The 223,397-nt window shown below is 35.9% G+C and overlaps 31 protein-coding genes, 2 long non-coding RNA genes, 1 other non-coding gene and 10 pseudogenes across 56 annotated transcripts; 31 read left to right on the forward strand and 13 right to left on the reverse strand.

Moving 5' to 3' along the window:
* The first annotated feature begins 371 nt into the window (after positions 1 to 371).
* On the forward strand, positions 372 to 3,875 carry LOC109133482 (serine/threonine-protein kinase ATM-like). 2 transcript variants are annotated; one of them, XM_019246735.2, is made up of 2 exons: positions 372 to 620; positions 1,029 to 3,875. In XM_019246735.2, coding segments are annotated over exons 1-2 (2,493 nt in total). In that variant the 5' UTR covers positions 372 to 619; the 3' UTR covers positions 3,521 to 3,875. The 2 variants fall into 2 exon arrangements, with proteins under 2 accessions (XP_019102280.1, XP_019102281.1); XM_019246736.2 differs by having other exon boundaries at positions 531 to 803.
* An 812-nt stretch (positions 3,876 to 4,687) lies between these two features.
* On the forward strand, positions 4,688 to 30,261 carry LOC104698953 (serine/threonine-protein kinase ATM). Of its 8 annotated transcripts, none has more exons than XM_087453079.1 (79): positions 4,688 to 4,872; positions 5,176 to 5,284; positions 5,381 to 5,524; positions 6,018 to 6,179; positions 6,288 to 6,483; positions 6,579 to 6,735; positions 6,853 to 6,989; positions 7,086 to 7,173; positions 7,533 to 7,636; positions 7,948 to 8,046; positions 8,635 to 8,691; positions 8,913 to 8,994; positions 9,449 to 9,553; positions 10,045 to 10,086; positions 10,157 to 10,227; positions 10,459 to 10,507; positions 10,630 to 10,701; positions 11,143 to 11,280; positions 11,395 to 11,481; positions 11,560 to 11,744; positions 12,087 to 12,669; positions 12,752 to 12,823; positions 12,951 to 13,121; positions 13,201 to 13,326; positions 13,732 to 13,859; positions 14,330 to 14,486; positions 14,584 to 14,630; positions 14,711 to 14,774; positions 14,938 to 15,012; positions 15,392 to 15,511; positions 15,689 to 15,874; positions 16,150 to 16,271; positions 16,349 to 16,418; positions 16,513 to 16,640; positions 17,079 to 17,220; positions 17,326 to 17,466; positions 17,552 to 17,650; positions 17,744 to 17,790; positions 18,158 to 18,344; positions 18,430 to 18,651; positions 19,134 to 19,205; positions 19,460 to 19,529; positions 19,675 to 19,792; positions 19,887 to 20,010; positions 20,411 to 20,545; positions 20,822 to 20,866; positions 21,367 to 21,414; positions 21,506 to 21,610; positions 21,879 to 21,965; positions 22,213 to 22,530; positions 22,754 to 22,866; positions 23,232 to 23,298; positions 23,386 to 23,460; positions 23,631 to 23,753; positions 23,940 to 24,104; positions 24,183 to 24,281; positions 24,611 to 24,762; positions 24,877 to 25,081; positions 25,318 to 25,365; positions 25,488 to 25,571; positions 25,684 to 25,767; positions 25,990 to 26,070; positions 26,175 to 26,264; positions 26,341 to 26,403; positions 26,664 to 26,804; positions 26,878 to 26,934; positions 27,022 to 27,081; positions 27,551 to 27,645; positions 27,739 to 27,847; positions 28,004 to 28,093; positions 28,194 to 28,273; positions 28,371 to 28,449; positions 28,540 to 28,586; positions 28,667 to 28,766; positions 28,956 to 29,087; positions 29,194 to 29,328; positions 29,419 to 29,484; positions 29,698 to 29,841; positions 29,932 to 30,261. In XM_087453079.1, the coding sequence occupies exons 1-79, from the start codon at positions 4,804 to 4,806 to the stop codon at positions 30,007 to 30,009; spliced, it is 9,024 nt and encodes a 3,007-aa protein (XP_087309205.1). In that variant the 5' UTR covers positions 4,688 to 4,803; the 3' UTR covers positions 30,010 to 30,261. The 8 variants fall into 8 exon arrangements, with proteins under 8 accessions (XP_087309205.1, XP_087309206.1, XP_087309207.1 ...); XM_087453080.1 differs by having other exon boundaries at positions 9,479 to 9,553; XM_087453081.1 differs by having other exon boundaries at positions 9,479 to 9,553; positions 10,160 to 10,227.
* Positions 30,262 to 31,964: 1,703 nt separating this feature from the next.
* On the reverse strand, positions 31,965 to 32,705 carry LOC104791031 (agamous-like MADS-box protein AGL97 pseudogene; annotated as a pseudogene).
* A 741-nt stretch (positions 32,706 to 33,446) lies between these two features.
* Positions 33,447 to 37,853, reverse strand: LOC104791032 (uncharacterized). Of its 2 annotated transcripts, none has more exons than XM_010516829.3 (5): positions 36,019 to 37,853; positions 34,775 to 35,767; positions 34,414 to 34,639; positions 34,080 to 34,222; positions 33,447 to 33,895 (listed from the first exon to the last, which is right to left on the reverse strand). In XM_010516829.3, the coding sequence occupies exons 1-5, from the start codon at positions 37,411 to 37,413 to the stop codon at positions 33,641 to 33,643; spliced, it is 3,012 nt and encodes a 1,003-aa protein (XP_010515131.1). In that variant the 5' UTR covers positions 37,414 to 37,853; the 3' UTR covers positions 33,447 to 33,640. The 2 variants fall into 2 exon arrangements, with proteins under 2 accessions (XP_010515131.1, XP_010515132.1); XM_010516830.3 differs by having other exon boundaries at positions 33,447 to 33,954.
* On the reverse strand, positions 37,815 to 43,710 carry LOC104791033 (uncharacterized). Of its 2 annotated transcripts, none has more exons than XM_010516831.3 (13): positions 42,377 to 43,710; positions 42,064 to 42,199; positions 41,721 to 41,857; positions 41,424 to 41,625; positions 41,098 to 41,336; positions 40,889 to 41,000; positions 40,665 to 40,809; positions 40,435 to 40,577; positions 40,168 to 40,337; positions 39,769 to 40,059; positions 39,625 to 39,680; positions 39,272 to 39,486; positions 37,815 to 39,188 (listed from the first exon to the last, which is right to left on the reverse strand). In XM_010516831.3, the coding sequence occupies exons 1-13, from the start codon at positions 42,587 to 42,589 to the stop codon at positions 37,969 to 37,971; spliced, it is 3,279 nt and encodes a 1,092-aa protein (XP_010515133.1). In that variant the 5' UTR covers positions 42,590 to 43,710; the 3' UTR covers positions 37,815 to 37,968. The 2 variants fall into 2 exon arrangements, with proteins under 2 accessions (XP_010515133.1, XP_010515134.1); XM_010516832.2 differs by having other exon boundaries at positions 41,717 to 41,857.
* Positions 43,711 to 43,885: 175 nt separating this feature from the next.
* LOC147942635 (uncharacterized) lies at positions 43,886 to 44,973 on the reverse strand. The gene is made up of 2 exons (XM_087456145.1): positions 44,650 to 44,973; positions 43,886 to 44,410 (listed from the first exon to the last, which is right to left on the reverse strand). Exons 1-2 carry the CDS (start codon positions 44,971 to 44,973, stop codon positions 43,886 to 43,888), a joined length of 849 nt encoding a protein of 282 aa, XP_087312271.1.
* Positions 44,974 to 45,625: 652 nt separating this feature from the next.
* LOC147942636 (putative F-box protein At3g17620 pseudogene) lies at positions 45,626 to 46,787 on the forward strand (annotated as a pseudogene).
* A 2,456-nt stretch (positions 46,788 to 49,243) lies between these two features.
* Positions 49,244 to 50,077, forward strand: LOC147942637 (uncharacterized). The gene is made up of 2 exons (XR_015559176.1): positions 49,244 to 49,501; positions 49,942 to 50,077. It is a non-coding gene; the product is annotated as an uncharacterized LOC147942637 (long non-coding RNA).
* An 11,477-nt stretch (positions 50,078 to 61,554) lies between these two features.
* LOC147942638 (uncharacterized) lies at positions 61,555 to 62,104 on the forward strand. The gene is made up of 2 exons (XM_087453015.1): positions 61,555 to 61,832; positions 61,942 to 62,104. The coding sequence occupies exons 1-2, from the start codon at positions 61,615 to 61,617 to the stop codon at positions 61,979 to 61,981; spliced, it is 258 nt and encodes an 85-aa protein (XP_087309141.1). The 5' UTR covers positions 61,555 to 61,614; the 3' UTR covers positions 61,982 to 62,104.
* A 4,199-nt stretch (positions 62,105 to 66,303) lies between these two features.
* On the forward strand, positions 66,304 to 66,654 carry LOC109133487 (uncharacterized; annotated as a pseudogene).
* A 590-nt stretch (positions 66,655 to 67,244) lies between these two features.
* Positions 67,245 to 69,631, forward strand: LOC104791034 (kinetochore protein SPC25 homolog). 2 transcript variants are annotated; one of them, XM_010516833.3, is made up of 8 exons: positions 67,245 to 67,559; positions 67,730 to 67,795; positions 67,990 to 68,136; positions 68,319 to 68,420; positions 68,513 to 68,611; positions 68,712 to 68,834; positions 68,956 to 69,167; positions 69,382 to 69,631. In XM_010516833.3, exons 1-8 carry the CDS (start codon positions 67,412 to 67,414, stop codon positions 69,391 to 69,393), a joined length of 909 nt encoding a protein of 302 aa, XP_010515135.1. In that variant the 5' UTR covers positions 67,245 to 67,411; the 3' UTR covers positions 69,394 to 69,631. The 2 variants fall into 2 exon arrangements, with proteins under 2 accessions (XP_010515135.1, XP_010515136.1); XM_010516834.3 differs by having other exon boundaries at positions 68,513 to 68,602.
* Positions 69,632 to 69,881: 250 nt separating this feature from the next.
* LOC104698954 (F-box protein At3g28330 pseudogene) lies at positions 69,882 to 70,964 on the reverse strand (annotated as a pseudogene).
* Positions 70,965 to 84,159: 13,195 nt separating this feature from the next.
* On the reverse strand, positions 84,160 to 84,762 carry LOC104791037 (defensin-like protein 50; annotated as a pseudogene). The gene is made up of 2 exons (XR_015559505.1): positions 84,615 to 84,762; positions 84,160 to 84,430 (listed from the first exon to the last, which is right to left on the reverse strand). The product of XR_015559505.1 is annotated as a defensin-like protein 50 (transcript).
* A 4,422-nt stretch (positions 84,763 to 89,184) lies between these two features.
* LOC104698957 (histone deacetylase 7-like) lies at positions 89,185 to 90,928 on the reverse strand (annotated as a pseudogene).
* Positions 90,929 to 92,565: 1,637 nt separating this feature from the next.
* On the forward strand, positions 92,566 to 93,402 carry LOC104791038 (RAF-like serine/threonine-protein kinase 20). Its single transcript, XM_010516837.2, has 2 exons — positions 92,566 to 92,803; positions 92,894 to 93,402. The coding sequence occupies exons 1-2, from the start codon at positions 92,638 to 92,640 to the stop codon at positions 93,286 to 93,288; spliced, it is 561 nt and encodes a 186-aa protein (XP_010515139.1). The 5' UTR covers positions 92,566 to 92,637; the 3' UTR covers positions 93,289 to 93,402.
* A 6,312-nt stretch (positions 93,403 to 99,714) lies between these two features.
* Positions 99,715 to 101,948, reverse strand: LOC104791039 (pentatricopeptide repeat-containing protein At3g48250, chloroplastic). The gene has a single exon (XM_010516838.3). The coding sequence runs from the start codon at positions 101,829 to 101,831 to the stop codon at positions 99,975 to 99,977; it is 1,857 nt and encodes a 618-aa protein (XP_010515140.2). The 5' UTR covers positions 101,832 to 101,948; the 3' UTR covers positions 99,715 to 99,974.
* Positions 101,949 to 102,333: 385 nt separating this feature from the next.
* LOC104791040 (putative serine/threonine-protein kinase WNK3) lies at positions 102,334 to 104,959 on the reverse strand. The gene is made up of 8 exons (XM_010516839.2): positions 104,619 to 104,959; positions 104,499 to 104,536; positions 104,182 to 104,409; positions 103,847 to 104,070; positions 103,611 to 103,768; positions 103,360 to 103,525; positions 103,094 to 103,219; positions 102,334 to 102,993 (listed from the first exon to the last, which is right to left on the reverse strand). Exons 1-8 carry the CDS (start codon positions 104,685 to 104,687, stop codon positions 102,458 to 102,460), a joined length of 1,545 nt encoding a protein of 514 aa, XP_010515141.1. The 5' UTR covers positions 104,688 to 104,959; the 3' UTR covers positions 102,334 to 102,457.
* A 709-nt stretch (positions 104,960 to 105,668) lies between these two features.
* Positions 105,669 to 107,747, forward strand: LOC104698958 (cytochrome P450 71A26-like). Its single transcript, XM_087453084.1, has 2 exons — positions 105,669 to 106,682; positions 106,790 to 107,747. Exons 1-2 carry the CDS (start codon positions 105,819 to 105,821, stop codon positions 107,399 to 107,401), a joined length of 1,476 nt encoding a protein of 491 aa, XP_087309210.1. The 5' UTR covers positions 105,669 to 105,818; the 3' UTR covers positions 107,402 to 107,747.
* A 391-nt stretch (positions 107,748 to 108,138) lies between these two features.
* Positions 108,139 to 110,450, forward strand: LOC104791042 (putative pentatricopeptide repeat-containing protein At3g49142). Its single transcript, XM_087453085.1, is given in 2 exon segments — positions 108,139 to 110,258; positions 110,261 to 110,450. Coding segments are annotated over 2 exon segments (2,052 nt in total). The 5' UTR covers positions 108,139 to 108,292; the 3' UTR covers positions 110,347 to 110,450.
* A 101-nt stretch (positions 110,451 to 110,551) lies between these two features.
* Positions 110,552 to 113,492, forward strand: LOC104791041 (uncharacterized protein At3g49140-like; annotated as a pseudogene). The gene is made up of 8 exons (XR_015559077.1): positions 110,552 to 110,749; positions 111,091 to 111,311; positions 111,660 to 111,794; positions 111,856 to 111,909; positions 112,146 to 112,286; positions 112,387 to 112,534; positions 112,674 to 112,976; positions 113,203 to 113,492. The product of XR_015559077.1 is annotated as an uncharacterized protein At3g49140-like (transcript).
* Positions 113,493 to 118,824: 5,332 nt separating this feature from the next.
* Positions 118,825 to 121,635, forward strand: LOC104698959 (histone-lysine N-methyltransferase, H3 lysine-9 specific SUVH7 pseudogene; annotated as a pseudogene). Its single transcript, XR_015560252.1, has 2 exons — positions 118,825 to 118,967; positions 119,680 to 121,635. The product of XR_015560252.1 is annotated as a histone-lysine N-methyltransferase, H3 lysine-9 specific SUVH7 pseudogene (transcript).
* Positions 121,636 to 126,100: 4,465 nt separating this feature from the next.
* LOC104791043 (cytochrome P450 71A25-like) lies at positions 126,101 to 127,972 on the forward strand. The gene is made up of 2 exons (XM_010516843.3): positions 126,101 to 127,095; positions 127,204 to 127,972. Exons 1-2 carry the CDS (start codon positions 126,241 to 126,243, stop codon positions 127,816 to 127,818), a joined length of 1,470 nt encoding a protein of 489 aa, XP_010515145.1. The 5' UTR covers positions 126,101 to 126,240; the 3' UTR covers positions 127,819 to 127,972.
* Positions 127,973 to 128,618: 646 nt separating this feature from the next.
* On the forward strand, positions 128,619 to 130,387 carry LOC104791047 (cytochrome P450 71A26). Its single transcript, XM_010516844.3, has 2 exons — positions 128,619 to 129,599; positions 129,677 to 130,387. The coding sequence occupies exons 1-2, from the start codon at positions 128,736 to 128,738 to the stop codon at positions 130,286 to 130,288; spliced, it is 1,476 nt and encodes a 491-aa protein (XP_010515146.1). The 5' UTR covers positions 128,619 to 128,735; the 3' UTR covers positions 130,289 to 130,387.
* A 2,198-nt stretch (positions 130,388 to 132,585) lies between these two features.
* On the forward strand, positions 132,586 to 134,401 carry LOC104698960 (cytochrome P450 71A26-like). Its single transcript, XM_087455547.1, has 2 exons — positions 132,586 to 133,518; positions 133,598 to 134,401. Exons 1-2 carry the CDS (start codon positions 132,652 to 132,654, stop codon positions 134,207 to 134,209), a joined length of 1,479 nt encoding a protein of 492 aa, XP_087311673.1. The 5' UTR covers positions 132,586 to 132,651; the 3' UTR covers positions 134,210 to 134,401.
* A 631-nt stretch (positions 134,402 to 135,032) lies between these two features.
* LOC109133483 (cytochrome P450 71A23-like) lies at positions 135,033 to 136,802 on the forward strand. Its single transcript, XM_087454043.1, has 2 exons — positions 135,033 to 135,960; positions 136,091 to 136,802. Exons 1-2 carry the CDS (start codon positions 135,097 to 135,099, stop codon positions 136,691 to 136,693), a joined length of 1,467 nt encoding a protein of 488 aa, XP_087310169.1. The 5' UTR covers positions 135,033 to 135,096; the 3' UTR covers positions 136,694 to 136,802.
* Positions 136,803 to 137,339: 537 nt separating this feature from the next.
* On the forward strand, positions 137,340 to 139,131 carry LOC104791049 (cytochrome P450 71A22). The gene is made up of 2 exons (XM_019246738.2): positions 137,340 to 138,346; positions 138,436 to 139,131. Exons 1-2 carry the CDS (start codon positions 137,483 to 137,485, stop codon positions 139,045 to 139,047), a joined length of 1,476 nt encoding a protein of 491 aa, XP_019102283.2. The 5' UTR covers positions 137,340 to 137,482; the 3' UTR covers positions 139,048 to 139,131.
* Positions 139,044 to 144,628, reverse strand: LOC104791048 (protein-L-isoaspartate O-methyltransferase 1). 2 transcript variants are annotated; one of them, XM_087453086.1, is made up of 5 exons: positions 143,514 to 144,628; positions 140,303 to 140,467; positions 139,810 to 140,080; positions 139,552 to 139,716; positions 139,044 to 139,476 (listed from the first exon to the last, which is right to left on the reverse strand). In XM_087453086.1, the coding sequence occupies exons 2-5, from the start codon at positions 140,306 to 140,308 to the stop codon at positions 139,226 to 139,228; spliced, it is 693 nt and encodes a 230-aa protein (XP_087309212.1). In that variant the 5' UTR covers positions 140,309 to 140,467; positions 143,514 to 144,628; the 3' UTR covers positions 139,044 to 139,225. The 2 variants fall into 2 exon arrangements, with proteins under 2 accessions (XP_087309212.1, XP_087309213.1); XM_087453087.1 differs by lacking the exons at positions 139,810 to 140,080; positions 143,514 to 144,628 and having other exon boundaries at positions 140,303 to 140,505.
* TRNAT-UGU (transfer RNA threonine (anticodon UGU)) lies at positions 140,685 to 140,756 on the forward strand. Its single transcript has one exon. It is a non-coding gene; the product is annotated as a tRNA-Thr (tRNA).
* LOC147942639 (uncharacterized) lies at positions 140,856 to 141,502 on the forward strand (annotated as a pseudogene).
* Positions 144,629 to 147,500: 2,872 nt separating the features above from the next.
* LOC104791050 (KDEL-tailed cysteine endopeptidase CEP2) lies at positions 147,501 to 149,167 on the forward strand. The gene is made up of 3 exons (XM_010516850.2): positions 147,501 to 148,101; positions 148,247 to 148,623; positions 148,769 to 149,167. Exons 1-3 carry the CDS (start codon positions 147,660 to 147,662, stop codon positions 149,030 to 149,032), a joined length of 1,083 nt encoding a protein of 360 aa, XP_010515152.1. The 5' UTR covers positions 147,501 to 147,659; the 3' UTR covers positions 149,033 to 149,167.
* Positions 149,168 to 150,809: 1,642 nt separating this feature from the next.
* LOC104791051 (KDEL-tailed cysteine endopeptidase CEP3-like) lies at positions 150,810 to 152,413 on the forward strand. The gene is made up of 3 exons (XM_010516851.2): positions 150,810 to 151,257; positions 151,425 to 151,804; positions 151,964 to 152,413. Exons 1-3 carry the CDS (start codon positions 150,819 to 150,821, stop codon positions 152,237 to 152,239), a joined length of 1,095 nt encoding a protein of 364 aa, XP_010515153.1. The 5' UTR covers positions 150,810 to 150,818; the 3' UTR covers positions 152,240 to 152,413.
* On the reverse strand, positions 152,366 to 154,672 carry LOC104791052 (BTB/POZ and TAZ domain-containing protein 2). Of its 2 annotated transcripts, none has more exons than XM_087453088.1 (5): positions 154,472 to 154,672; positions 154,238 to 154,380; positions 153,721 to 154,024; positions 153,069 to 153,412; positions 152,366 to 152,913 (listed from the first exon to the last, which is right to left on the reverse strand). In XM_087453088.1, exons 1-5 carry the CDS (start codon positions 154,613 to 154,615, stop codon positions 152,613 to 152,615), a joined length of 1,236 nt encoding a protein of 411 aa, XP_087309214.1. In that variant the 5' UTR covers positions 154,616 to 154,672; the 3' UTR covers positions 152,366 to 152,612. The 2 variants fall into 2 exon arrangements, with proteins under 2 accessions (XP_087309214.1, XP_010515154.1); XM_010516852.3 differs by having other exon boundaries at positions 152,366 to 152,796; positions 154,472 to 154,671.
* A 10,209-nt stretch (positions 154,673 to 164,881) lies between these two features.
* LOC104791053 (putative Ufm1-specific protease) lies at positions 164,882 to 168,830 on the forward strand. Of its 4 annotated transcripts, none has more exons than XR_015559079.1 (13): positions 164,882 to 165,117; positions 165,320 to 165,676; positions 165,757 to 166,025; positions 166,124 to 166,211; positions 166,313 to 166,488; positions 166,693 to 166,783; positions 167,031 to 167,153; positions 167,240 to 167,287; positions 167,372 to 167,448; positions 167,726 to 167,814; positions 167,886 to 167,997; positions 168,176 to 168,292; positions 168,469 to 168,830. XR_015559079.1 is itself a non-coding variant. In XM_010516853.3 (13 exons), the coding sequence occupies exons 1-13, from the start codon at positions 164,943 to 164,945 to the stop codon at positions 168,696 to 168,698; spliced, it is 1,938 nt and encodes a 645-aa protein (XP_010515155.1). In that variant the 5' UTR covers positions 164,882 to 164,942; the 3' UTR covers positions 168,699 to 168,830. The 4 variants fall into 4 exon arrangements, 3 of the variants coding, with proteins under 3 accessions (XP_010515155.1, XP_087309215.1, XP_087309216.1); XM_010516853.3 differs by having other exon boundaries at positions 168,190 to 168,292; XM_087453089.1 differs by having other exon boundaries at positions 168,216 to 168,292.
* A 172-nt stretch (positions 168,831 to 169,002) lies between these two features.
* Positions 169,003 to 171,460, forward strand: LOC104791054 (MA3 DOMAIN-CONTAINING TRANSLATION REGULATORY FACTOR 1-like). Its single transcript, XM_087453091.1, has 4 exons — positions 169,003 to 169,129; positions 169,466 to 169,583; positions 169,684 to 169,775; positions 169,871 to 171,460. The coding sequence occupies exons 2-4, from the start codon at positions 169,469 to 169,471 to the stop codon at positions 170,765 to 170,767; spliced, it is 1,104 nt and encodes a 367-aa protein (XP_087309217.1). The 5' UTR covers positions 169,003 to 169,129; positions 169,466 to 169,468; the 3' UTR covers positions 170,768 to 171,460.
* A 153-nt stretch (positions 171,461 to 171,613) lies between these two features.
* On the forward strand, positions 171,614 to 173,541 carry LOC147942640 (uncharacterized; annotated as a pseudogene).
* Positions 173,542 to 180,647: 7,106 nt separating this feature from the next.
* On the forward strand, positions 180,648 to 181,655 carry LOC104698962 (uncharacterized). Its single transcript, XM_087456146.1, has 3 exons — positions 180,648 to 180,907; positions 181,028 to 181,221; positions 181,327 to 181,655. Exons 1-3 carry the CDS (start codon positions 180,648 to 180,650, stop codon positions 181,653 to 181,655), a joined length of 783 nt encoding a protein of 260 aa, XP_087312272.1.
* Positions 181,656 to 186,926: 5,271 nt separating this feature from the next.
* LOC104791055 (uncharacterized) lies at positions 186,927 to 189,646 on the reverse strand. Its single transcript, XM_010516854.2, has 5 exons — positions 189,310 to 189,646; positions 188,155 to 188,417; positions 187,809 to 188,020; positions 187,440 to 187,704; positions 186,927 to 187,341 (listed from the first exon to the last, which is right to left on the reverse strand). Exons 1-5 carry the CDS (start codon positions 189,401 to 189,403, stop codon positions 187,012 to 187,014), a joined length of 1,164 nt encoding a protein of 387 aa, XP_010515156.1. The 5' UTR covers positions 189,404 to 189,646; the 3' UTR covers positions 186,927 to 187,011.
* A 482-nt stretch (positions 189,647 to 190,128) lies between these two features.
* LOC104791057 (CBBY-like protein) lies at positions 190,129 to 192,219 on the forward strand. 2 transcript variants are annotated; one of them, XM_010516855.3, is made up of 8 exons: positions 190,129 to 190,570; positions 190,657 to 190,727; positions 190,831 to 190,989; positions 191,180 to 191,246; positions 191,448 to 191,543; positions 191,642 to 191,688; positions 191,772 to 191,852; positions 191,953 to 192,219. In XM_010516855.3, the coding sequence occupies exons 1-8, from the start codon at positions 190,253 to 190,255 to the stop codon at positions 192,074 to 192,076; spliced, it is 963 nt and encodes a 320-aa protein (XP_010515157.1). In that variant the 5' UTR covers positions 190,129 to 190,252; the 3' UTR covers positions 192,077 to 192,219. The 2 variants fall into 2 exon arrangements, 1 of the variants encoding a protein (XP_010515157.1); XR_015559088.1 differs by having other exon boundaries at positions 190,173 to 190,570; positions 191,180 to 191,260.
* A 96-nt stretch (positions 192,220 to 192,315) lies between these two features.
* On the forward strand, positions 192,316 to 195,608 carry LOC104791058 (DNA-(apurinic or apyrimidinic site) endonuclease). Its single transcript, XM_010516856.3, has 9 exons — positions 192,316 to 192,703; positions 193,323 to 193,415; positions 193,697 to 193,841; positions 194,035 to 194,236; positions 194,353 to 194,431; positions 194,680 to 194,741; positions 194,834 to 194,920; positions 195,045 to 195,148; positions 195,276 to 195,608. Exons 1-9 carry the CDS (start codon positions 192,458 to 192,460, stop codon positions 195,359 to 195,361), a joined length of 1,104 nt encoding a protein of 367 aa, XP_010515158.1. The 5' UTR covers positions 192,316 to 192,457; the 3' UTR covers positions 195,362 to 195,608.
* Positions 195,609 to 196,002: 394 nt separating this feature from the next.
* On the forward strand, positions 196,003 to 201,727 carry LOC104791059 (lysine-specific demethylase REF6). Its single transcript, XM_010516857.3, has 8 exons — positions 196,003 to 197,422; positions 197,641 to 197,719; positions 197,846 to 197,913; positions 198,021 to 198,171; positions 198,253 to 198,875; positions 198,947 to 199,435; positions 199,555 to 199,937; positions 200,041 to 201,727. The coding sequence occupies exons 1-8, from the start codon at positions 196,543 to 196,545 to the stop codon at positions 201,463 to 201,465; spliced, it is 4,098 nt and encodes a 1,365-aa protein (XP_010515159.1). The 5' UTR covers positions 196,003 to 196,542; the 3' UTR covers positions 201,466 to 201,727.
* A 1,247-nt stretch (positions 201,728 to 202,974) lies between these two features.
* Positions 202,975 to 204,388, forward strand: LOC147942641 (uncharacterized). The gene is made up of 4 exons (XR_015559080.1): positions 202,975 to 203,108; positions 203,503 to 203,573; positions 203,691 to 203,788; positions 203,877 to 204,388. It is a non-coding gene; the product is annotated as an uncharacterized LOC147942641 (long non-coding RNA).
* A 281-nt stretch (positions 204,389 to 204,669) lies between these two features.
* Positions 204,670 to 207,397, forward strand: LOC104791060 (zinc finger CCCH domain-containing protein 43). Of its 3 annotated transcripts, none has more exons than XM_010516859.3 (6): positions 204,670 to 205,299; positions 205,662 to 205,742; positions 205,914 to 206,033; positions 206,113 to 206,400; positions 206,492 to 206,764; positions 207,008 to 207,397. In XM_010516859.3, the coding sequence occupies exons 1-6, from the start codon at positions 204,880 to 204,882 to the stop codon at positions 207,173 to 207,175; spliced, it is 1,350 nt and encodes a 449-aa protein (XP_010515161.1). In that variant the 5' UTR covers positions 204,670 to 204,879; the 3' UTR covers positions 207,176 to 207,397. The 3 variants fall into 3 exon arrangements, with proteins under 3 accessions (XP_010515161.1, XP_087309218.1, XP_010515162.1); XM_010516860.3 differs by having other exon boundaries at positions 204,737 to 205,299; positions 205,674 to 205,742; XM_087453092.1 differs by lacking the exon at positions 205,662 to 205,742 and having other exon boundaries at positions 204,700 to 205,299.
* A 131-nt stretch (positions 207,398 to 207,528) lies between these two features.
* LOC104791061 (uncharacterized) lies at positions 207,529 to 208,629 on the reverse strand. The gene is made up of 3 exons (XM_010516861.2): positions 208,332 to 208,629; positions 207,857 to 208,105; positions 207,529 to 207,763 (listed from the first exon to the last, which is right to left on the reverse strand). The coding sequence occupies exons 1-3, from the start codon at positions 208,338 to 208,340 to the stop codon at positions 207,740 to 207,742; spliced, it is 282 nt and encodes a 93-aa protein (XP_010515163.1). The 5' UTR covers positions 208,341 to 208,629; the 3' UTR covers positions 207,529 to 207,739.
* Positions 208,630 to 215,387: 6,758 nt separating this feature from the next.
* On the forward strand, positions 215,388 to 216,359 carry LOC147942642 (uncharacterized). The gene has a single exon (XM_087456148.1). The coding sequence runs from the start codon at positions 215,388 to 215,390 to the stop codon at positions 216,357 to 216,359; it is 972 nt and encodes a 323-aa protein (XP_087312274.1).
* The last annotated feature ends 7,038 nt before the right edge of the window (positions 216,360 to 223,397 follow it).

The raw sequence follows: 223,397 nt of genomic DNA on the forward strand, positions 1-223,397 counted from the left end.
CACCATTTTTCATCAAAAACACCTTTGAGCCAACCTTAAATCTTACTCTTTCTAACTTGTTAATTTGTTTTTAGGGAATTTAAACTTTAAAATTGTTTAAAATGTAGTTTCTTTGATTTAAAAGGTAGTTTAGGTATAATCAATAATTTGCCGTAGAAATCATAGATGGACAAGTTTTATAAAAACGTCTTTTTAAATCAAAATTCCCAATTTTTGTGGTTTATTTATATTGGTAAATTTATTTAATGTTTACAAATTTTTTTTATAGCTATAATATTTTTAAAAGATTTTTCACTAGTTTAGTGCTTTATTTCTTTTTAAAATTTTGTTTTGTAAAAAGCTTTAAATGAATTGAAGAAAGGAACAGAAACAAACAACAATAGATTGCGTGTTTAATGGAAGGGAATCAATCCAGTTGAAGCCTCGTGTTTATCGGTGAGACTGTTACGGTTTACTGTTAAATACTACGGTTTTGGTAATTAATTTCCGGTTTAAGTTATATATAGCTCTGACTCTGACGTACTGTGTACTTGAGAGACCAATGAGATGAACGAGAGTTAGTAATACGTCGAAACGAATCTCTCACCGACGACAACGAAGACGAAGAACGACCACATACAGTAAGTACATTTCACACCTCTCTCTCTCTTTCTTTATTTCTCTATCTCTTTCTCACACACTTCACTCACTCTCACACAATTTCTATTCCGCTTCTACAAGAGTCACATTGCTTGATTTAACTGTGTGAAACCAAAAAAAAAAAAAAGACATTTGATCCAAATTTCTTCTGTTTCGCCTCACAGGTAACTTTTGTTGTTTGTTAATTTCATCTCCATGAAAAAATTTTACATTTTTTTTTTTGGGGTTTCAGTTTGGTATTTTTGTTCCAAGGGTTTCATTTTCCTGATTTGATGTTTTCTCTTTTTTTTTTTCTTGAAAATTTGATCTTCTGTGATGATGATATATGAGAAAGATGGTCTCTTGATTCTGAAAGATGGTTTTTTTTGTTTCTGTTTTTTTGGGTGTAGTGATGAAATTACAAAACCCAGATAAGAAAACCCTAAGAGGAGCCTTTAATCAGGAATCTAGTCTAGTGGTGGCTTCAGGTTCTGGAGATTTCGGTATGGATGGATTGAAATGCGATGGGAAATTTTCGGTTAAGGAGGCATTAATGGAAGAAGAAGACGAAGAAGGTGGTGATAAAGTGAGGAAGATTCAAGTCTCTGGAGGGAATATATCTCTTGTTGTTGATTTTAGTGGTTCTTTAACTGGGAATTCTTCTCACAATGTCTTTGAGTCTAAAGGTAGTTGTGTCAATGAGAGTCTCGTTAAAAGAAATGGGTACAGAGAGGATGAAACTCAGGAGTTTCTGATTGGGAATCTTGTATGGGTCATGAATAAATACAAGAAATGGTGGCCAGGAGAAGTGGTTGATTTCAAAGCTGACGCAAAGGATAGTTTTATGGTTAGGTTTATTGGTCAGAGCCATCTTGTTTCGTGGTTTGCATCTTCAAAGTTGAAGCCTTTTAAAGAGAGCTTTGAGCAAGTCCGGAATCATAGAAACGATATTGGGTTTTTCGCTGCGTTAGAGAAAGCTATGTCCTTGTTGAGCAACTCGTTGACGCTTGATATGACTTGCTCTTGCATTGCTGATGGGAATGGAATAGTGTCAGCTAAAAATGTACCAACTTGGAAGAGCAAACCTTTGATACTGCGTGAATTCTCGGTAGATCGGTTGGAACCAAAAGAGTTTGTTACTCAGCTGAAGGATATTGCTAAATGTGTTTCGAATGCTGGGGTACTCGAGTCTAGAGTTATGCACTGTCGGTTATCAGCTTTTTATACTCTCTTTGGACATAAGCAGATACCAATGAACCAGCTACACGAAAATGAGGGTAGGAAAAGTTTCACTGCTAAGATGAATGACAGTCAGTTCATCGGTTCTCCATCTGTTGTTGCAGGTAATAGCAGGAACAGGTTTCGTAAAGAATGGTTTAGGAAATTTGTAAGTGAGGTTGACAATGTGTCTGCCAGAGACCATCTAGTAAATGTGCCTCCTTCTGATTTGATATCTAACCTCAAGCTGCTTGCTGTGGACCAGAATTGTTCACAAGAGACTGAAAATACTGGTCTCTTTGAGTGGTTCTTCTCCAAATTCAGAATTTCTGTGTTTCATGATGAAAATGCTTACAAGATGCAGTTGGCTAACATGGCTGGTTTCAAGGATTTGATGTTAGCTAGAAATGCAAATCGTGGTACTCATCAGAAAACCTCAAAGTCAAAGAAATTAGGGAAGTCAAAGATCGAGCTTTTCAGTGGTGTGACAGTTGCTGATACTGAGAAGAAGACCTTCGAGTCGCAGATATCAGAGAAGTCAAAGATCGAGTCTCTTAATTGTGTTTCAACTCCAGATAATGAGCAAGAGGCCTCCAAGTCAAAGAATTCAGGGAAGACAAAGATCAATCATATCATTGGTCACTCCGATTCTTCTAGTTCTGTTGCTAATAAGCTACTTTCGAAAGATTTCCAAGAAACACCATTGGTTCGATTTCCAGACGGGAGACCTACTATGATGGGAGATACACTCAGCCGCACTGCTGCTACACTTGTACCGGACCTAAACAGCGGAGGCAATGCTTTAGATATTGTAGAGTATGAGCATTTTCAAAGACCTGAGATGTTAATGCCGCCTAATGTCTGCCCACAAGAGGAGAATAGACCGAGATCTATGATACTCAACTTTCAGGTGACATCTCCTTGTTCAACCAACAAAGTCTCAGGAACTCAGTTTGTTTCTAGCCAGCCAGCTTCATTCAGACACTTCACGAGTGAAGACCTTTTCACTGGTTCAGGGAAGAAGAAGAGAGGAAGGAAGCGGAAGAATGCACAAGAGCTTCCAATAGTTGCACATTCCACTACTGGTATACCTGACTTAAATGGGATGATTACAGAGCCAGCTTCGGTTTTGCCTCAAGTTGAGCCTACTCAGCGCAGAAGACGCCGGAGGAAAGAGGAGTTATCTAATGGTATAACCAGAGGAATCACAATTCTCTTCTTGAATTTTTCCTCCCGAGTGTCAATGCCTTCGAGGGACGACCTAACCTCGAGATTCTCTGCGTTTGGTCCTTTGGATTCTTCCGAAACACACGTTTCAGAAGAATTTAGTGGTGCTCAGGTCGCGTTTGTGAGTAGTTCCGATGCGATTGAAGCAGTTAAAAGCTTAGAGAAAGCTAACCCTTATGGTGAAACCTTAGTGAGTTTCAGGTTACAGCAAAAATTGATAACCGTTCAAAGGAACATAGCCCCGCGGATGCCGGTAATCTCACATGTTAGTCCCATACCGATAGCGAACAACATACCTACCAGTGTGGAGTCAATGAGGCAGAATCTGTTGATAATGACAGCAATGCTGGAGAAATCTGGTGATAGTTTATCAAGAGAGACGAAGGCGAAACTGAAAAGCGAGATCACTGGGCTTTTGGAGAAGGTTAGTTCTATGCCGAGCTCTTCTTCTTCCTGAATGATCCCTAACATTCATCATCAATGTGATCTTCTCAGGCTTTCTATTGTGTACCATGTGTTGTAACTTTTGATTCCATCTTATGAACTGGGTTCTTGTGTTTCCAGTCTTTTAGTTTGACGGTAGTTCTAGACTAAGATTAGATAATAGAAGATGTTGGCAATATTCTTCTAATAACTTTTTCCTTGATAGCTTAAAGCTCTTTAGATTATGTAATCTCCATCCTTCAGTGTAGTTCTTGCCTACTTGATAATTTCCATCAAGATCTGACGTATTTCCGTTGTAAGTCACTGTGTATGTACAAGTAGAGAGACATTGATATGCTTGAAAAGTTCCCTATTCTGTTTCTACCTAATTCACTGTGTATTAACATAGAAGTACAAAAGCCGAAAAGAACACTCAGAGGCCACCTCAATCACACAGCCACAGTAACTTACTTATAACGTAATTTCTTTCCCTAATCTTATATTAAGTCCCTTAATCAAGATTTCTGTTGGAAATAGTGACATACTTATAACTTAATCTCTCTCCCTAATCATTAGCTCGAGTGGCTCATCTGCATTCTATGATCTACAAAACACAAATCAACGAGATAAAACAAGAAAGAAGCTTTGAGGAGAACCCATATATATATATATATGAAGGGGAAGGAATTGTCCATGAATGGTAGGGAAGATAGAACCAAAACTACCAGAAATCGAAGAGTTTCACTGGAAGATTATTACAAAAAATCGAAGATAACTGTTGGATTGAGCAAATGAGTGAAATGGTAAACTGGTCAGTTGATTAGTCTCACTCCTACATAGTCATAATTTGGTTCAATTGGAGTATGATCAAGAGAAGAGACTATAATTGTTCGATTGGGGCAAATGCGTGTAAGTTGGAAAATATAGGGGCTTTATGTAATAATAGTCAAATTGTGGCTGTGCTGGTGAGTCCATAGCATAACGGTTCGATTGGATTATATAATCACGAAAACCGCAGCTTGTAACGGTTCGATTTAGGCAAATACGTTTTAAATTTTAAATTATAAAGCGTAGGGACTTATATGTAAATTAGGTCGGCTGAATAATCATCTAACGGTTCGATTAGGGTAAATCTGTGGAAGTTACAAAAGTATAAGGGCCTATATATAAATTGCTATAGTCGGTGAGTCCCGTCTATTTCACAGTAAACCCTGAACTAAACCCTGTTCTCCTCGGTCAATTCAAAATCAATTTCACCGGTGGTGACACTTGTAACATTGTCGTGATTCTCGGATTATGCGCTAGTTCGATTTCGCCATGGTTACTTCGAGAGATGTTCATGAGATCGTCTCCAAGCTCTCGTCGGACAAAGCCAAGACTCGCGAAGTAAAGCTTTTCAGTTATCCTTTTTTTAATCGTTTTTGGGTTTCAGGGGGAAAAGGGGTTGATAAATTGAGGGTTTTGGTGTATCTATGTGGCTTGTTATCTTGATTTCGTTGTGGGTTTTCACAACGATGCTTTAGCGTTTCCTTATACTTGCAATACGGCTCGGTTTCTATTAATCTCGCGTGGGTTTGGTTTTAAAACGTTGATATACTTATTTCGTTGTGTGTCAAATCTGAGAAAAGGAAAAATTAAATTTCAAGGTTTCTCATGTTGATGAATTTCATACATAATCTGTATATCCAGGATGGTGTGAAGTTACTGAATACATGGCTTGAAGGGGAAAGGTCAATTACCTTTTGTATATTTCTTTCACAAAACACAGCTAAACTTAACTTGGACGAGATTCCAAATGGTAGGTAGTGATTATTTTCTTCTGCGACATTGGTGCTACTACTATGCAGTGCATCAAGTTTTGAAGCTAATCCAGTAACCTTAATTCTCATTGCAGCTGAAACATGGCCCTTTTTGGTTAAACTTCTCATTCAATGTGTCTCAATGGAGGTGTCAGGTAGCAAGAGACGTCTCCCTAAACCAACTTTTGCAAAGACGCTTCGAGTTGTTATTCAGAGAACAGAAGAAACTAGGTTTCCTGGTGAGAGATAGATTAATTTTTTGGTGAATGAGATTTTTAGTAACATGCTTTTGCTTTTTTTCTGGAATTTCTTTATGCTTGCAAAGATGCTTCATGATGTGATTCGAATTGCAGAATATCAAGTCTCCTGGTCAGAAACGTGTAATAATCTGATTTAGTGTTCCGTATAGTTACTATGTGCTCAAGTCAGCTTAAAAAAGCCATTCGGTTTTATCAGTCAATTAACGGAACCGGAAAAGTGCCATGTTTTATTTGTAGAAGACGATCAAAGAATAAACTGGAAGAACATGAACATTGGTGGACAATAGTATTAACTATGGAACCGTAATAAATTTGATGTTCGTCTTATTAATATTCCATGTGCCTGTCTGTTCTACATGTTTGTTGTTGTCTCGCAGAAATGTATCTTAATGCTTACACTTTGACAGTGCATTTTCTCTAATCAAGAATTCATCCTCATATTTATGTAACTTCTCTGTTTTAATGGTCTCAGGTGTACATTGTCCTTTGCTATCTATGGCCAAAACCCTCTTCGCACATGTACATGATATCTTGAGCAATACACCAAGCTTTCAGTCCGAGTATGGTACCATACTCCGACATCTTTTGGAAATTAGGGATTACCGTTTCCAAATGAGGAAGCGTACATATTCCAGTGAGTTCTCTTCAAATAGATATGTTAGTTGTCTGGTCTTGTCATGGATCTGGAGCGTATGTTGGTATGCTGGTGTTGGGTTTCTTTTAAAAATAATGTTTTTGCAAGGTTTGGTGCTGCTGTACATGGAATGGGCTGAAGCAGGGTTTTGCGAGAAAAGCAGTGGTCAACATAGCCAGAAGGAGGAAGCTTTTCGCCATATTCTTACGCTTCAGTCACTTCTAGAGAACTCCTCTGGAGATTTTCCTGATGACCTTCGAGAAGAAATTGTGAACGGCTTCATTCATATCTTCTCTTCTGTAAGGTCTGATTTAATTATTAGTCAGTCTCTCATTCAGATCTGTACCCTCTTTTGCAAACAGTCATAAAAATTATACTAATTTATTTTAACTCTTCCAGAGATGAGGGAAAGCTTTCACGCAAGCTTATCGAATGTGTAAATACCTTCTTGCTGAAGGATGGTCCTAATTTAGGCTCTTTGTCACTTGATATTCATAATGCGGTTGAACAATTTGTATTCCGTTGCTGGCTAACAACCCATGATAAAAACTTAAAGGTGTTTTGTTTTTTTTTTTTGCTTTTGTTGTAACCCTTTGTTAATCATCTGATTTTTTTCTTCTTAGTACAGTTTCATGGTCTATGTTATGTTTTATTTTCTTGTTCTGCCTTGTAGGAGATACTTGTTTCTTATGGAAGGCTACAGCTAAATTTGACAAGGGGTGCTAGTCAATCTAGTTCTCTGGTGGAACAACTTTTGGACGTGGTTATCCGTGAATTGGATCTGGGTAGTTCATCAAGTTCTGCATCATGGTACATCTTTTTTGAGTTTTCTCTTCCGAAGGAGCACTTCTTTAGATTCTACACATCTCGTGAAGTTATTTATGTCTAATTAAATTATTTTATTAGGGGTGATTCAACCAAGGATGATAAGTTAGGGGCATTGAGCACCTATCAGAGTAGCTTGGTTGAGCTGGCTGCACATGTGTTCTACCAGGTACCTGTTTTATATGCAAATTACTTTTTTCTTTGAGTAGCTTTACATGGCTTACAATAGAGTTCCAACTCAACCGACCATTTTTTTTTTACTTTCAACAGTGTCTTCATTTTGCTTCATCTTACCTTCACCCTTTTTTGAGTTGATTCAATCTATGATTTCTGAATCATTTTTGCTCTGCAGTGAATTTGGATTTATATACTTTGAGAATACTTTTCTATCAATACTGTCGATTGAATCCCATCATACAAATCTGTTTTTTTGCTTACATCCTTGTGTATCCTTGAATTTTGGTTCGTCTCCGCTTGTCTGTGTAGACTGTAGAGTGAATGTGTTAGTGACAATTAAAACTTTGGCAGGCATGTGTCAAAACATCTAGACCATCAGTGTCAGAGAAACGAGCTCGGAGGCAACCTGTTGCGTTGCGTCTTGTCGAGGCACTAACTGAAGGAAAATGGCTATGGTATGTTTCTGATGAGAGCATTTACTAGATGATATTCAAGCTGCTGATGTCTTCTTTGCGAGTTTTTTTCTTTCTTCTATATACGTGTGTAGCCATATCATGAGAATGTTTTTGATGAGTGTACGCCATTTGTTTGTTAGTGTGATACTGGAAGTTAAGTTTCAAGGGTATCCCTTTTATGATATATCTGTAGTATTTCTGTCAGTCTAGATACTGTCCTTGCACTAATTATATAATTTATTTGCTACCTGTTTTTCCTAGAAACTTTGTTTTTATGTATACATAGACTGATGTACATAAGCTTTACCCAGGTGTGCTACTTTTGGTTGTCTAGTTCGGACTTATTGTACTCGCATCAATAAGGATCTCCTTATTTATTGGTTTGAAGCCATCTGCACGAACTTTCAGAGGTAATTTGGGAAGTTAGACTTAATATTACATGGATCTTTCTTCTGTACCTCTCGGAGAACAGTAGCTAAGAGCTTAGGGATGTTTTTGTCAACAAGGAGTATTGATTTTGGACGTTCTGGTATAATCCTCTTTAATAATGCCCATTGCCATTTTATCCTCGAACATACTTCCCTGGGCACATATCTTACTGGATAACCAAAACGTAAGAAGCAGTTGGGACGACCATATATATAAGCCTGGTTAGACCACACCTGAAATAGTACTTTTTTTAAAGTACGTGTTTATCGACTGAGTGGCGTTTACTATTTGTTCTTATGTTTCTCATATTACCAACTTCTGAACAGTAATATGATTCAACGTTACTTGGCAATTGTTGCCTGCTATGATGGTAGTACCTTTGGCAGATTATTGTTTTAAATTCCTGATGAAGAACTTGACTAATAATTTGATATATCCATTTTCATAGCATTCTAATAGCTGTAAATTGTAGATGTGGTGCTACTCCTGGATATTTCATTAGTACTACTGGTATCTGTAAAGTCTGTAACAGTGGACTGCTTTTGTTTACTTAATCTTGGATGTGACAGACTTCTGGAGGATGCCAGTATGAGACGTTCGTATGATGGTCTACTATGGACTTTGAGGTACGTTTATGATGGAGTTCAGGTGTTCACTATTGTGGATTTGCAGCAAGTTCCTTCATATTTTTATACATGTAATAAGCTGTCGAGGTGTTTAATACAAAAACTATGCAAATTAGTATGAGGCACTTAGGGACCTTTATTTATTATATAACGTTCAAGTTGTTAAATTCGCCGATCCTATATCTCAGTTTGTTTATTGTGAAACTTTAATTTATTTGAAGGAGTTTGCAAGGGCTCTCTTCTGGTTTGTTACTCTCAGATACTACTACGGACATATCAAAGTCCCCTGTTTCTTCAAGTGAGGTATTTTACATGCCTTTATGCCTTTGTGTGTGTGAGTCTGACAAGCTTTGAACAGAAAAAAATGCATTGCTGAGATTTAGACCTGATTTGGTATTGTTACTAAAATAAGATGACACTTGAATCCGTTGATCATATCAAGGAGAGTGTTGAGAATTTATAATATTTCTGTGTTTGTGTATTGGCAACCAGTTTTGGTGTAGAATGAACTGACCATTAATAGCCTATCAACAGATAGGATTTTGCTTTCTATGTTAAGTTAAGAACCAACTGATGTTACATAAATTATGTGACCATTTTTGATAAAAATTGTTATGATATTCTAAAAATCTTTATTACTTTTAATTGTATGATTGCTGAAATGGTTTTTAGGCCCTATACATTTCAGCTTTGTATTGGAATTCCTGATTTCATTAATATAATATCTTGTTATGAATCTAATTTGCTTTGTTGTTAGGTTTTAGTTTCTAAACCGCATTATTTGCAGCTAGATCGTGGCTGGCAATTGATCTGGAGTTCTTTAATCCATGGGCTAGCAACATTCAGTAGCACGAGTGTAATTGTAAGTTGCACTTATCTACTTATATCCTTTCCTGTTTCGCACAGTATTCTTCTAGATGAAACTAGAGAACATATAAAAAAAACACCCTGAACACTTGATAGCAAATAAGTTTCCAGCAATGAAAGGTACCAGACAACACCTTGTACTTTAGAGTTTTAACATTTCTTCGAACGATGAAAAAGCTTTCTTCGGGGATTTGTGTTAGATCAAATGTTAGTGGTTTACTTATTAGGGGTTTCCTTTTTAGCCATTTCCCGTTTCTTACTTCAACTCTGTAATAAATTTGGAAATTGGTCAGAAGTTGATATTTATTTAGATAAAGAAGATACTTTGATGGAAATCAAGGTTAAGGGGTTTCTTGGTTACCCAATACTATTTAAGGGTGGTTGGTAGTTCTTTTAGCTAAACAGTTTCCGATTACTCGCTGTGTTTAGCTGATTAGATACCACGAATTTTCTTACGCATGGCTGTGGTACACTATTTTAATGCAGGTTGATGCCGTCTTGGTGCTCCTTGGATCAATTATTTCAAGTGTGAGTAAATGAATTTTATGAAATTTTCTAAAGACTTGTATCCTCATAATGTTCTTGTCTCTTCAATCAGCAGCACATAAACGTTGGGATTCTGCCTCAAGAAGTGTGGGATCATCAGTTATTCAGGCACATACCTTCTGAGTAAGCCTTTCATCCTCAAAAATTTATAAGCATGTTGTTCAGCTATTTCCTGAGTGCAAATAGGCTAGAGCGTCATTTTCCTGAAGAAAAAAAAATCAAAATAAGTTTATGCTTCTTATTCTTTATAAATGTTTAATGCTACGAGATTATTTGTGCTTGACTATGGTTGGCTTTTATTAATAGATGCTGAATGGCTCTTCTGTTGTCTAAAGAATTATTACTTTTATTCAGGCCGGCCTTGTACTTCATTGCATGTTACTTTTCGCGTATGGGTTGCCAGGTAAACAGGTTCTGACAGTAATTGTATGGTTTTGGTATCTACATTCTGGGTTGACATATTACCAAACTTACAAGTCTTGAAAAGTTGTTACATTAACATGGTCTTGTCCTATAACTGTGCAGGGAAACCTGCAAGATGATTTACATCTTCGACGCAATCTTCTTAGAGCAGTTTGTGCCCCCCTAAGCTGGAAGGTAGTTTTTTTGTTTTTCCAGAAGAACACAAGAATATATGGCACAGATGTCTAACTATATGTCCGTGGACGAGGTGTTGTCTAAGATATGACCAAACAAAACCAATAGCCTGAGTTTTTGCACCATAACGTAGATTGATCTTGCACAGTTTTAATAGCCGTAGTTAAGCACTTAATTATTGGGAAAGGCAATGAAATTTCACCCTTTTATGTTATTTTCTGTCAACTAGTTGCAAAGAGCTGCCGCATTCTATTTCCACCTAATATGTGAAACTCAAATCGTAAGAGAGAGTTCAAAATCTTATCAGGTTCATTGAGTGTAGTAAGCATTGTAGATTTATGTCTCGAATGAGTGTAGTAAGCATTGTAGATTTATGTCTCGAATGATGTGTACCACACAATCATATTGGAAATCCTGCTTATGGCTTATTAACATGTATAGGGTCGTTTGACACTAAATGAGAGAATGGTTCAGCTTCTACCAGCAGCTGCTTTTTCCTTATGTGCTGGTTTCAATACTTCACTTCCAGTACCTAAGGAACATCTTCCAACACCATCTGAATGGGATGTCTACGAACAGGTGAATGATGTGGCGAAGGTGCCTGTTATGGTTGTTATTAGAGGATTGAATAGATTCATCTCAGAAAAGTATCAATACCAAAATTGAAAGTCACTGTTTTTGTTTCTTTTGCAGATAGATGATGTTGAGATAGAAAGAAAATTTGGACTCTTTGAATGCTCCGTGGAGGCTCTAGCAAAAATTTGCTCAAATTTTAGCAAGGTGAAGGATCCTTACTTTATTTTTCGCCTTTTCCTGACTCATTTCCGCGACAGTAGTTTTATTTCTTTGTATTTTCAGATCTCTAGCTGCCAAGTTTCTGACGTTGTACAACTACCTCTGGTATTAAGAGATCCATTGCTTCATGACATGGATATCTATTTTCTTAGCATTATCCCGGAGAGCAATGCCAAAGGACCACTGTCTGACATCTTTATGGGATGTGCTCTGTTGTGCCATTTTATGCATGGTTCTTATATCACAAGGTTTGGCAACTCATCCTGTTCTTGGTATTTTCTTAAACTTGTGAAAACTGATATTTTTCTTTATGCATCAGATTTTTTCTATTGAAACTGTTCACTCCTTTAATATGTGTATATATAATATAGTTTATATGAATATGAAGAGTTTCATAGTTTTCTTGATAGATGGTGAGAACCACTTGTAGATGCGTCTTTGTTCTGTTTGTAGTGTCATCATGTAGCTGTCAGAGTAGGTGCCTAAGACGCAAAAGTGATTGTGGTTGTGAATTTTTCTGCGTGATTTTTTTTTCACCCTGGATGTACTAGCTTAAATTGTATCTCTTCCAATTTGCTTTCATTTCTCAGGAAGAGTAATGGAAGCAGTTCGTTCTTTCTTAAAGCATGCCAGTATTTGTTAGAAGGCCTGGATCATGCTGTCGAAACAATTTTAAAGAGCCTCAATAATATTCAAAGTCTCGGTCCCTTGGGGTTTGGCTCAGATTTTAATGAGAAAGCTTCTATAATAGTTTCGTTGAGGTCCCTTACTAAGTCTCCCGTCTTCAGCAACAGAAGAGACCATAATCTTCTTGGCGCTAGTTATGATGCTGTAATTCACTCCTTAGAGAACCTTTTGCGGGCTTTTGCTAAAGTCTATGGAGAATACACTGAGCACGCATGGAACACCCAATCCAACACTATACCTACAAAGTCGTTACCACTTGATTCCCCAGAAGTTGGCAGGATAGTGGATATGGAATTAGATCTAGCTGAAGACACTAAAGATATGGATATTATAACTGCGGGTGGGAAAGCTATACCCGGCCTGTCTGTTTCCACGGGGAACTGGAAGTTGGGCATGATATCACTTATCTCATGTTTTTCTCCAGTACTTCAGTTTCCGACATGGGATGTTCTATATAATCTCTTGGAGAAGGAATGTGATCCTAAGGTATTTCAGCATTTTTTTTTCCCCATATCAGTATCTCAATTTTTTTGGTGACCTTACAGCCACAAACTGCTTACATGTGTAGGTGCTGGAAAATATACTGTATCATCTATGCCAGCTTTCATGCTTGACGTCTATGCCGAATGTTAATGAATTGGTATAGAATTCAAATTGTTGAAAATTTTCTGTGAAATATTTAGAGAAAGAATAGAGGGTTTTATATCTACATCTCGACCAAGCTTTCTTTGTATTTATGGGGTTTTGTTTCATTATTTTACTTAAAGGTTAATTTCTTGGATGGCATGCTTAGCACACAAGTAAAGATCAAGCGTAACTGTCTTAACATAGTCACTGCTCTGCATGTTTTACTTCGCACTTTATCATCCTCAGGGATGGATTCTTCTGGACTCAGAAAAAACTGTGATTTGGCTTCAAAAGATGTAGAAAGTTCTCAGGTACTATTTTCCCCTTTTAAAGTTGATTATTCGATTTTCTTCCATGATCTGCTCTATTCATTGCTAAAGTAACGTGCAGGTCTTTGCCCAACTTGGCGCAATGGTGAATAAAGTTTCTGAATTTGGTCTCTTGGGATGGTTTGGGCGTGTCAAGCTGATCAACTGTATATGTGATCTCGTTTTGCTTAATCCTCAGACTGGTCAGGTGCCTACTTTTCATATTAATTACTCTCTCTTCAGACTTAAAGAGATGACAAATTTGCAATAATGATAATCACCCCTCCCTCCTGCTTCTCTTTGAGCTGTTTTCATGAAGCGAAAATGTTCCTACCTTAACGTTTCATAACTTAAGTTTTCATGTCGAATACCATTGAAGTTGAAAAATAACATTTCCTTCAGATAAGACATTCCTATTGTACTATAAGAAACCTTACAGTGTGTGTACATAATCATGTCTTTTATCTTAGGATTATATATGAGTGAATGGGCAGTTACCTTGTTCTACCATTAATGCTAATAGTTTCTATTTTTGCAAATGTTCTACTTGGTTCCTTGTGGAATTCGTGATTTTATTTAGTTCTACAGTTATTTGAGTTCTTTTTTGACACAGACAATGATTGAGCGACTTCTATTAATGCTAAATGACTCTGATTATCGAGTGAGGTTTGTTCTGGCAAGACAAATTGGAATTTTATTCCAGACGTGGGATGGCCATGAGGCACTGTTCCAAGATATTTGGTAAGTTTGGTGTTTGTTTATTTAACCTTATTATTATCCTATGGATTTTTATTAGTAGGGTATTTTCCTTGTAAGACAAACTGTTAGATACTCCTATGGCTTTTTATTAGTACGGTGTTTCCTTGTAAGCAAACTGTTAGATACTCGTTTCTACAGATTCTTGTTGCATACCATAAAGAGTAAAAAATGAAAAACAGGCTGATTTCTGTATTTGTTGTGGGCAGAAACAAGTAAATTTAGTTATCTTTCTTGAAAACCTTCTCAAAGTTCTCTGATACTTTGTTCTGAACAACAGCATTCTGTAAGATCTGAAATATTAACTTGCTTCATGGTCTCGGTATCCGTTTTTTTAATGTTTTACTTTAGTTTTTGGTTAGTTGTTAATAGTTTATTTTTATCACTGTTTTCAGATATCGTTGTCAGATTAAAGTATCTCATTAGATGTTAATTTTTCCCATTTCCTTTTCCAGCTCCAGCTTCGGAATTATACTGGTAACCTCCTCAAAGGAAAAACTAGTCACTGCAAGGGATGTTTTGGCTGCTGGTCCCCAGCCTCGCCCGAAAATGGAGACTGTCATCATTACTCTTATGCACCTTGCTTATCACAGTGAGAACATAGAGTTGCAAGTAATGCTATTTTTTTTCTTTTCATTTTAGAATCATTTTGAGCATACAATCAGTTAGCTATGTATTAACATCGTATTCTATAATGGGATAAACGCAGGCTGTTTTTATGATGTGCGCTGTTTCAGCTATAGAACCTTGTCAGAGGTATTTCTTTCTTGTAACTGAAACTGTCTTTTATTTATACTTGAAACCTTCTTCTACTTATCTGGCCATTTTCCTTCTAGGGAATTAATCATTGCTGCACTTGACAACCTATCAGCACAACTCCATTACCCATCTAGGTTCAAGGTGTTGTTATTGATTCTCATTTCTTTATCTCTTCCACACCTGCATGATAAATGTTCTTCTTCTATTTTTTTGCAGCAGAATTATCTGACATTAATCACCTCTGAACGTTGTAAATGTTGCATGCTGACATCATCTACATCTCTTTGTAAAATGGTTTATGCAGTACCTGGAGGAACTCTTGGGCCCGATCCTCTTTTTCTGGATTGCGTGTGGCGTCAGTTTAACTGGTCTTGTTGAGGTATGCCACAAGTTGATAATCTCTGTTTCGATAAATCATTTTTTTTCTGTAATATCGTACCTTTTCACTATACATGTTAACTTTTTTTGTTGGAGTTTCAGTTCTGCTATATTTTTATAAACCAAAAATAGCAGTTATATTTCAAACTTGTGGTACAGTAAAGTAGATTCAATTCCGTTTGTTTCTATTGCACATGGGTCTACAATAATGGAGATAGCGCCTAGTTTGACTACAAAATCAAAGTAAATTACTACTGGATGAATGGAATATCGACATGAGATTTTAGATATCTAGCAATATGTCCTACAATTGTGGCAGATGAAGAGTAGAATGAGTACATTTTAGCATTTCGTATCATCTGATGGTTGCTTATTTGCAGACAAGTCAGCTGTTCATTCCAAACACTGAACCAAAATATTTCATCCACTTTTGTTCCCACTGGCTACTTCCAGCTCTTCTGGTGCATGAAGATCATACTAACCTTGATTGGGTATCTAAGGTAAGGGTGCTTCCTTGCATCTTTTATGGACAGAAAAGATGTAAGGACTTCTAGTGAAATTTGTAATATGTACAAACTTTTGGTTTCTTTGTCTTCTGTTTTTGTATGATCTTCATTCTACGGTGGTATTTAAACTTTCCCAATCTATATTCTACTGACAGTGTCTACAATTTGTAGATTGCTGGCCAACCGGTGGCTGTGTTATTTAAGGAAAATTTTGTGCCAATATTTTCAATATGTATGGGATTGCACTGTAGTAAAACGTCAGAATGTGATAAAGGTGCAATGGTGCTTCAGAATTCAATATTGTATGTGGGTGAGATCAGCGAAAATGAGAGGGACAAGCTTATTAAGCAGAATATGGTATGGCATCTATAACCTTTGACTCGTGATTCCAGATCTGTCTTCGGTGTTTGTGGTGGAAAATTCCCATGCTACCGTTATTAAGCTACTCTGATCAGCTAGTCACAATATATCAAGCCTTCCGATCCAAGATCAAAGCATAGGCAACTGCACGATTAATAGTTTGGATGCTTTAATTTCATTTTGTCAGAGATCCTTGGTTTTAAATAGAATAGATATTTCTTTTCATTGATAACGTATTTTAATCCCTAATGAACACCCTGCTCTGTTTTCAGGTGTCTATTGTTAGTTTTATTTTATCATGCACTTCCTCTTCACCAGAACCTTCAGTTCCTGCTTTTTCTCGTGACACGATTTCACTTGCAGTTCAAACAGTTGTGGATGGTTTTCTGGAAATGTGAAATTTCTTGCTCACTCCATGTAGACTTGTTGTTTTAGTTTTTCCTTTTATAAGGTCTTACTTGGTTTATGCAGTGCTGAGTATCCTAAGAATGCGGCCATAACTGACAGGATAAACATTTTTCGCCCGGATAGAGTGTTCATGGTAAAATTTTAAATTTGCCGATGCTTTTTCACAAGATCAAACTGTTCTTATCAATTTGATACTTCAGTCAAAATAATTTGTTGATGTTTCGCAGTTCATAACAGAAATGCACTATAAAATGTCAGCTGCATGCCATCATCGACATACGCGTCATCATTTGGCCGCACTTGAGGAGCTTACAATTCTTCTTGGTCATAGAGCTTCAGTTCCAAGTTCCATAAAGTGAGCAGAATTCTCGATTTATCTATTTGATCTTGTTTGATCGTTAGTACTCCAATTCTTCAACACAAAAAGACTTTTCTTGAGTAGAAACTATGTTGAATTGGTAGCTATGAGCTTGACCATTTGGGTTCTTTTCTTGCGTAGAAACTATGTTGTTGTAGATGTTAAAAGGTGTAGTTTGTGCTTGATTCGGTTCTGCTATTGTCTTGAACTCGTTTGTACTTATAAGTATAAGTAGTAACTTTGTATACTGTTTCTTTTGGTGAGAGTAATTTCCAATTTAAATCATTAGTTGATATTTAAGGAGCCACTGCTACATTGTTCTGCTACTAAACTCGATTGTCATCTGTAAATTAAATTTTCAGTGGCACTGAAGAGTAAATCTCTATTTTCGAGATTTAAAACCTTATGTAGGTCTTTGATTGTTATCCCTTTCAGTTACATATTAAATCTCGTTGGACAATTTATTGGATATCCCTCATTGCAAGATCAGTGTTGTAGCATAGCCTCCTGTTTGCTGGATTCGTTCAAAAGCAATCCGGCCAAAGAAATTGTTAGTGTACTAGGTGACCAACTCCAGGTATGTGATACTTGGTGTTATTATTTGGGTACACTTTTGAAATACCAAGGGATTTAATTACTCTTTTCAAAAATTGTTACATTTCTCGGTCTATGGGGTTTTTAGTTTTTGGTCTCGAAGCTGGTTACATGTTGCATCGATGCTGAAGCAGATACCAAAGTTTCTGGTTCTAAGTCATCTCAGCTCGTTAATTTGCTACACAAGCTAGTTGTTAATTCAGATTCTGCTCTTGATGAAGATATCAGGGTAGGCGTCCTACCTATAAAGTTGCCTTCCTTTTTGTCCTAGCAGTGCCTGGAATAATCGAGAAATTCACCTCTTCTGATTTCAGGATTTGGAAGCATTCCCTGATATGAAAATTTTCCAAGTCATTAGTAAATTACACATCAAAATATGCGAGGCATATTCTCCGAGGAGTCATCTATTGAAGGTCAAGCACTCTGCAGTTTTTAATGATAACGTTTTTGTTAAAATTTTATCAATATCCAACTTTTTGTTTCTCTGCTGTTCTACTATCCAACAGTGTGCTAGAAGATCTTGTTATCTGCCACCGAGATTCCTTTCCAAGAGGTATCAATTCTATCTTTCCTGAGATCATCTTGAGATATGCATTAAGGTTTCCCTATGTGCCATGATGTGCTTAGGATATTAACTGTAGAATTAAGATGACGTATGGTTCGTTTTTGGTTATTTTTAAATTTTCTTATGTGGGTGGGTCTTTTCGATGTATGCACTACTTGTTTCACTGCCCGTGGGCCCCTTGGTTGTACTCATGGGTGAAAGGTTATATTTCTGTGTCTGTTTTAATTTCAAAGGAATTCAGTTTTGTCGATATGGCTCTACCTTAATACCAACAAGGTTGAGAGTCTACTACTCTTTGATCCTCTACTCCTGTCACATTGCTGCAATTTTATATCAACTTATCGTTCCCATGCAGCCTCCAAGCACTGCATAACAAGCTCATAGCCTCTGGAGTTTCTCAAGAAGAGACAAATGTAGAAACTGCAGAAACATTTTGGCAGTCTGATGATGAAATTGTAAATGCTGTTTGGACTCTTGTCCGTGTGTCCGCCTCTGATGAAGCAGATAATATGAGACTTTTGGTGTCTGATTTTCTTTCAAGGGTATTTGTGATTCTCTTTTCAAGTCAGTATCTTTTGCTAGGCGAATTTGAATATATAGTCTTATTTTCCATTTTTTTTACTGAAGGTTGGTATTAGGAACCCGCACACTGTTGTTTTCCGTCTTCCTGGGGAGCTGGGCTCCATGCATGATCGTCAATTTGTTTGCCAGAATACTGGATCAAAATTCAGATCTTTTACTGAGAACGGCATATCCGATGAAATTCTTATCACACTGCTGAAAGTTTTGAAGAAGTATCTTTTAGATGACTCTGTAAAGATTATTGATGTAACATCTCAAACTCTTCGGGTCAGTTTTCTAACTTTTTTACGTACACAGATTTGGCCTTACTTTTTTATTTTCTGTCAATTGTTTGGTTGGTCTTATCTTTCGATTTAGCTGTTGTAATTTGATAGTCCCTCTAAATTTCGTAATGTTTGCTATTATCTAATTTGGCATTTTTTTCTCTATTCTGCAATTGACTTTAAAGTTTGTTCTGTTGTTACATGTTTAACACATTGTTTCTCATCTTTATTCCTCGTCAAATGTCTGATCTGTTAATAATTTACCAATCTACAATCACACTCATGAAAGTTACGATTTTTTCTGTCTTATGTGCATTTATATTTGGGCAAAAACATATGTAATCCCCTTTTCAGCTTTCCATGCATTGTAGGGGCTGTGCTTCATTGTATCCTCTCTGAAAGGCTAATTGTTTGCAAATTTTGCTTTACTTTTTTAAAAAAAAATTAGCTAGATAGATTATAGATGTCCCTTTCTTCTTATTTTAGGGAATTCTTTCCACCGAAAGGGGGCAGCAAGCATTATCATCTTTCGATTCATGTGAGAGATCTTCCATTGAGGTGAGCTTTCTGGTCTTATGCTACTTTTCATTGGTTGATAGGCAGGCATTGTTTTCAGCAATAGTCTGCTGATGGGTATATAAGATATGGTTCTTTCAGGAAGTTGTGAAAATTGATTCAAAAATCATATAATGATATATATTCAGTGACTAAAAAAATGAATGATGTATAGTGGATTTCCCAATCTTGTTAGGGTATCCTAAGATGAAAACTGCTCTGCCTGTTCAGATATGTTTTTTTTTTTTTTTTGGTAGGTGCATGGCAGGAGCGTGAACCTTGACATTGTGGAAAAGATCTTACTGGATAGCCAAAAGCAGTTCAAAGGTAGTTAATTTTTTCTAGAGCCTTAAATTCCTTTTGGCTATTACATTCTGCGCCTGACATGGATTTGTCTGTTTAAACATAATTCATTCATGTTTCATTCCTCTTTTGTTAAATTACTCAAGAATGGTTCATTTTGGCCTCCTAGCTGATAACTTTTCTCTGGAGAAGTGCGAAGTGTGGTCCACAGATAATAAAAACTTTGATAGATGGATTTGTCAGCTCGTGTACTGTATGATCGCTTTATGTGAGGATGTCCCGATAAGGTATCTCGTTGGTTCCTATTTACCAGAGTTACCATTAAAGGATTGAAGTAAAGTCTTGCACTGAGTGAATCATTGTTGCTGCTTTGTTTGACAGGTTATGCCAGAACATAGCAATGCTGAAAGCTGAAATCTCGGAGCTTCTATTCCCTAGTGTTATTGTTAGTCTTGCAGGAAGGATTGGGACGGATATCAATTTACACAAATTAATAACGTCACAGGTAAATCTTCTATTTTCTGGACCTACCAGTAGTGCTTAGTTTTCTAATTGCTTGCATTGCTTCTTCTCTGGATATCTCTGTTTGTTAAGTCAATTCACTTCCATTGCGTTCCCTTTTTTGGTTTTGTCTATTGTACATATTTGCATACTTTACTGTTTCCCACCTTGACTCCTCGACTTTTTTGTACAACCGAATTTAAATCTATTTTAGAACTTTGGTTGTTTGTTTTCTTTGTTTTTGTTGATGAGCTGAGCATTATACTTGTCATTTGCTAATTCTAGTTGTATACCGTAAGGTTCTACCTGGTGGCTGCTTCATGATTTTCCTCAAGAGTTGTGTATGTTGCAGAAACAGAAAATTGGTAGTCACTTTTGCTAAAGCTTGTAATCCCCATTGGCAGGTGAAAGAGTATATCTTCATTGATTCAAACAAGCTAACAAAGTCGAAGCAAATTATGTTAAATACCCTGAATGAACTGCGGATGTGTTATGTCCTCGAAAGATCGATTTTTTCTGGACAAACTAAGAAAGAAAAGGTTAGGGGTATTGCTTTGAGCACTGACTGATCTGTTTGCAATAATTTTTTTTTAAGTTTCTAAGAAAAATTGTTATCTTGCATAAGAAATAGGCTTCAATATCAATAACAGGGAAAGTTATGCTAATCATAGGTCGTATATAAGGACAATCTGCTATTTCTAATCTCTTTAGTGAAATCTGTATCATTTGATTTGATTTTGATTTTGATTTTTTATTTGTATAAAATATTTTTATGATATATGTTTTCAAATCTAACTTTTGAGATGCCCTTGCAGAATGCTTATGGAATGGCAGCGTCCATAACTACAAATTGGGAAAAGGTTTATTAGCTTCAATTACCATATGCATTGTTCCGACTATATGCATTGTTCCGACTATGAACATTTCTGATCCATAAAATATTTCCCAAAGTGCTTTTAGCTTCCTGCTAAGATTTCCAACTGTTTTACAGGAACATGTGATAGGCGTCACACCTTTAGTTTTGTTGATTATGATATGCATTGTTATAATTTTTGTGTTTATGTCACATAAGAAGAATTGATTACTTTAAATTCAAAAAAAAAAAAAAGAAGAATTGATTACTTTCAAATGATCAACTTTGAGGTTTAGTAACTTTATATTATATTAAAACCATGCAAAACGTATTTGTCCCTGTCAGTTGTGTGCTACTTCTATGATGTAGCCATTTAGTGTTAAGGTTTCAATACATTTGTTGTTTTAAGAGTTTTTGTATCATTACATGTGGCTCTAGTTGGCTAATCAGTAATTCCTCTTGTTTCTTTTAATATCTTCATCATAAAGAGTGCCTTTTGTTGATCAGGTTTATTGGCTTTCCATTGATTATCTTGTTGTTGCCAGATCAGCAGTAGTGAGTCATCACTGTCCTTTTAGATCATTAACCAATTTAAGATCGAGACTTCAAAGCTATTTCCAGTATATAACTCTTCTCGTTTTTCCAGGTATGCGGTGCATACTTGACCGCCTCCATGTATGTTGAGTATTGGTGTGAAGAGAGATTTGGCAATCTAACTCTCGGAGATCCTGATTTTTCTTATCATGATATGGTACTTATAAGAACTGCGTGTTATCAATTGGGGATCAATGAACTAGATAATATTGTTCTCTAGCTCTTTTCCATTTTTTTTAACCAAATAACTAATATGCAATGTGTTTTCTGCTTATTGTCATATATGAATTTTTCATTGGCTGCATTTTCAAAATTGCAAACTCTGTGGTCTCCATTTAAAAAAATGGGAAAGTGGTTTCATGCAGCAGAGAAAGTGGTTTTGTTTGTATTTATTTATAATAGTTCCTTTTCTTTGTGGTTAACAGTTGCCGGATCATGTTGAGATACTTGTGTCTGCAATAACAAGAATAAACGAGCCTGACAGCTTGTATGGGGTTATACATTCAAATAAGGTTTGTTTCTGATACTAAAATACTGTCCTATCTCATCCACACATTTGGAACTCTTGCCTATTGGAAATGGTTGGCTAGTCAGTACTTTTCTCTATGGGTATTATTAACCCCTTTGTTGTGAATGCTATGAGAAAACGGACACAATTCCGCTGCTAAATTCATACAGCGATTTTTGAAAATCTTTTGCTTGTTTCATATATATATGACTAATACTCTCTGTTTCTGTTACATGGATGTAATCTGAAAGTTGTCTGCTCAAATAATCACATTTGAGCATGAGGGAAACTGGACAAGGGCACTCGAGTATTATGACTTGCAAGCACGTTCACTGAAAACAGTCGTGCCAGGTAGCTTTTCTGAAAATCTAGAGGTGGAACAATCTCAGCCAACAACTAGTGCACGGGATTCTGTTTTTGGTGAAGGGGAGGTCCAGAGACAACCATTCAAAGGACTCATAAGGTCGTTGCAGCGGACAGGCTGTATGCATGTCCTGGATCTGTATTGCCGGGGCTTGACTTCCCGAGAAGGTTGCTTTCAGTATGATCCAGAGTTCATCGAATTGCAGGTATGCATCCTGATTTGGTTAACTTTTCTCCTTTTTCCAATAAATGGAAGTCATGTCTAAAGAAGGCTGTTGGTTAATACTATTAATATTTCATGGGATAAAGAAAAGATATGATGAATCGGACATCTTGAAGGAGTAGCATCGCAATTAACTAATCGAGCAATACTCAGTTGTTGTATGTAAGTTGTGGTTCTTAGGTGATAACTCAAATTCTTGCTTGCAGTATGAGGCTGCATGGCGTGCTGGCAAATGGGATTTTTCTTTACTTTATCCGAAAACGCACTGCCAACCTCTGCAACATGTCAAGAACAATAATTATCATGAAAATCTACACTGGTAACACATCTCTACTCATATGTGCCAATGATGCTATTCTTAGCCATGATATATATATTTCCCTGTTTATACCTCTCGACTGCACCAAATTTATGTGACATCTTATCAACATTGAATTTGCCGCTGGTCTTCTTACTTTTATTCAAAAAGAATGATATGTTACAGAGGAGTTTTAGAATAGAGTAGTTGAAGTCTCCAGAAATTGCTGGTCTCTGGCTTTATTATGTGGGTCATGTCCTAGTATAAATGGTCAGTTATGATGAAGTCCTATTTAGCTTTGAAAAGTACTCAATATTACGCATGCGACACTAGCTCCGACCTTTAGGCGTGTTTCTTTCTCCATGTTTTAATATGTTATTTTTCAGTTGTTTGAGAGCATTGCAAGAAGGGGATTACGAAGGGTTTTATGCAAAACTGAAGGATACGAAGAAGGTAACACATGATTTCAGTTTATCACCATCGGATTGGAAGGTTCCAGGCTTCGATGTGGGAATAATATTTGCTTTTTCTCTTTTTTAGGAGCTTGTGCTGTCCATTTCCCGTGCAAGCGAAGAAAGCACTGAATTTATATACTCTACAGTAGTGAAACTTCAGGTATGAAATTTTAAACGGACGTTAAAGTACAACACCTTTTTCCATCATAATTGTCCTTTGGGTGCCTAATTACTATAAATGTGCTGATTCTAAAGATCTGTTGTCTCTTTGGAAAACAATGGTTTTGACTTATCCTAATTTTTTATTTTTTGATGAATTATTATGTCCAGATTCTTCATCATCTTGGACTAGTTTGGGATCTTCGCTGGACGACATCTTCACATCAAAGTGTGCATGGCTATCCAGTCAAACAAATAGCATGCACAGACCCCGTGACTCCAACAATGGATCAGGTATTTTCCCTTGTAACTTCTTCTTCAAGTGGTTGTTCACTAGCTTCTAGTGAATGATTTAAAGCTTGAAGAATTTATGTTATTTTATTTACAATTGGATTAGTTTGGGATGTATATGCGCAAACTACCAAGAAGCTAAGTGAAATAATTTGTTGCCTGAGGCCAATGTTTAATTATGAAATACAGTTGTCTTGGCTGAATGAGGATTGGAGCTCTATTATTACGCAAGCTCAGTTGCACATGAATTTGTTGGAGCCATTTATCGCATTTAGGCGTTGTCTTCTCCAAATCTTGGGATGTGAGGAATGTACTATGCAACATCTTTTGCAGTCTGCTTCATTACTTCGCAAGGTATGTCTAATGTAAAAAGATACAGTTTCACTTATTGTAAAAATGCAGTGGAGCAACACGTTATCTTGTTTCTTTCAGGGAACAAGGTATTCTCATGCAGCTGCGTCTCTGCATGAGTTCAAGTTTCTTTGTGCAAGAAGTGATGGACAACAACCCGTTCCAGATTGGCTTGGAAAGGTACTTTTTATGATTAATCTTGCATTTTTTGTGGAATTTAAATAGCCTCCTTTTTCTTCCTTAATTGTACATATTTTTGGGGAGGTGTTTTCCTTATCACATTTAATGAAGGTCAGACCAAAGTTACCACTAAAGTTCTAATCACTCCTACTTTTGCCGACACCTACTTTTGTCAAAAAACAGTTGTGACCTAGGACACATATCGAACGATGGCATACATTACTTATTTTTGACATCTATTAGTTACTTAGCGTCTTAGTTAGAACATGGAAATATATCTGGCTCACAACTAGAGAGATGCTTTCCAGTAACTGTTTTTTGCTTTTCAGCTTGAAGAGGCGAAGCTATTACATGCCCAAGGCCGGCATGAAGTTTCCATTAGTCTTGCAAGCTACATTTTACATAATTATCAATTAAAAGAAGAAGCTTCAGATATATATCGCGTGATTGGAAAGTGGCTGGCAGAAACCAGATCGAGCAAGTAAATAAGTTGTTACTTTTTATTTTCGTTGAAAGCAGTTTCCATTTATGCTCGTTATAAACTTCTATAGAATCTCAACTCGGTTCCTTTATTTTTTCTTTCTCTTGAAAATAGTTCTAGAACAATTTTAGAGAAGTATCTGAGGCCTGCAGTTTCGCTTGCTGAAGCACAGAGTTCCAAGATCTGCAAAAGGCTGGTAGATAGACAGAGCCAAACTTGGTTTCATCTGGCTCATTATGCAGATGCTCTATTTAAGAGTTATGAGGAAAGACTCTCCTCCAGTGAATGGCAAGCTGCATTGCGACTACGAAAACACAAGGTCTCCTCCACTTTAGTTGCTCAAATTTACTTTATAAGCATTTTATTTCTGTAATACTTTTTTTTATATAGGCTATGCCTATTTTTGTTTTCCTTCGAAATGAGCACAAATAGTTGAATAATCCTTTTCTTTGGTGTAATAAGTACTAGTTCTAAACAGCTTCAACTCCAAAGTTAGTTCTTCTTCTGTCCTGGGTGAAACTGGGGGGCAACTAACTAGTGTGCTTAATTTTTCAGACAAAGGAGTTGGAGGTGCTTATTAAACGCTTCAAGAGTTCAAAGAAGGCAAGTAGTAGTTGACTTCCATTTGTGTGATCCCTAAACAGATATCGTATCAAAGCACAATGTAACTGACGGTCTATGCATGTCTTTCATGTGATTTCATATTGGTCTTTTAACTGTACTAGGCGGAGCAATCTGATTATTCACTGAAGATCCAAGATCTACAGAAGCAACTAACAATGGATAAAGAAGAAGCAGAAAAACTACAGGTGTTCTTTATTCTGCCCGATAATCTGTCTGCTGTAGAAACATAGTCATGGTTTTTGCTAGATAAGTGATATTTACTGATTCGTGGTCTTCCCTTTCTCTTTCATTGTGTAGGTTGACAGGGATAACTTTCTGAAACTTGCATTGGAGGGGTATAAACGTTGTCTAGAAATTGGTGACAAGTATGATGTTCGAGTGGTATGTTAATCTAAATAATTCAGGTTCATGGTAGAGTGACCTTTATACGCTTTCTTATTTGGGATTCATGTCCTATTTATCTCACATTATCTCTGAGAGATATTGAACGTTTTCTCTGGCTTTTTTAGAAACATATTTGAGAGATTTAGCTGAAACTTGGTATATTCCATTATAGCATTAAATTACAGCATCACTGTTGGAACTATTTTTTTCTTTTTACAGGTGTTTCGACTAGTATCCATGTGGTTCAATCTTGCTTCCCAGAAAAATGTTATTGATAACATGTTGAGCACCATTAGTGAGGTACTTGACTGATGGGATCAGATTTTATCTGCTACTTTGATTTTCTATCTAAGTTTCTTGTTTAATTATCCAAAGTTTCTTCATCTCCGTAAACATTCTTGCAGGTTCAGTCTTACAAATTTGTACCACTTGTTTATCAAATTGCTTCAAGGTTGGGCAGTTCCAGAGATGAATCAGGATCTAACAGCTTTCAGGTAGAATGCATTTTTACTTGGCTGTCGTAGAAAACTTGAGACAGTGATGTTAATCTCTACGATTTCTTAATTGCAGTCTGCTCTAGTGTCACTTATCAGAAAAATGGCCATTGATCATCCATACCATACAATCTTTCAGGTTCTGAAGAACATGTTATCCATCTTATGTACTCTTTATGTTTCTTCTTTTCTATTTTGTTTGTGAGAAGTTTAAATTCTTGAATGTCCTACGACATCTCGCATCTGTTGAAAAAAGATGAAAACATTAAAGTCTGTTGTGCTGTGTAGCATGCCATCGAAATTACATTATTACAAGTGGCTTTGTCTATCTTTTTCGAAGTTACGTTTGTAAATGCTGAATGTATATGTCTCGTATAATTCTTCTGATTTTGGTTCTAGCTACTGGCATTGGCAAACGGTGACCGTATCAAAGATAACCAACGTAGTAGAAATTCTTTCGTGGTTGATACGGATAAAAAGCTTGCAGCAGAGCATCTCTTGCAGAATGTATCACATAATCATGGGACTATGATTATACAAGTAAACCTTATTTTCACCTAATCTTATTCATCATCGACAATTACTTAACGGCAAATCCTGATAATTTTTTCAGATGAAACAGCTGGTAGATATCTACATCAAACTTGCAGAGCTTGAAACAAGGAGAGAGGTCTGATCATTGAGTTTAGAGGAAGTGTTTTGTTATACTGCTTGCTGAACATTTTTTGAAACATTGGCGGAACTCTTTCCTTTGCAGGATACCAATAGAAAATTAACACTGCCAAGAGAAATTCGTAGTGTGAAACAATTGGAACTTGTAAGTACCATTTTTCAGTTTATTCATTTGCATTCTTATCTAGCTTTGGCATTAACTATTAGCTCGTAGGACACCATGTTGCTGCTCAAGATAGAAAATTTCGTAGAAACTAAGAGATGGGTCATATTGATAGGCACTCCTATTAAGTGAAGAATTAAATGGCAGCTATATATTTTGAAAATTGTTTAGCAAATTTTTTCCTATGGTTTCTTCTGATCCTAATATTTCATTTGTCTGCTCCCATGTTTATTGTTTTGTGTCTGTTGCAACTCCCTGAACGAATTATGGTGATATAGTCGTTTTTTTATTTATTTAGTTTGGAAGCGTTAATTCGTCAGATGAGCTGCAAGAATTATTTATTTTTTTCTTTTACATTTTCCTTCTGGTTCAGATATTCAAGTTCGCTTTTTCTATGTGCTTCTGAGGTATGTGTCAAACTTGTATTTATTTCGCTTTTGTTTGATTTTAGGTACCTGTAGTGACTGCTACAATTCCTGTTGATCGTAGTTGCCAATACAATGAAGGGACATTCCCATTTTTCAGAGGTTTATCAGATTCTGTTACGTAAGTCCCCTGCTCAGTCAATCCTTTCACTTTTTGCATTTCTAGTTTTAAAGAGTGCTTTATTTGAAACCATGTCTTTTGGATGATATGCAGAGTGATGAATGGTATAAATGCTCCAAAAGTAGTTGAATGCTTTGGATCTGATGGCCAAAAATATAAGCAACTTGCGAAATCTGGCAATGATGACCTCAGACAAGATGCTGTAAGAGTTTCAGAAGTTTTACTGGCAATGTCTGTAATATGATACAACGTGTGTGCTACTGTGTGTTGTACTGGCAGAAAACTGAAAATATGCTGACCTAGCCATGATTACATATGCAATAGTTTAGTTATGCAAAGCGTCTACCATTTGTTTCAGGTTATGGAACAGTTTTTTGGCCTCGTAAATACCTTTCTACACAATAACCGGGACACATGGAAGAGAAGATTAGCTGTGCGCACATACAAGGTATGTCTCTATATCAATCTACTTTTTTAGAGAAAATTTGATCCATTCAGTAAGTTGAAATCTCCTTACAATGCATATATATGTATATACATATTCTCAGGTTATTCCTTTTACTCCTAGCGCTGGTGTTCTTGAGTGGGTCGATGGCACAATTCCACTTGGAGATTATCTTATAGGAAGGTCGGTCTAGTAGACTAATATTTACAGTAACATGGTACAACAATCTCTTTTCCTAGTTGTTACAGTTCAAAACTTCTCTTTGCATATCAAATCACAGCTCAAGGAGTGAAGGCGCTCATGGTCGTTATGGCGTTGGAAACTGGAAATATGCTAAATGCCGAGAACATATGTCGAGTGTAAGCTCATTTCCTTTCTCAGATCTTCTTAGTTGGCCATCACTGGCATCTGGTAATCTTAATTAATCTGTGGTGACTGGTGGCTTGTAGGCGAAGGACAAGCGCAAAGCCTTTGTCGATGTCTGCACAAACTTCAGGTTTCAGTCTTTGTGAAAAGTTAATGTAACTTACTCCGTAAGAACTAGTTGGTGGCTGACATATCCATCCCCTTTTGCAGGCCTGTCATGCATTACTTTTTCCTGGAAAAGTTCCTGCAGCCTGCTGACTGGTTTGTGAAGAGGCTTGCGTATACACGTAGTGTTGCAGCTAGTTCAATGGCAAGTATATCCACTTTTATGATATTTATTCACTTTTAGAATATGAAACGGTATAGATCATTTGTATCCTACTAAATGGCGTAAAATAAGCCATCAGAGAAAGTGGGATACATTTAGGAAGCTGTTCTTTAGTTTTCCCTCTGATTCATCCTTCTCCTCCTGAAATTGTGTAATTTGATTTGTCATCAGGTTGGGTACATCGTTGGTCTTGGAGACCGCCATGCCATGAATATTTTAATCGATCAAGCCACAGCAGAAGTTGTCCACATAGATCTTGGAGTTGCCTTTGAACAAGGATTAATGCTCAAGACTCCTGAAAGGGTGTGTTCTCTTCCACCTCCTCTCTTTACATACTTAATTGGTCTTCCTGTGAGTATATATAAGTCTATGTACGATTCTCATTGTTCATTTTTTTCTGATTTGACAGGTTCCTTTCAGACTGACAAGAGACATAATTGATGGAATGGGCATCACAGGAGTAGAAGGCGTTTTCAGGAGATGTGGCGAAGAAACCCTGTCTGTGATGCGAACAAATAAAGAGGCGCTGCTTACAATTGTCGAAGTATAAGATCTTAAATTTTAACTTTTGGCTTTCTTTTTTTCAAAATTAAAAGCTTTTTTGAATACTTAATCAAGATTGCTTGTTTTGCAGGTGTTTATACATGATCCTCTGTACAAATGGGCCTTGTCCCCCTTAAAGGCTTTGCAAAGACAGAAGGTACCTCGTACCCTTATAATTTAAACTGTATGCAAATTTGCCTGTTGTTTAAATAGATGCCATTCTGATGCTTTTTCTTTGAGACTTTTTGACGCAAATAATTTGAATTTTGTGTTTCACTTCATTGTCATGTTCCAGACGAGATTCCAAGTCAGTATTAGGATATCTAGTGTAAAGATGTTGTTATTTCTCACACAAAGGTCTTTGATCCAGGAAACTGAAGATTATAATGGCCTGAACTTGGAAGGGTTACAAGAGGAATTCGAGGGGAACAAGGATGCTACACGTGCCTTAATGCGTGTCAAGCAAAAACTTGATGGCTATGAGGGCGGTGAGATGAGAAGCATACATGGCCAGGTAATGTTTTTGATATATAAATCAAAGGTTAAAACAGCACACGCTAAGTTGTTTACTGATTGTATTTGCTCAACACTTACTGCTCTGTAGGCACAGCAACTAATACAAGATGCAATTGACACAGATCGTTTGTCACATATGTTCCCTGGCTGGGGAGCTTGGATGTAACCCCCCCCCCCCCCCCCCCCCCCCCCCCGTCCTTTCTACATGTTCCAATTTTTTGTCTGTGAATAGAGAAATCTTTATGTAAAGATGAAAATTCTCGCTACCAAATTTTGTCTAACTTATTAGGGGAGAGAGCACGCTTGTAGTTTATGTAAAGCAACATGCTTACAATATATTACTTCTTGTACTCTATGTTCTCTACAGTGAGTTGGCTCATAGACGAGAGAAGGTAAAAGAAGTTTTGTTTACAAACAAGTTCAATTTCTTGCTATTAAACTGAGGCTTTTACATTACAAAAGGCAAATTTTACAAACATACATAAAGAATCATGTCTATAGATCGTTGGTTGGAAGTGAACCCATTAGAATAGTGGTTTCTTTGTCTTGTTTTGACTTTCCAAAAAAACCTGAGAGGAGTCGTAGAGGCAAGACAGACATAGAATCTGATTTCTTCTCCGATACTTGCAGCTCTCCAGGGCTTTTGTTCGGCTTTAATTGTGCTCCGTAAATGGCAGGTTGAGAGTCTTGCTAAGCATCTCTTGTCGAAAACTGAGCCGCATGACCGGCATTTGTTAACCTCATCTTTCTCCTAATCATTGCATTCATTATATGTTGGATTAAAACATCTGAGAGATAGCGCAATCCAGACTATGATAAGAAATCATTGACAATGTGCATTCGTGCACAGGCTTGAACTGGTAAGAAATCCCAAAAAGCTCTCTTGTTTTGGAGGTTGTGGTGTTGGGATCACTTTCTTGTTACTGGATAAAGACGGTCTTGAAATGTTGTGTGACTTGTATTTTTGTCATAGCCAAACTTGACCATCTGTTATTTTAAATCATCTATGTATATGGTTTTCCTTTTTGGCCCAGGGGGGGGATCAGATAGAGATCCAAAAATTTGGTGAAGGAGAAAGCTTTTTTTTACAGAAGTGTGATAGACTTTAGAAGCCGTTTTACTGCAACATTACAATTCCATAAAATTTTCAGACCAATTGAAATATATGTCACTGACCTGAATTCATGCATAACCGTAAGATATTGTTTACAGTAACAGAAAAAATGTCTCTACTCTCTGTACATAGTTCTAATTAAAGATAGTTCCAAATTCCAATAGTATTACAAGATTCTAAAAGATTCATATCGATAGAAAAGTCTTCAGATTCTGGTTGTTATATATGTTCAAGTGAAAGACGATATGGAATGTTTCATTGCTGACACTCTTGATCAGTCTTGAATGTTTAAACTTAGCCACGGAACGTGGGAGAGTTTGCATTTAGATACAGCATAAATCACATCTTGCCTATGTTACTTGATGCCTGCTTTGACACTTTTGAATTCGTGACTAGTATTATGTACAACTGCAGACAGTCAAACTCCTCCTACTTGTATTCATATCGACCTAACTTAAGGTATTGTCTGTGATGATGTAGGTATGGTGGTAAATATTCTTTTTCTCCCCCTCTTGACATTCTTACAGAAACAGAGAGTACAGACCTTTCTTTAAATTTTCTATTGTTGTTATATAATTAGTTAATTAAACTGTTCTACTTTAGCCTTCTCTTTAACCTGGGAGGGAGTAACAGACAATAAGTTACATTAATGCTTCTTTTACGTACGATCTTGAGTTTTCAATTGATATTTTAAGAATGGCTTCAGGAGAAAGTAGCATCCTTGTTGGTGCGTTTAATCATACAGTTTGACAAAGAAATATGGGAAAACAAGAGTGAAAAGAAAGAAGCTAAAAAAGTACTCTTAAGGATGTTACGATTTCTCACATCTATTATTCAGTATGAACCAACAAGTTCATCATATCCTAAATACATTTTAAGATTAACCACTAAAACAAATATCATAAAGAACAGATAGAGATTACAGTGCAGTGCAGAGAATACAATACAAATTAGTAGCAAGAAGTGTATTTTAGGGATTAGAAGGTTGTAGACGTGTGAGAGACTACTTATGCATATAGAGCATCAATATCAAAATCATTGAAGAAATCAGAAGAGAAGAACTCGTCGTCGTCCAAATTGATCATCGGCATAGCAGCTTGAGATTGAGTCTCATGAACCTCAGAATCAAATATTTGATCAAAGTCGAGCCCTTGGTTGCTGCATCCTTCACCCACGTAATCGATCATCGGCATAGCCTGAGACTGAGTCTCAACCTCAGAAGCAAATATTTGATCAAAGTATTCCATCCCTTGGTTGCTGCATCCACCCACGTCGTCGTTTCCACGTAAAGTAAAAGAAGAAGCATTGTTGTTGTTGTTTTTGTTGTTGTTGTTGTCCTTCTCCACGACGACGTGTTGATGATCTCTTTGCAACTCCTTGAGATCTTGTAACATCCTCTTCATCGAAACAATCGCGTCTCCCAGTTCCTCCGCATTCTCCGAATTGGCGAGACTCTCGTCTTCCCACCAAAACCCTAGATTTTCGTCATCGACGTCCCGAGTCGGAGTCTCATCAGCGAGGAAAGCAGCGACAACGCTATCCACAGACGAGTGTCCAAACGTGTAGAAAAAGTTGTGGGAATTAGCAGAAACAGGAGTGGCTAAGATTGCAATCTGAGCGTCGGAGAGAAGACAGAGCTCCGACGCTTTGCTGAAAAGGCCCTTCCTACGTTTCGAGAATGTAACAGCACGTGCATCTTTCCCCTCTATCTTCTTCTCTGTATCTATCTTCCTCTTCAAGCCCCCCATTGTTATTGATCGATGTTTTCGAGAGACGATCGAGTTACAAACCAAAGAGAGAGACGATCAAATTACAAGCTGAGAGTTTAGGGTTTTCTCGTGTTTGCCTGTTGCGACTATTGTTGTGTTGAGTACAATGTATACTATATAGTATATATAGAGAGACTTTAGCCTCAACTCTCCTTTTTTTTCCTTTTTTTGAACCCTAAAAATCACCTGAACTCCTTTTCCCTTTTTTTTTTTTTTTTTTGAAAAAGGGTTTAATTAATTGTTTCCTTTTTTAAAAAAGAAAAGTAAATTAGGTTTTAGTGAAAACGTCCATCACACTATGTTAAATTAATCGTAAGTAGTATCCCTATTTGATGCATGATAAGCTTCTCAACGTTGGACTTTTGTTGTCACATAGAAAACTTGGTACCATCTTGTGTAACAAAATCAAACATTTCTTCTTTCTTGCATATAAAGAAAAATCTTTTAAAAGTTAAGCATTCTTTTTTATATTGAATCCATGTAAGTAGCTTATAAAACTTGCAAGTAAGAATTTCAAACAAATCAACTATGCTACTGACTTGGGCCAATGATGATCATGATCAGATCATATTAGAGAGTTAACCAGCTAAATATCTGATGTACGGAACATTGCCAAGATGCATAGATATGTACTAATAAGTATAGAGACATTGCAATGCAGGCACAAATCCTTGTTCGAAACTGTAACCTCGCCAGAAGACCTGCTATTGAACCAGGATCTTGGTATGTAAAGCAACATGCTTATAATATATTACTTCTTTTACTCTATGTTCTCTACAGTGAGTTGGCTCATAGACGAGAGAAGGTAAAAGAAGTTTTGTTTACAAAACAAGTTCACTCTCTTGCAATTAAACAGAGGCTTTTAATTTACATTACAAAAGGCAAGTTTTACAAACATACATAAAGAATCATATCTATAGATCGTTGGTTGGAAGTGAACCCATTAGAATAGTGGTTTCTTTGTCTTGTTTTGACTTTCCAAAAAAACCTGAGAGGAGTCGTAGAGGCAAGACAGACATAGAATCTGATTTCTTCTCCGATACTTGCAGCTCTCCAGGGCTCTTGTTCGGCTTTAATTGTGCTCCGCAATGGCAGGTTGAGAGTCTTGCTAAGCATCTCTTGTGGAAAACTGAGCCGCATGACCGGCATTTGTTAACCTCATCTTTCTCCTAATCATTGCATTCATTATATGTTGGATTAAAACATCTGAGAGATAGCGCAATCCAGACTATGATCATGCAGAGGAAAGAAAATCCAATGCCATCAAGGCTATAAATTGGTGATCAAGCACCCAAAACTGAGAAAGATAAGATGTGTTATATATCCATTGTTAGTGTTTTGTAAAATGCTCACCTGGAATGGAAATATTAAAGAGGATGTGTCGTCACAAGCTTGCCGGGCATTACAGGGAACCCCCACATCGCAACAAACAAGGCACTGTTCTGTAATATGCTCCACGATTTTCTTCCTAACGGTTTCCACGATTGCAGGAAGTGCTGCCATTTTTAAGGATAATGTTAAAAACGCAAGGAAATAGATAAAATGTTTAGCATTAAACAAGTAGCAGCCTGAAATTGACTTGTAATTCAGTTGAGAAGATGTGCAAGCATGAGGGAAAATATGCATGTCTCAGCATGAGCGCAGACACACATGAACTTTAAATCATGGTTCAAAAAAAGAAATTCACCTGCAAATGGCCCTTTAGAAAGATCAACTAGATCTCTCAAAGCAAAAAAATCAGTGCTCTCAAGAAGGTATCTCCGAGAACTGAGTCCTTTGTTGAGTGTCTTGCGGAATGGGCAGCGTATATATGGAAGCATCATGGTTATTCTTTTCCGCACGCTCATAATATGGTTGAGTGCAGGGACCTTCGAAGACAGAAAAGGATTGACCGCACTGACACAAAGCATAGGCTGCAAAACAAGATTTTTCAGACAACCAAATCCAGGCGCGCAGTAAAGGTATTGCATAGGAATCTGTTCTACCTCAGCGCTCAGTATCCAAAAATGGCAATAAATCAGACCAAATATCACTAGACCTAAATTTACCTGCTCATGTATGGAGTCCAGATATGATTTTGCCAATTGAGAAACTGGATAACGATTAAAATCCCAATGATGTAACACTGTTGCTGGCATAACTGCCATGTCATGTGTATGGCAAGAAGAACAAAACAGTTGACCAGTATATTCGCAAAGCCGAGGCTTACCCCATCCAAGAGCTTTCACAAAGTCCCGCACAAGAGTGGCTCCATCATCAAAGTATCTGTGGCATCCAGCGCAAATATAATGCTGCGCTTCTAGCAACTGTTTTACTGATTTGTGAGGTCGAACATCAACAATGAACGAGATAGTATTTCCATACGAAAAAGAACTGGTTGCGGTAGCAGTGATGCCAGGAGAGATTGTTGGAGATACTATAGAACCCGACCCAGAAGAATTAGCACATGCATCTTGAGGGGACAAAAACCTAAGTAACGCATTTGGAAGTGTTGGAAAAAACCGGGACTGGAGAACTGAATTTAAACAATCTTGAAGAAGGACAGTCCTTTCAGCAACAGCATTGGGGGACGTGCCAAATATTTTCCTGGATTCCTTCTCCACAGAGGCCCAAGGTGTAGGAAGCGTCCAGCCTTGATCAGCAAATAAAGATGTCAACCGACGGTAGAGACTATAAAAATCACGATACCTTCTTTCAATTTCCCACTTGTCTTTCCCACTCCAAACCGTTATGACATAAACTGTGTATTCCTTCACCCCAACTAATCTTTCACTCAGCGAGACATCACCTTTCTTTTGCTTTACCCCAACAACTTCAACCCTATCAATCCTAAATCGCTGGGAAACTGTTGGAGATGAATCATCTAGACCAGATGTTGTAGCAGTTTGCCCCCCATCCCTGTTAGGCAGAGAGAGCTGTAGTTGGAACATCTTGTCATTCTTAGAAAACCTTGCCCCAGATGATTCACCAGAGTCGAGCAGTATTTCTTCCATATCATGAACAAAATCATCATAAAAGTCGTTAAGCTCTGTGTTCTCCTTCTGCAAGATGAAAAAATCGAAACCATATATCTTCATTCAAAAATAAAATATTCAAATCAAAAGGAGATAAAGTAGAATCCATGAAGTTTAAAGATTGCACTGTGGTAGGAGCATAATAAATTGAAATGCACTATTTAACCCGAAACAGTGCATGGAAATCTAATAGACTTCCACATAACCCGATGACACATTCTACAATACAAGCAGAAGAAAATTAACGTAAATAATGTTTTATATATGAAGCAGCTGACCTTAGGTTGTGTGTAAGTGACTTGTAAGACATTTGGTACAGGATTCGAATCACTAGATGATGGCTTATCAGAGTTCCGAGATACCAACAATGGTTCTGAGGTGCACTCTCCAAATGGATCTAACTGTTTTCCATTCTCAGACGATTCGTGAAGTAGTTCATTGGCATCTAGGTCAACCCCACCTGAAGATTCTTCGTTTCCCAACTCAACTGGTGTAGTGTCTAGGAAGTCCTCGTCAGCGCTACAAGATTGAAGGTAATTCATGACGACAGGTGTATCTTCAGTTTGATTGTTGCTAAGCCAAGTGTCACGAAGAGACCCATCTGTTACTAGTGATTGAGGAACCACCAAGGTTCTGTCTTTGGCACTCAGGTCTCCAAATCCTCTGGCAGTTATGCTGTCTTTTCCTACGTCACCTTGCTCCCTTTGGGTCGAGACAGTTAAATCTCTAGATCTTACTACATCTCCAATATTTTCACAAAAGTCACCTACATCTGGAGCATGTCTAGTGCTCGCAGTTACGTTTGTATGCTCTTCCCCTTTTCCTGCTTGAGCTACAACAGGAAGCTTTCGTAAAGCTACAGATAATGATTTTGTGGATGTCCCTTCATTTCCAGTACACGCTTCACCGTGCTTCTCAAACCCGCTGAAGTCAAAAGGAGTGTCAACAAGTTCTGTGGCTTCAAGCTCAAACTCATCCCAATCATTTGTACCAAAGGCAGTGGAAGAATTTATGAGAAACGGATTATCGTTCTCATCTTTAGGCTCCTTTATATACTGTACATTCCCTGGAACATATTTACCAGAGTGATCACTTGCATCACTAAGTGAGTCATCACCATCAGAATGTTCATCATCTATCGAACTTCCATCTTCTCTATCAATACCACTTGTATGGAACTGTGAATCTGATCTACACATTACCTCCTTATCGTCCATTTCAGCTAACCGATTCATGGAATCTTTTTCAATTGTTGCTTCACTGTCCATCAACTCACCAGACATATCTTCACTATATCCAGTTTCCTGGGTGTTCACCTTAAGGGGGTTTAAACCGGGTGCAATACTACTTATACCATTACAAGAGCCACCCTCATCAGAAAACTGGATTCCTCGTGTGCTATCCAAAGAGGAGAACTTTATTAGACTTGGTCCCAAGCTGAAATTCTCAAACTCAGATTCCAACGAATCCTGAAACGGTCCTGTAGAGCTACACATACTGGGCGTTCCCAAAGCCGAATTGGCACTACAATACCGCTCAAACTCAGATTCACCGCAAGACGAGTAATGTAACGATGAACCTGGAGAAACATCTCTACCACTTTCCTTCTCCAGTAGTAACCGATCAGAAAAATCTACAACAACTCTCGATGGTTCCTCCTCTCCATTGATCATTTGAAACCACAACAACCAAATTACACAGAAACAATAAATTACACAAAAATCGATCGATTGATAAAGAACGAAGACAGATTCTAACACCAATTTCTGCAGATCCAAAGCACGCCAAAATCCCCAATCGAAAGAAAATTGAAAATTGAAATTGATCGACCCAAGCACTTGAGAAATTGCGAAACTGAGATTTTAGGTGCACGATATAAGCTGTAGATTAGCTTGGTCTATGTGATTGGAGCTTCTTCTTCTCCTTGGAATTGAATTTTCTCGGAGCCAAACAAGACGAAGCATGGAGCACATCGACGACAGCTACAGTTTTCTCTGAAATTTTCTTTTATTTTTTTTAAATTATAAATTAGAGAAATAATATGTGTAAATATAATAATATTTTTCGTGAAAGATAATGTAAACATGATCTCTTTATTAATTACGAATTCAGCCCTCATATTTCGTATCAATACATACTAAACCCCATTAATTTATTAAATATCACAATGTAATCCATAGATTGAATTCAGAGCAAATAGTACAAGAGAGAATGAGTTTCTTCTTCTTCTACTTTGACGCAAAAATGGCTTCTAAATCTTTGTAAAGTCCTTTAGGTCTGGATTTGTAATCTGAAGAAGGTGAGTCTTTAGAAGAGCTTCCACTTGTCTTTGTTCCCCAAATACTACTGCTCCAACCGCTTTTGCTACACGAAGGATCACTAGGTACTTTACTGTTGCTCCTTTCTCTTGTGAAGCTAGCCTTTGCCATTTCCCTAATCTGTCTCAACCATGGCTTGTCCAAACTACCAGAGCTTCGGCTTCCGTTAGAATGTAAGTACCTGTTTTCTGGGGTTGAGAATGCAATGCCTCCGTTGCTGCTGCTTCTTCCTTCTAGTTGAGCTGCAGGGATCTTGCTCTTCATCATTTTCTGAGGCAGGATTAACGCAGCAAGTCCAATGATAAACATCTTGAGACCACTCAAGAAGGACCTGTTGATTTGATCTAACCGCTTTGTTTGTTTGTACAATGAGTACCATTCGTTGCACATCTGCGCAGTGTACCCAATCAAGAACAATATAACCATGAAGATACCGAGTTTCTTCCCGCTCGTCTGTGGAAGGTCTTTCATCAGTAGCATCAGACACGAGGCGAATACACCTACTTGACATGCTATAGAGATGATCTCTACGAGCTGTACTTTTTTCTTGATGAATGGCTTCTTCAGAACTAGGAAAAACAGCTGAAAGGACGTGATGCTCAACAAGACCATTATGGGAGTTGTAGCAGTTTCGTTGTCCAAGTAAGCACCAGCAATGATCCCCACACAAACCCTCTTCACAGTTTCGAGAAATGTGTAGTAAATTCTAAGGATTCCAAACAGTTTCTGTATGCAAGGAGCTTCTGCATCTTCGTTTTCGTCATCTGATGCGATGATGCGATCATCTCGCTGCTTGAGTGGATTGCTTCCTGAGATCTGTGTGAGCATGTACTTTGGTGGACCTCTTAAATCTTCGAAAACTGGACCTAACCTAGTTAGATAGACAGAGTTCTCTGTTTTCCATGTCCATTGGCCTCTTTTACCAGGACCAAGGGTCACTCGGATGAGTTCTTGGTACCAGTGGAAAGTTTCGCCTTCTTGATGAATTTCCTTATACTGTAACAGCTTCCCAAACGTTATCCCGACCGATAGAAAGACAAACAATGCTAGAAGCAGAACAGCTACCACGCAAAGCACAAGGATGCCAACAATGACACTGGCTTCTGCAGCTCCTTGATGTTTAAAATAGCCTGAGAAAGAGAGAATTTAGTGAATGTGTTTAAAGAGAAATTTCCAACTAGACATATACGTTCGAGGCTGGTATTAAAAAAACCTTGTATGAGACTCCTTGCAGCTTTGCAGATGGAGGGTAAAGCGAGAATGAGAAGAAACAGTTCGAATCTTGGGAAGACAAACGCACCAAAACTCCTCTTCTTCTCAGTGTGTGATTTCTTGAACTTCATTATCAGAGAGAGTAATATATGCAATAGTACCAAACTTCCCCCAATAATAGCTATCCAAAACATGATCCTATAGAAATCTCTCCACCTACAAGAAAAGAAGAATGAAAAAAAAAACATATGTAATGGCTTTTCTTAAATGAAACTTGAGCAACTAATGCTGAAATGAAATCTTTACAAAATTCTTTATAGAAGGGAAGTACAAACGAGGATTGTAGTGACTTACACTGTTGAATGTGGTAGACCAAGAATATGTTCTGCTTCCGGCTTAAGATTTGGGGTCTGTAAACACTCATACAGTATTAAAATATGAACAAAAGAGTACTAAAAATAACAAAGAAGAAGCATTGAGGATAAGTTTCTTTTTGACCTCAAAGAAGAATCTGTACTCCATTGCGGTGAGTGGCAAACCGAATACTGACTCAGCCTTGTTTGATGTCTGTAGATTAATCATGTTGCTGTGAGTTTTAGAAATGAACGAATGTGAACCAATGTAAGGACTTGATGCCACCATGATCTGTTCGTTGTTCTTAGTTTCCCACGGGAGAGGAAAATAAGGGATTATCCACTGAATCCCTCTCACAAACTCGTAGTAATCAACAGGCAATGTCACTGGTAGCCATCTCGTGAGTGCAAAAAACTGAATGTGACAGGCAGTTCTCTGCATTGGAGCCACAAAGCACACAATACCATTGGATTAATTATGTAAACAGGAAAGCAAAGGCAATCTATGTGTCGTTTTCTATATAAATGAGTAAAAAAATCGTACGAAAAGGTTCCTCGTGGGGTCTGATATGAGGTATGGAGATGGTCGTGGAAATGCACCGAGAGAATAAAGGCTTGTGGTTGAAAGAGTGAGGAGTCCCGCAATGAAAGATGTCACGAAGAAAATGTAAGTTGAGACCCAAGAAACCACAGAAGATAGCATAGGCACAGAATCTGCAGTGAAGTATAACATTTGAAAACCATTGGCAGAAGCAAAAAACATAAAATAAAGGACAGTACGCTTGATGATATTAAGTAGTTAAACGCTTACAATGTTTCACTTCTAGGATGTTAGATGCGAGATTTTTGTTTCCCGCGACATCCTGAGTAACATTTTCAGGAATCTTAACAGAAATTATACTAGTGTTGGCTTTGACATATACAATATAAATGCTTCCGCTCAGTTCCTCAAAGCTGGAAAACAAAAGAAGCGAAATTATCACTTAGCATCAAAACTGCAATTTTTATGAGAAAAAAAAGAAGAAACACAAGATTACTAACCTCTCAAGATATCCCCCTGAGATTGATACAAATGAGGAGTTAAACCCAAACACAGGCTTCATGAATTTTATCCACACAGGGACGGTGTGCTTTCTTGTCCTCATACCAGATGTTGTGTTCAATAAAACATGAGGTCTCTCGGTATCTAAGATCACGCACATACATTTTTCATTTCAAGGAGCCACTGAAAACAAGCTAGAAAAACAAATGTATAACTTACTCACCATAAAGAAAAGTCAGTGGTGCAGTTGGAGATGCAGGTGTCCCATGTCTGCTTCTTATTAAATTCGAGTCAAGGGTCACTGTAACTATAGCACGCCGTGATGTATTTGTGACCTGAGAGAAAAAGAGTCTGAAGGTTACATTAAAGGATTAACATGAAACGAAATAGAAGCACCAAATAACCTTGAGAGAAAGCAGCAGAAGCACAAACCATAAACGCAAAACGTCGATTCCCATTGGTTTTTCCATCAATAGGAAGCAAATCACCTTGGCTTGTTCTTAGTAGTCTGAGAATCTCAGCTGAAGAATTCAGTACCGGTTCCGAGAAATACAAGTAAATATTCAGCTTATCATTATCATTGGTTGCCTGCACCGTCCTAGTTTGGTTGTTTAGCTTAAGTAACTTCTCTGGGACATGAGCCCGTAGGTTGACAAAAACATCTCTTCTATCTAGATGCCAAAAAAATTCAAAATCAGGCTTCCTTAATGCTCTTTCAAAGAAAACCAAACGGAGAAAAAATGGGTAAAGACACTCACCAAAATGGACAAAGAAACGCGAACCCAAAGCTCTTTGAAAATTGTTACCGGCTTTATCAGAACAAACATTCTTATTCATCACCAACACAATCCTTCCGTATTGAGCATCAGGAGATAATCCCACAAGCAGTGAATATCTGAGAAATTGGTCAAGAACGGTGACTGAAGACGGTATAACTTGGCCAGCACCGTAGACAAGAATCTGTTACATCATTTAAAACCGTGTCAAGAGTAGAGAACAAGAAGGTGAATGACCTCAAAATATTGAGATGAATGTAAATAAGGTTACGTACTCACGTCGCAGGCATTCACAGATGAACATCTAAAACCTCTGCCACCAACACATGGCTCGGTAAAAGTAATATTAACAGACACGTTTTGTGCACTTGTAAATGGCATTGATGCAGTCACAAAGGCTGTAGGGGAAACCGTATCTGCAAACACAATAAAGCAAAAGGAGTTTGAAATCAGAAAATTCAAGCAATACAAGGGCCCTTCAATGGTTTTTGATATGAGGAAATGTGTGTTCTGCATGAGATAAGAGGATTTATAGAGAAGGCACAAGACAGACAACTTGGATCAACCAACACAAGAAAGATTCAAGAAAAGAATCAAAGAGGTGAAAGAATAGCGTCTTTACCAACAGTCCAGTGATAGGTATTGCAGCCAAATTCATGCATCCTATTTGCGCAGACCTCAAGTGTATGATCTCCATCTAACAACTTCGAGTAGGAAACTTTTCTTTGATGGCAATCAAAACTAAAATGGTCATCTAGCTGCAGTAAACACAATCTTTTCCCATAAAACAGATGTGACTAGGCATTAAAGGCAAACTTCAAATGAGTTGACACAATTCTTGATTTCAAACTCAAAATCTTTTCTCAGCCAACATATAGAATAAATTTAGTTGACACTAATAAAAATTTATAATTGGCGAGTCTAATAAATCCTACCTTGCAACGGAATCTGCAGCTCGAACAAGTTCTGTTTCCATCCTCAAAAGCTTGAAAGGAAAATTTGGCAGAGCTAAATCTGGAAGCAGCAGGAGGTGCTTTCAAGAACTTCACAGAGAGCTCTGAACCAAAACAGTAATGAAACCTGAAGCAAAAAGGAGAAGAGACAACCCAGAAAAGCAAAAGAAGCCATGCAGTTTTAAGCAGACCCATTTCTCCAACAAAAAATGCAGCAGAGAACTTTGAAACTCCTTATGATACAATCATTAATACAGAGAATAAAATTTAAAAGCAAATCACAGCCATGGAGACTTCACTTGGATTATTCTGGACAAAGTAGAAGAAGACATTGTAGAGATAATGTGTTGGTGAATAAGAAAAGAGAGAGAGAGAGGCAGAGGATTAATACAAAGATGGGTAGTTGCTTCTGTGGTCGATGATGGCTGTGGAAGAGAGATAACGGAACGGATAGTGTATGTATGCATGAGAGCGATGGGGAGATACAGTGATTGGAAGATAGAGAGAGAGAAAAAAAAAACAAAGAGAGACTAATGCTAGAAACAGACAAACTCTTGAAGAATTTATTATTATTCCAGGACTGTCTGTATTATAATATACTACTACTTGTTTAACAAACTTCTAATTTGATCTAAAAAAATTTCTTCAGCTAAGTCGATACAACACACAACTAACACAAGACAAATGCTAGAGTTTTGGTTTTGTTGTGCTAAGTGTTTAGGAGAAACCAACAATAAGCATTCAATACACATGGGATGGGACCATCGTTTTCAGATCAATGATGAGACTTTCATTGAAAAGATGGAGAAATCCTCCTGGGATCTTTATTACAAAACATAAGAGAGAGAGACCCATCTGATTCTCAATCTGTAGTATCACGTTTACCTCTCAAAATTCAATTCTGACCCTTTTTTTTTTTCCTCTGAGCCAATCTTCGCTTCGAACGAAGTACTCGAAGATATATACATCATGAGTGAAAATCAGACTTACTCAAAATTGTGTTTATCTGATCAAGAAGACAGACTCCATGATGCATATAATTTCTTCAAGGACATCGTTCGAAAACTGTTGATTACATTTGTTATGTCGATTTTGCCAATTAATTACCTCTCTACTCCATCCATACTTGAGCCTTAATCCTACAGGGTGTATTTGAAGCTGCCAAATTGATAGAGCTTTGATTGAATTTCGCAACTCTCACTCCTTTTGCCTCGAAACAAACAAAAATTCCTAATTCCCCTTCAGGGTTTTTCAGATTCAAGGGACAAACTTAAAGGACGACTTTTTTTTTCTTTTTTTTTTTGACCATAAACGACGACCTCTTTAACTCTTTACGTTACGTTTAACCTTATTACAAAAGTTTTGGTTTAAAATTAATTTGACATGTAGTTATTATTTAATACATTTAATATCATTTATTAAAGTATCAGTTATTTTTCTAAAAGTATACATAACTTTTTTTTTTTTTTTACAACAAGACAAACGATTAGCTCAAAAGAGCCAATGAGAAGGAATATTGTTAACAAACGTAGTTGGATGCGAAACGGTACGAACACGTCGTGTCAGATTGTCAGCTTTACCATTCTGAGCGCGGGGAACGAAAGTTAAAGAAAAAGAGTGGAACTCCTCTCGATCAGCTTGTATCTCCTCTAAGTACGACTTGAAGGCTAGCCACTCAGAAGGCGAAGACACCATCTTCACCAGGTCAGAGCAGTCGGTAAGAAAGACCACGTCTTGATTATCTGCACCAATCATACATCGCATTGCCCATATAAGCGCTTCCATCTCTGCATGAAGAGGCGTAAGACTACGACGAAGGTTGGCGTTCCCCATAGTGGGAGCCTCCTCCCCAGTAGAGGTACAATACCAGCCACGACCAGCATATTTGTCCGTGGCTTTCCAAGACCCATCGACAAAACAAAGGTAACCCGAAATAGGCCTAGCGACCACCATCCTACATCTGTCACTGTGCGCAACGTGTTGACCACCGACCGGTACATCGACCGGATCATCCAGCTGAGCACGGAACCAGGCTTGAGATTTCTATTCTGCTATTCGCAGAAGCGCCGGCGGATTCGAATCCAAGTTGGAAAAACTTTATCATTCCGAGCTTTCCAAATATACCATAATATCCAGGGATAAACATCTGGGGTGGGGGACTGCTTAGCCCGCCAAAATAAGAAATCCATGTTTGCATAAATAGAAGAAGTTGGAAATGCATCCGGCCTTGTTGGGAAAGATGACAAAGTCCACACCTGCCTTGCCGGAGAACACTCAAAGAGAACGTGATTAAATGTTTCGACCAGAAAACCACAAAAAGCACACGTTGTATCACAATTCAGTCCACGTTTGCAAAGATTCGAAGTGACTGTGATACATCCTGTAATAGCTTGCCAAAGAAAATACCTGATTTCAGGAGGACATCGAATTTTCCAAACAAAAGCCTGAAGCGGTGTAATGTGAGAACCGCAAATAGTCCTTGGCATTGTCGTCTGGCGTAAGATATGATATCCCGATTTAACCGAATAAGTACCAGATTTAGTGGAATGCCATCCCAGCGTGTTCGAGGACGTCGGCATATCTAAAGGAATAGCAGAAATGATGACAACATCTTCCGGCACAAAAGTGGCCGAGAAGTATACGTAACTAAAATGTTAACATCTCGATTTTTGTAAAGCATAGATTAAAATTTGTGTATTTCATGTAAAATTTTGGTTGAATTTTTTTTCGAAAGAGATAAAACTATATATGTTAAATCTTTGGCATCAATTTTAAAAAAATATATATATATAAAGTGCATATACAATGAAAAATTAAATAATAGTGATGACAACGATCACACTAAATTATTGAACTTGGAATTGTTATTGAATTTGAATTTTTTTTTTTTAATATTGTGTTATGTAATTGTGTATTTCATAGATTCATTTAAAGTCTACTGTTATTTAATTTATTGGGTACTCTTTTAGAAATCTATTAAATGCTAGTGTTATTCAATATTAATTTTGGTGATGATGTTATTTGATTACAATCTAATAGAAAAGGGGGGAGGGGAGGATAGAATTTATGGTGTTATATAGATAGAATTTGTCAAATACTTTAAAGTTTAAAAATCTTTCATTTTTCTTAATATCTTTAAAAACTTTTAATTTTCTATTCATTATAAATCTTATAAATTCAGTCATTGAATAACTTGTTTGCACTCCATCGACCGTGTTGGAAAACAAAATGATGAATATTTCGAATCTTCCAAGGGATTTGGTGGAAGAGATTTTGTCTCGCATTCCTTTGACATCTACGAGAGCAGTGCGATCTACTTGCAAAAAGTGGAACACTTTATCCAAAGATGAGGGTTTTACAAGGAAGCATCTTGCTCAAGCAGCAGCAAAGGAAGGGAGTTAGTGGCGATCATGTTGATAGATTTAAGTCTTTATGTAATGAGCGTCAATCTTCATGGAATCTACACCGACTCTTCTGATCCATTTGTAAAGCTTGTAGGTAAACTAATCAGCCTTAACGATTCAGACCAACTCCGATTCGTTCGAATATGTCACTGTGAGGGTTTGGTGTTATGCACCACAAACAACCACTCTAGGCTAGTTGTTTGGAACCCATATACGGGGCAGAAAACAAGGTGGATCTGCGTCGAACCCAACTTTGGTAACCACATGTGGAGATGGTATTCTCATGCCTCGGATACGACAATAGCAAATTGTGTCGCGCCCATAAAATCTTGAGATTTACTCATACTCCCGGAGAGAGCCATGTGCACGAAATCTTCGAGTTCAACTCTAATTCATGGAAGGTTCTTGATGTTACTCCAGACTGGCGTATATTTAGTAGTATTTACCACGTACGGCTTGACTTTGAAGGGAAATACGTATTGGTTTGCTACAAATATTAAATCACGAGAACAGGTCCCTGGTTTCTTACTATGTTTTGATTTTAATTTACTAAAGAGAGATTTGGACCGCGTTTGAGTCTTCCTTTTGCCTCTATTTTCGACGATCATGAGACTTTATCTTCTCTTAGAGAAGAGCAGCTTGCCGTGTTATATCAAAGTTGTGATACATGTGAAATGGAGGTTTGGATTACCGCAATGATCGAACCCGATGTTGTGTCCTGGAACAAGTTCTTAGCTGTCAATATGTATCCACTCACTGGTTTTCGGTTTTATCCTGGTGGGAGTTTTCTCATTGACGAGGAGAAGAGAGCCGTGGTCGTTTTTGATGAAGATAAAGATACATCACCCTTCAACTGCGACACAGCTAAAGCTTACATCATTGGAGAAAATGGTTACTATAGAAAAGTGGATCTCGGAGAAACCACAACATACATGGAGGGTTTCCCGCTTGTACGCTCTTATGTCCCAAGCTCAGTGCAAAACAAATGAATTCTTTTTAAAACATGCTTACTCGATTAATAATTTCTTTCTCTTATTTTTAATCTTTTTTCTATGTAATAAACTCTTGTCTTTTAAAAGAAGCAATTCCTCTGCTTTCTTTATATATACCAAACACCTCCTTGAGGATGATGGACCGTTAGCTTGTGGTACAATATTGCATTGCCATGTTTCTGAAATATCATGTTCGGTTCTCACATGTATTCTCATAATGCTCTGAACAGATAAGAGCTACAGAAGAGGCAGTAAGGAACTATAGCATATCGTAAAAGCTATAAATAGGACTGCTTACGCGCATCGAATGTTTGTGCCTGTATTTGTTGTTGATTGTAAGCAAACGCTATTGAGTTTGTGGACAGACGCTATGAGGTATGTAGAGGAGGTGCAAGATCCATAGAGTGAAGCTCACTCACCTAGCGTTTTGTAAGTGGTTGTGATAAGGAATAAATGATATTATTACATCTTCAAAGTTAGCAGTCAAATCGACGCCCCGTAAGCAACATTTGATGTTAAGTTCTCAATAAATCTATTCGACGCCGAGAATGACACAGCCTCAGTTGTTACATCCGAAAAGCATTCAGATTATCTTGAGGTTTCTGTTTTACCTCGCCACGCATCAATAGAGGATAAGATGATAGACACACTGGCATCGCATACTGTCTTTAGGACTTGAATTCATATCCAATAATGCAATATTGACTAACCAAGAGATCACATCGGTATAAAAATTGTGTTCTGATGAGTGTTTCCCTTACCCTAGCTGGCTTTCCAATTGGTTTAAGGTTCAACAAAATTTATTTTGATAGATGAAGAGATTCTAATCCACTCGCTTTGTTGGTTTTCGCCTCTTTTCATTCAACTTGTTCCGACTTTTGGTGGATTTTTCAAGATTTTCTCTAAGAAGATTGAAAGATTATTTCACAAAAAAAAAAAAAAAGTGGTCACAAATTAAGGAGAGATCGTGTGCATATATAATAATAACGTCGTAGTCGTTCCTAAGTTGTCAAGCATGGATCACAATGAGAAAAGGGGAATATCATGTTATCTTTTGTTATGAGCAGTCAAAATGTGTAAAAAAGGAAAATGATCAAAGAAAACAAACGTAAATTGGAAATTCAATCCGTTATGAAATATTGCATGTGATTTTTTTTTTTTAAGGAGGTCAACTTTATCTATAAAAATAATTAAGCATTAAATACATACGTTATGACAATAAAAACATGTTTGTCTTATTTATTTTAGAATTTAAGAAATATTTTATAAAAGTAATCTCATCGACATTTCAGAAAGATTTGTTAAAACTCACAATTTCAGTTATCTAAAATGTTTGGACTCATAAACTTTTGTTAAGTTTCATATGAATTACGTAACAACATTTATTTAAAAGTCTTTTAATTTTTTTTTAAACTATAAATAATTAATTTGTGTTTTGCAGACCGGCTCTAAAGAGTTTACTTACAGTTAAATAGATTATATTACTATTTTTTTAAAACGAAAATAATTTTGGTACTTTCTAAAACAGTTTTATGTATATAAAATGTACATATCTTATACTATATGGGATAAAATATATTCAAAGTAAATCTTAATGCAAAGAAAGTCAAAGATATAACAGTGGTCTATTAATAATCCTTCGAAGCAATATAACAAAAACTTATCTTACAGAATTGATGATAGCTATTTACAGATGCAGAAAATCAAATCGATAAAATAGTTACTTTTCCAATTGGCCATATGATCTTATGAGCTTGTAACGACTCTGTCCAAAAATTCTCTTTGTGAAACATGGATATTAACACTAAAAATTTGAGAACTTGATACAAGAATATTCGCATGGAAGAAGAAGATGTTATATAACTTTTTTCGCACCATAATAATTTGATATTCAAAGCTAATAGAATGTTGAGACTTGTTTAAAGTAAACACTTGGCTTTTCTGGAAATGAAAAGTGAAGAACGATGATATGTTTTTTGTAAACCCAGTTTTTGGGAGTGTGAAGAAACGATGATATATTTTTTAAATTCATGTTCTTTTTCCAAAATCTCACCTATAGAGGTGTGATTTGTTCATTCCTATTTTTCAAGTAAAAAGATATCCAAAATCTCTCAAAATCAGTTTTCAGTATTTTTTTAGAAAATAATTTGTGAAGTTTGAAGAACAGTAGATTTGATATGATTTTAAAAAATTCTTAATTGAATAACAAGATATTGTGAGTTATTTTGAATGATTTTACATAAATGTCAAGTTAGATAACATTGAATATGACAAAAGATTTTAAAATCACAAATTGAATAACAGATTTGGCAGAAAACTAAAATCTTCTAAAATCCTTATTACAATACGTACCCCCCTATAGTGTTTCCGAACTAAACATAATATACCAAATCAAGGTTTGCTCATTAGTTTCATCTGTGTGTATATATATATAACCGTACATACAAATTTTTATAGAACAAATATATACACATAAACTATTATATAAAATAAAAAGACTTGAGAGAAATGACGATCAGAAAATGCATTGTATTAATGTTTTTGGTGGCGGTAGTAATAGCAACCACGGGAAGAGAAGCAGAAGGAATTTCATGTGAGACCAAGTGCGAGCTTAAGTGCGGTGGCCTTTATGTGCCTCCAAGTACATGTATCGACCCATGTATACGCGAGCACTGCCACAAACCACCAAGTCATTCATCTCAATCATTGCAGTAATAATCTCTTCACTACTTATTACATTGAGTTTGAGTTATTATTATCTTTTCTGTTCAAATTTCATATTATTATGCTTTTCCGTAAGAGATTTTATAAAAAAAAATATATACTATAAAATTAACTTAAACACAAAATATTAGTTTATGTTTTACGTTTATACTAAAAAATTTTATGATATATAGAAATTATATTTTGAAAAATAAAGATATCATTATGGGCTATTTCTTTGCAAAATTGTGCTTAATTTCATATGTGGCAATTCCACCAAGATCTATAAATTAGTAAGTACAAAAACAAACTTGAATACTTGTGTTTCGTTTTACTAGAAAAAAAAACACTTGTCTTTGAAACAACTATATATCCACGTATGAATGTATTTTCTTGTGTTGTGTGTATAGAAAAGTGACAATGGTTTAATTATATGGGGATATTGCAGGATGGAGGCTATAGGAATGAGAAACATCAGAGAGTAGAAACATGAAGAATATTATTGATATATTTGTAAGCTGATCAAAAGCATCATTTAAATGAAAACTTTTATTTTTGGCTTTAAAGAATAATTCAAACAAAAAGTGTTCCAAAAAGTATAGAAAACGGAAACATTGACTAAATCTGTGATGCATATAATTTTTTTCTGTCCCAAATCGTTAATTAAATCAATAAAAGCAAGTTATGCAGTTCTACGTAAGTAAACATTAAAATTACCAATGAGTACTATTGATTAAATCTACAGTAAAACCTCTATAAATTAATACTCTATAAATTAATAAATTTTGCTGGTCCCAAGTCGGGCCAGTGTAAAAATTAACAATATTCGATAAGATAATAAGATAATAATTTTTTTGAAATCTCAATGTAAAATATGGTCCCAATAATATCATAAATTAATAGTCATGTAAATTTTTATATATATATATAGATATACTGATATAATAGTGTATGTTTCTCCTAAAACTCATTTCTGTAGAACATTTGTAATGTTGTATTTTCAAACTATAATGATATCTCTAAAATATTTTATAACATGTCATACAAATAATTAAATTTTGAAGTTTTAATTTTTAGATATGCATCATTTACAATTTGATAATTAGACAGATTATTAAAATATGAGAATTAATATTATTGTTATTCATAAATTTGAATTTATGTATGTCATGTGTATAAGTCAATTTGTTTATAGTATTTGTAATTTATTGTCAATAATGCTTTATAAATATTACAAGTTCAATTCCTAAACCATAAAATTTATAACATCTGAAAGTTTAATCTTATTTTGCTATAATTGTTCCAATTCATAATTTAAAAAAAAATAAACAATTAAAAATATATCTATAAATTAATATCACTATAAATTAATAAAATGTCTTGGTCCCAACATTATTAATTTATAGAGGTTTTACTGTATATGTTTAGCGCAATTTCTTTTCTCCAAAAACGCAAAGCCGCAATTTTCTCACCAAAACACAAACCCATAAATTTCTCGCCAAAAACGCAAATCCGTAAATTTTCCGCCAAAACGTAAACCCGTAAATTTTTTCGCCAAAAACGCAAACCCGTAAATTTCCCGCCAAAAGCGCAAAACTACAATTTTCCCGCCAAAAATGCAAAATCTGATTTTTCCTCTATAATTAATTTTCCACTAAAATTTATGTTATGGTAAGAATAATGATGATAGTGAAAATGATGATAAAGATTAATAATATTTATATTATATATTAATTAATTTATATTGTAGTGGGTTAACCCAATTATTTATCTAACTCATTTAATTAAATGGATTCAGGGTTGATCCAACCCAATTGTTAAATGAGTTGAGTCAATTCATAAACTCATTTAACTTTTAACTCATTGTATAATGAGTTGAGTTGAGTTCGGTTGGATTAATCATTTTGATACCCCTAGATATATTCTCCCACGCTTATGCAGACGACAAATTTTCAGCATTTTAGATTTCAATGTGATCATGTTTTGGGATTAAAAAAAGAAAACCAAATCTCTTAAATCAAACTCTAATGATGAAATTTATATTATATATCCTCATAATATTTTTTTATTTTGTTAAAGCTATACTCATAATATTCTATTATAGTATATCATATATATTGACAATCGATATGCAAATTTAGAATCAACTAACAGATGATGCGAGGAGTTGAACTAGTACGAGACACAAGCTTTCAACATTCCTAGAGTAATATTATACTATTACGTACCTTTGTTAGACGATGGTGGCGAACTGGCGATATATAATGATTTGTTCACCATATAATGGTAAGAATGATGTCTCTACAGAGCAACTTTTAATATTCAAAATACGTGGAATCATATACGCACAGGAGCAACGATCGTGCCTTGGCATCATGGGGTCTGGTTCATGCACGCCACACCAAAGTTCTCCTTTTGTACTTGGCTTGCTGTGCAAGACAGACTATCAACAGGGGACCGCATACTCAAATGGAATACTGGAACTTCAGGTACATGTGTCGTCTGCAATAGTGCTCTGGAATCTAGGAACCATCTTTTCTTCTCCTGTAACTTTGGCTCAGAGGTTTGGGGAGCTACCGCAAGAAACATCCTCAAATCGAAGTACACAACGAACTGGTCTTCCCTTCTTAACTCAGTTTGCCGGCAATGGCATGATCGTCTTGAGTGCTTCATGGTTCGTTACCTTTTTCAAACTGCCATCTACACCATATGGCGCGAGCGGAACTCCAGACGTCATGGACACTCACCCAACGCAGCATCTCGGATAATTTCAATGGTGGACAGACAGATGCGAGACCGGTTCCTATCTCTTCTCCTCCTAGGTGTTGGATAATGAATATTATAATGATACGCAGTTGAGTTTTTACATGATTAAATGACGTCGGTGGCACAAAATTTTGTTTTTATACTCGTAGATAGTTTAACCACGCTCATCATTCTTACCATTATATTCTTTTTTAATTTAATGCTAAATTATATTCAAAAGAAAAATAGTTTTTTTACAATAAATGCATCATATATATAATTGATAGGTTTTTGATGAAAGTTCAAAAGCTAAAAGCGTAATCTGAAAATAAAGATCTTGAGGAGAACTAAAGTTACAACCCTTGTTCATATAGGCTAAGTTAGGCCTTTTTGTAAAATTATTCAATTTAACATTAAATTAAACCATTTTTTTTTAACTCTATTCGACAAATAATCGAAAACCCCAAATTCTAACTAACCTTTTCCATTCTTCAACATTTCCCTTCGATTCTGTTCTTCGATTCATGTCAACACAAACATGTCTTCGTATCAATTATTTCCAAAACGGTGATTTTCTTTCCACAAAATTGAAATTCGGGAAAACGATGCCGCAGTCAAAAGGTTTTTTTGAAGAGTTCGTGATATGATCATGAGACCATCCAAGAAGATCCTTGAGCCTTGTTCAACACGAACAAATTTGAAGATCAATTCTTCCAGCCAAAAAACCATTTGCAATACATTTCATTTGTCAAAGGAGGTTAATCTAGTTGTTCACTTGAAGAGTTTTAGGTCCAACTGGTTTAAGAGCTTCCAGAATTATGTATGGTAACCAGGTGTTGTTTCTACTAAGCCCGAGGTGAAGAAATGGTACAGCCCATGTTGTTTCTCATCAGCAAGTTGGATCAAAGATTCAAAGAGAGAAAATATCAAGGAAACTCTTAATGGGTCAATTCAAGAGTTTATGACCAAAGAGAGCATAGGAAAAACTATTGGGGATGATACCTATCAATTCCACCCTACTTTGAGCCTAATTCATGTCCAAGAAAGCCCAGAATAATCACTTTGTTTTGTGGTCAAAGAGGAATGACGAAAATGGAGTTCAACTCAACTTGGGAAGGACACATTGGGAAGGCAAACTTCAAAGGGTTGAATCTTCATTCAACTATCTATTTTTATTGTGTTTTAGATTCAAGAATAATACTTGGCTTTGTGACCAAGTTTTCTATCTCTATATAAACTCATGTAATCTCATTTGAGAATAATCAACCAATTTTCCTTTTCATTTTAGAGTCTATCTCTTTGTTCTTTGTCTAGAACATTTCTTTATTTTTTGGTGTGTAATATCGAAGCAACAGCCTCCTTTTCCTGGACTAGTGTGTCATATCTAGCAGTCATTGGAGTTGGGAATATCAGCAGCCTTCCGCAACTGCTGTGCGACCCCTCAATCCATCAAATCTCCCTTGTTGCACCTTGCATCTTGGCAAGTTTCTATCCTTTTTAGTCCGGCTGAGTGATCCTCAAATTTTGGGCATATAAAGTGGTATCAGAGCCACTCAACCGGTATTTGTCTTTTCATCTTCTCATCTATCCATCTTTTCATATTTTTCTTTTTTCTTCTATCTTTTCATCTTCTATATTTTTCTTTCTTTCATCTATTCATCTTCTTTCAAAAAAAAAAAAAAAGAGAAAACAAAAAAAAGAAATAAGAAAAAAAAAGATAAAAAAAAAAACATAAAGAGGAAAAAAAAAGAAAAAAAAGCAAAAAAAAAGAAAAAAAAAATGTATAATGATCGTCGAGAACGTGAGATCATCGAAGACGGAAGGCTTGGGATTCCAAATCTACAATTTCAAGCACTTATGAGAGAGACGCAATGGTTGTTGAGTGTTAAGATGAATGTCCTCTACGAGAGGTTGGATGTAGTTGAAGCAGAGGCACAACAGAGACAACCACAAATGTTGCATCATAGAAGAGAAATAGATCAACCTAGAGTAGCAAGGTCTAACGATTATTACAATAGTCAATCATCAAGAGGGAGCCACATGAAACCAAGAAGTGCTAGAGAAGCAAGAGGAAGAGTGGATGTTAACATGGGTATTTTGAAGTTGAAGATTCCTACCTTTCAAGGCAAGAACGACCCAAATTCATATCTAGAAAGGGAGAAAAAGATTGAGTCAATTTTTAGTTGTCAAAACTATTGCGAGATGAAGAAGGTACGTGTTGCAGCCACTGGATTTTGTGATTATGCTATTACTTGGTGGGATCAGTTGGTGGTAAGCAGGAGGAGAAATGGAGAACACCCCATTGAAACTTGGGCAGAAATGAAGTATATTTTGAGGAAACGATTTGTTCCCCACCATCACCATCGTGGTTCAACTCATATTTTGAAGACTTCTAGACCAACTGATGGAGCGTCTACTGTCACACCAAGTTACCCACAAGAACGGACGCATTTTGTTTCTAAGGAAGAGGAAGTTGCTTTTGTTTTCTTACCATCACCAAAGGAGCATAAGGAGTTGCTAGTTCAGGATAATCTGTTAGAAAGAACAAAATCACCGAGTGAGCAAACAGAAACCAAAGAACCAGCGTATAAAGAGATCAACAAAGATCATAGTGAGGAAGCTGCGAATGAAGGCATTATCATCAACAACCCTGGCAGTATGAATGATTCAGCTAATGCACCAACAAAGAGAGAAAAGTCAACGGTACACTTCTGGTCAAGTAAGATGAAGGGAGTTGTGGATTTTGAAAGAATAAAGAAAGGTCTCACAGAAAGGGCTGCACTTCTGCCTCATGGTCAAAAATATGGAGTCATATATTCCCTCAAAGAGAAACCACCAGAATCACTTCAACACTCTCCAACCTATGGCCTTACAGTTTCGAGGACGAAATTTTTTCAAGAGGAGGGGTATGATATGATCATGAGACCATCCAAGAAGATCCTTGAGCGTTGTTCAACACGAACAAATTTGAAGATCAATTCTTCCAGCCAAAAAACCATTTGCAATACATTCCATTTGTCAAAGGAGGTTAATCTAGTTGTTCACTTGAAGAGTTTTAGGTCCAACTGGTTTAAGAGCTTCCAGAATTATGTATGGCAACCAGGTGTTGTTTCTACTAAGCCCAAGGTGAAGAAATGGTACAGCCCATGTTGTTTCTCATCAGCAAGTTGGATCAAAGAGTCAAAGAGAGAAAATATCAAAGAAACTCTTAATGGGTCAATTCAAGAGTTTATGGCCAAAGAGAGCATGGAAAAAACTATTGGGGATGATACCTATCAATTCCACCCCACTTTGAGCCTAATTCATGTCCAAGAAAGCCCAGAATAATCACTTTGTTTTGTGGTCAAAGAGGGATGACGAAAATGGAGTTCAACTCAACTTGTGAAGGACACCTTGGGAAGGCAAACTTCAAAGGGTTGAATCTTCATTCAACTATCTATTTTTATTGTGTTTTAGATTCAAGAATAATACTTGGCTTTGTGACCAAGTTTTCTATCTCTATATAAACTCATGTAATCTCATTTGAGAATAATCAACCAATTTTCCTTTTCATTTTAGATTCTATATCTCTTTGTTCTTTGTCTAGAACATTTCTTTGTTTCTTGGTGTGTAATATCGAAGCAACAGCCTCCTTTTCCTGGACTAGTGTGTCATATCTAACAGTGATTGGAGTTGGGAATATCAGCAGCCTTCCGCAACTGCTATGCGACCCCTCAATCCATCAAATCTCCCTTGTTGCACCTTGCACCTTGGCAAGTTTCTATCCTTTTTAGTCCGGCTGAGTGATTCTCGAATTTTGGGCGTATCAGTTCGTCCATCTATACTTTATTTAGATAAGTTTGGTGAAATAAGTTTTTTGAAAAATTTAAAACTAATCATACCCTTAATTAAAAAAATTACTTAATTAAAATTACTTAATTGAAGTAAAATAACTTTTTATCTACACCCAAAACCTCTAACTAAAACAGAGGTTTCACTTACAAGTCCAAATCGGACAAAAAAATAATAATAAAAAAAAAAGCCTCTCTCTTTCTCATAATGTTATTTAGTTTCTTTTGAATGTTTTCAACTTTTAAGAATAATCCAAGAATATCATGGAATAGGATGAAAATTGTCTTATTCTAGAGACTACACTGAACAAAACCAAGTTATCAAGAAATTATGGGGAACAGATTTGAAACTTGTCGTATGTTCGTTATTGAAGGATGATGACTCATGGCAATTGTGTCTACAGCTTTATGTGTTGCGATTGATATTGGTTTTGGACTTCTCGGTTAAATAATTGAGGTGTTTGATTCTGTTGAAGAAGAGAAAATTCAGAAGGGTGAAAAATTGGTCATAAACATCAACGTTTCAAGCTCAAATCAAAGAAGTAAAAACCATGTTTGATGAAAATTTGTTCTTAAATATTTATACAAGTGTTGATGATTATAAGAAAACACAGTTTCGTTGTTGTCCATTTATCTTTATATTATACAAGTGTTGGTTAAAATAATGTTTTTTTCATCGTCAATAAATCTCCACTCCTTGTTGGTATCCAATCTCCATACACCATAAGTAACTTAGATTTGCATTATAATCAGGTAAAGGAAAATCTCGTGGAAAGTGGAAGAGAGGGAAAACAATCGATCACGATAAGTTAAAGTATGAGCAAATCGATTTTTCTGTATTTTTTTTCTTCTAAATAGTTAAAAATACATATTCTAAAATATATTAGAACATATCTAAACAATAAATACATTTTCGACACAAATGACAATCTTCAAAAAAAAGTGTAGATGGACAAATGTTTGAAAAAACCTTCTTTATTTCTAATTTTCCTAATTAATAATTCAGCAAAATCACTTTGGCTTTATGAATTCAAAGAGTTATGAACCAATTGCATGTATTTTGGTAAGTTATTTTGGTTTTTAAGTTAAATTTTGCAAAGTGTTATTTGGTATTTTTCAAATTGATTGTCATGCTCTCAGATGGTTATTTGTTTCCGAAAGTAGTTGATCATTTTCGTTCTCAAACAGTGTATGTAGTCAATTTGTTTTCACCTTTTTATAAATTTAGGGTGAAACTTTGTACATTGAAGCAAAAAAAAAAAGATTGAGAACGAAAAGATAATGAGTAAGATTTTTGGTATAAGATTATTACTTATACAACTGTATTGATTAGAAAAATCATAATCTCTTTTACCGTTGAGTTTTTCCTGCCATGAAGCACAACTACAATTCTTATATATGTACAATTCAGGATATTCTATGTCATTGACATGTCCAAAAAGAAAAAGATGAGTATTTATCAATTTCTAACTATAATTTATGCATAAAATAAAATGATGTTAATATAAAAAATACATATAAACTTACATATAAACTTATAAACTAATGAAAACGAATATGATACAGAAAAAAACTACTAACATAAGCTTATGGTATATTGCGTTCAAGTTTTTTTCTAGTGTGTTGCTTATTATTGGAAGAATGGCAGCCATTTATAGAGCTGAAAAAAACTTTAAAAAAAAAAGAAAAAAAAAAGAAAAAAAAAAGAATGGCAGCTACTTATAAAGCTTAATCGAGAAATGAAGTAAAGAAAATATGGGAGGTATAATGAATTCAACCTAGATGACTAACGTGTCATAGGGAGACGTATAACTGTTGCTTGATTATGGTAGATTTTAGGGTATATTCTCCTAAAATTTTAAATATTAACCCTATTTAATTTGGTAATCAAATATTGGAATGGAATATTTTTGGGCTTTGTTAGTTTAGGATAGTAGTTAATGAGTTTTACAATAACTAAATCAATTAGGTGACTAAAATTAGGTACAATTTGAAAGAAAATATCTTTGTAACTAAAGAATATTTCTATAATTCAATATTGCGTAGTAAATGCTCTAATTGTACTTTTATAATTCAAAATACCATAATTATAGCTTCCGAAATTGAAGCGTTGTCGACTAATCTAATACTAGCTAGATTTTAACCAGTAATACACCTCGTGAATATATTATTTATATTTTATATTTAATTCGTTTGTTAAATATTGGATGTTTTTCAAATAGAGGAATAACTAAATTTTATGACCGTTTGTGCGGGTGAATGTTTATATTAATTATTTGTTTGTTATATTTAGTGTTTGAGATTCTATTTTAATTTTTTAGTTATTATAACAAAAGATAAAAAATAAGATATCGAAATACATAGTAAGTCATTTATACGCTATGATAAGTCACATTTTTCCTAATGATTATTTTACATAATCTTAGTTAAATCAACTTAATTTTATATGTCAAATATTCTAATATTAATAGTGTTGACAAATAATAAAATGAGGATTTAACCCGTGTTAGCACAAGTTTAATGATATTTTATTAATTCCAACATCTCCTCTTTATAACTCATCTACTATATCACTATATTTTATAGTATTTTGAAAAAAATTAGTTTACATATTTATAATTTTTAAAAATTTTATTAAGTTTATAGATATAAATTATAATATTTAAATAAATGTGAATTGAAGTTTTTTTTACATTAAGAATCAAAGCTCACATGTTTTGGAAAACAAGATAGGAATCAAATTGTTGTTTTCTTTGTTTGTAAATGATTTAGATATATAATATCTTCAATACACAATAGAAAGTGTGGTTAAATATATCATAGTTTTGATTTCCATATTGATTCTGCTGTATTTTTTTAGTTGGAATGATATGTAAAATATTTAGGAAACCAAATCTAAAATAATGTTATTTTTGAAAATTATTTGGGGATTAAATTTGTAAATAAGTACAAATAAAAGGGTAGAACCCAAAATGTACTTCAAAAATGTATATATAAATTGTTTGTTAGTTTCTTATGTAGCCCATTAAAGAGTATGAAACCCATTTAAAACCCACTTTTTGTCAAGTATATCCGATTAGTGAATTTCGGGTTTGTTTCGAAATAAAACTCAATTCAACACACTCTAAAGTCATTTTTGACCTTCTCGCAGATGGTTCTAGCTGTTGGCATCGTGGGCATTTTTGTCCGAAGTGTAAGTTGTACTTCTCTTTTACTAATATAGGGATTCCCTATATATATAGAGAAATACCTCTCAATAGCATTAATCTATGTTTTTCTTCCAAAGTTAGCACCTGCTTTCAAATATTCCACATTTAGCACAAATTTAATAATAAGGAAACTCTAAAATATCAATATCTTCGATCGCTCTTGTCGCCGAAGACCATCTCCGCCGTTCATTTTCATCGGAGTCTCCATTTCTTCCATCTCCATGGATCCAACTTCCAAGATACCAATGGTTGCTTCCACCATTAACCTTCTGAATCTCTGTGGCGATGTATTCATTAATCGCACATACCGAGATACGATTCCTCCTTCCTACGGCTTGGATTCGTCGGTAGGCATCAGAGCGGTTTTTTATACAATTGCTGACGCTGCCATTGTTGGTGCTGATTCCGTCGTATCTCTTGATCCCACCGTCGTGCAGAAGAGTGGTAGTTGATTTGGTTTTATCTCCGATGGTATGGAATTGGTGCTTAAGGTGAGTTTTAAGCAGCTCAGTTTCGATCTGTATGTGTTTAGACTTAAGAAAAGATTTTGATGTGTTCAGCTTCTTCGGTTTGTAGTTCATCAGTTACAGAGTGGCTTAATATTGTTGATGAGGCAAAGTATGGTGGTGGTGGTGGAGGATCTTCTGGTTCTCGTTATCCCCGTTTTGAGATTTATGTATATTTAGGAATAGCTTCCTAAAATTCAAGAAGGCATTCCTAAACGTTACGAAGTTCTTCCTAAATTCAAAAAAATGAATTTTTCAATCTTCTATTCATGTGGTTCCTTAATGTGATGAATTTATGCACTTAATTGTTTTCAATCATTATGAGATTTATCCATCATCACTTTAAAATGTAATCTTCATATAATATTTCAACCATTATTTTATGAAGAACATCCTGAATTTCAAAGTGCCCTTCTTGAATATTATTGTAACTTTCCTAAATTTGAATAATTGTGTTTCTAAATCTCTATTTTTGTGTGTGTTTACTTCAAGGTGTCAAATATTATAGTTTCTCTATTAGTGAGGGGTAATGATTTCATTTTTGTGAACATTCTGATGTTTCAAAGTCATCATGAAGTTCAAGAAAATCCTTCTTGAATTTCATAGAATTCTTTCCAAATTTCATACAATCCTTCATGAATTTCATAGAATCCTTCTCGAATTTCATACAACCATTCCTGGATTTCATATAATCCTTCCTGAAATCAGAGAACCTAGAGAAGAGAAATCAGAAAAAAAAAACTAAGTGAATTCAACGTGTTAAACGAGTAAAACAGTCGGTGAATCAAGTAAAGATGGTGAAGTAACAGACAAAAAGGAACAATATTCAAAGGAGGAGGAAGAAATTCAAGGGAACATGGGAGAGAGAGAGAGAGAGAGGTATAGGATGAATCGTGTTTGTGGAGTCTCAAAAGAACGAAATAAACTTTAATTTAGGTTTTTCCAAAATTGAGAATATAAAACTTTATGCTAGTTTTACATTTGAAAACATGTGCTAATTGTGGAAAAAAACTAAAATAATGTTATTTTTGTCAATTGCCCAAATATATATATGTTGTGTATGATTTCTTTCTTTTTCTAAGAAAACCAAACGTTTTCCTACTAAGATCAAGTACTGAGCATTAAGTAGGTTACAACTACGAAGAACGTTATTTCTCTTATGTTTCAAATTTCTTGTTACATTACTGTAGAAAATGAATACTAATAGTTTTCTAAGAATTAATTTAAAATTTTCCACTGTACATTATTGGAAAATTTTCAATCAAAACTTGAAAAAAAAAATTTAGACTCGTAGATAAAATAATAACTTTAGTATAAATTGACTTTTTTTCTTTTCCTCATAGTATAAATTGACTAAGAATATTGAAAAGCTTCCTATTTTTATTCATTTTCCACGCCAACATTTTTGGACTGTTGGTGTAGATTATCTGATTATATATGGAGGTTGTTTATTTTTTTTTCTAAACAAAAGTTTGGCATTAAGATTATAATTTAATTCATGATATATACGTTTCTCAAAACTCAAAATGGTATTATTACTTTTCTATTAATACAGATAAAGAAAACATTATATATATTTGACCCCAAAATAATACTACTATTTTGTAGAGATATATTATTAGTTTTATATTAATACAGATAAAGAAAACTTTATATATATTTGACCCCAAACATTATATATATTTGACCCCAAAATATTTATGACTGAGAATCAATAACTGATTGGTGGTTTAAGACTATAAATAAAGGGGTCATTCACTCTATTCTCTAATAAATTCATAACAGAGATACATAATAACACAAAAAAAAAAACCTAAAAGAAGAAGAAGTGATGGGGATGATGAAGGTAACGTTGATGGTTGTGATGATGATGGTGTTGGTCGGAACCATCATAGGTGAGGTCAAGGCTGATGACCCACATGAGATTTGTTTGAAACGGTGTGTGCAGTATTGCGCTCATAATAAGCCTGAGGATAAGAATTGCGTTCGCCAATGCATCTTTTTTAACTGCGGTCCTCCTTCTCTTCCTACCAATGTTTATCGTTCTAAGTAATATACTCCTACTATTCTTTTTGTTTTCATATAGATTTGCTTATTTGGATATAATTATTTATAATCAAATTGACATGGTCTTTTTACTTTTTGTTTCCTATATAAGCAGGATGAAGGCTCCACAGAATCACGGAAACAGAGAATAGATTATTTTAGATCTTTAGACCAAAAACATATATAGATATTAAAGATAAAAATCTTGCTTTATAAGCACTTTGATGTTTAGATGAGTTCTTGGCTACTGATTTAATATACAACGATTCAGTTCAGTTTGGTTCCACCGATTTATTGTTTGAGTTTTTTAGAAAAATTATATATATATATATATATATCAAATCAAAATGTCACAAGATCTAAAGACATTATTGAAATTTATTTAATCGCTATGCTATTAATCATTTACATATAACAAGGTAGATTTTTGCTTTCACCTTAATGTATTCACTAGTGATCGATCTGCACGTACGTGCGGAGTTTATTTTGTCATTAAAAAAATATATAAATTAACAAACAACATTTTTAATTAAGATTTAGGTAAATTGTACTATTATAATAATTAATAATATTTTTTTAAATATAATTTAACATTAAATTAAAAAAATATAATGGTAAGAATGATGAGCGTGGTTAAACTATCTACGAGTATAAAAACAAAATTTTATGCCACCGACGTCATTTAATCATGTTAAAACTCAACTGCTTATAATATTCATTATCCAACACATGTCCATGTTTAACTTCTGCACTTTAGTAGTTTAGATTTTGGATTTTGTAGCATGTGAAACACCATAGTTTTTTGCTAAAATAATTTGAAAAAAGGGATCAGGGGTATATATATCATGCTATCCTCATTATCAGCAGTCACAACGTTCAAAAGGGAAATGCATCAAAGAAAACGACAAAAAATTGTAAAAATTATATTACCTATATATATATATATATATATATATATGTTGCGTATGATTTCTTTCTTTTTCTAAGAAAACCAAACTTTTTTCTACTAAGATCAAGTATTGAGCATTAAGTAGGTTACAACTACGAAGAACGTTATTTCTCTTATGTTTCAAATTTCTTGTTACTGTGGAAAATGAATACTAGTAATAATTTTCTAAGAATTAAATTTAAAGTTTTCCACTACATTATTGGAAAATTTTCAATCAAAACTTGAAAAAAAAAGTTTTAGACTGGTAGATAAAAATATTAACTTTAATATTGACTAAGAATATTGAAAAGCTTTGTATTTTTATTCATTTTCCAAGCCAACATTTTTGGACTGTTGGTGTAGATTATCTGCTATATAGAGGTTTTTTATTTTTTACTAGGTTTTGAACTCACGCTATGCGTGGGTATATTTGATATATTTTGATGAAAACTATATATGATTGATGACGGTAATAACATATTATCTTATAAAAAATTTAAATTAGTATTAAAGAAAAAGTTAAATTTCAGATACACAATTTTTTGAAATATAAAAATCAGTTGTGTTATAAAATCAAATCTGATAAAAAAAATCATGAATTTAACTCGACATCCACGCGAGGCGAATTGAACTGATGACCTCACATATCCTAAACCATTTCTTTGACTACTAGAAAAACAAAACAATTTTATCACCATGAATTTAACTCGTTTTCATATCTAATTGATCGCTACCACCTATGTTTTTCGTGTTTTTTATTCAATGTTTTCTTATTCTTCATATTCTTTCTTGTCATTTCTATTGTCAAATTTTGTGGTAATCGTCATCATTACTTTTACCGTCTGGTTCTTCGCTATACTCTTTTTCTTCTTCATCCTCGTCAACTTCTTCACTTTCTTCCACTAAAAAACCTTTTTTTAGACTACCACACAACTTATTAATCCATCAAACCCCAAGAAAAAAATCATTTATTTTCTCATAAAAATAAAAAATAAGATAAAAAGTAAAAAATTAATGAAAAAATATCAACTTATCTATAAAATCATACACAAAAATATGTTTTACAGCTCATAAGAAATAAAAGCACAAACGTAGATAAATAAAATAATTTATGTTTTACATAAATATTTATAATATTTTAAACTTTTAAAAGATTTCGAAATATAAATTTTGAACCTTTTAAAAAGTTTCAATATTTATAATATTTTAAACTTTTAAAATTTAAAAATTATAATATTTAAAAACTTTTTAAAAGCTAAGAACTTTTAAAAGTTTCCATATTTATAATATTTAAACTTTTAAAAAGTTTCAATATTTATAATATTTTAAACTTTTAAAATTTAAAAATTATAATATTTAAAAACTTTTTAAAAGCTAAGAACTTTTAAAATAATATAATTTATTTTTTGAAACTTTTTAAAGTTTTAATTTGATCAAATAAAAAACCGGATCAAACCGAATATACTTTTAAACTTGGATGCCTGATAAATCAAGTTTTTCTGCTCATTCGTTGTTGGAAGCATATTAATCTTATTTATACTGGTTCTGAACTATTGTCTAAAACTTTTTTAGCCGATGTGGGATATTGTGCATAGTTCTTTTATTTCCATAAATTTAAAATTTTCCTTTTTCTAAAAAATTCTGGAAATTTAAAAAATGTTAATGAATGACATGTCAAATCCTGATTGGTTGTTTAAAATAATTTTTAATATAAAAAATTCTGGAGATTTTAAAAAATGTTAATTAGTGAAGTGTCTAATCACAATTGGAGGTTTAAAATCCTATGTGGGTGGACGCCTTTAGGAGCTTATAGCTCCTACTTTTTATTAGTATATATTTTTAAACAAAATTTTGGCATTAAGATATATAATTTAATTCATGATATATATACGTTTCTCAAAATGGTATTATTACTTTTATATTAATACAGATAAAGAAAACATTATATATATTTGACCCCAAAATAATACTACATTCGTTTGGTCAACTTACTAATACGATATTTATGACTGAGAATCAATAACTGATTGGTGGTTTAAGACTATAATAAAGGGGTCATTCACTCTATTCTCTAATAAATTCATAACACAAATACATAATAACACAAAAAAAAAAAAAAAAAAAAAAAAAAAAAAAAACCTAAAAGAAGAAGAAGTGATGGGGATGATGAGGTAACGTTGATGGTTGTGATGATGATGGTGTTGGTCGGAACCATAATAGGTGAGGTCAAGGCTGAGGAGTACTCACATGAGGATTGTGTGAAACGGTGTGTGCACAGGTGCTATGATAACCCTGATAAGAATTGCGTTCGCCAATGCATCTTTTTTAACTGCGGTCCTCCTTCTCTTCCTACCAATGTTTATCGTTCTAAGTAATATACTCCTACTATTATTTTTGTTTTCATATAGATTTGCTTATTTGGATATAATTATTTAATAATCAAATTGACATGGTCTTTTTACTTTTTGTTTCCTATATAAGCAGGATGAAGTCTCCACAGAATCACGGAATCAGAGAATAGATTATTTTAGATCTTTAGACCAAAAACATATATAGATATTAAAGATATATAAGCACTTTGATGTTTAGATGAGTTCTTGGTTACTGATTTAATATACAGTACAACGATTCAGTTCAGTTTGGTTCCACCGATTTATTGTTTGAGTTTTTTAAAAAAAAATTATATATATATATATATATATATATATATATCAAATCAAAATGTCACATGATCTAAAGACATTGTTGAAATTTATTTAATTGCTATGCTTTTAATCATTTACATATAATTAACAAGGTAGATTTTTGCTTTCACCTTAATGTATTCATTTGTGATCTCTTCAAAAAATAAACAAAAATACAAGCGCACTATTTATATAGTTTCGGGAATCCATTTTAACTACATATTTAAGATATTTAATTAGACCAACTAACTCTCACGTACAAAAAGTAACCAACTAACCACCATCATTAAAAAAATTATCATAATTCATTTTTACTACATAATTTTATAAAAATCTAAATCACACATTTGAAAAAACAAAAATTAAATCACACAATATCATTTGAATAGTTGAAGTGTAACCCAAATCCAGGATCGGTTTGACTGTTAAGTAGATTAAACGCGGTCTTGTTTTCTCAAATCTTGAGTTGCCGAGGCCCATTAAAATCTAGCTAGTGCACTCTGATCTTCTCGTATTTCACCATTGATATATACACACACACTGCGTTTCCACAACATTTCATTTCACAAAATCCACTTAATCATCGAACGTTACCTTAAATTTGCTAAAGGTACTAAAGTATATTATATACTTGTTTGTTTCTCCATTTCGTTTGTAATTGTAGTATACAGTATTTAAGTTCAATTGTCCAACTAGATTTCTTTCTTTTCTAGCACAATCTCATGCATGTACTTTTCGCGTTTAGTCAAACTTTGAATTTTATAGAATTAACTTTTTGGCCATTCGTATATATATATATATTACACACACAACTATGACTAACAAAAAGAAGAAGAAAACGTACATAATCTTCTATCTGAAATCAAAAGAAAAAAACTTAAAAAGATGGAGATGACGAAAAGGAGTATGATGATGATAGTGATCGTGATGGTGATGGCCTCCATAACCATAAGAGAAGGATAAGCAGTAAGATTAAGATGGACATGCAAGCAAATGTGCATCGACCAATGTGGTGGCCGCATAACTGTCCCTGAATCTCCTTGTCTCCGTAAATGTCTCCACGAGAAGTGTGGCTCTCCACCTCATTTGTAATATATACAACTCATAACCTCTTATATATATTACGTATATATATATCATGCATATCTTTTAATTTGTGTTGAATAATGATTTATATTTACGGCGCCATTGCAGGCCGGTGAAGAAGGAATGAGAAACATTGGAGGGTAGATCAGCAAATATTCTAATGTATTAGTATTTAATGTTGTGCAAGAAAAAAATCCACCAATAATTAAGATTAATGAAAAGTCACTTACTTTAGATTCATGAATGCTAGTAAAATATTTACGATCGAGCTTTTTAGATCTTGAATGGTAACAACCTATGTCGCAAAAGCATATATAGTATGAAAAAGTAGAGACAAACAATGCACTGCATAAACGAAAGGTACGTAGTTAATGCACATAAAAGGGTCTTTGACATTAACACAATAGCGTAACGACGGTAGTACTACCCATGACATGAGGCCATGATGAGTGTCGATAAAAAAAAACTTCTCACTTTTAACGTAAAATAATATTATTTGCTATTGTGATATTGTAATTGTAAACCGTCAAGGTATTTACGACATTTACAGATGTGATGATAACATTGCATTGAGAAGAAACTACTCTATAAACTTTGATTTATTCAAAAAACATACACTAATGGGCCTTTTGAGGATAATACCTATGAGCCCAATAAGTTTGGATTTTAGCAAATCTAAAACGATGACGTTTTGAGGTTCTCATTTACAATCTCCGTGGCTAGCGTTTTTGAAGCATTTCGAAACTCAAAAACAAATTCTAATGGCGGGCTAAAATCTTCGATTGAGTCTCTCTCTCTCTCTCTCTCTCTCTCTCTCTCTCTCTCTCTCTCTCTCTCTCTCTGTGATAGAGCAGATTAGCGGCATCGCTGGTGGAGATACAACTATGAGGAAGACTATGGCGTCTCTGGGACTCATGTGTGAGAAAGATTTAGATGAACAGCGTAATAAAATCGATTCCTTCATCGCTTCTCCTTTCCAGAGATCGATGGACTCATTACTGGAGCGAGCTCAAGCCACTGCACAAAGCCAAGGTAAAAATTTCGAGATTCGTATAGTACCCAATCAATTTCGTATGACCCAACTCGTAAATTTTAAACATGTTTGGGTTTTAGGTTCTGTCTCTGTGAAATTAGGGTTTTCTAATTTGAATCGGACTGGTGAAATTGAGCGCTTTTGTGGAATTTTTATTTGATTTTTATAGCGGAACTAGCGAGTATGAAAGCGGATCTGAGACAAGCAGAGGATGAGCACGTTAAAGTGTTGGCAGGTATCATCACCCACCTTCACATCCCATTACCTCAAAAGCTTTAAACTTTGAACTTGTTCTTCCAGTTTCTTAAATAAGATGTTTAAATCATTAGATTCTCTTCTCTCCTTGGTGTTATCTTCCTTGCTTGTGAGTATCATGTTTTGCTGAGTTTGGATATCTTACCGCTTTTGGGATGTTTCGATGATGTATAGTGAAGACCCGTAAAGAGGCACGGCAAATGGGGATAAGGGATTCCATTTCTGCAAGTCAGTCTAGGATTGAAGTGCTTAGAAGAACTTTGCAGTTACAGAAGTCAAAGAAGGAAGAGTGTGCGAGAATGATCTCCCAAAAGATGCAAGGTTTTGTTAGCTTTGACTGATTTTATATATCATTTCTCAACTTCATTGTACATACAAGTTTCATGATTCAGCTACATGCTTTTGGGACTTTGTTTCAATTTTTTACTTTAAGAGGTTACATGGATTCACTGAAGACCAGGCTAACATATTTCTATTTGTTTTTTTTTTTTTTTCCGATAAAGCTTTGTCAACGTCTAAGGATAATTCTGAAGACAAAACAGATATTAGTGGAGCCATCTCTTGGTACAATCAGGCTCTCGGTTTTCATGTTGAAGCTGGACATGGTAATAAGAGAAAATTGAGTTTGTATCAGTCCTACTTCTTTAGTTCTGAACTTTGACCCTAAAAGATCTTGTTGTTTCAACTTTTCTTGCAGGAGTTAAATTCACATTCACCAACATTGATGCAAAAAGGCCGACACGCGAATTTTCATTCACAGTTCACTATGGAAATGAAATCTACACACGTGAGTATAGTGAGTATATATTTCTCTTTGAAGATAGCATCAACTACAATTTTTTTGTTTATAAAGAATCTTGTAACATGAAACTGTTGCCACCATTGTCTTATATCAGTATTGGATTGCGACCTGCAATTGGATGAAATCAAAGGGATGGTTCAAGAATTGAATAAAACCAATGACTTTTTCAGATTTGTTCGTCTGATGAGGGAGACGTTTCAGAAGTCCACTTTATCTGGTAAATAGTCTCACGCATATCCTTTTTTTATAACCTCAATCTCAAAAGTCTGAAATATTGTTTTCGATATATATATAAAGTTGAATATGACCAAGACTTGTGTGTTAATTGGATTTCTTAGAGGTGCCAACACATTCAGAACATCTGCAACAGGAAACCTCTGTCATATCTGCTTCAGCTCCAGCTATATCATTTTCCACTGATACAAACATTTCAACTCCAGAGAACAGGAGATCTAAGGTTCAAGTGAATCGGCGACAGAAAAGAGCTAGCGATTCACCACTCCTGTCTCCAGTATCCACGTCTGCCACTCGGCGTTCTTCTCGCCTTAAGGTACTGAATACTCATTGTCTTTTAATTGTTACAACACCAAACCAAATTCAAAATATATCTTAGATGCTATTGCTTCAGAAAGTAGGATAGCAGAACCTATCTTCATAACAACTGGACAATATAATTTTCTTTCTCATTTATAATAATTAACTGATCACATGGAGCCGATAGTATTCAACAGGCCACTTATATACTGATTTCTAACTTGTTACAGGGTAAGAAATGAAGGTGGAACTCGGTTTTACTCTTCATAAGAGTCAAGGAATGATGAGGGAGTTTTGGAAACTGTTGTCGACAACAATCCGTTGTTTGAATTTATATTTGACTGTTTTTTTGTAATCACGCTCACGCACAATGTTGATTTCGTTACTAGTGTGGGTGGCTATGCACATTCAGCTTGACAATCATGGATTCAAGGGTCACGATGGTTGCCTCCATTTTGACAGATCTTTTTATTTTCTTCTCATGGTCTTCTTGGGTGGTGGCGGTTAATCGGTTATTATACTTTTCTAAATGTTGGCAGGTGTTGTGTTCTGTTCTCGTACTTAATAGTTGACAATCACCAGTCAATTAAAACTACCAATTATTAAAGAAGGCCACAACAATATTCTATCTTAAATACTCAAAAATAAATCAAACACGATTCTCCAACTCGCTCTCTTGCATAAGAGGATAACAATAACCAGAAAAGCCATGAAACTACTCTCACCTTGCTCAAGAAGGCGAGGAAGGGATCTTGTGCAGCCAACGCGGGAGAACAAACATGCAAAAGTATGAGTGGTAAAGGCCTTCCATCAGGTTACAGTCGCCGGCAAAACTCAGAGTTTGATAGTCATTGCAACATTCCAAGCTATTGTGACGCCCAAACTTGTCTTCATGGAAGTTAGTAGACGCCAAACATTGATGCATCTTGCACATCATGTACATTGTATTAGCATCAAAAGGGTTTATTGTCAGCGGAATGTAATCGAAACCGGTCTCACAACAAGCTGGAGATATTTCAGATACTAATAGCCATTCCCGGCTATTTAGCCTCCATACACGTAACTTATGCTTTACATGTCCATCATCTTTGTCTTGGGAGACCAAGTTCATGTACATGATAAATCCTTGAGATGTTGTGCAAACTCTTCTTAATTTTGTTTTGGTTCCAACGTCAGGGAAAGGTGTAGCTTGACATCGATCAGATTCCTTACCAGTAGCGTAGAAATCATGGGATTCAAGAACCTCTCCATAGTCGCTGTTGGAGCCGATCCAGTGAAGGCTTCCGTTCAAGCTAATGGGGTTGAAACCATTCAGAGAAGACAAAGGGAGAGAAGATTGGAGTGTTTTGAAACTCCACAATCCTGTCTCGGATGAATATATCAGTAAACTCAGGACATACACGTTACTTGTATCCATCAAGACCACTTTGTAACCTAAAAAAACGTCGTTCTCAATTTGTGTGACAAGTCCAGAGGTGAAGAAAAGACCACGTGTAGGTGTAGGAGGAGGATGAGGGATTTTGACACATTGTCTCGAAATCGGATTAGCCACATAGTAAGTGTGTTTTACACCAGAAGTGATCAAAATCAAGCCAACATGGGTGTAAGCCTCGACGAGTGTAATAATAGGGTATTGAGTATTGAATCTGTGGTTTAAGAAAGAAGTGATATAAGATCCAAGAGATCGTTGAAGACCCCAAGTCTCGCATCCGTAGTGAGCCACGACTTCATCATCCGGTTCCGGTAGGACTCTGCACATGAGTGACCATGAAGAATGCGAGTTTTGATGGAGAGACATGAAAAGTTTGCGGAAATAAAGGAGACTCAACGAGTGAGTTCCATTGCTTGCAAACTAGTTTGGAAGTGGTGATGATTTTTATCGGTAATCTCGCTAGTATCGTTGCCCATAGATCCTCTGTTAAGAAGAAACTCTTCTTCTTCTTCTTCTTCTTCTTCTTCTTCTTCTTCTTCTTCTTCTTCTTCTTCTTCTTCTTCTTCTTCTTCTCTGTCTCCATACCAAAAATATTTAAGAATCTTGATCGGCTAATTTACACATAAGTGATAAGTATACTCATCTATATATATTTATCATCAACTATGAAAATAAGAAAATTAAAATAAATAATTCGTATTTGAATTAGGTTTGCTTTTTATTTATTTTATCTATCTATTTTTACCCAAATTTTGTACAACTGATTATCCTATTCTTATTTGAATTTAGAGCTACTTTTGAACAACTGATCATCCAACATATGTCTTCTTGAAGCGCAAGCATCAACTACACTACAATGTTTATAAAGAATCTAGTAGTAACATGAATTGTTTACAATCAATGTCGACCTGCAATGTGATAAGGATCCCACTCAAAGCAAAGATAAAACACACAACACCAGTTTCTTCCGGCAGATTTCTCTGCCTTTTCTTTTTGGCTTTTCTCGTTTATATAGAAGCAAATAACAAATGCAATCAATCGTGATTCCTAAATCGCAGGGAAAATGGGAATATGATAAAGTGGAATCGGAATAGATATCCAAATATACCCACAATATTATTATATAGTAGTAATATATTAGTAATTTTTATAATTTTAATAATGTAAGCATCCGAAATATTCAGATTTTTGGATATTTTTTATATTTTTAAGTGAATTTGGAGAAAAAATACTCTAAGTTTTTAGATAGGTTTAGTATTTTTGAATAATTTAGACAAATTTGAGTACTAAAATTTTGAATTATGAGAACTTAGGTAATCCGAATTCGAACTCAAATCATCTTCCATCTCAATTTTCTTTTAGTTTTATTATAATTTTATTTATGTATGTATCTTAACAGGTCACTAATTCGTATTCCAATTATATTTGTATCTCCAATATAATTGATATGTGCCAAGAGACATTTATAATCTCACATAGGTATTAAAAAGTGATTGTGATATATATATTGGTAGTCACTCATATAAAATTCAAGTAATCAATATTATAAAAGATGGTCAACTCTCTCCATCTGAGTGACACATCAGCAGTGGAGAGAGTGCCACCTGTCTATTCTCATAAAAAGCAAAGAGACCTATTTATGTATTTTATTCTTTTTTATATCACAAAAACAGTTTCAATATTTACATAAAAGATTTAGAGAGGCTTATAACATATCCCAAGAAGGTAGATGCATCACCAAAAGACAAAAAGGGTATCAAGATTGAATCAAAAAGCCACTTCTTCCACTTGGCGTAAACCATGAATCTATGGATATATATGGTTTAGGAGTTACAATTTGTCAATAGTTTGAAGAGTTGCAGCAGTGATAGAGATATTTGTTAATAATTATGTAGAGAAATTCATGAAAGTTTGTCCCTAAATATTTTTTTGAAGAAGATTGGAATTTTGTTCACTATCAAATGGAAGATAGTTGAATAAAATTGTAGAATGTTGGTTTAGCAAAATACAGAGACAAAGAGGAAGGGGTTTTCATATTCTAATATTTAGAAGTTGTCAAAAAGAAAATTAAATGAAATTCTTATATAAAAAAAAAATCTAGAGTTTTTTTTTTGTCGCCTCATAGAACTTATGAAATTGAAGAGATAACATGAAATTCTAGAGTTATATTCAAGAAATTGAAGAGATAACATGAAAGGAATATGTCTATCTTAATTATATCTATTAAAGAGCTAACCAAGCTGCAATCTTGAAAAATTAAAATGTTAATATTTCATAGTATATAACTAAGAAGCTAAAAAACTCTTTATTACAAAATATGCATCCTTAGATCAAACTTTCATTTGGAATATTTTTTTAAGAAGTTTTAGACAAGAATTGTAAAATGTTTAAGCTCTCAAAACAAAGATGTTCATGCATGTATCTAATAATTAATTGCAAAATGAAAAACCTATTTGAAGTATTAAAAAAATCAAAGTCAAAATTATATTTTTCAAGATTTACACAATTAAAAAATAGATAAACTCTACATTAAAAAACCAAATTGATAGCAAAATTGTTTAGAAAACGGTAAATCATAAGTCCGCGCATAGCGCGGGTATTCTTCTAGTCTTATTTAATATGAGAAGGTTTTTGTCAGCTTTTGTTAAGGAGATGACACTTGGCATGTTATCTATCTAACACTTCTCTTCTTTTGTTGTTTGGACCTAACTAATTAAATTTATTTGTATTTTGGACCTACGTAATTAGAAGCCCATAAAACAAACAAAATACTTTTAACATTTTCTTTTTCCCCTTTTCAATAAGAACCCTTCTGATCTAAAGCCACTTTCATCATAGGAAAAAAAACTGATTATAGTTTATTCTGAAATTATAAATATGGGTTTCAATCTTATGTATGATTTTTTTTTGACCTCCCTTATGTATGATTAAGAGCAAAAACGGATTCTAAATTATATATAAAATTTATTTCTGAGTTTAAATCTTATAAATGATTCATGGACAAGAAAGAATTCTAGATTATGTTAGACTGTGGGATGTTAATGTGTTCGTTAAATTCTCTTATAAATTCATAAATTTTTGGATTTTTATTTCTGCAAACTTTATGGCCTTTAATGCTATATAATCTAATAGTGGGATGTTTTCCGTAAGTAATTTGATAATTGCTTACTCATTTATTTCCCATTAGATCTTACCAATTTTTTTCCCAAAAAGTAGAATTCATTCTGTTTTCCATGGAATTAGAATTCAATCCCTAATTACTCTCTTTTAAAACAAATTTTCAGTTATTATTATTTAATTTCAGTCATTAGGTTCCTATAAAAAAAATATTATTTTTATATATCTTTCCAAATTTCAATAGGTATTCTTGAATCATTTTAAAATTATTTTTGCAAGTTATCATGGTTTGTTGTTCACATTAATACTACATAGAAAAAAATTATGTGAGAATGTTTGACAAATTTATTTATTCATTAGAGTGTTTATGTATGTCTTTCCTACTCTCCATGAGCCGGTCCGGCAATTTTGGATGTCATAAGCCAATATTTATAAAAAATCTGTTTTTATTATTGTAAACAAAATTATAAAATATAGTAATATAAAAAATTATTTTCATTATTTTCATATTGTAGTTTGTTTATTGCTTGCACACACTTTTCTTTCTCTTTTCAATGTTTTCATGTTCATTTAAATATTTATATGGAAATAAATATTATATTACCAAATAACTCATTATTCTTTTAAAACTTTTCGAATATGGAAATTTTTTTATTAGAGTTAATAACTGAACTTATAATTTTAATTTTAAAATTTCCCTACATAAAAAAACCTAAACTTTTGGCCTAAAATATGCCCCAAAAAATGGATGCCCTAATCTTTAACTTCACTTGCTTAGCCTATGGGTAGAGCCTTGAACCATGTTTTATTTTTACTTCAGGGTTGTCGTGTTTGTTGGTTGTGTTAACATTACTACGTCATGAGAAAAATGAACTACATCATGATTTAATATGTTGGGCATGTTAGGTTTTGTTCTTTTCTTATATTTTAGAATTTCATTTTTTTTTCCTTTTGGACATTCATGTGGCAAAGCAGGATAAACCTTCTTCTTACTGGACGATGCATAGAAGTTTCTCCATTGTAAATTTAGTTTCTTATTAGTCTTCATCTTTAAGCAAAAAAAAACGTATTTAAAACTATTATAAAAAAGGAAAATTTTATGTTTACTATTATATGCTTAAAAAATCATGTTGTTAAGCTTGTGATGTCTTTTTATATCATGGTACTATATGAGTTGCATTTTTCTATACTATATCTGATTAATTTGAGTTCTATAGTTTTGAGTAGTATATGCTAATTGTATATTGGTATCATATATTTTTAAGAATCTTAGTATCAAATAGCTTTAGAATTAACCATCTTATAAATAAAAGAACAAAATAAATTCCTATAACAATTTCCACTTTCACATGTAATAGTTTACTTTCTAAGAAATTTTATTATGATGACATTTGACATTATAATATTCTACGGGTTGTCTTCTAAGTAGTTATGACAAAATGATTATTCATTTTATTCAATTGCATCTATGATGATGATGAAATAAAACCATTGAATGTTTATAATCATCATAAATTTATTTACTTGGATTCATTTTCATTATTAAAATTTCGTAAAAACAATTTTAATTTGTATTAGAATGTATAAATAATAAATTCTATCATGAGGGAGCAATGTGATTGCATTTTTTACCTCACTAAAAATTAACTGGTAAAGATATTTATTAAGTTCATTTTTGTTTATCTAAATTTCATATTAAGATTGTATTCATGTAAGTTATATTACAAAATTACATTTTCAGTAGATTTCGAACTGGTAATAGAAATTTTGCAAAATCAAGCGACAAAAGAAAAACGATGGTGAATGCTTAAGACCATCTGCATTGGTAGTTTATTATAGAATTTCTAATAATTAAAATAAATGAAAAATAATAATATTATTTTAATTGAAAAAGAGAAAATTGATTCTCAAAGTTTAACATATAATGACAAATGTCATTATCTAAGTAGCTAGATTTTATTATAATAAACTAAATCCACAAAAATTTAAAATCTTAATTAAATAGTTTATTTTGTTATTTATAATTATTAAATTTTTTATAAGTCATAAAATAAAATTAGCTTTCTAAGAATTTCCATTATGCATAATTTTAAACAATATATTTAATTATTTAAAATTAATATTAGTTGATACAATAAAATATTAGTATGATTAAACAAATTATGAGAGTTGTAAAAAAAATTAGTATCGTGAAACTTTCTTTAACTATATTAGTATATATAATTTTATTATTGATAATACATGATATCTTGTGTTTTTATGTAATTTTAGAGCTTAATTCTTCATTGTTTTGTGCATATTCATGAGCATTCAGGTTGTTTTAGGTTGCATTTTGCATCAAGTTTGTTATCTCAGATGATGGAGTAGAGATGTACAAGGAAAGTGTTCTTTGGAGCCAAATAAGTCAATAATTAGTAATATAATGGAAGACACACATTTGGATGCACACAAGATGATTGATGATTCGAAACCAGTTTGCAGTCCCTCAAAGATCGACTCGTATGAAGACCTTTCGTTGGGATTTAGCTCCAGAGGTCTTCATATAAGTTATTGGAAATTGAGTAAGCTTTGGAATGGAGGTGATTTCAGGCCAATCAGATGTGCGTATAAAGAGTTATACCTGTTTGAGTGAACGTATATACAGCCAGAGTGAAGACAGGAGCCACACGCGGCCAAGAGCAGCGGCCAAACGGTGGCCGAGTGAAGACCAGCGGCCATCCCAATCGGTCAAGAGCTGGCCGATGGAGTTCAGTAAGAGGAAGATCGTTTACAGCAGCGGCCTAGCTCAATCGGCCAAGCCATGACCGTTGGAGCCACGCGACCTCATCAATCGGCCAAGCCATGGCCGATGGAGTTCAAGAAGAGAAAACACCGTTTACACCAGCGGCCACCACCATCGGCCAAAGTGTGACTGGCCATCCCAATTGGCCATCTCAATCGGCCATCTCAATCGGTCAAAGCATCGCCGTGTGAGACCATCACCACACTTGTTTTAGTTTTGATCCGGGTTTGACCCGGTTTGAACTGGGTTGATCCGGCTCCCTTTTATTTTGCTATAAATACTCTAACCCTATTAAGGGGAGACTGATCTCTTATCTCTTATATTTGGTTGATCTTTTGTTTATCTCTTGTTTAGCAGCCACTTAGGATTCTTAAGCTTATTTACTCTTGGTTTGTTGAATGATTGAGTACTTCTAAGTTTTTTTAATAGCAATTTCTCTTTCAAATCTCTTAATCTATAATCTCTTATTATGATTTCACAAAGATCAAACTCTTTCCTTTGTGTGATCATGATGATGAGTGAGTAGAACATTAGAACTTTGGGCTAGGTAGATTAGGGAGATATATGATTAATCTTTGATGTCTAGAACCTTATTTATGTGTTTCCTATCTTGTTTAGTGTTAATAATGCTGGAAAGCCTTGATCTAGCTTGAATCTAGACATTAGGATTTCCATTGCCCAGAAGGTGTTTGATGAAATTCCTGAATCACACTATTCAAGGGCTTTGCACTCCTAGCCAATGGAAATTGATGATTAGGGTGCTTAGTGGTATTAAGACTTGTTCTTAGTGCATGCTAGCTTTGTGATTGCCTTTGGAAAAAGTTGATTATCACTTGATTAGCATAGGAATCTCTACCATGGAAATGGATTGATTTGCATTAGTGTTCTTAGCCATAGGATTGTTCTTGATTGTTGCATGGACATCTAGGATTGGTTAGCTATCTCTCAAGTCAATTACCTTGCCCAAGGTTCACTTGTTTAATCTTGATTTAAAGTTTGTTGTTAGTTGTGTTCTGTTTCTTTTCTTTAATTTGTTTGCTAGTTAAGATTGTTACAACAAAACCAATTCATGTTAAGAATAGATTAAGCAACTTTGTGTATTCTTAGTGAGTTGATTAATGCAGATTGTGGATTGATAATTTAATTGACTGAAATATACTACATCAATACATATATGATATGAAATATAACTACTTAATAAAATTAAATATAATTAATAAGCAATTTAATATGTTTTAAAATACTAATAATTTTGTATTTATTATTTAAGATCAAATGCAAAGAAAAATAACAAAATAAGTATTCAAAGCAAATTATATTAAAAATATTAAGTTACAAAATTAATGAAAATATTATATTGACGAGAAACTCACCAATGACCACATAATATAAGAAAGATGTTCTCAAATTTCTCTACATTAAAAATAATATTATATGATGAGAAACTTAATGAGTTTTTCACCAATACACATGCTCTAATATGTATTAAAAATCTAAAAGGAGAAAAAAAACATAAACTCTACTATGCAATCAAAATTTTCTCCATGTAATACTATATATAAAAGGAAAACTCAAGTAACACTTAATAAATAAACCCAAAAAAAACTAAAATGATCACTATATTTTTAAAATCACAAAAATAATCATTGTTGGGTAACAAATAAAAACTAATAATTTCCAAATTACTAAAATTGAACAACATTGTAACCTAATTAAACTCGTGTGTAGCACGAGATGACTTCTAGTAATATATAATAGAAACTATATAAATCATGTAAACCCAAACTGAATACAGTGTAATATGAAACGATACATACAACCATGAAATTAAGGTTAAAAAATCAAAAAGTTGAAAAACATTATGTATGGATGGTGAAGAAGAAAAGCATAACTGTTAATTAGTGTTGGAAAGAAAGAGAAGAATCTTCCGTTTTGGTATGTGAGATCAAAATTCTTGTGTGACTATATGAGTCATTTGAAAACCAAAGCAGAATACATCAACATCAGTTGCCCTAATTTTCTTATAATTAAAGAGATATCACTAAGAACAATAATTGGGTTCACCTGTACAGTGAATCTCTTCGTTCACCCCCTTATAAAATAAGAAATAAAATATGTATATTTTCCCTTATACATTATTATAAAATTAAAAATTTAAACCGTTCTTTTATAAATCCAAACCAATATATAATTTCATTCTAACTGTAATATCTAAACTCTAACCATTTCATTTGTAAACTCAAACCGACATATAATTTCATTCTAATTGTAAAATATAAATCCTAACTATCTCATTTGTAAATTCTAACCGACATATAATTTCGTTCTAATTGTAAAATCTAAATCTTAACCAACTCATTTGTAAACGCAAACCGAGATGTAATTTAGTTTGTAAAACGGAAATTTTGTTTGAAAACTCAAACCGACACATCACACTTGAGAGTATAGGAGGTGAACCTAAGTATTTGTCTATCGCTAATGGTAGATAAAATATATGGTAAGGTGTTGCAAAACTGAATAATTTTTTTTTTTCAATAACTGAATAACATTACATGGTCTTAACATTTACACCCAGAAAAAAAAAACATTACCTGGATCAATTTTGTCTGGAAGGAGAAAGAAAGCATATGTGTGATGTGTCGTCCGTCCACTGCATGCGTGGGAACTCTGTTCGAAGTTTCCGTTTTGGGATATTCTCAAAAAGTTTGAGAATAATATATTTATCCATATATAGAAACTTTATGACTTCGGAGTAAAGAAAACATATGTTTTCTTTTCCAAAAACACTCTTTACATTAGTCATGCACAAAAATAAATCTCTATATATATATGCATTATGCACTATTTCGACCAGCAAGCCAAGAGTTTTTATTTTCACTCGATTCTTTACCTTTTCTAGCTCCTCCGTCTCAAACGTAACTCTCCTCTTTTTCGTTCTCCCCGATCAACATTGTGCTTGTCAAGCTCGCACTGTGCTTAGGACTAGCTTCCACGTAGAAGAAGCCTCCAGTGATGACCATCGAGGTATTGTACGAGAAAGCCTACCAAACAATACTATTCCAATAATGTTGTATTAAAAGTAATTAACCTTGTGTCCTTTGATTAACTCGAACGTCTGTCCAATAATTTTTCATGGTTTAATCCTGACCGTGTTACGCCTTATGGGTATAGTTTGGTCAGGCAGCTCGAGCCGTTATAGTTCCACACCAACTACCAAATTCTTCATTTTTCGTGTGGTTGATATGACTGGTTAAGAAAATATGATTAACAGAACATTTATTTATTATATTCATATATCGGAACGTAAAAAAGAATTAGTCAAATCACACCGTAAGTTGTGACTTTAATGCTTTGCACTTTGTATCCTTTTTATATGTTCAATACATTAAATTTATTAACAAATTTTAAATAATAAGAAAAATAATTAGAGTGAAAAAATTAAGCAAATAATAAGAAAAAGATAAGTAAAACATAAGCAAAACCTAAGGAAAACCTAAGAAAAAAAAAAGCAAAAATCAATGGCCCGGCGACGTGGGTACAGTGGGGTGGCGAGATTGTGAACACACGCAGCACACTCAATTTTTCTAGTTATTGTGGTATACTGTAAACAGTAAACACTATAAATGTAATCTCATGTCCGTCTGAAGTATGAGAATTTTTGTTTTTTTTGATAAACAGCAACTCTGTGAATATATTTGGAACTACTGTTGCAATCTCTAATTACTCATGTTATGATTATGGCAAATTGGCAATAATGTGTAAATGTCTTGCAGCGGGACACATATCAGAAGACAGGGTGTCTTAATCTTGAATGCTCTGGATTCGTACAAGTCAGTAACCAGTTCGCAGTAGGTAGTGCATTTTCTCCTACCTCTTCTTACGGCGGCAACCAGTTTGACGTAACAATGTTCATCTGGAAGGTTTGTGAACATTATTAGACTTTTCCCAATTTAAATCAAATTTGTTAGTTCTCTTTATTCGGTTAAAATGCTCGTCCCCGGAAACTTAGTCTCGATCTTGGTATTTGAGAGTTTTTAGTTTGTTGTTGTAATGTATTGTTTTGGAATCGTAGGATGCTAACGATGGGAACTGGTGGCTGATCATTGATTCATCGTTGATCGGGTATTGGCCGGAGAAACTGTTCACGCATCTAGCTCATGGCCCGGCGGAGTTGGTACTGTGGGGTGGCGAGATTGTGAACACACACGCAGCTACGGCCAGCACACTACCACGCATATGGGTTCGGGCCACTTTGCAGAGGAAGGCTACGGCAAGGCAAGCTTCTTCCGCAACCTGAAGATCATTGACTACCTTGCATACCTGCAGCCAGTTCCAGAATTTGTCCTGCACACGAAACACCCGACGTGAGTGGGGAAGTTATTTTTACTTTGGCGGACCTGGATTGAACTCCTTATGTCCCTAGTATTATAATCAATTAAATAAAATATTAGTGTAACTTTAGAGTTTAGACATGTAACGTATATAAACGTGATTTTATATAATATAATCAAGTACAACTCTAATGTATAATTAAAATAAATACTATTAACTTCAGTTTTGAAATTAAAAAATGAGAATGACTAATATGGACTTCTCATTTTATTCTTCATTTAATCGTTTTGGAGGTTGTATAATTGCTAACTCTCATACTCACGGTCATCGTAAACTCTTTTTTCTTGTCGACTTTAAGAAAAACATGCATATAACATATATTAGTTATTTTTTACAACTTATCTATTGTATGAATCAGTTTATATGCACTTATCGAACCCCAGTAAACGCAGTTTATTGCAGATTAATGATGCAAAACTTATCGGGAGGTCCAGAGTGCTGCATTCAAGGTTGTTCGTCGTGGTCTTGTGTGTTCAAAATAGAGATGTGGTACATGCATAATTGTTTGTGTTAAAGGGAGAATATGTCCATCATAGGTGATGTATTTTTTTTTGGTGTCTTTTGTCATTCATTCAGTATTTGTTTTGGGTCATTTGTCGCAAGAATGCTTTTTTGTGTCTTTTTAATTTTTTTCTTAAGTTGTGATTAGGTGTGGAGACGATGTGCTAGATTTGGAGTCTTTTGGTTGGATTCAAGATTAATCGGAATAAAGAAGCAGGAAGTAACTTTTGGACATCTTCAAGTTGAACTGAATCATGAAGTCTGGACAAATCTAGAGAAATCTGGTCAAGTCTATAGAAGTCTGGTGAGGTTTGGAGACAAGTATAGAGAAGTCTGGAGGAGTCATGTGAAGTTTATGGACAAGTCTGCTGAAGTTTATAGACAAGTTTGCTGAAGTCTAGAGAATTCTGAAGAAGTTTGGTGAAGTTTGTAGACAAGTCTGGTGAAATCTTGTGAAGTCTGTAAACAAATCTGTTGAAGTGTGGAGAAGTTTAGTGAAATCTAATGTCTTTCTGCCTGGGTTCAAGACACTTATTTTATTTTTCTGAATTTTTCTATTTTCACTTTTATTTTATTTCTTTTATTTTATTATGAGTTTTTTTGCATCTTGAGACTTTTTAAGTCATTTCTAGAGATTAAATATCCATCCTCTTTGACCATTTGGAAAATATTTCTAAACTCTTTTCTCGTTTTATTTCATCAATTTAATTATGTCTTCTTCATCTCTTTTTGTTGTTGCTTTCAATATGTGTGAGTAGTCACCTAATTGGGTTTTAGGGTTCTAAGCAAGAGATCAAATGATTTAAAGATTTAATTGTTGCTTGAGAATTCTATTTTCTTTGTGGTTCTTTGATTCATATGCTCTTAATGCTAGAATAGGACTGATCACCTTGTTCTAGATTTTAGGTTTTTCTATGCATCAAAAGTGTTCAGTATAATGTCTGAACAAATATGAATTGAGCAATATTTCTCTAACCTGCGAAAGTTGACCTTAGGGGATATTGTAAACTTAGTGAACTTGGTTGATAATCCAAATTTGATTAGGAGATTGCAAATGAAGTTTAGTAATTGAGTAGTCAAGTTTAGTGATTAATACCTTGAAAGAGGGTTAGTCAAATCTTGTGTGCATGTTCTAGAACGGTTGTTAACTATTGAATTCCTTCATTCATTTCCCCATTGATCATTGATCTCTGAAATACCCTAAGCCCAATGTTTTAATCCTATAAGTTAAACCGTTTTATTTATTGCATTTTTATTTACAATTTCTGAAACCAAACAAACAAGCATTTGTTCGCTTTAGCTATTTACAAGTCTCGCAAATCTTTAGTGTACCATTGGTCCTTGTAGATTCGACCCTGCATATACTGTCTCACGATTAACTATATCGGGTAATTACTCAAACAACCAATAGGGGATGTCGTACATAGTCTGTTGTAGATCCGAGTGTTACAAGCAAAGTTACGCCGTGAAAGACTGAAATCAATGTTCCTTAGAGGTTCTCATCGTAATCACATATGTTGTAGGTATTTGAATATTATTATAATAAAATTATAATATTATATCAAATATCTTCTACTAATGATGTAATAGAAGGCACAAAAAAAGAACACAAATTATTTACTTCCAAGCAATCTCAAATTTTTAGTTGCTTTTAAATATTTATCGTCTTGGTGTAATTAGCTTTCATATTTGTTGATATATATATATATATATATATATATATATATATTGGAAATAAATGATTTAAAAAGAAAGTTTGGCCATTTATTCTTTTATTTGTAAATCAATTTTTAAGCAGTTTAAGGAGATAAAAATTATAAAATAATCTTACTAGTACATAAAAATCATGAGAATTTGAAGAAGAGGTTTTTTTATATTTTATTGAAAAATAAACTTTTTATATCAATAATTTTTGGTCTGAAAAGTTTAGAATACCTTTTTGGACTTTTTAATAAGTTCTAAGAAAGTAAATTATGTATTGTACTTTAATAAGTTCAAAAAAAAGTCAATTATGTATTCTAAAAAAAAGTAAATAAGATTAAGATATAACGCCTTATGTCGTTCGTACTTGTTAAGGTATAGAGAACACCACACACAAAAATAACACACTTGGAACGCGCCAAGCAAACGCTTTAATCAATCTTATAAAAACTCTTGTTTCTTACAAGACTTGAAACTAAGCTCACTCTTCTATCTATCTAACACAACATCATGTGTAGATCTAAAAGAGTTAAAACACACTCACCTTCAAAGCTTTTTGTGTTCATTTGAAGGTTTACAAAACTCACAACTTTTATCCCACGAGTGCTAGCTCTTTTTGTGGCTAGCCATAGTCTACTTATACCTACACAAACGATCTTTAACCTAGATCTTTGTGTATCATAATTAACTAAAAGGAAATATTACTTATCCCTAAGAAAATATCCTTCCTTATTTCTTCTAATCAAATATACTCTCAATATCTTTGAGTATATCTTGATCTTTTCTTTCTTCCTTCTCATGCATCTTATCACCGCGTCCCACAATCTTTCTCTACATTAGCACGTCACGCCATGTCAGCATATCAGACATCTGAGACATTTCACAGCCTCCTGTTACTTTTAGAGTTCTGATGCACTTTCAGTATTTGAATATGATAAAACTAGTGTTTGTATCACATAACATTTGACTTGTAAGCCAATCTTCCAAATTGTAGTTTTAGTTGTTTTAATTACGTTGTTGACCCCGTTATTATACAAGAATATATATAAACACGGACGCCAAAAAATCAAATTGAGGTTGTGATTTAGATAAAAATATGATTTTTATTTCATGGCATTTTGATTACAAAGAGAAACTACATGCCTTTTCATAGTCATAGGAAAGTAAATCAACGGATCAACAATTTTAATTAATAGCAACAACATTTTTCAGGTTGAGACGGAGACACTGTGGTACATCCTCCTTGCGCGTACCGGGATGATAGGCAATCCGTAAAGCATTTATAATCATCATATGAAGGTGTACATGTATGAGTGCATTCTAGTTTCTAGGCCATTAATCTTTACTTTGATCTCTGCACATATATGCACAAACACAAACTCCACATTAATCTAACTATGACATGCCACATAACATTTTCAAATGATCATTTCTCAAAAATTATTGTACATCGCTTTAAAGATTTTATATGATCAAATTTAGGTAATAACTACTGTAATTGCAATAATCATTATACATATATCAAATTAAAAAAATACCTGATGCCATAGCCTTTTGTGGAGACGACGAGACAGCCAATATAATTACAAGAAAAAGATTCAATAAGATTTTTGTGTAACCCATTTTTATTTTGTTGAATAAACAATGGTCTGCATGCAACTTTTTAGATTTTGAGTAAGTCCTATTTATAGACCTATTCATCTAGGTATTGGACACATAAATCCTAAATATCTCACTATACTAGTCTTCTATATTTTTATTACCATTAAGAGTTTTTACATATTTGTAAAAATCATATTTTGGGTCAAAAGTTGAATAAGCAATTAAGAAAAAATCTTGGAATTGAACACATATTATTTATTATTTACTTCCAAAATAACCTCAACTTTTTAAAAAAATAAATTTATTGTCTCGATGTCATTAGCCTTTCATATTTGTTGATAATATATATATATATATATATATATATATGTATATATACATTTATTATTATTTTAAAAATAGTTTGTTCATTTATACTTTTGTTTATAAATTGACAGTTATGACTATAGAGCTACACTACCTTTACTTGTATATATATAAAATCAAGTTCTAAACAGTTTAAAAATATAAATTACTAGATAAGGGCCCGCACGATGTGCGGATTTTAAAATTGTTAAAAAAAAAATCCTAAACCCTAAACAATTTTTTAAAAATAAAAACAAAAAATATTTCTTGAAAGAAATATTTTAATAATTTTAGTTAGAGGAAAAAATCATATTTCTATTTACCTTCATTCACTTATTTATATTTTTATATTTTAAATATATTATAACAATAATTACAATAATCTAAAGCTAATTTATATCCCACCAAAACTTTTGCCAAATACTCATCATTACAAATATTATTATTGTCAAATTTCAAGAACATTTCACAACTTATTACAAAATATTTTACATGCAAAGAATTCATCAAAACAACATATAATTAATAACCATGTACAATTTTACTGTATGTTGTACCATTAAAAATATGCTCTTACACCCAAAATTATTTTATTGTTAAAGTATGCTCTTTATCACCACCTAAAATGTCTTTTAAACAAATTAAACAAATTTTATGTTGCTTTACTTTCATTTTGGCATAATTATAGTTCTTTTAATTACTAAAATTGTTTTGTGACAAAATGTTTTTAACCATAATTTTTTTTACTCCAAAGATATTTTGGATGAACAACTGGTGACTAATCCAATAAAAGCTTTTATGACCAATCCAATAAAAGTTTTTTATTGAGAAATTGAAAGAAAGTTACTATAACGTAATAAAATTAAAAATTTGAAAATTATAAACAATTCAAAATAAAAACTTTATAAACAATCAAAAACATGATATTTGTCATAATCACGTTAAAGGATCGATGACCTGTTTACTCCTCAGAAGTATCACATTGTACCAAAATTACTTAGAAATACGTATGACCTCGACTCAAATATTCTCGAATCGTAAGTTCTCAACTTATTTCTACCCAATCAAAAGTTCTCATATATTTCTCTATATACCTGGGTTTAGAAGGTTTACGAACCAAATCCGATAAAAAAACCACATAAATCCAGTTTGAAACCAATTTTAAAACGGTTTACAGTTCTAACTTTCCAAATTTCAAAATCGCTTCTCCATTACTCGATCAAGTAGCTTTTGTTTCATTACCGGAATCATTGACATTATCCATAAGAGAAAACTCTATATTTTGACCAGAAACATCTACCATCGATTAATTTTCGAAACTTCTAATGCTACTAACTGTAGAATCACTTTTGGAACATCCATCAGTATCTCCATCCTCAATTAATTTAGCGGGCTTTATATACTTTGATTCCATTTCATTGCATATGATAGCTTCCATTGAAGAACCTGCACGAATAAAAGACCCACAATAGATAAGCAAAACTATATCAGGAAAAAATCAAAGATCAAAGCTTTCTAAACATATAAATTTGTGTAGATATAATGTTATTTTCTTAATTAGCTGTTCTATTACTTTTCAAAAATAGCAATTATTTTGACATAACTTATGTTATTCTTTTTAGATTTGTTATTCCCTATTTATTGATTAATAATAATATACATGTTTAATGAATTATTTTTTTTGTTTTTACACGTCAAAATCTAATTAAGAAAATACGTATAATATAATTAGCGTACAATGAAAGATATATTAGTTTGTTAATTTTTCTTTTTGATTTTGGAAATTTCTTTTTAGATATAAACATGTAAATTTTATGTAGATTTAATGCTATTATCTTAATTAGCTGTTTTGAAAAATAATAATTTTTGATACATGTCAACATCTCATCAGTATACTTGACACATGTTATGATTAGTAATTTTTTTTCTTGATTTTTTTTAAAGATTTTTCTTCTAAAATTAGTAATTTGTGTAAAATTGACACTTGTCACGATCTGGTGAGTTAATAACTTTTGAAATTGACACGTGTCACGATCTGGTGAGTTAGTAAAATTTTCTTCTATTAAAATTAACAATTTGTTTAAAATTGACACTTGTCACGATCTAATGAGTTAATAATATTTGAAATTGACACGTGTCACGATCTGGTGAGTTAGTAACTTTTGAAGCCATACTTTATATAATAAAATTATTTTATTTTTCACATAATTTTATTAATTATTATACTATAATTGTGAGCAAATAAAAAATATTATTTTATTAATTACATAATTTTTAGTTTTACCAACCCGCCTATGTGGAACATTAAAAACACATATTTTATCATATGTATTTTATGATAAGAAAATCATAATTTAAAATCTTAACAAAATCTTCCAAATATAGTTATTAAAATAATAATTTGGATACTTAGGTATAAAATCTTACTTTTAAAAATTCTGATTAGTTTACAATTTTTCAAAATTAATTAATAATTTCTTCCATAATTAATAAGAGAGAGAAATTTTTTTTTTTAGAAACTATTATTTATTTAAAAGATTTTGTTAGTCTTATATTTAAATTACATTTTTCTCCTTCCTAAAAAAATAAACATTTGCCTTTAAAACCAATGGCATGAAAATGTAGTTTTTTACACTTTATAAAATTAGTTTTATATTCGTACTTCCCAATTAATATATAGTAGGATACAGAATTATATGGGATTCCCTAACTCGTTATTAGAAATTCATATTGTAAAGCCTATTTTCCAAGACAACTTATATACCGGTCCCAACTCGTGAAAGAATGATGGTGGAAGTGTGGAACTCTGTTTTCTTCTCCACCAGCATAAAGGAATACACTAAAGCTTAGATGAAGATGATCGTCTGATCGATGACAATGTTTTCGAGACTTTTGATAACAATCTGTTATATGAATTTCTTATAATATTTGACTGCTTTTATAATCACGCTTACGCACAATTTTGATTTCTTTACTGGTGTAGGTGTTATATGCTTATACAAATATCGTTCTTCGTTATCTACATGTATGTAAAACAACTCAAAAAATTGTGAAACTAAGTATAAATAATCCTTCACCTATGACATATTACCCTGCATTAGTTGTTTGATTCATGGTATTTTTTATTACGAGAGGAAACCACATGCTTCTCATAACTATAGAAACACATGGCAAATTAAGGGATCATCAGTTATAAACTTATAATTTATAACAACAACAATATGGAGGTTCAGAAGGATATAGAGTACGACATCCTCCTGTCACATAGCCCAATTGTATGCAGTCCACGCTGCATTTATAATTATCGTATGAACCTATACACTGCGAAATGCACTTTTGGCCGTTGATAGTTGCTTTGATCTCTGCACATATAGTCACAAATCCCAGTAATCTAACTTTAAAATGCATATTTGTATATACATAAATATATTATTACAACATGCCAAATTAAATTTTCAAAGATTCATGTTCTTTGATAATTTTCTTAAAATTCTCCATGGTGTAGATTGCCATAAAGAGTTCTTCCATATTTGTCAACAACATCATAGTTTGGGTAAAACTATAGTATTGAATAAAGTATTTACATAGATATCTTGGAATCAAATAAGTATCATTTGACTTCCAAAAAACAATCTTAATCCTTTTTTTTTTGTCTGTATATTTTGCTATAATTAGCCTTTCATATTTGGTCAACTTTTGTTGCATTATCAATTTATTCTTACACTCACTCAACAAACACATATACAAGGATACACAATTATATCCTAATACTATATGTTCAACTGATCTCATGGAGCCTATAGTTACCAACACAGCTTATATAATGGTGGTCCCAAGTCCTAACTTGTTACAGAATGAAGGTCGTACTCTGTTTTCTTCTCCACCGGCATCAAGGAATATACTAAAGCTTAGATGATGATGATTGATGATAATGTATGTTTCCGAGACTTTTGACAACAATCTGTATTTTCTATTATATCACGCTTACACACATTTTTGATTTATACAATTATCGTTCTTCGTTACGTTATCTACATGTATTGTATGTAAAACAACTCACAAACAAAAAAGGTGAAACTAAGTATGAAGAATCCTTCTCCGATGAGATATTACCCCCATTGGCCTTATCTGAGAAAATGCCAATCCTCGTCAGAGTCTAATTCACAGCTTGGATCGCCTCAAATTGCTTAGATCTTGTCTCTTCTCCATGTCGACTTCCGCCTACAGATATGAGATGTGAATCTTAAAAGCCTTGATCACAAGTCAAAAGTAACTCAGAAAAGAAAGAGAGAGATATAACAGCAATGAATGAATGGCTATAGCTCTACCGGTTCTGTGGCTTGACTCATTGATGGAGTGTCTTGAAACTGTACACTAGGTACGTGTATTAGTTGTGAAAGTTTCCGTAGCAATTCGTTCCTGTAATCAAAGGCACAAGTAAGTTAAGTCTTCTTCTTTTTTCTTGCACCAAGTAAGTTAAGTCTTATAGCTCCATATATAATTAGATAAGACAAGGACGAGGAATGCGAAATAATTTTAAAATGCAAAAAGTTGTGAATGGACACCAGATTGAGGTTACCTTAGAATCTCAATATCTCTTGGTGTGTTTAAATCTTGTTTGAAGTTTGGCTTGTAAAAAAACTCGTTGACTTTGAGATCGTTCTCAAGTTGTTCCCCAACCCCAACCGCAACAGCTGTCTGCAAACAAAAGACCAAGGAAAACAAACCCATCAAAAGAACTGATATGAAAAACACATAATAACAGTTACCAAAGAGATGAGAAACAGACCTCGTAGCACCAGCAGCGGGAAACAAAGCGAGGTTCAGAACCTCCACCACCCAAGACCATGAGAGGAACATTAAAAGATCTTACTAACTGGAGGCAATCACCGTGACCCTTGATTTTCAAGTTGAACCTACCAGGCCAATTATCAGCTAATGAATCAGCACCACACTGAAGAACAACAACTTCTGGCTGATAAACTTCCATCGCCTTGGTGATAACAGGTCTGAACAAATTGCGAAGACTTTTATCCTTGAGGCAATCTTTTAAGTTTTAACGGTGCATTCAGAGAATACAACTCTCTCCTGTCTCCGTATCCGTATCCGTATCCTCGGAAAAACGCGAAAGTGTCGGAATCAGTGTGGAAAGAAACAGTCATAACTCTATCAGTATCGTAAAATGCTTCTTCCACTCCATCCCCACGGCGATAGCCAATATCTATGTACAGAACTCTCTGTCAACAACAAAATTCAGAAAAGCAAACATCAAGATTCTGAACAACGATGCATCAAAGATTCATGAATCAACCGCCTAAATCTGAACATAGAAGGAGACTCTAAGCCTCAAGATCAAAGAAAGAGTTGTTACCTTGAAACTCTTAAGCAACTCGAGGATCGCAAGAACAATGTCATTGACGAAGCAAAACTCAGTAGCCTTATCACTCTTGGCACGGTGCATCCCTCCGGACCAATTGATAGCGATATCAGCTTCTCGGCGGTTCAGTTTTGCGGCGGCGGTTAAAGAACAACCAGCGTAGGCACGGCAGTAATCAAAAAGGTTCATCTCTCTGTCCATGTACACGTCATTGCTGAAGAAGCGCGAGCGCCTGACGTTAAGGAAGAAGGAAGGATCATTTAGAGTCATCGGCGTGAATGAGGCGAGGAAATCGATATAGTCCCGCGAGTGGAACCGCAAGAAGTCGGAAACGCCGGCGAGGATTGGGCGGTAGATTTCCATATGACGGTGGAGGCCGTGTTTGTATATGAGGCTGTTAGCGATATGGCTCGCGTAGGGTTCCCTTGGTTGGCCGAACTCTGGCTCGGAGAAGTAGCTCACCCGCCGTTTACGTCCGTCGGGACCCGTCGCTAAGCTCGCCGCGTTTTCCATTCTCTGCTTTTGTTTCTTTCTTTTTTCTTTTTCCGCCAAGATGAGAGATTTGATTTTTTTAGTGTTACTCTTCTCTGTATTTTATACCCTTTTTTTTTTTTAATATCTTTAAAAAATCAAATATGTTCTTTAACTTGGTATTTGGGGACGGTTAGACTATTCGGTTAGAGGGGTTTACGCAGTTATGAATAATTTGATTCGGTTAAGATCAGTAACAGATAAATAATTATAGAAATATTAGTGGTTGATTAGAAATATTAAATAATAGTACAAAAACGAGTATTGTTTGGCTTCTTTGTGTTGCAAACATCTTATAAATTGAAGGGATAATTTTGTTGCAAAAATGCCTAAATGCCCTCAAATGTTTTACAAGTAATTTTTATTTTTCACAATAGCCGTATAAAAAAACTGCTCTTTCTCAAATTAACTTTTATTTTTATTTAAGAAAATAGGGGAAAATAAAAGAAAACAAAACAATGTCTATTCTACAATTGTATTTGAATAGTAACTAATTTGTTTTTCTAAATATAAATGAAATATGTATCCAAAGAGACTTAACCATGTGCAACGCCACGACTAGGAATTTGGATTAGCACTTGGATGCTTTGGGATGTGATTAGCATTATATTCTTGAGGCTTTTGGATTTTGACAGCACCTTTTAGATTCCGTAATTAAGCTAATAGATATACTTGACTACCTTTTACTATAAGATGAGCACCGGAGATCATTGTGAATCGGTGATGGAGACTTGATCCATAGAATGATATCTTCCAGTGCCCAGCAACGGATGCGTAAGTTAAACCAAGAAATAATAAACCGACGTAGCTCTCTCTTCGCCTCTGTTCCTCCCAAACAAAACATTATGCTCTTATATATGGTTTCAGGGGTTTATTATTCTCTTCTCTGGTTAACTTATTTAGTGTATGATATAGAGAATTAGAGATTTCGATGTAAATAAAACAAGTTAATTAGCAATATCACACTTGATCAGTTAACACTACCAATATCTAAAGAGGCTACAATCATATTCTTTTATAAATCTTAACTAGACCAAATAAATACTCAAAAATAAATAAAAGTAACACATGGAAAAGTACATAGCTAGTATGAGTGATAATTAAAAAAGCTTCAAAACAGGTTCCAGTCTCCAACAAAACTGAAGAATTTGATAATAGCTGGCTACGTTCCAACTTCCAAGTCTATAATAAGCCAGAGTTAAATAAGCTTCATGTAATATAAATTGTTCGATATTCATGCATTAGAATTAGATGAACCGTCAATAATATAAAATAATTCTTTCATTACTTTAAGGAAAAAAAAAAAAAAAAAAAACACGATTCATTCATTCACATGGGAAGATTTGGTGTTGAGATTGTACTTACAACGAATCAACATGAAGTCATTAACTAATAATGATAGCCAATAAATATGAGCCACTTTAAATTACTTGAAAATTACACCAACTCGGTTTCTTTGCTTAATGCAATGAAAGAAAGAATATTCGATTACTTAAATAACAAAATTGTCCAAAACACCCTTCTTATTCGACAAATGAATCGAATATTTTTTACAATTCCCCTATATACGAGTGAGTCCGAGTCCCCACAATGACGTCATTTCCTACCTATAAATATGATCCCTTCCACCACCATAATTCTCGGTTTAAGAAAAACCAAAAAAAAAAAAAACACAGAAACAAACATTTCGAAGAAGCTTCTAAAAAATGGTGGCCGTATCAGAGAATCAGAAAACGAAGAACAACAACAACACTCTCAAGTTCCTCTGCAGTTACAGCGGCAGAATCCTCCCTCGTTCTATCGACGGAAAGCTCCGTTACGTCGGAGGTTTCACCCGAGTACTCTCCGTTCGTCACTCCATCTCTTTCACAGGTCCGTTTCAGTTTTTTTTTCCCCAATTTCGATTTCAATTTTCCATCTAACCTCCTCGATTTAACGAAGTTGATTTTTTGACTTCTACAGAGCTGATGGTGAAATTGGAAGAGTTTTGTGGATACGCCGTCGAGTTAAAATGTCAATTACCAAACGGAGATCTCGAGACGCTGATCTCGATCAAATCAGACGAAGATCTAGTCAATATCGTTGAAGTATACGATCGTGTACACGGAGGCAAGATCCGTGCGATTTTGTCGATTCCGAAGCCGATGTCGTCTCCACGATCTAGCGGAGATCTATCACCGAAATCGCCGTTAGTCTACGTCGTGGCTTCTTCTCCTTCACCGCCGCGGTACAGTTTGGCATCTCCTCCGGCGGAGACTCTTCTTCTCAGTAGGTTCCGTATGAGAACAGCTGGTGAATATTCTCGTTGCTGTAACTGCCGTGTTCACAACAGAGATGCTAAACTCATATGGCAATAACATCGTTGACGGAGAAAAATCAAATAATGCCTAAGAAATAAAAATGTAGAAAATGGTGTGTTGTTGTTTTATGAAGAATTATGAAAATTTAGTGAGAATTTTGCGGTGCTTGAAGATGACGGCGATTTTTTTTTTATTCCGGCCGGTTATGAACCGTTAACTTTGCCGTTAAGATATGTGGTGAAAACGTACGACGTCAGTATTCTTTTTTTTTTTAATTGAATACGTGGTACGTTGCGACCGTTCCAGACGTGAAACGTGTCGTAGTCAGATGCGTGTATACGTGTGTGTTTGTGTGAATCAGTGTATGTGTTTTCTCACACGTGTACCCTCTGTTAGAGTTTATTTTTTTTGGTTTCCTCGGCAGTGTTTTTTCTTTGTATTTTCCTTAACGTTCCATTTTGTTTTTTGTTCGTCAGTTTTATTAATTTTTTTTTTTTTTTTTTTGTCTTACTCTAGTCAGGATGACATATATCCAACTCAGTTTTTATACTTTTATGCTATTCTTGAAACAAACACAACCATTAGAAAAACGGAAAAAAATACATTCTTTTTTTTTCTGTCATCCGTAGTTATATATTATTTCAACTGTGAAATCAATAGTTTACAAATGCTAAAAAGCATCTAGCATTCCCAGTCTTAGTTATCTATACAAGAAACCTCCAACACAAAACATTATGTGGGGTTTTCACAAAATTGGTTATTAATTTCAAAGGCACTATCACAAAAAACCTTTTCTACTTCTCTAACCCTCCAAACCTTTGAATCCTTAGTACCTTTACCATTCTGCCTTTTCAAACATGGGACAACCCCTTTTCTTTGGTAAAGAGCAATTGTAACCAACGTGGAGGTCCAACAGCTACATAAGACCGGCTTCTCATTTCGTTAGTCATACTTTGGGCAATAAGGTTTATTCCGCTGTTTACTTCAGATTTCTCTTCTACCATTTTCCATTCCACAAAAGGTGCCTGAAATCTTTGCATCGCTATTACCTGCGGTTTGAAAGAACGCCATGCCCGCGGTCTTATCACCGCATTCACAAGGACTTTATCCGAGCAAGCAAAGATAACCTTATCAACTTTATGGCTAGCCATACTCTCCATATCCCACAAAATGTACGTAACATAGCATTTTCCTTTGAGCGAATATTATCAAAATTTCTTCTACTATGTAGTAAAACAGCTCCTCTGTCGTCTCTTAAAACCGATGCTCCTCCTGCAAATTGGTTCCTCTTTGACCACGACGCGCCAATATTACACTTAAGCCAATTTTGGGGTGGCTTTTTCCAAGTGTCAGATATTTGCTCTTTACTCCTATGAGTGACCAATCGATCTTGTCTACTTAAGGACTTCTCCTGACCCTCCACACTCTGCGCCTCAAACCATTCCATTACATCCTCTATAATCTTCTCCACAGTGTCTGCTGCATTATAAAGTTTCCCTTCAAAATTGAGAGAGTTCCTATTGGTCCATATTCTCTATAGGATTCACGGGAAGATTTTTCTTAGTTGTGTAGGCCATCCTCTATTATCTTTATTTTCCAACCGATAATACATATTGGAAAAAACTGATCTAATATGGAATCCATCAATAGGAGATGGGTAATCTGATAAAGCCCATACCTGTCGCGGTATCGGAAAAAAATACATTCCAAGACTTTTATTTATTTTTGTTATCCTATAATTGGAGGAGTTGGGATTCTGAAACGCGGATTTCGCTTTAATTCGGTTCTTAAAGGACCAACCCAACAGTTAATTAAAGAACAGTTATTGGCTGTTAAACGAATTGACCAAAGAGAGACACAACAAAAAACTACGCTATACTGAGAAAGGACTTGACTTGACCAAGTTCCTCATCGAAACGCAATCAAGATAAGCTAAAAATGCTAAACGAAGATGCATGTGGTGTACTTATTTATGAGCTAGTCTTAACACCTTTTGGGGGCTAATATTAATATAATGAATGTATTGAAAGACATGTCGATGGTTTTATATATATATGGATGTCATCCATGTTCAACATTTAGATGTTTGTTAGGTTTAAGTCAGTTTGTGCATCTAGATGTCGCTTTGTTAATAAGTATTTTAATATTATTCTTTTTTTTTTCCAAAGTGATTAGAACGATACTGGATTCCGTACCTTTTGTTAATAATTATTTTGACCGGTTTCGCATTTTTAACGGGGAAAAAAAATTGTGGTTTCAGCACCAAAACTTTTATTCTAAATAGACAAATATATTTTGTTTAAAGCTCAGCCATAAGCTAAAGGGACTGAACTGAAGCTTGAAACAGTCATTCGTTAATTAATATCAGATTTAGAAAAGGAAAGAAATAAATGAAGGAGTAGAACAAACTTGAAGTGACCATTAGACCATACCATGAGAGACTGTTTACCGAAGAAAATTGTGAACAATAGTAATTTGTTGATGATATGTCAAATTTGATTTGATTTGACTATTTCTTGAAGAATTCGAACTACTCGACGTCTTTCAATTTCATTAACCGGAAAAAGTCGCATAATCAATGTCACAACATTACTAATTAAGCCGACCAATCTTCTAACCTTTTTCAGTTAAAAAAAAAACTTGGAGGACTAGAAAATGTTAAGACCAAAGTGGACACTTAGCTAACTTTGGTGTAAATAAACTGGTTAAATGTCAGTGTCAGTGTCACTACAACACACAAAACTAGATACGTGCCCGAAAAAACTAAGCATCAAATAGACGGTTTCCATGTCAAAAGTTGTTTCCTTTGCATCATTTTCTAAATCCTAAATCGCTTCTTATTTTTTATTTTTCTTTCTAGATTCGCCATCTTCTGCTTGGTTAGTTTCGGGTAAAACCTCTGTGATTGGTCTAAGTTTTACCAGTTCAACATGTCCCGATATGTTTTATAAAGATTTGTTCCACATAAACCATAATTTTTCAAAGTTTCAATCTGATTCGACCACACAACACTATACAGATCAATCCTCTATTAACTGCCAAAATCTGAACCACAATGACATATTTTGTTTATCGGTCGATTATCCAAAAACAATTTATGTGTATAGTGTTTAAGTTACATAATTTTTCTTTTTCGATATATAAAGCATTTTGAAAATTTTCGTGAAATGTTTTTGCAATGTATGGAGACACAAGGAGAAGTTGATATATCAAAACTAAAAAAAAAAAAAAAAAAAATGTCTAAGACCACAATACTTGGCTGAAAATTGAATGAGCTCTCTCTTTGTGAGCTCTCTCTTCTTTCAGCTAATAATAAGACAACAGCATGTGTGAAGAAGTAACACGTAAGCTTATCAGACTTCTGGAACAAACCTCACATGGCCGAAGGAGACAGGTTTGGAGAGAGAGTTAATATTCGGATAAGAGAGGTTTATGACTTTTCATGTCGTCTAAAATTCACATTCTTTTATAAAATAGCATTGCAAAATCACACCAAATTTTATTGTGATTTAAGAATTAATACAATGAAACTTTAACATTCAAGCTGGTGTTGACAAATCAATTAAAATCAATAGCCAATAAAAACATTTGAATTAAAACAATTAAGATTTCTAAACCAATAAAAAAACTATGTGACATTAAACATATCAACTAGGCCCATAGCCCGAAGGCTGGTCCGGTCCGATCCGGCTTTGAAAAAGACTGAGCTCGGACTTAAATATATGTCCAAAAAAATAGACTTTTTGGACTCAACCCGTTCGGGCTTAAGAGTTTTAGGACTTAGCCCAATGGGGCTCGGACCAGCCCGAAAAGCCCGAGAGTCCGAAGGCTTTGAAAAATACTGAGCTCAGACTTAAATATATGTCCATAAAATTGGGCTTTTTGGACTCAGTCCGTTCGGGCTTAAGAGTTTTAGGACTTAGTCCAATGGGGTTCAGACCAGTCCAAAAAGCCATTATACAAATATAATTATATATTTTTAACATTATTGTTTGATTGTAAATAAAGTTTAAAACTCTAATCTTAGTTTTCATATTTACTTGATGCCCTTACTTAATATTTTTAAAATCTTTATCTGTGATATTTTATATGAATTATATCTATTTTTATTTGGTTAAAGTATAAACATTTATTTGGTTTTAAGTTATTTATTTGTTTTAGATTAAGTTGGTTTTAAGTTATTTATTTGTTTTAGATTAAGTTAGTTTTAGTGAATATAGATGAGTTATTTAAGTTTTGATTGATTTGTTTTATATTGTACCTTTAAACATTGCTTTTTAAGACATGTTATAAACTAACTTATAAGTTTGAATTTTTGATCTGTAAGATAAGCCCAGGAAAGCTCGAAAAGTCTTGTAACTCTATTAGAGCCGGACCGGACTTTGAAATATACGCTCCGAAATATTTTGAACCAGGCCGAGAAGGGCTCAAATATATGTGGGTTTTGCATATTTCAAGCCAGACCGGGTCGAGCCAGCCTGATTGACATCCCTATGTGCCGCATCACGTTGTCTTTCACTTCATAAACTCTTACAGACATAATAAAAGAAAAACGCCAAGACTCAAATTGTCTGTTCGTCTCCTTCACACTAACTTCTCTTGAATTCAGTTAGAGAGAAGAAACAAAAGAATCGTCACAAAGATTTGCCTTCAATGAAACAATCAAAAAGAGAAGAAAACACATGACTCGTGCGGCAAGAGACATGGAAGAAGCTTAGGTCATTGTTAAAGAGGCAAAACAATCTCACCAAATTCACCTTTGATTAATTCGAACAATAATTTTATCAAAATCTACAGATTATGAAATCAAATTATATGGTTATCGAGAACTCTTTGGAAGAAGAAGCGAAGTTAAAAATTAGGATATGGAAGAAATTTGAAAAGATAGATTAGAGAGAGAAGGAGAAAGGAGAGAGAGAGAGAGAGAGAGATGTGAAGATGAAGGAAGAAGAGAAGAGAGACATAGAGATATCAATTTCTCAGGTAAGCCCCTCCCTAACCACACAATTGTCCTCTGATATACAAAAAATTAATAAAATTCACGAAATAGCAACTTAGGCATGACAAAGTTCATTAACTCCTTTTAGAATCGCAGGTCTCATTGAAGTAAAGATGTCGTTTGTGTAAATTGACTCACCTCTTTTTTGTTGACTTAGGTCTTGAATGAAGATGATGTTAAACAAATTGATGCGACTAGACCATTTTTTTTTCAAGGTTTAGTACAATAAATGTTACTTACTACTACTCCAGAACTCTCTATGTGAAAATTATCATTATTTATTTCCCTTTCGATCTTAGTAAATTTCAAAATCTTCATCTTTGATTTGTAGCAAACAACAGATGATAGATTGGAATCATGATCGGTTATGTAGTTGCAATATCTAAAATGGTTGGAGGCGTGCTTCAATATATGAGTTATGGACAAAACGAAACAACTAACACATGCCATATAGTGAACACCGGTAAAAACAGAATCGCTATCTTCATATGAGAAAGTGATTCAAGATGTTTGGTTCAAACTGTTGGTTCTTCTAAGCATGACCAAGATTTCAAAGCTTTATAAAGGATATCTTGTGGAGAAGTTGACAATGATTTAAACCAAACACTTTATTCTAAAGTCGTCAAGCTAACTAATCAATGTCCACTAATAATAATTACAAAGGAAAATCTTATCCCGGTTTATCATGTTGTATTGGAAAATTGAACTAAATTGGATGGCTTCAATTATTGAGCTTGATTGACAAAAATATTGTACTTGGTAGTGATATATATATATATATATATATAATGAGTAAGTTTGAATTATAATAAAAAGTCACATTTATATACAATATCATCCAATTTATATATCATTAAAGTAAATTTTAATGTTTATTTATCTAACTATTTAATTTTTCTAAAAATCATTTATGCGGACTCACGTACCAATGTGTAACAAAAATTATAGTAACCACAATTTGTTTAACTCTAATTTTTTTCTTCAATTTTTACTTTGAAAACTACAACAAATTATAAAAATACGAATACAAAAAAAATTCTTATTAACCACTACAAAAAACTTTATTAATTATGATATATTTGATTCCAAACAACATAAAAAACAAATAGTATTCCAAAAAATACAAAATAAAATTAATAAATAAAAAATAATCTAAAACAACCCACGGCGTAGTGCGGGTACCAACCTAATCATAATAACAAGTCATGAGTATTTGAATACATTTCCATTCTAAATCTAGAAACAAATTCTCCAAGTTAAAGCATCTAGATCCTTTAAACAATGGCTCTATGTTATACCCAATGTAGATGTAAGCAAGAAGAATGATTCTTCATTTGCTCTCCACTTATTGTCAAATTCTTACTAGAGATGTCCTAACCTACCAGGGCTTGAGCAAGACCTCTATCCATAACTGCATCCTCTGATAAAAATTTCATTTAATAATGAGTTGAAGAAAACAAGAAAGTGAGAGAGGAACTCAACAATTGCAAAATAAATAAATAAATGCAAACTGTTTATGAACAATTCCACAACATCCTTCAATTCCATCAACAAAGCCTACAACAAATTCAGCTTACTATAAACTGGTTCTTCATTACCCTGCAGCACGTAAAACAGAGGAATGGCCATTATTCGAGAAGACAGTGTTAGAGTTTTACTCCAGAGTCCAGAGAGGTCGAAAGACTTCTAAACAGTAGAAGACCTCTCGGTTATATTCTGCAGAACAATTGGGTGACATAATATCTCAAGCTGCAGCACCGAAGAGTTCAGAGATTTTAGGGTGTGTTTTAAAGTGATGGGGACATATGAAGAGAAGATTTTTTGCATCGGCAAGTCTCCCTTCTCGATAGAAAGCTTCAATGACATGAAAGTAAGCTGCAAAGGAAGGAGAATCCTTGGAGCTTAGCACATCCAAGAACTTCTTAGCGTCTTCCAAAGTCCCAAACTTTGCAAGGTATCCATCAAAAGCTTCTGCATATGCAGGGTAATTTTGCTTCTTCATCATCTGAAGAAGATCTAGCGCTTCTTCGCCCTTCTTGATTTCTAGCAGCTTGTCTATAAGAGTCTTGTAAGTGCTTTGCCAAGGCCTTACATTAGCATTTTTCACCATCTCCATAAGGAATTTATACGCCCCGTCTATCCTGTCTTGGCTAAGAAACCCATCTATCAAGACATCAAGCAGATCAGAGTCAATATCAAACCCTTTCTCTAACATATTAGCAAAACACGCGAAGGCCTTATCCAGTTCATTGTTTTTGCAGTGCCCTTGGATCAGAATAGTCCAAGTTTTAATGTCCGGATAGCATCCTTGTGCTTCCATTTGATCTACGACTCCTCGTGCTTCTTCTAATCTCTTAGCTTTACAAAGCCCAAATACGAGTTGGCTGTATGTGATGTTATCCGGCTCATAACTCTTATTTCTCATAGCCTTCACAATTTCCTCAGCTTCGTCAAACCTACCCACACTGGTTAAAGACCTGTGGATTCCATCATAAACAGCCTTTGAGAGACAACTCCCAGTTGATTCATATTTCCTCGAAACACGAAAAACCAAATCCAAATCCGGGTTGGGACCAGCCGATAAAGACCTCAACAGAAGACTACAATCTTGAATAGATGGCTTGAACGGACCATCCATCATTAATTCATAAAGCTTAACTGCCTCAGTCATCATTCTAGATTTCTGAAACTGTCTTGAAACCTTTATATAAGTGTCAAGATCCATCTCATGCCCTGCAGTCTTCATTTCATCAACAACACTCCAAAACTCCGTAACTGAGTTAGGCCTAGCCAAAACCCTCAATGCCGCGTTATAACTAACGGTACTATGTTGATAACCAGAAGAACTACCACCAACCCAATGGAAAAAAGCCAAAGCTTTCAAGGGATGATCCCTTAGCTCCTTCAACACCCTAATAACAAAATTATCCGACAAGACAAGTTTCATCTCCTGCAATTCCCTCTCAACCTCACAACCCCAATCCACCTTCAAAACAGCAGCAGAAACATTCTTTGCAACAACATACATTGCGTTATCCTTAAGCATCCTCTCATAGAAATGAGCAACAGCGACAGCATCTGCTTTTGATTCCGCCTTATTAAGCTCACTGTAAACAGTCTTATACGTATCCTCGTCTAAATAAAACCCTCCTTGTTTCATCTCACTCAGAGTCATCCAAAACCGTTTCATAGATCTCTGCTGCGCTAAAATCCTCAACATAATGCTATAAAGTGGAGAACTTGGACTAAGCCCTGAGTCTCTTAAAACCCAATCGATAAAGCAATAAGCTTTATCTGGGCTCTTCTCCAATTTCCTCAAAACGTAAATTGCAGTCTCGTGGGTTAGAGACATATCTGGTTTCCTCAACCCTTCCTCTACTTCCTTAGACCAATCATTCTCCATCACTAACTGAAGCATAGAATCTGGTTTCGAAGTAAAGGTGCGATATTGCCACTGAAATCGACTAGGGATTGCAAATGAATCGAGAGGCGAAGACGAGTTTGAGGAAACACCCACCTGAGCTCGGCTTAGATACGATCGAGTGGAGATCTGTGAGTAAGCGTTTCTAAGAGATGACAGGATTGCCTTTGATCTGTACATGGCTACAGCTGCTACTACTGTGATTTTGTGTGTTTTTGGAAGAAGGAAGACGAAGTGAAGATAGTGACAATAATAGGGTTTAAGCGAAAATGTAATTTGGGGGTTTAAGAGCCTCCTAAAACGCTGCGTTTGTTTATTGCCATGTTATATTCAAGTTGAGTTTCTTCTGATTTGGGCCGTTAGCCCAATAATGCAATATATTTGGGTCCAGTCAAGGAATCGGTATGTTCAATTGACCATAATATGAACCGTTCTATGTCTTCTTATTCTAAGGTGATAAGGGGAGAGCATGGACCAGAAGAGAAACATTTGAGTCTCTGACAGACGAGTCAGGTTCACAAGAGTCGGATGACCACTAGTCTGGTTCAGAAGAATCGACTCTTCTGAACTAGATGATATTACCACGTACTTCTTCACTCGACTCTTCTGAACTAGATTCGTCCTCAGCTTTTCCAAAAAAATCGTTGAATTAGACAAAAGTTATTATTTGACAACTATTAGATTTTTCAACAAATAGTTTTCTTTAACCTTTCACAATTTCGTTACACATGTAACTTTAGTACAACATAATATTACAAAACCAAAATAATATAATCTTGACGAGAGTATGCAATGTTACAAACGAACTAACATAGTAAGCTATCAGAATCTTTGAGTTGTAATCTTACCAAAGCCTCTTCACATACCTCAGGAGGAAACTCTTTCAAAAACTCAGAAACAATACGTTCTTGATCTCTCTGCATCTCTTCAATCTCCTCTCTCTGTTTCCTCAGCAGAGTCTCAAGTTTCTCTACTATAACCCCAACATCTTGACTGATCGGTCCTTGTGATAATAAAGAAAGCTTAGAATTAGACCGTGGCGCGAAGGGCGAACGTGAATCTCCAGCTCCAGCTTTAGGAGAGGACCAGAATTTTCTCCCTGAAGGGAATTTGTCTAGATGCAGCGGAGAAGACAAGCATTTGTGTATAGCTGAATCATCTCCGTTAAGACGAGAAGGAGTCCAGTCGGGGATGTGTGAATGTATCTCTACATCGATCATTTTAGCTATCGTTGAGATGTCTTGATCATCGGTTAAGTCTAGTTCTTCGACCATTTCGATGGCGACTGAGAAAGATGTGTCTGTCTCTATGTTAAATGGGAAGTGGATATTGCGGATTTGGCCTGTTTTATTAATGTTATAATTATGTCAAAACAAGTTAATCAATATGATGATAATGTATGAAGGCTTTAGATTTTAGTCAAAGCAAAAAATGATTGGAACCTTTGGAATCGGTGATTCGTAGTTTTAGGAAGATTGTGTTGAGGTCTTTACGTTGGCCTTCTACAGTTAAACCTACCGTAGACTCTAAGATATCATCTTCAATTCCTCTTCCATTGCAGCCATTTTCTGCGTTGAGTTCAAAGTAGTAGTGAGTTAATATCGTGTTAGGAATCTCATATATATTAATAGAAATCACATGAGAAGTCCAAATGATCCCACAGTTTCCAATTGATGTATGAAATAAAATACCAAAAAAATAATGTTACCTTTGTGAGAGCTAACGTTTTCGTTTTTGTCCTTGTAGCATTTTAGAAAAGGGTCATCAAGTAGTTCCTTGGCAGACAAGCGTTCGGAAACCTTTGCGATACATTTCTCTATGAATGCTCTCACTTGTGGATTAGTCACATTCAAAAGTGAGGCTGGTTTGATTCCCTAAGAAGGATTGAGAAAAAAATGGATCAACTACATGACAAAAATGGATCAAATGATATCAGACGGAGAATAAAAGATCACTTACCGATGTAACTTTCCTATAAATCTGAGCAGCATTTGTACATTCCGAATACGGATACTCGAAAGTTACCAGCTCGAGTAAACACATTCCGAACGCATATATATCGACTAGTACATTATAGTCCTCTTCATAGAGTTCCGGTGCCATAAATTCAGGTGTTCCTTAACAATTTCAAACACACAAGTTTAGTATCACAATTAAAGGGGTTTTGAGTTTGAGAGAAAGCTTAAAGAACTAACCGATAACGCTATGAGCTGAGCGCGCACGGTGAAGAATGGCGGCTAGCCCGAGATCACCAATTTTGACCTCACCTTGGTTGCCATTAATGAAAATGTTATCACATTTAAGATCTCTATGGATCACAGGAGGATCATGACTATGAAGATAAACAAGCCCTTCTAAAATCTGCCTTGACCATTTCTTCAATGCTCTTAGATCAACACACTTATGCTTCTTCCGGTACCTATAAAAATCTCGAGTGAATCCCAAAAGGGTTTGTCAAACATGAGACCGACCAATTTTTTTTTTTTTTTAAAAAGAAGTTTGATATGAGTTCTTGAAAGAGGAATCTGACTGTCTAAGGTTTCCGGAGGTGAAGACTTCGGTGATGAGGTTGATGGTCATGTGTTGGTGATCGATCCAAGAAGTGTAGAAATTGATGATGCTTTTGTGGTTAAGGGTTTTGAGCAAGTGAACTTCAGAGTAAAGACGATCTAAATTGTCTGAGCTAGAGAGTTTATCGTCTAGCTTAACTTGGTTCCAAGCAACTTCGATCCCTTCAAGTTGGTCAAATGCTCTGTATCTGAATAATTCTCAAATCAAAGAAAAAGTTTTTGTCTGTGAATCTTTTCATGTAATAACAAAGAACACAGATCTATGAAAAAAGGATACACTTGTTTGAAAGCTCCTTTGCCTAGAACTTCTTTATACTGAAAAAAAATGAGAAACAAAAAAGATTAGAATGGGAAGATTATTTACTTTGATAATATATGAAATTAAAGAAGAACAAACCCGGCCATAGCGACCAGTGGGATCGACTTCAACGAATTCATCCTCGGAGTTTTTCTCGTCTTCTCGCATTTTTCTTGGTTACTTGCAAGTCAAAACAGAGGATTTCTTGAGAAAAGGGAGAAAACTTTAGTCAAAAGTATATTAAAGCAGTTTCTGTAAAAGTATTAGTATTAGCTGTTCTTTTGTATGTGTATTAAATGATGAATTAGATGTTCTTGGTAGAATTTTTAATATTGTTGTTCTGCCATTAAAACCAATTAGGTTCAGCTTTTTACAGCTTTCTGATCATAATGCTGTAGAGTGTTTATACTCTCTCTTCTCATCTTTCTTCTAATTTGGACACTCAGATCCACAGGACAAGACCACGTGGCAAAGGTGTGGGTCGTTGCTCTTTTCGCGCCATGGATCTGGTTTTTTTTTGTTTGAGTTTCTTCTCATTTATTGTGTCATGTGAGTTCTAATCAATTATTTTGCTTACGCAAGTCAACTTCATGGTGTTATTATGATGACTTATGAAATATTATATACCTTGGGCTTTTTCCCCTTTCTAAGTCAGTCCTTTTGGTGACTATCCTAAACCGAAAACTATTTAAAAATGAGTTTGGTAATTACGAAATGGAGATTCGAACTATGTTTAAATCCTAACTGTTTACCAATTGAAGCCCCTTGTTGTGGTAACGAATTCGATTTTCCGTGTTTTACTCGTTGTGAACTTACTGACACGTTACCAAAAGAGTTTGCTCTCTCTCTCTCTCTTTCTCAGTCACAAATAAAAACAAAAAGTCTATAATCATTTGTTATGATCTACGTTATTTATGTTGCTGCCTCATAATAGATATATATTTTTATATACATATCTTAATAAGTCTAAACATTTTTTAGAGGTACTGTAGTAGGGCATTTAAAATTCATGGAGGATTGTTTGTTGAACAATTGGCACTTAGATTTGTTATGAATCCAAAAGAAGACACGTAAATCGTAAAAGGACGAAAAGAAAAATCTCGAACAAAGTAAACATATTAAGAAACCAGACGGCATGCATATGAAATTGATACATCATACATACCTCCAAAAAAAATTGAGTGGATATACTTATTACCGTAGAGAACTTGGCTTGTTAGGTAAATAAGTCCAAAATATCACAAACTAAAAACTCTTCACAAAAACATTTTTTTTTTGAAGAACTTGAAGAATCCAGACATGCAAATGATGAGTATGATGTTTCTGCTATGCTCAATAATTTTCATTACCATAATATTTTTCAAAATACATAAGAGAGGGAAGAACAACAACACACCTCCGTCTCCACCGGGACTTCCGTTGATCGGAAACCTTCATCAACTCGGCCGCCACACTCACCGATCACTATGCTCTCTCAGCCGCCGTTACGGGCCTCTCATGCTCCTTCACTTTGGCCGTGTCCCCGTTCTTATAGTATCTTCCGCTGAAGTGGCTAAAGAAGTTTTGAAGACGCATGACCGTGTTTTCGCGAGCCGTCCACGTTCAAAAATATTCGAGAAACTTCTTTACGATAGGCATGATGTGGCCTCAGCTCCTTATGGAGAGTATTGGAGGCAAATGAAGAGTGTGTGCGTCCTCCATCTCTTCAGCAACAAAATGGTACGGTCCTTTCGAGAAGTGAGAGAAGAAGAGATCAGTTTGATGATGGAAAAGATCCGGAGATCGAGTTCTTTGCCGGTGAATCTAAGCAAGATCTTGATGAGTTTAACTAACGATGTGATATGTAGAGTTGCTTTGGGACGAAAATACGGTGGTGAAACAGATTTTCAGGAGTTAATGGAGAGACTAAGTAAGCTACTTGGGACGTTCAGTGTTGGGAGTTATGTACCACGGCTTGCATGGATTGATTGGATCCGCGGTTTAGATGGTCAGCTTGAAAAGACGGCTAACGATCTTGATGAGTTCTTTGAGAGAGTTGTGCAAGATCATGAAGATGGTGACCACCGAGATAGGAATGACTTTGTGGATGTATTGCTCTCCATTCAGAGAGAGAAGAGCGTCGGGTTTGAGATAGACCGTGTCAGCGTAAAGGCAATCGTCTTGGTGAGGGAAAATAATAACACACTTTTGGATGATACGAGTTCGGATTTCATGATATTTTCGTATGTATGTATATAAACGTAGTTCTTGTTTTGGTTTTCATTTTTCAGAATGTTTTTGTGGGTGGTACGGAGACATCGTATACACTTATGGAATGGGCAATGACAGAGCTTATACGTCACCCAAAGTGTATGAACAGACTCCAAGAAGAAGTCCGCACGATTTGTAAGGGAAAATCGTGTGTATCAGAAGAGGACATTCAAGAAATGAAATACTTAAAAGCTGTGATCAAAGAGACAATGAGGCTACATCCTCCACTTCCTTTGATGATTCCTCACGAATCAACACAAGATGTAAGATTAGGTGATTATCACATACCTGCCGGTACACAGGTTTTGATCAATGCTTGGGCTATCGGGAGAGAGGCTGCAACGTGGGGACCAGACGCGGAAGATTTTAGACCGGAGAGGCATTTAGATTTATCTGTTGACTACCGAGGTCAGTCTTTTGAGCTGATTCCATTTGGAGCTGGAAGAAGGATTTGCCCAGCAATATCATTCGCTGTGGTGCTGAATGAGATAGTTTTGGCTAACTTAGTGCATCGGTTCGATTGGAGATTACCGACTGAATCTATAGAGAATCAAACCGGTATCGCTGAATCATTCGGTACTTCAGTTCACTGCAAGTTCCCTCTCTATGTTATTGCATCATCTACTACTTGACTAAGGCATTAACATGAAAATGCTTTGTTATATATGTTAAGTCTACAATAAACAACATGTTTACTCATGTGAAACTCCTTGAATAAGGCAGTAAGTTTGGGTGATGATTCTGGGAAAAAAGCAGAAATAACCGTCATCCATTCTTTATTTGGACATTTAATACCTTGTCTTTTTTGGTTGGAAGAAAAATAACTATTTTATTTTTTCATAAAAAACCTTTGTTTATTTAACGGTTAGTTAATTCATATCAACTAGTTGACAGACGTTACAAATTTTTTGACTGTGTGAAATTTTAACGTTAGATGTTTTGTAGTATATATATGATATGATTGTTTTTGTATCAACACTCACCCGTTCGTGATTAATAAGCAAGTAAGTTGGCTTCAAAAAAAAAAAAAAAAAAAAAAATTTGGCTTCAAAAAAAACTTTATAGAAAATATTTTTTTTTTGAATATTACATATAAAAATAAATCACAAGACTTTTTTAAAAATCTTTATTATAAAAACGAGTTTTGGGGTTAACCTTATAGGTGATATTCAAAAGATTATTTTTTGCTTGGAAAATATGACATTTCTAGGAAAAGTAAAACTAGTTTAATAAAATTGTTAAAATAGTTGTCAAATATTGAATCTTTGATTTCAATAAGTATCAAGAAGAGAGACAATAATTCTATCTACACAACAAAAGTCTTAGATTTAAATTAAAAGACCATGTATATCTCAAAGATGACTTTATCTAAATCAAGTTTTAATGACTCATATACTGTAGAAGTTAAAACCCAATTGGACATGTGAGACCGGTCTGATCCGGTTTACACACATCGTTACCGAACTTACCGTTGCTAGTGGCGTTGATGATACTCATAGTGATGAGGTTCGATTTCAAAGCTCATGAAACGCATCAATGTCGATCTCCGTCTTCTCCATTTTCCGAAATTCAGAAAATTTCAATCACGAAAAGTATCTTCTTCCCTACCCAAATTGGAACTCGATCAGGATTCACCACAGGAGACAGCTTTCGTGCTTGGTCAGGTACTTGACACTTACCCAGATCTCAGAACACTTAGAACAGTCCACTCCAGGATCATTATGGAAGATTTACGCTACAATTCGTCTTTGGGTGTTAAACTTATGAGAGCTTATGCTTCTCTAAAAGATGTAGCATCAGCACGTAAGGTGTTCGAAGAAATTCCTGAGAGAAACGTAATCATCGTTAATGTTATGATCAGAAGCTATGTGAATAACGGCTTTTACCGTGAAGGTATTCAAGTGTTTGGGAAGATGTGTGGATGTAATGTTAGACCTGATCATTACACTTTCCCGTGTGTTTTAAAGGCGTGTTCTTGCTCTGGGGATATTGTCATTGGCAAGAAGATTCATGGGTCTGCTACAAGAGTTGGGCTCTCTTCGACTTTGTTTGTTGGGAATGGTTTAGTTTCTATGTATGGAAAGTGTGGATCTTTATCTGAAGCAAGGCTTGTACTTGATGAGATGTCAAGAAGAGATGTGGTCTCTTGGAACTCGTTAGTTGCTGGTTATGCGCAAAATCAGAGATTTGATGATGCTTTGCAAGTTTGTAAGGAAATGGAGTCTGTGAAGATAAGCCATGATGCTGGCACGATGGCTAGTCTGTTAGCTGCAGTGAGCAATACAACTCCTGAAAACGTTAAATATGTTAAAGATATGTTTTTCAAAATGGGGGAAAAGAGTTTGGTTTCGTGGAATGTGATGATCGGTGTGTATATGAAAAACGCGATGCCTGTTGAAGCCGTGGAGTTGTATTCCCGAATGGAGGCTGATGGGTTCGAACCTGATGCAGTCTCAATCACAAGTGTTTTACCTGCTTGTGGAGATACATCTGCTCTGTCTCTTGGTAAGAAAATCCATGGATACATTGAGAGGAAGAAGCTAATACCAAATCTGTTGTTAGAGAATGCACTGATCGATATGTATGCCAAATGTGGATGTCTAGACAGAGAGAGAGATGTGTTTGAGAACATGAAGTCACGTGATATTGTGTCTTGGACAGCTATGATTTCAGCTTATGGATTCAGCGGGAAAGGCTGTGACGCAGTGGCATTGTTTTCGAAAATGCAAGATTCGGGTCTCGTCCCTGATTCAATTGCGTTTGTCACAACGCTCGCTGCTTGTAGCCACGCAGGTTTACTAGAAGAAGGTCGGAGTTATTTCAAACTCATGACAGATCATTACAAGATCACTCCTAGGTTAGAGCATTTGGCTTGTATGGTGGATCTTCTTGGCCGAGCCGGGAAAGTGAAAGAAGCTTACAAATTCATACAAGAAATGTCACTGGAACCAAATGAGAGAGTTTGGGGAGCCCTATTAGGAGCTTGCAGGGTGCATTCTGATACAGACATCGGTCTACTAGCAGTTGATAAACTTTTCCAGTTAGCACCAGAGCAATCGGGTTACTACGTATTGCTTTCTAACATAGACGCAAAGGCTGGAAGATGGGAAGAAGTGACAAGCATCAGACATATAATGAAGAGCGAAGGGTTAAAGAAGAATCCCGGATCAAGCAATGTTGAGGTCAATGGAGAAATTCATACATTCTTAGTAGGCGACAGGAGACATCCGCAGTCCAAAGAGATATACAGAGAGCTGGGTGTTTTTGTAAAGAAAATGAAAGAGTTAGGTTATGTTCCTGATTCAGAATCAGCACTTCACGATGTAGAAGAAGAAGATAAAGAAACGCATTTAGCTGTTCACAGTGAGAAGTTAGCCATTGTGTTTGCTCTCATGAACACAGTGGAAGAAGACAGTAATAACGCCATAAGAATAACGAAGAATCTTAGGATTTGTGGAGATTGTCATGTTGCAGCAAAGCTTATCTCGCAGTAACTTCTCGTGAGATCATCATCAGAGACACCAATAGATTTCATGTGTTCCGGTTTGGTGTTTGCTCTTGTGGTGACTATTGGTGACCGAGAAACTAAATGTTAAACAAAAAAAACATTACAGATCAAAACGCAGCGTTTTGATGATGGTGAGAGTTACACTTTTCAAGATCTTTTTGGGTTTAGACCAATGAGAATATGACACGTTATAACTGGTTATGAAAAATTCACCAAATAGATAGGCTAAGCCTTCTTCTTCTTCAGCTTCTGAGCTCAGGACTAAGAGATAGAGAGATAGAGAGATAGAGAGCGAAAGGTTAGAGATAACAGTAGTATTACCGATGATTGAGTCGGTTATGGCCTTACGTCTCTCCAACGGATTTGCTTGGTATTACTTTGCAGAGTATTCGACCTCGGAAGAAGGAGGAAGTTGCTTTCATTATGCTTCTCGCCGCGTTTTTCAGCCTCAACGTCTAAACCATATTGATGGGTACACTGATAAATTGACTCTTGTTCCGTCATTGAATTAGATATTAGTTTCATCAAGATGGTAGATTGTAGTTTTTAAATAGCTAATCTTTAGTTTATAGATACTTGGTAGTAATGCAGTTATGTTTCTTCTCAACTTTGAATGTTAAATTTAGTGCCAGTCAAATTTAGTACTACATTAGATACTTTGTCTGTGAACCTTGCAACCAGTCTCTCAAAGTTCGATTCTTTTGAATTTTGCTTAGATATTTCAAATTCTTTAGGCTTTCTTCTCATATATTTTAATTCTCACATTCATATTTGTGGTATAACAAATTAATTGACTTATATGCACTTTACTAGGAGTGGACTTCTGAAGTACAAAGGTGACTATTTAACAAAAAAAACTCCCAAGGAAGCATCGAATTCAAGCCACAGCAGAGTACGTAGATTCAGCTTCAGATCCAGAAAAGCAAACTTGCAAATCAAGGTATCATCCTTCAGAAGAAATCAGAACCTCCTTGCCACAGAATGCCGGAGATTCCAGGCTTTCACCAGCAGAAAATACTAGAACCATCATTGAGGTGTTATATTGCGTCTTTTCAATCAGCATAAGCTATCTTTTTGGTGAAAACATTGTTGGACCAATGCCTTACATTACATGCATTGTTGTTGTGGTCACATGTTAGTGTGTTTAGTAGTTTTGCTTGCTCCTATTATGGGTTGGGTTGCTTCATATATTCATCTATCAATTTTCAGTAGTCCTCTATAGAATCCTCTTATGTGGTAGAGAAAAGTGTTTTTTTTTATCTTGTCAAAGTCTATGTAAGTCTGCATCGTATATGTTCCTCCGTTTTCAGTTTTCCTGTATTTATTTTTGTTCATTATCCGTTTTTGTGCATCTAACATTTCCCGCAGTGTGTCTTGTTCAGGTGAACAATAAAGGAACCCTGATGCTTACCGGTTCAATTGGTGATGGAGTTCATGAGAATATTCTCTTGCCAGATATACCATATATAACAGATCAGAATGGAGGTAAGAGAAAAATTAATCTTCCTTAGTTCCCTGTCATGATTTAATCTACCTAACACCATCAAAATTAATTTGAGTTACCCTAATGCTCTGCAGATTTACACTAATGAGGATGTCATGCAGTCTGTTACTTCTGAAAATAATTATGTGGTATGTTATGCATATCCTACTTAAATTATATGTTCCAAGCTAATACAGCTATCTTGTGACGTTTTTCATTTTTTTCGTTAATCACCATTATTTTGAATCTAAACGCACACACATGGATCAACAAGCAGCCTTTTAGGGATATGTTTCTATTGGTTATAGCTGACTATACTGTTCTGTGTAGGTTTTTCTCTACCTTAATCTGTACTAACCTTTAAGATGTTGTGGATGCATTGCAGCAAGTAATAGTAGGTTTTGATACAATGGAGATGATCAGGGAAATGGAGCTGATGGGTCTATCTGATAGTGACTTTGAAACTGATGATGATGAGAATGAAGGAGATGACAGTAAAGATACAGGAGAAGACGACGATGGGGAGGTTTAACAAATTTTATATCATCTTTTATATTAAGTCACTAAGGAATTCTATGAGAGGAATATTTTTGTCATGTCTTCACTAACCATATTGTTAACTTCAGGAATGGGTTGCTGTTCTAGAGGATGATGATGATGACGACGATGATGATGATGATGATGATGATTCCGATGAATCGCTTGGTGACTGGGGCAAATCTGGAAACAATGAGGAGTTGTCATCCCATGTTTTTTGCAAAGAGAATGACTGAGGTTAACTTATAGTCTCAAAATTCTAACAAAAGTGTTGTGATTCTATATAAAAACGATATGCAAGATCGTTTCAAACTCTCGTGGCTAAAATAGAATGACCGAGGTTAACTTTTAACACATTTGTTTTGGTCAAATTTAGGTTGCTTCGAATGATCCTGTTGATTGGTTGGATCAGCCATCTGCCGGCCTTGCTATCCAGGGACTTTTGAGTCATATCTTAATGGAAGATTATTCAGATATCCAAAGAGACTTGCTGACAGCAATTCTACAATTACGAGCGGAAATAAGGATGCAGAAAACTTAGAAGAGAAACTTGCAGACATTAGTAAGGCAGGTGGTGAAGAATCTGAGGTAGATTGAGGGTGAAAAAGCAAGAAATGTGGTGGAATTTTACAAGCTGGAGATGATACGACTTCAGCTTATTACAGCACAAGGAGATCAGGTTTGCAATAAATCTTCTCAACTATGCTATGTAAATTTGTTCATTTTCTTGCGAAATATTTTTCTCTTCTATCTAACCATTGTTGCATATCTGGAAAACTGTGTTACGCTTGTTCTTGCTTTGTTTCATATTTTGCTATTCTCGTTTTCAAGCTTCACTTCTTATCTAGACTCTTCTTTTTGTTGCAAGCTTATGCTTACTAGCATCATTTAACTTTTGGGAACAGACTGAAGTTGATGTGGAAGATGTCAGAAAAGCACAACCTGATGCTATTGCTCATGCATCAGCTGGAATCATAACTGACGCCCTCAAATCTCTGTGTTGGAGACTTAGTCAGAAATTATATCTAGTGCCACCTCAAACCTAGTTTTTACCCTATTTTGGGTTTTTATTTATGTTCTGCATAATCATCTACTTTGTTCTTCCTTTTTTAGATTGTAAACTCTATAACTTTTTGTGTTGAAAATCTGAATTTGATACTTTGTATTATTAAGTTGTAGATCTCGCTCTTATCTATCTCATGATGTTGGTTTCATCACTTTCTGGGTTTGAGTTTTTCATCATCATGATTTGTTCATCTGAGTAGTGAGCTAGGGTTCTAGAGATGTATTAGGCTGGTTTAAGGTTATGGTTACTGAGACTGATCAAGCTTGTTTGTTTATACATCTCTTCCAGCTTAGAGGATTTCCAGATTAGGTGTCCTCTAAGCTGTTCTTGTTATGATAAGTTAAGAACAGATCTTAATCTTCCTTGCATCGTACCAATGTTTATGTTGTTAAATAAAGTTAATACTGCAGATTACTATGCCTAGCCTAAGAGATTAGTTGTCTAGGGTATTTTTTGACAAATAATGATCTGGATCTTTAATGCCTGTTTATTCATGTCTTAGCTGGTGAGAACTAGGTCTAAGAGTGTGTAAACCTGATTACTATTGTCATGAGAGTGGATTAGTAAGTCTATGGGATCATTGTCTAGAGATAATTCATGTTGATTGAGGTTTGTTGATCAGTTTAGGTAGCCATAGCTTGAGTCCAGCCCATGAATCCATTTCTAGGAGCCTACTTTGTTTAGTGATTGTCTGTTATTGCATACTGTCTTGTTTCATTGCTTTTTAATCTGTTTAAGTTGTTGAAATTGCCCATGTTCTTCGTATTTCACAACTCGACCTAGCCACTCGACCTCACACATGGTCGAGTGCTTGATCGAACACCATTCTGGGTTACTTAGTTTACTTTATGCTTATGTTCTGCATCTTTGTACTTTTGTTTCATTGCATTTGTCTAGTTATTGATATTGTTTAGTTTGATCTCTGCATTGTTTATCTTGCATTTGGTCTCTGTTCTAAGTACTTTACATTCTGCATTTCATAATTGTCATTAGGTTGTTAGAACAAAACCATAATCATACTAGCTTGACTTGAACTAGAGTTCACATCTTAAGTGTTTGCATAATCACCTTTTATGGATTGACATCTCTTTTTTTTTTGGACAAACGGATTGACATCTCTTATACTACAACATCATAAGAGAATTGAAACCTCTTGCATACCATATGATCATCACTGCTTATGTTTGTTTGACATTCCATCATTCATTCATAGGTTCATACACATAAGAAAAAACTTGTTTCATTAGATTTTACAATTAAATGTCGATTTGGGTTTACCATTGAGCTGGTTAAGGTTTAGAGTTTACAATTAGAACGAAATTATATGTCGGTTTGAGCTTACAAATGAGGTGGTTAGGATATAGATTTTACAATTAGAACAAAATTATATGTCGGTTTGAGTTTACAAATGAGGTGGTTATGCTTTAGATTTTACTATTAGAACAAAATTATATTTCGTTTTGGGTTTACAAATAAGTGGTTAGGGTTTAGATTTTACAATTAGAACAGAATTATATATTGTTTTCCTTATTTATCTATTTGTCAGACCGACTTAGCATGACTAGAAACAAAGGTTTATTTATACCTTAGGCCACACACACATTATAAGGAACATTTTTCTTTTTTTGGTAAGTGAAAATTATTGAGAAATTGTCAACTTAAGTCGCAGTGGAAACACAATACCATTGGTAATTTGGTATCATTCGACAAAATCGACACAACAATACTCGGAACAGCCTCCAATGCATGAAAATCTAAATGAAGAGAATAAGCATAGTTTGCTAACTCATCCGCAAGACAATTAGCTTTTATATACACATGTGATATTCATACATTCCAGTCCCTTGATATGAAGTCATGGCAAAAACGTACCATGAACGACTTTGAGTGCGTTTGTGCAGCACTGATCCATGTCTTGAGAAAATCGACCACCACTTCCAAATCCACCTCCAGTTCTAATCGAGACACTCGCTTCCCCCAAGCTATGTATTTGCCCATAGTTGGAATAGAAAAATCCTAGTGATAGCCGAATTGAAGAACCCTAGCTAGGCTGACTTAACTTGTTGATAGAATAGAATTGTATTTGTAACGCCCCGACTGCCATCTCTTAGTGGGCTCCATGTCCAATCCCATTCCATGGGCTCACCTTCCTTAATGGGCCTCACGTCCTCTCACTAGACCCCTGAGCCCATCCATATCCGACAACCGGTTTGTTACGTCCGGGAGGCTTTAAAGACTTGTTACCATCCCTACAAGTCAGCAAATGATCTTTCCCTGTGTTTTGTCCTCACTCGCACAGTTCCGACAGTCACTTCCTGGAAGGTCACCCATCCTAAGACAACTCCAGCATAAGCACACTTAAATGTGGAGTTCTCTCAGGACCTTTGACCGAAAAGATAGGTGCACTTTGGTGACATAGGTGGCCAAATCAATTCTTTTAAACCTCTCCTCTAGTCTCTGACCAGAGTGTCACAATTCACCCCACTAACATATCGCAACGTCCTCGTTGTGCACCAAGACCGTCACCCCCTGACGGTGTGAGCCCACTCGACTCCACACTCGTCTGGGTTTGGCTCTGATACAACTTGTAACGCCCTGACCGCCACCTTTTAGTGGGCCCCATGTCCAATCTCATTTCATGGGCCCACGTCTTAGTGTGCAGTGAGGACGTTAGGATCTGTTAGTGGAGGTGAATTATGACACCCCGGTTTCAGAGATTTGCGAAGAGGTTAAAAATAATTGATTTGGCCACCTATGTCACCAAAGTGCACTTATCTTTTCGGTCAAAGGTCCTGAGAGAACTCCACAGTTAAGCGTGCTTATGCTGGAGTAGTCTTAGGATGGGTGACCTTCCGGAAAGTGACTGTCGAAACTGTGCGAGTGAGGACAAAACACAGGGAAAGATCATGTAGTGACGGTCATAAGTCTTTAAAGCCTCCCGGACGTAACAAACCGGCCGTCGGATATTGATGGGCTCACGAGCCTAGTGAGAGGACGTGAGACCTATTAAAGAAGGTGGGCCCATGGAATGTGGTTGAACATGGGCCCAGGAAAAGGTGGTGGTCGGGGCGTTACAAGTGGTATCAGAGCCGAACCCAGACGAGTGTGGAGTCGAGTGGGCTCACACCGTTAGGGGGTGACGGTCTTGGTGCGCAACGAGGACGTTGCAATCTGTTAGTGGGGGTGAATTGTGACACCCCAGTTTCAGATATTTGCGGAGAGGTTTAAAAGAATTGATTTGGCCACCTATGTTACTAAAGTTCATTTATCTTTTCGGTTAAGGGGACTGAGAGAACTCCACAGTTAAGCGTGCTTGAGCTGGAGTAGTCTCAGGATGGGTGACATTCTGGGAAGTGATTTTCGGAACTGGGTGAGGAAAAAACATAGGAAAAGATCACGTGGTGATTTGTAGGGACGGTAACAAGTCTTTAAAGCCTCCAGGAAATAGCCAACCGACCGTCAAATAGAGATGGGCTCATGGGCCTAGTGAGAGGATGTGAGGCCAATTAAGGATGGTGGGCCAATGAAATGGGGTTGGACATGGAGTCCACTAAGAGGTGGTGGTCGTGGCGTACAATAATAAGTGTTAAGATGGTTAAAACTGAAAAAGTTGATGTTACATGACACATATTTTATGGAAATTTTCTTAGCCCAACTAGTACCTACCTTTTTCGAATTATCAATATCAGTGTTTAAGAAACTGTTAGGCGGTATTTTGGCGGTGACCTAGCGCTTAGCGCCTAGAACGCCTAATCGGAACCTAGACGGATTTTAGGCGTTTTAGGCGTTTACAACATAAAACATTATATATAATTATGTAAAAATATATGTTAGAAATAAAAATAATAAATAATAAACAAAATTTAGAAAATACATTTATTTAAATTACATTAACAATGTTTATAATTACGTATATAGATATAAAACTTAATAATTTAAATATATGTAGTTGAAAAGAAAATTAAATAAATTACATCCGCAATAGGATTAATTAATACATCTGCAATAGTTTGTGTTCCTTAGAAAAAAAAATTAATTAATTACCTAAAAATAAATTTGTGGAAAAAATAGTTTGTGTTCCTTAGAAAAAGAACGAATACATCCGCAAGAGGATTTTCAAGTTTTCGAAGGCAAGGATAGTTTTTATTCTATCCAATCGGATTATTATCAACTACCTATATTTAGATTCGGCTCCTTGGACGAATCTAAACTAAATAATTGTATGAGCTATAAGTTCCTAAATGTGACCACATAGGATTTCAAACATCTAATAAGAGTTCCACATGTCATTAATTAATATTTTAAAAAAAATCAGAATTTTGTATTATTTAGTAACGGTTTTTTAAATATTATAAATATTTAAACTCTATTAAAAATTTAAAAGTTTAAGTATTAGTAAATATTATATATTCAATTTTTAAATATCTTGAAATATCTTATTTATTTCCCTTTTTATATCTTATGAGCGTTAATAAATGTTTTTGGGTATGACTTTATAGATGTGTTGATATTCTTTCAGTATTTCTGGATCTAAGAAAGAAGGATCGACGACAAGCACACATGTTTTATTAGCTATACATTTGTTCATATTACTTTCTTTCCAAGTAATTTATAATTTTGTAATATTAAGGATTTTGGTTCAAGAATTTACAATTTTGTAGTATTAAAGATTTTGATTTGAAAAGTTTCAATATGTGTGAACCTAAAACCGAGTACGTATACGGTGAAAATATCAATAATTGAGTGCATTTGGTAACTATGTTGGTTTTCATGAACTGCACAAATTTAACAAGAAAAGAGGCAATGATTTTGGTCGTGGAGTTTGATTGGTTAACAAGTTGTATGGTAGTCTATAAAAGAGATTTTGAATGATTATTCAGTGGAAGAATGTGAGGAAGCTGACGAAGAAGTGAAAGAAAAATAGTATAACGTTTAAATATAAATTCATGATTTTTATCAGATGTGAATTTTTAAAAGAGTATAACGTTTAAATATAACGTGATATATTTTATATTTTTTAAAAATTGTGTGTTTGAAATAAACTTTTTGTCTTAATAGTAATTTAAAGGTTTTTATAAGATAATATTTCATATTCAAATGAAAATCTCTTCTGAAGTCATATTCAAATTAAAATGACCAAACATTTAAATTCGTATGATATAATATTTATGGGTGCATGTTGATTCAACCCATTCAACTTTTTTTGTCTTAAAAATAGTTGAATAAACCATACGTATATAGAAAATATTATGTAGAATAGAATATAATAATATTTCACATTTATGTTAATTATGTTTTTCAAAAAATAGTCAAATTATTAATGGATAGTCTTGAATACATTGAATAGAAAAAAAATCTAGAACTTTTTAATGACTAAATGTCTACGGTGGAGATTCATCTGACGTTTATTAATCCATATCTTTATATGACTATAAATAGAGGATTACCTTTCTATCTACACAATTTCACATATCCAAAGAAAATTTATGTACTCTAATTCAACTATTTTTCATTCGTAGCTTTTTCCTCTTCGTTTGTCTCCTCTTAGCTCTACCCAGCTACTTGTTTTTGTAAACCATCTGTCTCTTTTCTTAAATTGTAAAGGTATATTATGCTGATTTGATTTGCACTGTCACTATTTAACTGTTTTATATACAATTTTTGTTGAAGATTATATATATATATATATATCACTTTAATTTTATATTCAAGCTATGATTATTTTATGTTTTATCTTATTTGATTGATTTGTTGAGAGGAAAGGTGAGAGTAAGATAATTTTCTAATATATTTTTTTTTTGTGTTCTTGTTTATGTCAAAATGAAATTATATTTATATTTATATGTATGATATTTCTATACGATATATGTTTTCTTTGTCCCATTTTTTGTGAAGACTCCAATTTGATTAAAGAGTTCTTCTTAATCCAGGGGATGCCATCACTATAGAATTCAGATCTGAACATAGTGTTATGCAATTGACTTCTAATATGTGGTTTGAATATCGACATACAATAGTTTTAAACATCTCCTTTTACATCTGCTCAAGTCGTTCTTTTTTTGTTGCTTGATAAGAATAATTTCAAGTGTCGGAATCGAGTCTCCAAATACATTTTACCCTTGTTACCATTGACTCTTTCACTTATTAGTGTTGCACAAAAAAAATGTTTCATTAATTCTTTTTTTGTTTCTTTTTTTTTCATTATAAGAAAAGGAAGGAAGGTCTTTTTGTTTGTATAATGTTATCCACAACCATATTTTTGTAAACCTCTCGCATTTTGACTAATCTATGACTTATTACTTTTGTATTCTGATAGGAACTGCAATGGATAACCTCATCAACATCCAAAAAAACCCATCACCATCAACCTCCAGCCTTCCTCCTCTAGATGTCACACCACTACAAATCGTTAGACCATCTGATGACTTCAACAACTACACCTATGGTGTTGGTCCAAGTACTGCTCCAAAAAAACAAGGACGTGGTCGACCAAAGGGTTCCAAAAACTTGAGGACCCCGGTGAAGAAGCTAAAAACAGAAGATCCAAAAAACAGAAAGGTTCTCTCTCCCCGAGACTTTGATTCAGGGATAACCGAAGCAGAAAGGGAAACCGGAAACCAGGAAATAGTTGAGTTGGTTTTGAAGCGGTTTGACGCGGTAAGACGGAGATTTTGCCAACTAAACCTCCAGAGAGACATCCTTACAACAGCGAACGTTAATTGTAGGAATATGGGGGTCCAAACTAATATAAGAAGGAGGATTGGTCTTGTTCCTGGAGTACAAGTAGGTGATATTTTTTATTATTGGGGTGAAATGTGCTTAGTCGGGCTACACAAACAAACGGTTGGCGGCATTGATTATATGACGGCTGATGATGGCGCAGTAGAACCTCTTGCAACAAGTGTGGTTACATCAAGACAGTACGATGATGAAACCGAAGATCTTGAATGCTTGATTTATTCTGGATATGGCGGAGCGGATAAGAACGGTTTACCTCGTGATCAAACTATGGACAGAGGAAACCTTGCACTAGATACCAGTAGAAGAATAGGAAATGATGTTAGAGTCATCCGAGGTAGAGGCGACCCCAATGATGACACTAGAAAGGTATACATTTACGATGGACTTTTTATAGTTTCTGAGACGTACTTTGTGATAGGAAAAAGCGGGCGTAAAGAGTTCAAGTTTAAAATGGTGAGGAAACCAAACCAACCTAATTCTGGTTATGCAAACTGGAAATTAGCTGAAGAATTGAGGACGCACGACCCGAGGCAGGGTTTTATACTTCAAGATCTTTCTTTTGGAAAAGAGGATTTACGAGTGCCGCTGGTTAACGATGTAGATGAAGATGACAAAAAAATTCCTGAAGAATTTGAATACATCACATCACAGGATCACTCAAGAATGATGCTTGATTTAAACATCGATCCCCAAGAACTTGGATGCCAGAATTGTGAAGATCAGCCATGCTTTCATCAAATTTGCATGTGCAGGCAAAGAAAAAGTGGCGAGTTACCATACCATAACTCCATTTTGGTTTGTCGTAAACCATTGATTTATGAGTGCGGTGAATCATGTTCATGCCCCAACGATTGTAAAAACCGATTGGTTCAAAACGGTTTGAAGTTACACATGGAAGTGTTCAAGACGAAAAATTGTGGTTGGGGTTTACGTTCTTGGGATCCAATCCGAGCCGGGACTTTTATCTGCGAGTTTACTGGTGTGAGGAAGACAAAAGATGAAGTGCAAGAAAACGATAATTTCTTGTTCGACTCAGCTCGATTTTATATGAGGTTTAAGTGGAACTACGAACCTGAGCTTGTGTGTGAGGATGTATGGGAAAGTGTCCCTGAGGTTTTCAATCTTACAACGCAAGTCTTGATAAGTGCCAAGGAAAAAGGGAACGTTGCTCGATTCATGAATCACAGCTGTAAGCCTAATGTTTTCTGGCAGCCTATTGAATATGATACATACGTTCGGATTGGGCTTTTTGCGATGAAGCATATTCCTCCAATGACAGAGTTAACATATGACTATGGAGTTTCTTCTGTAGAGCGTATTGGAGAAGATGAGAATATTTACACAGGCAATAAGATTTGTCTTTGTGGTTCAGTCAACTGTCGTGGTTCTTTCAGCTGATTTGTACTCTATATATCATCATTTGGTTCTTTTGTAATTTGTTTTTTTTTTCTAATTTCCTTGTGTTTGTCATTTGATTTATTTGTTTTCTCTGAGAACAAAAAAAAAAGAATGTCCTTTGTTTTCTTTCCTACAATTTATTCTTATCTTGTTCAACAACTGAATTGAAGTTTAGAATAACCATGAGAATACTTAATAAATAAGATAGTCTCAATCACTTTAAAACTTGGATTATTTGAACTTAGCTTTATTAATTGGAAAGTAGAACTTGGACTTAAGTTATCTCACCTAGGGGCTTGATAACAGTGTCATGGGATTATACATTCGAAGTTTTCTTTTATCATTTTTATCATTTTTGCTAACTCTGAATGGCTATATTATATTTTAATCTAGTACCACATCCTAACCTTAACCATTTTTTTTATAATCCTGTGCTTATATTCTCATGTGAATATATATGCAAAAACCATGGAGTTTACTGACCAACAAATCTGATTTTTATTAGGATTATAGATGTGGAAAGAATGGAATGGTTAGAAAATCTTTACGAAGCTTTTGATTTATTTTCCTTGATATTAAAGCTGAAAAAACAGGTTCTTATCCTCATTGTATGCTTCTTCCCAAAAAAAAAGGAGGAATCAATTTTTTTTTTGTAACTCTCACACTACCACTTTTTCATAGGTCCATGTCTCCTCTTGGCCCATGAGCCCACCCTTAATTGACGGTCGGTTATGTTACTTTTATATGCTTTAACTTTTTTTTTTATCAATCCTACAAACGACTGCATGACCTTTTGTGTTTTTTTCTTACTAGCACGATCCACACAATCACTTCTCGATATGTCATAAATTCTGAAATTGCTCAAGCTCATATACGCTACACTCTAGATTTCTCTCCGAATATATTTTTTTGTAATTCTCCCACTACCATTTTTTAATAGGCCCATGTCTTCTCTTGGCCTGTGAGCCCACCCTTGATTGATGGTTGGTTATGTTACTTTCATATGCTTTAACTATTTATTTTTTTATCAACCTTACAAATCACTACGTGACTTTTTGTATTTTATTCTCACTAGCACGATACACACAATCACTTCTTGATATGTCACAATTCTAAAATTGCTCAAGCTCATATATGCTAAAGTCTAGAGTTCTCTCAAAATGTTTAACTAAATATATAAGTTTATTTTAGTAATATAGGTAGAATTCAATTAAATATAAAGTCACGAGATTGGACAAACCCTAAACCCTTGTTAAATGGTCGGTTCATGACTTCTGGAGGCTTTACTGACTTTACAAATCACTACATAATATTTTTATGTTTTTCCTTACTTCTCACAATATAGAAAATCAGTTTCCCGTAAGTCATTTATTCTGAAAATACTTAAGCCCAATCACGCTTAACTCTAAAGTTCTTTCATCAAATTTGACCAAAAAATAAATGCACTTTAATAACATTGGTGATCAAATCAATTTTTTTAAGTTTTCTCATGCAACACCATATTTCTTGAAGTTAGCAGTATAAGGAAGGTCAACTGAAATGATATGAACCCTTATTTTTTAAATATAATATTAATAACCTAGTGATCCCATATTCACTAACCACCTAACCACATTAAAACCAAACAACAGAAATAACCAACAATAAACCAATGAATTAAATAACCAAATAATAATTAAATATCATTTAACCATCAATACCAATATCATAAACCAAATCATAGAACAATGAACCAGCAACCTAAAACATCCGTTATAGACCACTACATTCCATTCTAGCCACCTAACAGTAACATAGACAAACAATCAAGCCTGTAAAGTTTGAATTATTTGTGATTTGAAACTTGACATAAAAAAATGTCAATCGATGTTTTTTTTTGTTTATTGTGGTTGACATAAAATTATAGAATATATCATTGATTTTACTTTTGTCTACAAGCCACGAGTTTGCCATGGAATTATTTTTGGGTGAATGTGATATTTTGTATAGCCACGGAAATTGTTGTGGCTAAGCCATGGGTGATTTGTATTATAAATAGAATGTGTCTTCTTCTTATCATTTCATACACAACAACCAAAATAAAAGTCCTTATTTTTCCAAAACACTTATATTTTTTAATCTATTGTTCTCAATTTATACAATCCAAACATGTTTAATTATTTTGCTTCGAGAGAGTGGATGGATCGACATATAGATCCACAGAAGAATCGTGTATCATAAGAGTTTATAGAAGGGGCTGACACATTTCTTCGATTTGCATGTAATCAACATTCTTATATGGAGAGAAGAACTTTACTTTGATTCAAAAACAGCAAGTAGGGATTGACATATCACTAATTAACATTTTTAAAAAAAATTAGAATTTCCGTTAAAATGACCAATCAGGAACAGCTATCTCAATATTTAACATTTTTGAAATTATGTAAAATTTCTATATTATAATCTATACTAAATAAAAGGATAAGCTATAAGCTCCTAAGGGTGTCCACATAGGATTTAAAACAGCCAATAGGGATTAGTCATATCACTGATTAACATTCTTTTTTATTTTCAAAATTGCCTATATATTAAGATTTTTTAAATGACCAATCGAGATCAGCCATCTCAATATTTAACATTTTTGAAATTATGAAAAACTTCTATATTATAATAATTATAAATATGTGGATGTACAACGTCCCACATCGGCTATAAAAGTTTAGACGATGGTTGGAAACCATTATAAATATTACTAATATCCTTCCAACTATGAATGAACATGAAGTTTGATTTATCAGGCAAACTTCTAAAAAGTTTCAAAATATTACCATATTTTAAAATTTTTAAAGTACTAACGATATTGAAACTTTAGATGTAGTTGAAAAGTTTAAAATATTATAATTATTGAAAGTTTTAAAAGATTTAAATATTATAAATATTTAAACTTAATAGAATGTTTAAAAATACTATAAATACTTCCATAGAAAGTTTAAAATATTATAAAAAGTTTAAGTATCATTAATATTTAACTCTAAAAACTTAAAAAAATGTCATAAATATTTAAACTACATTTAAAGTTTAAAATATTATAAATATTTAAATTCTATTAAAAATTAAAAAATTTAACTATTATTAAGTATTATATATTTAATTTTCAAATATCTTGAAAAAAACTTATTTATATCTGTTTGCGTTTTTTCTATCTTATGAGCGTTAATACATGTTTTTATGTATGACTTTATAGATAAGTTGATATTCTTTCAGTATTTCTGGGTCTAGGAAAGAAAGATTGACGTCGCAATACCTAGATTTGATGTTGTTTTAGTCAAGTTTTGGGGTTTAAAGAAAATAGATGGACGACAATCACACATGTTTTATTAGCTTTACATTTGTTCATATTAATTTCTTTCTAAGTAAATTATAATTTTGTAGTATTAAATATTTTGTTTGAGAATTTACAATTTTGTAGTATTAAGGATTTTGATTTGAGAAGTTTCAATACCTGTGAATTTAAAACCGAGTAAGTATATAGTGAAAATATCAATAATTGAGTGTATGTGGTGACTATGTTGGTTTTCATGAATTGCACAAATTTAACAAGAAAAGAGCAATGATTTTGGTCGTGGAGCTTGATTGGTTAACAAGTTGTGTGGTAGTTTAAACAAGAGATTTTGAATGATTATTCAGTGGAAGAATGTGAGGAAGCTGACGAAGAAGAGAAAGAAAAATAGTATAACGTTAAGTATAAATTCATGATTTTTATTAGATTTGAATTTTAGAAGAGTATAACGTGTAAGTATAACGTTATATATTTTATATTTTTAAAAATTGTGTGTTTTAAATTAAAAAATTTGTCTTAATAGTGATTTAAAAGTTTTTATAAGATAATAGTTCATAACTATCATTAATCATACATAATATTCACCAAAATATATTAAATAAATCCACGCGTAGAGTGAGTTCAAAAGCTAGTATTGTAGATAAACTAAACAATAGTCAAATAATTTATTATATTTTCATAAACAGATTCAATTTTATTCAAAACCAAAATATATTTCCTTATGTAAATTTAAATAATTTCTCATACTCCTATCAATTGATTCAATATTCAAAAGGCAAAAAGTTTATATACTTATTATTAAGATATTATGAGATATAAGAGTAGTTGTGAATTAAAAATATATGGGTCAACTCAACTCAACCCATGAATTCCAATAAGTTGCAAATTTTGTTTTATTGAAAAACGTTTTATGGATACAACTATGGTATTCGAAATATAAAAATGAGGTATAAAAATTTCTTTTAAAAAGTTATTTAAAATATACATATAATGTAAAAATGAGATAAAGAATTTTGTCCTGTGGCTCTATTAAAAAAAAAATCTAACAAATATATAAGGTTCTTAATCACATATATAGAAGTAGATAACAAAATTTGTTATTTTCTTTTCTTGTTTTGGGTAAAATAACTTTTCTTTTGTTTAATTTATCTTTAATTAGCAAAAAAGAAAGATTTTGTGTCAGTTTAGTTGTCATGTGATTGGGTGCCATACTAGAGATATGTAGAGATTTTTTACTCTTTATGTAAAGGATGTGAGAGGAAACTTTTGTTTCCCTATTAAGGCAAAGAAAGAACAAAATCTGAGTGGGATACTAGTAACGTAACCGTAGAGAAGCTTGGATTATATAAACCTAAGTCCAAAAGAACAAAAATTCACAAGAAAAGTTCTTGAAGATATTGAAACCCAAATATACAAATCATGATGATGATACTTCTCTTGTGCTCAATAGTTTTCTTTACCATTCTCTTCTCGAAGAAACAGTCGAGATGGAAGAAAGGTAAGACACCTCCGTCACCACCAGGACTTCCGTTGATCGGAAACCTTCATCAGCTCGGCCGCCACACTCACCGTTCACTATGCTCCCTCAGTCACCAATACGGTCCTCTCATGCTCCTTCACTTAGGTAGTGTCCCCGTTCTTATAGTCTCTTCCGCGGAGATGGCTCAAGAAATCTTGAAAACGCACGACGTCACATTCGCCAATCGCCCACGGTCAAAACTCTCCCAGAAGCTTCTTTACAACAATCGTGATGTGGCCTCAGCTCCTTATGGAGAGTATTGGAGGCAAATGAAGAAGGTGTGCGTCGTTCATCTTTTAAGCAACAAGATGGTGAAATCCTTTCAAGATGTAAGAGAAGATGAAATCACTTTGATGATGGAAAAGATCCGTAACTCGAGTTCTTTGCCGTTTAATCTAAGCAAGATCTTGGAGTGTTTAACAAACGATGTGATATGTAGAGTCGCTTTGGGAAGGAAGTACGGTGGGGAAACGGACTTCAAGAAGTTAACTGATAGACTTAGTGAGCTATTGGGGACGTTTACTATAGGGAGTTTTGTACCGTGGCTTTCGTGGATTGATTGGATCCGTGGTTGGGATGCTCAGCTAGATAAGACGGGAAAAGATCTTGATGAGTTCTTTGAGAGAGTTGTGCTAGATCATGAAGATGGCAACCACCAAGATAGGACTGATTTGATTGATGCATTGCTTACTGTTAAAAGAGAGAAGAGTGCCGGGTTTGACATAGACCGACTCAGCATTAAGGCAATCACGTTGGTGAGTGACAATACATTTTTTTGGATAATATATACCAATTCATATTCAATAATATTTTTTATTTTATTTTTATTATATATAATTGTAGTTCTTGTTTTTGGTTATCAGGATGTTTTTGTGGGTGGTTCGGACACATCGTTCACGCTTTTGGAATGGGCGATGACAGAGCTTCTACGTCACCCGGAGTCTATGGAAAGGCTTCAAGAAGAAGTCCGCACGATTTGTAAGGGCAAATCTCGTGTATCGGAAGATGACACTCAAGAAATGAAGTATTTAAGAGCTGTGATCAAAGAGGCACTCAGGCTACATCCTCCATTTCCAATGATGGCTCCTCACGAATCAACAGAGGATGTCATATTAAGAGACTACCACATACCTGCCGGGACACAGGTGATGATGAATGCTTGGGCGATAGGGAGAGAGGTTGCAACATGGGGACCAGACGCGGAGGAGTTTAAACCGGAGAGGCATTTAGATACGTCTGTTGATTTCCGAGGTCAGAATTTTGAGCTGATTCCGTTTGGAGCAGGGAGAAGGATTTGTCCAGCAGTGTCTTTCGCTGTGGTCTTGAACGAGGTGGTTTTGGCTAACTTGGTTCATGGGTTTGATTGGAAATTACCTGAGGAATCTACGGAAGACAAAACTGATGTCGCTGAGTCTAACGGTTTTTCGGTTCACCGCGAGTTCCCTCTTTATGCCATTGCGTCGTCACCTACTATTTAGACTTGGGCATTTATAAAGGCTTTGTTATGTTATGTTATGTGTGGATTGTTTCTTTTTTTTTCTTTTCTCGCCATCATGGCATCATCTATGTTGTTTTCATTAGTTGTCATGTGATTTTGGGTATTTTAATCAACAATCTTGATTTGTTCAGAAACATGATTTACGTTCAATCATATATGTACTTTTTAGGGTGTAGAAACAATTTTCATTCAAAAAAAAAAAACAAACAAACAAAACAAAAACTATGGATTGAACTATTGCATTTTTAGGGTCTTGATCTACCTCCTGAATATTCAAATACATTGAACCGAATCGGAGAATAGATTGGATTGGATCGAAAGTCAGGTCTCGAATGATAATTTCATTTCTTGCATGCGTATTGCTCAAGTCTGATTTCTTGTGGAATTATATAAAGATTTTGTTTTCTTATTTTAAAATTAAATATTCAAAATCAAAAGTTGGAAACTTGGAATATATCAACCATCAATCACCGGTCTAGTCTTATTTAAAAGAAGATAACACAATTATACATAATTACTGTCTTGTCGAGAGGATGTAGATAAGAAACCCTGATCCTCAAAGATAAGTTATTCGCCGAGTGCTTATTCAAACTAGACGGCACTTTGAAATATTCAACAATTAAAATATATCATCATAGTTTATTTATCCATGCATGCTATAAACAGAAAATAACAAAACTTCAGTGGACACTAGCTTGACTTTGGTCCTTGGAGAAACAAACTTGGCTTTGTATACATAAAATCCAAACGATGAACACAACACAATCTTAAAATTTATTTATGTAAAAAAAATCTTTAAAACTATTTACAAGAACAGTCTAGACACTTGGCTTTCAATGTATATATAAAGTCCAAACGAGGATTAAAAGAATCTGCACCAAGTGAAGAATCCATAAAATGGAAACGATGATCGTGATACTTCTCCTATGCTCAATAATCTCTATTACAATTATATTCTTCAAAAAACAAAATACAAGGAAGAAAAGCAACACACCAACGTCACCACCAGGACTTCCATTGATTGGAAACCTTCACCAGCTCGGCTGTCACGCTCACCGATCACTATGCTCTCTCAGCCATCGTTACGGTCCTCTCATGCTCGTCCACTTTGGTCGTATCCCGGTTCTTGTAGTCTCTTCTGCCGAAATGGCTAGAGACGTTTTGAAGACACATGATCGTGTTTTTGCTAGCCGTCCACGGTCAAAAATCACCAAGAAGCTTCTTTACGGCGGACGTGATGTGGCCTTCGCTCCTTACGGAGAGTATTGGAGACAAATGAAAAGTGTGTGCGTACTCAGTTTGGTCAGCATCAAAATGGTACGATCTTTTCGAGACGTGAGAGAAGAAGAGATCAGTGTGATGATGAAGAAGATCCGGAAGTCGAGTTCTTTGCAAGTGAATCTAAGCGAGATATTGACGAGTTTAACGAATGATGTGATATGTAGAGTTGCTTTGGGACGAAAATATGGCGGTGAAGTGAATTTCAAAGAGTTAATGAAGAGGTTTACAAGGCTACTAGGAGCGTTTAGTGTGGGGAGTACTGTACCGTGTCTTGCCTGGATTGATTGGATCTCCGGTTTGGATGGTGAGCTAGAAAAGACGAAAAACGATCTTGATGAGTTCTTTGAGAGAGTTTTGCAAGATCATGAAGATGGTGACCGCCAAGATAGGAATGACTTTGTGGATGTGTTGCTCGCAATTCAGAGAGAGAAGAGCGTCGGGTTTGAAATCGACCGGTTAAGCATAAAGGCTATCGTCTTGGTAAAGAAATAAGAACAAAAAAAATTATATTCATTGATCTTTTAGTTTATAACCGTAGTTCCTGTTTTGGTTTACAGGATATTTTTGTGGGTGGTACGGACACATCGTATGCACTTATGGAATGGGTAATGACAGAGCTTCTACATCACCCCGAGTGTCTGATCAGACTTCAAGAAGAAGTACGTATGATTTGTAAGGGCAAACCGCGTGTATCAGAAGAAGACAGTCAAGAAATGAAATACTTAAAAGCTGTGATCAAAGAGACAATGAGGCTACATCCTCCACTTCCATTGATGGTTCCTCACGAATCAACTCTAGATGTCAAGTTAAGAGGCTACCACATACCTGCCGGTACAGAGGTTATGATCAATGCATGGGCGATTGGGAGAGAGGCTGCGACATGGGGTCCAGAGGCGGAGGAGTTTAGACCAGAGCGACATTTAGATTCGTCTATTGATTTCCGAGGTCAGGGTTTTGAGCTGATTCCGTTTGGATCAGGGAGAAGGATTTGTCCAGCAATATCATTTGCTGTGGTGTTGAATGAGGAAGTTTTGGCTAACTTAGTGCATCAGTTTGATTGGAGATTACCGGTTGAATCTACAGAAGTTCGAACAGGTGTTGTTGAGTCAACTGGAATAGCAGTTCGCCGCATGTTCCCTCTTTATGCCATTGCATCAACTACTACTTGACTAAGGCATTATATATGATAGTTGTGTATTGTGTGATTGTGTCGCATAAGAATAATGATCATGGATACAAATGTTTGTATATAAAATAAATTTTCTAAACTAGATATATATATATATATATATATATATATATATATATATATATTTTTTTTTTTTTTTTAATATCATAAAGGTACTATATGTTGAAAGTGCAGATATTGCTGGAACAAGTTTTGAGCTGTTTTAACAGAAGATGAGGTCGAGACGTTACATTAGCATATAACGTAACGTGAAGACTTGAAGGCCACATGAGCATGGACCTTTGTTCAAGTTAAGCCCAATTGCTTTGTTCAAGTTAAGTCGTCTAGGGTTTTTGGCACTCGATATAAATACCGAGAGACGGTGACACGAAGACTTGCGTGTTTAGGGTTTATCGAGAGAGGCATACATGTGTGTGATGTTGCCCCATCAAGAAGATAGATAGATTTTTTGATGGTTTTGTTGAAGATCTATACTTGTCGGAAAAGACAATGAATAGTAGTCTTTCATTGTAATTCTAGGAAAGAGTGGTGGATATACTATATAGCAGTTGTAGGTTATAAACTTTTCTAGTGAATGGTTTATGGACTAGGTCCCGGGAATGTATATTAACCGAACCCCATTAACAAATCTCTTATGTCTAATTTACTTTATGCACATGCCCCTTTACCCCAGTTTTTTTCTTCCAAAAAAATATATAATTATGCAAAAAATCACCAAAAAGTTCACTTGTTTTTAAAAACAATTGTACATAAACATCAACATACACCACTTGTTGTCAAAAGAAAAAGCACTGTCACTTCGTCAGTACATTAGTCAAATTTCATCTAGTGAAATTTGGAAGAAGAAAAACCATCCAATTAAAAAAGTTGAGGTTTTTTTTTAAGTTCAATTGCTAATTTTAATCTTGAACCCTGTACAAGAGACTCAAGATCAAAAAAAAAAAACATTACGCCAAAAGAACTTCCACAAATTTGCTGCCCCTGAAATAAGTATAATATTTGGCGCCTAAAGCCCTTGCTTTACGGGCTTTAGGTCAGAGCCGGCAATGCACATACATACACTCGTGAATCATACAAATCTATGAATGTAGCACACATACATATTTACATATGTGACAACAATATTGTGAAATTTTTAGATTCTTTTAGATCCTATTAAACGCTTCATTATGTTATATGTATATACTCATTTGAAAGTCTTATGTGTGCTAGAGTAACTAACTACACTTATTTAGGGAGCCAAAGTGAGCTACTGAGCTTACTTGTTTCATTCTTCTGCAAAGCTAAAACTCATTAATCCCCTCTCAGAGCTTGGCTTGAAGGCTCGTCAAACGACGTACTGACGTATTGGTACTATTGTTGTTGAATGTTATTTGAAATATACAAATAAATTGTTGCAGAAACACAACTGAAAGTTTGAAATGTTATTTGAAAACCTGAAATATACAAATAAGGGTATACATTTGAGGATATAAATAGATTTTGTGCACATGGCAAGATCGAAAGGTTTGTTATCTAGCCCGCTCTGTTTTACAGGCGACGGTTTATGCACTGAGGTATGAGAGGAATTGGAGGAAGCATGGTGAGCCACCATCTCCTGCTTCTTGCCTTATTCAGCAAATTGATAAACATATTAGGGATCAAGTTCTGGCAATAGGACTCATGGGGGATCGGCGTTACGATAATACTTTAGTCATATGGCTAGAATCTAGAAGTTGATTTTTGTATCCTTTGTTTCAACTTTTCAAAAACTGATGCACTAGTTGTACAAAAGCTTTCTTTTTTAATATAATTTAACATTACATTAAAAAAAATATAAATAGATTTTGTGGACCTTTTATATCTATTAAACAAAATCTAACAAATAAGGTATTTGAAAATTTATAAAAGTAAAATATAATTTTTTTTTGGTCAAAGATGAATAAGTGTCAATTTAGTTAGTACTGTGCTTCGATGTCATATATATATATATATATATATATATATATATATATATTTTCGACAACAACAACTAGATTGACTCAAACAAGCCAATACTAATGAACATTGTTTACATAGGTAACCCAATAAGGTTCAAGCCAGTTTGTTTGCAGCACCATTGTGAGTACTTGGATGTCATACTATATGGAGAGATTTCTTACCTTTTAATATATGGAGAGATTTCTTACCTTTTGGATTAAGATTTTCGAGGAAAAATTGAGTGGACAATATATAGTGTTATGTAACGCATAGAAGAAACTTGGCTTATATATATGACCCAAGTGGCTATGTCCACAAGAAGAACACAACAATCTTAAGAGAGTCTTCACGAGAAAAACTTGAAGAATCCAAAATTTACGAAATATGATTATGATACTTTTCTTATGCTTAATACTTTTCATAACAATTCTCTTCTTCAAAAAACAGACCACAGGGAAGAATTCAAATCCTGGCTCTATAACATTTTCATCCCCACCGGGACTTCCATTGATTGGAAACCTTCACCAGCTTGGCCGTCACGCTCACCGATCACTATGCTCTCTCAGCCACCGTTATGGTCCTCTCATGCTCGTCCACTTTGTTCGTATCCCGGTTCTTGTAGTCTCTTCTGCCGAAATGGCTAAAGACGTTTTGAAGACGCATGATCGTGTTTTTGCTAGCCGTCCACGGTCTAAAATCACCAAGAAGCTTCTCTACGGTGAACGTGATGTGGCCTTAGCTCCATATGGAGAGTATTGGAGACAAATGAAGAGTGTGTGCGTACTCAGTTTGCTCAGCAACAAAATGGTACGATCCTTTCGAGACGTGAGACAAGAAGAGATCAGTCTGATGATGAAGAAGATCCGGAAGTCGAGTTCTTTGCCAGTGAATCTAAGCGAGATATTGATAAGTTTAACGAATGATGTGATATGTAGAGTTGCTTTAGGACGAAAATATGGCGGTGAAGTGAATTTTAAAGAGTTAATGAAGAGGCTTACAAGGCTACTAGGAGCTTTTAGTGTGGGGAGTACTGTACCATGTCTTGCATGGACTGATTGGATCTCCGGTTTGGATGGTGAACTAGAAAAGACGAGAAATGATCTAGATGAGTTCTTTGAGAGAGTTGTGCAAGATCATGAAGATGGTGACCACCGAGATAGGAATGACTTTGTGGAAGTGTTGCTTGCAATTCAGAGAGAGAAGAGCGTCGGGTTTGAAATCGACCGGTTAAGCATAAAGGCTATCGTCTTGGTAAAGGGATAAGAAGAAATTAAATTTATATTCATTTGATGTTTTAGTTTATAATCGTCGTTCCTGTTTTGGTTTACAGGATATTTTTGTGGGTGGTACGGACACATCGTATGCACTTATGGAATGGGTAATGACAGAGCTTCTACATCACCCCGAGTGTCTGATCAGACTTCAAGAAGAAGTACGTATGATTTGTAAAGGCAAACCGTGTGTATCAGAAGAAGACAGTCAAGAAATGAAATACTTAAAAGCTGTGATCAAAGAGACAATGAGGCTACATCCTCCACTTCCATTGATGGTTCCTCACAAATCAACTCAAGATGTCAAGTTAAGAGGCTACCACATACCTGCCGGTACAGAGGTTATGATAAATTCATGGGCGATTGGGAGAGAGGCTGCGACATGGGGACCAGACGCGGAGGATTTTAGACCAGAGAGACATTTAGATTCGTCTATTGATTTCCGAGGTCAGGATTTTGAGCTGATTCCATTTGGAGCAGGGAGAAGGGTTTGTCCAGCAATATCATTTGCTGTGGTGTTGAATGAGGAAGTTGTGGCTAACTTAGTGCATCAGTTTGATTGGAGATTACCGGTTGAATCTACAGAAGTTCGAACAGGTGTTGTTGAGTCAACAGAAATAGCAGTTCACTGCATGTTCCCTCTTTTTGCCATTGCATCAACTACTACTTGACTAAGGCATTATATATGATAGTTGTGTAATGTGTCTCATAAGAATAATGATCAAGGATACAAATGTTTGTATCTGAAATAAATTTTCTAAAGTAGATAAATGCAATGTAAATCTGCTTTTATCATAAAGGTACTATATCATATGTGACAATAATATTGTGAAATCTGCTTTTAAAATGTTATATGTATACTCATTTGAAAGTCTTATAACTAGCGAAGAGATTTGAGATTTGAGTTCTTGAGTAACTAAGTAAGTAACTACACTTATTTAGGGAGCCAAAGTGAGCTTACTTGTTTCATTCTTCTGCAAAACTAAAATTCATTAGTCCCCTCTCATAGCTTGGCTTGAAAGCTCGTCAAAGGAACGTACTGACGTATTAGTAGTATTGTTGTTGAATGTTATTTGAAATATACAAATAAATTGGTGCAGAATCACAACTGAAAGTTTGAAATGTTATTTGAAAAACCTGAAATATACAAATAAGGGTATACATTTGAGGATATAAATAGATTTTGTGGACCTTTTATAGCTATTAAAGGTATTTGAAAAATAATAAAAGTAAAAGATAATTTTTTTGTTTGGTCAAAGATAAGTTTTATAATCTTATCTTTGAATAGCAAAAATGAGTATGTGTCAACTTAATTGGTACTGTGCTTGGATGGCATACTATATGGACAGATTTCTTACCTTTTAATATATGGAGAGATTTCTTATACCTTTTTTAAGATTTTGGTGGAAAAATTGAGTGGACAATAGTGTTATGTAACGCATAGAAGAAACTTGGCTTATATATATGACCCAAGTGGCCAGTCCACAAGAAGAACAAAAAAATCCTAAGAGAGTCTTCACGAGAAAAGCTTGAAGCTAGAATCCAAAATTTACGAAATATGATTATGATACTTTTCTTATGCTTAATACTTTTCATAACAATTCTCTTCTTCAAAAAACAGACCACAAGGAAGAATTCAAATCCTGGCTCTATAACATTTCCATCCCCACCGAGACTTCCATTGATCGGAAACCTTCATCAGCTCGGCCAACATCCTCACCGATCACTATGCTATCTCAGCCACCGTTACGGTCCTCTCATGGTCCTCCACTTCGGAAGTGTCCCCGTTATCATAGCCTCTACAGCAGAAGCGGCTCGAGACATTTTAAAGACGCATGATGCCGTTTTATCCAGCCGTCCGCGGTCAAAAATCTTCGAAAAGCTTCTTTACAAGAGCCGTAATATGGCCTCAGCTCCTTATGGAGAGTATTGGAGACAAATGAAGAGTGTGAGTGTCATCCATCTCCTCAGCAACAAAATGGTACGGTCGTATCGTGAGGTGAGACAAGAAGAGATCAGTCTAATGATGGAAAAGATCCGAGAGTCGGGTTCTTCGCCGATGAATCTAAGCAAGATCTTGTCTAGTTTAACTAACGATGTTATATGTAGAGTCGCCTTGGGACGCAAATACGGTGTAGGAACAGATTTCAAAGAGTTGATAGACAGGCTCATGAGGCAGTTGGGTACGTTTACTATCGGGAGCTATGTACCGTGGCTTGGGTGGATTGATTGGGTCAGCGGTTTGGAGGCTCGACTGGAAAAGACCGCAAATGATTTTGATAAGCTCTTGGAGAGGATTGTCCAAGATCATGAAGATGGAGACGGTAATAAGATGGATTTCGTCGATGTACTACTCGCAGTTCAGAGAGAAAAGAGCGTCGGGTTTGAGATCGACCGGTTCAGCATTAAGGCAATCATATTGGTAAGAAGAGACTTTAAACTCACATATATATATATATATATATATATATATCCAATGTTTTAGTATATATAACCATTAATTTCTATGTTTTGTTTTGGATTTTTTTTTTTTTTTGGATTTCACGTTTCAGGATGCTTTTGTGGGTGGTACCGACACATCTTCCACGCTAGTGGAATGGGAAATGACAGAGCTTCTAGGTCACCCAGAGTGTCTGAAAAGACTTCAAGAAGAAGTCCGTACAATTTGTAAGGGCAAATCAATTGTATCAGAAGATGACGTTAAAGACATGCACTACTTAAAAGCTGTGATCAAAGAGACACTCAGGCTACATCCTCCAGTCCCATTGATGGTTCCTCACCAATCAATAAAAGATGTCAGGTTAAGAGGTAACTACGTACCAGCCGGCACGCAGGTTATTGTCAATCTTTGGGCGGTCGGAAGAGAGGCTGCAACGTGGGGACCAGACCCGAATGAGTTTAGACCGGAGAGGCATTTAGAGGGGGATGCTGATTTCCGGGGTCAAGATTTTGAGCTGATTCCGTTTGGAGCAGGGAGAAGGATGTGCCCAGGAATATCGTTTGCTGTGGTGTTGAATGAGGTGGTATTGGCTAACTTAATGCATGGGTTTGACTGGCAGTCTACAGAAGACCAGACCAATGTTGCTGAATCAATCGGTAGTGTGATTCGCCGCATGCACCCTCTTTACGTCACTGCATCATCTACTGCTGACTAAGAGCATTATATATATTATTAATATGTATGCTTAGTATTATGTTATGTCTACAATAAACATGTTTACTCATTTCAAAGTGTTGTTAGCAAAGAGATGTTTGAGATTTGAAGTTTCGAGTTCCTTAACTGATTTAGAAAGCCAAGTGAATTTACTTGATTCATTTTTTCTGTACAACAAGCATCATCAATCTATTTTTGAAACAAGCATGAGCTCACTGAGCCAGAAACGTTAAAAGAACATCAAACGAATCTTGAAAACTTTCTATCACGTCCTACGGATCCAAAGATTTTTGTGTATGTAATTTTAAGAATAAATATTAGAGAAAATTCGAATTTTTTTTGTAATATTCAATCTTTAATAACCGTCTTATTTACCAAAGCACATTGTTGATATACATAACAAAGTGTTTTGTGAGAGGTCACACTCGTTACTCTTGAGAGGATGTAGACGGGAAACCCTAAACCCTAGTCTCTCATGTTCAAAAGTGGACGGCACTCTGGAAAATTCGACGTTTAATAATCTTCTTTCGAGTGGAATAATATTTAATTATCCACGTACGTACGTTAAACAATTTGAGTGGACAGTAGTTTTGGTCCCAGGAGAAACTTGGCTTGTATACATATACGTCCAAAATTCTGGCTCTACTATAGGAATTTTGTGGTTCATTCTATATGCACCACCCATCTACATTTCTACTTTAGTAAACTTGAACAATTTTTTATACGACTCATACCGAAGAGCACATAATTCTTGAGAACTCTTTACAAGAAATTCTTGAAGAATCCTAACATGGAAATGATGATGACGATACTTCTTTTATGTTCGGCAACCTTCATGACCATTCTCTTCTTCAAAAAACAGATGAATCGAAAGAAAAGCAACTCACCGATGTCACCACCGAGACTTCCGTTGATCGGAAACCTTCATCAGCTCGGCCGCCACCCTCACCGATCACTGTCCTCTCTCAGCAAACGTTACGGTCCTCTCATGCTCCTTCACTTTGGTCGTGTCCCCGTTCTTGTAGTCTCTTCCGCAGACATGGCTCGAGATATTTTGAAGACGCATGACCTCGTTTTTGCTAGCCGTCCACGGTCAAAAATGTTCGAGAAGCTTCTTTACGATAGGCATGATGTGGCATCAGCTCCTTATGGAGAGTATTGGAGGCAAATGAAGAGTGTGTGCGTCCTCCAGCTCCTCAACAACAAAATGGTCAGGTCTTTTCGAAACGTGAGACAAGAAGAGATCAGTCTGATGATGGAGAAGATCCATAAATCAAGTTCTTTGAGAATTAACCTAAGCGAGCTATTGGTGAGTTTAACGAATGATGTGATATCTAGAGTTGCTCTGGGACGGAAATACAGCAGTGAAACGGATTCTAAGGAGTTAATGAAAAGGCTCGTGAGGCTACTGGGCGAGTTTAGTGTGGGGACTTATGTACCGTGGCTTGCATGGATTGATTGGATCTGTGGTTTGGATGGACAGCTAAAAAAGACAGGCAATGATCTTGATGAGTTCTTGGAGAGAGTTGTGCAAGATCATGAATATGGCGACCACCGCGCTGGGAATGACTTTGTGGATGTGTTGCTTGCAATTCAGAGAGAGAAGAGCTTCGGGTTTGAAATCAACCGGTTAAGCATAAAGGCTATCATCTTGGTAAAGGGATAAGACGAAATCAAATTCTTATTCATTGATGTTTTAGTTTATATAACCGTAGTTTTTGTTTTTTTTTTTCACTTTTTTAGGATGTTGTTGTGGGTGGTACGGATACATCTTACGCACTTATGGAGTGGGCAATGACAGAGCTTCTTCGTCACCCAGACTGTATGAACAGACTCCAGGAAGAAGTCCGCACGATTTGTAAGGGTAAATCAAGTGTACCAGAAGAAGACATTCAAGACATGAAGTACTTAAAAGCTGTGATCAAAGAGACAATGAGGCTACATCCTCCAATTCCATTGATGTTTCCTCACGAATCAACAGAAGATGTCAGATTAAGAGACTACAGCATACCTGCTGGTACGCAGGTAATGATCAATGTTTGGGCGATCGGGAGAGATGCTGCGTCGTGGGGACCAGATGCAGAGGAGTTTAGACCGGAGAGACATTTAGATTCATCAGTTGATTTCCGGGGTCAGAATTTTGAGCTGATTCCATTTGGAGCAGGGAGAAGGATTTGCCCAGCAATATCATTCGCTGTGGTCTTGATTGAGGTGGTTTTGGCTAACTTAGTGCATCAGTTCGATTGGAGATTACCAGTTGAATATACAGAAGATCAAACCAGTGTCGCTGAATCAACCGGTATGGCGATTCACCGCTTGTTCCCTCTTTACGTCACTGCATCATCTACTACTTGATGGAGAGGCATTATATATTAAATGGTTTATTATGTTTACGTGTAAACAAACAAGTTTACTTATTTGAAAGTCTTACTTCACAAAGAGATCTTTAAGATTCGAGTTCTTGACTAACTACGCTAAGTTCGAAAAGCCGACTGAGCTTACTTGATTCATTCCTCTGTACAACGACCATTCATCAATCTCCTCTCAGCTGGGCTTCACGGCTAGTCAAAGGAACATAACGAACCGAAGTTTCACTCTTGATGCTAACCGAACCATCTGAGTTCTTATCCACCACTTGCAGATCTTGGAATATGTTCCCAACCGGAATCACAAGTCTCCCACCAGGTTTCAACTGATCAATCAACGCCTCTGGGATCTCTGGTGCTGCTGCTCCAACATGAATAGCATCATAAGGAGCAAACTCAGCCCATCCTTGCCTCCCATCTATTATAAACCAGCAACGTTCAAAAAAGAAAACACCAAACAAAATCTCAAAAACATGAATGGAAGGAATTTAACCTCCAACATGAACAGCAAGAGACCCTTCTTTAAGCAATGACGAAGCACCACTCGCTTCAATATTCTTAACAGAAGAAGCCACAAGTTCAGGAACGTGTTCCACACCAATAGCACGACCTTCGGATCCAACCATAACCGCAAAGCAAGCAGTTAAGTACCCAGTCCCTGTCAAAATTAAAATCACATTTCTTATCCATCATCCTCCTCAAAAGCAAAAAAAGACTATATAGACTGAAGTAAACAAAAAAAAAAACAAACCGGAGCCAACATCAAGAACACGCATTCCGGGTTTCAAATGGTTTTCAAGAAGTTGAAGACACATTGCGTGCATATGAGGAGCTGATATAGTCACATTATAACCAATAGACAAGGGACTATCAACATAAGCAGAGGAACGATCTGGCACAAATACACCTCTATCAACAGCTTCCATAGCTTTAGCAACTTCATCTGATGTAACAATACCATGGTTTTGCAGATTCTCAACCATAGCTTTGTTCTTATTGACACTGCTTGGACTCCAAAATTGCTACAACATCATCGATTACAAAAAGAAATTTAAGGCGTATCTAGTAATTGAAACGACCCAATTCAAATGATTCCTTAGTCTCAGTGATCTCAATCGAAACGATAAGAAAAAAAAAAAAAACAAAAATCAAGTGTTGAATCGATTGGGCAATGGAAATCGCAATTACATGTATTGATTCGAATCAAATCGATTATACAGTAGAGAGCAAGAGAGAGAGATTACCTTCATGTTTATGTGAGAGAAAGATTCCGGTGAGAAGAGAGAGTGATAGGTTCAATTCAATCAATGGGAGCAAAGAGAGCGGAGTGAGACGAGAGGAAGTGGTGGCGATTGCGCATAGTAGCGGAAATTGCACGCGAGTTTTAGCCCCTTGTTTGCATCTTTTTCCTATATTTTCTTTCATATTTTAGTAATTACCCCATACGTTTTTTATTTATCAGTTTGGCCCAAATTTTTTGTTACTTTTATGGTTTTTTACAAAATTTCCCACAATTTTCCTCTATATTTTGTCATTCATCTCATATTTGTTGTCTATAAATTTGACCCAAAATGTAAAATTCTTGAACTTGAATTTTTTAAACATGACAATTAAGGAAACAAAGATGCCCTTATAGCTCAGTGGTAGAGCGTCAGTCTTGTAAACTGAAGGTCCACAGTTCGATCCTGCGTGAGGGCACCTTTTTTTATCAATAGTTATGATGAAACTCCAAACGACGTCGTAATAGTTTATAACTTAGAAAACGCAAAACAACGTCGTTTTTGGAGATTCGGGACTTCACAAAAAACCTCAGTGACACTCATGATGACGAGACCGCACGGCAATCGTCGGCTTCGTTTTAGGGTTTTTTGATCTTGAAAATGGCGAATCTTATGCTCAGATTTCTCAGGAACAAGTCATTTTTAAGAACAATCCCGAAGCTCACCACCACTACGTATCCTTTACCTCATCAGAAGCCTTGCATCAGCAACGTCGTCGAGTCTGTTGTATCTGTAGAATTCGATCCTGTTCCACTTACCAATCCGGTGATTAACGTCGCCGGAACTAAAGCTCTCAGGTTTTACCCTAGTTTCCCAATTGGGTACGGGTTTAGCCCGACTTTGGTTAAGGATGACTCGGGTTTAATCAAAACGGTGTCGTTTATGGATACGGTGGTGGAGGAGAAGGAAGAGAAGGACACGGTGATTTTATGCAGATAGTGTGAAGAAGAAGAGGAAGAAGAAGATGAACAAGCACAAGTATAGAAAACTCAGGAAACGTCTTGGACGCAAATCCAAGTACAGGTTGCTTCATTCGATTTGATTCCCCCTGTTTTGCTAAATATTCCGGTGAGAAAGTTTGAAACTTTTGTCTTCTAAACGTTTGGGATTTATATCAGATCGAACAATGTTACAATTGCAGTGTTAATCATTTGTTTATCTCAATAGTTTCATGAAATTATCTACACCGTTGCAAAGTTTGCTCTGTGTCATAGCTTCAACTGAGTTTGCTTATAAATGGGAATGTTCCAAGTTTGTGTTTTTTTGTTTATTGCATTGTCCTAGCTACTATGGTTTCTTCTTCTTAGCTCACTCAGAAAAGCTGAGATTTTTTTATAGGCTTGAGTTTGTGATGGGTATATTACTATTGACTTTTTACTTTTGATCGACATTTTGTGATGATCTTGATCCTTGAAAATCCACTTAGGATAGTGGAATTTAAAATTAGGTGTGTTAATTGAGATTACTCCTCTGAGCTCTTTTAGGTAGACCTAGAATCACATGGTTCTGAGAATTTGTACGCTATCTAGTCTGATTGTTTTCTTGTTATGCAAGTCTCATTGAACCGATGAGATCCGGGTGGTAACAACCGGTGTGTTATTTTGTTGTTGTTGCAAATACTGTCTTATCAAAAACATGATTATTTTTCTGCTTAGTGTCCTTATCATTTATGAAATTCTTAATGGAGGAAATCACAAACATTGTGGTTACTAAATTAAAAAATAGATTCTCCAATGGGGTTGTGTTGTACTTTTAAGTTAGCATACTTGCTAACAAACAACTCTCCCTTGGAGATGACCTTAGACGGAAAATCTTAGTAGACTTATGTATTTATTTATTTATTTTTATTTATTTTTAGTTTTTATTGTCTGTCTATTTCATAATTCTAACAGTTTCTTCCTTATTCCAAATTTATCATTTGGCCAATGAACTATTTAGGGGATGTTATTAGTTTATGATTTATAGAGTTTTAATAATTTTAAATGTTATGTAGAATTTGTTAAACTCTTTGGTGTTATTAGTTTTGTAATTTCTAAAAGTTCATTTAAAATCTAAATAAATTTGGTGTTATTGGATTTTACAAGATTGTAGAAAAACATTTTTCCATGATTATATAAAACTCTTTAGCAATTCCTCAAAATCTTTCACTTATTCACTTTCTATCATTTTATTGAATTCATCAAAATTTTATATAAGTTAAAATCCAATAACACTCCCTAAGTTTAACTCACTAATTAAGTGTTAGCTTAACTCATTATTTCGTATGCCAAAATAAAATCTATTGATTTAACTTAATAACTCCAGTGAAAAAAACAATGCTTGTAAGACTATGTAATAAAGGTCCTAAGGAAGTTAATTTATAACTACAATACACGTCTACATAAAGGACATCCGCTAGCCAAATAGTAGTTTACTAGAATTAAGACTCGTGCTAGAGCACGGGTTGAAATTTATTTTATTTATATTGTAATTTTTATATATAATGTTATTTATGTGATTATTTTTAAAAGCTTTTTTTGGATAAAACATTATGCAATAAAATCATATGCTAAATATAATGACTTCAAAAAATATACCTATTTTGTAAGCTTTATATTGTTAATTATTCTAGATAAGTATCCGTGCTATAACATTGGTTAAAATTATTTTATACAAAATTTTGAAAATTCTGATTAAGATTTTATTTTTAGTTTCAGAATACGATCTCGGAGATATCGATTAATCTAGTTAAATTAGGAAGATCTTATTCGTTTTTATGATTCACAATATATTGTTATCCCTTGTTAATTATGTGGTCTATCAATAAAATCTGTGAAATATAAATTTGTAATATTGTGTTTAAAGATTTTTGGAAACAACGTGATATAGAACTAAATCTTATGGAAATACAGTTTGGAATTTCTATGATTTTATTTGTTACCATTAATATATCAATTATCAATTTCGAAGATCCCCAATTAAGGTTGTACCCAATATTTAGGTGTCGCCAATTAATATATGGATTTCGAATATCCCCGATTATAATTGCATCCAATATTTCGAGTAACCAATTAATATATGGATTAATTTATAATTTATGTATAACCTATTTGTAACCATTTATTAAAAATATAAAGTCCACCAATTTAAAGTTTGCGTACTTCCGTTTTAATAAAAAGAGGATAAAGAGAGGTACCTACTCATCTCCAGATTCGTCAGAACTCAGAAGGATCATCATCATCTGAAGACTCCTCCTCACTGTCATCTTCGTCATCATCTTCCTGGGCTTTGACATTTTGCATATGGCAATTGAAAATTCACTTCTTTCACACCTGAAGCTGGCTCAGCTGAGACCAAATCAAAGTATAAGAGAGGTTAGTATTCTTAAATATAAAAAAAAAAAAAAAAAAAAAAAACTAAAATCAGATAAGTAGACACAATTTGATTTGATGAAACATTGAGATGAGAGATTGCACCAAAAGGATCAAACTTGTAATTTGTCAATTAGCATCAGTTTGGTTTTTACAATAATATTAGGACTTCTAAGGCGAAAAAAAAATGGTGATAGCTACGAGATCAATACATTGATCTTAGAGACACAAATTTCAATAGCACTAAACACAACTCGTCAAATACAGATTCATTCAAGCATATATAAAAGAGAGTATAATTAAGTATCGTTGAGGGGGAACACCAAATTTGTCTAGAGTTGGCGTCTACACAAGGGACATTCGCTAGCCAAATCGCAGTTGCTCAGACACATGAGGTGAAACACATGCTGGCAAGCGATGTTGGCTAGAGGATCACCGTCGGGGACAAATTCCCCAAAATAAATCCCACATTCCCTATTGTATGGGAATGGGAAGTCTTGGAGAATGATTGGAACAAGAGGAAGTGGGATAGTAAGAACTTGGAGTTCTTCGTCTCCGTCGTCTTCAGAAGCAAAGTCAGAATCGTCTTCGCCAGCAGAAGCCCCACCAGCTTCAATATCTACATCCAGAGACAATCTTCTGACTGTCCAAAGAAAGAGACAGAAGAAGAGGACTGAACTCACACCGATCGCAATTCCAATCGATGTGCATCTCGATTAAGGACTGCTAGAGGAGATCGATGAGCTGCTAGAGTACACTCACAAACCCGAGTTGCTAGAGGAGATCGAAAGGGCATTTGTGCATCTCGATACTTCTACCTCGTGGATCATATCGGTGTTGAATTGAGCAAGAAGAAAAGGAAGAAAAGGAAGAAATTGAGGATTTTGGGCAAGAAAAGGAGAATCGACAAAGAAAAGAACACTTGGAGGAAGAAGAATTCGAATTGATCAAGAAATTTCAAAGTATTTTACGTATGTTTTGCTTATATTTTACATATGTTTTCCTTATTTTTTTTGTTAATATTTAATCAACATTTCAAAAAAAACTAAAAATGGCTAATTTGCTTCCATATATAAACAATCACACCTACAATTTATATATATATATATATATATTTTAACCTACAATACACCTCGTGTATATAATTTTTATTATTATTTATATTTTATGTTGTATTTGTTTGTTAAATATTGGATGTTTTGTAAATAGAGGAATAACTAAATTTCTGGCTATTTGTACAGCTAAATGTTTGTATTAAATTTTTAAACCGCAAAATATTTCATGACCATTTGTTTGTTATATTTAGTTTGTTTTGTTTAGTGTTTGAGATTCTATTTTTATTTTTAATTATTATAACAAAAACAATAGATTTAAATACATAATAAGTCATTTATATATGATTAAATCACATTGTTCCTAATGATTTAATTATTTTACATAATCTTAGTTAAATCAACTTGATTTTCTATGCCAAATGATCTAATATTAATAGTGTTGAAAATAATAAAATGAAATTTAACCCTTAGCATAAATTTAATGGTATTTTATTAATTCCAACATGTACTCTTTGTAACTCATCTAACCATATTATATAGTATTTTAAACTTTTTAAATTTTACATATTGGTAATTAATTTTCATATACAGTGGGAGAAAGAGATGGGAAGAAGAAAAAACGATTTGGGCACAGAGGTCCAGTTTGGTTGGTTATTTTCCCGGTTTAATTGTACCCAATGGCTTTGGTTAAGTTGGATTAAGAACTACCGATTACTACTAATAAAAGGGATAATTTGAGCATTTTGTGTCCACCTCAGCAAAATAAAACTCATCTAAACACATGCCACATTAGTAAGCTCAAAGAAACAACAGTTGTAGGCATTTGCTGTATAGGTTTAAACTGGCATCTAGAGTTGTTTGCTTCTACTATTGAGTGGATTACTAATCTGAGGGTTTGGTTGACCTAATTTCCAACAATCATCACCATGTTTCTTTTTTGGATTCCTCTTCAATCATGTAAATTTTTAAATCATTCAAAAGATTTAGGAATCTTAATGTTTTGGATATTAAATTGGATAAGGTTTTAAGGACATTTAAGGCACGCTAGCTGTGTGGATCGGTCCACGATCCCTATACAAAGACCACGTTATTGTAAATTTATATTATTGGGTTTCAAACGTATAATACACACAACCAAATAAAAATAATAAGAATCACTTGACAAGAAACTAGGAAACATCTATCCACGTCGTTGCATTTTTGGGGATCTAATTATTATGTATACAACACACAAACTTAAACAAAAAGATAGATAGCTATAGTATGTTATTTACATATAGGCGCAAAACCAAGATAAACATCGGTACATGTTGCAAGTAATTAAAAATCATTCAACCTCCTTAACTATAGAGGTGAGAAAATTATCAAGTAATATCATTATTCATTACTATTTCATAATTAAAAGCTATAATATATTCTTAACTTCATTCATCCATGGGAGTTAGTCAAACAAAAAAAAGTATACTACTATATGTTTTTGAGAAAAGTGGAATCTCTTTCGTACATATGAATATTGGCGAAGGATTACGATATCAAAACAAATTATTTAATTACAAAGAATGAATTAAATAAAGGTTTCCTCACATTAAGAAGCATCTACGATCCAACCACGATGCGGGTACTAAGCCAAGATCCATTCCAATTATTCATTCATATCCACTACACATTAAGATCTTTTTTTTTTTTGTTCACAAGTGTTCGCTCATCTTGCCTTCTTCAGAATTCAGAATAACAAATAACTAGAGATTAAGATGTGGAAATGTAAATAAATCGTTACGAGCGAGATCCTCTCTCGTAGAACACATGCTATTACCTGGATCGATGGAGAAAAAAATGTTTTCTATATGACTAGTACATAGTCATTAAATGGTCGATATTAATCAATTATTTTGGTACGTAAGTGCTCGGTGCAGGTTTAAGACGTGTGTTTTAAAAAGCTAATTATGTTGCTTTCATTTGGTGGAATATAAAAGGTTTTTTTAATGCTTCAAAAAGTGTTAGTTTAGCCATTAGAAAATGCAATTGGTTATCTATAGTTTGGGGATTCAAGTTTTTTCCAATAATCTTAGAAATTATCAGACTCTTGCATCATAATCACGTGTGATGCAAATTATAAATGTACTTATGAAAACTTCCCTGTAATTTTCATGTATTATACGCATCACCTATTCAGCTAACACATAACCAAAATCTTTCTAAACATATTAAAGATACGATAATCATATAATCAAACAGTTTTCTTCTCAATTAAAAACGATCGAAATATTTATTTTCCCGTTTTAAAAACTTGACGAGCGAAGATTTTTATTGTACAAGGGGCATTAGGTCAACAATGCCATGGTGTGAACAGCTTTTGTCACCACAGTTTTGGGGACATATCTTAATCTTAATTATTGCTTTCATTATTCTCTTAAGCAACTTGTTTCTTCATCTAAATTTTTCCCGTTATTGTATAAAACGATCCATCAACCATGACAAATTATTCCTTCTTTAAGTATTCATTTAGTTTTCTTTCACTGTCATCTAAATTAATCAAATCGAACATTCATATCATATGTATACACAACACACACATATATAGTTATATAAGCATGAAAATTTTATAAAATCAGAAATAGTAAATATTATGATAGTATTGTACACTATTTTTTTAAAATTACACTAATGATGATGGATTTCTTAATCGGTTAATCCTATCAGAAGCGTGTCCTAAAAGCGTTCCATAAGTCTAACCAAGACGTATACACAATAATGATTCACTTTAAAAAAACCTTGATGGTACTTGAGTCATTTCAAGTCTCAAAAGAAAAATATCTCTCTGTGCCTATATATTTCCGACACCATTACATGAAACTTCCAACCTGAAATCAAACAACAACAACAACAACAACAACAAAAACAAAACAAAAAAACACAATGAAGAAACTTCTTCTGATATTTCTCTTTTCTCTTGTCATTCTCCAAACTGCTTGTGGATTCGATTACGAGGACAAGGAAGTAGAGAGCGAAGAGGGCTTATCAAATATGTATGACAGATGGAGGAGCCACCATTCTGTTCCTAGGAGTCTCCACGAAAGGGAGAAGAGATTCAACGTCTTCAGACACAACGTGATGCATGTTCACAACACCAACAAGAAGAACAAATCCTACAAACTTAAGCTCAACAAGTTTGCAGATTTAACCATAAATGAGTTCAAGAATGCCTACACCGGTTCTAACATCAAACATCACCGGATGTTGCAAGGACTGAAACGCGGCTCCAAACAGTTCATGTATGAGAATGCATCCAAATTACCGTCCTCAGTTGACTGGAGAAAGAAAGGTGCTGTCACTGAAATCAAGAATCAAGGAAGGTGTGGTAAGTATCAATCAATTTATATTAGTCAAAAAATGCTATATATAGGTGATGTTATCAAGAATCTAATTTTTCTTAAGTAGAAATGATTAATGTAATATCTTTGTTGGTCTAATGATTTAAATTTGCTGAATATATAAACTACCAGGAAGTTGTTGGGCATTCTCTACCGTAGCAGCTGTTGAGGGAATCAACCAGATCAAGACGAACAAGCTGGTCTCACTATCAGAACAAGAACTAGTAGATTGTGATACTAACCAGAATGAAGGTTGTAACGGAGGTCTTATGGAGATAGCATTTGAATTCATCAAGAAGAACGGGGGAATCACCACCGAAGATAGCTATCCCTACGAAGGTATTGATGGTAAATGTGACGCTTCAAAAGATAATGGCGTGCTTGTGACGATAGACGGGCATGAAAATGTACCCGAAAACGACGAAAATGCTCTTCTTAAGGCTGTTGCAAATCAACCTGTATCTGTTGCAATTGATGCTGGAAGTTCAGATTTCCAGTTTTATTCCGAGGTAAAATATATAACATTAATAAAGTTTCGTATCTTGAACATATTATAGCTACTAAGTTTTTAGAATTGAACCGAAAGAATAAAACGATTAAGTCCAAGCCATATGTCATGTTGTATTGTATATAACATTTGGTAACGTGCTGTAGGGAGTGTTTACGGGATATTGTGGAACAGAGTTGAACCACGGTGTGGCAGCGGTCGGGTACGGATCTAACTCGAATGGGGAAAAATATTGGATAGTGAGAAACTCATGGGGAGCTGAATGGGGAGAGGGAGGATATATAAAGCTTGAGAGAGGGATTGATGAACCGGAAGGGCGTTGCGGTATTGCGATGGAAGCATCTTATCCGATCAAGCTATCGTCTTCTAATCCTTCCCCGAAAGACGATGATGTCAAAGATGAGCTCTAAATTTGTGGACACATTGAGTAAAACCATCTTAATGGTGATCCCATTTTCTTGTTGATTCATGTTGTTAATTTCTTCTTCATGATTTGATATTGATGTTGGTTTTTGATTTGAATAAAGTTGTCTCGTTTTTCTTTTTATCTTTCTCTATTAATTAAGTCAAAAGGAGTCAATACATTATAGCGAATAGGTTTTCCTAATATACTAGCAAAAGAATGCAAATATTGCCACCAAAAGAATGTAAATATTTGAGATAGATAGAAGACGTATTTATTGTTGTAATTACGACACAACCTGATGGGATGTAACTCAAAACATTTCCTGAAGAGCTGTTAAAGTCTAGCTCTAGATAGGCAAAAGATACAACTCGATTACGTTACGTAAGGTGGTTTCCTTGTTTAATTTTGAACTCGATTAAATACAGCATTAATTGTTCACATATATACGACGTAGTTCTAAGTTCTAACATAAACTAAGGAACGTGCAGTCAAGCCAACTCAAGCTTATTTGCTTTTGCATTGTAAAACTCTCCATTGAAATCCATATCTATAATTTAATGACAAGGACCGACCAATCCTATCTTTACGACTTTACCATTTAAATAATCTTACGGGAAATGGGAATGGACGTGCCTATTGTATTTCTAAAATACTTTTCAACTGTTTCTACCAAATATAAATTCTCATATCAGTTAAAATTTATAATACATCATAAAGTTCCTTGCGTTTCACGTGTTTGTTTATATAAAATGTATCCGTTCTTGCTTTTGTCCCACGCACGATTTTTTAACCCTACTTTGTACTTTCTCATTTAGTCGATCGCACATACATATCGCATACACATGTTTTAATAATTTAATATACATTGAGAATAAGCTTTACTAGTTCTCGTGGTGAGGACTAGAACACAACGCAAGAGTAAGTCACTGATGATTATTTTTGGTTCGAAGAAACTAAATATGTGTCGTAACATAAATAAGCAGCTGACTCAATTCTCAAAACCATACTGAACTAGTTATATATATCGATAAATTGAATGTTATAACATTGTTATTATTCAATAAATGACTATTCAATAACATTGTTATAACATTCAATTTATCGATATAACTAGTTCAGTATGGTGAATAGTTAACAATGTTATAAATTGACTGAACAATGCTATAAAATCAATCATGCAACGGTTATGTTGCACCGCATCACAAGACCAGACCATAAATTGGTGAATAGTGAATTTGATAGGGAAAAAAAATACACTGACTGAACAATTTGTAACTGAACAATTTATAACATATATTGTTCACTTTTCGTCACAAGACCAGACCATAAATTGGTGAATAGTGAATTTGATAGGGAAAAAAATACAGGTTTAGGTTCTATATAGACTACATAAAATCAATCATGCAACGGTTATGTTGTACCGCATCAAACTCAAACATGCCAATTCTTGTGCGGTTAACTGACAGCCCGGTGGTGAGCCACATGATTGGATCGGACTGTGTCTAAACCAGACCGGAACATTTCTGGTCATAACTCATTCTAATTAACTAATTAAGGATTGGCCTTAGAAAAAATAAATGTTATATTTACCATGCTAATAATTACATTACATGTATGTAACCCTTTATCAAAAATAACAATAATTTTTTTGGTAAAAATCAAAAATAACAATAATAAGAATAATAATTGCATGTATGTTTAAATTAAAATATAGTGCAATCAGCTCTAATCATTTCATATAATCATATAAAAACAGAACCCAAAAAAGACAACAAGAAGAAACTAAAGAAATGAAACTTTTCTATATTGTTCTCTCTTTTCTCTTCCTCCTCCAAGCATCTCAAGGATTTGATTTCCACGAAAAAGAGTTAGATACCGAAGAGAGCGTATGGAAGCTCTACGAGAGGTGGAGAGGCCACCACTCTGTATCCAGAGCCTCCCATGAGGCACTCAAGCGGTTCAACGTTTTTAGACACAATGTGCTTCATGTCCACAGGACGAGCAAGAAGAACAAGCCTTACAAACTAAAGATCAATCGATTTGCCGACATAACTCACCACGAGTTTAGAAACTCATACGATGGCTCTAACGTTAAGCATCACAGGATGCTCCGTGGTCCTAAGCGCGGATCTGGTAGGTTCATGTATGAAAATGTGACCATAGTTCCTAGTTCTGTTGATTGGAGAGAGAAAGGAGCTGTCACTAAAGTCAAGAATCAACAAGATTGTGGTAATTAAGAGATTCTTATGAGCTCAAATGATTATTGTATTCTTTTCGAATCAAGAAATATTTATAATTGACTCTTTTCTTGTTTAATTTGTGAACTGAATTAAACATTTGCTCTGTTTTTTTGCTCTGTTTATTGAATCACTAATATAGAAACTAAACTTTTTCAGGAAGTTGTTGGGCGTTTTCGACCGCAGCTGCAGTAGAAGGGATAAACAAGATCAGAACAAACAAACTAGTTTCATTGTCGGAACAAGAGCTCGTTGATTGTGACACTGAAGAGAATCAAGGTTGTGCAGGAGGTCTCATGGAACCTGCGTTTGAATTCATCAAGAACAATGGTGGCATCAAAACCGAAGAGACTTATCCTTACGATTCCAATGACGTTGAGCTCTGTAGAGCTAAGTATGTTGATGGAGAAACTGTAACGATCGATGGACATGAACACGTCCCTGATAATGATGGGGAAGCACTTCTCAAAGCTGTTGCTCACCAACCTGTCTCTGTAGCCATTGATGCTGGGAGCTCAGATTTCCAGCTTTACCCTGAGGTATATCTTTTAAATTAACTAGAAATACCTTTGTTAATATAACTAATCACATCATTAAGATTAACTTCCGTATGTAACAATCTTAATGCAACACAATACCAAATTGTATGCCAATGAACATTATTTCACTAGAGAAAATGTGCATGCATTGTATTGTAGGGTGTGTTTACCGGAGAATGGGGGACTCAGTTGAACCATGGGGTGACGATTGTCGGGTATGGAGAGACCAAAAATGGAACAAAATATTGGATAGTGCGGAACTCATGGGGACCTGAATGGGGAGAAGAAGGTTATGTTCGGATAGAAAGAGGAATATCTGAGAATGAAGGACGTTGTGGTATAGCCATGGAGGCTTCTTATCCCACCAAGCTCTCCTCGACTGATCCCTCTACTCATGAGTCAGTAGCTCGTGATGATGTTAAAGACGAACTTTAGATACTCTTGAGTCGTTGAAGACTAAATTTCAACGATTCTTATGGTGATCTGACACTAAGTGTATTATTTTATGGGTTGCGATCATATCTTATGGGGTTTTACTTAAGTGTATTCATCTCTTCAAACTCTCATAAACACTATTTAATCATTGAATTCGAGAACATTGATTGATATTACATGCTAACATTATGAGATTAAGTGAGCAAACAAATGTAACCAATTTAAAAGGGTTTACTCACATTAAAACTAAACCCTCTAAACTGTTCAAAGGGTAAATGGATATATGATCATAGACCTCTTGATAGTTCCCCTAACCAATACTACAAAAAGAATCCAACTAACAAATACGTTATAAGAAAATTAATCTTCATTGTTATCTACAAACGTCCAAAAGCTCCTTTGTTTTGATTAATTTTTCTGCTTCCTCTTCAGATTTGTTCTTCTTTGACTGACATAACGAAGACATAGCTTTTGCAGTTACAACCCTTGTCACCAAAAGCTTCCACTTGGTGTCTTCACCCATCTTCTTGTCTTGTTCTCCCCTTTTCTTAAATTGCCTGCTCCCAAAAAAAAAAGAGTTGAAATATGACAAATGAGATTCGCAGCTTTTGAAAACTTGCAGCCGTCGGATTACGACCCATTGCAACTTTTTTAAAAGGTGGGTGATCACAAAACTGTCAACATAAAACAAAATTTTTTTTTTAATAACAACAAAAACGTTGGTTTTAATAACTCAAAGCTAATTGATATATAACGAGTGGATTAGTCCGTATCATTTAAATATGGAAATCCTAATAGAAAATTATAAAGAAAATGTTTGGGGGCATACCTGCAAAGAGGGACGCGACAAGATTCAGGTTGATCACAAACAGAAGAATGGAGTCTAAAGAGTTGAAGCATCCGCTTGCAACGAAGACAACCTTTGTCGTTACTCCTCTTCTTGCATACAGCAAAGTGACGTATCAAAAGCTGGAGACCATAGCACGTGGAGAACGCCTTACAAGGCTTCAACTTCTCCGCAATCATCGTTGACTTGTTGTTGTTGTCTACTACGTTAGATGGACCGACCAACGTACAACCTTGCTTGCATATGTGCTCTATGCACTCCATTGCCTCGCTTAGTTGCATGTATAGATCCTGTTCCTTCCTGTTTCGTCGTCTTCTTTTCTTCCTCTGCATTAAATTATCATCCAACACACACACCATCAGAATATGACCAAATGTTTTTAGGGTTAATTAGGTTTATAAACCAAATTTAATCAAACATGAGTTAATTAATCATGTAAACTTATTGCAACAATACCAAACTAAATAACCAGATTTTTTTTTTTAGCTAACACCAAACCAAATATAAACCAAGTTCAACCAAAAAAATTGCGTTTCTGATTTTGTATGATATTATAGAAACCAAACCGAATACTAAAACCAAACTTTAGACGTCCCTTTTTGGTAATAAGGAAAACAGAGGTTTTGTTTTTTACCGATTCGGCGTCATCGATGAACTGGAGAATGTCGAGCTCGAGGGAAGGATCATGTTCTTGAAGAAACTTCCATCCTTCGGTCACCTCAACGGTCTTAAACTGTGAATGGATCAGACGCATAGATCGAAGGCAAACATCGGGTGCGTCGCATAGCCGAGCCAGCTGGAGAACGTCGACTACGTTCTCCGCTGTTAACCGCTGAACGATGCCTTTTGAGCAACGTTGCTTCAGCTGCGTGACCATGTAGACATGAGACAACGCTAACAGATGGATCCCATATCTTTCCATCTCATCCTCGGTCAAACTAAAGAAACAAACAGAAAGGCAAAAGGGTATTTTAGTCCTTTTCTGACAGCTATTAATTACGTAATTAGCCGTTGATTATTTCAAATCCGTGTGTAAACGCTTAAACGTTCACATTATGCTACGTTTTCTTCACTTAATCTAAAATTGATCTAAAACCATCGGTTTGAATTTCCTACATTTGAAAATTTCAAGAAGAAGAAACCAAACCAACCTAGAAGAGTAGAGGAATTTGATAAACACCGAAACGGCGCCGCATGGAACGCCAAGAATCTTAATGACTCTTTTAGATCCACAGCCTCTGTAACGTCGCACCGGTTTCTTGATGATGTTCATTAGTACCGGTGAAGCCAAAGCCTGCATTATCCACAAAAATTTCAGATAAACCAAACCAAACCAAACCGGAAAAAATTAAACCGTAAACCTTATAAAAAAGATAATAACTTACCATAACGCCGGAGTGTGCCGGAATCCGACGGTTACCGGAAGTAACGATCTCAACGTCTGACGTCGTCGTGGTTAGATTATGTGAAATTTTATCGTCGTCTTGTTTTGTGGCGGATACGGACATGGCGACAAGAACAGCTTCCATTGAGAGAGAGAGAGAGAGAGAGAGAGATGTGTGTGGGTTTGAATAAGGCTTTTGGAACATTTCTGGTTTATATATATAGACGACGCTGGCGAGATGGGTCGCACTGTAACCTTTTTGATTGCTTACGTGGCCTTTTGGCAAATTATCTAATTTTTATTTCTTTCTTTCTCAGGTGTCGCGTCTCTCTCTATTCTTATATATCTCGCTCACACGTTCCTGATGTGTTTCCTTTTTAATTCTTTTTTTGGTATTATAATGTGATGGAAATAGAATTTTTGGATAAAAGAGATGAAGCTGGATCACTTGTACCATTATTTTTATAACGAAAGAGAAGAATTCGTATACAAATTTTATTTTCCATGTATCAAAAACGAACTAAGAAAAATCATATTCGAACGAAACTTCCTACTGTGTAATATTTTACTAGCGACATGTATCTGAAATTTTAAGTGGTTGGAGTTTTGGTAAACTCTTCTTAGTTAGTGTTATTTTGGTCCGTGTGGAGATATGAATTATTGGGATAAAGTTATTGCAACTATGAACTCTAAGTCTAAGACAATGAAATATACTGATAAGAGGATAAGAGGTTCAACTTGTTCCATAATTTCATGATAATGTACCACGAGCAGAAAACTCGCCTTTTGTTTCTAGCCTATCTAGCTAGCATCTATGGTCAAACGACGCACAAATTTTTTGTTTATACTTTCAACTTAGTACAACGTTTCAATTTTCTAATCAAAAAATTACTTGAGACTTAATTATAAAGGTAAGAGCGAAACCACAATCAATATTTTTTCCATTGCAATGCGTGTTGCGTGGTACATTTTTATTATTTAAATATGATTGAGGAGAAAAGAAAAGAGAACCAAATTGGTGTTCACCCTTGAAGGTACACAACTACACACTACACACAATATATATAAATTAAAAATACAAATGCATTTGTTTTTCTCAACGTATATTGAACAGAGAGCGAGTCTAGATCTTAGTACATTGACACAATAACCTTCGAAAAGAATCCAATAAACTAAGATTCTCACCATTGAAGCTTTAACCTATAATATTTACAAGTTACAACAACCACACACACACACAAAAAAAGGCATCTACCAGAGCGTAAACTGAAGTACAGAACTTAGCTAAAGAATGCCTCAAACGCTTTCTAATAGTCGCGCATTTCCCACTAACAAGCTCAAGTACGTACGCATTTCTATAAGCTTATATTTGTTTTAAACATTTTAGTATCACCGACTTGGTGTAACATAAGAATCTAACATAGATAATGTTCTATTTGATTTGTGTATTGAGTCGGATCAAGGCACCACTGCCCGTATTGTAAAATGCCAACATTATGAATATAAAATGAAAAACACATTAGTATAATTACGTTCCTGAAAAGGTGACTATTATAAGGTTGCTTTTGTTTTTGATCCCACAAAACAATATGACCTTTTGTTCCATGTAGGCAGATTTATGTTTTCTTATATGTACCCTATGTGGAAAGTGAAATAACCGGGACCAAAATTTGGCGTTGTCGTCAAAGGGATCTGTTTATTAAAATCTAGAAAAGCCGGTTATTGCAACAAACCGACCTTTGGCTCTTCCCAAAAGCCACCTTCCTCATCCCTCGTGGCATTTTGTTCTCATCTAATCTTATAAGCCCTCTTGTCTCACCACTTGTGATCCTCTTGTTTATCCACATTAATGTGTGACACAATTTGTGTCAACGAATTTGTGTTCGATTAAAATATTTGCCATATGATAGATGAAAAAAACGATTTCTGAATTAAACGATCTTATCCCTTTCGGCTATATTTCTAAATCTTAGTAATAGCTTTCAACTCCTATTGTCTTATTGAATATTTTGTTACTTGCTTAGATATTTTATCTTTTATAGTCACATTATGGTGTTTTTCAAAAAGTATTTGATAGCATTTCTCAATCAATCTATCCATCTAAGTAAGACTATTAACTACTTAAATAACAGTGTTTAATTTGATGTTGGTAGAGTAACCTACCTATTAATTTGTTCTTCAAAGAAAATAAACTCATATGCAATTAACGTTATGGACCCAACGTTTTTATAAGGAACCACAAAATGGTTAAACAAACAATTAATTTTTTTTGGCGACAAATACAATCATGAATTTAAGAATTATAAAAGTACAAGGATTGTTACGTTGGAATTGGGGAGTAAAAGTTACCGCATACATGCTGATGCATGTTTTATAAATTAGGCTTTTGTGCAATGATTATCTTCAGGAGGTGGTCACCGGTGGTGTAGATTGTACTCACGGAGCATTAGATCTGATCCACTTGAATTATGCCACGTGAAAACTTATCATTTGACCTGTCATGTTTGGTTGTGTTTGTTAACTAAAGTTTTCCACACCGAAATAGTGGTCGGTCCGTCCCAAATATAAAGTAATAGAATCAAAGTTCTCACACATCGTTGGTAAGAAAATAAATCAAAGTCGTTGGTGGGAGATGTGTATTTCCCATGTTATTGGAAAATTGGTTGATTACTTTATCTAAAAGCCAACTTCATTATACTAATCAATGACAGACAAAAAAAAAATCGATGATAATCCTGTCCGCATGATATGTAGCGGACCAAAAAGTCTCCTTTAGATTTCACTCGTCCAAACTTGAGAAAGATCAATGAATATAATAAAACTTGAATTTGAGCGCAGGATGACACATCAGTATTTTGGTGAATTATAGAGTCAGACACATCAATTTCTTTTCCTTCCAATTAAAATATTTTATTAATATACTTCATCCTATATTTTTAACACATCAGCTTTTCTAATTAAAACAAAAACCAATTTCTCAATAAATAAAATTATTTTTTCAGTTGTTTTTTGGACCCAACGTGATGCTTAAGTAACCACACATAAATACACCTTTTTACACTAATTATTAGTATTTTTATATAATAATAAATTATTAGTAGTAATTTGATAACATATTTATAATAAGGAATCAAACTCAGTTAGAGAGATGTGTGATGTTCTGTTATAAAACAGTCATATATATGCTTCCAAATCATATGTAAACTTTTGAAGTTCAAAAACAAATGTTTTATATTATGTTCTAAATTTTTTTCAAATCTTTCATTTAAAAAATAATAAATATATATAGTTGGAATATGTGAATAGTTACGTAAAAAAATAGAAAGATGTAAACTTCAATATTTTCAACTTATGAGGTGAACTTTTAAACCACTAACCAGCACCATTAGTTAGTTAATTAGACATACCATATTTTTTTTAGACGTTAGAATCACCGTTCTATAATTATCGTCTTACGTTTACAAAACCTAAAAAAAACACAATCACAATATTGGACCACAACACTAAACAAAACCTATTATAGAAAAGTCTATGTTTAAAAGTTTTAACAAACGGATGAGGATACTAATGAAATTATTGCTTTAATCAATACAATAAAAGTTGTATGTTTTTCACCAGAGCATGACACCTCAGCTTTTGTATTGAAGCAGAGACTAACACATCAGTTAAATGAATACCCAATTAAATTAAAACAATTAATACACATCAGCTTTTTTTACTCTTACGTAGACAAAACTAAAGAGAGAAAAGACGCTTGATTTCTTCTTCTTTGTTGCCGTTTATAAAATCTTCTTCGGGATTTGGTGGAGTTAGGGATTTATTCAATTTGATTGATCTGATTAAGTGTGACTGAAGATCATTGAAACGACCTGACCCGTTTTTTTTTAAATAATAATAAAAACACTACAACTAGTGGTCCCATACCCACTAGCCACCTAACCACAAACACAACCAACAGCGGAAAACAAATACCAATAACCAATAAATAATCCAATCATAAGCTAATGATCCAAAAAGCATAAACTAGAGAACCATCATTCCTAAACAACATTCTAGGACTCAACTCTAGCAACCTAACATAAGCCAGACAACCAAGCGAACCACTAGAACATCCTCCTCTTCATTGCCTTGATTCCACGATCACACCTTGCCCTTACCTGCATCACAAACACAAATTGCAATGCATGAGTATTTTAAACACTCTGTAAGGCAATCCTCCCATCTACTGGACTATACACACAAGCAATAGAGATACTCTAACCATCAAAGAACAATCAACAAACAAACCAGGCTCTGCATCGACCGACACAAAGCTTGCATCGACCGACACCATCAGGGACCAGCATCGACCGACACATGGTATGCATCGATCGACACAAGGTTCAACTGCATCGACCGATGTCCCCACTTGCATCGATCGACACATACTCGACATCACGCGGAAACCCTAACCGCATCGACCGACGCCTCCACATGGCATCGACCGATGCTCCTAGGTCAAACTGCGCCGTCCTCGCACTAGCATCGACCGACGCACATAGTGCATCGACCGATGCTCATGCCGAGCATTGTTTTCCCCGAAGTTTCTCGCCGGATCTCCGTTCCTGCAACCACAAGAAACGATCCCAAGCCACACAAAAACTTCCCAGCGCCTCAAACAACATACTGACAAGCATAACAACACAGAAACAAACAGATCAGAGTAATCTCCAGCCTAGATAAGCCATGGTCATGCACTTACCTTTGCCACAGAAGAAATCCGACCCAAACACAGGAAGAAAACTTTCCTAGGAAGCTCCTACAACGATCCCAGCTACAGATCTCTACAGGAGCAGCTTGAAATCTCCCAAAAACCTCAATTACGCTCAAGAACACTTTCTCTCTTCTCTTTTCTCTCAAAAACGGCTAAAGTCGTCTAATGAGACAAAAGAACGACTTAAGGGTTTTTCTCCTTTCCCTTTGCCCAAAACGCAGCGTTTAACTTAAGTCAAAACGCAGGAAATTAAGTCAGCATCGACCAATGCTCCTCCAGCATCGATTGATGCACATCCCAAACCGGGATTCCGGTTCGCGGATGTTACAATCATTGATATCAAAAGTAATATTAATTGGACTGCACATTAATATTGAAGTATACTTAATTTATCTAAAATAAATACAAAACATTGTGTTCGATTGTACAAAAAAATGATCTCCATCATTGTAATCTCTTTTATATTTCCATCATCATTAATATCATATTTTACAAATGTTTTGTATGATAGTATCACATTAGTTTTAAAGCAAAAAATAGCCTAAAATTATGTACCAAAGCATCATGAATTCTATTTGTTTAAGAGGGTTTGTAAATGAGAAACAAATCAAGAACTAAGAGTTTGAAATCTTTAAATTTATGAAATTAAAAACTCAAGTATCCTAAGATGATGTAAATTATAATAACAAAAAAAACAAAATTACGAACTAATGAAACTTGATTTCCAACAACATATATTATATTATGAAATCGGAAAAAAAAACAAAACACAAAAATATAACTAAAATAAAATAAAATAAAAACAATCATGCGGCGTAGCGCGGAAACTATTCTAGTCTTATATAATAAGAGAATGTTTTTTCTAACTTTACCTAATAATGTGACATTTGACACTTTACTTTTGTGACACATGTCATTATCATTAATTTTAATTTTAACAGTCTATTTTTTATTTGACTTTATTTTATTTGTATATTATGTGGTGTATAGTTTGTTAAAAAAAGATAATTATTGTATAGTTTGCGTTTTGATTTTTTTCAACATTGTTACAAAAATATATTATTGCCTCCATTTTTTAGTTTTAGCATCTAATATATTTTATAATGAAATTATACACCATAGAACCTATAAAAAATATTGATCAACCCAACTAAAAAATATAAACAAATTGAAACCAAATAAAAATACAAAATGGTTTCATAATTTTAAAGTAAAAACTAAAACCAAATTTATTTATGAAAGACTAGTTTAAAAATATAGAAGATTTTCTAATAAATAAATATATATATATATATTACATTATATTCAATAATCATATATATTGTATTAAAGACACAACTCAAATTTGTATTTAATAGTAATTTATAATTTACAGTTTGATTGACTTTAAACCATATGTACTAAAAAAACATAATTGTATCATAACATAATTGTTTTATCACCCGATAATATAACAGAAAACAATAATTTCAAAATTTAATTTATTGTTAATTAAACTATTTATATTAAAATGATTAGAAAATAAAAAATATATTAAATTTCACACACTTTTCTTTTCGTGATTTTTTTTTATAAAGATTGGTTAAACTTATAGTATAAGATATTTGTTTTGTGATATCGTTTTAATAAATTATTTTAAATTTAAATTATCATATATAAAACTATTTTTTGTTAACTTTTACTTTTAGATGATGACAATAAAATTAATATATAGGACAACATAAAATTATCTATCAAAATAATTAAGTAAGATCTTACATTTTTCTGAAAAAGAAAAAAATATATTAAAAAATATAGTTTATCTTAAATGTTTAACGAAAATACCATATATAGTTGACTTTGCTGTAAGTAATGATCTTATTACTGTAGTAACATATTGTTTAAATACTTTCAACAATATATTGTAATCAAAAATATTTAGTAATATGTAATTTAACTTTCCTCTTTTTCATGATCCTTCTATGAAACAATATATATCATATATAAATTATAAATTGTAGTTGAACCGTAGTATTATGAATATTACTTTTAAGACATATATTAATAATTACATCTGTACATTTCATATATAATTAAATAGAAACTTCATTTTATATTTCAAGTTAATAATGCATATATAAACCACGTATTGTGTTGGGCTACTTTCTAGTTATATATACGATATTTTCTTTAGTTTATATATTTGGTGTTAATCGATGTCGTCATGGATTTGATATTAATTTTATATTCACTATTTGGGAGGTTAAATGGAACGGGTGGTTTCTTGGAGATTTTGGCTAAATTATATTGCAAGTTAACTAAGATCGATTGCTTTAGGATTTACTCTTCGTATACAAAAAGCATTTAAAATATTTCCATACGATAACAGATCAGAGCTGTAACATATACATACTAGTTGTTGATCATTTGTGGGACATCAGAATTGGATTATTGTCTTATTGATGATAAATACGATCAAAGTATATTATCACAATGGTATATGTTGCCGATACAAATTCTAATATTATATTGCATTAGTATTTTAATAAAAGAAATAAGTTTGGTTTCATTGTGATGTTTTATCAATTTGCATGAAAAATACGTAACGCGCATACAAACGACTTCTTTTTTGGATTTGAAGCTGCTATTGCTAATTCTCATGATTTGTTTTCACGTATTTTATCACAAATATCAGCAAATTTTTCCGATCTTATCTGTCACTAATAATGATAGGTTTATTCTTTTTTCTCTTGCGATTTGTCTATATCCAATAGTACGTATACGTAACAGTCTAATGACACCAGTACTTTTCTATGGGGATTGGGGGAGACCAATATTATGAACATTTTGGATATAATGATTTTTCTTAGGTTTAAAAAGGTATTAGTAAGATATGTATAGTTGTTTTCAAACAAAGGTTGCATCGTCTAGAATTCGAAATTGATGAGTTACACTCTTAAATTTTGATCAAATCTAGCTAATATCAAAAACTGATTTCTAGAACAAATCATGTATAGTTGGCCGTTAACGTGGACCTTTCCTCCCTTGGTTTTCGGAGCAAGTGACGCTTACAGGACATATATAGACAATTTCGATTATCTAAATAATTTATTTACTCTTATTCGTAAAATATAAGTCTAGCACTAGGCTTCTTCTTCAACCAAAATTTTATTGGCTACTTATATTAATATTTTGTATTTTAATATGGACACACAAAAAATATTATCATGAATCTTAGAACTTTTTGAAGTCTTTTAGCTTAAGATATTATCATGCATTATATTATAATATTCATTTTAAAAATATGCTTAATTCAAATCATTTATTACTAAAAAGTTATTGACTGAAAATGTTACCAGTTAAGGTGGTGGAAATCCCATTTAGTAGAGCGATATCAACATATGCTGGAATGATAGAAAAATTATCCTGAAGATTAATTTTAAAAAAGTCTAAGAAAATGGTCTATTTTATCACGTATAAATGGTAAATAACTTAAAAACCTCTTCACTTTCAAAAAATAATTTTCTGAATAATGATATTAATTAAAACCTCTTCACTTCAAACTTTTTACTGATTTTGTGAAATCTTTATGTTCGCCGTAATAAGCCTAATGCAATCATGTATTTTTTGAGTCAAGTACCTATGATATCACTAAACGTGAATTCATCACACTAATCTTTGTTTGGTAAGGATATAAACAACAACATAACAAAAGAATTATATCAAGTTATTGTATTTCATAAAAAAAAATAGAATAATAAATACTGATTCGTACTAAATAAAGATTGATCAAACAATTGATTAATTTGTACATTTTTTGTTGAGCGTTTTATTGGTTAGTGTATTTATTCCTACATTGTTTAAATTAGAGAATAGTTTGGACTTGGATACATGATCTCAGGGTTGTATTATAAATCTAAGTTTTAAATGAATATGCTAACTTTTAATTTGTAGAGATATTTACATACATGAGAACTAATTTCAGACACACTTTTAAAGTTCAAGTCTATTTAGAATCTTATAAAATTGTAATAAAATTAATAACATCATTTTCAATAATTTACTTACCTTTTGATTATCAAATAAAATTCATTCACATATTTGTGTAAATAGATGTATATAGAAATATAGAATATACATATATATATATATATATACTTTCATTTTTTTCTTTATCGTTACACTTTAAGATTCATTTTCATAAGAAATTGTATAGTGATGCTTGATTTTCGAGTCAAGTTTATTAGTACATGAGATTAACGATGAAATGGCTGCACTCTTTAATATGTCTTCTACCGATACCTCGTGTTTTTCTATATCTCATTTTACTAGATTTGAAAAAACTTATTATAGCATGAGCAAATCTTTGCACCACAACTGATTTTTGAGCAGCGTAGTGGAAAAGATGCTTTGTCGTTACTCTTAGAATGGTTAGTAGGAATGATTCCCATCCCCATGGATAGTTCAGGTATTCTTCAATATCACTAAGCATCTCTACTACCTCGTGTCCGATCAATATACTACCACTAGTCGGACATAGTATCCCTTCAATGATTAGTAAAAGTGCTATGTTTGTTGTTTAGGATGCATACAATATTTTACGATGTCGGTTCAGTCTTCAACTTTCCAAACAAATATTTTTGAATTTCTCCTTTCTCTTTTCTAGCACCCAAGGTCTTGCTTGCTGGTTTGCAGTTCAAACTGGTGACTAGAGAAAAATCTTTAATGACGTATCTTATTGGCTTCCAAGCAAAGGTCCACCACAATTGAGATTTCTTGCCAATAGCTTCTTATGATTTCCTGCCTGCCAATGGCTTCTTATGATTTCCTGCAGGCGATGCTGAGTTGGTGGACATGATGCTATAAGTGGCATCCATCTTTTTGATATTTTCTTCTCAGATTAACTATATTAAAGTTTTATTAAATTTTTTACATCATTATTAAAACTATTCAATTCATATTTTTTTATAATTAAATACCGCATAATATTTAGTTAATCCATCAATTTAATTTTTCTAATTATATAAACATGCATTTGTACCCAAAATTACCAAAAAAGGCCGTGACAACAAAAAATTTGGCGATCACCAATACATGGTTGGATAAAATGTAATGTTAATGGTGCTTTGAGAAACTTAAGCATTCCTTCAAAAGCAGGTTAGATACTACGAGATGAAAAAGTACTTTAAAGGAGCGAGTCAAGCTTTAGGTGTTGCACTCAATTGCCCACTTGAATGTGAACTTCATGCACTGGTTCTAACTATGCGACATGGTTGGAGTCAGGGATATCGGAAAGTAATCTTTGAAGGAGATTGCAAACAAGCAAAGTGTTAAATTTTGGATGTTTTAACTGGATTCAGGAGTTACGCGGTTGGCAAAAGCAATTCGATAAAGTTCTCTTCCTTTGGACTAGTCGTACAAACAATCAACCAGCTGATCTTTTGGCTAAACATAACTTTCTAGAGAACAAAAATGTCTTATTTCATTTCGATGTTCCTCCTTTTATCATTGATGTAATCATTTACAATCGGGTTAATTATAATGGAAAGCAGAAACTAAAAAAAAAAAAAAAAATTGGTTTAATTTGGATTGTTAGGAAAGGTTAATATACAATTTAAATGGGCTAAAACGAACATATTGGGCTAGGCCCATATAATGGTCGCCATTAAGTCTCACGACACGATAAAATCATCGAAGGGAAGTGAAAACTGATTTTAGTCTGCTTGGTTTTGGATCCGAGATGGCTCCTTCGAGCGAGACAGCGACCGTACGAGTCCTTTGCCAAAAGCTGCTTCTCTCAGGGAACCAACCTGGAACTCTCCAATGGCTCATTGGTTCCCCATTTTTCCCGCCTTTCACCGTCGTCTCCACCTTTCGATGTATTCATCACTCCCTTGATTTCCAGCAAGAATCTGGTAAGGAGACAGCTTTGATTATGCCGATTAGTGAAACTGGATTGTTCAATTGCGTTGATTCCTGCTTTTGATTAAGAAAGTTGAAATTTTTAATTGATTGATCAATTGTTTTGTAATGGTTGTTCATAGAGTGAGGAATTAAGAAACCAAAGTAGCCATCCTTAAAACCTTGTCTTTAATGACTTTTTGTGCTTCATATCAGATGATCTGCGGAAGCTACTACCAAAAGGTTTTGAAGTCATTGGGGGTTTGATAGTTGGAGATTCTGATGCTGAGAAAAGCGCAGGTGAGGCGGTTAGAGCAGCTCGTAGATTGCGAAAACATTTATCTGAAGGTGGAGAGTTAGATGATGAAAAGATGGTTGGGGCTAGTTGCGATGTAGGAACTGGTACCATTCACTTCTTCATCTCTAAAACCGAAAAAGCAACAAAGCTAGAGCCTGTTGCTTCCGTTGTGTATGAGGATAAGTCTGGAAAGTATTTATGGGAGAACGGTTGCTTGCTTCATTGTGAGCTTCCAATCAAGTTGCCATTCTATTTTCCCGCAAGCTCGCCCTCTGGTATGATCCTTAATTTCTGTTATTTGTCTTCCATGTGTATTTTTTGTTTCTCAAGTTTACTGTTATCTTTTTTTTTTCAGATTCGAAGGAGAAGTTTTCAGAGGCAGTTGATGCAGTTGTTACTCTGTTTAAAGAACCATGTGCTGTGTACATAGCAGAGACCTTAAAGAAAGCTTCTGGAGATGCTCCAAAGCCAGTTGTCCTCCGCGGTAAAGATTTGGGTTTCGGTGCTGATGCGTCAAATATTAACCGGCTTCCTGCTGCTGACCAAGTATCTGACATTAAGATGTTGTCATGTTCATATTTTTGTCAGAATAGCAAAACTGCTGCAGCAGTAAATTCCGCTGAGGTAAGTAAACCGAGAATTTTTACCGTTCATATCACTGTTTCTGTTGCTACTTCCTGAATATTTTTCGATACTCCTCCCATCACATTCGTTCTTCTTAGAATGCAGATAAAATCCACATATCTGTTCTGCTTAATAGATCTGAAAAATCTCCAACCTCTGGTGCTCCTGTTGCCGAATATTTTCCAGGTAGAAACTTCAAATATAGATTATTTATTAAGAAGGTATTAAAGGCACTAAAATGCGCATGTGTGTTGTTCTTATATCTTAAATTTGTACCCTTCTTACAGCTATGGAAGAAGCAAGGCTCATTGTTGTTGATTTGAATCTTGATGTACTTACTTATGCACCCAAGCATCTTCAACTAATGCATGCGGTCTCAAATTTAGTTATCCCTGCTTTGGTTGATCAGCTATATTCCCTGAAGAAGATTATCTTACCATATCTCTTGATGGAACATCCTCAGGTAGACCGACGTTTACTTCATTTTAGTTATCTAACACAATTTTTCCCAAGTTATAATTTCCCATAGTTTCATTATGTTGGAGCTGGTGGTGCCATCATATTTTTTTCATAGCTAGGAAGATAAGATTGTATTTGTCACTTTCATCCCTCTTTGAACTATCCATATTTTTTCCTGACTATCTCAAGGGTCGCTTTACTTTTACAGTTGCGTATATATCACTTTAATCCACCTGGAGTATTACATCCAATAACGACAATATACGAGCTTAACTACGGGGAGACTGAAATGAAGCAAGGTAATTATTGTATTTACGTTTGAAGAGGGCTGCATAGAGTCATGCTAATATTGAAATGATACATATTCCTTTCTTTAACTAGAGTTGAAGGTATCTATAGCAAAGCCTTAAAATTATCAGCTTATCATTCTGCTGTGTTTTTGAACTAGCACTTCCACACAAATTTTGATCCTCTAAAGCTTTTAGTGCAGTCTCATTCACGTTACAGTATATGATATATTGTTCTTGCTCTTGACTTTCTTTGCAGTCGATGTTAGAAAATCTCTACACTTGAGGCTTGGTCTTCCATTAGATCGTCCACTCCTAAGAACTGCTAATGCCTTGGATTTGTCTGTGAATGATGACTCAAGGAGCAACGTAAAGAAAAGGGGTACATAGATCTGCCTTGTTTTTTTTTCTCTTTGTGTCTCAGTATTTGGAATGACTCTAATTTTTAAATGACTTGGGCATTGCCAGGTTCCATCTTGCTCAAAGATGTGCATATTGGAATCCCTAGCAGTGGAGGTTAGCACTATGTATGCCTTTCTTTTCGTCATTGATGCTTTGTTCTAGCTATTCGTTTTTGTAATTTTTGCATTTTTTATGCAGTCTCTGAGGGTGTGGCATCACTTATCCAAGGTTCTTATGAGTATTATCATTATCTTCAGGATGGCTTTGATGACTCGGTATATCATTTCTCATTCTTCCAAAGTTTCAAAATACTGTGACAATCCAAAAACCTTACTGTAGCTGATGGATAATGTGGAAACTTAAATAATCTTAAGCTGAAAATAGGGAATAACCGCCTTGTGCTAAGTAACTGGAATCTTTTACACTTCACTGGAAATCAGAATTCCTTACTAATTACTGGCACGACTTTTTGTTACGCTTCAAGTTTTGCTATTTCATCGTAGAAAGTTGAATATAGTGTCTACTCCTAATACTAATTTTCTCTTGTCCCAGGGATGGGGCTGTGCTTACCGATCATTGCAAACTATCATCTCCTGGTTCAGACTTCAGCACTATACATCCATTGCTGTTCCTTCACATAGGTTTGAAACAATATATCAATACTGCCTCTTCCATCTCTCGATCCATTAAGCACCACTATTTGGATTCTCAGGGAAATACAGCAGACACTCGTGGAAATAGGTGACAAGGATCCTTCGTTTATAGGATCGCGCGAGTGGATTGGAGCCATAGAGTTGAGTTTTGTACTGGATAAACTTCTTGGTGTAAGTCTTCTACTCTGAACTTCCTCATTTGAATATATATTCTGACACCTGTTACATCTTATGACAAAAAATCGAATAGTAGAATTTCACCATCAACTTGAAACTGCGTCTATATCTTTTACCTAAATCCAAAAACCCTGCATTCCAGTATAGTTGATCGACGTTGATAGTTTTGAAGGTCCTTTTTGACAGGTAAGTTGCAAAATCATGAACTGCAGATCTGGATCGGAGCTCCCAGAGAAATGCCGTGAGATAGCTATGCACTTTGAGAACCAAGGAACTCCAATAATGATCGGTAAGTCAAAGCCAAATCACTCTGATATACTTTAGCATAAGTGAAGCGTAAACCCTGTGTAAAAAGGATTAGACGACTATTCTTGAAGGATCCGTGTGAATATCCGACCCATTATACTCATTCAGTATTGGTACCTTGACATCACAAAACCGTCTCTTGTGTATTGGTTTATTCAGGAGGTGGGGTTCTTGCATACACACTACTGGGAGTGGATTACGATGAAGGAAGCGGGGATTGCGCGTTCCTGATCCTGGATCCGCATTACACAGGGAGTGAGGATCACAAGAAGATCGTCAATGGTGGATGGTGTGGGTGGAAAAAAGCAGTAGATAGCAAAGGGAAGAGCTTTTTCTTGCAAAACAAGTTTTACAACCTTCTTCTTCCTCAGCGTCCTAACATGGTTTAAATTATCATCATTGTACCAACAAATCATATCACACAGTTTACTTAGTCCTGATAATGCAAAAAAATGGAGTTCTAAAGAAATTTTTGTTTCCTTTTTTTCCCGAGTGAAAATACAATAAAACCAAATTCAAAATAGGTAAATTACTTTATTACTTTTGGCAAATCCCTTAACATTTCCTTTTCTTCTTATTATTGCCAATTTTGCAAACACCGACGATTCTCTCATCTATTTATATTCTCGTCGAGCTTGAGAGACTTCTAAGAGACTCTAGTAGGTGATTTTTCTTCTTACCTGAGGAGTTTGTGTTTCGTTAGTGGAGCTCTGATCGCTTGTTCTTCTTCCCTGTCTTAGCTCGAGATCCGGGCCAAGCACAGTGCTACAGAAGAGTTTGATTCACGAGTTGGATCGTATTCGTCTAGTTATAATCGCTGGTATGTATAATTATTCCATTGCTGGATTTGGGTTTCCTCATATGCTACGTTTAGTTGATTCTTTGATATTTAATTATAGCAAAATAAACTCGTATAGCTCTCATGAGTCAGTGTTTGTAACTTAGAAGAGGTGTTTCGTGTTGGACAAGGTAAAAAGACTAGGCTTTGTGGAATTCTAAAACGCCAAGAACTTTTATCCTCCTGAATCTTTATGAACATAGATCTTTTTCGATAGATTGTTCAATCACTGCTCTGTTTTGCTCTTAAATTGATTATCTTGCTGTTTTGTGATTTTTCTTTTCTTTTCTAATCATTCATAAATCTTGACTGTGTTAGATAATGGCATCCGGTGAAGGGTTTTTGACGAATGGACAGCAGAAGAAACTGGAATTAGCAACTCAGAATCTGTCATCATCTCCAAAGTCTCCTCCTTCGTTTGCTGTAATAAAGAAAGGTTAGATAAAACGTTCAATTCAGTTACTAAGTAAATTAAATACTTCTTTGCTTTACAAAATTGAAGTTTACATGTCACTGAATTCCTCTTTTTTCAACAGATGGTGCTGCTTGTGGTAAAGAGAATTGGGGAAAGGTTCTGGACACAGAAGTAGACTGTTCTTGTATAGATGATGAAGATGCTAACGAAGAGGTATTATTACGTCGGTTTTATTAATGTTGTGCTACTCTCTCTTTTTTAAATGCTTTTTTACTCATTTGATTTATTTTCAACTTGATTATAAACAGGATTCATACGCACCTTCCGGTTGGCCAGTGTTAGGCCGTTTGGGTGATTACGAAATATTTGTAGTTACCATCATCGAAGATTACTTTAGCTCTGGGGATGTTGAAGTGGCTGCATCTGACCTTACGGAACTTGGTTTAAGCCAATACCATCCTTATTTTGTCAAGACGCTTGTTTCAATGGCCATGAACAGAGGCGCTAAGGAGAAGGAGAAGGCTTCGGTGTTACTCTCTCGACTGTACGCTGTTATTGTTTCACCTGATCAAATCAGGTTTGGGTTTATTAGACTACTTGAATCAGTTGGTGGTCTTGCTTTGGACATACCTGATGCTGTTAACGTCCTCGCTTTGTTTATATCCCGTGCCATCGTCGATGAGATTCTTCCCCCGATTTTTCTAGCTAGAGCAAAGAAGACTCTACCGGGTTCCTCTCTAGGGTTTCAGGTTATAGTAACTGCAGAACAGAGATATCTCTCAGCTCCTCGTCACGCAGAACTAGTGCAGAACATATGGGGTGGGACAGAGAGTCTTGATGATGACCTTTCTCTTGACATCTCATCTGATCGAAACGTAGGCTTACCAATTGAAGAAGATGAAAAGCTAAGACGATACAAGAAAGACACAGTAACAATAATTCAAGAATATTTCCTCTCCGACGACATTCCTGAGTTAATCCACAGTCTTGAAGATTTAGGATCACCTGAATATAACTCAGTGTTCTTAAAGAAGCTAATCACTCTTGCTATGGATAGGAAGAACAAAGAGAAAGAGATGACTTCTATACTTATCTCTGCTCTTCACATGGAGATGTTCTCAACAGAAGATTTCATAAACGGTTTCATCATGCTCCTCGAATCCATTGAAGACATATCATTAGACATCTTAGAAGCATCGCACTAGCTTTCTCTGTTTCTAGCTAGAGCTGTGATCGATGATGTCTTGGCTCCGCTTAATCTTGAAGAGATCTCAGAGAGCTTACCACCGAAATCAACCGGACGTGAAACCATCCGCTCAGCTCGGTCTCTGATATCCGCTCAACACGCAGGAGAAAGACTCTTGAGAAGCTGGGGTGGTGGTACAGGCTGTGCAGTGGAAGATGCTAAAGACAAGATCTCGAAACTGTTAGAAGAGTACGAAACAGGAGGAGTGATTTCAGAGGCTTGTCAATGCGTACGCGATCTAGGGATGCCGTTTTTTAACCATGAGGTGGTTAAGAAAGCTCTGGTAATAGCAATGGAGAAGAAGAACGACCGAATGCTTTATCTCTTGCAGGAGTGTTTTGATGAAGGGGTCATTACTACTAACCAAATGACAAAAGGGTTTGGTCGAACCAAAGATAGTCTTGATGACTTATCTTTGGATATTCCAAATGCGGAAGAGAAATTTAACTTGTATGTTGCGCACGCTGAAGAGAACGGTTGGCTACACTGACGAAGTGTACTTTTTACATAGGTTTATCATTTTTAGAGTTTAAGCTGTTCTTCGCAAATATGTTCTCTGAAACTTTCTAACAATGATTCTTACAATTGTGTTACTTATAATGTTTAAAAGTCTTTCTATCAAAATAATATAATCCGTTTATTATTCTAATAGTTGATCATTGTATATATGCATGCATACAGCCCATATTTGATGGCGTTGTGATGTGGCTTATATCATTGTTTATTCAAGTACATACGTATAGAACATATCAAAAAAACCAAACAAAGGTTGACCAAAAAAAGAACGAGATCTGAAACACAAAAACACAATGGAGAGATCAGTAGATTTACCGATTCACAAGCATCCATTATACCATTCATCAAGGTTGCAAGCAAATCTCTCCCATCTATGGTGGCTACCGTTGCAATGACTCTAACTGTAACCATGTTTGGTATCACAAAGATTGTGCAGAGTCCTTACCAGAGATCAATCACCCTTCCCATCCTGAACACCCGCTTTGCTTAATCGACTACAGGGGAAACGGTACGTGTGCTTTTTGTGGAGGTTTCTTGTTTGGTCCTACCTATCATTGTTCTATATGCGACTTTCATACCGATATAGCTTGTGCGAGAAAACTACTACCTCCACTAGCTGCTATTGAACATCCCAAATGCCACAACCATTCACTTGTTCTCTTGGAGAAACAAGTGAAGAAAGATCCTTGTGGAGTTTGCAAGAAAACAGTTTCAGGTAGGTATCCTTATGTTTGTCTTGATTGCGATGTGTATTTCCACGTTGAATGCATAAATATATCGCGAGAAGTCAACCATTCTTCTCATCCTGCTCACACTCTCGAGCATTTTGTAACTGAGTCTCTACATGATGATGCTTGAAAGACTTGTCTTTTGTGTTGTGAAGGATCGGATCATTTGATTTATCATTGTTCCATTTGCAATTTCAGCATCTGCGTTTATTGTGGGGTGAATCCTCCACCGCTTGCTATAGAACATCTTAAGACTCACGAGCATTTGTTAAGTCTCTTGCCTAGACGAGTCGAGTTTATTTGCAATGCTTGTGGCTTGAAAGGTGATGGATGTCCTTATATCTGTATTGAATGTGGTTACTTATTCCATCGGAAATGCATTGATATACCTCGTGTCATTAACATCAATCGTCATGATCACCGCATCACACTCACTCGTCATCTTGGTCCTCAGTATTCCAAATGTGGAGTTTGTCGTCAAAGTGTGAATAGATACTATCGAGTTTATTCTTGCTCTTTTTGCCCCAACTATGTCGTTCATCCACAATGTGCAACAAGAGACGATGTATGGGATGGTTTAGAACTCGAAGGGTCAGCCGGAGATACTGATCAAGATATTGCACCGTTTCAGGTGGTCGATGACAATACTATAAAACATTTCAGTCATGAAAACCATAATTTGATGCTCAACAAGAATGGTGTCATTACTCATTCTGATGAAATCACACGTTGTCAAGCGTGTATCCTTCCTATACTGTATGATCCTAGCTACAGTTGTGGGCAATGCAGTTATGTTCTTCATGAAAGATTTGCAAATCTCCGTAGAAAAAAGAGACATGTGTTCAACAACAAACCATTTACGCTACACGTCGGAGATAAAGATTCTTCCAAGAACTGGTTTGAGTGTGATGCTTGTAGAACAGTCTCCAATGGTTTTAGGTACATTTCTGGTGATTGGATTCTAGATGTTCTTTGTGGTTCAATATCAGAACCATTGCTCCATGATGGTCATTCACATCCTTTATTTTACTACAAAACGCAAGGCAAGTCTTGCAGCTCGTGTCATAACAAAATGGCGAAACCTAGAGTCCTATGTTGTGATACTTGTGACTTTGATTTGGATTTTTACTGTGCTAATTTACCTGAAACGGTAAAACATAGCTGTGATGAGCATCCTCTTTCTCTATGCCACGGCGAGAATGATGTGATTTATGATAACAAATATTGGTGTGATATATGCGACTTGATGATCCCTTGGAACTGCTCTCTTGGACGACCCTTTATTTTCCTGAAAAGAGAACAAATTTATCTCCTGTCAGTTGTGTGTGCTTCTTATGTGACTAAAGCCATTTGGTATTTAATTTTTAATGTTTTACTAATCTATATTTGTAAATTGTATCATTATAGATTACATATAGTGGCTAAAATCAGCTATCCTTCTAGCTATTTTTTGAAATTACAGGCTCTTCTTTGTCTCTTTTTTCTTTAATTTATATCCTTTTTTCATATATAGTGACTTTTGTTAGTCATGCATGTTTATTTGCTTTTTTTTTTTCTTTCTAGTTTTTGATGAAGTGGCCATGCATCCGTTTCTGATATTTTTGCTGGTTTCATATATGTGAACAATACTTTCTGTTTCTGTTCCATATTGGAGATTGAATCCGATTCATCTACTGGTCTGCTCTAATTGACGATGGTTAAAACATGGTTAAGGTAACTTGGTTATGAAGTTGTTTGGTCAACATATCAATTCCGCTATTTCTGTTTTCCTAGTTTGTGATATATGATTGCTAAGGATTTTAAAGATCATCAATTATTTGTATATATTCTAAACATACATTTGTCAAGTATATTTTGCAAAAAAAAACTATTTGTTATTTTTGTATATATTTTTGTACAAAATCACATATTCGTTTCATGTTTATGCATATGCATTTGAACGCAAATTGCACTAGGTGCAGATTGTCATTAGTAAGCATCCCCAGTGACGTCTGGCTCAACCTAGCTTGTTCATAATGTGGCACTAAATTTTGCTATTCATGTTGTGGTGGTGAGCATCTTCCAGCTATGTGCAAAGATTATCATTTTTGGTCGAATAGGGAAAATAATACTGAGGTTTGAAGATGTCAAGATATTTGGGCTGTTCTTAATGACATAAAGAAGTTTTTTATATCTCATTGTGTGTGACCCATTGTTTTTTTTTTTTTTTTGAGAAGAAACTCTCGAAGGTTCACGCTTTGATGAACAACTTCATATCTTACAGTGAAGAATCCTTTAAATGGTTCGCCTTTCACCCAGATCTGTATTATGCAATCCAAGAGGTTAGGTTAGATTTGGTGTTACGTATTTTGTTATGAGAATCCATATTTAAACTCCTCTTGTGTAAATTTTTTGTTTCTCTAAGTAGCTATGTTTTTTTGTTGCTAAATGGAGTTTGTTGTTGAGCTCCAACGCTGATTGAGTGTAGTGTTCTGTTTTACTCCATCGTTTGATTATCACTCGATCTACTCTTCCTCAATATTTTGAGGCTTACTACAACTAATCAAGAAGACTCCTTGGATTTTTCTTTTCCGCATAGGCAGTTAGACAAGGCAGTTGCGAGCTACTTGGTAAACTGTGGGAATTTACTCCTATCAAAGATACTGAAGGTGTATGGATGATGAGAGGCAAATATTTTGTATATATTTTAAAAATCATTTTTCCGGCTAGAGATATATTTTATTATATTTCATCTAACTCAATTTAGATACTTTATTCTTTCAATGTAACATAACATTATTCATTCAAGGTGAAGATGACACGGGATTTGTCTACATCATGAACTGTTTCTTTCTTTCTACAATATGGAACTTTTGCATATGTCTTCAAGTCCAAAAATCTGCAAGAAACACCAACACAATATGTGAGTATGAAACAATGATAATAAGAAAATATATCAAACAAAATATTTTTTTAACGTTTAGTTCAAACCTATCAATGATGAGCATAATAGTTTTATTCTTTTGATATAATAATCAGATTTATATAAGTCCAAGGAAGTCCAAGAAAATGTCAAAATCAACAATTCTTTAATTTATACCATCATTGATAAGGTTTAATAAAGAAGAATGGAGCCGAAAGTAGCGGAATAACCAATTAACACCTTATATAAATTTTAAGTTATGTTTTTGTATAAGTAAATATCTAATAACTAAAATATATTGATCTCATCTTTATGTTAATTAGGTACAAAACAACAACACTTATTGAGTTATTTCCATCCTTATCAAATTTTTATTTCTGCTAGATGTAATGTATATGAAATATTATTATAGATATATGAGGATAATTTGTTAAGATTAGACATATTTCATTACTTATTCTAGATGTATACCTTTCTCTTAAGATCTAGCAGATTTTTTTTTTAAAGATTTCAATATATCTCAATATTTCTATTTGTAATTTTAAATTATTAATAAAAAAATTTAATAATGATATTATGTCATTTTTATATTTTTATACTAGGTAGTAACCCGTGCTGCAGCACGGGACAAAATATTTTCATATAAGTTTTAAATTGTAAAATGATTAAAAAATATATTAATCTGGGTGATATAACATAGGTGCGTTATTTTTCATGTAAATTAGAAAAATAAACCTAGTCGTGTTCACTTTAGAATGGGAAACACGTCTCCTCCTCTCTCATCCCGTCACGTCCCAACCCATCCCGTCTCATCTCTTTTCGTCTCATCCAGTCTCTTCTCATTTCATCTCGTCATGTATATATCCATCATAATTTTTTGACTTATGTTCGTTCTCTTTTAAATAATTACTCGTTAGACAATATTTACTAAAAGAGATTGGGTAAGATATTTAGACGGAATACCAGAGTTCTTCGTTGAATATTTTTTTTATATTTAATTAGTTAAAATTATCCAAAAACATTATATTTTTCAAAAACTATATAATTGTTTTCAAAAGTACCAAAATTTTCAAAGTGCACATTCCAAAGTGGTTAATTACTTGTTGTATAGTCAATTCTTATCCAAATTTGTCAAAGTTTGACAATTGAATTTATCTACATATATTTTCTGATTTTGTACTTTTATCTAAAATTCATGTCTCTTTTTCTAAAAAAAAAATAGTTCAATATATAGTTTTTCATTATTCGAATTACCCGTTTTCAGTTTACGTATACTATTTCTCATCTTAATACTATAAATAAACAGGATATTTTCTCAAAATTTAGGTAATATAATTCCGATGATATTAAGATTATATTTCAAAAATAAATAAATCTTGTGATTAAAGATTTTCAATCGTCTTTTGATTCGATTTTGGTTAAAATTATATTGTATTTTTCCACTTGGAACAGAAAACATGACACATCCGTCATGTCCTGTCTAGCCCGTCTCCTATTTTAGTTGTTTTTTTTGTCAACCAAACATTAAATTAAAATAGAATTTTTTGGTTGGTCCCCCAGACCGGAAGAAAATTGTTTATAAAAGAGTTTTCACCGCCTAACATGAGAAATATCCTTTTGGAGAACCATTAACCAAGACAGAGGAATATAATAATTGTTTTTGTATTTTAGTTTTATTTCATATCTCGTAATTCAGTTTTATTTTTGTTAGTATGTAGTATAGTTATTATTTTTGTGTTGATCATCGTTTTCATTCTATTTTTCATATTAGGACAGTTAGTTAAATAATAAGCATGTTCGAATTAATGTTCTATTATCGGTGTTAATTAACCTGGGTAAATAATTTTCCAATAATATTTTTATTTTAAAAAATAATGAATGGCTTAATTCATAAGTGGAATACTAACATTTCATTTCCAAATTTAATATTTATATTTTATGTGGTAGACAGAAAAAGATAGGAAAATGAATTTATGTAAGGACAGCTCTTTGTTTTTAAAAAATGTAAAGATTAAATTTTTGGAATTTTGGTGAACTTATATAGCCAAAGCAAAAATTTTGTTATATTAATATGCAAAGTTTTACATAACCTTTATTTTTTAATTATATTGTAAAATAATTTTGGTGTTAAGATGTTTATATGTTAATCCAATATAAAAAAATATATATTTTAGTGTTGTTTGATGTTATCATTTCCCTTCCCATTAATCATCAAATTTTTGTAGATAAGAACATTACAAAACAGGTTACATAAATTTTTGTCCAATATTTTATATGATAAAAAATATTATGAAATGAGTTTATGTGTGAAGCTTGCTTTTGTACACAAAACATTACAAAAACAGGTTACACAATTTGTCTTCTACATAAAATTTGAAACAAAAAGTAAAAGAGATCAATTATATATAGAGTAGCATCGATGGTGCTAGAAAGACACAACAAAATGATATTCAATATGAACAAAGGATTACAATAGTAGGGATATTTGTGAACAAAGGATTTCATGAATGATATATTGATTGTTCTTTTTTTTGTTGCATTAGTATAACAGAAATATTATCATTGTTTCGCTTTATAAATGTAAAGAATCCAAGTATTGATATAACATATACGAATGGGATAATAACAATATATGACAACTTCTGGATTATCTTCTTCATATCTTCTCTCACTAAAGCATGAATCTGTATACGAGGTAACAGTTTTTGTTAGTAATTGCATATAATGTTATTACAAAAATAATAACAAAATTGACTAAATTATGGTATCTTACTTGCATATCAAAACCAATACCATATCCAACGCCTCACCAACTCTGGCTGTGTATAATTTTCATGTATAAATGACCCTCACACGAACTCGCCATGTTGTCTTTCATGGTTGGAGGAAGTCAAAGGAAGGAACCATAGATTTTTTATGGATACAAAAAAATGTGATAAAATGAGAATTGCTTGATGAGTTAGAAAGTCGAGTGAATAACCATATTTATAGAGGACTTAGACGTCTAGGGTTATGGTTAAGTTGATTTGAGAAAATATTGGAGAGGTAAGATTTGGAAATCTTCAAGCGGTTTTTTTGCTCAATCACCGTGAATGAAACTAATAGTTAAGGTAAGATTATAATGTCGTGAATTAATAATATATGCATGATTGAATATTATTATTATTAAGGAAAGTCTTAGAATGAAGAATATGAGTTTAATTAGATACCAATTATAAAGATTATACGGGATTTCGATTATTGTGAATTTGTGAACTTGGAAACGAATAATCCCTCCTATTAATTAGATAACAATTCATAAAATTTGAAATAAAATTTGAAATGGTTGAAAAATATATTTTGGTTTCAACTAACACGATATATGAGGGAGGTTGTATGTTGGATTTCAATTTTATATATTTTATGATTGCAAGATCTTAGGAGTATTAACTATTTATTGTGTTGTTATATTTTAGGATGTAAATGTAAAACAACCTTATTTGGTAAGATTCTGTTTGATTTGATTAAATTGCGGAATTTAAGAATATTCAATGAAATTGGTCTTTCAATTTTAAATACTTGATTACCAAGTCAGAGATAATTTCGCTAATTAGTAGAATTAATTATAATCATAATCAATGTAAATAATTGACATTTATGGAAACATAAATCTTTTGAGTTCGAAATGATAAAGAAACGAATAAAGAAATATCGTTCAATTTTAAGAAACTTTATTACCAAGTCTATGAAAATTATTATTACAATTATCACTATTAATGTAAACAGTCGGGTCAAAATTTATGGAAAGAAAATAATCTGGTCGAGATTTATGGAACATTTCGTACTTTTGACCACTTGACCATGACTTCCTTTTGCAAAGTACAGTGGAAGTTAAATGTTTTATTAGTATCGAAAAGGTGAAAAAAAAAAAAAGTTAGATCTGACCCGGGATCTACGTGTCTATCTGTTTAGAATAAAAACAAAATTTCGTTTTTACTCTTAATGAAGATATTGTTGTAAAACACTTGTGGACTCCATAGACCGGCCCGCTCACAGTCCGTTAGGACATAGCCTTACGGCCCATTTACTGTCCGCACATGTACGGCCCATCGGCATAGCTTTACGGCTCATGGCCATTGCTTCACGGCCCATGGCCTATCTTATGTACTCGATTGCTTTATGGACTTTAGCCCTTGTACTTCTATTATATATACTTGTAACCTCGACATTAATCAATAAGACTAAGAGATTTCACTTCCTAAATTCTCTAGTTTACAACACCTTATCAGCACGATAGCCTCTAACCCTAAACCCTAAAGCAGTCGCCGCTTCCTAAACCCTAAAACCCTAAGGCGGCCGCCGATCTTCTTCTCTCTTCCACAAACCCTAAACCATCTTTCTTTCTTACTCCCATCCGAGATCAAACCTTTCCTGTTCGAAGATCTCCTTGTTCACGAGCATACCTTAAGCTCGTGATCAAGCTTCTATCGACAGCTTGATCGAGATTCTTGGTCCGTGTTCGGGGGTGAGTTCGTCTGTTCGTGGTTCGTGATACCGGACGAGAGAAGTACAAAGCTGTTCGTGGGAAGCTGTTCATCATCCGCGGAACCTGTTCGTTGTTTCTGTCCGCGGACGCTGTTCGTGATCCAGTACGTGGTTCTGTCCGAGATCTGGTTCGTGGTTCTATCTGAGATCCGGTTCGTGGTTTCTATTCGTGGTCCGTGAACGAGAGAGAGTTAAAACCGAGGTCTGTTAGCTCCCGGTCCATATCCAGTCAGATCCAAACCGGTGAAAGGTAAAACATGGCCGAACCCTCTTAGAACCCTAATATCGAACATGAACATTAATGAACTATTAAACCCTAATACTTCCAAGTACATAAACAAACAAACCTTAAAGTTATATCCATGTAAATCTTAAAATCGGATTGCATAGGGCTGTTAGGTTGTTTGTAAATTGCACCAAACTTTGTCAAACATGAAATCGAATTTGGTTGTTTGGATTATTTGTTGCATAAGAGCCTAGAACATGAACTTGTTAAAATCGAATATTGTTAAACTGTTCTAGGATTTAAAACTTGGATCATTCATGCATCATAACTGAAATTAGATCATGTATAGGATGTTAGAAAAATCGGCTGCATGAACTAATTCTTAGGATTCCTTAAGCATAAATTTGAACATAAATTTCCTGCAAATTTTCGGCCATGAAAACATAAAAATCGAGCATGAAACTTGTTCTAGGATTATTAGGATAATTTCTATAAACCTTTAATCATTATCCTAAAATTTAAATAAAATTAACTTTAATGTTCTAAGAGCATGTCCGATTAAATTAAAAACTTTTGTTAAGTTTCTATAAAATTAAAACATGAAATCGGAAATTAAATATTGGTTAGGATAAGTTCCTAATCATCTAAAACTCTTAAAACAAATTTACTAAATCCTAGACTAAAAGGAAATTTAAGAAAAAGGAAATCCTATCTAGAAATAAGGAAATTATTGCATGCATACATATTTGATTTTGTTGTCTTTGCATGCATGAATTTAAACCATACGAAATCTATAATGGGCAAGGACATGTTTCGGTCTCAAATACCGCATGGCCCAAGGCATGTTTCGGTCTCAAATACCGCATGACCTGAATAAATGTTTGTTGCATGATTCGGTCTCAAATATCGCATGCTAACTATCGGTTGTCTATATTATATGCAGATGGCAAACCTCAAAAGCCTTGACTATCCCATCTTGCAAGCTTCTGGAAAGAACTACTTGGAATGGGTCAAAGACACCGAAATCCACCTAAGGTCCAATGGCCTAGCTGGCTGCATTGATGAGGAAGTTGAGAGCACTGATAAGAGGAAGAATAAGTGTCTCCAACATATGCACCATCACATTGCAGAGAGTCTCAAGAGCCAGTACCTCTTTATAGACAATCCACTCGCCCTTTGGACACAGCTTAAACGCCGTTACGGGCACCAAAAGACGGTGCTCCTTCCAAAGGCCGAGTTTGATTGGAAGAACCTAAGGATCCAGGATTACAAATCCGTGGAGAAGTATAACTCTGAGCTTTTTAGGATTGTCTCACTCCTTAGGTTATGTGGAAAAGAGGTGACTGAGAGGGAACTGATAGAAAAGACCTTGTCTACTTTCAGCCCTAACAATAGAGTTCTTCAGCAACAGTACCGGCACCAAGGCTTTGCCGATTATGGGGCACTCATTGAATGTTTACTGCTAGCTGAGCAGAATGATGAGTTGCTGCTGATGAACAGTGCTATGAGACCTCCCGGTACAGCCCCATTACCGGAAGCAAATAAGGTTGATTTGGGAAAGAAAACTACAATGGAGCCTAAGGAGCCCAAAATGCCCCATGAGACCAACTATGTCCACATAGAAAGACACTACGGCCAAGGCCGTGGTGGCAGAGGACGTAGTGGCCGTGGCGGCCGTGGCGGACAGGCCGGCCGAGGAGGCCGCAGACGTGGTGTTAAGGGCCATACGTCCTTTAAACCACGTACCAAGGTCAAATCGGTATGCCACAGATGTGGTATGTCAAACCACTGGTCCAAGACTTGTAGAACTCCCAAACACCTCATTGATGCATACCAAGAAGTTCTAAAGAAAAACCCGGAAGCCAACTATGCGTACATCGATGATGAAGAAGACTTCGATCATGAGAATGACGACTTGCTAGAGACTTCCGATTGTTTTCAAGATGATTGATTTTCGTTTTAATGCGGTTTAATTTCAATGCTTTTATGCTTTATTTTCTTTATTGTATTGGATGATTATTTTATTTTAAATGCAATGGTTTTTATTTTATAATTGTCTCATTAAAATACAAAATTATGTCCTATTTTATAGAAATGGCCAAGGACATGAGTGAACTAGTAGTGGACAGTGGATCCAGCCACACTATACTAAGAGACAAAAGATATTTCATAGATCTTAAAATGAAAAGTGCAAATGTTAGTACAATTGCGGGTATAGCCAACATGATAGAAGGCTACGGCCAGGCTCACATTTTGTTGCCTAACGGCACACATATTGAACTAAGTGATGCCCTATACTCACCTAGCTCTAAGAGAAACTTATTGAGCTTTAAAGATATAAGATTAAATGGCTATCATGTTGAAACCAAGGGTGAAGGAACTAAAGAATTCCTATACATTATTGAAAATGTAAACGGCCAAAAGAAGGTCCGAGAGACTATACCTGCACTAGCCACTGGTTTATACCATGCTAAGATAAACATGATAGAAGCTAACATGGCTAAGCACAAAATGTTCACTGAACAATTCACTCTATGGCATGACCGGTTAGGCCACCCGGGTTCGAACATGATGCGTAAAGTAATTAAGAGTTCAAATGGGCACAACCTTAAAGAGAAAAGAGTTTTCCCTAAAAATCTCACTTGTGTAGCATGTGCACAAGGGAAACTCATTACAAGACCATCACCAGTAAAAGTCACAAAAGAGACTTTGCATTTTCTGGAAAGGATACAAGGTGACATATGTGGACCAATACACCCACCTTGTGGGTCGTTTAGATATTTCATGGTTATGATCGATGCATCAACCAGATGGTCTCACGTATGCTTGTTATCCACAAGGAACCTAGCATTTGCTAGGTTGTTGGCTCAAATCATAAGATTAAGAGCACATTTTCCAGACTTTCCACTAAAGACTATACGTCTAGATAATGCTGGTGAATTTACATCCTAAGTGTTTAATGATTACTGTATGTCCATGGGGGTGAGTGTGGAACATCCTGTGGCACATGTCCATACACAAAACGGATTAGCTGAATCCTTCATTAAACGTATACAATTAATAGCTCGACCATTGTTAATGAGATCGAAGCTTCCTGTGTCGGCTTGGGGACACGCGGTCTTACATGCAGCAGAACTCATACGCATCAGGCCATCTAGTGAACACATATATTCACCATCCCAACTATTATCGGGTCAAGAGCCAGACTTATCCCATCTCAAAACATTTGGTTGTGCCGTTTATACACCCGTTGCTCCACCACAGAGAACTAAGATGGGACCTCAAAGGAGGATGGGAATATATGTGGGATATGAGTCTCCCACCATAATAAAGTATCTTGAGCCATTGACAGGGGATCTATTTAAGGCCAGATACGCGGACTGTCAATTCGTTGAGTCCGAATTCCCTACGATAGGTGGTGAGACCGGCAAGCTGGTCAAGGAACTAACATGGAATCAAACATCCTTAAATTGGCAAGATCCTCGAACTCTAGCATGTGATGCAGAGGTTCAAAAGATTATACATTTACAACAGCTAGCTAATCAATTGCCAGATTCCTTTGCTGACCCAAAGAGAGTAACAAAATCGTACATACCAGCTTGCAATGCACCAATACGTATTGATGTTCAGAAGGAACACAATAAACAAGTTGCTACAGAGTCTAAACCACGTTTGAAACGAGGTAGACCGTTAGGTTCCAAAGATAAAAATCCTCGAAAGTCTAAAGGTGCAAAACAGACCGAGGTTCAGGGAATTACCGAAAAACCAGACATGGCCGCGGAAATAATTAATGTACCAGGTGAAGTTCAGGACGCTGAACCTCAAGAACCTGAAGGAATTGATAACAATGAGATATCAATCAATTACATAATGTCTAGAATAAAATGGAACCGGAAAAATGTCGACATTGATGAAATATTTATAAACAAGGTAGCACTTGAGATAAATGAGGATCTAGAACCCACATCCATATTAGAGTGCACTCAAAGTAAAGATTGGCTTAAATGGAAAGAAGCCATTGATGTGGAGTTAAACTCTTTAAAGAAGAGAAGTGTGTTTGGTCCGATCTTAAGGACGACACCTACCATTAAACCAGTTGGACACAAGTGGGTCTTTGTAAGAAAGAGAAATGAGAAAAATGAGATAGTGAGATACAAAGCACGGCTTGTAGCACAAGGATTCTCTTAAAGACCTGGCATAGATTATGAGGAGACATACTCCCCTGTGATGGATGCAACGACTTTTAGATATCTAATAAGTCTGGCCATAAGAGAAAATTTGGATTTACGGTTAATGGATGTTGTAACCGCCTATTTATATGGTCCACTGGATAATGAGATTTATATGAGATTACCAGAGGGTATAGAACATAAATGTAAAAATGGTACTCGAGACCAATACTGCATAAGGCTAGACAAATCGCTTTATGGACTGAAACAAAGTGGTCGAATGTGGTATAATCGCTTAAGTGATTATTTAGCTAAGAAAGGCTATAAGAACGACCCAATCAGTCCATGTATATTCATAAAGAAGTTTGCAAACAAAGGATTTGTGATAAGAGCAGTTTACGTGGATGATTTAAACATCTTCGGTACCTCTAGGGAAATCGCCCAAACTGTAGAATACCTCAAGAAAGAATTTGAGATGAAAGACCTAGGCAAAACAAAATTCTGTTTGGGATTGCAACTTGAGTACGTAAATAATGGGATCCTTGTGCATCAAAAGGCATACACAGAAAAAGTACTCAAGAGATTTAATATGGAGCAAGCTCACCCATTGACTAGCCCAATGGTTGTTAGAAGCTTAGACTTGGATAAAGATCCATTTGCTCCTAAGAAGGCCAATGAAGAAATTCTTGGACCTGAAGTGCCTTACCTCAGTGCTATAGGAGCGTTAATGTTCCTGGCTAGTCATACTAGGCCGGACATATGCTTTGCCGTGAACCTCCTAGCAAGATATAGTTCTTGTCCAACTATACGGCACTGGAATGGTATTAAACACGTACTACGGTACCTGCGAGGGACGGTTGATTTTGGTTTATTTTATACTAACCATAACCGAGACTGTCTAGTTGGTTTTGCTGATGCAGGTTACCTATCTGATCCACACAACGGTAAGTCACAAACAGGTTATGTGTTTACGCACGGCGGTACGGCGATCTCTTGGCGTTCAATGAAGCAGACTCTTGTGGCCACATCGTCAAATCACGTGGAGATCCTAGCCATCCATGAACCCAGCCGTGAGTGTGTTTGGTTGCGGTCTATGACTCAACATATTCGGACGGATAGCGGCTTAGAAGACAGCAAGGGAGCAACCGTCATCTACGAGGACAATACGGCTTGCATCGCCCAGCTCAAGGAAGGATACATCAAGGGAGATCGGACGAAGCACATACTGCCGAAGTTCTTCTTCACACATGAACTACAAAAGGCCGGAGAAGTTCAAGTGGTGCAAGTACAGTCCTGCGACAACTCAGCCGATCTCTTCACCAAAGCATTGCCGACATCGACGTTCAGGAAGCTCACGCACAAGATTGGGATGCAGAGACTTCAGGACTTGGAGTGATGTTTGGATCAGGGGGAGCAATGTGTGTTGTACTCTTTTTCCTTCACCAAGGTTTTGTCCCATTGGGTTTTCCTGGTAAGGTTTTAATGAGGCAGCATCCCCTAAGCACATTGCAGCGATCCCATCCAACATGGCACGGTCATCTCGTCCAAGGGGGAGTGTTGTAAAACACTTGTGGACTCCATAGACCGGCCCGCTCACAGTCCGTTAGGACATGGCCTTACGGCCCATTTACTGTCCGCACATGTACGACTCATCGGCCATAGCTTTACGGCCCATGGCCATTGCTTCACGGCCCATGGCCTATCTTATGTACTCGATTGCTTTATGGGCTTTAGCCCTTGTACTCCTATTATATATACTTGTAACCTCGACATTAATCAATAAGACTAAGAGATTTCACTTCCTAAATTCTCTAGTTTACAACAGATATATTATTTTGTCTTGTTTTCAATGGTATACCCTTGTAATTTCTTACAAAACAAAGGTTTATTAGTTAAACGACTTTACAAATAATAGTAGGGATTGCGTTTACAATCATCTCAATCTAGGTTGTCAAAAAAAAAAAAAATCATCTCAATCTAGCTTAGTAATTTAAATTACAATCAATATAGCAATCTATGTTATAATGATTCGCTTAATATGGCATCTAGGTTATTAAAATAATATGATCGTCTGAAAATATTACAAATCCAATAGGGAGAAAAACCAAACTTAATACGCGATCATAGCAATTTTGGTGTGATTACAAATCCATTTGGTGTGATTTCTTTGGCATCTAGGTTTACTAATTTTGTATTTTTCCTATATTGTATGATCCTAGCTACAGTTGTGGGCAATGCTGTTATGTTCTTCATGAAAGATGTGCGACTCTCCCTCGAAAAAGGAGTCATGTGTTCAACAACAAACCATTACGCTACACGTCGGAGATAAAGATTCTTCCAAAAACTGGTCTGAGTGTGATGCTTGTAGAACAGTCTCCAATGGTTTTAGCCTTTTAGGTACGTTTCTGGTGATTGGATTCAAGATGTTCTTTGCGGTTCAATATCAAAACCATTGCTCCATGATGGTCATTCACATCTTTTATTTTACTACAAAACGCAAGGCAAGTCGTCTTGCAGTTCGTGTCACAACAAAATGGCGAAACCTAGAGTCCTATGTTGTGATACTTGTGACTTTGATTTGGATTTCTACTGTGCTAATTTACCTGAAACGGTAAAATATAGCTGCGATGAGCATCCTCTTTCTCTATGCCACGGCGAGAATGATGTGATTTATGAAAAAAAATATTGGTGTGATATGCGAAACCGAAACAGATTTAAAGAAATGGTTCTACACTTGTTATGACTGTGGGGTAACTTTACATGTCAAGTGTGTACTTGTAGACTTCTCACGTCTCATGCCAGGACGCAACATAAACGTTGATGGATATGAGTATGTAGTGGTTTCTAACAGCAAGAGTGTTCGACCGTTCTGCGACCAATGTCATTCTCGGTGTGAAGAACGCTTCATTTTAAAGGTAATTGCAATGTTGTTATTTATAATCTATGCATTGATGTCTACATTTGCTCACGTAAATGTTGCCAGCCCTTTCCTTTGAAGATTTAATACACTTGCTCGCATACAAGATTCAATATGGGTTCTGATGCAGTTGTAGTTTGAGGTTTTAATTTTATTTTTATAGTTGATCATAATCAGTTTGCAGACATTGGAAGCAGATAAATAGTCTCAAACACATCAACTCAAATAGAGACTTTTCTACTCTTACTAACAACCTCTTCTTCCCCAATCAAAAGTGACTTGATGATCTTGTCAGTCATACCTTCCACAAACAGCAACAAATGTCCTGATCCAGAGATTTCATGGTAACGAATCCATGGCAGCTTTGACACGATACACCGTTGAAGCTTCACTGGCACAAACTTATCCTCGTCGCCTTGCCATACGTGAACCGAGCCATTCTTGTTCGGGAATGGATCTTGAAGATCTAATGGACTGAATCCCCAGCTTGAGAATCCGACATTCAAATCTCTGTGTAGGCTTACATAGTCACCTTGCTGTCTTGTGTATGCCTGGAAAAACAAAGAATCAACACAGCATTTGATTCAAAATCATCTTCAGTGATACAGAAACCGAACCAAACTGCACAAGTCTATAGATGTGCTTGTACCCGATTTGGATTGACGAATCCGAGTTTAGACAAGATCTCCATGTCCTGACGAGAGAAAATAATGGGATTACCAGCAATCACATTGGAGAAAGAGAACCATTTCTGAGTGTTCCACCAATATGTAAGCCAAGGAGCATAGTGAGCAACTCGAAGTGCCCATTGATCTGCAGGATACATAAGAGAGAAGGCTTCACTCGTTACATCTCCTGGTAAGTTTCTCCACCAGTAGTTAATCGCCGGAGCAACAAGTACTGCCCCTGCTAACCTGTTAACAAAGTCCACAACCAAAACAAAACGTCCCACACTTCACAATACATCTTAGCCATTGTTTGAATCATTTCAAACAAAAAGGAAAAAATGTAGTAGTACCTGTGAGGAATATAGTTAAGGCATGCCCAAGTGAGTTCACCACCCATGGAGAGACCAAAGAGATAGAACTTAGGTCCAAGTCCTAACCCATCAGCCAGCTCTTCTATATCCAATGCTATGCTTCTCGGTGACCCATTTAGGTTAGGATCACTCTCTCCGTAACCAGGACGGTCAAAAGACACAGTGTATATCTTCAATTCCTCCACAAGAGCCTTCAAAGTTATGCACAAAGACACAATTTTTTTACTCATTAGCTTCACCAAAAAGATACAAACTTTAAAAATTTTACTACACGGAATCGGTGATTGGACAAATGGGTAATCAGAGACTTGACCGGAAAACTTACCGGCGATAAGAAATGGGTGAACGGCGAGTCGTGCATACAAGAATCGAAGCCATGGATAAATATGATCTTGAACTTAGCTTCGTCTCTAGGGATTCCGAATTCCTTGTAAGCAAGATGTCTCCCGTCTCTCAGTTTGATCCTCGGCGATGTCACGGCTGCTCCACCGGGAGAGCCGACGATTTTAGCCGGTCGTGGTTGGATTGTTTGATAAACCCATGCCAAAGCTCCAACGAATGATACCAGTAGAATCGTTTTCAGATAACCTTCATAGAAATTTTGACTGTTTAGTGTGTAATTTTTAATTAATTTTAGTTTTAACCAAGTTTATTTTACTATTTGTTTTGTTTTTTTTGACAACAAAGAAATAAACGAACATTATTTATATAAAGAACTAAGTGCGAACACGTCGCGCTAAATTATCCGTTTTACTATTCTGAGAGCATGGGACGTAGACTAAGAAAAAAAAAACAAACTCTTCTTTATCCGCCTGGATGTTCTCCAAATAATGTGTAAAAGCTGGCTACTCGGAAGACGAAGACACCATCTTTACTAAGTCAAAGCAGTCGGTGAAAAAAACGACAGATGGTTATCCGCCCCAATCATATAACGCATGACCCAGATAAATGCTTCGATCTCGGTAGCATGAAGAGGAGAGAGACTACGACGAAGATTGACGGGTCCTATAGTAGAAGGCGTCACCCCATGGCTACATGCAGAACCACCCTCTAACCCATTTTACTATTTCTTTTGGAAATCCCTAATTATACTATTATTCACTTTAATAAAAAAATATCCATATCTTAAAGTTGAAAAATATATACTTTTGTTTTTTCAAACAAATTTTTAGTAGAGGCACAAACCAATTAAATATTAATCATCCATATACGTTACTATTATGTGTGATCTGTAAAAACTCAATTATGATAGTTGTAAAAGAAAGAAAAAATGTTTTTTGTTTCCAGAAAATTACAGAGTAATGGCCTGAAAAAAAAAAAAAAAAAAGAGGGGAAAGAAAATAGATGTCTCCTTCTAACATCCACAATTATTGCATAAGCATTAAGCAAGATCGTTATAAACAAAGAACATAAGATTATTTCAAGAAAGAAAAAAAAAGAACATAAGAAAGATGAAAAATACAGAGATTGTAAAACTTACCAGAAGAAGAACTTTGTTGAGTGTTGTTTCCTCTGGTGTGAGCTTCTGCAGAAGCTGCAGATTTCTTCTCCCTCTCTGTTCCTGCTTCAGACATTTTTCTCTCTTTCTCTTAGAATTTTTTTTCTCGGAAAGAGAAGAGAGTGAGAAAAACCAAACCAACAGTAGCAAATTGAGCCAGTTGCAAGAGTTTGGTTAAGAGAGAACTCGCCTCTCTTTATTGTTTTTTGTCCTTATTTATACACATGAAATTAATGATGTTAAATTGAATTTTTAATTTTATTTTTATCTTTGTTTTAAAAATAGTAAAATATTTATGAAAATATTGGATGTACACCCACTTTTCTATAAACTAATAACAATTACATACATTTTGCTGTCGGTATACTTTTACCATATAAAGTTACTTTACACCCCTTTTATCTTATTTTATTTTATTCTATCTTACTTTTCTCTTTCCATCTCATTTTTCTCTCCTTTTGATAATTTATTTATTTTTATCTCACTTTAATTACATTGTTTTAAATGTAACTTGTAAATAGACAATGTTTATATTTTTCATATTTTTTTTTCTTTTCACAAAAAAAATTATGAATTTAATCTAAATCAAATACAATTGAATTAGTGTGTTCCAGTAAAAACATTTAATGCTTAGAATTAAGACAAAAATAATTTGAAAATTAGTGAAGGAGAGACTTTAACCATAAGTGTTCTAAGTTTTTTTTTAATGGATTTGATTAGTCAAAAATATATACAGATCACAAAACGACCCGACCCGGTTTTAATAAGTAACGTACCCAAATCCGACCCGTACCCGGGTGGTTCTTTCTTTCTGATTTTTGTGGTCGTTAACACAAGACCGGATAAGTTAGAACAAATTCGCGACCGTTATTTATTTCGTAGACTAGATAGAGATAGAGTGAGTGAGAGGGAGAGGATCAAAACAATGGCCACTGTGAAAATCTCTCTTTCCTTTGTTTCACTAACACCATCTTCTTCTTCAACTCAATCTAAGTTATCATCTCCTTCGTTCATCATCCCCAATGCGGCACCGTCGGCAAAGTTGGCGAAGTTGCGATGCAACGGTAAGTGTCTGAGAGCAAAACCGATGGTACACAGAGCCTCTCGCACCGTCGGAATCACCTGCTCTGCTTCCTCATCTCCTACAACTCTTCCTTCTGCTCTTCTCTTCGATTGCGATGGCGTTCTTGTTGATACTGAGAAGGACGGTCATCGGATCTCCTTCAACGACACTTTCAAAGAGGTTTCTGATCAGTTCCTCCTCGACTTGTGTTCCTTAGTGTCTTTTGTATTGCTCAGGTGATGAAATTTTGAATCTTTTTTTTGCAGAGAGAATTGGGTGTTACTTGGGATGTTGAGTTATACGGCGAGCTGCTTAAAATCGGTGGGGGTAAAGAAAGGTATTACACACAATTTTACTATACCAAGATTGTTTTGATTGTTGATGAAGTTATCAGTTTTGTATCTTTTTGGATGAAATTGGATTTGGCTCTGTTTTTGTAGGATGACGGCGTATTTTAACAAGGTAGGTTGGCCAGATAAAGCTCCCAAGGATGAAGCAGAGAGGAAAGAGTTCATAGCTGGTCTTCACAAGCAAAAGACTGAGCTTTTCATGGTTCTCATTGAGAAAAAGCTGCTTCCTCTTCGACCTGGTGTTGCAAAGTTAGTATCACTTCTTATATATATCTCCAAATCACTTGCTTTTGATCTCTTTGAATTTGATTTTTAGTGTATGAAACTTATATGAATGTTTGTAACTTGTAAGGCTAGTTGTTTCTAGTAATCTTTTAGAACTTTATATTGATCTAGTGTAGGTTGAGGTTAACTGAACCCTATTGCTAATACTTTGTAGGTTGGTAGATCAAGCTTTAACGAATGGAGTAAAAGTAGCTGTGTGCAGCACTTCAAATGAGAAGGCGGTATGATCAATCAGGTTCTACTACTTCAGTTTCTAGACACTATCAGTATGATCATGTCCTCATATGAGTTTTCTTAAACAAGACTACATGCAGCGCTGTTACTAACATGATTATGCGAGAATCGTCTAGCTTGAAAGAATTGTATAATCTTATGGGAAATGTGAATCTAGTTTTTTTCCTCTCATTTTGGCCTGATCTCAGGTTTCTGCTATAGTTTCATGCTTGCTAGGACCAGAACGAGCCGAGAAAATCAAGATATTCGCTGGAGACGTAGTCCCGAAAAAGAAACCTGACCCAGTAATTTACTCACCTTCCATTCTATCACAAGTTCACAACAAGTTTGCTTGCTTCCATCTTGGTTAAAGACCTAGTTATCGAACATTTTTTTGTAACAGGCCATCTACAACTTAGCAGCTGAAACCCTTGGAGTTGATCCTTCAAAGTAAATGTTACTAATTTTTATTTTAACATGAAGGAGTCAGTTTAGATAACTCTCTAAAGATTTGGTTTTGTGAGTGTGTGTAGATGTGTTGTGGTTGAAGACAGCGGGATCGGTCTAGCAGCTGCAAAAGCTGCAGGAATGACTTGTATAGTTACAAAGAGTGGGTGAGTTTTATTAGAGAACCCTCTTCAGAAATCAGAATTGTCATTCATATATCAACCAGAAACAATAAAAAATGAATCATTCATCTTTGGATTTGTATAGGTACACCGCAGATGAAGATTTTGAGAACGCAGATGCGATTTTCGACTGCATTGGAGACCCTCCAGAGGAGAGATTTGATTTGGCATTCTGTGGAAGCCTTCTCCAGAAACAGTTCGTTAGTTAAAAAACAAAACACAAACCACATTGAAAAAATTGTTTCTTTCTCTCAGGCAGCATTGGTCTGTGTATAATTAAGTAAAGCGTATCATTTATGTAAAAGAAACTATACAACTCGATTACACGTTATATGAACTGAACGTTTTAATATTTTGGGCTTGTGAGTGTTGTTGGGTTTTACTGTGTAAATTGGTTTCCTTGACCACATTTGTTGCTAATATCTATGTTAAATTCGAGGGTACAAGTACAACAAAACGCCCAAACACAAAGGCTGAGTCTTTTTTGACTGAGACGACGTAAAGTTCGTTCCTTTTTTTTCTCAAATAAGTATCAAAGTTTTGATGAATTGAGTTTCTGTTCTGTAAAAAGCTACTAAGTTGCAAAAGCTATGAAGCGATTTTTCAAACCCATAGAGAAGGAAGGCTCAACGGCGGCTAAGAAACCATGCCTCCTCTCGCCGGAAAAGCGTGACGGAGACGGAGACGGAGATGGAGTTGGAGAAGAGAAGAACCTGAAAGAGCCGTCCAAGTTTGTGACGTGGAACGCTAATAGCTTCCTTCTTCGGGTGAAAAACAACTGGACTGAGTTCTCTAAGTTCGTTTCTGATTTCGACCCCGATGTCATCGCCATACAGGTGATTGCTTCTGCTATTTTTGATTCGTTGGGTCGATTCTGAGCAATGTAAGTAAATGTGCTTAGGTGTTTGTGTGTGGAGCTTAAAAATATCTTAATCTTCTAGGTTTTTGTTGAAGTGGTTTTGAGTTTTCTTGATGTATTTTGCTGACCTCTGTTGGTGAAGGAAGGTAGTATGTGATGTAAAGAGATACTTTTGCTTGTTGTTTGTTTTGGGCATCTCTTGAATTTTCTCAAATTTAGCTGTAAGTGTTGATCTTTTCAAGTCAGTGGGTATTGCTATGGAAATATATAAGTTGATGGTTGCCTATGAATTTTTGTATGCTGTTTAGTGTTCTAGACTTCTAGTAAGCTACCCAAGTTAAGATGCTTTTATACATGCGTTGGTAGTATGTCAGATTATGTGCTTTGGATTAATTCTAAATGTGAGTTCAACTTGTTGACTTGTTGATGCAAATTCAGTCACTTATGACACTGTAAATGGTCAGTGGTGCAAAAGATCAGACTCTTACTTTATTTATTTGTGGCTACTGACTACAATGGTGCTGTTAGTTCTTTTAGCGTCGTTTTGTTTTGGGGCCAGACTACGAACTTAGCAGTTGACGTGTTCTTAATGTTAGGAAGTAAGAATGCCTGCTGCTGGTGGGAAGGGAAAACCTAAAAATCCTGAAGAGTTGAGCGATGACACGAAAGTTTTGCGTGAGGAAAAACAGGTACCATAAATCTGTATTGACTTTCTTGTTTTTCTTTGGTAATATCTGAGTATAACATCAACGGAACAAGAATTGTTATAGCTCTGTATTTTGATGCATTTGCGATTACTAGGAGATTTTGGAGTATTAGTTAGAACTTAGAATCAACATTGCAGTGGCATGGTTATAAAAAAATTTAGAACAAAGCAGGAGCTACTTTTGGAGTAACAAACTCTCTTGTTGTTTGGATAACGTTTAAGCTTGATAATAGTTATGGGAAAATTAACTTGCTCCAACTGCAGATTTTGACACGGGCTCTCTCAAGTCCACCATTTGGAAATTATCAAGTTTGGTGGTCTCTCGCGGACTCAAAGTATGCAGGGACAGCTTTGTTAGTGAAAAAATGTTTCAAGACCAAAAAAGTTTACTTTAACCTGGACAAATTAGGTATTTTTGATAATCTTGTTACTTGTTCCTATTCATCACATGAATCTCTTGCACACTAGCAATTTGAAACCACGTCTGTTTTATCTGTCTTGTTATGGTTATGCCATTTTCTTGACCTCAAAGTTTTGGGAGAAATATATCATAGCTAGATCAGATTGGTGATTAACTTATATACTTGTCACTATTCATGCAGCATCTAAACATGAACCTGATGGTCGTGTTATCTTAGTTGAATTTGAGACATTTCGTCTTTTGAATACGTATTCGCCTAACAATGGTTGGAAAGAGGAGGAGAATTCGTTTCAGAGGAGAAGAAAATGGGACAAGAGAACTGTTGAGTTCGTAAACAAAACATCTGATAAACCTCTAATATGGTGTGGCGACTTAAATGTCAGGTAATGAGGATATGTTTTCTACCTCTTCTCTAGCTATAATCTTTGAATTAAGCCCTTTAAGAACTACAGAATAAAAGTTGATGTTAATTCCTCGATTCGATTTTTGTAATATGCAGTCATGAGGAGATAGATGTTAGCCACCCAGAATTTTTCGCAACAGCAAAGCTTAATGGTTATGTTCCTCCAAACAAAGAGGTACGGATTACAAATTTATTCATTTCATTACATATAGATCTATAGAAAAACAGAGCTGGCTCTCAATACCTGATTTCTCTAGTATGTATCCGTCGGCCTTTGATTTCCCTTCCTTTCTTGTCTCTACATCTGCATTGTGACCTCTTATTGTAGATGACTTTACTACGCCTGAACCGAAAGCTTATCCGTGAGAAGGACTTTAGAATCATACAGTAACTACAGTGATTTTGAATCTTCTGATTATGCAGGACTGCGGACAGCCTGGATTTACACCATCTGAGAGAGGACGTTTTGGTGCAGTTATGAAAGAGTATGCATAATATGTCTTAGTAGTATTACTTTCTAGAATAGAGATTATAGTCACTGAACATCTGATTCTACGTATATTGGAAACTGTTACAGAGGAAAGCTTGTTGATGCATACCGGTATCTACACAAGGAGCAAGACATGGAAAGTGGCTTCTCATGGTCGGGGAATCCCATTGGAAAGTGAGTAGATACTACACATTTTAGTTTTATTTTACATGACCAACATTGAGTGTCACGGTTTATACATGGCATGGAGTCCATAACCTCCACATATTTCTAAATATGTATATTCTGGTTGCCATAGGTACCGAGGAAAGAGAATGAGGATCGACTATTTTCTGGTATCTGACCAACTCAAAGAGCGTATAGTATCTTGTAAGATGCACGGTCGTGGGATAGAACTAGAAGGTGCCATAGATAAAATATAACGCATTCTCATCACACAGATTCATATAAGATTATTGTGTTAAAAAAGATTCATATAAGATTATTGTGTTAGCTCTTTTGCAACAATTTGGTTCTTGATTTGTTTCAGGTTTCTATGGGAGTGATCACTGTCCTGTCACACTCGAGCTTTCAGCGCCATCTTCAGATACAGAACAGAAACAGGTTTCTAACTAAAGTCATCTTCTTCTGTATTAGGACATAAGCCTTCTTAGATTCAAGCCAAAGCTTATGTTGTCAGAGTTAAGCGTAGATGATTTTTGAATTTACTTTGCCTAGAGATACATTAAAGATAAGGTTCATGTTATTGAGACACACTTATTTGTCCTAGTTACTCTGATGAACTCTCAACGCTACTTATAGCTATTGTTGTGCTTATCTTTAACATGCTTTATTTTCCCAAGAAATGTAGATATTTTTTTAATTTTGAATCTTCAACTAATTATTTTTATTTATTATTTTTTGTTCAGTGATCATTTCTAAAGATTGAGAGCGTTTTTTTTGTTGGTGTAATTTTAAGCATATTATACACCTTTGCTTTATTGTGTCGTGAGTGGGTAGAGGCAACATTCGTTAAACCAAGGGCTCATATTCATATAAAAATCACATCTATGATCTATGTATTCAGCAAACCAAAAAACACAATATATATGATATCTTGGTATTAAATATTCATTCTCAAATCTAATTTCTGCTGATTTCACTAAATAAGTTTATGATTATGTTAATACAAAACCCAAAATGTTTAAGGAAAAGTATCTAATTTTAAAACTTTTTAATCCATAATAAAATTGTACTCTTTATTATGGTTTTAAAAAAGGAGTTTTCGAATGTGCAAACGGATTTACACAGAGGACAAACAAGAAATGTGTGTGTGTCGAATCGAACTAAATTAAATGGCAGAATCGTAAATGATTAAAAAATAAGTACCCTTTTTGGGTATCTTTTCATCAGTGTTCTTTACTTGTTTTAATACTGAGAAGAAATCACAATCTCTTGCTCTGCCCCAAACCCCATCCCAACCCCCCCCCCCCCCTCTAAAAGAAAAATACAATTTTTTCCTCTGTTTCTTTAATCCAATAAAAAAACAGAGTGACCTAAGAAACGAGATCAAACCCCTCCCCTTCGTTTTTCTCGAGGAGAAAAGTGGATTGACCCCTTTAAGACAATAAATCTATTGGCCGGAGAAATGGTGGAGACTCGTCGAATCTCTTAAAAAAATTTTTTTTTTTCTCTTCCGTCTCTGCAAAATTTTTGTTCTGTTTATGCTCTGTAATGGCGTTTTAGTTAGTACCCAGAAGCAGAGAGTGAAGCAATTTTGAAAGTAAGGTCTTTGTTTTGCTTTCCGTGTGAGAGATATGGCGGTTTCAGAGCAGAGTCAAGACGTGTTTCCATGGCTTAAATCGTTGCCGGTTGCTCCAGAGTTTCGACCTACTCTAGCAGAGTTCCAAGATCCGATCGCTTACATTTTTAAGATTGAAGAAGAAGCTTCTAAGTACGGAATCTGCAAAATTTTGCCTCCACTGCCTCCTCCTTCCAAGAAAACCTCGATTTCTAACCTCAACCGTTCTCTGGCGGCTCGAGCGGTGGGGAGGGTTCGTGACGGAGGCTTCGGGGTGTGTGATTATGACGGCGGTCCCACATTCGCCACGCGGCAACAGCAGATCGGGTTTTGCCCTAGGAAGCAGCGTCCCGTGCAGAGACCCGTGTGGCAGAGTGGTGAGGAGTACTCTTTTGGTGAGTTCGAGTTTAAAGCTAAGACTTTTGAGAAGAATTATCTCAAGAAATGTGGCAAAAAGAGTCAACTCTCTCCGCTAGAAATCGAAACCCTTTACTGGAGAGCCACAGTGGATAAACCCTTCTCTGTTGAGTATGCAAATGACATGCCTGGCTCGGCCTTTATACCTCTGAGTCTGGCAGCTGCGAGGAGGAGAGAGTCTGGTGGTGATGGAGGAACAGTGGGTGAGACGGCTTGGAACATGAGGGCAATGGCTAGAGCTGAAGGATCATTGCTTAAGTTCATGAAGGAAGACATTCCTGGAGTTACATCTCCGATGGTTTATATTGCTATGATGTTTAGTTGGTTTGCTTGGCATGTGGAGGATCATGACCTTCATAGTCTTAACTACTTGCATATGGGGGCCAGTAAGACTTGGTATGGCGTGCCAAAGGAGGCTGCTCCGGCTTTTGAGGAGGTGGTTAGGGTTCATGGTTATGGTGGAGAGCTCAATCCTCTTGGTGAGTATCCTGTGAAGGTTAATTAGTGTTAATAGAGTGTGACTTATAGTTACTCAATGTTTCAGTTCCTTGTTCTGATTGTCGTTTTTGTTGTGTCTCTGTTCTTTTTGTTTCTTTTAACTGCTTTTTTCCTCCAAAGTTGTCAGGGAAGAAGCTACATATGTACCTGTATGCAAACTAACTAAATGGTTATGCCTCTTATGTTGTTGTATTACCAGTGACATTTTCTACTCTTGGTGAGAAGACAACCGTGATGTCTCCAGAAGTATTTGTTAAAGCTGGAATACCATGTTGCAGGTAATGGTTTTTATATTTTGTGCTCTGTTCATCTCATCATCTTGTTGTTTGCATTCTCTTCTTTGATCCAAAAAATAAACTGTTAATTGCTTCCATTCTGTACTCAAATGGTCTGTTCTGTATCAGGTTAGTGCAAAATCCTGGAGAGTTTGTCGTCACCTTTCCAGGAGCTTATCATTCGGGGTTTAGTCATGGTGAGTAACCAACTTTTATTTAAAACCTTCAAGTTACTCATTCAAGATTTTAATATGTTGAAATAGTAGAAATTATTCAAAAAAAAAAACAATCTTGGGGGGTACAGGATTCAATTTTGGAGAGGCATCTAATATCGCAACTCCCCAGTGGTTGACAATGGCGAAAGATGCTGCCATCCGGAGAGCTGCAATAAATTACCCTCCAATGGTATCTCATCTCCAGCTACTTTACGACTTTGCATTGGCTCTGGGTTCTAGGTACTGTTTCATTTTTATGTACACAAACGAACTTTTAAGCTGCTTGAAGGGCTCATATAAGGTATGTTTTACTCATTGCAGAGTGCCAACAAGCATCATCGCCAAACCACGGAGTTCTAGATTGAAAGATAAGAAAAGAAGCGAAGGAGAAAGATTAACCAAAAAGCTATTTGTTGAAAATATTATCCACAACAATGAACTGCTCTCTTCTCTTGGAAAAGGATCCCCAGTGGGCCTTCTTCCACAGAGTTCCTCAGATATATCAGTTTGTTCTGACCTGCGAATTGGATCCGATTTGAGAACTAACCAGGAAAAGCCAATCCAATTAAAGTCTGAAGAATTTAGCTCTGATAGTGTTATGGTCGGTCTCAGTAACGATTTAAGGGATGCAGTTTCAGTGAAAGAAAAGTTTACATCTTTATGTGAAAGGAATAGAAATCACCTGGCAAGCGGAGAGAAGGAAACTCACGAAACTCTGTCTGATGCTGAAAGGAGGGAAAAAGGTGGAGCTGCTCGGCTTTCGGATCAGAGGCTTTTTTCTTGTGTTACATGCGGAGTCTTGAGTTTTGATTGTGTAGCTATTATTCAACCTAAAGAAGCAGCAGCTAAATACATCATGTCTGCAGATAGTAGCTTCTTCAATGATTGGACAGCTGCTTCCGGATCTGCAAATCTTGGTCAGGCTGCAAGATCACATTATCCGCGTAAGTTTCAAGTTGCACTTCTTGTTATGGCTCCTAAATATCATTTATCTTAACTTTGTTTCGTCATGCAGAAAGCTTGGAGAAACATGATGTAAATTACTTCTCCAATGTTCCTGTTCAGACTGGCCATGAAAGAAGTTCAACAACTTCCCTAACAAACGCGGATAAAGATAATGGTGCTCTTGGGCTGTTGGTTTCAGCATATGGAGACTCTTCTGATTCCGAGGAAGAAGATAACAAAGGCTTAGATGCCTCTACTTCAGAAGGGGAAAGAAAAGAAAATGCTTGTGCATTTCAAGCATCATCTTTTGATACAGATGGCAATGAGGTGGCTAGAGATGGTCGAACTTCTGATTTTAATAGCCAGAGACTTACTAGCAAACAAAATAGTTTAACTAAAGGCGATAATTCATCGCTTCTGGAATTAACTTTACCATTTGTTCCAAGATCTGATGACGATCCCTGTCAGTTACACGTGTTTTGTCTTGAGCATGCTGCGGAAGTGGAACAGCAACTTCGTGATATTGGGGGGATTCACATAATGTTACTATGCCATCCAGGTAACAACAAAACTACAAGATTTCATTGTTACTGGTCGTGTGACATTGTTTGGGTTTTGCTTTATCAATTATGCAAATTGTTGAGTCAATTTCATCATTTAGACGCATAATCACTGCAGAGTACCCAAGGATAGAGGCTGAAGCAAAAATAGTTGCCGAGGAGCTTGCCGTCAATCACGAATGGAATGATACTGAGTTCAGGAATGTGACCCGAGAGGATGAGGAAACTATTCAAACAGCGTTGGATAATGTTGAAGCTAAGGGTGGGAACAGTGATTGGACCGTAAAGTTGGGTATTAACCTTTCTTACAGCGCTATTCTCAGTCGCTCTCCTCTCTACAGTAAGCAGATGCCTTACAACTCCGTCATATACAATGTGTTCGGTCGCAGCTCTCCGGCAGTAAGCTCACTCTCGAAGCCCGAAGTTTCTGGCAAAAGATCTTTCAGACAAAGAAAATATGTGGTTGGAAAATGGTGTGGTAAAGTTTGGATGTCGCATCAGGTACTATTGACTAACCATAAATCATACTAACTCAGACATTAGTACACTTCTGTTTTTGTTTTGTTTGGTTCAATTTAAAACTGCTTTTCTTTTCTCTCTTCAGGTGCATCCCTTTTTGCTGGAGGAGGACTTAGAGGGGGAAGAAGAAAGAAGTTGTCATCTCCGAACTGCTATGGATGAGGATGTCACTGGAAAGAGATTGTTTCCTTGTAATGTTTCTAGAGATGCAGCCACAATGTTCGGAAGAAAGTATTGTAGGAAGAGAAAGGTAAGAGCAAAGGCTGTGCCACGCAAGAAGCTTACTTCTTTTAAGAGGGAAGATGAAGTTTCTGATGACACATCGGAAGATCATTCTTATAAGCAGCAATGGAGAGCTTCTGGAAAGGAGGAAGAGTCTTATTTTGAGACAGGGCACACGGCTTCTGGTGATTCGTCAAATCAAATGTCTGATCAGCGCAAGGAGATTGCTAGACATAAAGATTATAATGGAATTGAGTCAGATGAGGAGGTCTCAGACCGTTCACTTGGAGAAGAATATACTGTAAGGGAACGTGCAGTTTCAGAGAGCTCAATGGAGAATGGCTTTCAGCCATATAGAGAGAAGCAGTCAATGTATGACCGTGATGAGGATGATGAGGATGATGATATGTACAAGCACCCTAGGGAAATTCCAAGGAGCAAACGGACTAAAGTTTTTAGGAATCCAGTCTCATATAATTCGGAAGTAGCTGGTGTTTATCAGCAAAGGGGAAGAGTATCCAGAAGTAGTAGGCAAGCTAATCGACTGGGTGGTGAGTATGATTCACCAGAGAATTCTTTCGAGGAACTAGACCTTTGCAGTACAGGGAAGAGGCAAACCAGGTCCACAGCCAAACGAAAAGCAAAAACCAAGACAGTTCAGAGTCCGAGAGACACAAAAAGTCGTACTTTGCAAGAATTTGCATCTGGGATGAAGACTGAAGACTTGGATTCATACATGGAGGGACCTAGCACACGACTTAGGGTGAGAAATCAAAAGCCGTCAAGAGGATCTTCAGAATCAAAACCAAAGAAGATTGGTAAGAAGAGAAGTAGTAACGCTTCCTTTGCCAGAGTTGCAAGTGAAGAAGATGTGCAGGAAGATGTGCAGGAAGATGAAGAAGCAGAGAATGAGGAAGAGGAATGCACGGGATACCAATGTGACATGGAGGGTTGCACAATGAGTTTCACTTCGGAAAAACAGTTGGCTTTGCATAAAAGAAACATCTGCCCTGTTAGAGGCTGTGGTAAAAGCTTCTTCTCACACAAGTACTTGGTTCAACACCAGCGTGTTCATTCAGATGACCGCCCTCTGAAATGTCCATGGAAAGGATGTAAGATGACGTTCAAGTGGGCTTGGTCTAGAACCGAACACATAAGGGTTCACACAGGCGCTAGGCCTTATGTTTGTGCTGAACCGGATTGTGGTCAGACATTCCGCTTTGTCTCAGATTTTAGCCGGCATAAAAGGAAGACTGGTCACTCGGTTAAGAAGACGAAGAAAAGGTAAATTTAGGCTCTTAACATTGAATCTATCATGAAGAGATTACTCCATTGGTCTATAGAAGAAAATTGGATTTTAGGTGTTTTCTAAGTATGTATTTGTCTCTGGTTCTTTTGTCTGTTTGGGATTATTTCATTCGAAGTCTTAACTTTTAGAAGAGCCATTGTTTGTTGCAGACGTTTCACTTTCAGACAGATTCTCTCTTTGATTAGACATTTAAAGGCCTAATGTCGGCTTTGATAATAAAATCTTCTTGTTGTTAAGATAATGTTTTGCTTGGTCTCTTATCGTCACATAAATCTCTCGCTCACTAGCAATATGAAAGTTTAAACCTTGTTAACTTCTCTCTGTTTCGTAATATGGTTCCTTACCTCAAAGAGGAGTACAACAGAGCTAGATCATGCCTAAGCATATATTTTTACAACTGAATCTTAATGTTTATAAATTTTTGATAATTGCTATGTTCAGATTCGTATTTATGCATACAGTACTGTAAAATCGAAAAAGACAATCTACGAGCTAGGAACAGAGACTTTTCAGTTATTTAAATATAGTTGAAATATAAAATGTTATCTACGTGGTTTATTCTGTTTGGTTGATAGTCTTAGTTCTGTCGCCGTGGACTTCATATGACCTTTTGATAAAGAAGACTCAACAACATACCAAATTGCTAATGACATTTACCTGAATTTTTAAGTACTTACTCACTTCAGTTGGCTTTACATAAAAGAAACATCTACCCTATCAAAGGGTGTGGTAAAAACTTCTTCTCACACAAGTATTTGGTTCAACACCAGCGCGTTCACTCAGACGACCGTCCCCTGAAATGTCCATGGAAAGGTTGTAAGAGTACACACAGGTGCTAGGCCTTACATATGCGCTGAACCAAGGTGTGGTCAAACATTCAGATTTGTCTCTGACTTCAGCCGGCGTAAACGGAAGACAGGTCATTCAGTCAAGAAGACTAAAAAAAAGATGATATATATATAGATTAATCATAAAGAGATTAACTAATCCATTGGAATTTGGGATGCATTATTTAGTCAAAGTCTTAACATTTGGAAACAGTACTCAATTGTTGTTGCATTAACAGATTCTCGTCTTCTCTTTGACTGTTTGAGTCTATAAGAGCATGATTACTGAGAGTTACTCAGTTGGTTGCTTTCTTATTTATGTCCGAAAAAAAATTAAAAAATCTAATAATATTGTCTAAAATGCGAGAATCGCTTCTCCAGGAAGGAGCGGAAGCAACCCATAAGGAACGGTACGTGTCAAATTTTGGTTGGTTGTCGGATAAATTTAATTTTTTTTTTTTTTTCATTTTCTTCTCTCTCTTTCGCGACCCTTTCTCATTTCTCTCTTGAGGTTAACGGTGAATCGGCGATAGATTCACTTCAAATCCGGAAAAATCGATTAAACTCGAGGGTTTTGGTGATTGACACCGATTTGTTTACGGATCGGCTTCCAATCACAATTGTTGTCATGTCTTATTCGCTTCTGTTCTCAAGATCCTGAATTTTCTCCAAGCTTTCATCGGTGTATCGATCATAATCTACTCGATTTGGATGCTCGATCAATATAACCATCATGTTCCCCCGTTAAACCTCCTCCGTATTAGCCTCTGGCGGCTTCATCTCTAGAAAACGAAGGTATGTTGGGTATCTTTCTCTCCGATTCTATTTGTATGTCGTCGCCTCTCATAATTAAGTCTAACATCAAAACAGGGGCGTATAGACTTAATTAGATTCAATGTCGTCGCCTCTCATAATTACATTAAAAAAAGTACTTGGGTTGGGTGTCAATGATTTATGTGAATGTGTATGTTGTGAAGTAGCTTTTGATTTGGGAATCAAGAGGTTGCTGAGCAACCAACAGTTGATAAGGACAACTTAAAACAACAGCCCTAATTAGATATTTGGTTGCTCTTTTGATGTAAATGTCGGGTTAAAACAGTTTGGTTGCTGTCATTTGCTTTTGCTCTGGTTTGTTTCACTTCAAACTCCAAAGAATGTTGTTTTGATTTTGATGAAACTGATGAAGCAGGTAGCGAGAGTAATAGTGCAACGTTGACATTTGATGGTGTTGATAAAATGGGTGAAAGGCTTGCTAATGAGGTATTTAGCCAGCATTGTTGTTTTCACTTTGATCTGCAAAGTTTATGAAATTATATTTCTCTTTGATAAAAACTGCTGGTCTTTTATTTACTTTGTCGTCGTCCTCTACGAGAAAAGTAAGCAAGGGAGACAAGAATGTTACACACTACTAGTCTTTTATTTTCTTTGTCGTCGTCTCAACAGTGGTCATTCCGGTTATAACCAGTTTCTTCCAGGTTTGTGTCTGAAATTGCAATGTCCTTGAGATGAAGTTTGGACCTCAAAAGTAGCTTGCTTAATTGATTTTTGGTTGTGTCCCTGCAGCGGTTCCTGCTCCTGTGGTCCGAAGACCAGTTACTATTTAAACAGAGGCTTGACTCTGTTGTTTACTTGTTGTACAGCTTCTGGTCCAGTGGCTATAGTTCAGAAGGTAACTGGTTCATGTGTCTCAAAGGGAAGGACTTACTACAGATACTCAACAACTGTGATTAACAAATCTTCTAGACCTCTGAAAAGTCTCAACCTTTCGATCAAGAATCTATATGGACCAATCTGGGGGCTCTCGAGATCATGCAATTCGTTCGGTCTACCCTCTTGGATGCACTCATTGCCATCCGGGAAATCCCTAGAGTTTGTCTACATTCACTCAACATCACCGGCCAATGTGGCAGAATCAAGCTACACTTTGGCTTGACCAAACAACAACTACACTCAAAGGAATCAGTGTGTATAGGTCCAAATTTTAACCAATTAAACAAGTGTAAAACACTAATAAGGTAAAATATGCCTTGAGTAACTTTTTTGGGGTTCTCTAATAATAGGTTGATTTTGCTTAAGTTCTTTTAGGGTTGCTTTACTTAATTTATGATTATTTATATAATTAATTAATGTGAGAGTAACTATAGTGGGTTACTCCACTAATGATGGTCTAACAATCAATCCTATTGTAAACTTTTGACAAATATTAAAAGGGGGCTGCTTGTTCAATCAGAAAGTTGAGGCGCATATGAGATCATAAACTTTAAAATATGGAACTTAATTGCAAAAGTTAAGAGAAACGCATAAAAATTGTGCATGTACACAAACTATATGGGGAAGGAACTTGTCAACATATTAAAAAGCAACGGTTTCTTTGGGATTCTCATTCGTGACGTTTTGTAGACGACAAAAAAAACTTAAAAAGCAACCATAAATAAAATAAATAAAAAAAGGAAACAACTTTATTCAACCCTTTGATCTCCTTCTTCTTAAAATCCCTCCTTGAAATTAGGGTTTTTTTTATATATTTGTAATGTGATTTACTGATTTGTGAAAAAAAAAAAAAAAGATGGCCAATTCCGAAAAAATTGCAGATGGGTTTGAGGCAAAACCTGTTTCTGGATCTTACTCTGGTGACTTATCTGCTGATCGATCCCTTTCTGATGCCATCAATCACGAAGCGGAGGAGGACTTGACTGACCAGTTTAAGAATGTGGGTTTGGATGAAGTTACGAAAGAGCAGAGTGAGACGACGATGCGCGTCTGTGAGGGTAGTGGAGGTTTAGATTCGAATGCTGTAGACATCACCCAGGAAGAAGATGAAGAAGAAGAAAATGGTTATGGTTGGAGCGAGAACGAGAGTGAGGAGAGCGAAGCTGTGTATCCAGTGAGGCCAGAAGCAGAGGATTGCTCTTTTTATATGAGGACAGGGAGCTGTAAATTCGGATCCACTTGCAAATTCAATCATCCTCTTTCGACAAAAACCAAAGTAAAAAACTTTCAAATTTTTACCCTGCTTCTTGCACGTTTGCTTCTGACATGGATTTTGCTTCTTAATTGCGTTTTTTTAATTGATCTTAGAGATTTGTTTATAAAGATACATCCTTTTTAATCAGTGGCACATGCGTATATCATTTGTGAGTAAAGATAATATAAAATTAGTGCTTCGTTGCTAGTCCAAAGGAGAAAGCTTTATTTTTGTGTTTGCTTCTGATGGAACCAATCTATGTTGCTTCTGGTTTTAAGGGTTTGTGTGCTTCAAAAACATTGAGGGATCAGAAGAATGATTTAGTGTTAAATGATAAAAAAAAGCTAAGATCTTTTATTTTCGTTTTTCTAATGGGATTGAAGATTGTATCGAAGATTGCTAGGGATAATAAGGTAAGAGAAAAGGAAGAGGATGGTGATAATCTGAGACAAATAGATTGCAAGGTTAATTTTACTTCTCTTACATGCTCTCGTCATGTATCAGACGTTTGTTTTCTTAAGTTTCATTCTATCATCTTGATCTGCATTTTCAAGTCTCCCTTTTTCTTTGTTTTTTCAAATGTAAGTTACTCATATCCGGTTCATGTGCTCCAATTCCTTGCATGAGGTTTACAGTATTACTTTCGGACTGGAGGTTGCAAATATGGAGAAACTTGTAGATTCAACCATTCCAAAACAAATTCTTGTCTGGCCTCCGCACCCGAGCTTAACTTCCTCGGCCTTCCTATTAGACCGGTATTGCCATTTTCTTTTCATTCTGTTGCTAGTCTTTTAGTCTTTTCAAAGCTATATAATGGTGGTTAACCATCGGTAGGGAGAAGTGGAGTGCCCTTACTACATGCGCAATGGCTCATGCAAATATGGAGCTGAGTGTAAGTTTAATCATCCTGATCCTACAACCATCGGAGGAACCGACTCCCCATCGTTTCGTGGTAATAATAATGTATCCATTGGATCATTTTCTCCAAAGTCCACATTCCAAGCAAGTTCAACTTCTTGGTCTTCACCAAGGCATCCGAATGGTTCAACTCCTTTTATTCCAGTCATGCTGTCACAAACTCATGGAGTTCCTTCTCAAACTCCGGAATGGAATGGCTATCAGGTTAGTAGTACACTAGCATTCGATCTTAATGACATCTATTTCTATCTGAATTATCAATGATGACTTTATCTTGGTTTTCTTATTTGCCTAGGCTTCTGTATATTCATCTGAAAGGGGTGTGTTTACCCCATCCACCACATACCTTATGAACAATACCTCTGCTGAAACAAGTATGTTGTCACAATACCGATACCAAATGCCACCTGAAGAATTTCCGGAACGTCCAGACCAACCTGAGTGCAGTTACTATATGAAAACTGGGGACTGCAAGTTCAAATTCAATTGCAGATACCACCATCCTAAGAATCGGTTGCCAAAGCTGCCTCCTTATGCTCTCAATGACAAGGGTTTACCCCTTAGACCTGTAAGTTCGTTTCTCCCCCACCCCTTCCGTTGTCTGTTCTTGTATGCTAGTATTAGAAAGTTGCTAGCTTTTTATTGATAGTCTTTCTTTAATTAGTGCTCGTAGTTCTTGAATGTTTGATGAACTCTTTGACTCTTGTAATAGCCCTAAATTGCATAGTGAATCAATCTAGAAGTGACCCTATTTGGAATGTTTGGTATTAAAGTCCCTCGGATTTTGACTGATTGCTCAACTGAAATCTAGGATCAAAGCATCTGCACACATTACAGTCGGTACGGCATCTGCAAATTCGGACCAGCTTGTAGATTCGACCATTCCGTCCAGCCGCCTTACTCGACCGAAAGCTCCCAGGCCATTGTAGAACCTCCTCAGGTCGGTGCAAATGGTAATGAAAGTGACGGTTGGAATTGACAACCAAACATTTAGAAACTTTCATTATTGATACCTTGTGTCTCTTTCATGGGTTTGAAATTTCTTAACTAAACGATTAGGTTACACTGTACTATCCAAACAATATCTCCATGTGGCAAGCCTATCCTCAGTGCGTTTGACAAATTTTCACCAAGGAAACTTTTGTAATCTGTAACTACCCTTTGACTCTTGAGGTTAAATGGAGCCTGCCTGTTTCTTTCATTGGTTGTTTACTTGCTTGAAACCTAATTCCTATATTTCACCATGGTTGGTTCATATTGTATGTGATGGGAGCTAAACCCTGGAACAGAGTTGCTCCAGATTTAGCTGCAATTAGCCTAACTAAGAAGATGTAGCAAGAATAATGTATATTCATATACCCAAATATGGCCAAAACAAGCGGAAAAAAAAAAAGAAACTCAACGAGCAAGAAGAAGAAGAGAAGTTTCCTACAACATCTTAGACGATCACACAGGTTTTGATCGGCTGTAATTTGTTGAAGATCACTCGGTTCCACGATTCTTCTTGCTAATCAGGTTCCTCAGAACAGAGCTAGTACCAGAGTTAACGGAAACAAAGCCATTTCTTCTGCACAACCATAGAGGGAAGAAAAGAAACAAAGTTATAAGCAGAGAGAATTATGCAATGAACACGATTCTATATCGGAAAAAAAAAAAGTACCTTTGATCGCGGGGTCTCGGATTTACGGTTCTGATGATGGTTGTTACGGTGCTTCTGATGATGGGTGTTGGTTTTTGGAGGTTCTTGGTTTACAGGAGGTGTAACAATACTCTCGGGTCCTGCGACAGCGGTTTTCTTGGTCTTCTTGTCATCACGAGCATTGTTGAAAATGACAGTGAATCCTTGTGCTGATGCTGGATTGGTCGCGTCCCATTCCCCGAATTTTGGCAATTGTCTCCCTCTATTACCCTACAAAACCATGCAGAAACAGAATCGTTCATCATAAAAAAAAAATGCAGATTTCTGAAACTTTTGGCAATGGTTCTTGGCACAAATTTCAAGACTTTTTTCAAGATAAAAGGTTTGTATGAAAGGAGGAGACAACTTTAAAAACGTATCAACCGAATAAAAAAGATGAATCAGAATTAAGATGTGAAATTGTCTTTCTTTAAAAGGAGATGGGTTTTCTTCTTACCGTTGCCATCGTTAGATATTAGAACAGAGGATCTTGTGTTATCAGGAACAGAGGAATTCGAATCTGATACGAGGAAATGCAAAAAAAAAACTAATGAAAGAGAGAAGAAGGTGATGATGATCTGGGAAAGAAAAAAAAAGGAGAGATGAAAATGTAATATAAGAGGAGGAGAGAGGAGAAGAAGTCGTCGTTTGAAAACAAAAACCAAATCTCTCTTTTTTTTTCATATTCTCTCTCAAGTCTCACCACCTTTTCTTTCTTCTTTCCCGCGGCTTTCCCAACATAAATACCTAAATATAATTTGTAATTTTTTAACAAAAAGAAAAAAGAAATGGTCATAGACAGCAAAATACTAGAAATAACGTGAAGCATGCCAAAAGTTCTTGCCTTTTTCACCTACTCTAATTAAGTATTTTTATCAAAATTATTACTATTTTTTATTATATTTTTGCTAATGTAATATTTGCCTCGAAGTAGTGACAAATAGAGATTATTCTATATATACTATCCAATGTGAATTTATATATTTATGAGAGAAACAAATAAATCATAGATTTGCAAAAGAAGAATAAAGCTTTCGGATTTTTTTGACATTTCTCAATTAATTCTAGGCTCTAGCTATAAGTTTTAGTTTTTAAAGTATAGAATATATTCTACTTAGGTTGTGAGGGCTATTAAAGTATACGTCGTTCTACGATGGTTGGCGTTCAACTTCATCAACTAATTTGTGGTATTTAAGAAGATGTTAAAAAAATTCAACTTGAAACAAAAAAACCCCCAATCAGTGATACATCGTCAAATACTAACAGCGTAATTTGAGGCTTAAAAGCAATGTCACCAAAACCATTTCTTTATAGATCGATGAGGGACGACGATGAAACTTCGTATTATATGCCATATCACTGGATTTTGTTTTTCTAGGCCCATATAATAAGAGATTCATTCAATGTATATATTAAATGTATCGCTAATTTGCGATAGTTAGAGAAATAATCATAAAGAAATAGCCATCAGTTGTAAACACATACTTATTTCAGATACAAACGAAACTTAATAAGTGAAGTTTCATAGGTTAACTTCATTTTGAGGTGTTTAAGTATAATATTTCACTGAATACCAAAATTAAGTTTTTAAATGTTGTTGTAGGGAAAAACATCGATCGTTGAAATATTGAGTTTTGCTAATTATTTTTTTTGACTTAAAAATTCCCTAACTTATTAGACTCGTAATTAACTATGATTTCAAAGAACAAAAATCAAGGCTCAACTCCAACGATCGAGTTATCCTTAGAATAACACAAAATTTGGATTCAGAAAAACTTGTACACGATCGATTTTGAATGAACAAGTAAAGCAACATGACGAAACTATAACCCATTTATGTCGGTCATGAATAATAAATGATATTGATATATGGTGATATCACTACTTCGTTTGATTAGTATCTTGTTGTTAGTCTTTTTCATATTTTTAATTTTCTGTAGTGAAACCAAAAAAAAAAGTGTAAACAGTACTTAATAAGTATTTATTTCAACATAAAACAATTACTAACATTTGGAAAAAAAAATAGTATGATGTAGACTTTACATAATTTAACATACTTTAAACATTCACTCATATCTTATGCCACTATATATAATTTGAAATAAAAACACTTTACTACGAATGAATTTTTTTTTAGCGAGACCAATAATTAATAAAGCATTAACTCATATTGTAAAAAGAAAGAAGCAATTATACTATAACCGATGACCCCCCTCGATACTGTAAAACACTGCATGATCTAACACCGACAGTGGCATCATGGTCTTAAATGCTCCATGTTATTTCCAATCTGATTGGGTTCGAACCTCCATGCTTACAACTTAAAAACTAGCCAAGTGACCATTTACAACTTAAGGATTAGAAAAGATAAGACAATGCATTAACAAGAATGAGGAACTCTCCAGATATCTCCCTTTATCGTAGCTATTATTACGATATAAATCATTATCATTGACCTAACAGTTTCAACCTTTAGAAAAATTGCAACAAGATTAATGGGCTCGCATTCACTTCACACTCTGCACAAAACACGTGTAGGTTACGAAACCTTATGTATGGTCACTACGAAAATAAATTATGACAGCAAAATGTAACCAACAATTGAGGAAAAAGATGGTCCAACATATACATATATGGTTTCTTATATGATATCAAAAAATGATAAATTACATTGGAATTGTTATGTAGTACATTAATTGTTTGTAGCTAATTCTATCATATTAACATCAAAATATGTATATGCAAATAACGTCGTATAGTATTACAATTATTGTCATGATACATTTATAGGTATGTAACTTAACATAATAAAATACCACATATATGTGAAATGAAAAGAAAACATTAAAAGAAAAAAAAATCATTTTTGGTATATTGAAACTTGTTCTTAAACCGACTATGAACATGAAGTACACTTTCAATCGCCGAACTTATTAGCTGCCGCACGTTGCGAGAATGATCATGAGAGATGGCTGAGATATATTTAATGGCTAACCAGTATCTCTCCACAGCCAACTACATTAACCACCTCCAATCCATGCCTCACCTACTTTTTCCTTTTATTTTTCGGCTATAATATGTGTTGGTGCGGGATTTAGCATCCCCGACATACCGAACTAAACCAGAAAGACAATTTGGTTATTTAATCGGGAATCCGGTTAAGAACTCAATTAGGTCATTTAAGCCCAATTCGGACGGAGGAAGCCCAGCCTCGAAGGAGAAGAACCGACTTCCACTTCGCCCGGCGGCCGACTCAAGAGATAAAGCAACTTTCCTTATTTCAGTTCGTCTCATAAGAAAAGTTAATATATTATGCGATCTATGAATATGTATAAATAGGGAGAGACTTCTCCATGGTAAAGCATCCATGATTGAATACAATTATTCAGTTCTCTTCTTGTTCTTAGCAATCTAAACCCTAATTCTTCGAGATCAATTCCCTTTCTTCTAATTTCAAAGCTTAGATCGGTTTTCTAGGGAGATTACTTTACTGAATTTGTTTTCTCCCATAAACAAATTCATTGTGGAAACCTAGTTTCTACAATTGGCGCCGTCTGTGGGGAACGCAAATCGTCTCTAAAAGTTACTCTCTAAGAAAATCTCATCCGAAAAAGTTCTTTGAAAAGCCTACGATAATGTCTTCACTCATCACCGAAGTCACCGGAGCGAACCGTACCACCTCCAGCACGCCCGATGTCACAGACATCGCATCTGCTCAAGACAACGCTGCAACACAGAGCGGTGTATCAACAAGGCCGGCTACCGCCGAGTACGTTCGCCGCCCCGTCAACGAGTCGACGAACCTGACCGATGCCCGCAAGGAACTCCCAGTTGAGGTCAGACCTGAAGGGGAGACCAGCCAGGAAGGTGGACAAACTCGCGAAGAGCCAGTCAATCTCGACACGGAGCTCTCCGATGAACAACCCCCGGATGAGGAGGATGCAGGCGCCACGAAGCAGCGGCTCCGCACACAAAACGGGAACCCCCTTGTTCGCGCCACGACAGCTGTCCAGAATCCGCAGGTCGTCTCCATGGAAGATTTCAAGATCTTGTTTGGCACCATGACGAAAGAGATTTACCAGATGATCTCCGACACCAACCGCAGAGTCGATGCTGTCGTGACTCAGACAACCCCATCACAAATCTCTGCTGGACAGTCACCCGTACTCGGTATAGGCGGTCTCACCCGTCGTCTCGATTTTTCGGACGTACAGTACGAGCGGAGGAATCCTCCCCCTCAGACAACGTCGAGTATTCGACCAACAAACCCAAACTCACGTGTGCACGAGAGTTCGGCCGCCCCGGTCGCCCGCTTCACAAACGCGGGACCTTGCCTCGAAATCGAAGAAATCAAGACGCAGATCAGCGGCATGAACTTGCTTCTTCATCGGGCTATCATCACAGCTCCAGAGATCGACAGGATTGTCGAAGTGACTCGGCAATCCCCTTTTACTCAACGGATCTTGCGGGCCGCCATACCAAACGTCAAGCTGAAACTTCCAACCTACCTGGGTGACAAAGGCCCCGTCCAGTTCATGACGTCCTTCATGGCAACCATGACAAAGGCACGATTCACCGATGAACACATGGATGTTGGGTGTTGCCAGCAATTCGTCGATAGCCTCTCCAGTCCTGCCTTGGTGTGGTTCACAAGGCTCGAACCGAATTCGATCGATAACTTCGACCAGTTGTCTACGGCTTTTCTTAAGCATTATCGAATCCTCATTGAACGAGGCGTGACAAGCTCAGACCTCTGGGAGATGGCCCAGGAACCCGGCGAATCCATCAGCAGTTTTCTGAGCAGATTCAAGGAAAAGCTAACGCGCGTCACTGTCCCAGAGGATGCCGCAATGGCAGCCTTCAGAAAGGGGTTGATTTCTGGATCGCCATTACGAAAGGATCTTAACATACGGGAGCCCAAGGACCTCGATGACGCGCTACATCGAGCCTCCAGATTCGCGCTCAACGAAGATGAAGACACCCAGTTAGCCGCAAAGACAATCGAGCAACCGTCACATCCCCCTAAGGCTAAAAGCTGGGACGAGCACCACAAACCTCGCAAGCATCAAGACCCTCAAGACCAAAAAAATGGTGTCGTTCACACGGTTTCCGAAGTGGAGGACCAAAAAAAACAGCCATCCGACCCAAAGGAGTTGTACTGCGATTTCCACATGATCGCCGGCCACTCCACACACGAATGCGTCCATCTGAAGAATTTCCTGTACGGAAAGTATCTTTCCGGCGAAATTGAAGCCACCTTTCAGCCAAAAAGCATCCGTGGAGGTAGAGGTCCCCGAGGGGGATGGCGTGGTGGACGATCTAACGGTGGCCGTGGCGCAGGAGGAGGACGAGGCTACAACGGTCCGGCCAACGGAGTTCAACAGCCGGCCAACCAAGTGTTGGCGGACGAACTGCCTGGCCCACCCAAGCGGCAGAGAGGGCAAAATCCCGAGCGGGCCAATTCTCCTCCCCGCGGATGAATAACCATGATACTTGGCCCACCAGAGGACTGCGCCGACTCCGTCTGCGCATTAAAGAAGAGGGCACGTCAAGTTTGCAGCCTTTAGACAGCCCCGAGCGAGCCTCCACTCTGCTCGGACCCCATATCATTTACATCGGAAGACGCCAAAGGAATCCAACACCCCCATTCGGATCCTTTGGTCATCGAAGTCTCCATGGGTGATTTCGACGTCGAACGAGTTTTGGTCGACACGGGAAGTACCGTCAATGTAATATGCTGGCAAATGCTAGAAAAAATGGGTATCACACCAGAGCAACTGAAACCCGAGTCTCGAACATTGACGGGCTATGATGGGTCGCCAAAATGTCAATGGGCGACGTAAAGCTGCAAGTCTGAGCCGGCGGATTGACCCGGAAGACTAAGTTCACAATCATCGATGCGCCTCCGGTCTACAACGCCATTTTGGGGGTACCGTGGATATACGCGATGCATGCCGTATCATCGACCTATCACCTCTGCCTCAAGTTCCCAACCACCACAGGAATTTGCACACTTTATGACGACCAGAGGGTAGCCCGAACTTGCTCTGTTATCGAGAAGAAGCAGAGGAAAACTGAGGACGCGTAGCAATTACAGAGCGGGGACCATCTTACCGGTCTCTATAAGCCGGAGAGAGATCGTCTCAAGTCTCCGGAGTGTCGAATCTTATAGGTGAACATTGATCCTTCCGACCCCTCACGAACTGTTGGCATCGGTGCCGAACTGGAGGAGCACATAAAGACAAAGCTGATCGCTTTTGTACAATCTCAGTCTTCCACATTCGCCTAGTCAACGAAGGACATGATAGGAATAAATCCCGATGTTATGTGCCACAAGCTCAACATCGATCCCACGTTCAAATCAATCAGGCAGAAACGCCGACGCCTGGGTCAAGATCGGGCCAAAGCAGTTCAGGATGAAGTCGAGCGGTTGCTCAAAGCTGACCAGATAATGGAGGTCCAGTACCCTAACTGGCTGGCCAATCCAGTCGTGGTCAAAAAAAAAAACGGTAAATGGAGAGTATGCGTGGATTTCACCAATCTCAACAAAGCATGCCCCAAGGATAGCTTTCCTTTGCCACACATAGACCGTCTTGTCGAAGCCACAACCGGAAACCAACTGCTCTTGTTCATGGATGCCTTCTCAGGTTACAACCAGATCGCCATGAGTTCGACTGACCGCGAAAAAACGGCATTCATTATAGATAGGGGGACCTATTGTTATAAGGTAATGCCGTTCGCACTGAAGAACGCTGGAGCAACCTACCAACGGCTAGTGAACATGATGTTCGCTAGTTTGCTTGGAAAAACCATGGAAGTCTACATCGACGATATGCTGGTCAAATCTTTGATCGCAGAGCAGCACGTCGAGCATCTCGCCGAATGTTTCGACATCTTGGATCATTTTCAGATGAAACCGAATCCAACGAAGTGTACATTCGGAGTTACTTCAGGAGAATTCTTGGGGTATATCGTCACTGAACGGGGGATAGAAGCAAACACTAAACAGATCGAAGCCATACTGGGATTGCCATCGCCGACCAACAAGCGAGAAGTGCAACGCCCTACCAGCCGCATCGCAGCTCTAAATCGCTTCATCGCTCAATCAACAGATAAATGCCTCCCTTTCTACCAACTCCTCCGCGGAAATAAGGATTTTCACTGGGACGAAGAATAGGAGATCGGCTTCCGGCAATTGAAGGAGTATTTGACTTGCCACCCAGTATTAGTCAAACCGGGAGACAGCGAAACATTGTACCTCTACGTCTCGGTCTCCAGTTCGGCTGTCAGTGACGTGTTAATTCGAGACGACCGCGGGGATCAAAAACCTATCTTCTACACGAGTAAAGCACTCAACGACGCGAAATCACGATACCCCACGCTGGAGAAGCTCGCACTCGCAGTGATCATCGCCGCACGGAAGCTCCGACCCTATTTCCAGTCACATTCCATCGTCGTGTTTACCAATCAGCCACTACGAACTGTCCTCCATAGCCCCCTCCAATCCGGACGCATGGCGAAATGGGCAGTCAAGCTAAGTGAGTATGACATCGAATACCGCTCTCGTCTAAGCTTGAAGTCGCAAGTCCTGGCAGACTTCAACACCGAGCTATCTCCTGACCTCGACGACCCCACTCCTAAGGAAGAGCATTGGACAATGTTCGTCGATGGTTCGTCGACAAATGAAGGATCCGGAGTGGGATTCATTCTCCGGTCCCCCACCGGTGAAATTCTCGAGCAAACATTAAAGCTCAACTTCAAAGCGTCAAATAACGAAACGGAGTACGAGGCCATCCTTGTGGGGCTTCGGATAGCACGAGGACTCGGAGTGACACATTTGCAAGTCTTCTTTGACTCCCAACTCGTAGTCAGCCAATTCAGCGGACAGTTCAACGCCAAAAACAAGCGAATGGGAGAGTATCGGCAGTTGGTTCAAATATTGTCCGGGGAATTCACATCTTTTTCTCTGACGAAGGTCCCACGGAACGAAAACACATCAGCCGACGCCCTCGCAGCTTTGGCGAACCGCTCTCACCCTGATTTGCGGCGCACCATCCCGATCGAATGCATCGACGCTCCTAGCATCGACCTCGACAGTCAGATAGCTGTAATCAACAACGACTCAGTTCCAATGGAGGTCAACGAGCCAATAGAGGACCTGACGGACGTCACAAAGCCTCCGGACGACTGGCAAATTGAGATCAAACCCTATATCTCCGAAGACGTCGTCCCACCAGACCGATGGGCAGCTGGACGCTTAAAGGCCCGAAGTGCCAGATACATCCTCTTGGACGGGGAATTATTTCGTCGAAGTGCGTCAGGAGTGTTCCTTACCTGCATCACTCGGGATGAGGCTGAACGAATCATGATGGAGGTGCACGAAGGCGAAGGTTGCAACCATTCTGGCGGACGCGCACTCGCCCTCGAAATCAAAAAGGATGGACACTATTGGCCTACCATGATGGACACTATTGGCCTACCATGATGGCCTGTCAGCACCATGGACCAATGCGGCATGTCCCGCCCGAACTGCTGAATACCGTGACAACTCCATATCCTTTCATGCGCTGGGCCATGGACGCTATAGGTCCTCTGCCGGCATCAAAATCCAAGAAATACGTCCTGGTGCTGACCGATTACTTCACCAAATGGGTCGAAGCAGAGTCCTTCACAAGGATCCAATCCTTAGACGTAACCAATTTCATATGGAAGAACATCATATGTCGTCACAGACTTCCATACGAGATTGTCACCGATAACGGCACACAATTCACCTCGATGATCACCAGACGTTTCCTGACGAAGTGGCAAATCCGCCTCAACACTTCGACTCCCTGATACCCGCAAGGAAATGGACAAGATGAGGCCACTAATAAATCGATCGTCGACAGACTTAAAAAAAAACTCGGTCGAAGGAAGGGGGCATGGGTAGACCAACTCGATGGCGTATTGTGGTCCTATCGCACAACCCCGCTGCAGAGTACGAGACAATCCCCTTTCTCCCTCGTGTACGGTCTTGAAGCACTCGCCCCAGCCGAGGCAGGAGTCCCAACACTCCGACGTACCATGATGGTCGACAATCCCGAACTTAACGATAGGATGCTGATTGACCACAACAATCTTGCCGAAGAACTGCGCAATCAAGCTCTAGTCCGAGTTCAATACTACCAAGACGCAGCGGCGCGGTATTATAACAAGACTGTTCGTCAGCGGCGTTTCAACGAAGGCGATCTGGTTCTACGGGAAGTTTTTGAGAACACCAAAGAAGTTAACGCCGGTAAACTCGGCGCTCGGTGGGAGGGTCCGTACCTCGTATCCAGGGCAGTTCGCCCGGGCGTCTACGAACTCATAACCATGGCCGGAGAACGGATCAAAAACTCGTGGAACGCAGCCCACTTGAAGCGTTATTACTGCTAAGTCGTCGTCACGACCCTAACTAGGAGTTTTCGGGAATCCGAAATCCATTCATCTTTCCTTTGTAATACGAACTACGGTTGGCTTGATCCCCGTTTCAGGGTACGTAGGCAATTCCTTGTCTTTTCAAGATTAAGCGAATGCAGCTAAGATATTAATACACTTTCTTTATTTCCGGCTGAAAAAACTTCTTTCTTTATTTCAAATACACTTAGATCGGCAGTACGCCAAATTCCGCGATACTAGTTTCATTGTTTCATAAGACTTCGCTGAAAGTCGTTTGGATTAATTTCCATTACACTTCGTCTAAAAGCATTATTTCAAATACAAATGGAGAACTTCCATTGCCTAATTCGGATAATTCGAATGAGCAAATTGATACAACCAAGTCTTGATCAATCGTCGTTACATGCTTTGGAGATTTGACCGATTAATAGATTAAAAAAAAAAAAAGAAAAGAGACGCAAAAGGGAAAAACCTTCGCGACATATTAGGCCGTTTTCGGAGTTCGGCCCACCATTACCGTTCTGGATGGTCCTGCAGCCGAAGTGGAGGACGTGGACCAGACAGATCGTCCTCCAATGGATTTGGCATATAAGACTCTCGTCCGTCTTGATCACTAGACATCAAATCTTCCAGGAAGGTACACGGGCCCTCGACCATATGCCTTTCGCGAAAGATTGGGCCAGCCGACTCCAAAAAATTGGCATATCGCCTCAACCTTTCCAGGGAAGCCCGGTAGGCCCAGATGTCCGTGATAAACCGGTGTGCGGTATCCTTCAGGGGTTGGCAGTCGGCCTCAAGTAGGACAGGCACCTTCATGCGCGCAACCTTTTCCTGGCACGCCGCACGCGCGGCAAGCAGCCGGGTCATACGCCACTTCGCCAAGAAAAAACCTTCGGCGATCATCTCGTTTAGGACCCAAACAGTCCCATCCAAGCGGTAAAACCGACAGATCTCTGTGAGACTAAGACGTCTCGCCGTAAGATGAGCCCCCAACCTATAGCGGTGAGCTCGGAACCGTCGGAGCTCCTGGCATATAAGACTCCCCTCCGCACCAGTCATATCAACGAAGGGGACAGGGGATTATCCGACGTTTCAGCACGAGCGGAACCGCTCGCCGAAACAGCTATTCTTTCCCGGGCCGGTCTTAGCCATGCGGATCGAGTATTCACCATTCTTCTTTTTCTTGGAATTGTGGAAGTTGGAATGTTTCTTTTTCCCAACACTCAATCCTATTTATATAGAGTCGTGGGAAGTAACCGCCGCCGAATCCACCAATCAGAACGCAGCGAAGTTTTCGCTGCGTCCCGAGAATAATTCTCAAAGACCGCGTGTGTATACATATATTCTAAGTATTGGTACATACCGAACTCACTCCTCGTTGACACCCTGGCCAGGTGATCAACTCGCGTAACTATGCACTATTTCTCAGGATAAGCCGAACTCAGAGTTGTTACTTTGCACCTTACTTTCATATGTAGGGATAAGCCGGACCCAGAGTATTTATTCCGCACCCGATCTTTTAATTTTGGGATAAGCCGAACCTAGAGTATTTATTTCGCACCCAAACCTTAGTTCGGACGGAATGGTTAGCCGAATCCAGAGAATAATTTCGCAGTCCGACATCCAAACTAAAGCAAAGGAGAAACGTATCCCGTTAGGGCCAAATAGCCTAATTTTTAAGCCGGGAGACGTCTCGCTTCTGGTACATTTTTCGACAATAAAATAGCAAAACAACGACCAAGTAAAAACTGCCTACTTTAATGCGGTAAAATATTATTCTGGTTTTCAAAGTAAAATTCAAAATTCGCCTGCTACAATGTGGCTAAATCTTATTAAATACTCAAATAAAACATGTTAATTCCGAACTAGTGTGCCATTCGCGGCAATCTCACGAACACTCGTCTTGAGTCGTTTTGGCATCGGCCACAACAGTTGCAGCCCGGTCTTCTCCCAATCCTCGGGGCGAGTTTCCAGTGCCTTGGCCTTCTGTTCGGACTCATCCAGCAAGTCAATATTCCTTTTCCTTTTTGCCTTGAGTATGACAATTTCGGATTCCAAAGTCCTCAGCTGGCGGTCGATCCTACCTTTTTCATATGAAAGTACTGAAGATCCCGGCTCAGTTCTTGATGTGTGCCTTCGATCTACATACGCGAAGTCAACGATGGATTAGTTTGGAGCGGACATCACTGGATGTCTCACGATAAAAGAAAAACAAAAATAGAATGACAGTTACCTAACGAAAGAAGGTGTCGGCTTCAGCAAGTTTGGCATCATTAGCACGCCTGTTAATATAAAACAGTTTGACGTTTCCTGGAATGAAGTCACCAATCAGGATAGGATCCATGTGTGTGGGCTTCCGATCTGCTTCCTTTCGGCACTGGTTGCAGTACGCAACAAGGCATGGCGGCAGGGCTGCTATCCTCTCAAATCTGTTTCCGATCCAATCTTTTTAGTAGGATTCGAGCATCTCAAGTTTGAGCAGCAATTCGCGTTGCGGTTGTTCTGATGCGACGAGCCGATCTTGATACTCCGTGTGACGGTATTCCACCTGATGGAGAAATTCTTTCAAGTCACGCCTTTCTTCCGGTTTGACGCGGAACATCAGCATCCAAGGAGCTTGGATGTACGGGTAGTAGGCCATCCCCCTTTCGATAGCTTCGACGTTCGAGAACTTCGGGACATCATTCCCGACTAGAGGGGATTCCACGCTGCTAATAGAGCTCGACATCGCTTTGATTGAAAGTTTTTCGCAAGTTGTTTAGTTCGGAGACAGCGCCGGTTGATTTCTATGAATATTGGGAGGTGAAATCCTTTCCAAATTTCCATATTCCGTGCAAAATGGAAAAGATGCAATTCCTCGAAATTGTCAATTTTCTTTTTCTGGTAAAAAGGAAAAATTCCGGCAAAAAAGTTCCAAAAGGGAGAATGGGCCGAACACGTCGGCAATGTTTTACAAGGGTATTCAAACCCATACTTAATAGAGTTTGCAACAAAAACAAAAAATGAAAGTTAAGCATCCAAGGCACCGGTCAAATCAGCCTGGAAGCTCTCGGCATTGGAGCCATACGGATGGTGGACGGAGTCTGGAGCCATCGTTCCGGGGTGAAGAAGTCCATAACCGAGCTGATCCGGGGACATGACGAGGTCATTTTCATTCAGTTCAAGGACATCAATCGCTTTGATAGTTTCCTCGGCTTTGGCCTTGATTTTATCAATCTCCGCGATTCGCTCCTCGGGAATGACGGCCCCTTTTCAATCAGATATTGCACAGTTTCCTGTACTCCGGTAGCCTGGTTTAACAGATCTTCCAAGGAGCGAATCTTTTCTTGTTCGACTAGATAAACCTTGATCTTATCCAATCGAGTCTGCGCTTTCTTTGCTGTTCGCTCCACCTTCTCCAAACGATCCCGCCGAAGTCTTTTTACTTCAAAGTCGAGTTGGATTTTCAACTCGTCACATGCTCCCTGCTGTTCGGATTTCTCTTCTTCGAGAGTAAGCGGTCGGGAATTCAGTTCGCCAATCCGCAGTTTGGATTTAGCGATGATACCATCCTTTTCGGCGAAAAGAGCTTCAAGCTCCTTGATCCTCTCGTCTTTAGCTTTGCTGGCGACTCGGATTTGTTCCGCGCATTCCTTCACCTTTTCGAGCTCAAATCCAGAATTCTTATCGGTTTTGGCTCGCCTATCGTACAGCTAAGTCAGCGTATTCATCCTGGCGGCAGTCTGTGGATTCAAAGAACATACGTCAGTTTTGCCCGCACAAAGTTTGAAAAAGTTAATGAAAATAATAAAGCAAACCATTAAGTGGGATCCGACGACGTTAAGGAACGCTTGTTTAAACTCCAATTCGTCCACCGACAGAAGGATTCGACTGGAGATCTTCAAGGTTCGGAAGAGTTCGCCTGAAGCATCGCAATTTGTGACCAGAGGGGTATCACCGAAATACTTGAACGCAAACCGATCTGTTTTGTCATTCTCTCTTGCCAGGTGGAATCGGTCGGCAGATTCCAGTCCGGCGTCTTCAGCCGAGCGTTTGCGGTTTACTACCGACTGCGGCTCAGCGACTGAGTCATCTCCGATCTGCTTCTTCTTTTTCTGCTTCCTCTTCTTCTTTTTTCGATCCAACTCCAAGCTGAGGGACATCATGTTCATCGTTCGGAGGATCGGCATTCCCTAAAGCTAGGGTAAGGGTATCGTCTTTCGCAACGTCGACTATGTCGACATTTTCTTCAGGGGCCCGAGTAGGATCGACGACGGTCCGATCCTGAACAGGATCGACGTCAGTCCAGTCCCGAGGAGGATCAATATCGGCTTCGATGGCAGCCTGAGTTTCTCGGCGAACGATCTGGAGACTGTCGGATTCAACGACACGTGACCCGGCTGGCTCTGCAGTTCGTCCCAGCGAACTCGCGAAACTTGGGAATGTTGTCCTGGGTTTGCCCATCGCTGTTTCAACACGGATACGAGTAATAAATTCCCACCGACGATTGTTCCCGGATAGTAGAGCGTTCCTGATGGGATGATAGTCTGGAGCTAGACGCGTTGCGACAAATGGACGATCTGGAAGCAAGACACGAAAAAGTTAAAACTGGTCAGAGGTGCCGAAGTGAGTTAAAATGTACTGGAAATATAAAATCTACCAGGATTTTCATTCCACACTCTCCGATGGAAACCCAATGGATTAACGAGTGAGTACTGATCGACGCAGACATAGAAGTAGTGGTTCACCCACTTCTTGAATTTGTTCACTCTTTTACCGACAAGGAAATTGTGCGTCGGCCACATATTCACTTCCCAGCGATGCAGACTCTTTAATAACTTAAAGTTGGATACTTGCTCAAAGCATTGAACTCTGATGTTGACTCTGACTTCGGCTGCTATGGTAAGGGCAGCCATAAAGTTACAAATGGTTCCGAGGACAAACTGACAGATCGCTATCCTGCTTCTTTGGGCGTAGAATGATATTAACACTGGGATTGGGAATAAGAGGCGATATTCGGTAAAATAACCCTCGTACAAGCATATATACCCTTCCGGGGGGTTCCAGGGGCGCTGGTCAGCTCGAGGAATCAAAATTGTGACGTTGCTGTTAAATAGACCACATGCGTTCAGCATATCGTTCACGGTTTTGATCGAACTCAAACTCTTGTTGCCTCCAATTCGTCCTTCATGGTCTAACAAAGGATCGATGTCTTCGATCGAGATTCCTAAAGGTGCGAACCGATCTTCTTCGTGTGATAACATATCTTGAGTCAGTTCGGCACTCCCGTCTTCATGGCGAACTAGTAGAGGAGTCTGTAACGATGAGGCTCCAGCCGAGCAGCGAGTTAGAAGTAGTGGGATTTCGGAGCCCGATCTACTGGATTCTCCGATCTGCGCAATGCGTCTGGAGGTGCGACGAATTAATTGTCCGCTTTTGCTTTCCGGCGAGAAAGAAGGATCCAAAGTGCCCGCCATAATGTGAGTTCGGAGAGAGTTTGGAGCAGATTACCTTTCACTGTTGGCAGAAAATGAGAAATGACGAAGAGAGGGGGCATACTTATAGAGTCGAATGGGCGGCAACCCGATGAAAAGTAATTATGACCTACGCGACTCTTCGATTTCCGACCTAGCAGATGTGACGCAAACGACACGTGTCGTTCGGACGATTCACAGTGATATGACGCGGAAATCCGGGTAAAATCAAATAATTCTTTATGGTTTAGATCGGATATTCTCTTTTCCATAGTTCAAAAATATTTGAATTGAATTTCGAATATTCAGAACTGGGGGGACTAATTGTTGGTGCGGGATTTAGCACCCCCGATATACCGAACTAAACCAGAAAGACAATTTGGTTATTTAACCGGGAATCCGGTTAAGAACTCAATTAGGTCATTTAAGCCCAATTCGGACGGAGGAAACCCAACCTCGAAGGAGAAGAACCGACTTCCACTTCGCTCGGCGGCCGACTTAAGAGATAAAGCAACTTTCTTTATTTCAGTTCGTCTCATAAGGAAAGTTAATATATTAAGCGATCTATGAATATGTATAAATAGGGAGAGATTTCTCTATGGTAAAGCATCCATGATTGAATACAATTATTCAGTTCTCTTCTTGTTCTT

The sequence above is a fragment of the Camelina sativa genome, chromosome 6 (genome assembly GCF_030686135.1).
Source record: "Camelina sativa cultivar CO46 ecotype springtype chromosome 6, ASM3068613v1".
Classification (NCBI taxonomy): domain Eukaryota; kingdom Viridiplantae; phylum Streptophyta; class Magnoliopsida; order Brassicales; family Brassicaceae; genus Camelina; species Camelina sativa.

What these genes read in the sequence shown, in the direction of transcription:
- LOC104791038 (XM_010516837.2), top strand. Translation starts at nt 92,638, where the DNA reads ATGGTGGCCGTATCAGAGAATCAGAAAACGAAGAACAACAACAACACT. An exon ending in TCACTCCATCTCTTTCACAG is followed by an intron (nt 92,804 to 92,893) that starts GTCCGTTTCAGT and finishes TGACTTCTACAG; the next exon opens with AGCTGATGGTGAAATTGGAA.
- LOC104791039 (XM_010516838.3), bottom strand. Translation starts at nt 101,831, where the DNA reads ATGTACAGATCAAAGGCAATCCTGTCATCTCTTAGAAACGCTTACTCA.
- LOC104698953 (XM_087453075.1), top strand. Translation starts at nt 4,804, where the DNA reads ATGGTTACTTCGAGAGATGTTCATGAGATCGTCTCCAAGCTCTCGTCG. An exon ending in GTGCCCCCCTAAGCTGGAAG is followed by an intron (nt 10,702 to 11,142) that starts GTAGTTTTTTTG and finishes TAACATGTATAG; the next exon opens with GGTCGTTTGACACTAAATGA. An exon ending in TAACTACAAATTGGGAAAAG is followed by an intron (nt 20,867 to 21,366) that starts GTTTATTAGCTT and finishes TTTGTTGATCAG; the next exon opens with GTTTATTGGCTTTCCATTGA.
- LOC104791058 (XM_010516856.3), top strand. Translation starts at nt 192,458, where the DNA reads ATGAAGCGATTTTTCAAACCCATAGAGAAGGAAGGCTCAACGGCGGCT. An exon ending in TGTGGCGACTTAAATGTCAG is followed by an intron (nt 194,237 to 194,352) that starts GTAATGAGGATA and finishes TGTAATATGCAG; the next exon opens with TCATGAGGAGATAGATGTTA. An exon ending in TTTGGTGCAGTTATGAAAGA is followed by an intron (nt 194,742 to 194,833) that starts GTATGCATAATA and finishes AAACTGTTACAG; the next exon opens with AGGAAAGCTTGTTGATGCAT.
- LOC104791049 (XM_019246738.2), top strand. Translation starts at nt 137,483, where the DNA reads ATGGAAATGATGATGACGATACTTCTTTTATGTTCGGCAACCTTCATG. An exon ending in GCATAAAGGCTATCATCTTG is followed by an intron (nt 138,347 to 138,435) that starts GTAAAGGGATAA and finishes TCACTTTTTTAG; the next exon opens with GATGTTGTTGTGGGTGGTAC.
- LOC104791053 (XM_010516853.3), top strand. Translation starts at nt 164,943, where the DNA reads ATGGCTCCTTCGAGCGAGACAGCGACCGTACGAGTCCTTTGCCAAAAG. An exon ending in TCTTGATGGAACATCCTCAG is followed by an intron (nt 166,489 to 166,692) that starts GTAGACCGACGT and finishes TTACTTTTACAG; the next exon opens with TTGCGTATATATCACTTTAA. An exon ending in TACTGGATAAACTTCTTGGT is followed by an intron (nt 167,998 to 168,189) that starts GTAAGTCTTCTA and finishes CCTTTTTGACAG; the next exon opens with GTAAGTTGCAAAATCATGAA.
- LOC104791034 (XM_010516833.3), top strand. Translation starts at nt 67,412, where the DNA reads ATGAGGAAGACTATGGCGTCTCTGGGACTCATGTGTGAGAAAGATTTA. An exon ending in TCATGTTGAAGCTGGACATG is followed by an intron (nt 68,421 to 68,512) that starts GTAATAAGAGAA and finishes CTTTTCTTGCAG; the next exon opens with GAGTTAAATTCACATTCACC. An exon ending in AATCTACACACGTGAGTATA is followed by an intron (nt 68,612 to 68,711) that starts GTGAGTATATAT and finishes GTCTTATATCAG; the next exon opens with TATTGGATTGCGACCTGCAA.
- LOC104791043 (XM_010516843.3), top strand. Translation starts at nt 126,241, where the DNA reads ATGATGATGATACTTCTCTTGTGCTCAATAGTTTTCTTTACCATTCTC. An exon ending in GCATTAAGGCAATCACGTTG is followed by an intron (nt 127,096 to 127,203) that starts GTGAGTGACAAT and finishes TTTGGTTATCAG; the next exon opens with GATGTTTTTGTGGGTGGTTC.
- LOC104791055 (XM_010516854.2), bottom strand. Translation starts at nt 189,403, where the DNA reads ATGTCTGAAGCAGGAACAGAGAGGGAGAAGAAATCTGCAGCTTCTGCA. An exon ending in TCAACAAAGTTCTTCTTCTG is followed by an intron (nt 188,418 to 189,309) that starts GTAAGTTTTACA and finishes ATTTCTATGAAG; the next exon opens with GTTATCTGAAAACGATTCTA. An exon ending in TCACCCATTTCTTATCGCCG is followed by an intron (nt 188,021 to 188,154) that starts GTAAGTTTTCCG and finishes ATAACTTTGAAG; the next exon opens with GCTCTTGTGGAGGAATTGAA.
- LOC104791051 (XM_010516851.2), top strand. Translation starts at nt 150,819, where the DNA reads ATGAAACTTTTCTATATTGTTCTCTCTTTTCTCTTCCTCCTCCAAGCA. An exon ending in CAAGAATCAACAAGATTGTG is followed by an intron (nt 151,258 to 151,424) that starts GTAATTAAGAGA and finishes AAACTTTTTCAG; the next exon opens with GAAGTTGTTGGGCGTTTTCG. An exon ending in ATTTCCAGCTTTACCCTGAG is followed by an intron (nt 151,805 to 151,963) that starts GTATATCTTTTA and finishes ATTGTATTGTAG; the next exon opens with GGTGTGTTTACCGGAGAATG.
- LOC104791032 (XM_010516829.3), bottom strand. Translation starts at nt 37,413, where the DNA reads ATGATCAATGGAGAGGAGGAACCATCGAGAGTTGTTGTAGATTTTTCT. An exon ending in TGGACTCCATACATGAGCAG is followed by an intron (nt 34,640 to 34,774) that starts GTAAATTTAGGT and finishes CTTGTTTTGCAG; the next exon opens with CCTATGCTTTGTGTCAGTGC. An exon ending in TTCTAAAGGGCCATTTGCAG is followed by an intron (nt 34,223 to 34,413) that starts GTGAATTTCTTT and finishes TAAAAATGGCAG; the next exon opens with CACTTCCTGCAATCGTGGAA.
- LOC104698958 (XM_087453084.1), top strand. Translation starts at nt 105,819, where the DNA reads ATGCAAATGATGAGTATGATGTTTCTGCTATGCTCAATAATTTTCATT. An exon ending in GCGTAAAGGCAATCGTCTTG is followed by an intron (nt 106,683 to 106,789) that starts GTGAGGGAAAAT and finishes TTCATTTTTCAG; the next exon opens with AATGTTTTTGTGGGTGGTAC.
- LOC104791061 (XM_010516861.2), bottom strand. An exon ending in CCGAGACCCCGCGATCAAAG is followed by an intron (nt 207,764 to 207,856) that starts GTACTTTTTTTT and finishes ATGGTTGTGCAG; the next exon opens with AAGAAATGGCTTTGTTTCCG.
- LOC147942642 (XM_087456148.1), top strand. Translation starts at nt 215,388, where the DNA reads ATGGCGAAATGGGCAGTCAAGCTAAGTGAGTATGACATCGAATACCGC.
- LOC104791059 (XM_010516857.3), top strand. Translation starts at nt 196,543, where the DNA reads ATGGCGGTTTCAGAGCAGAGTCAAGACGTGTTTCCATGGCTTAAATCG. An exon ending in TGGAGAGCTCAATCCTCTTG is followed by an intron (nt 197,423 to 197,640) that starts GTGAGTATCCTG and finishes TTGTATTACCAG; the next exon opens with TGACATTTTCTACTCTTGGT. An exon ending in TGCAAGATCACATTATCCGC is followed by an intron (nt 198,876 to 198,946) that starts GTAAGTTTCAAG and finishes TTCGTCATGCAG; the next exon opens with AAAGCTTGGAGAAACATGAT.
- LOC104791040 (XM_010516839.2), bottom strand. Translation starts at nt 104,687, where the DNA reads ATGCGAGAAGACGAGAAAAACTCCGAGGATGAATTCGTTGAAGTCGAT. An exon ending in CCACTGGTCGCTATGGCCGG is followed by an intron (nt 104,537 to 104,618) that starts GTTTGTTCTTCT and finishes ATTTTTTTTCAG; the next exon opens with TATAAAGAAGTTCTAGGCAA. An exon ending in AAACGTTAGCTCTCACAAAG is followed by an intron (nt 103,220 to 103,359) that starts GTAACATTATTT and finishes AACTCAACGCAG; the next exon opens with AAAATGGCTGCAATGGAAGA.
- LOC104791057 (XM_010516855.3), top strand. Translation starts at nt 190,253, where the DNA reads ATGGCCACTGTGAAAATCTCTCTTTCCTTTGTTTCACTAACACCATCT. An exon ending in GCACTTCAAATGAGAAGGCG is followed by an intron (nt 191,247 to 191,447) that starts GTATGATCAATC and finishes GCCTGATCTCAG; the next exon opens with GTTTCTGCTATAGTTTCATG. An exon ending in CTTGGAGTTGATCCTTCAAA is followed by an intron (nt 191,689 to 191,771) that starts GTAAATGTTACT and finishes GAGTGTGTGTAG; the next exon opens with ATGTGTTGTGGTTGAAGACA.
- LOC147942635 (XM_087456145.1), bottom strand. Translation starts at nt 44,973, where the DNA reads ATGCCGACGTCCTCGAACACGCTGGGATGGCATTCCACTAAATCTGGT. An exon ending in AGTGTTCTCCGGCAAGGCAG is followed by an intron (nt 44,411 to 44,649) that starts GTGTGGACTTTG and finishes TTCCGTGCTCAG; the next exon opens with CTGGATGATCCGGTCGATGT.
- LOC104791060 (XM_010516859.3), top strand. Translation starts at nt 204,880, where the DNA reads ATGGCCAATTCCGAAAAAATTGCAGATGGGTTTGAGGCAAAACCTGTT. An exon ending in TGAGACAAATAGATTGCAAG is followed by an intron (nt 205,743 to 205,913) that starts GTTAATTTTACT and finishes TGAGGTTTACAG; the next exon opens with TATTACTTTCGGACTGGAGG. An exon ending in TCGGCCTTCCTATTAGACCG is followed by an intron (nt 206,034 to 206,112) that starts GTATTGCCATTT and finishes AACCATCGGTAG; the next exon opens with GGAGAAGTGGAGTGCCCTTA.
- LOC104791052 (XM_087453088.1), bottom strand. Translation starts at nt 154,615, where the DNA reads ATGGAAGCTGTTCTTGTCGCCATGTCCGTATCCGCCACAAAACAAGAC. An exon ending in AAATTCCTCTACTCTTCTAG is followed by an intron (nt 154,025 to 154,237) that starts GTTGGTTTGGTT and finishes TTGTTTCTTTAG; the next exon opens with TTTGACCGAGGATGAGATGG. An exon ending in TCATCGATGACGCCGAATCG is followed by an intron (nt 153,413 to 153,720) that starts GTAAAAAACAAA and finishes AATTTAATGCAG; the next exon opens with AGGAAGAAAAGAAGACGACG.
- LOC104791054 (XM_087453091.1), top strand. Translation starts at nt 169,469, where the DNA reads ATGGCATCCGGTGAAGGGTTTTTGACGAATGGACAGCAGAAGAAACTG. An exon ending in GTTTGCTGTAATAAAGAAAG is followed by an intron (nt 169,584 to 169,683) that starts GTTAGATAAAAC and finishes TTTTTTCAACAG; the next exon opens with ATGGTGCTGCTTGTGGTAAA. An exon ending in ATGAAGATGCTAACGAAGAG is followed by an intron (nt 169,776 to 169,870) that starts GTATTATTACGT and finishes GATTATAAACAG; the next exon opens with GATTCATACGCACCTTCCGG.
- LOC104791033 (XM_010516831.3), bottom strand. Translation starts at nt 42,589, where the DNA reads ATGGGTCTGCTTAAAACTGCATGGCTTCTTTTGCTTTTCTGGGTTGTC. An exon ending in TACCTATCACTGGACTGTTG is followed by an intron (nt 41,858 to 42,063) that starts GTAAAGACGCTA and finishes TTGTGTTTGCAG; the next exon opens with ATACGGTTTCCCCTACAGCC. An exon ending in GGTCTACCACATTCAACAGT is followed by an intron (nt 39,487 to 39,624) that starts GTAAGTCACTAC and finishes CTTTTCTTGTAG; the next exon opens with GTGGAGAGATTTCTATAGGA.
- LOC109133483 (XM_087454043.1), top strand. Translation starts at nt 135,097, where the DNA reads ATGATTATGATACTTTTCTTATGCTTAATACTTTTCATAACAATTCTC. An exon ending in GCATTAAGGCAATCATATTG is followed by an intron (nt 135,961 to 136,090) that starts GTAAGAAGAGAC and finishes TTCACGTTTCAG; the next exon opens with GATGCTTTTGTGGGTGGTAC.
- LOC104698960 (XM_087455547.1), top strand. Translation starts at nt 132,652, where the DNA reads ATGATTATGATACTTTTCTTATGCTTAATACTTTTCATAACAATTCTC. An exon ending in GCATAAAGGCTATCGTCTTG is followed by an intron (nt 133,519 to 133,597) that starts GTAAAGGGATAA and finishes TTTGGTTTACAG; the next exon opens with GATATTTTTGTGGGTGGTAC.
- LOC104698962 (XM_087456146.1), top strand. Translation starts at nt 180,648, where the DNA reads ATGGCAAACCTCAAAAGCCTTGACTATCCCATCTTGCAAGCTTCTGGA. An exon ending in CAGCTTAAACGCCGTTACGG is followed by an intron (nt 180,908 to 181,027) that starts GCACCAAAAGAC and finishes CTCACTCCTTAG; the next exon opens with GTTATGTGGAAAAGAGGTGA. An exon ending in CAGTGCTATGAGACCTCCCG is followed by an intron (nt 181,222 to 181,326) that starts GTACAGCCCCAT and finishes ATGTCCACATAG; the next exon opens with AAAGACACTACGGCCAAGGC.
- LOC147942638 (XM_087453015.1), top strand. Translation starts at nt 61,615, where the DNA reads ATGGGGATGATGAAGGTAACGTTGATGGTTGTGATGATGATGGTGTTG. An exon ending in ACCAATGTTTATCGTTCTAA is followed by an intron (nt 61,833 to 61,941) that starts GTAATATACTCC and finishes TTCCTATATAAG; the next exon opens with CAGGATGAAGGCTCCACAGA.
- LOC104791047 (XM_010516844.3), top strand. Translation starts at nt 128,736, where the DNA reads ATGGAAACGATGATCGTGATACTTCTCCTATGCTCAATAATCTCTATT. An exon ending in GCATAAAGGCTATCGTCTTG is followed by an intron (nt 129,600 to 129,676) that starts GTAAAGAAATAA and finishes TTTGGTTTACAG; the next exon opens with GATATTTTTGTGGGTGGTAC.
- LOC104791050 (XM_010516850.2), top strand. Translation starts at nt 147,660, where the DNA reads ATGAAGAAACTTCTTCTGATATTTCTCTTTTCTCTTGTCATTCTCCAA. An exon ending in CAAGAATCAAGGAAGGTGTG is followed by an intron (nt 148,102 to 148,246) that starts GTAAGTATCAAT and finishes ATAAACTACCAG; the next exon opens with GAAGTTGTTGGGCATTCTCT. An exon ending in ATTTCCAGTTTTATTCCGAG is followed by an intron (nt 148,624 to 148,768) that starts GTAAAATATATA and finishes AACGTGCTGTAG; the next exon opens with GGAGTGTTTACGGGATATTG.
- LOC104791048 (XM_087453086.1), bottom strand. An exon ending in TGTTCTTGATGTTGGCTCCG is followed by an intron (nt 139,717 to 139,809) that starts GTTTGTTTTTTT and finishes TAATTTTGACAG; the next exon opens with GGACTGGGTACTTAACTGCT. An exon ending in TCTTGCTGTTCATGTTGGAG is followed by an intron (nt 139,477 to 139,551) that starts GTTAAATTCCTT and finishes GGTTTATAATAG; the next exon opens with ATGGGAGGCAAGGATGGGCT.